Here is a 245,526-nt window from a genome sequence, read left to right as displayed (position 1 = left end):
ACAGGCCTGGGTTTCCAGACCCCTCCGAACGCGTTCCACTTTATCAACGTCTTCCTTCCTTCTTGTCTTCCGATTCTATGAGGACATTTTCCAGGAGAACCTTCTAAGGGAAGCGCAATCGCTAGACTGACTTCAGAGTCCACGGTTTATTCAAATATATAATTTGAGTCTGACCACAGTTATCTGCTGCCACGGGGCAGAGAGAGTAACACACAGGGCCTAAAACAAAGAGGCCTCGATCTATGTGGACCGAAGAGGGCTCCGTTCTCCTGAAGTTCATTCCTCGGGCAAAGGGCTGAAGACCCTGGCAAAAGGCACGGTCCTCACTGCTGCCTTCCCAAGGCAAAGGCCTCAAAGTGAGACGAGCTCATTTCTTTAGCTACAGCTCCAATTTTGGGAGCGCCAGTTGCTAGCAGGGCTGCTTGCACAGGTGAACTCTGAGGGCTCCCAAGAACTCCTGAGGTAATTTCTTCTCCTTCCGAACAAGCCATTGCCATCCACAGGAGAGCTGACAAGTGCTTTCAGTTTTGTTCTTGGGGTCTCGGCCTTGGTCCGTTTGGGCTTGAGAGAGAGAGGAGCCGAGATAAAAAGAGGGGGACCTCTGAGGGGCTTGGAAATCCTGCCAGAAGGAAACTCTGGAGCGCCCATGCTGGCAATGGAAGAGCAGGAAAGTCCTCTCAGCCTGAAGGGGATTCTCTCCTTGCTCGCCTTAATCCCGTTTCTGAGGGGAAACTGATCCGAAGGGGAAGGAAGCCGAGGCGCTCCTCTTCTAGGCCCGATCTGAGGGAAAAGGGCAGGCAATTCCTCAGCCGGAAGGGATTCTCTCCTGATTCCTCAGGAAGCGCTTGCTTCGCGGCTGTGGGGGAAACAAGACTGCAGGCTCCCAGCGGCAGAACAGAGTTCCTTCTAATTCTTCAGCCACCACCTCAGGCAGCTGGCCCTGTTCTCCTTCTATGGGGGCACCAACATCCTTGCTCTTCGGAGGCACAGAAGCTGCACTGCAACTGGGGAAGGCTCTGGGGAAACCTCCCCTCGGTGTCGGCAAGCCTCTTCTCCATCCAAACACACCCTCTTTTAAACTCCTCTTCTTCCAAAAGGCAAAGCGTTGCGAATGCAGGCCAAGCAAACCTCACCACTATTGGGGGCGAGGGGAGGAAAGGGGCCCAACAGCTCTCACTTGAAGCCAGCCCCTCTCTGCTGAAGCCTCCAAGGGAGGAGAACAGGATTTGGGCCTCCAAGAGCCAAAGGCAGATTGAATTCCTCGGGAGGCTAAAGGGCAGAGAGGCTTCAAGACGGAATTAGGAACATAGGAAGCTGCCATATACTGAGTCAGACCCTCGGTCCATCAAGCTCAGTATTGTCTGCACAGACTGGCAGCAGCGTTTTCAAGGCTGCAGGCAGGAGTCTCTTCCAGCCCTATCTTGGAGATGCTGCCAGGGAGGAAACTTTTCGCTTGACCCCACTGGCCACCAGTGAGAAGGTGTTTGTGGGAAAGCGCCTGAAAAGGCTCTTTGGCATTTTGGCCCAACTTCCAAGCCGCCCCAGTGGACAGGGGTGCAGCGGCTAGAGACAGAAAACAAAGAGTCAAGGTGTCGGGGAGCAGGAGGAGAAACCCGGCTCAAGTTCAGCGCTCTCTCTCTGGCTGCACTGGGAGGCAGGGGTGTGTCGGGATTCTCACTCCCCCCCTGCTCAACTCATCTTCATCCCCACAAGATCAGGGAGGGAGGGAGGGAGGGAGGACTTGGGAGAACAGGTTTTCACTTTATTAGAAAAATGTTTATATTTATACAAAGCTCTGCACCGCATAATTTACTTAACCCTCTCCCACCCACCCCAGCAAATTGAACTCCCGCATGGCAAGTTCTGTGCATGGTACACATATGCGACATGTCCCGTTTTCTGTGCAGGGTTTGCATTCATTATATTACAAAGTTAACATTCAGTAGAAAAATGCTTGGGTTTCCTTTATTTCCCCCATAGAAATGTGACTTAATCCCTCCACGGAGCCTTTAGAAAACCACACACACAAAACCACACACCCCTTTTGTGTGTCAATCTGTTAAAAAAAGAAAGAGAGTGAGCGAGAGAGAGAGAGACATAACCAAAATGGTACTGAAATCCATACCATTTCCCCATACCTGTGACCCCTGGGGCTTTTTGCAGCTTGTCCAAGGGAATCGGAAGAGACTGTCCTCTCCCCTCTGGTCCTTTAAGTCCCCACTGAGCTACAGAAGCCAGCCAGGGCTTTGCCGATAGTCACGAGGGGCAGGGCCAGCCCCTCAGCTCAGCCAGCCAAGTTGTGCCTTCTTCTGCCAAAGTCACCAGTTGCAAGAGGAGGGAACGCGTGAGAAGATGCCAGTAGCTTGCGAGACGCCAAAGATCAGAAGCAAAGGCCTGGCTAAGACTGGCCAGTGGGGCCGGCATGCTTTGTGCTGGTGAGGATGCCAGAGACCTGGAGGCAAGACCAGAGGCAGCAGTGGTGAAGGCGAGCGGCCATGGAGATGAACAGCTGATGGAGGCAGGCAGGCAGGCAGGCAGGCGGTGATGCTGCAGTGAGAAGCTGGAGGAAGCCACGTGTCCAGCAGAGTGGTCAGACATCCATGCAGTCCTCTTCTTCGTCAGTGTCGCTCTCCAGAGAGGACTCCTGGCTCGAAGTTTCTACAATCTCCAGAGCCGGCTGGCAAAGGCTCTCCTTCTTAACGTTTGCCGCCGACTGGGCCGAGAGAATGGCAGACTTGACCCAGAAAAAGAAAGAAAACAAAAAATCCTCAGAGGAAGCTGCTTTACACGGAATCAGACCAGTGATCTATCTAGCTCTGTATTGTCCACAACGATTGGCAGCAGCTCTCCAAGGTTGCAGGCAGGCGAGAGTCTCTCCCAACCTTATCTGGAGATGCTTCCAGGGAGTGAATCTAGAACCATCTGCCTGCAAGCATGCTCTTCCACTGAGCTACAGCCCTATCCCCTAAGGGGAATATTTACTAGCACTCACATCTTCATCCAAACGGAAACCAAGGTGGACCCTGCTTACAAAACTCTTAAATATTGTAGGTAGTGCCAAATACATCAGTAATGGAATTACAAACAAAATCCAAAAATTCTGATTTTGTTACTGATATATTCTGCACGTGCATTTAAGGGTTTTGTAAAAATGTGGCCTTATAATAGGAGATAGTGAGGCGATTCCCACCATCGCCCAAAAGCGGGCTAAGGGAGCCTAGCCCACTTTTTGGCGGTCATGTGCTGCAATGCGGCTCCCGGCAACAAACCTCGCTAATTCCCCCTCCCCTTAGCTGAGGTTAACGAAGCGTAACCTCGGCGTTTTGCTCATGTGTTGCCGCGGCGACACATGAGTAGACCCCCAACTGGGAGGCTACAAGCAGCCTCCCGGGCGCGGGGGTCTCTCCAGGATGCCCCGCACACTCGCGCAAGACATCCTGGAATTTCTGGGGGCCATGCAAGCCCCGGTGGCTCCGTCACAGAGCTGGCAGTCGTGTGGGTGGCCTATCCGGCCGCCCAGGGCTGCCTGGTGATCCGTCTGCGGGCTAACCCCCTTATGGCGAGTCTCACTGATCATGAGACTTGCCTCATTCTCTTGCCAATGGCTATATATAATACCAACCTGAACATCTGCTTATGGCTACACAGTCATTGGGAAAGTGCTAACGTGCCTGATTCCGTTACCCTTGGGATTGCCCAAGCCGACAGTCAAATCAGGGAGGCAGGTTGTCACCTTCCTCCTCTGCTCCTGCTTGCCACAGAGCCTCTCTTTAGCCACACAGCCCTTGCCCTTCTCTGCACGTCCAGCCCTCCTGGGGATTTGCCAGCTACCGTCACTGGCTGGCAAAGCTGTATCCCACGGGAGCCGTCACAACCCTCCTTGGGGACCCAGCGATCTCTCATCAGGTTCTCCCTTAAAGGGAGCGCGAAGAAGACACAGCCACAGTGGCAAACGCTCCTGCAAAGTACCTTTAGCTTCTGCTTGGTCTCTTCAGAAATGCTGCCTTTGGGGGAGAGGAGGGTGGGGGTTGGTGGAGTGACAGTGATCTCGGGGGGGAACTTGGTGATGGACGAGGGGATGAAAAGCTTTGGCATGTTGGGCAAGACGCGGGGCTTCACTCGGCTGCTGTCGGCCTTGTTCTGCTGGCTTCCCACGGGCTGCAAATCAACACCGAGTTCTGTCTTGGAACTGGAGGCTAAAGAGCAAGGCCAGAAAGGGGGGGGGGAATCAGCTCCATCCATCTTAGAACACACACACACACCCCCCTCTGGAACAGCTGAAAGTAGCAACGAGTAGGGAGGGGGTCAGGAAAGGGCTGCCCCACACCGTGGTGGCTCCTGCCCTATGGCCCTCCCTCCTGCTTTGGACAATGGCTGCCCCAGAACCTTTTTTAGAGTCGCTCCATCAGCCCTAGCACAATTACTCCAAGTTCTAGTGTTGTAAGAGAGGGAGGAAGATTTCTCTCTCTACACCATGCTTAATGTTAAAAGACCTCTCTCATATCTCCCCTTAGTTGCCTTTTCTCTAAACTAAAAACGTTGTAGCCTTGCATCATAAGGAAGGTGCCCCTAGACCCTGATCATCTTGGCTGCCCTCTTCTGCACCTATTTCCAGTTCTAGGATGTCTTGAGATGCAGTGACCAGAACTGTACGCAGTACTCCAAATATGGCCGCAGCATAGATTTGTATGAAGGCATTATCATATTAGATGTTTTATTTTCAGTCCTCTTCCTAATGATCCCAAGCATGGAATTGGCCTTTTTCACAGCTGCCACACATGGAGTCGACATTTTCAACGAGCTGTGCCCCACGACCCCAAGATCTCTCTCCTAGTCAGACGCATCCGGCATCCTGGATGCTGGACTAGACAGGCCTTTGGCCTGATCCCGGAATGCCCTTCCTATGTTCTTATGGCATGAGGTTGCCACAGAAAGATGTGTTAACCTGTCAAAAGCCGTACAGAACTTTTAAAAAATAGACTGGAATCGGGCCTTCCTTACCTTGGCTACAGACCTGTCCTGCGCTTGGGCTGGTCACGGACTCCAGCTCCACTTGCCAGCGAGCAGGGTTGGAGGAAGTGGCCACCGTGGCCATTTTCATCTGCTGGCAGAGGTGAGATTCCTGCTGCTGGAAACTTAGCCCTTCCAGAGGCTGGTCCAACTTCCCTTCGTCTTCCTCCTCTGCATAAAGGAACAAGGCAAGCTGTTGAGCGAGGGCTTGAGGCAAGACTCAAGAGACTTGGAGCCTCCTCGCTAAGCAGAGTGGACAGAAATGGGAACCACATGGGCACCGTCGCCTTTCCCACAAGCAGAGCAGAAGCACTGCTTGAGCTCTTGCCGAGCGTTTAAAAACTGATGCTAGGTCAGCTGTGTGACATATGGCCAAATATGACTCTCTTGCAGCAACGGAACAGGCTTCTCAGGCAATTGCGGGGGGTGGTGGTGTTCAGTCTTGGGGCGGGAAATCGGGCTGCATCTGTGGGGCCGTTGTGCCTCACGACACAGAGTATAAGGCAGGAAACACACCCCTATTTCTCACTCAGGAATCCAGTCTGGATGCAGAAGCCAGAGTCCTGGAAGCAGGGCGTGTCCCCTTGAGCACCGAGCCAAGAGACATGGCCTTTAGAAACAGCATGGTGTCCCCAAGAGTCTGTACCTTACCCTTCAGATCAGCGGGACACATGTTGGTCCTCTGGCCAGGTGGCAGGACCCAACCTGTAGCTGGAGAGCAGGGTGGGGGTGCTCCTATCTTTTATCTGCCCCTCTGCAATTTTTGCAAACAAGTCTCAGTGTCCGAGGCCAGAAACTGCCTGACCGCCTCTACCCTTTTTGTGTGCCAACCCCTACCCCCGAGCTTTGGACTGGCTATGAGCCGGGGCTTGCCCAAGGCCTCCTAGTGAAGCCACAGTGAGATTCAAAGCACAGAAATCCCGATTCTCAGCTCAGTCTCTAAGCCATTGTGTCACACCAGCTCTCATTTGACGCAAATATCGAATTCAAACAAAAAGCTGTGCACCAGAATGAGAAGCCCACCGAAAACCGGTGGTGCCTAAATTTCTGGAACACCCCCCACCATTCCTTGGGCTCTGGGTTCAGGAGCTTATTTCTGAAATAAACTTTCCCTTGGGACATGCCAATCCAGGCCCTAGGATTCTGCACTGGCAAAAGGAAACGAGGGCTCGTTCTCTAGCGTTGCATATGAAGATTTTTGTCCGTCGCCAATTTATAGAAGGTCCCAACACCCATCTTGCAAAATCCACCGAAGAAACCCAGTTTTCCAAGTCCTGCAGTGCCTGAAACCTTCCTACAAAGCGGATGAGGAAGCAGAAACATGCAGCACCTCCAAGATCCTGGCAGTTCGGAACAAATACGGCACTCGCTCAAAAAGCAAAAGCAGATTACCAACACACACACAGATACCACTAACTTCTGAAATGCCCTGCCTCCCCACCAGGAAGCGAGCCATCTCCCCCACCCCCAGCCTCCCACTTTCGCTTTGAAAGAGCCCCCAGCATGCTGTTAGGCTGTAGAGCAGCCCAAGAGAACCCGGAAGGCCATACCTTGTAACATCTCCCTGCTTTTGCCAAGCAGGCAGGCAGGCAGAGGACGGAAACCCTTTCCAGACAACAGCCCACTCCAGCTTACCTCTCCCACCACTTTTCGTATGTTGCCGGGGCAACCAGTGTTTGCAGATTGTGATGGCAGGCCTTCAGCCGCTGGCGGGGAGATGCTCACCAGGGTGCGTTGCGGGAGCGGGATGCATCTCACCCACACGCACTCCCCAACCATGTAACTTTAGCAAGCTCCCTTTTCACAAACAACCAGTGTACATGTATGCCTTCAGCAGCAACGCTGAGCAACCCCGAAGCTCTTTGGGTGAACATGGTACATGCATAACCCTATGGGTTGCTGGAAAGTAGTCCTACTCAGAGTAAAGGAAGTTGTTCTGCTCAGAGCTTTACCCAGCAGTTAAGCAACACCTTCATGGCTATGTGCCTATTAACCACATCTCAGAGCTTTCTTCCAGCTGCTTCCCTGGCAGCATTTAAGCTCCCTCCCCTGAAGTGCCTGCCCCTCATCCCTTCTGCTGCCCGGGCAGAGATGCACCGCCACACCCATCTTCCATGGCTCTTTTAGACCCAGGGTCAGAGATGTGGGTTTGCTAGGAAATTTTGAACTGGAAAAATTCCCCACACAAATTTACCCACATTTGCATAAAAACAGTACTATTTTCTCCAGAAAACCCCCAAAACCACACTGTACAAGTTTTCCTGATACCCTAAATAGTGATCTGATCTAGCATGCTATTTGACCTATTTATATAGTTTTTAAAAAACCTCCCATCATGGTTTAACAACGTTTTTCAAGTTGCTTTGGCTGAAGCTTTGCACAGGCCTAATAAATAGGCCATCATAAAGAGCCAGCATAGCATAGTGGTTAGAGTGTTGGACTAGGACCGGGAAGACCTGAGTTCAAATCCACATTCAACCATGAAACTCACTGGGTGACTCTGGGCCAGTCATGTATCTCTCAGCCTAACCTACCTCACAGGGTTGTTGCGAGGATAAAAATAAGCATGTACACTGCTCAGAGCTCCTCGGAGGAAGAGCGGGATATAAATCTAAAAAGTATAAATAAATAAAATTGATCAGGGAGTGTGGACTAAGTGCCAACAGGAGCTGCTGCAGATTCCTGGTCCTTCCAGTGGAGAGCACCGGCTGACCCCACACCTTGCATGAAGGCCGATTCTGTCCTATTTGCATCCTCGTGGTATTTTGGACTCAACCGTGTGTGATGACATCATAATCCTTGCAACGTACGTGACTCTTCAAACTAAGAAACTACTACTACTGTTTATATGGAAGGGATATTTTATTTCTAGAAGGGGGGAGAGCTGGTCTTGCGGTAGCAAGCATGAATTGTCCCTTTTGCTAAGCAGAGTCTGCTCTGGTTTGCAATTGAATGCGAGACAACATGTGAGCACAGTTACAATCTTCCCCTCAGGGGATGGGGCTGCTCTGGGAAGACCATCTGCCTGCTGGCATGAAGAAGGTTCCAGGTTCCCTCCCTGGCAACATCTCCAAGATAGGACTGAGAGAGAGATTGCTGACTGCAACCTTGGAGAAGCCGCTGCCTGTCAGGGCAGACATTAGACAATATTGAACTAGATGGACCCAGGGTGTGGCTTGGCAGAAGGCAGTTTCCTATAGTTCCTGTTTGTGTTTATGATGACATCATAACCCCTGTGATATAGGTCAGCTTCTCCATGCAAAAAGCAGGCATGACTCTGAGCTGAACCAGCTTCAGACTAGGAAACTACTACTACTATTTATATGTAGTTGACATAGAAATGAAATGAAATGAGGTGGTTCCCTATCTCCAAATGATGGCTGATAGGATACAAACCAGACTGCAAGAGCATGGCCTAGGGGTCAAACACAGCAAGAACTGCCTCCAGGAGGAGGAGGAAAAGGAAGAGTCTCTCTCTCGGGCGCAAGTAGGACACGAAGACCCTTGAGGCAACGCTAAGCAAGGCACCCAGTGCAATCTATGGCTCCCTCCAGGAAGAGCCGGCTTACCCCGTGCGAGGCCAGAAACGGCGGGAGCCTCTTCCATGAGCTCTGCCCCTGCTTCTGCCTGTGGGGGCGGGGGCGGCAGCAGCAGCAGCACCCCGGCGGAGGAGGAGGGCGGAGGGGAGGCACTCTTGGGCTTGGAGTGCAAGTCGCTCAGTCTCAGGAGGACTTCCGAAGCCACGGCGTCAGCAGCCACGGAGGAAGGGTTCAGAGAGGAAGGAGCTGCTGGGAAGAAGCACTCCTTGGCGTCCCGGGTATGCTTTGGAGTGGTTGGCATTTCTCCCGTGGACTAGAGAGGAAGGAAAAAGAACGTGCTTAGTTTGCAGAGAGGGGCACCGCAGACGTGGGAAAGGGCAACCCCTCCCCTGCAGGGTTCCCTCTAAGGCATATGCGCGCTCACAATTTTTTTTAAAATGTCCGCTCAGTTCATTTTAGATCCAGCTCAGGCGGAATCAGGAAGGCCCCACTCTGAATGCACATGGTGCGCGCACCCTGCCTTGATACTGCCGCCCAGAAGAAAACTCATTCCGCACACAGATATGGGGTGGGGGGATTGGAGGGACCACTGCCCCCCTTCCACTGGGAGAGAACAGGCAGCCTCTCCCTGCCTAACTTGTTTCCAGGTCCAATTCAATTCCATGGAGCATCGCCCCCGACAGACAACCTCATCAAGTGGGCAGCAACCCCTGGGAGCAGGCGCTCCCTCACCTACCCAGGGCCCAAACCGCGCGGGGCTTTCAAGGCCAAGACCAGCACCTTGAATTGGATCCGGAAACACCTCCTCAGCCAGGCTTCCTTCCTTTTGCTGTTACAGCAGCAGCAGCAGCAAATGGGGGCTTTGCTGGCCAGCGCCAAACCGCACCCACCACTCTCCCCGCTGCAGGGTCCCTCAATAAATGCAATCTCACCCGACTTGTTTTCTTGTTATTGCTGCTGCTCTGTGCGGTTTCATGGTTTCATTATGTTTCTTAAAACTTTTAATTAGATTTGTACTTTTTATATTCCCATTCAACATTTGTATTAACTGTCTTAGTATTGTTTTAACTTGTATTGTTTAATAGTTTTGTACTGTTTTCAAATGTATTGTAAACCGCCCTGAGATTATTTCAATGAAAGGCAGTATACAAACCTAACAATCAATCAACCTAACAACCCCTGCTAAGTTGGCAAAGAGGCACCTTTTAACATGGTGATTCTCTTTATTGAGCAAGAGGAGAGTAACTGGCCCTCTCCATCCCTAGCACAGGACCTCCAGTGACTGTTGCTGGTGTCTATCTTGTGTTTCTTTTTAGATTGTGAGCCCTTTGGGGATAGGGATCCATCTTGTTTATTTATTATTTCTCTGTGTAAACTGCCCTGAGCCATTTTTGGAAACTGAAGCCGGAAGAGAGAAAGGAAAAGGTGGTGGTGGTGGTGCTCTGACTTGAGAATCTGAAGGAGCAATCCCTGTCTCCCTCTTCCATGGAGTAGCAGCCACGGACCCAAAATGTGTAGTGGGCTTGACAGCCCAAGAACTTACTTGCTTTTGTGCAGAAGCTCCGATATGCACCTGGCAGAACCTGACTGCTTGCTCCAAAGCTGCTTCTTCGTCTACCTGAAGACAGAAACCCACACAATTAAGGAGAGCGAGAGGGAGACAGCATGTTGTACAGTGTTCTCTGTCAGAGGGATTCCCAGATGTTGTTGATTGCCACTCCCAGAATCCCCAGCCAAAGGCCACTGCAGCTGGGGATTCTGGGAGTTGTCATCAACATCTGGGAATCCCTCTTACAGAGAACACTGATGGTGTAGTGGTTAGAAGGCTGGACTAGGATTGGGGAGAACTGAGTCCAAATCCCCGTTCTGCCACAAAACTCACTGGGCGACTCTGGGCTGGCCACTTACCTGTCAGTCTAACCTACCTCTGAGGATTGTTGTGAGAAGAAGCACAGCCAAATACACCACTCTGAGCTCCTTAGAGAAAGAGTGGGATATACATATAAATACATTAAGAAGGCCCAGGAAGACCTTGCTTCTCCCAGAAAGGGAACCCGAGAGCAACAAGGATTCCTCGGCCTTGCCAGCTTCACAACATGCTGACCCTGCCTTGAAACGAGTGGCATGTGTGCATTTAGCAAGGGCCATGACTGGCCAGCCCAGTCCGAAGAGCTTACATCAGTTGGATTCAGTCCCCAAAACCAGAGATGGGGAAAGGCACTGGGGTGCTGAGTGGGCCCCCTTACGGCTTGGGGGAGGGCAAGGACAGGATGTGAGCGCTGCTTCCTCGGTCCCAGGGCTCCCACTTGTGAGACTCTACAGTGCCCCCTCAGTTAACCCCTGCTCACTGAGCAAAGAGTTAAAAGTGGCGATTCTCTTTACTGAGCAGGGGGAGAGCAACTGGCCCTATCCGTCCCCAACACAGCACCCCTCCAGTGGCTGTTGCTGGTGTCTATTTTATGTTTCTTTTTTAGATTCTGAGCCCTTTGGGGACAGGGAGCCATTTTTTAATTTATATCTAGCTTTGGGAACTTTTATAGCTTTGGGAATATATAGCTTTGGGGACTTTTGTTGAAAAGCAGTATATATATATTTTAAAAAGAAAGAAAGAAAGTAACCCAAAAGCCAGAATACAGTACTTGGGAGCTGATGGTTGCCAGAAAAGAAAGAGGGGGAGGAAAATGACACAGTACCAAAAAGCTAAGACCTCCTCCACCAAAAAGGGGAATCCCCAAATATGCTGCATAAACAAAAAAGATATGATAGTATACTGTATTCATCTGAATACAAAACTAGGATTTTTCCAGGTTCTTTTATATTAGAAATCAGGAGGTCATCTTACATTCAGAGTCCTGTTCTTTTTGCGTAAATGCAGGTATAGCCTGTATTTATCCTCTACTTTTTAAGGGAGACATTTAAAATTCAAATTGTCTTCTTTTCTGGTAAATGGTACAACTACCTCCGAAGAAGAGTACCTTTAAGCTCGAAGTACATCAGGCAATGCTTGAATAAATAACTGATTAATATTTATTCAATATCTTTTGGGACCACCACACACACACACGCCTTTGTTAATATTCCTCTTCTATTACTATTCAATGCATGTGACTACTGGAGTGCCAGAAACAAATAATTCCAAAAGGAGGGATGAGGGGGGCACCCGAGAGTTCTTCCAATGCCTCAAGAACATCTTTGAAGGGTGCCGCTTACCTGCTTAATGAGCATATAGGTCTCAGACATTATTTTCTCAATCTTGCCTAGGTCATAGGTCATGACCTTCTGACCCTGCTGCCACACACGGTAAGCATCCAGGAGGAGGGTCTTCCCCGACTCGGCATCATCGATCAGTTTCCTCTTCCTGCTCGGCCTCTGGCTGACCTCCTCCGTCGGCCCTGCCTGGACTCGGACCTTCACCCCCTCCAGCTGCTGGTGCTTAGAGCTGATGCTCAGCTCCTCCAGGGAGAGCTCTGCAGTCCGGCTCTCGGAGGGTTTGTCCTTGGAAATCCTGCCTGGCAGCGCCCGGACAGATTCCGGGCATTTAGAGGAAGTGTCCGTTTTTTCCAGGTCGTTGGCGTACCCGTCCAAGTCCATGGGCTCCGTGGAGCCTGGGCGGGAGATCTCCTTGGCAGCCTTCGCCTCCAGTTCCACAGCGTCTAGCGCGGGGGGAGGCTGCCCTGGGGCCACGTCTTTGACCCCATTCTCAGCACCATATGCTGCCGCTGCCACCCCCACATCAGACAGCGCCGCCTTTTTGGGGAGGGCGTCCTGCCCCTCTTCAGCACTGGCTTTGTTAGAGACGTCCGTCGTCATCCTTGTCCCTGAAAGGATGCAGTACTTGGCGTCCGGATCTTCTGAGACCTTCAAAGCAAACACACATATTGGCGGGGAGAACGCATTATGACAAAAGACCCCCCGGCCCGGACCGCTGAGCAGCCGCAGGAAAAAGGGCAGGGTAGCAAACGTTGCTGGGATACAAACCAGATTACTAGGAGAGGGGGCCTTTTTGGTGGTGGCACCGTTTATGGAAGAGCCTCCCCAGTAAGGCTCACCTGGCACCATCGCTGTGTTCTTTTCAACTCCAGGAGCAGACCCCTTTCAGTTCATGCAGGCCTTTTAATGTGCTTTTAATTATATGACTTGTTCAGTTGTTGATTTATTGTTCTGCTTTGTGAGCCACAGGACAGCCAATGAATAAAGTTATTGTCGTTACCTTGGTGAGCTCAATCAGCATGTCCTCCAGCACCGTCACTGTGAGAACGAAGGCGCGCTGGGCCAGGACCTGGCGGTCTGCATCACGCAAGTACTTCCTGCAGGGGAAAGGCCAGAACTGACGATTCAGGGTGCCAGACCAGAGAGGCCTTGGGCCTGATCCTGCATGGGTTTTCCTATGTTCCTACGGACATAGAAAGCTGCCTTGTGCTGAGTCAGACCCTCAATCCATCTAGCTCAGGATTGTCTACCCAGACTGGCAGCAGCTTCTCCAAGGTTGCAGGCAGGAGTCTCTCTCCGCCCCATCTGGAAATGCCACCAGGGAGAGAACTTGGAACCTTCTGCATGCAAGCCGGCAGCTGCTATTCCCAGAGCAGCCCCATCCCTGAAGAGAACTAGCTTACAGCACTCACACATATAGTCTCCCTTTCAAATGCAAACCAGGGCGGACTATGCTTAGCAAAGGGGATAATTCATGCTTTGTCAGGATATATTTCCTGCAAGGTGCTGTAAGGAGCCTAAAACAAAGTGCAAGTCACTGTTTGCAGCAAGTAGAGAGACTGGCAACAGGTGTAGCCAATTAGGATATGTAAAAAGGTCATGAGTGCTGACCAAATGTGATTGGCTAGAGCCAGTATAACAATAGAGCTCATGCATGAGTCACTTGTCCACAGTGGTCCACGCTGCTCCACTGTGGTCCATCCGGCTGCTGTTATCTTTGTGCCTGCTGTAACTGGACCTGCTGAGACTATATATCATGTGAGTGTCCTGTACTTCAATACAATCAACGTTTGGCTTTTACTCATGTGTCTGCGTGTTCTTGCTGCAATACGAGTTGGGGGCTAGCCACTTACTCTGCTACAACGGGGCAGTGCCAACATGCTTGCTACCACAAGACCAGACCTCCTCCTCAAGTCTCCCCTTCCTTCTTTCCTAGAAAGACTCAGCGGTTCCCAAACTGGGTTCTTCCAGATGTTGTAGCTGGGGATGCTGGGAGTTGTAGTTCAGCAACATCAGGAAGAACCCAAGTTGGGAACCACAATATTCTGGTTTTCCAAAACTGACAGCGGCTTAAAGTGGGGGCTCAAATGGTGGTGGGCAGAACCTAGACACAGTATGAGTATAAGGCCTGATAAACTGTGGGGGCAGCTTGATGTAGATCAGGTCTGCACAACCTCGGCCTCCTGCCCGCTGTGGCTGGGGATGATGGGAGTTGTAGTCTCACAACAGCTGGAGTTGTGCAGCCATGATCTAGACGGCAAGCTTTGGAAACAGCATACTTTTTTCAACCTGCAGGAACAGAAGGTGTACAATGGAAGGGGAGAAGAGTTCGTGAGAGAGAGGGTGCAAGCAAGTTCTGCCAGCCTCGGCCAAGGTCCCCTTGCCCCCAAGTTCACACCAGCCCCCAGTGGAAACGAAAAAGCTGGGCACTCACTTCCCCTGGTCGGGGGTCCTCTGTAGCATCGAGGAGACTTTCAGCAGGGTGTGGTAATCCTTCAGCTGCGACAAGACATCCAGCAGAAGGACGATGGAGCGGTTCATGTGAGAGGCAAAACTGCCGGGGCGGTCAATTTCATCCACAGGAATGCGCCAGATTCCCTGCACGGGAACCAGAAGGGGAAACCAGCTTCAGAAGGGAAGGGGAACCCCCCTGCCAGCTACGGCAAATGCTCTTTTCACCCACCGTTTCAATATATGCAATACAATCATTATACTACTATTATTTATACACTGCTTTTTGATGAAAAAGTTCTTAAAAGAAGTTTACACAGGAAAAAAGCCATCAATCATAAGGTGTTACCTGTCCCCACAACCTAAAAAGAAACACCAGGTAGACACCAGTTACAGCCACTACCCTTCCTTGAATTTGATTGGATCCTGTCTCAAAAGGGCATGATAACCCATACTTGAGGATGACCTCCCTATACTCTGGGGGAAACACAAAGGTAGACACCAGCCACATCCACCAGACGGACGCTGTGCTGGGGTTGGAGAGGGCCAGTTGCTCTCCCGCTGCTAAAGAGAAGAGACTCTGAACTAGTTAGCAGGGGAATGAGTGACTCAGAATTTCTGTGCTGAAGCCAACTTCACATTCACCCACATCCCCAGTCTCAACTCAGTCCCAACCCAACATATCATGCAAAGAAGTGTGACGGCTTTCCAGAGTATTACAAAAACACTTTTATTTTTTTTGGCCTTCAGACCCCCACCCCTGATCCAGTGCTGGTTGTGCAATTATCTCCATAAAAAGGACTGGAGACAGCCTTGTTGTGGGAGAAGGCCACGCTTGCACAGCTACACTGGAGAGGCAACACACACACACACACACACACACACGATTCAAAAAAGAAAGAAAAGCCCACAACAGAGGTTGACTGGCAGACCCCCAGGTGGCAGGGGCATAACCTGGCAGAGTTCTCCTTGTTTTCTCTTTGTAAAGGCTACACAAAGCTACTGTGCCAGGAATCCCAGGATGCATAGTAAGGGAAGAGTTCTCAGCTTTTTTTTTTTAAAGCAAGAAATAAATAATCTTATAGTGTGGTTCAGACAAGGGAAGGAGAATGGGGTCTATCGGGGATGGCACAGGCACTAGCCAATAGACCTAGTTCCCAAATGACAAATCAACATTATCTTGGCAAACCCACCAAGTGAGAAGCCCCTGTGCCATTATTTCTTTTCTCTCCCACCCCACCCATCTGGAAACACTGAAAGTAGCATCAGGGAGCCCAGGAACCAAGGTTCTGGGCAGCAAAACTCTCTTCTTGCAGAGAACAGGTTTTTCTAATTCAGTCCACAGAATGGCAGCTGCTCTCATTTAACGTTAGACATGACGCTCCTTATAAGGCTCTCCCCCCACTATTTGTTTTTTAAATGATCAAACAGGGCAAAGGAGAGGAAAAGGGGGGCACTTAACCCTTTCTTGTCTGGCTTTCAAATACGCAAAATCTACCCAGCCCAAGAAGTCGCTCGCCAATGTTCTGCTCACAAGACTGCTTTTCATTTAAACCAACCAACCAACCAGCAGGGGAGACTCAACTACATATTATGCCTAGTAGTACAAAAAGCTGGGGCTTCTCCAAGCGCTCTCGCATTGGGGCAGCTCCATGCTACTATTACATAAGAACAGCCCTGCTGGATCAGGCCTAGGGTCCCACTCCCACTCCCTCCTAGCTAGGTACCACATTTAGCTCCCTCTCTCAACCAAACAAGAGAAACGAAGGGTGGCAGTCCGGGCTGAACTCTCCCCACCTGCTGCCCCACTTTGTGCCGCCACTATTAGGGAGTGCAAGCCTGCAAGCCTTTTGCCCCCCTTCTGTTCCATTGGCACCTGCAGAATCTGTCGCAAACAGAGCCGGGAACCCACACACAACACCCACTTTCTGCAGATCCCAAACCGAATTGCCATGTGCATGCCTCTTTCTCGTTTGTAACTGGAGTCTCTCCAGAGAAGAAGCTTGCTTTTGACACAGAGGAGCGTTTCAACCCTTGGTTGCTGCTGCTGCTGGACGCAATAAAGGTTCCTGTCTATTATCTGGGGGTGGGGTTGCCTCTCTGTGCTTTACTGCTTTGCTAAAGATGGGTGTGATGCGGTCTTGGAGACACCCGATGCTCCCCTTTCCTCTGGCTTATCATCTGAAATCCCAGGAACAAGCAGCCCTTGTAGAGTCAGGCTTGGCAGGCAAACGCTCAGCCTCTGGGCTTCAAGCTCGCCAGCTCCAGGCGCCACCTTTGGCGGGCAGTTCTCCCTCCCTCGCTCTCACCCACCACCTTAAGGGGCCCCAGGGCAGCTGTTCCCCTTGCTCAGAGGCTCCAGAGCGGACTGCTTCAGCTCACGGCTCCTGGCCTATGCTCTCCATCAAGACCTCAGCTGACACTCGGCCGGCACTGGCAAGCCAAGAAGCAACTTCTCCCTGCACCGTTAGGTATCCACCCCCACACACAGCAGCTCTGGATGCTGCCCAGGCACATGCACCGGAGAGGGGAGGCAGGCAGTAGCTACTGCTCTTGCTGCGGGGCAGGGGGTGGGTGGGGGGCTCATGCTTGGCTGCCTTCTGCCCCACTCCCTGCCAGCTTTCCCTTCTGCAGGCAGAGGCCAGAGCGCTGCTACCGAGGAGGCTGCAAAGCCAGCCCAGGACACCCTGGGGAAAGGGTGGTTCCAGGTGAGGCAGGAAGGAGGATGCTGGGAATCCAGCCCCCCCCCCACACACCTTGGTACCAACGAACGTCCCTCCACCACAACAAAACAAAAAATATTTATATACCGCTTTTCAACAAAAGTTTTCTAAGCGGTTTACATAGAGAAATAAATAAATAAAGAAATAAGACGGCTCCCTGTCCCCGAAGGGCTCACAAATAAGATAGACACCAGCAACAGGCACTGGAGGTCCTGTGCTGGGGGTGGAGAGGACCACCGCAAGCCTCCTGACTGGACAGCCAGAAAAGGATCTACCCCCCAAAAAGCCAGCTGCCATCTCTCCTGGTTTTTGTTTTTTTTTAATTTGCATACATCTTCAACTTTAGTGGCTTCCTATTATTATTTTTATATCGAAATATAATATTGGTGTGGCTTTAGTTATTTAATACATCTTTCCCATTTTAAACGCATGCTAAAACCGCCTTGAGTTTATATCTTAAGGAAAGGCGGTGCACAGGGGTCCCGGCGGGAGGAGCGCCAAGCCACGGCTGAGCACCTCCTGCAGCCCCAGGGCGGGCAGTCGCGGCTCCCCTCCCTCCCTCCCTCCGGCCCGCCCGACTCGAGGCCCAGAGGCTGCTGCTGCATCGCCGCGGGAGCCCAGCAGCAGCAGCAGGCCGGCGGCGGCGGCGGCGCGCGCGCGGGGGGGCTTCCTCCTGGATTGCGCGCGCCGCCAAGCGGGGCCAAGCGAGGCGACCGCGCGGGGATTCCCCGGCGGCTGCGGCGGCGGCGCCTTCCTACTCCCCGGCGCCTCCCGCCGTCAACAAGCGCAGCGGTGGGGGTCGGCGGCGGTTCCCGTCCCTCCCTCCCTCCCTGGGTGGGGGGGACTCACCGTGTTCGGGGCGGCGGGGGCGCCGGGCCGCCCCAGACCTGGCCTCCCGGGGCGCCTCCGGGCGGCAGCAGCAGCAGCAGCCGCCGCCACCAGCGACAGTAGTAGCGGCGGCGACGACAGCAGCAGCAGCAGCCTGGGCCGGGCCCGCCATGCCCAGCGCAGCAGCAGCAGCAGCGCCCCAGGACCCCCCTCCTCTCCTCCTCCTCCTCGCCTCGCTCCTCCTCCGCTGCCGAGAAGCGAACCCGGCGGCCCACCTGACCGCCGCCGAGGAAGGAAGGAAGGAAGGAGGGAGGGAGGGAGGAGAGCGCGAGCAGGCAGCCCCGCCAGGCTCCAGCGAAGCGGGGGCGGCGCTTCGAGAAAGAGCCAGCCGGCGTCCGTGCCCGCCTGCCGCCCTGCCGGCGGGGCCGAGCGAGTCCCGCCGCGTCAACAGGCCGCCGGGCGAGTCCACCGCGCCTCCTGGCGCAGCACACGGGCCAGAGTTGCCCGAGCTGCGGAGGAGAGGAGAGGGCGGAGGGGCCCAAAGCGACGCCCGCTCCCCCGGCCGGGGCCATCCCTACCCGTGCCCAGCCAGCCGCCCCTTGGCGCGGGCTCCCCCAGCTCGTGTCCTCCGCGCGCAGAGGGAGGAGGCGGAGCGAGCATCTCCCCCCCCCCCAGCCCGAGAGCGCCACACCGATCCTTGAGCCCAGGCGACAGGAGGAGAGATGCGCGCCCCACGACAGGGGCAGACCGCCGAGCCCGCCCCCGCAACCACCACCCCCGTCCCCGGGCTGCAGGGGGACGACTGTGGAGACTACCAGCACCCCGCTGGCCTTTCAGCTGCACCCTCTGCCCGCCTCCAGTCTGGGTCCCGCCCCTCCCTTCTTGACTCCTGCTACCTGGGCAGGGGGAGAGCCACAGGCCCTCTCCACCCCCAGCACAGCATCCCTCCAGTGGCTGGTGCTGGGGTCTGTCTTCTTAGATGGTGAGCCCTGTGGGGACAGGGAGCCCATCCTATTTATTATTATTTCTCTATGTAAACCACTTTGGAAACTTTTGTCGAAAAGTGGCGTATAAAGAGTTGTTCTAAAAGGCCACCTACCCGCCCCCAAACCCAGTGAGAGAAACAACTGCACCCAGGCTTGCTGGCCACAGCCTCTCCTTTGTGTCAATATGGAGATTAGCAGGCCCCTCGGGGCAGGCACCTTAGCATGGCAAAGAGCCCAGCACTAATTCAAGGACACTCCTTTCTGTACACACCAGAGGCTTGGAGGCTTGTTCCTGTGTGAAAGCAAAGCTGAGGACCAGTCTCCATGCTAGGCATGCAAAGGATACCTGGGCAAACGAGACTACCTGGGGTCAAGTCCTTCAACAACAGCCCTGTGAGGCAGATCCTCCTGGGCTTGAACAGCAGGAAAGACGGCCAGGCTCTGGTGGACTCAGCCCCATGTTGCTGACCCTCTTACCACTGTGGTAGCAAACATGACTTGTCCCCTTAGCTAAGCAGGGTCCTCCCTGGTTTGCATTTGAATGGGAGACGTGTGAGCACTGTAAGATATTCCCCTCGGGATGGGGCCACTCTGGGAAGAGCCCCTGCCTGCTTGCATGCAGAAGGGTCCAAGTTCCCTCCCTGGCAGCATCTCCAAGAGAGGGCTGAGAGAGACCTTGGAGAAGCCACTGCCAGTCTGGGAGTAGGCAATGCTGAGCAAGACGGACCAAGGGTCTGACTCGGTATAAGGCAGCTTCCTACCTGCTGACGGACAAACTGGGCGGCCCTCCCCTGTTCCTGCAGTCTTCCCAGGGTCCTCTGTGCCCAACACAGCTGTCTCCCCCCATTACAGGACCTTTTAGTCAGCTGAACGGCAAAAGCGAGAAGCACAGACTTTGAGGACAGCCTCTCCTCTACACCCTGTGAGATCTAGATTTTAGATACAAGTTCTTGAGTGCAGGTTATACTCAGGAACGTTCACTGCTGGCGGTGCTTCCTCACACACTCTCTGCAACTGAACAGCATCCTCATTTTCTTTAGTACACTTGAGTAGCATCTTGGAACTGAAGCCCATTCAGCTTCTCAGGGGCAGGCCCAGGAGGATGGCTGCACAGAGGCCACGAGGAAGGAACAGACACAGCCCCAAGCTGGTTCTTGCTCCAAAGAAGGCTTGGCCTGGCCCGAAAGGGCTCGTTTGCTCATTCGGTGCCTTTGCCGGTTGCTCAGCTAATGAATTATTCAAAGCATGCATCGCTGCTGCTGCTGCTGCTGCCGCCGCCGCCGCCGTCAAGAAAATCATGTTTTATCCAGAGTCAGCAGGGGAAAATCTGGCCTAGGATCTTATCGCCTGAGACATTTCTTAATGAGGCCCTGGGGTCACTGTCAGGAGTCCGCGGCTAGATTGGTAGGAAATACCACTAGTGGGGAGGTGCAGAGAGTGCCTAGGGACACAGGATGCTGTCTTAGACCGAGTCAGTGTGCTGTAAGATATTCTCCCTCAGGGGACAGGAGAGGAGAGAGCTGGTCTTGAGGTAGCAAGCATGACTGGTCCCCTTAGCTTAGCAGAGTCCGCCCTGGTTGCATATGAATGGGAGACTTGATGTGTGAGCACTGCAAGAGATTCCTCTCAGGGGATGGAGCCACTCTGGGAATAACATCTGAGGTTCCAAATCCCCTCCCTGGCAGCATCTCCAAGATAGGGCTGAGAGAGACTCCTGCCTGCCACCTCGGAGAAGCTGCTGCCAGTCTGTGTAGACAATCCTGAGCGAGATGGACTGAGGGTCTGACTCAGTATATGGCAGCTTTCTATGTCCCTATGACGGGGCTGTAGCTGAGAGGAGGAGTGCCTGCTGTGCATGCAGAAGGTCTCAGTGTCAACCCTTGGCAGCATCTCCAGGTGGGGCTGAGAAAGACGCATGGCTGAAGCCAAGGGCCGCTGCTAGTCAGTGCCGGCAATGCTGAGCTAGATGGACCAACAATCTGACTTGGTAGGAGGCGAGGCAGCTCCTTATGTCCACTCCCAGCATGGGAGGTGGTGGCCCAACCAAGTCTGCCTGGAAACAAACAAAATATAAAAGCACCCCCCACCCAGGACCGCTCTCCTCTCCCAGCCCCAAGCGCCCGACGGGCACCTCGGCATCTTCGACTCTGGTTTCCATTTTCCTGGGGAATTGAGGCAGGAGGCTACCCACAACACTGCAATCCAGATTCCACTGAAGGACTGCGGGGTCACCGTGACTCTTTTGGGCCGTCCACGCAAGCCCCGGAAGCAGCCCCACAGCAACGGCCTCAAGTGCTACCGTCCAGATCGGCAGATAAAGAAGTGATTTGTGCATCCATCCAGTCTTCCGAGAATTGAGGAGGTGCCAGTCTCACACTTCTGGAAGCCACACACCCCCCGCGGGGCTGAGCTCCTCCCAAGGGCAGTGGGGTGCAACTGTTGGCAGGAGGGGAGAGAGAGCCCAGCACTCTGCAGATCCAGCCCTGCAGGACACTTTCGTGGGAGGCAAAAGCCGCAGTGGATCCGTGGCTTCTGATACACGGCTCTCATAAACATTTCATCCGATGCTGCATGAGGCCGATGAAAGATTTAACATCTCTGGGAGTGCAGAGTGGCCAAGAGGCGTCTGCTGCTTTTTGCTCTCGTCGATGTAAAATTAAGTCAGCGACAACAGCTGCAGCCTGGCCGTGTTTCACAGGAGGCCTGGTGGAACTCACAAGCCCGCATCATTGTGGGAAAGGAGAGAGAGCCGACTGGCTGGTGGTTTCACGGCGCACAGAATGAACATCCCCTGGTCGAAAAACAACCTGCCCTGAAAGATTTACTCGTGCCCCCCAGAACATGGAAGTGTAACACTGGAAGCTGCCTAAGAGTTGAGTCAGGCTCTTGGTCTCTCTAGCTCAGTATTGTCTACACTGACTGGCAGCGGCTCTCTAAGATTTCAGGCAGGAGTCTTCTACCTGGAGATGCTGCCAGGGATTGAAGCTGGGACCCTCTGCTTGTAGACTACCCCACTGAGCTACGGGCCTCATCCCCGAAGGGGAATATCTTACAGCAGACAGTGCTTACATGCAGTCACCCATCCAAACGAAAACCAAGGCAAACCCTGCTTAGCAAAGGGGACCATTCAGGTTTGCTACTGCGAGACCAGCTCTCCATTGATCAAAGACGCAGACCTGGTGGTGAGGGGGGTGGTGGTGGGGCACGCCGGCCTCCATGCCCGCCCTCCGGGCTTCCCAGAGGGAACCAGATTAGGGTTTCTGCTCTCCTCCGCTTAAGCCTGGCCGTGGGTGCGTGCTAGCGGGGAAGGGGATGGAGGTTAGAACGTCACAGGCTCACTTCCCCCTCGGTGCCATGGAAGGAAGCAGCTGTGGCCCTTGGCAAAGGACCTCCGGGAACACAGGCAAGGCGGGAAAGGGATGCGAAACCAAGAGTGAAGGGCGGGGGGGGTGGAAGTGGCCCAGCGCGCGCCCAACTTACGTTGAAGAAATTGGTCTTGTTCCTCTCGCAGAAGAGGCCCTGTGCCGGCATGTGCTTCAGCTGCTGCCAAGGGATACTGCTGCCTAGCAACACGTCTCGAGCCCACTGAAGATTCTATATAGGACAGTGCAGGAGAATCGGAATCAGGAGCTGGGGAAGGGGAGGGGGGGGAGCCCTTTTGCGATTGCAGCTGCCTGCTCTCGCCTCTCCTCCCACTCCGCCTCCCAACCTACATACCTGCCTCCGTCTCGGCGCTCCTTCCCACCTGCCCCGAGGCCTTGTGGGAAGTTTGGCTTCCAGAACGCACTCGGGGAAGCTGCAGAGCGCGCCAATGTCCTGGGGCCGAGCCCTCCCCGCCCAGAAGTCAGACCATTTGTGAACACTCCGAGACTGCACACCATTCAATTGCCGGGAGGAACCACCCACCTTTTCGCTTACCATTTTACGGCAGGACACAGGGGCCCACAAAGATTTAGGCGCAGCTCACTAGCCAAACATTGTCTGTAGTGGCCACCAGAACCCTCTCCTCCCTCGGATCCTTTTCTGGCACTCAGGAGAGCAGCGGGCCCTTCTGTCATTTGCCCTGGGGGATGGAGGCGGCAAGAGACAGCGGGAGCTCCCTCCTGCCATGCAGAAAGGACTCCTGCTGGTTCTCACCTTCTCACAACTGGCAGTGGAAAGGAAACCTCTGGGGAGGAGATCTGTGGGGGGCTGGCTGTCCTGCTCGCCGGAGGGCTGGGGGCCCTGGCTGCTGGCAAGCGGATTTGTAGCTGCCTGCTCACGGGTGCCCTGCAGGTGCACAAGCTTCCCTCCACTGCGTGGTGCTGGGTGTCCTGATGGCCAGAGGGCTGGGGGCATTCACCACTGGCAAGCAAAATTTGTAGATGCCTGGGAGGACACTGGTTTGGACATGCCAAAAAAAAAAAAAAAAAAAAAAGGGCCAAATCCTCCCCAGGCAGAAGAATGTCTCTTCTCGCCCAGGCTGGCTTCTGAAACCTGCCTTATGCCGGCTGGAGACGGGACACCAGTGTTCCCTCTAACGGGGATTCCCAGAGGTTGTTGACTACAATTCCCATAAACCTCCCCCCACCAAAGGCTATTGCAGTTGGGGCTGCTGGGAGTTGTAGTCAACAGCCTCTGAGAATCCCTGTTAGAGGGAACACTGCAGAGCGCCTAGGAGTGTGCTAAGGAGTGCAGCCGGTGACCAACTCCTGCCACAGCATTTGCAACTTGCCATGGCCCCGGGGGAAACGGACGGCTGCTTCCGGCGGCGCTGCCTGCCTCCCCACCCGCGCAGTTCCCCGCCACGTGCAAGCCTCTTTTCTCCCACCAGCCCCGTCTCCATGGTGCCCAAGTCCTCAGCCCACTCCAGCTATTTTGAATGCTTCACGCTAGTTTGTGGTTGAGCTCTATTGATAGGCAGAACTCCCACCGAGGGCAGAGGAACAAGATACACCACACCCTGTGGAAACATCGTGAATGCCAGACTCCCCACGACAGCCCCGGCCTCTGGAATACGGTGGCAGAAAGCAAGAGCACTAGGTGTGGGGGGCGGGAGCGGGGGGAGATCACATCTGTGAATACAGAGCAGTGTCCAGAGGGCTGAGCGCCTGGAACAGGGGCAGAGGGTGCAAGGCCCAAGCCAGGATCTGGCTCCCTGGAAGTCTCTGCTTGGTTTGGGGCCATTTCTTTTGAAAGCAAGTTTCTAGTCCTGCAGGGTTCCCAGGTCCACCTGCCCACGCCGACAAGGCGGCTGCGGTCAAATGCCTGGTGAATTCTCAGAAGCCTGAGGCGGGAAGTGGGGAGGTGGTACAAGGGTTCCAGTGCCCCTTCCCCCAAGACGAAGAGACGGTCCCAAAAAGACAGGAGCTAGATCTCCACTATTTTTCAAGCAGGGGCCACTCTGGCCAACAAATAATAATAATAATCTCCTATTTCCCACTGTGCAGACCTCTGCACAGTTTACTGCACTTTCCTCAGGGCTGGGAGGGCCCTTGAGGAGGGACGGAGCCCTCTCAAGAGCTCTGTGGGGAAAGCACTGGGAAGAGCGACACGTCCCAGCACTCTGCACACGTCTTCCAAGATGGTGCAGGGGCTCCGGAGGGCTCCACTTCCCTTCAAGGAGCCCCCTGCCCCTGCCCCGCCCCGCCAGCTATGGGCACAGCCCATGCACAGCTGCATCCACATGGTGGCAGGAGGGCTGTGCCAAGTATTCAGCTCCAAAGCAGAATACGAGAGAGCTAGGGAGAGCAAGAGCTGGGGGCAAAACTGGCCCCCGGGCTTCGCCATGGAGAACACTGCACCAGAGCCGTGAGCCCAAACCAAGATGCAAACACACCCGGAGAAAGGGACCTGCACGGATCTATAGGCAACTGCAAATACAAACAGTGGCCCGTACACACATGGCTGTCAGTGTCCCCTCTATGGCGTGCACACGTGTGTGCACACACACTCTTTTGGATGTCCACTCAGTCAGTTTTAGATCCCGCTCAGGTTGAATCAGGAAGGCCCTACTCTAGATGCACATGGTGCACGCACACACACACAGCCGTGATCCTGCCTCCCAGAACAAAACCCATTCGGCCCAGAGACGGGGGAAATTAAGAGACAACACTGATGGCCATGTGGGTGGCTTCTTGCTTTGGCCACCGTAGACCAGTGTTCCCTCTAACAGGGATTCCCAGATGTTGTAGACTACAACTCCCAGAATCCCCAGCTACCATGGCTTTTGCTTGGGGATTCTGGGAGTTGTAGTCCACAACACCTGGGAATCCCTGTTAGAGGGAAGACTGCCCTAGATGTCTGAGCATCTTGGAGGAAGATACTGCCCCGCCCACCCATCATCATCTTCACCACCAACAGCCTTTGCCACTGCCATGGCCAACATGACCACTTGTGTGCCTTCGACGCCGTTGGATCGTGCTGCTGGGAGAGCAGGCAGTGGACTGGCCAGTGCCACCAACGGAGGAGGGGACACACACATGTGGCCCCCAGGCAGCAGCAGGTCCGGGCTCTCCCGGTCGCTCCTGTCCCGACCCCCCAGCCCAGACCCGCTGCCGGCCGCCCGCACGGCCCCTCACCTTATGGGTCCTGCTGTACGTGTAGAGAGAGGCCAGCCGGTAGAGGCTCTTGTAGTGCTGAGGGAAGCGGCTGAGACATACGTGGAGCGAGCGGACGCACCGCTCCGTCACGAACTTGCGCTGCTCCTCCAGGTCCGCCGGGAGACTCTGGGGAAACGGGTCTGTGCAGGGCTCTGCTCGCCTCTTGGCATCCCACTGGGAGAGCGAGGGTGCCGGGGCTTTGGGAGGGGTGCCGGAGGGCACCTGGGCGTCCAGCTTCTGCTCGGCTGCGGCAGCCGATTCAGAGCCTTCCAAGGGCTCTTCAGACTTCCCTGGAGCTGCCCAAATTAAACACAAACACACAGACACAGCTGACGCTTCTGTTGGAGCTCATTCACCCACTTTCTCCCCATCAAAACACGGTGCAAGGCACTTGAAAGCTTCAGAGATACAGCAATACGAGGGCAATTATTTTTCACAGGGGGAAATGAAGCTGAACACAGGAACATAGGAAACTGCCATACACTGAGTCAGACCCTTGGTCTATCTAGCTCAGTAGTGTCTACACAGACTGGCAGCGGCTGCTCCAAGGTTGCAGGCAGGAGTCTCTCTCAGCCCTATCTTGGCGATGCTGCTAGGGAGGGAACTTGGAACCTCCTGATGCTCTTCCCAGAGCGCCAGCTCCATCCCCTAAGAGGGGGAATCTCTTCCAGTACTTACACTTCCAGTCTCCCATTCATATGCAACCAGGGTAGACCCTGCTTAGCTAAGGGGACAAGTCAGGCTTGCTACCACAAGGCCGGCTTGAGGAGGAGAGCTGGTCTTGCAGCTGCAAGCAGAAATGGTTCCCTTTGCTAAGCAGGGCCTGCCCTGTTTTGCATTTGGATGGGCAACCAAGATGTTCCCCCTTGGGGGATGCCGCCGTAGCACAGTGGTAGAGCAGCTGCATACCTGCAGAAGGCAGCATCTCCAGGTAGGGCTGGGAAAGACTCCTGCCTGAAACCTGGGAGAGCCACTGCCAGTCCAACAACAAGGGACTGACTCAGTAGAAGGCAGCTTCCTAGATTCCTCGCCTGCCGTTTTCCTTTCCATTCCCTGCTCGTGACACCCAGGCAGGAGTAGGTTCCCCCTACTTCTGAAGCCAGAAGCCATGCAAGGAGCAACATGGCCTGCCCCCAGCCAGCAAGCAGTGGCTGCCCTCCTCAGCCAGCTCACCCAATTGGGCTCAGTCTCTGCCGTCTTCGGCCCTCTTGCCGCAAGACCCCCTTGGCGGGCAGCGGCTCCAGTGTGCCCTCACGGCTCTGGCATCAATCTCTTGCCCATATCGGCAGGCTGGGCCGACATCCTTGAGTGGATCCAGAGAGCCGGCTGGCAAGGACTAGAGACGGGGGGCTTTTCTGTTGTGGCCCCTTGGCGTTGCAATACCCTCCCTGAAGAGCTTGGCCATGTTTCCTCCCTCAGTGTTTTTAAAGAACCAGAACTTTTTAAAGAGGCTTTTTAAGGTTTCGCCTGTTGCTTATATCTGGTAGGTTCTTTAATTCTTAAGTTTTTAAATAACTTTCAATCTGAAACTTTAAAAACTATTAATTCCGGTTGTGGTTTTAGCTGGGATTTTTAAGTTGTCTAACTTCACTTGGTTAATTTTATGAGTCTTATTTTACACTGTATCTACTTTATAAATGTTGGGAGCCGCCCCGAACAGTTGTGTCCTAGAGGGGCAGGTTATCGACATTTCAAATACAATTAAATAAATACATGGAATAGAATACCCCTTTCCTCCGGAGGCCCTGGGGTCTCTTTGCCCGGCATGGTGGTAGCAGCTTCTAAGCAGGACGCAAACAGCCTTCTCTCCGGGTAAGGCTTCTTGGCACTGTCTTGAGAGTTGGCGGGCTCCGTGAACATGTCTTGGGTCGAGTTGGAATCGGAGAGCACCACCGCTGTGCTGTCCTGGCTCCTGTCTGCATCAGGGAAACAAGTGAGGACCAGCCGTGAGCAGATCGGGGGGGGGGGGGCACGTACCCAAGCCAGGAAAGTGACCCAACCAGAACTCAGGGACGGCCTCTCAACGTCAATGTTTGAAAATGCTGCATTCAGAATAATTTGCTTTCCGGTAGCAGGATCACATCAGAAGAACCTAGATGCTTATGACTCACGGGGGGAAAGGATGATGGTTGCCTAAACCCTGAGAGAAGGTGGTTCAGCCATTTGCCTGGACCAGACAAATGGCTTGAAGTGGACCATCCAGAGATGCCACAGAAGGGAGACCTCAGGCAGCAACTGAGCTGTCTGGAGACCCCAATGATGTGAGGAGTGGGGAAGAGCAGACACTCCTGCTTTCCCTGGCCCTTTTACAAACAGGTTGAAGTTGCTGGATTTTAATGTAATGGCAGAAAAGGGGCCTCTCTACTTGCTTTCCCCAGACTGTTGGATTTCCATTTTAGGCAACTGGAAATGACGTCCATCTACACGACTGGCCCTCAGGCATAAAGGCACCAACGTGCAAGCGGGTTTCTCAATCTAACCCAGAAGATGCTCAGGGGTGCCCCCCATGGGTGGGCATGAAAGCAGGGTGGAAATCTTTTAAAACAAACAAGCTGAAAGACACGGCCAAAGCTCAGCTGAAAGAGATCAGGGGCATCAAGAGGGGGCTTGCAGATCGCTAGGAAGAAGCCCAGCCAGGAGGAGTCAAGCTGATGTAGGGAGCAGTCCGCAGGCCCCTGGAGCAGCTGTGGAGTCCCAGTGTGGATTCTGTAGCAGTTCTGCCCACATCCTTGGAGAAAGGATCTGTATTCATTCTCTCTCCACGTGGACATCACTTCCCTGTGAAGCAAGATGGACTTTTCTTCCCTCATGAACGATCTGGGATTGGGTTCCTCCCTTCCCAGTTGAACATCACTGACAAAGATCTGCCTGACTGTGAAACCAACACACATACACACACAGAATGCCAAGTTCAGCACCTGATGCACAGCGACATCCCACTGGACGAGACCCATCTGTGGATGACGGCCAACATGCTGCACAGTGGTCCAGCAGCCTAGTAATGCTGCATGCACGCAAGTTGCAGGAATGTCACACAAGAGCAAACCCTTTCTTTCTCATGGGCTCACCCTTGCGCCATGTTTGCTGTTTTTGCATTTGCACAGCGTGTGTGTGCACGCAGCATTCGTAGGCTGGCGTACCATGGTCCAGCAAGTCAGCCAACACACACGATGCCAAGAAGCAACCCTGCCCGCTGCCATCACACCCCTCCCCTGAGCCTTGGAAGGCTCTGCTCCACCCAGTACAACGATAGGGACACAGGGGAGACCCAGATCCAAACCCCAGTTCAGTCACAAGCAGGCACCTCCAGCTCCATAAAGGTGCAGAAATGGAGGCCCCAGAATGTGCAGCGGACAGCTCCACCCCTCCTAAACGATGATGAGCTGGCCCCAAACGGACACCCTTCAGGCCTAGCTTGAAGTCGGTTTGCTGCTCTTGCTGTGAGCCCTTTCCACTGCAGCCTCCCCCATCCCCGGCAGAAGCAAGGGGGGGGAGGGAGGGAGGAATTGAGGCAGCAGAGGAGCAAGGCTCAGGAACTCACAGGATGGGGAGTTGGAGGGAAGCGTTTGGGGTGTGCAGCTCCATGGCAGGAAACCTGCTTTGCATGCCGAAAGCCCCAGGTTCACCTCAAGGGGGGGGGAGGTACTTCTCTCTTTCCGAAACTCCCGAGAGCAGCTGCTGCTGCCAGTCAGTGCAGACGATTCTGACCTCACTGGACCAATGATCTGACTCAGTGGAGGCAGCGCCTTAAGATGTCCTGGGGGCTGGCCAGGGCCAGCATTTCAGAAGTGGGCTGGAAGAGATCTATTGATCCTCCGATTTGAGAGGAAATAAAATTCTTTTCAGCGGAGCCTTTGGTGAACGGAGTTTGCCCATCACAAGAGAGCCCCACCAAGCAAGCAGGTGTGAAAACATCATCCCCATGGAGCCTGCTTCAGTTTACGGCAGCTCTACCATGCAGAGCAATCAGTTGGCGGAGCCTACCACGGGAGCCGGAGCCTACCACGGGAGCCAGAGCCTTATGAGGGCCTTCACTGTGGCGAAGCCCTTCTGTGGCAATGAACTCTGTGGCTGTCCCGGCAGAAGGCCAAACCCAGAGAAAGGAGGGGCGTAGCTGCAGAGCGCGATGGTGGCCAAGAGCACGCTTGCACCACCACCCCACCTACTTGGTGTGCTGTTTCCCATTTCAGAAGGCCTGACAAGAGCTCACGGCCTTCTGGAAGTGGCCACAGAACTCCTAAAGCAAACTGGCTTTGGGAGGCCTTGGATGGGGACCAGTATGGCTGAGAACACGGCCCTCGAATGACCATCCCTGGGGTCTGGGGATGTTAAAGCACCCCTCCCACCTGGCCTGGAGCGGGACAGTGTCATGGCCCAGCCCGTCACCACGCCCTCTCTTCGCAGCAAGTCAGATACTGAGGCGGGCAGAACTGGATCCTGCCACTGGAGTGGAGTGCGAGGAGCTGGAGCCCGAGCTGGCCTAGGCCATGACACTAAGTCAGAGGCAGAGGAAGCCTCCTCGGGGTCAGGGGCCCCTCAGGCAGCGCCTGTGGGGCCCAAACCCAATGCAGAACCAGCCTCTTCCCCATCACTGCAGCCCCTAATATCGGCATGCCAGGGAAGAAGAGTTTGAGCAAAGGAGAAGCAGCAGCCCCTTTAAAGCCTGCAAACTCCAGGCACGGAGTCTGCGCTCCAGAGCTCTTAGGGACATGGGGGGCTCCACTCACTCCCCAAGACCTCTCCAGGGCCCTGCTGCCTTGCCTCGTCTTGGGTAGGGACGTGCACAAAACCACTTTGCCCGGACTGGATTCGAACCGGACCGGGCATGTTCCATTTGGGCACCCCTTGAGCCAAACCCCGGTTCGGTTCAAATTCGAGCCGGTTCAAGGGTGGCGGCGGGTGGCAACGTGGATTTGAAGTAATGACTTACAGCCACTGAGGGCTGTAGCAGCCTCAGGGGTGGGTGTGTCTCGGGCAGCTTTCCCTCCTCCCGAGTCTTCGGCTGGTTTCAGGGCCATTATGGGTCACCGCACGGGCTCCCTGGCCATTTGCGTGACCTGGGTCGAGCCTTCGAGGAGAGCCATGAGAGCTCAAGCTGGCTCGCACACCCCTAGTCTCAGGGCAGGCTTAAGCCAGGCTCAGCCTCGTGGGCAGCAGAGTCTGGGCAGGACGGGCAGGTTCCCAGCAGCACCTGGGAAATGCAAGCAGAGCCCCCACGCAGTGCCTGGACCTCCCCCTTTCCTTAAGTGATCCTGTAACACCCCGCCCCCCGAGAGTTCATTCTGCCACGTGGGGGTTATTCAGGAAGACACAGAACGTGCTTGGCAGCATGGAGGAGAGAAAGGGAAGGGTGCAGAGACATGTTCGGGGGGCAGAAGATCCGGCAGCTGCCCAATGGAGTCTCCAGGGGACACAACCCCTCTTGCGGGCACTTTTCCAGGAACGGGGTCTCGCTACAACAGATTCGCCAGGGCGATTGAGCGGCAGCTCTGACCTATGGCTCAAGCAAGCTGTGATGGGCAAAAAGCAGGGAGAGGATGTTCATGGGCGGCTTTAGAAAGGGTTAGGGCAGCACGGGCAATATTGCCTACACGAGCACAAGTGACACACAACACACACACACACACAGACAACCACCACCACCACGGCCACATCTAGTAGTACAAGGTGCACTAAACAACAAGGATGAGTGTTCTGCTCTACTGAATGGGTGAGACCCACCCCTCCCCATGCATCTCCCACACAGCATGTCAGAGCGCGGCTAGCTGGCAAAGGTGGCTGATGGAAACACATCCAAGACAAACGTGACACCAGAACCAGACAAGACTCCGGCAAGGAAGCCTCGGAAGTCCCTCGCTTGGGGCAAGCGGCTTCCATTTTGAAGGCGACTTTTCACTTCTGGCCGCAGGGCGTCCGCGCCAAGCCCCGCACCATCTGGCTAGCCTACATTTCACTACCCCTGTTGGGCCGGTGCCACCTCAGCCCATGAGAAGAACCCCGTGAGAACAGGGCAAAATAACCGGTTTCTTCTCTCTGAAGGTGTTCATTTCTACGTCCTTCGCGTGAACACAGAAGTGGGGTGAGGTGCCACCAGGCAAGATTTCCAGCAAGAGACATTTAGAAGTCACTTGGCCTGGATTTTGGGACACAAGCCTGCTAATAAAGGGGCAGGGGAAGGAGGAAATATGAGCAAGTGTGCCAGGAAAGCCAACTCTGGCACCGAAGCTAACAGAGGCCAAGCCGGATGAATCATCAGTGCTTCACCCATCACTGCGAGGAAGAGGCCGTTCCCGAGAATGGCTCTGCAGTGCACGCTCCAATGGCCAGAGGGGTTCTCGCCCAAGCTGTCAGTTCTGTCCCTGTGATCCTGGAAAGGATAGGAGCGCGCTTCACCGGGTGGAACGAAATGGGGGTCTAGAACCCTTGATCTGGCTTGTGTGAAGAGCCACACACTGGAGAAGCCAAAGCGGAAGGAACTCGTTTCTTGTTGGAGCTGGAGAGTCACGGTTCCTCCACAGCGAGTTGTGGAATCTTTAGGTTGCCCCCACAGCGGGCTACAAGCCCAATTGTTCCTGACTATGGGCCACTGTGGCTGGGGGCGATCATGGGAGTTGTAGTCCGACATCGAAAGAAGAGCCCAAGTTGTGCAGCCCTGCACCACCCCCAACCCAGGACCCCCTTAAGGGCCTTCCACCATTAACAGACATTTCAGAGGGCCCCCGCTTCTCTCTGCATGGCTCTCCAGCCTTTAGGATTCCTCTTGTGGCTTCTCTTGCTTTGCATGGAGCAGAAAGAGCAGAGGCCCCGGCTGTCCCCCAGCCCTGTCCCTGTGGCCGAACTCAACTGTGCCAGTTCCTCATTCTGAGCCCTGCATTACCGGGAGAGGATTCTCCGGGTTCTCTTCTTTTTCACTGGCTAGCGCCTGGTGCTTGCAGCCACATGGGTTGGCGTGTGTGTGTGTTGTTTTTTTAAATGCTATCCATTTATGCTCCATGATTTCAAACTCTCGTTTGACGCACCCAGAGAGAATACCAGGGCGACAGATGCAAAAAAATCAGCGTTTCCAAGAGAAGGCCTCCAACTCGGGGCTGGCTCTGCCTCCTTCCAAGCCAACAGCTTTGCAGGATGGCGCCAAGCCCAGAAGCCAACTCTTTCCAAAGCACAGTTAAAAATAGCTAACCATGGAGCTTCGAGGAGATGCTGACAGAAATGCAGACACCAGCCTTCTGCGGCACCAATTCTTGTGGCAACGTCAGGCAGGGCTGGGACTCCTGCCTTAAAACCCCAGACGGCCGCTGCCAGTCAGCGTAGATCGTGCTGAGCTCAATGGACTGAGGGTCCGACTCGGAAGAAGAAGGCAGCCTCCTAGGTTGCCCGCATTATTTGGGGATACGGGTGGAGCGTCTGCTTTGCAGGTAGATGGTCCCTGGTTCAATAGTGGAAAGACTCCCGCCTGAAACCTGGGAGAGCTGCTGCCAGTCAGTGTAGGCAATACTGAGCTAGAGGGACCAAGGGTCTGACTCAGTATATGGCAGCTTGCTAAGTCTTGCTCCTAAATCCTAAGTGCAGGACAGCAAAGGGCTCTCTGGCCTTGAACAGGCGGGCCAACATGCTTCCCCCACACAATACTCTTGCCACGCAGAGAGGGCCTGTGCGCCCAGAGACGGGCAGAATTCATCCGTTCCCGATTTCTTCTTTGGGGACGCTTATTCCCTAGCATTCACATTTCTCCTGGGATGCAAATCCACTGATCAAGGAAAGCCAAGCTAGCACAGTGGGAATCCACACATCCCCCGCTAAAAGACCAGCCCTGTGACAGTCAGGCCTGCCCAGTTCTCTGCCCCTGAAAGAGGATGGCTGGAAGAACAGCTGCCCCGCAATGGGGTGGAGTTGCTTTAGTTGTGGTGCCAGTTTGAAATGGACAGCGCTTTGCCACTAAAACCACCATGATTCCCACAAGGCAAGCTGGGAGGTTAATATCGTCCATCTGCTACGGAGGTGAGCCAGTCAGGTAGGTGAAAGTCAAGGGCGGGAGGAAAGAGGGCGGGAGGGAGGGAGAAGGAGGAGGAGGAGGAGGAGGAGGAGAGTCAGTTGAAGGCATTCCACTCCATTCCGTGAACATGACACTCACATGGTTGCCACCTGCCTCCTCCCAAATGAGGGAAATCTGGACTTGAGGAAACGCTTGCCGGGGAAGTTCTCCAGCACCCCAACCAGCCAGGCAATGTGCGTGCCAAACATTTGGAAACCCTCAGGGTGTGCTGCTGGGAGCGCACCGAAATCTCCTTGTCCGCCAGGGAGCCAGGGGCCCTCCCCATTTAGGCGGGAGAGGAGGTGGCAACGTGGGATGAGGTTAGCGAGTTGCAATATTGCCCGTGTGGCCACAGACCCATCACCCTCTGGGAAGCAAGCGGAATGGCACTGCCCCAGTGAGACACGCCCCCCGCCGCCGCCGCCGCCCCCGGATTACAGCACCTCTGCGTGCCGGCAGTATTGAGAACAGAGAATGTACCATCCGGTGTCGCCTGCTGACGGCTTTTTTTACATTTGACGTAATCGTGGTCAACTGGAGTAGCTGTGTAGAGTGAGGATGTCAGACCTGGACCGGAGAGGGAGGGGAGGGAAGTCCCAGGGCCCGGCACGGTTCCTGCAGAAGAGTGGGAGTCCTCGTCCACCATGCAAAGCTTTTCCCTGGGGGGAGAAGAGGGGGCAAGGGCGTGAGGAGGCGGTGCCGGCAGAGGCCTGCCACTCAGGGGCCTCCAAGGCCGCTTTTCAGAGTCGGCCAACTGCTCTGCAGGGACGACAGCAGAGAGAGGCCTGCGACAAGACGTGTGTCCCTTTTCACCCCATCCTGCTAACATCCCTTCTCCCGCAACATCTGGGAATCCCTGTTAAAGGGGGCACTGGGTGGTGGAGGATGTGGCTGGATAGGAGGACTCCACCCTGCAGTGGAACGAGGTGGGACAAAACATCGTCATACCCAGCAGCAGCCTCACACACCGCTTGCTCGCTCGCTTTTTATTTACAGATGATCACAAAATACCGTCCCATATCATGCCTGTTCTTAAACAGCGGCCCTGGCTGCTGGTATGTCAAGTCAAGTCCAGTTTTATTTATGGTCCTAGACCAAAGAATCCATACATGCAAAAGGCAAAACAAATGTATAAGAAACTCTATAGATTCTCATTCTACATCTTTAAAAGCAATATAGCAAAATTTAGCTCTGGAGTTAAAAATGCTGCCGGTATGTTTCCGGGCAAACTATGGGGTGGGGGTTATCACCTTTAAAACCCTGAATGGCTTTGGTCCAGTTCAGGGCTTTAAAGTCCCAAGAAAGCACCTTTCCCTGCAAGATCCCCACCACTCAATGGGCTCAGCGGCAGAGGTCTGTCTTCAAGTGCCACCAGTTTGTCTGGTGGCCACTTGGGATCGGGCCTTTTCCGCGGTCACCCGTCGGTGGTGGACGTGAGGGCAGGGCCCGGGGCCCAGCTCCTTGCTCCCTGCCCCTTCCAGCACAACAGCCCTTTGTCAACACTCCTGGCCAGCCTTCAGCGATGTTGTGGCAGCCAGAAGCAAAAGAAACGCTCGGTTCTTTTCCTACGAGCTTTTCCGGGCTCTGCACCAGCTGCCAGATGATTCTGCTAAATCCCAAGTAAAATAGCACACCACAGGGAGGCAAGAAATCACCTCCCACGTTAGCGAGTGATCCGTGGGAGGGAGCATTCCTTGCCGGTAATCTGTGTAAAGCATCCGCCTTCTACCAGTCGGCTCGGACTCACAAGAGGGCTGTATGAGGAGCACCATTGGATGTTTGGGTTTCTTTTCAAGGGGGAGGGAGGGAGAGAAGGGTGACTAGGTGCAAAGGGCAACTGGGTAGAATACTTTGGCAGGTACAACTCTTTCACCAGGACATAAGCTACACCTCCAAAAATCCCCTCCAGTGAAAGAACAGGAGCTCTCCTTTGCATCTCGTCATCCAGAAGAGGGGCGGGGGCGGGGGGGGGCGGGGACGACAACAACTCAGGATGGCGCAGCTTAGGTGGGTCCTGGACCGGAAAAGATCACAGCCTCCTGATGCCAAGGATGAGTCCTCCCTCATGCTCCTCACAAGCCAAAGGCATTCAGACCTGGCATCTACAAATCCGCTTGCCAGCGGCCAGGGCCCCAGCCCTCCGGCGAGCAGGACAGCCAGCCCCCCACAGATCTCCTCCCCAGAGGTCTCCTTTCCACTGGGCCTCAAAGAAGCCAGCACTCACTTTTCCGCGATTTTGGGGGTGTTCTTTTCCTCGCCCCTGGCAAAAGGCCCCTCGGCAGCTTCCTTCATGAACGTGACGAGCATTTCAGCATCGACTCCAGAGTCGGGCTTCCCCACAAGCTTCAGGATGGAGGCATGGAGCCGGAAATACACCTTCAGGGGAGAAACACACCACGTGGGGGCAAACTCGGCAAGGCTCTGAAGGGGGCTCTCCTATTCCAGAGGCTTCTAAACAGCCAGCCCTCTGGCTGCACAAGGCAAGACGACACCCGGGCAAGGAAGCTTTAGGTCAGCTGGAAAAGGGGGCCAGGCCTCCCGCTTCTTTGGAATTGTCACCAATGAGGAGGGGCTTCCAAGGAGCCACAGGGCGTCCGGTGGCACAGGGCAGAGACCTGCCTTTCCCCCGACTGAGGATGATAGCATGGCACCTTTGGGAGGGCAGACTGAGACTGGGAAGACGGCACAGAAAGGAAGGCTTAGCCGACACCCTTGGGGACACAGGGATGGGGTACATAGGGAGCTGCCTCCTACTGAGTCAGACCCTTGGTCCGTCTAGCGCAGTACGGTCCCTCACTGACTGGCAGCAGCTCTCCCAGGTTCCAGGCAGGAGTCCCTCCCAGTCCTACCTGGAGATGCTGCCAGGGAGTGAACCTGGGGCCTTCTGCATGCAAAGCCGCCATTCTCGGAGCTCAGAACACAGCAGGCAACGACTGAATAAAGACTAGAAGTAAGGGAATGGGGCCAAAGCTCAGTGGCAGAGTCTCTGCTTGGCATGCAGGAGGACCCAGGCAGGGCGGGGAAAGACCCCTGCCGGAAACCCTGGAGAAGCCGCTGCCAGTCAGGGCAGACCATACTAAGCTCGGGGGGACCCAGGGCCTGATCCGCAGGAGACCGCTTCCCTTGTCCCCATTCAGCCGCTTGGGGAGTTTCCCTCCCCTTCTGACACCTCGGGGTGGCACGGTTCGCCACGGGCTCTCCGGGGTCCCCTCCCTCCGTGCCTTTGGCCTTACCTCCAGGGCCTCCATGGCGAGCTCCGGCGGATTGTGGTAGTGGATCTTCTTGGGATACCGGGCGGCCTCCTCGTGCAGGAAGTGGCCCGCCTGCTTGTAGTGGAGGAGGTAGGCCACGGGCGGCTGCTTCTGCTTCTCCGCAATCTTGCCCAGCATGTAGTGGATCAGCCACTCCTCCTCGTCCCCGTCCCCCTCGCAGTGAGACGCCGACGTGAAGCAGTGCTTGGCCGTCTCCAGCATGCCGTCCCGCCGCTCCTTCATCTGGAAGAGAAAGCAGCCATCAGGCTGAGCAGCAGCAGCAGCCGGGAGGGAAAGGCCGGGCCGGGCCCCGTGGGCTCCCGCTCGGGCCCCCACCTGGCGCACCACCTCCGGCGGCAGCTCCGACTTCCACTGCTTCAGCTGCCGCGACGCAAACGAGTGCAGCGCGTAGGACATGGAGCCGTACTCGATCCACAGGGAGAGGTTGGAGCGGTCGATCTCCAGCGCTCGCTTGAAGCAGTTCAGCACCGGCGTGGAGTGCTTCCAGATGGGGCCGTCGCTCTTCAGCTCGTTGGAGTTCAGCTTGTCTTGGATCCGGCTGGCCCGAGCCAGAGCCATGCCGGCCCACGAGTCAAACCTGGGGAGCAGCGAGAATAAATGAAGGCGTCATGCACACATTGCAGGGTCCTGCCGGCCAGAGAGTACAGAGCAGACACCCCTTCTGGAGTTCAGTAACCCAGGAACACAGGAAGCTGCCTTAGACTGAGTCAGACCCTCGGTCCATCTAGCTCAGCATCATCTACACTGACTGGCAGCGGCTTCTCCAAGGCAGGAGTCTTTCCCAGACCTAACTGGAGATGCCACCAGGGATCGAACCTGGGACCTTCTGCAGGCAAAGCAGAGGCTCTGTCTACTGAGCTACAGCCCTTCCCTGAAGGTTACATAAGAAATTGCCTTATACTTCTACAGGAACACAGGAAGCTGCCATATACTGAGTCAGACCCTTGGTCCATCTAGCTCAGTAGCGTCTAGAGAGACTGGCAGTGGCTTCTCCCAGGTTGCAGGCAGGAGTCTCTCTCCCAGCCCTCTCTTGGAGATGCTGCCAGGGAAGGAACTTGGAACCTAGATGCTCTTCCCAGAGCAGCAGCTCCATCCCCTGAGGGGAATATCTTACAGTCTCCCATTCATATGCAACCAGGGCGGACCCTGCTTAGCTAAGGGGACAAGTCCTGCTTGCTGCCACAAGACCAGCTCTCCTCTTCGATACTATGCCAGGTGACAGAATCACAGAATGGGAGGGGGCCAACTCCAGAGCACCTCCAAGAGGAGGCCGGACAGCCAGCAAGGAGGCCTCCAACCTCCCCAAGGACTTGGCACCATTTTCAGATTGCTCGGATCGTTAAGAAGTTCTCAGCGCAGCCTTCACAACATTCCAGTCTCAGGCGGGACTTCCTCCCCCAGCAATGAAGACAGGAAGTTGAAGAAAGCCCGGCCGGCTCCCGATTCCACTCGGAAGAGGCCCAATGTCGTCCTCTTCCAAAGAAAAAGGTGGCAACCCACGGCAGACACCCAGAGAAGGATGGAGGGCCAATGGGCAGAAGCAGAGGGCTGGTTTGGAGGGCTTGGCTGGGCAAGAGAGGCTGACCTGTTAGGGCAGATGCAGATGTCATGCATGTACGACTTGATGGCCTTGGACGGCTCTTTGTTCTTGAAGTGGTAATCCGCCAGGAGATAGTACAGCTCCGTCACAACCGGTGGTGAGTAGTCTGCGCCCTCGGGGAGAGCCGGCACCTGGAAATCAAGAACAGAACCGAAGGTTGGGCTCTGGAGGCCATCCTCTTCGACGAACAGCACTGCCTTGACCCGAGCCAAGCCACTGGTCCATGGAGACCACTGTTGCCTACTCTACATGGACTGGCAAGAGCTCTCCAGGGTCACAGACAAGGGTCTTTTCCCAGCCCTACTTGGAGATGCTGCCAAGGTCTGATCCAGGGACCTTCTGCGTGCCAAGCGGGTCCTCTGCCACAGAGGATCTTTTATGGGGATTAGTCCTACCCCCTGCTCTGCTAGGTGGGGCTACCACTGGGCCACAGCCAGTCTCACCCCTAAGGCGGGGGGCCGGGTGGGGGCTCCTCTCCCTCGTTCCCGCGAATGCCCCCAGCAGCCTAACCCTCTCACCTTGCTCAGAGTCCCTTCAATGTAGCTCGACACTTCCTCGAGTCTCAGCATGGGCTTGCCAGTCCGAGGCACGATGGTCGCCATCTTCTTCAGGAGGTTGGCCAGGTCGGCAGAGACGGTGCTGGTTTTGTAGCTGTCGAACTCGGGAAGGGTCTTGGGTTTAAAGTACTCAAACATCAGTAAAGCATCTTTCCACATCAGGTCCACCTTAAGGGAGAGTGTGAAAACAAAATCAAAACCCAATTACAATGTTTAAGAGTGCCTGTATTTTATTGTAGCCTCCTGGTTTTTAACAGGCTTTGATTGGCAGGGTTTTTTATTCCATTGCTTTTGGTTTGTGAGTCGCCCAGAGAACAACTCTTACAGGAAGGCATTTGACAATCGCATCTTCACGGAGGACAGGTCTCTCAACAGCTATTAGTCCTGATGGCGATAAGCTCCCTCCAGCCTCAGAGGCAGGATGCCTCCAAACACCAGTTGCAGAGTAGCAGAGGCAGGAGAGAGGGCATGCCTTCATCTCTTGCCTGTGTGGGCTTCTTAGGGACATCTGGTGGGCCACTGTGGGGAAGAGGATGTTAGACTAGATAGGCTTTGGGCCTGATCCAGCAGGGCTCTTCTCACCTGCTGGGTGGAATGTTCTTCCAAGTAGCGGGCTTTGCTCTTCTTGCTTGGGAAGCTGTATAAGCAATAAAAACACTGCTCCAAGGCCGTTTCCAGCTCCTCTTTGTAGGGATGAGTGTCTTCCGAGGTAGAGGCCAAAAGCTCTTTTTGCAGCACCCGCACCTGGAACAGGAAGTGAGACCCCATCAAGGACATGAAGCATCGACAGTGCCCACCTGCCATCTTCTGGATGCCCAAGGGACCGGTCTCCATGTCTGCTAGAGTAATACACACGGCATATAACTCAACTATATGATGCCTTGGGCATGCCAACATCTTTTTCCAGGAAAGGAGTCCTATATTTGCCACACACCCTCCATCCCTCTGGGGTTTTAAGAAACTGAGAACTCATCTTTTTAGATAGACTTTTTAGGTTTTTTTCATTCTGTGCCTGTTCCAGGAAGTTTTTATTTTGTAAATCTGATTTACCCACATCTAGTTTTAACTGGATTTTATAAATTTTGTATAATTTTATCTGTTTTACTGTCCATCCTGAGTCCATCAGCATCAAGCTTTGCTGGCTGACTCTGAGTTAGGAACATAGGAAGCTGCCTTATACCGAGTCAAACCATTGCTCAGGATTGTCTGGCAGCGGCTTCTCCAAGGTTGCAGGCAGGAGTCTCTCTCAGCCCTGTCTTGGAGATGCTGCCAGGGAGGGAACTTGGGACCTTCTGCTCTTCCCAGAGTGGCCCCATCCTCTGAGGGGAATATCTTCCAGTGCTCACACGCGTCTCCCATTCAAATGCAAACCAGGGTATCTCCTGCTTAGCAAAGGGGACAATTTATGCTTGCCGCCACAAGACCAGCATTTCTCGTATTCTTCTGGTATTAGAGGTAGGCCGCCTTGGCTCTGCAGCTGTTACTGAACTACAACTCCCATCATCCCCAGCCCAAGGGTGTTGCTAGGTACTTGGAAGAAACTCAAGGTCCGGGCTACCTCAGAGAGTGCCTTCTTCTGCATGATCCCCATCATGGTGAGGTCCGTCTCCAGTTACCACCAGTACCTCTGGTGTCGACTCGGAACCAGGCCTTCCGTGTCACTGCTCCTGGCCTATGGAATGCACTCCCAGCAGATATCCGCAGTTTAGGCTCACGGTCGGCCTTTAAGAGAGCCCTGAAGCCTCACTTGTGTGGCCTGGCCTTCCGGGGTTTTTACATTGTTTTCTAAAGTATTTTAACTGATTTTATAAATTGTGTTAAAATTGTTTTTATATGGTTTTAAGTAGTGTGTTTTAAACGATGCTTGTTTTTATGTTTTTTAAACTAGTTGTACGCTGCCCAGAGCATCTGGATTGGGCGGTTTATAAATAAAACAAATAATCACCCCCACCAAGAAAAGTGATGTATGCATTTCTAACAGTATAACACAGGATGGACGGAGGTGGAGGCATCAGGGAGCCAGGTGCGGCCAGGAGCTCTCTTCCCTCCACGGCTGCCCTACCTTTCTGGAAGAGGCCAGGAAGGAGGCTGACGAATTCTGAGGCTCTGAGCAATATACTAGGGGCCTGTGCCTGAGGGACGCCCCTTCTCCATCCACCATGAACTGTGGCCGGGGATGATGGGAGACATAGTTCCACCACAGCAGCTGGAGCAGCCAGGCGGCCCACCCTGGGAGTGCTTTACAGAGAGGGAAGAATTCCCTCCCCCTCTGGCAGGCTTTTAGGTCTCTACCATACTGGGGAGAGAGAGGGAATGAGGGGAACCCAGGCTGGAAGCAGGAGACATCTGGAGCACCAAGACTCACGTAGAATTTCAGCAGGGCTCCGTCAGAGTTGCAACACCACGATCTCCTCCCAAGGTACTCGTGAGCCGTATTGAGGAGCATCAGGGAAGAGGGCAGCATGGGCGTGTCCAGAGACGGAGCCGCTGTTGAGAGGTGGAGAAGGACAAGTAAGGATGGAGGATCCCAGGGGGAGCAAAGAGAATAAAGGTTTTGCCCAGTGGCAGATGCAGTCCTGAAGGCAGTTTAGAATGGCCAGAAACTTCAGAGAGGGACCAGCCTGGAGGTAGAAGGCCAGGGAATGCCACAGCCATGATGCACTGCAGGAGGTGATCTGGCCACGTGGGGGGAAACTGCCTGTTTTGTAGGCTCCTGGGCTGGAACCAAACAAGCTCCAGGGGTCAAAGCTACCCTGAACCAACAGAACTGCCTGAAAAAAGAAGCACCCTTTGAAATGGCGATTCTCTTCTATTCAGCAAGGGGGGCAGGGAGAGCAACTGGCCTTATCCGTCCAGTGGCTGCTGCTACTGCCCGCCACATGCTTCTTTTTAGACTGCGACAGTGGGGACCGGGGGCCATCTTATGGACTTCTATTTCCAGGTTGCTAAGTGAACCACTTTGGGAACGTGTGCCGAGAAGCCGTCTCTAAATGGCCAGAGGCCTCTCTTCCCTGGCCAGCTGCGAATGCTCAGAGCAGAACAGCCCCCCGCCCCTCACACCTCCCTATGGCAGGGAGAGAAGGAGGTCAAGCACTTGTGGAAAGGAAACCCACTTCCGCCTTCCTCGCTGAGGGTCTGCAACTGCTGCTCTTCCTCTCGCTGGAAGCAGACGGACCGGACGTTGTCTTCTTCGTGCTGGATGACTCGGTGAAGGATAATCCAGGGAAGCACGGAGGACACAAAAGGCTCCTTGGGCTCCTCCTGGACTGCCATGCTGCAGTCTATTACCTAGTCACAGGAACAGAGAGAGACAGTGTGGTCTAGTGGTGGCGAGGGGAAGGACACTCTACACGGGCTCAGGGGCTGCACTTGCTCCCGGCGTTCCTTAGGGACATGAAAAGCGGCCTTATACCGAGTCAGATCCTTCGTCTGTCTAGTTCAGTGTTGTCCACACTGACCGGCAGCCGCTCTGGCAGGGAGGGAACTTGGAACTTTCTGCATGCCAGCAAGAAGATGCTCTGCCACTGAGCTACACAGCCTCAACCCCAAAAGGTGGCAAGTCCTAGGAAGAGAGGAGGCTGCCTTATACCGACCACTGGCCCATCTAGCTCAGGACTGACTACCCAGACTGGCAGCGGCTTTTCCCAGGTTGCAGGCAGGTGTCTCTCCCAGCCCTCTCTTGGAGATGCTGCCAGGGAGGGAACTTGGGACCTTCTGCGTGCAAAGCAGTGGATGAGCTTCGGCTCCATCCCTCTCGGGGATATCAAAAGCACTGACAGCCTCCGGCTATCAATGAACTGACTACTCCCGTTTCCCAGCAGCATAATTAGGCCTTCAGACTGCAAGAACACCCAGCCAGGCCACGGTCCGACACTTGCTGATCCCTGCTAACTGAGCAAAGAGGCACCTTTTAATGTGGAGATTCTCTGGTGTTTAGCAGGGGGAGAGCAACTGGCCCTCTCCATCCCCAGCACAGCATCCCTCCAGTGGCTGCTGCTGGTGTCTGCCTTGTGTTTCTCTTTGGATTGTGAGCCCTTTGGGGACAAGGAACCATCTTATGTATGTATGTATGTATGTATGTATGTATTTGTTTACGGGAACCGCCTTGAGAACTTTGCTTTAAAGAACGATGGTATACAGAAATCCGTAGTAGTAGCTTGCCTCCATTAGCAAACACACAATACCTGGATGAGGTTGTTAGTCAGCCGGACGAGGCTCTGTGTGGCGGAAGCTTCGTCCAGGCTGCTGCTGTCTGAGGACAGAGAGCAGTCGATCCCGGCAAGCAGCTGCGTCACGGTGGCCACCCACTCCTCCTTGGCAGAAGCGGCCGTCATGTTCACCATCTGCTGGAAAGCTTCGTTCAAGGCAACCTCGGAGCACTCAAAACACTGCCGGTAGTCCTTCAGTTTCAGCAGGGAGTCCTACGGAGTGCCAATGAGAAAGACACAAGGGGCCTGCTGCGACGAGGTCCTCCTCCACAGTGGGCAGAGGGGGTCTTCAGGCTGGTTGCCAGGCAGATCCCAAACCTGCCCAGGGACTCTCGGGGATGGAGCCCCTCCACAGTTTCACCTGCAGCGACATTTCTGCAGAGACGAAGCTTCCTCCCGGAAGGAACTCGCAGTGAATGCCTTGGTCCTCCTGCTCTGAGCTCCAGAGTTGCTGAACTCGGGCAGATCCTTTCTTCCCTTCTCCCCTCTCCACCCCTCCGAGTCCCTTGACCCAGAGATGAAGGGAGAAAACACACACACACACACAGCCTTTGTCTCCCAAAATGCCAAATCCTCCCAGAGCACCATCAAAGCCCTGGACCTTGGAGCCAAGTCAAGTCAAGTCAAGCCAAGCCTGGGAGTGGGCTACCTCCCATGGGCCCCTGGGGAAGTTTGGAATTTGCACAAGAGGTACAGCCTGTCAGAGGACGCCCTCTTCCACTGGGGGAGAAAGCGACATGCCGCCTTCCTTAAGGAAACTGCACAGCGCATTTCTTCAGCACAAGGAACCTAGGAAGCTGCCGTATACACAGAGTCAGACCCTCGGTCCATCGACCTAATTACTGTCTACTGCAAGACCGGCTCTCCACACTTCCAAGTCTTTCCTTGGAGGTCCGCCTCACCCACAGTCGTGGAGGGCCCGACTCCAGAGCGCCACAAAGCCTCCAAGCTGCACAGAGAGAAGCACCTCCGTGGGAGAGAGCGAGGAGGCCGGTCTCTGCCTCGACAGCCTACGCTAGCAACGGATCAAGCTCCCACAGCGCTGCCAGAACCAAGTCATCCGTGCAGGGCAGGGCGGCGGGGAGGGGGAGGCAGAAGGGAGAACCTGCAGCAGAAGCAGCTGAGCCGGCCTCTCTGGGATGGAGATGACGAACTCCAGGTGCTTGGTCCTGCCGTAGCCGCTGAAGCTCAGGGTTGGGCGGAGCAGCTGCACCACAGCCTGGTAGTCGCCGGCCTCGTACAGGCGCTGGATCTCCTCCAAGGACTGGCACCTCTCCAGGGACTTGAGGTTCTTGTCGATCTGCAGGAGTCACACAGACATGGAGCAAGGCAAGCCCCATTTGGGTGCCCAGCTCAGGAAGCTGCCTTCTGCTGAGCCAAGCCCTTGATCCACCCAGCTCAGGGTGGTCTACACAGACTGGCAGCGGCTTCTCCAAAGTCTCTCTCGGCCCTCTCTTGGAGATGCCACCAGGGATTGAACCTGGGACCTTTCTGCATGCAAGCAGAGCTCGCTCTGTGAAACGTTACATAGGAAGCTGCCTTATACTGAGTCAGATCCTTATTCCATCAAGCTCAGTGTTGTCCACACTGACTGGCAGCAACTTCTCCAAGGTTGCAGGCAGGAGTCTTTCCCAGCCATACCCGGAGATGCCGCCAGGGAGGGAACCCCTGCTAACTGGGCAAAGAGGCACCTTTTAAAAGTGGCGATGCTCTTTACTGAGCAGGGGGAGAGCAACCGGACCTATCCATCCCCAGAACAGCACCCCTCCAGTGGCTGCTGCTGGTGTATCTTATGTTTCCTTTTTTTGGATTGTGAGTCCTTTAGGGACAGGGAGCCATCTCTATTTATTTGTATCTATGTATATTTATTTATATCTATGTAAACCGCTTTGGGAATGTTTGTTGAAAAGCAGTATATAAATACTTGTTATATATATAACTTGGGACCTTCTGCATGCAAAGCAGATGCTCCAGAACTGAGTGACGGCCCCATCCCCAAAGGGGGCATATATGGGTCTCCCATCCAGGTGCTGACCACACGAAGACCTGCTTAGCTTTAACAAGGCGGCTGTGTTGTGTCCTGAAGACCAGGGGCAGGCCGCCTTGGCAACTCCCATCATCCCCAGCCAGGAGGACGGGGGCCGTAGTTCAGCAAGAGCTGGAGAGCCAAGGCGGCCTGCCCCTGCTTCAGACCGTGCTCTGGGCCCCCCCGGAAAGGAGGCAAGGCCAGCCAAGCCGGGGCAGAAAGGGCATCCTCCTCAAACGGCGTTACCTCTTCCAAAGAGACCACGGAGTCCACGTGGAGGTTCGGCAACCGGATCAAGACGTTTTGCTCGTGGCCAGCTTTGGCTTGCACCGCAGCGCAGCTCTGGAGCATCTCTGTGCAGACGTCATAGTTCTCCAAGGCCTGCTCCATGTCGCCCTGGGGAAGAAGAAGCCAGAGAGACTTCCGTCGGCTTGAGCCATGGCCTTAAGCGGCTTCGGCCCTCGGCTCCACCCTCCAGGAGCCCCCACCTAGATGGCCTAGGTGGGGAACGACATTGGGGTCCAAGCCTCTTCTTTCCCCACCTTCCTGACACCAGACCCGGGTGCCTGCTGCGTGCCCATCCAGATCAACGCCCAGGGTTTGTTTTCCAAGGAGGAACCCTGCTATAAATCCCTCAGAGAAGATTCAAAATCACTTCCCAAACACACACCAAGCCAGATCGCTGCCACATCGAGCTTAGTCTTGTCCACGCCAACTGGCAGGAACTCCCCCTTTTCAGAGAGGAAGGGGCCTTTCCCCAAACCTTACCTGGAAATGCTGACAGGCACATAGCTTTATACCAAGTCAGGCCCTTGGTCCATCTAGCTCAGGACTGTCTACACTGACTGGCAGCGGCTTCCCCAAGGGTTCAGGCAAGAGTCTCTCCCAGCCCTACCTGGAGATGCTGCCAGGGATTGAACCTGGGACCTTCTGCAGGCAAGCATGCAGATGCTCTGCCTTCTGAGCTACGGCCCCATCCCCTAAGGGGAAGATCTTACAGTAGACAGCACTCATATATAGTCTCCCATCCAAATGCAAACCAGTGTGGACCCTGCTTAGCAAAGGGGACAATTCATGCTCACTACCGCAACCAGCTCTCCTCCCTGGCCTGGGATTTCCTACCTGCAATGCAGGGGCTCTTATCACTCTCAAGAAGCCACTGCCTCACGAGGTTTTTAAATTCACAGAAAAAAGGGTGTACTTTTTGGAAGCTCAAACACAAACCTGAAGTGCCAGGAATCGGGCTTTCAGCCAATACACTCGAACCACAAACTCCAGCCAGCCCTCCTCGAAGAGGTCCCGCTGGGAAGAGGCAAAAGAAAGCTGCAGCAAATCCCCCAAGAAGTGGGTGCCTGGGAAATCAGGACCAAATTTGCCATTCGCAGAGCCAGCAGCAGAAGCAGGGCCATTCCGGGGAGACACTGAAACATCAATTGATTTATTTTTACTTCCCAGCACAAGTTTCACATATCCTGCCAGAAGAGGAGAGAGATCAATCACAGACCAAGTTTATAGATGAGCATCAGGCATAGTTAACCCAAAACATGCACCTGAAGGATAAGACTCAACACCTGGGAGAATTCCAAGGGTAACAGAATCAGGCATGGGGAGGCAATTCCAGGGGTAACAGGATCAGGCACGATACCACTTTTTCAATTACTGTAGCCATAAGCAAATGTGGTTGGTTTGGCTGACACACTGCAGATAAACTACTGGATGACTGCAATGCACTCTGTGCAAGGCTGACCATGGTCGACAGAGCCTCATTTGTGAGAACAGGGTGCACCGTGCACAGGTGGAGCATGACAATGAGATAAAGACAACAAATTGCAGCTGGGGATGATGGGAGTTGTAGTTCAACAACAGCTGGAGAAACAAGGTTGCCTAATGCCCACCCCTGCGCTAAGGGGAATATCTTACAACACTCACATGTAGTCACCAGTGTTCTCTCTAACAGGGATTCCCAGATGTTGTTGACTACAACTCCCATAATCCCCAAGCAAAAGGCATTGCAGCTGGGGATTCTGGGAGTTCTAGTCAGCAACATCTGGGAATCCCTCTTAGAGGGAACAGTGGTGACTCTTTGGATAGTCACCAATCCAAACACAAACCAGGTCAGGCCCTGCTTAGCAAAGAAGATAATTCATGCTTGCTTCCACAAGACGAGCAATCCTCCCTCTAAGGTTGCCAGAAAAGACTTTTCTGGGCCTTTGGGTCTTGTGTAGGATCACTAACTGCTCTCGATGCTCTGGTTGGTTGTTGCTGCATTTTTGTTCAACCATGCTGCTTTTATTACTGTTTTAACACATTTTGATGCTTTTTTTAATTGCTTGTATGCCACCCACTGCCATATGACAAAATTAGACACATGGGGGGAAACCAGCCAACAGACTTCTGCATGCAAAGCATAAGCTACCTGTATAAATACTACAAGCATTTCTATACCACTTTTCCACAGAAGTCCTCTAAGCACTTTACACAGGAAAAACAACACAAAAGATGGCTTCCTGTCCCCAATCTAAAGCTCTTGTGAGCTTCCCGGCTCACAATCTAAAAACACACAAACAAGGTAGACACCAGCAATAGCCACTGGAAGGTGTGCTGGGGTTGGACAGGGCCAGTTGCTCTCCCTGTGCTAGTCACCACTTTAAAAGGGTGCTCCCCCCCAGCTCATGCATCCCCGGTAGGGAAACAGCCCCCACTATGGGGTCCCATGGGGAATTTCCTGCCAGCAGAGACACAGCTTTCTGCTGCTCCCCGGAGCGCCTGCTACATTCCAGCTCTTCCTCACCTGTCGAGCTCTTCCCCTTGGCCAGCAGCCACTGATCAAGCTGCAGCTCCATGCAGGACAGGCTCATCAGCATCATATCCTAGAAAGAGAAGAGAAGAGGCGGGTGGAGGGAGACCTCGGTGGGGGGGGAGCAGCTCCCCTTCTACTTCCAGCCAGGGAAAGTGTGGCTTCTTCCATTCCAAGAAGCTGCCGGGCTGCTACTCTTTCCGCAGCAGAATCAAATGTTTATATACAGCTTTCCAACCAAAGTTCCCCAAGCAGTTTACAGAGATATAAATAAATACATGAAATGGCTCCCTGTCTCCAAAGGGCTCACAATCTAAAAAAGAGATGTAAGATAAGACACCAGCAACAGCCACTGGAGGGATGCTGTGCCGGGGAGGGACAGGGCCAGTTGCTCTCCCCTCACTCAATAAAGAGAATTGCCACTTTGAAAAGGTGGGAGAGGGAGGAGGGAGGATGAACATGAACACACACTGCTAGGATACCCCTTTATATCCAACGTACCTTGAGAACACTTGTTTCTTTGTTAGAAAAGAGAGGGGGATTTTTTTTAAAGAGAACTCTCCTGCCTCAATTTTTTTGCTGGAGGGCAACAGAGTGACTTCACACCCTTACTCTGATATGCTGGTTGCTGCAGTCCCTGAGGAGTGGGTTCGGCAGGCTGCTGCTGTGCTTCCTCCAGCTGTTGTAGATGTTCAAGACCACCTCGGACAAGCCAGGGGGCCATTTCGCCAGGAACTTCTGGCTGATCACCTTCAGGTACCTCATCATCAGCTCCAGGATGCCTCCGTTGTTCAAGTTCGCCAAGAGGAATTTATGCACGTCCTGCCTCTCTGGGAGAAAAACCAGCACAGGGGGGCATGGCTGTGACCAGAGACTCTCAACCTACCTTGCATGAAGCAAACATTCTGTGACCTCACAGCAGCTCCCTGCCAGAGGCTTCGCCACAAAGCCACTCAGCACAAGACAGTCAAGAGAGCTTCAGCAACCAGTACAGAAGCTGAGTTGATCGGGCTAATATTTAACAACACTCAACGGAAATTATTTAAGGATTTGCACCACTTAGGCCCAAGAGCCAAAGAAAGTGCGACACCATATCACCATGAGGTTCTGAGACATTTTTAGCTGAGTTATCGTCAGCCACTGCCATAACCCGAAGAAACTTTCAGCACTCATCCTGAGCCTGCAAGTGTCTCAGGGCAGCTGTATGCTCTTGGCAAAACAATCCTATCTTCATGTGGGAATGGACAGGAAACGATGCCACCCAGGATAAGTTACCACCAAGGATTTATTCTTATTTGAAATAAATAGTTCTCCTTTACATAGAACTATAATAAAGCACATCTCCCAGGCAGAAACAGTTTCACCCCAAATGATCTGTCACAGACTCCTTCCTCCCACTATCTGCTTAAGAATCCCCACTGCCCAATCGCCACAGTGCTTTTGCCGTTTACTACATTCAGAACAAAACCTCCAGCATATCTTACAACAAACATACATACAAATATTTACTAAATGAAATTCTAAAATGAGACACACACACACACACACACACACACACATTTTGTCACAGAAAGTTCTTACCAGATTCCATGCAGGCAGTCGCGTCAAACGACATCCTGTGTGAGCCAATGTGTTGGAAATTCTCTTCCTTGGCCTCTGACTGGATTTCATAGCTGCTGAAAGGACCATCCTCTTCTTCTGGATCCAGCTTCCTCAGGCTAAAAGCAATGTGGAAAACCAGAAGCATAAATGCTCCAACCTTTGCTGAGCCGTCGTGATGCCGATATAGAAATTAAATCAATCTATAGCAGTCCATGGCCAATCTGCAAGCAACCTCTAATCCCGAGAAGCTGGTTGTATTTTAGCACAATACAAAGCAAGGTAGAGGGGGATGATAATGTCTTGTAACCTCTTTTGGTTATTGCTGACTTGTATGATTGGGACAATTTACACCACCACCTAAAAATCATGGCCAATAGACGTCAAACAACCAGATCTAGAGTGGCCCAGGCCAGGGTGACCACAAGAGCCCGTCAGATAGTCTCAACCAGTGTTCCCTGTAACGGGGATTCCCAGAGGTTGCTGACTACAACTCCCAGCTTCCACAGCTGCAACAGCCTTTGGCTGAGGGTTATGGGAGTTGTACTCAGCCACGTCTGGAAATTCCTGTCACAGAGAACACTGGTCTCAACATGGGGAGTCGTTTCTTGAACTAGGGCACTTAAGAGCTTGCCTCCATCATGAATCCTGTTGCTTCTTGATATGTTCAGGAAAGGTTTGACTGCAGTTGCTGCTGGTTCATTTGGGGGCAACTTGGAACTAGGCCTTTGCTACAGCCACTCCAGAACTTTGAAATGCGCTCCCTGTCAGAACAAGAGCTTTCCTGCATCTGGCTGTCTTCAAAAAATTACTCAAGACACACCCGTTTGGGTTAACTTTAAAAATAATGTTTTTAAATGTTTTTTTCTGCTGCCAGCTTTTAACTTTTGTTGTATTTACTTTTTTTTTTTAGTGTAAGCCATCTAGAGATGCAAGGGTTAAGCGCTATATAAGTATGGCAGATAAGAAAATAAAACAGAGCTGCCCAAGATGAGGCTTGGCGCTTAAGAACGCAAGAGCCCTGCTGGGTCAGGCCCAAGGAGGCCCCTCTAGTCCAGCATCCTGTTTCCCACAGTGGCCCACCAGATGCCTCTGGGGAGCATGTGGGAATGCCCTCTCTCCTGCTGCTACTCCCCTGCAACTGGCATCTTGCCTCTGAGGCTGGAGGCAAGCGTCTTTGAGCTGCTCTGCTATAATCTCAGAAGCGGCACCACCGCCAATCCGCGAGCAGCAAGGGCCTGACGCACCGGGACGGAAGGAACTTCACCAGCAGCTCCTGGAAGTCCACTTTCTCCTCTTTTTTGCTCTTGGTGTTCCGCACTCTGGCCGACCGCCTCTTTGCTGTCTCGCCGCTCTCCTCAGTGATTTTCTTCCGCTTGACCCCCTTCTTCGACTTGTCGCCTGCAGAGGCATCGCCTAGGAGGCAGAAAGGGGTTTCCGCACATCAGACCGGCTGCGCTCGGACACAGTTTCTCAAAACACAGGAGGCTGCCTTGTACCAAGCCAGTCCTTTGGTCCATCAAGCTCAGTACTGTCTACACGGACTGGAAGGGGCGTTCCACGCTTGCAGGAAGGAGTCTTTCCCAGCCCGACCTGGTGATGCTGGGAGCTTCTGCCGCAAAGCAGAATATTTTGGTGTGAAAGAGAGCTACGTGATTGGGGAAGAGTGTAGGGCAGCGCTCTTCACTGCAAGGCCCAGGGGCCAGTGGGGACCCCATCAACCCTAACAGCAGCTCCCCAATACTTTCTAAGGCTCCTGAAGCTTCAGCCAAAGCTGAAAACTCTCCACAGTCCCTCTGGCACCATGCAGAAATGGCCATCCTCACTGGACAGTGCTGTGACCCGCCCAGCAATGGGGGTGTGGCGGGCGGGGGCTCCTTTAAGAGAAACAGAGCCCGCCTAAGCCTTTGCACCACCCCGGAAGGTGCGCACAGAGTGCTGGGAAGTGTAGCCCTTTCGGCTGGAGTCCTCCTAAGAGAGGTCTCCCTCTCTCCTAAAGGACCTTCCCAGCCTGGAGAAAAGCCCAGCACTGTGCGGAGATCAGCACAGTGGGAAACGGCTCTCAGGTTTGGGTTTTGTTTGGGCCAAAGTGGCTCCCACATGAAATACATCGAAGGTCACTGGTGTAGGTGAATGTTTACAGCTTCCGTTCCCAAGTGGGACCTCCCCTCCTCTGGAAATGCTGAGTGACGGGTCTCTACACCCGTAGGCATTAATTCACCCAAGGAAACGCCAACCCAGGGGATTTATCCACCTGGCACAACAAGGTTTGTCTCACCTGTGGGGTTGACTGACTCCAGCATATTCGGACTGGGGAAGTTTGGTGTCACTGGGGTGTATGGTAGCAACGGCTCGGTCACGGACACCACCGGGTTAGTGCTGACGGGGTTGGGCTGGATAACGCTGACTGGAGCTGACATGGCAGGCACAGCCAAGCCCTGCTCCAGATCTTGGTACTCCAGGAGGTCAATTCTTTTGCCCAGGCTGGGCCGGGGTGGCTCGCAGGTCGTCAGGTGCTGATACATGGCCATCAAGCTCTCCCCTAGACAGGTCCACCTGCAGAAGAGCACACCGTGACTTTCACAAGCCCAGCACTTACCCGCGTGCCAGGGCACCCCTCTCCTCACCACCGCCCCGTCTACTGCCACGTGCAGGGATGGGCTGTGTGATGCCAGACCAAGAGACAGCGGGAAGCAGTCATTCCCCACACAAGGCCATAAGATCAGGCCTAAGGCCAATCCAGTCCAGCACCCTATTCCCCACAGCGGCCCATCAGGGGCCACTGAGGAACCCCTCCTCCTGCTGTTGCTCCCCTGCAACTGGTATTTAGCGGCATCTTGCCTCTGAGGTTGTTGGCGGCCTCTAGCCACCAGACTAGTAGCCATCGATAGACCTGTCCTCCACGAATTTGTCTAAGCCCCGTTTGAAGCCATCCAAACTGGTGGCCATCACCACATCCCTTGGCAAAGAATTCCGTAGATTAATTACGTACGGTGTGAAAAAGGACTTCCTTTTTCAGGACCTCCAGATAAGACAGTTAACAGCAGTGTTCCCTGTAACGGGGATGTCCCAGATGTTGGCGACTACAATTTCCCAGCATCCCCAGCTGCAGTGGCCTTTGGTTGTCGTCAATAACTTCTGGGAAGGGACACCAGTGACCCAGCAGATCTTGGTGCACCTGGTGGGTGTGAGGAAATGTGCATGCACACAAGGGAAAGGACAGCTAGCTGACCCATGGGGCGTTAATAGAGCAAGATTCTTACTGCCAAATCTTCGGAATCTTTCTGTCCCAATATTCAGAAGTCACTATGAAGAGGTTGCAATGCACTTTGGACCTTCGGCCAAAACAAACACATACGAAGCTGAGACATACGTGAAGAGAGAAATTGGCTGGAAAAGCTTCAGGTCCGGCTCCCTCTTCCGCGCCATCAGAGCCTGCCTCTTCCTGCGCAACTCCAGGGCTTCCTCCAGGACCGCTCTGGCTTCAGACGGACTCACGTGGACCTCGTGGATCGACATGTCACTGGGGAGTCAAGGGAAACCCATCAAGCTATCCAGATCGTGTTTTAAAGCCAGTCAGTCTGAAAACCACACAGCAGGACAAGAGTAAAACCATCCCGTTATGACAGCACCTGAAGAGCAGCAACTCTGGAAGCGGCCAGGCCATCGGAACTGCGGCTAGTTCCGCCCCAGGATGCATACCAGATGTGGGAAGCTAGGACTGGCGGATGGAAAGGTGGTCTCCTGTACTTTTGCCTCTGAGTCCCAGTTGTAGCAGGGGAGCAACAGCAGGAGGGAGGGCATGCCCTCAACTCCTGCCTGTAGGCTTCCAGAGACACCTGGTGGGCCACTGTGGGAAACAGGATGCTGGACGAGATGGGCCTCCTTGGGCCTGATCCAGCAGGGCTGTTCTTATGTACTTTTAAGAGACACCCAATGAGGGACTTGCAGCAGGCGTGGCTTGTCATGCCGAGGAAAGAAAAGCTGCATTTGCTGAAATCCCCTCTTTTGTCACCTAATGGCGCAGCGGAGAAATGACCTGACTAGCAAGCCAGAGGTTGCCGGTTCAAATCCCCACTGGTCTATTTCCCAGACTATGGGAAACACCTATATCAGGCAGCAACGATTAGGAAGATGCTGAAAGGCATCATCTCATACTGCGCAGGAGGCGGCAATGGGAAACCCCTCCTGTATTCAACCAAAGAAAAACCACAGCGCAATGTGGTCGCCAGGAGTCGACATCAACTTGAGGGCACATTTTACCTCTAAAGGTGCAGGAGACCTCTTTCCCATAGGGCAGCCCTATAGGAAGCAGCTTGAATGAAGGACGGGGTGACTGCTGCATTTGTGTTGAGCAGGGGGAGAGCGACTGGCCTTGCTCAGCCCCACCGCAACATCCCTCCAGTGGCTGCTGCTGGTGTCTACTTTGGGTTGCTCTTTAGACTGCAAGTCCTTTGAGGACAGGGCACCTTCTTCTTGGTTCTTTTTCCTATGTGAACCGCTTTGAGGACTTCTTCCAGTGAAAAGCAGTATATAAACAACAACAACGTGTATGTACTACATAATTCCTTGGGGAAGAGAGCTGGTCTTGCAGTCGTGAGTATGAACTGTCCCCTTCGCTAAGCAGTCTGCGTTTAGCAGACATTCAGTTCTTATACATAGCAAGATACTGAAGACAACAAGAAGCCGTCTTAAAGATGTCAGAAAACAGCTATAAAAACAGACACACACACACACCCCCAAGGCCTCCGCGATTTGGCAGATCCGCCAGAGTGTTCCTAAGTGTGGAGGAACTTCAGAATCAAAAGTTAACTGCAAGAGCTCTGGAAGAAATTCACCCTTTCAGGAACATTCTTAACGAGTCCTTCCTGAGGCACGGCTGCTCCTCAAAGATCTTCTCCTTAATGACAAGGCCTTTGCTGTACTGGCAGTCTCTCTCCAGCGCTTTGCAGATAAAATACAGGCATGCTGAGGGGAGCAAGAGAATCGGAAGTCAGTGAGTAGATCCTTTGTTTTCATGCTTGGAATTTAATCTTATATAAAAGAGCACAGCTTACTTGAGTAGTCACTGAGCGTGTACAGAACAGTGATGAGGTTATCTAGACAAGGCCAATGATCTGGGTTACACGCGAGCCCTTCCTCGAAGGCGTGTCGTGCCAGAGGCAGGCGCAAGAGCCTGAGGGCCACATGACCAATCTTGTACCACAGGTTGACATCGGTGGAGTCCAGCATTACAGCCTGGGGGGGGGGGGGGGAGACACAACACTTGCAGGTGTCAAGGGTGCCAACTAGAATGAAAACTTGTAACAGTTACATGGAGTGGCAGGACCCTAGTGCAAGGTGTTTCGGAAGGTGTCAGCACCCAGGAACATGGGAAACTGTCATATATTGAGTCAGACCCTCGGTCCATCTAGCTCAGCACTGTCTACACTGACTGGCAGCAGCTTCTCCAAGGTTTCAGGGAGGAGTCTCTCTCAGCCCAATCTGGAGACACCAGGAAGTGATCATGCAAAGCAGATGCTCTACCACTGAGCTGAGGCCCCATCCCCTAAGGCAGGGATTCTCAACATTGGGTCCCCAGATGTTATTGGACTTCAACTCTCATAATCCCCAGCCAAAGGCCACTGGGCCTGGGGATTCTGAGAGTTAGAGTCCAATAACATCTGGGGACCCAATGTTGAGAATCCCTGCCCTAAGGGGAACACCTTACAGCACTCACATGTAGTCCTCCGTGTTCCCTGTAACAGAGATTCCCAGATGTTGCTGACTACAACTCCATTCATTCCCAACTGCAATGAACTTTGGCTAGGGATTATGGGAGTTGTGGTCAACAACATCTGGGAATCCTTGACACAGGGAACACCGGTAGTCACCCCACATGGAAGCCAAGGCAAACTCTGCTTAGCAAAGGGGACAATTCATGCTTGCAACTGCAAAACCAGCTCTCCGCCTCAATGCCTGCCCGAGGAAACGTAAAAACAGGTTGTACCTCCAGATAGAACTCCATGGATGTCTCCAAGTCGTCTCGTTGTGCTGCCAACTGGGCCAAGTTTTTATACGTAGAATATTTTAGCATCAGGCCTGGATGTTTTAATCCCTCTCTCTCATCCCCAGATGGAACTGCCTGGAGACGGTAAACAAGAGAAGCAACTTGGAGAGAATCTGGGTTTCCTTAATCATGAAGAACCGCTAGACTCTCACCAGCTAGCAGCCGGCATCCTTCAAGGCCACCTAAGGCACAGGGACAGCCACAGTCATTACAACCACAGGCCGCAAATTTATTTATATGTATTTACATTTGGCTCTCACCCTTCATCCTAGGACCGCAGGGTGGTGAACCAACAATTTTTAAAGGTAGCTAAAATTATTATAAACCACCTGAGTGTCCAAATGCAGACTCTGGACCGATAAGCCATATTATTTTTGAGATAATATCCTTTTCTCCTTTTTGAGACTGACTTACATTAAACATATTTCACTGACCTCTCGCAAAAGGCGAGTCTCAAGTAGCTCATGATAAGCTCTGGCCGATTCTTCAAACTGGTCATGTTTCTGAAGGTCCAGGGCTTTATTATACAAGGCAAATGCTTCTGCTTCCTGGATGTCAAGGAGAGAGAAAAACAACCATGTGGCTACAATTGCAACAGGTTGACCAAGTTACTTCCCAAGTGGAATATGAGGCAGATAAAACGAGAAATGGAAAAGCTCAGAAAAGTCCACGCAAATCAAGTTGTAGCTTTTGTTAAAAAACAAACAAACACCACCCCGCCACAAAATGTGGTGCTGCATCAGCAGCCCCAGGCTGAAGTGCTCTTATTCAAGGTCTCAGCTAGCTTGGAACAGGAGCCTTGAATCACTGTTTGGAGCATGGGAAGAGATTCAGAAGGGGCAGGGGGAGGAAATAGGGCACCCTTTTCCCTTCCCACCCTCTTGAAACCCTTCTCCACAGTGTTGTAACATGTAACAGCTGCTTGATAGCAGAGATAGATTATTGTTGGAGAGTGAGAAAGAAGGTATCCTACCCACCCACCCCGGCATGCCTCCCCCCATATAGGGTGGGTATTTATTTATTTTTTAAATCTTTTGGTGCACATTCTGCAACCCCATCACCCAAACTTCTCCACCAGGTTAGCATAGTCCATTTGGGGCCTGAACTGGCTACTTTTCACCCACCACAGTTTTCTTTCCCCCCTTTTCTTTTTCACCCATCAGAGCTTTCTTTTCTAACCGATGCTCACCTGCCCGTAAAAATTGAAGGCTCTGGAAGCCACTAAGCACGCTCATCACTCCTGGCCACTTTGTCATCTTTTTCTTGTGATTTGCAAACTAAACTTTTTCTGCATACCTAGGAAATTCACTGAGTACACAGAAATGGCTACCTTGTGACCAGGGTTCCCTGTAACAGGGATTCCCAAATGTTGGCTACCACTCCCACCACCGCCAGCTGCAATGGCCTTCGGCTGGGGATGATGAGTGTTGTAGTCTACAACATGTGAGAATCCCTGTTACAGGGAATATTGGTGACCCATTTCACTGACCGGCTATGGGAATGGGACAACGACAACTGGTATTAGAAAAAGTGCAGATTCTGTAGAAAAGAGAATTATAGTGTCTCCATTCCAAGAAGGATTCTATAGTTTAGATTTAGAGAACTGGGCTTCACCTACTTGTGCCTCCTTTGTCTGAGTTTTGTGGCTTTTAAAGGTCCCTTCATGGTCATCTTCAACAGTAGAGCTAGCATTCAGTGCTGCAATCCTGATCTAGAAGTGAGACAAAGCACAAAACCAAATAATAAATATTAGGACAAACCAGTCTGTCTTACCACCAGCGTTTCAGTGATTTTTCACTCAAAAAATTCCCCATTCACAAGCAAAGAAAAAACAAGGTTACGGCAGACCTAAATACACTTCAGTAAGCATTGCATAAAGAAGAGAACCAGATACCATGAGAAGCTGTTGGATAGATACATAAATTGCGGTTCAGCTTCTGCATCCATTCATTACTCAGGGAAATTAACACAGAAGAAATAACATAAGCACATGCAGACACCCAACAGAAAACTATCTGATCACAGAAAAAGCATAGGGGAAAAAACACAGAAAAAAGAAAGAGAAGCTGTATTCCAACAAATAATGAAGTGTCGAGCAAGAAAACTATCTGGGCAGCATCCTGCTTTCACAGAGAAGACTCATACCAGTCTTCTCTAAGTAAACAAAAAGCCAACAGTTGCTTTATCATACCATGTTTGCAGAGAGCAATCGTGGTCCTTCACCACCTCTGAAGAATCAGCTCACATTTGAATCTAAGGAGCAAGAGGCTTATTTAGTGCACCAAGTAACATTTACTAATCAATTCAAATACCCTTCCCTACATTAGAGTTGCTCCACCCACACACCTCTTTCCCCTTCTATTTTTCCCTCCATGGATGGGGAACTTCCAACTAAAAAGATTCCAATGCTACTTTGAGTTTGATGTATCTTGGAGAAGCTGCCAAGTTCTCCAAACAAACAGCACAAAATGCATGGCAGCGGCTACAGAACGCGATTGCATACATTAGAAAGTTGCATCAGGAACTGCCCAGCGTGGTGGGCAAATTCAGGGCTGATTTCGAAGGGTGTTAGTGGAAACACAGTCCATGATGAATGTGCTCAGTTCAGTCTGGATAATCCCAGAGTGAATTGTGCCATCTTCGCAAACAAACTGATTTAGGACTGATGACCAATTCAGAATTCTGAGCACAAACCAGAGGTGAAAGATGGCAACCAAGTAAAAGGTCCCAACTTCCTTTCTTCCAATGCCACCATCCCTCAACAGGCACTGCAAAGAGGGAGCCAAGGGGAAGGGGGACCGGTCTCTGCCCCAAGAAGCCTGCAACATTCCTGTTAACAGAAATGAGGACAAAGGAAGCAGCAGGAAGGAGGAGCGTGAGCAAATCCCATTGTAGATTCTGGATGCACACTTAAATGGAGTAAGCCCCACTGAGAATGGGACTTACTCCCGAGAACATGCTGAGGGCTGCACTGTCTGGAAGCAAGTCCTGCCCCTTGAACCACTCACAGCCTCCTTGTTTAAGGAGTTTCTGTCGAGGCAGGGCTTGGGGTGGGGGCACTCAGAGATGCTTCACCTGTCTACAAATTGCCAACTGCTGGCATGGCAGGATGATAAGCTGCCTTATACCAAATCAGACCTTGGCCCATCTAGCTCAGTATTCCCCACACTGGCTGGCAGCAGCTTCTCCAAGGTCACAAAAGGGAGTCTTTCCCAACCCTGCCTGGAGTCACTCCCAGGGACTGAACCTAAGAGCTTCTGCATGCAAAGCAGATGCTCTACCACTGAGTTACAGCCCTCTCTCCAAATAACGCTAGGAACGCAGGAAGCTGCCTTATAGGGAGTCTGGCCTTCGGTCCATCTAGCTCAGCATGGCGGACACCAGGCCTGCTCAACTTAGGCCCACCCCCCCCAGCTGTTTTTACAGCTCCCATAATACCCAGCTACAGTGGCCAATAGCCAGGGGTTATGGGGACTGTAGGCCAACATCCGCAGGAGGGCCGAAGTGGAGCAGCCCTGGCCCTACACTGACTGGCAAAGGCTTCTCCAAGGCGGCCGAGAGGAGTCTCTCCCAGCCCTGCCTGGAAAGGCTGCCCAGGGGTGCACCCTGGGAGGTGCTCCTGCATGCAAAGCAGAGGCTCAACCGCTGAGCTACGGCAGGAAGCAGAGTCCTATAGGGAGTCAGCCCTTCGGTCCATCTACCTCAGCATCACCTACTACACTGACTGGCAGCAGCTTCTCCAAGGTGGCCGAGGGGAGTCTCTCCCAGGCCTGTCCGCAGAGGCTGCCCAGGGGTGCTACCTGGGAGAAGCTTCTGCATGTCTCTCACTCAGGCAATGGCTACACCGAGCTGCAGCAAGGCGGCCCTTGGACTAGGCTCTGGAGCCCAGGAGGGGCCTTGCCTGGGCTACAGCAGCCCCTCAGCGGGGAAGGGGAGGCAGCCTCCACCAGAGACATTCCCCACTCCCTCGGCTGAAGCCACGCCAGGCAAAAACCCGGCAAGTGCAGCTGCCCAAGCGAGGGCTGCACCTACCGGACTCCCGCCTGTCGAGAGGCGGAGGCGTGGCTGCTTCACCGGAGAGAGCAGCAGGACACCCGACCAGGGGGAGGGGGCGGAGGACCCGGCCCCGGCAGCAAGGCGGCCTCTCATTGGCCGGCAGCGGCCGCCCAATGGGAAAGCGGGGTACTGAGAAAGGGCGGCGAAAGGTGGAGCCGAGGCAGCCGTCTGCGTTCCCGCCAAAAAGGCCATCCTAGACGGAAGAAAGCCCTAGACTCAGAGCTCCGTTGCCTGCGGGTGGGACTTCCTGCCCTTTGGGGGAAGCGGCCTTCCTTGAGAGGAAGTGACGCATAGGGAAACCTAAAGGTGTGATTGGACAGCAGCGTCCCGCCCCCTCTCTAGCAGCAAAGGGAGTTCACCCCCTAGCCCAGCATCGCCCACAGGTAGGGCTGCCCCCTGGGAAAGAGGGCAGATCTCCTGCTGCTCCTTTTGAGGGCTGCCCCAAAGAGGGGCTTTCAGCAAGTGCGGCTTTTCTTTCCCCTGCATGACACGCTGCCCTTGCTGCAAATCCCTGGGCATCTCTTAAAGGCACAGGCGGAAGAGACCTGTCCTCTTTCCCATAGGGCAACCCCACCAACAGGGGCTAGCCCCCAAGGCAGGCCTGCTCAACTTAGGCCCCCCAGCTGTTTTTGGACTAAAGTAAAGTTGTGCGTCCACAGAGCCCTGTGGTTGCCTTCAGTAGAATAGTGGAGGGGTTGGCCATTGCCTCCTCCCTCACAATATGAGATGAATGATGCCTTCCAGCACCTTCCTATTCACACACACACCCCATTCCGGTTCCCTAAAATAATATCATCCCCCAAACTAAAAAATCAACCATGTGTAGCTTGAGCAAAGCGGTTGTTCAATAAAAATAGCTTTCCAATGTGCATAGGAAGCTGCCTTATACAGAGTCAGACCCTTGGTCCATCTAGTGCTATCTAGAGACCGACTGACAGCAGTTTCTTGCAGGAGCTTTTCCTCCCCACCTGGAGATGCTGCCAAGGATTGAACTTGGGACCTTCTGCATGCCAAGCAGATGGTCTGTCCCTGAGCGAAGGGTCCCATCCCATGTGGCAGTTACATGTACACAAATGCTCTCCGTCAGGGACTGCTTTGAATTTTTAACACAGGCTGGGGAGGGTGGGGAAGAACATTATAGGTACCTCAGCCAGCTTCCAAAGCAGGCTGTGCCTTTGACAAATAAATAAATAAGAGTAATATGAAGAATTGTTGCAGATGCATCTCAAAAAAACTGCAGCCAAGGTACAAAACAGCAGTGACTGATTCAACTGCTCCGCTGTTACTCTTCATTTCTGAAGCTCCTGCAGCAAAGTGGGAGCACAACACTCACATCTGCCCAGCAAATCCCACGGCTGAGGGGGAAACCAAGTTAAGTCCCCCATGTCCAGATTCATCCCCATCCCAGCCTTCAGGAAGAAACCATTCAAAAAGTGAAGAAGGGCATTTTATTTTCAAGCCAACGGCGAACAAACTGTGACTTGACTGGCTCCCGTGTGAACATAGGTGACAACAGAGAAATGCCAGCCTGACACAAACCAAGGGCCTCAAGCAAAACACGGACAGCGCAAGGTGTAGCACAGGACACACGCAGGCGCACCAGCCTCCAAGGGGGAAATTCTGTGCATGTGGATGCTCCCGCTTTGGGAGCTGGGTTGCCTAGTTGGAAAAGGGCTGTGCCAGAGAAGGCCCTGTGCTTCACAGCAAGACGGCGCTCGCAGCCTCTCAGCCTGGTCCCTGGAGGAGCTGCTTTGGCAGCCTCCTTACAAAAAGGTCATGACGGTCCCGTTCTTGCCAATCTGCCAGGGCTCCAGTGGATAAAACCGAATGAGGATCCTAGGGGAGAGGAAAAAGGAAGAGGGGGGATGAGCTGAGCTCTCCAGAGCCGCCTTTTCGTCCCTTTTGCTGGACTCTGTGGGTTGCTCGCTGGGGTTTGCCTCCTGGAGGACCCCAGCAGAGCTTTGGAGCCTTGGAGCCGTTTCAGAATGCTAGAGGTGCAGAAGAGGGCCAAGCTGCTCCCCTTTCCTGCAGTCTCAGCTTCTTGCCCAGTAGGTGGGCAGGCATCAGTTAGCTATGGGCTGGGGGGGGGGGTCTGTCTGTCAGCAAAGTCCGGATGACAAGCAATGCTGTCCTCTTTCTTTGCATTCCAGACTCCTAGCAGCGTGGCAACATCTCCAATTCCCACAACAGCCCTGGAAGATGCCACCTTTACTCTCATGCAGCTCTGGCTGGATTTAAACCTACTCCTGGGCACCCAATCTTTGCCTGAGCTGGCATCTCTGTTGAAAGGGGGTCCCTGGAACCTTGCATGCTCCATTCATCCAGGCTCGGTTCGCTCTGTGGTATCGTTCCTGGATGACACACACAGGGCTGCCGCCCAGCGGAAACAAGATCCTTGGTGGCGGCAGCAGCAGCAGAGAGGGTGGCCAGCATCCCATTTAAAGTGGGCTGCCCTCAAGGCCCGTCAGCAGGGGCACAACTCCAAAGAGCTGCACTTTACCTCAGCCTGCAATTCAGGCTCCAAGGGCCACCCCTAGGAGAAGCAACTTTCGAAACACTTGTCTGGGGGAACAAAGGGACAACCAAGACTGTTATTAGGAGAGCAAAGATTTTGCTATGCTATATAATTCAGGACCTATAGAGGTAAGGTAATTAATGGGTCTCCTACCTACCTTGCTGCCCTGACTTCTGCAGCTTGTTCTGAGGTAGAGGAGAATGCAAATGAAACTTCTTCAGACAACAGAAGCCTTTTCAAATAATCAGTTCAAGCTCTAAGATCCTAATATAAAGGTAAAGTGTGCCGTCGAGTCGATTTTGACTCCTGGCGCCCACAGAGCCCTGTGGTTTTCTTTTGGTAGAATACAGGAGGGGTTGACCATTGCCTCCGCCCACGCAGTGTGAGATGAGGCCTTTCAGCATCTTCCTATATTGCTGCTGCCCGATATAGTGCCAGCAGGGATTTGAACCAGCAACCTTCTGCTTGTTAGTCAAGCATTCCCCTGCTGCACCATTAGGTGAGCCAGAAGATCCTAATATGCTACGACTGTATTGTCGAAGAGTTTGCTGGCAAATTCTGGCCGGGTGGATGGCAGAAGAGGAAATATTTTCGGAGGAGCGTCTGCTACCCCTTGCAGTCATCCCTGGCCCTAGTAGCTCACCTGTCCGGACTCAGCGCTAGCTGGCGTGTCAGGAAGTCGAAGAAGCGGCTACTGTGGCCTTTGTTCTGCTCGGCCGAGCCCACCACGCCAATGGAGGCCACATTCAGCTGGGCGCAGGGTGCCGCTGAGCCCCCCACCACCATCTGCAGCCCGCTCCGCACCGTCACGTTCACCCTCTGCGGCGGGGCAGGGTAGGGAGAGAAAGGGATGGAGACCAATATTCTTGGCTCTGCAGCGGCTGTTGAACGACAACTCCCACCATCCCCAGCCACAATAAAGCTACCCCTGCTGTAACAGAATGCACGAACAGCCCCGCTGGAGCAGACCCAAGGCCTATCTAGTCCAGCTCCACCCCCCTGTGCTCGCAGGGCAAGTCTCCCCTCCAAATGCAAGCCAGGGCAGACCCTGCTTAGCAAAGGGGACCAGCCATGCCTGGCGCTCCTACCTCCACAGGCTTGCCCAGGATGGTGGCGGCCTCCGAGCACAGCTTGGCCGGCAGGTCAGCGGGCAGCCGCTCGGCGGGCAGGCTCGTCTCCAGCTCGATGAAGGGCATCTTCCGCTGCTGCGGCCCGCGGGAAGGACAGAGAGCAGGGACCCGGGAGGAGGCAGAGCGGGCTGGCCGGCGGCTCCGGCCCCGCCTCTCTCTCCGCCTCCAAGCTGGCCATTGGCTGGGCCGGGAGACGCCCCCTCGGAGGCGCCTCCCAGTCCGGCCTCCCCTTCCTCCTGGCCTCGCACCCTCCCTCCCTCCCTGCCCCCCGCCTCCCCCCTCCCCTCCCCTCCCCTCCCCGCCCGGAAGAGGACTTTCAACAGGTGCAGCTTCTCTCCACCCCCCATGACAAGCTGCATCCCCACTTTTTAGGGAAAAGTTGCCCTTCCTCCTCTTTCTGACGTCTGGGCTGCCTTGAACTTCAGACTTGCCCTGATTCTGTGCCCCTTGCCAGCCCAGTCCCTGCCAAAAGATCCCCAGAGAAGAAGGCAGTTGGAATACCAGTCGAGGGTTTGCAGCCTTGCATGATTTATTCTGAAATTTGCAGAATTTCGGATCTTGTGTAGAAGCTAGATGTATTTCATTTGCAAGGCATCCCGGCCCCACCCACCCACCCACCCCACTCCGCTCCAGAATGTGGGTGGACTCCGGGACAAAGATTCCCAGATCTTGTTGACTACAACTCCCATAATCCCCATCTTTGCAGCGGGGGATTATGGGAGTTGTAGTCAACTACATCTGGGAATCCCTGTTACAGAGAACACTGGCAGGAGGGGGGGGGGGCAGAAGGCTTGGCCGTATGAGAGAAAGAGGCAGAGAAGAGTCCAGAAGGGCGTTGTTTTATTTCAGCATCTTCAGCAGCATGGGCTTCATCTGTACCTTCAGGGCAGGGTCAATGCTGATGTTGCGCAGCTCCTGGGGATTCAGGATCCGTGCGTGGGCATCCTGGAAGAGCTCCTTCCCCACGGCGACCTCGATCCTCCTGCGCCACTCCTGCAGCTTAGGCCACTCCTCAAAGATGTCCCAGCCAGCTCCCACCACCTAAAGAGAGAGGGGGGCTCGTCAGGCCTCCACCGGTGAGGATGGGGGGCGGCGGCCACAGCTCAGTGGAAGAGCTCCTGCTCTGCATCCGGAAGAAGGGCCCAGATTCCACCCCCGGCAGCACCTCCAGAGTCCAGGGTGCTTTCCAGACTGCCTGGGAGGAAGTGGGGTGGAATCCGACAGCTAGCCCTCATGTTCTGAAGCCAGTTAGGGCAGGGTTTCTTCACCTTGGGCCCCCAGATGTTATTGGACTACAACTCCCTTACCTGCATGAGCTCAACCACGGCCACCAAGTCGGCCAGGGAGACCTCTGTGCCAAGAATAAACGGCTTGTCTTGCAGGAACTTTTCATTCAGCTTCCGGATGGAGGTGTTCAGGTCCTCCACTGCGTCTTGCATCTTCTCGGGGGGCACTGAATGACCTAAGAAGAGGGGGATCACCACCTGCCCCACACCACAGGTGGTGGCCATGCTGAGAACACACACCTGTGGTCTTCACTCTTCTTCCAGTGGGGGCAACCATCGCCTCTCCCCACTGCACTGACCTCTCCTCCGTGCTGTGCTTTCCCCACAGCTGAGCAAGCCCTTTACAAGCAAGGGAGTCCAGTTGAGCCTCCGCAGCAGCTTGGAGGACTGGGAAGGCCAGTGGGGCCCTACGAGGAGAGAGCTGGCAGGGACGGCACTTCCCAGAGCGCCATGTACACCTTCCAAGAGGGTGCTGGGGCCTGAGAAGGCTCCGTTTCCCTTGAACCAGCACTGGGCAAAACTCTGAGAACGGCCACCTCTCCATGCCGCCAGGGGGCTGCGTGGAGTATCCAGCTTTGGCCAAATCTTCAGAGAGGCCTAATAGACAATTAATCAGGGAGCTACATTTAGCCTCAACAGGATCTGCCACTGTCTCCTGGGCCTTGCAGTGCCGAATACTGACAGCAGAAAAGCCAGGCAGGCCAGCAAGGGCTTTTCAGAGGGGCCGGAGATCTCCTCCCCGCAAAGGGGTACATTTGTTTGTTTGTTTGTTTTATTTAACATATTTTTATACCACCCAAAACTTACATCTCTGGGCGGTTTACAACAAAGTAAAAACAGAAAGTAAAACATTAGTTAAAACAAAAATGAAAAGTTTAAAACATTACAATTAAATTTAAATATATATATATATTTTAAAACAGCATGAAAACCATTAAAACAGTATTAACTAAGTGACCAGAAATGGCCAAACCGCATCAAAAATGATTCTAGCAAAGTTTGGATTGCTACATGATTTGCTCTTAGGGGTGGGTAGGTTGTTGGGTTGCCATGTCCCTCGGAATTTAGGGTAACCCCAGATTTTGGCTCCTCCACCCAGCTGCTAAACCCCACCCAGATTTACACAGATTTCAAATGCACTCCCCGGATTGCCCGGATTTTACTCTAGATCTGATCACATGGGAGGGCAGAGAAGGAGAGCAAAGTAGACAAATCTGTCAAATAAATACATAAGTAAATAAAATGCAAATTAGTTCCCCCCGCATAATTTGTATCATATGCAGATTAGGCCACCCGGATTTGAGAAGCTTGAACATGGCAACCCTACTAGGTTGCCAGGTTTCGGTTAGATTGGCTACGCGCTGAGTGAACTTCCTTTGGTCAGTCCTAAATTTCCAGGCCAGCAGTTAGACCCCTGGTTCTAGTGTTGGGAGAGAGGGGGAAACATTTCTCTCTGTCCACTCTCTCCACGCCATGCATAACCGTATAGACCAGGGTTTCTTAACCTTGGGCCCCCAGATGTTGTTGGACTACCACTCCCAGAATCCCCAGACATGGCCTTTGTGGCTGGGGATTCTGGGAGTTGTAGTCCAACAACATCTGGGGGTCCAAGGCTAGGTGGCCAGATTTGGCTTTAAAAAAGGCAAATTCTGGCTTACGGCCCATTTGACCCACGAGTATACCCCTTAGGTTCTGGCAACCCTGGGCAAGGTTAAGAAACCCTGGTATAGACCTCTGTCATGTTTCCCTTTTGTTGCCATCCGGTCGGGCTCAGGATGTTGATCCCTGTCCTTACCTTAAGCCATAAGATTTTGGAAGCGGAGGCCCGAATGGTGGTGTGTTGCCAGGCTAGGTACTCGTCCACACGGCCCCGTTGCTTCATGTCAGGGGGGTACCAGTGACTGGACGTGTTGTACTTCCGGGTCAGATATAGGAGGATGGCTATGCTGTCAGGCCAAAGAGGAGAGTCAGAGTGGCCAGGCAAGCTTCCTGACAACTTTTGGCTTTTCCCGAATGTTCTTCCATTGCAGTAGCCAGGCGGTGAGAATTGCCCCACAGTTTTTTAGCGGGGAGGATAGGGGCAGATTACACGAAAATTATCAGTCCTACAGCTGTGCTTGCTTGCAGCAGTGGGCAGGCAAAACCTCTCCCCACTAATGCCTGCAACGCACCAAGTTTACAATAGTCGGTTGAAAATCTGTCTGCCCTAGATTGCACTCCTCCGAACACCTTACCTGAAATACAGGTAGATCCAGCAGATTTGCAAAGTCCCACTCTGTTTCCCACTCTAACAGTGGGGAATTATTATTATTTTTTTGTTCTGGACATTTGTTAGACAGCTCAAAGTCACCGTTTTAATTGAGAAAAGACACTCAATGTTGATTTTTTAGTTCTCACTATATAAATGTCAGTATGTAAAAAGAGAAGTGGTTAGGCTTGTTTACTGCTGGGGCAGAACATTAGGACAAGACCACTTTGGGCATCAAATAGTTTCGATAAAGACATGTATCATAATAATGGGGCTGGGAAGGGGATGGGGTTGTCTTCTCCCTCTCTCCCGTACACACGCCCCTTGGGTTGGTCTTACCTCTCTTCTAGGATGAAGTCGCCATCTTTCAGAACTGGCACTTTTTTTAGGTAGTTCACTTTGTTAAACTCCTCGCTGAACAGTTGTCCTAAAGTTGATAAATCACGGCAGAAGACAGCAATGCAAATCAGAGGTGACCCAATCACATGCGAATCAGATATGACTCAACATAAATCTTCATGTGTCCCACCCTTCCTCTTTATGAATAACTGGGGCTGCCCCTGCCTTTCTTCTCAGATTGATGCCCCACTTTTCAGCCAACGGGGCTGAAGGGGATGCAGGTGGAAGAAGCTGCAGACCAACCCAAAAAGCAGAAGTCCCTCTCCCAAAGCACACCCCCACACCCCCACCGAGCACTGGGTTCCTATAAAGGGTCGTCACCCGGCCTTCTGATAATTCAGAATGTCTAAGGAACCAGTTTTTTAGCCAGGGCTGGAATTGACACTGGAATTGACACCGGACTTCCTTTGAGGCTTCAGACCCGGAAGAAGCTGGCCAACTGGCCCCATCGAACAAGGCTCTGGGCTCAAGAGGCGTATATGGAAGAGGAGGGGAAGAAGGTAGCTCTAAGAGCAGCCCTGGACCCGGTGGGTCAGAGTGAGAGGCTCAGCCAGACAGCCCTGGGGAAGCCAAGAAGCCAGGCAGGAGGGCAACTTCCCTCACATCTGATTTGTCTCCAGCCACTGGTATTCAGAGCTCGTCTGCCTCTAGGCACGGAGGCTCCATGGAAGAGGACATGGTTTGCCCTCCCACCAAAAAGGGGTGCAAGTTACAAATCCCTCAAATTACTTGTTGTGGGGGCAGGATGTGCCCAATCCTAGCTGCCCTCTAGTCCCCTTGAAACTCCCCATTGGGGAGTTATGGGGCTTCAAGATGACTTTTGGGGAGGGGCAGGGGCAGGCCGAACCCCATCCCCCCCACACACATCTAGGTTACCTTTCATCATCTCTATGTTCTTCATCATGAAAGGGATGTTGTTCTTCTTGGCAAAGATGTAGACGGCTCGGCAAGGCTCGGACAGCAAATCCAGGTAGAGTTCTAGCACCATGCTGGGCCCTGAGCAGGCTGGATGGAGGACCGGGCCCCTTGCAGGTGGGACCAACAGAAACACCTGCCCAAGCCTCTGATTGGCCCGCAGAGTCAACCGACTGCCCTGACGGAATCCAGCCGGCCAGTTAGGAGAGAGCCAGGCCAGGTAGCAAGTGACTAAAAGTTTCCCTAACCTTTGGCCCTCTGGGCAGGAGACAGAGGAGCCAACTTCTGCGGGGGGAGCCACGAAGACTAAGCAGATGCTGGGACTTGGATGGGAGCCCTTGCTCTGACCTTTCCAGTGTGTAAGATGGTTCACATTTACTGGGCGATGGGTGGGGGGCACCCAAGCAGAGGGAAGGTGCTCTGTCTCCGGTCATGAACCACCCTTTTCAGCAAGGGGAAAGGCCCTGCACCTGTGGGATGCACACAGACATGGCAAAGGTGCCGCAGCCCTCCCACGGTGTGCTATAGTGATGATAATCTCAGGGCCCCGTTTCTGCAGTGCAGAGTCTGGCTGGGTGCTACTACCTAGATCTCCTCTGGAGTGCAAATGTGTGTTTTGCCTGCAACATAGGAACATAGGCAGCTGCCATATACTGAGTCAGACCCTTGGTCTATCTAGCTCAGTATTGTCTTCACAGACTGGCAGTGGCTTCTCCAAGGTTGCAGGCAGGAGTCTCTCTCAGCCCTTTTTTTGAGATGCTGCCAGGGAGGGAACTTGGGACCTTCTGCTCTTCCCAGAGTGGCGGCTCCATCCCCTGAGGGGAATATCTTCCAGTGCTCACACTTCTAGTCTCCCATTCAAATGCAAACCAGGGCAGACCCTGCTTAGCTAAGGGGACAAGTCATGCTGGAGCAAGATCAGCTCCAGTTCCAACCAGCCTGACATGTCAATAAGCTGCTACCCCAGTTTGGGGTTTGGCCTCCCCCGCACACACATTTTGCCTGACAAAGGGCTCTGTGAAACTCAAAAGCTTGCACAGGGGTGTAGCCATGTCGGAATGGGTGTTGCTGGGACAGAAAGTAAAGATGGGCTCCTGACCCCCACCCACCCCTTCAGGGACCTAGGGACATTCTCCCCCTACCTGCTCCATACAATTGTTGCAGCACCCTTGCTTGCCCCATCTTTAGGCTCCTGGCTGCAGCAAGCAGCGTGATCCATCCGCCAGTTCTTTGTCTCTGGCGGACCAACATAGCTGCCAACCTGGACTCTGAGGCTAAAGGAAGCCGCCACGTTGTGAGGCAACAGTAAGTGCTGAACCATCTCCTCCTCCTGCCCCGGAATGACCAAGGAGAGCTGCCAGGCTGCCAGCGAGCTCTGTCTGCCCACACACAAGGCAGAGACGGGGTGGGGAAAGAGGTGGAGATTTTTAACAGGAAATATTTGTTTCCAAATGGGGCCAGCCAGTCCTCTGCACGGCACAGGCCCAGCGGTGTTGGTACCCCCGGAGCACTACCATTTGCACTTGTGACACCAGTGGCAGGGAGTAGGTCAGGCGTAGGTGCCCCCTTGAAAAGCAAATGGCTTCCCCTTCCTCCCTGCAGAGCGCTGTGGGGGCACACCATGGAAGAAGAAGAGGTGGCGACTGGTTTTTTAGGGTTCCTTCCTGAACAGTTCTGGGCATGCAAGATGGCATGGCAGAGGAGAAGTCCAAAATGTATGCCTCCAGAGTTTCAGGCAGGGATCTTTATAGGACCCTAGGAAGCTGCCATATACTGAGTCAGACCATTGGTCTATCAAGCTCAGAATGGTCTTCACAGACTGGCAGTGGCTTCTCCAAGGTTGCAGGCAGGAGTCTCTCTCAGCCCTGTCTTGGAGATGCCGCCAGGGAAGGAACTTGGAAGCTGGATGCTTTTCCCAGAGGGGGATAATATCTTGCAGTGCTCACACTTCTAGTCTCCCCTTCATATGCAACCAGGGCAGACCCTGCTTAGCTAAGGGGACAAGTCATGCTTGCTGCCACCAGACCAGCTCTCCTTTCCCAGCCCTACCTGGAAATGTTGGGAACGGAACCTGGGAGGGGACCTCCTCCTACATGCAATAGGGAGAGGCTGGGGGAAGCTACCTTAGGATCCATCCGGGTCTGGATGAGCAGCAACCCTAGTTCCAGAAAGGAGAAGCAGGCAGCGGAGGCTCTTCCTCGAAAACCCTTTTATTACTGATTCACTTCATCATCTTCAGCAGCACAGGGGCCAGCTGCTCCTTCAGCTGCGGGCTAATCTGGATGGTGCTCAGCTCTTTGATGTTCAGGATCATCCCATGCGCCTGCATGAACAGCTCCTTCCCGATGGCTTCCTCCACTCGGTCGCGCCACGCCACCAGCTTGGGCCTGTCCTCAAAGATGTCGCATCCAACACCCACCGGCTGCAGAACAGGGTGGGAGTGGGGGGGGGGAGAGCGGCATGCGGCCACACTGACGTTCACCAGGAGAAGAGCACCCATGAGGTTCTTACACTGATGGAGGCAGACCCCTTTGCCACCACCACCCTGGCCACTGTAACTCTGCCACTGATGCTCCATGCCATGTGGTTTGGGCTGCAGTTAGCTTTCCTGCGTAGCCTGCAGCTTGGCTCGCCCACTCGAGTCGCCTAATTCCCTTCGCCATTCTGTACAAGTGGTGGCTCATCATTGTCGCCTGGTTTTGTAGTGTGAGCTTTCCCCTCTCCCACTTGAGAGGCCTCTGGCTAGTGCTCAGACTCAGGCCTCAGCCTGGAGCTTGCTTGCCCTCAGCTGGGAGGACCGGAGGCAAGCCAGCCTACTCCCTGTGGCCAACCGGCCGCCGAGCAAGAAGGCTCGGAGTCGGACCTTGCCAAAGCCAGAGCCGCCAGTCAGGCCTCACCTGCATCAGCTCCACCAGGGCCAGCAGGTCTGCGAGGGAGATCTCGTTGCCCACCAGGAAGGGCTTGTCCTGCAGGAAGCGCTCCTCCAGCTGCTTCAAGGATGCTGCCAGCCCCTCCATGACCTCCTGCAGCTTCTCGGAGGCAAGCGGTTGGCCCGTGAAGAGAGGGATCAGCACCTGCGGCAGACGGGATGTGGACCTTGACTGACTGGGCCCTGGACGCCGCGTTGGGGTCTCCCGGTAAGGCAGGGAAGGGCCCAATCCCAGAAAGCAGAGCCCTCGGGGAGAGGCCAGAGGCATTCTGGGCCCGTCTGTCTTCCAGGGAGAGGGGGAGAAATGGGGCCACTGCTGGAGTGGGGCGCAGGGATTTGCCTGCCCTGCTCAAGGGCCCACCCCCTCTTCAAGGCACAGCTGGGAGGAGAGGTCAGCTGCGGAGCTCAGGCAGGCCAGGTTGGCGATATGGGGGTAACACCGGCCCTGCGAGGTAGTATCCCGAGGAGGGGGGAAAGCAGTTGTGACTCTGAGGGCAGGGGACGGAGAGGACAACTGGCACACCTGCCCCCCGCAAGAGTACCAAGGTCCCCAAACAGAGCGGAGGGCTTGGGCCGGGGTGGGGGGCAGAAAGAGGTACCTGGAGCTCAGCCCTTCCAGATTTGCAGCTCAAGTGCGACTCCGGCTCAATCCAAAGCCCCCATCCATGTTTAGTGGACCAGCATCAAGCGAGCGACCCCCCCCACACACACACACTTCCTCACCTTGATCCACATGGTCTTGGGGGCGTTGGCCCGGATGTTGGCCTGGTGCCAGGAGAGGTACTCGTCCACCTTGGCCCGCTTCTGAATGTCGGACGGGTACCAGTGGTCGGGAGTCTTGTACTTGCGGCTCAGGTACAGGAGGATGGCGGTGCTGCACAGACGTAGGGAGGAGAGCTGGACTTGCAGTAGCGAGCGTGAACGGCCCCCTCTTTGCTAAGCAGAGCCCTCCCTGATCGGCATTTGGATGGGTGACCATAGGTGAGTGCTGTCTGCTGCCGTAAGATATTCCCTTTGGGGGTGAGGCCATCGCTCAGTAGCAGGGCATCTGCTTGCATGCAGAAGGTCCCAGGTTCAACTCCCCATAACTCCCAATATAACTCCCCATAACTCCCTGGCAGCATCTCCCAGAGCGAGACGCCTGCCCGGAACTATGGAGAACCGCTGCCAGTCAGTGTAGGCCATACTGAGCTAGGTGGACAAAGGTCTGACTCAGTATGGGACAGCTTCCTATGTTCCCTTTCATGGAGAGGGGAGAAGAGGTCAGGAATTGCTCTCTGGGCCACAGGAGAACTTAGACAGCCAGCTCCGGCTCACTCCCCCGGGTTGAAGAACCCCAAGAGCTGTTGACTAGCGTGGGAGGGAGACCAAAGCTATCCCAGGGTCTGCTACCTCCCCAGCCCAAGGTGCAAAGGTCCAAGCATCCCACCTCCTCAGCCCCAAGAGCCAGGGCACTGCCCTCTTGATTCATGTACTAGGGAAGTGCAGAGAGGCCTTCCTAGGAGCTGAACCCTCCCTTGCCCCCCCAGATCATCTCCCAAATCTCAAGGCTGACAAGGCTTTCATTTGGTGGCATCTGGCACTGAGCCAGAAGGCAAGTCCTACCCCGGTCACCTGGTGTGGGACGTCCCCCGGCCCCCTTGAATTGGGAACTTGGCTCAGCTTGGCTTCTGCCCTCATGACTAACAGCGGATCTGGCACTGGGAGAAGTCATTCCTGCACGGATGGAGGCCTGCTTACCCTTCGGCCAAGAGGAATGTCTCATCCTTCAGGACAGGGACCTTCTTGACTGCGATGACCTTGGGCAACGACCCTAAAACCAGGGGAGGAAGCGGTAATGCAGGCCACAGTTACACTTGATGAGAAGGCTAGAAGGAGAGACAGAAGAGTTCTCCCTCCTCCCTGGTTCTGAAAATGGATGGGAGACCCCCTTAGGAGCCCCACCTACGCCACCTTGAGCTCCAACATGGAAGAAAACAGGATTTCAATGACACAAATACATAAGTCTTTCAGGACAATGGTCCAGAAGTGTTTTGCAAATGGAGTGCATTGCTACATGTCAGACTAAGCTGGGGGCATAAGGCAACCGTGGGAATGAACTCTACTCTAACAGCGGGACCTACGAGAACCCTGGATTCTGCAACTGAAACATGCTGATCAAATAAGGGTTGAGTTCACACAATCACAAGGATCCTGGTGAAAAAGTTCATCAGAAATAGTGGACCCAAAAGAGCCAATTGTGTGAACGCAGAATTTCAGGACAATCCGGGGTGCTTTCCAGATGGCACAGTCACAACGTATCCCTTAAGTGTCCTTCCGTACTGCCTGTGTTGTGACACTGCAGGCCCTGCGCTGTAAGCAAGGAGCCATTCACATTTCTGATGCCTTCTTCCGGATTTTATTGCTGCATTACAGCTCTATAACTCTGCATCTGTGTTGCAAAAAATAGGCGTATTTGCCTGTTGTAGGAAGCAATGGACTTCAACTGCGGTTTTAAAGCGGCACCACAAAACCTTCTAGTTTACACCACTTTTTGTGGTGTAAAGCTCGCTGTCTGGAAACCACCCTGGTCAAACAACCTGCTCCACTATCCTATCTGTCCTGATTAAACTTGTCTGGTGGCTACGCAGAGAAGGGCCACCTCTGTTGCTGCCCCGAGACTCTGGAATGTGCTGCCAGCTGAAATAAGAGCCTCCCCATCTCGGGCAGTTTTTAAAGTCTCCAAAGACTTATTTTTTCACCTGGGCTTTTTAACTGGACTGTGGTTTTAAATTGTTGTAAGGTTTTTATTTTTAATCTGTTTTATGTTGTTGTAAGCCGCCCAGAGATGGAAGCTTGGGATGGTACAGTATACAAATTTAAAAAGTGAAGGAAGTAAGGAAGGAAGGAAGGAAGGAAGGAAGGAAGGAAGGAAGGAAGGAAGGAAGGAAGGGAGATAGATAGATGCTGGTTATCCTGTGTGGTTTTACCGGGATTGCCCTGAAATTCTGCATTCACAAAATTAGCTCTGCTGAGTTCACTAAATCCTGGTCAACTTTTTCCTTGTGATTGTGTGAAAGCAGCATAGGTTTCCATAATGGAGGATAACCTAGGAAAGAAGAGTTGCCATGTTGAGTCAGAGGGGAGCTGCATGCTGATCTGGGGCAACTTTCTTTCTTTTAACCTACATGGGGTGTCTGGATGGAGACTGTAGGAATAGTCCAGTTTATACTGTGGAGCCCTCAATATCTGGTAACTGGAGGTGCCACTGGGGCTGTCTGCTTTGTGGCCTGATAGATGTGGGGATGCTCCACGTATCAGCTAATTGCGGGGGGTGTGTGTCCTCAACCTTGCCTACCCAGATGTAGGTGGACTAGAACTTGCATAATTTTGCTGGTCGAACGACCGTAACAATAAAGATGATGAGAACTTGCATAATCTCCAGCTTCTCCTAGCTGGTGTCCTCAATCCTGTAGTCCACCAACATCTGGACACCCAATTCTCGTCACCACCAGCCACAATGGCGAACACCTATGGACAAGGTTGAGTGCCCTAATCCTTTCAGAAAGAAAGAATCCTATCTGGCCTAAAAGATGAGTGAGGGCGGGAAAGAAATATAGCTCTTAAGTGAGAGTTTCTCTCAAGAGTGCCTCAAACGGCCATCCATGTAGATTACATTGTGCTCTGCAAGACGCTTGGAAACTTTGGAAAGGGAAGTGGCCCCCAAGACAAAGTGCTGGGATGACACATCCTCTCTCTCATCTTGCATGTTAGGCAGTCAGGTCTTGGGCGCTTTCCAGATTACACCCTACAACGGTGTCAAGATGTGTCCGTTGAGTGTGCTTCTGTACTGCCTGTGTTTCGATATTGCCGTCCCCGCGCTGTCAGCAAGGTGCCGTTCACATTTCTGATGCCTTCTTTCGAGTTTTATCTCTGCGTTATGGTACTACAACGTAAAAAATAGCTGTATTTTCCCCTTGTAGGAGGTTCGCGCAAGCTAGAAAAGACTGCTCCCCCTGCTGGTGGCTTTGCGCAACACTCTTTATTTACGGTTTCAAGACGATCCTGCCAACCCGAATACCGCTGAACAGCAGGTAATCTGGAAAGTGCTCTGGGGCGGGGGAAAGGGGAAATTGCTCCAGTCCCCACTCATGGAGGCGACCGTATCCAAAGTACAGTTCAGTATCTGAAGTGATCAGATTGCTCAGGCAGTAAAACAAATCAGTTAAAATATAACCCCAGGTTCAAGAGTGATTTCGGTGTTTGGGGTTAGGTCGTTGGCACAGGAGGCAGCTGCTGGCATACTGTGCAAGGTCACACACACAGGGGGCTGCGACATTTGCGCAGTTGCGGATGCACAAACATTGCGCAAGCGGAATTATGTGACAGTGCAGTCATTGTATACAATGGCTGTACTGTGACGTAACTCCGTTCATACAAAAGTGTTCTTGCACAACTGCACAAACATCACATTCCACGGCATGCATTCTGTTGCACAGAAAAGCACAGAGTCTTAAGAAGGCCCTGGGGGCAATGGATGGAGCAAGAGAGCCCCTGCTTTGAATGCAGAAGGTCCCAGGGGCCACCCCGGCAGCATCTCCAGGCAGGGGTGGGAAAGACCCCAGAGAACTGCTGCCAGCCAGAGCAGGCAATCCTGAACTAGATGGACGAAGGGTCTGGCTCAGGACGAGGCAGCTTAACATGTGCAATATACATCCACTTGTTCTGCAAGTTTGGCTTGTGGGGCAAGGGAGCCCCCTCCGAGTGCAGGAACACTTTGCTGCTGCCTGAGCTTGTTTGGAAGAGGTCACTGTCTGTGTGCTCAGGCCTGGCCCGAGCACTGATTCCCCGCAGCGCCACTTGCCCTTTGGATTTGCTCAGACTCTGTTTGCACTGCCAACGGGAAGTTCCGTACCCAGGTTGGGAGCCGGTTCTCCAGAAAGCAGCAAGACTTCAAACCGTCACGATCTCAGTGGAGTGGATCTGCTGGCACAAGCCGCCATGCGCCATCACCACCTGTGCGGAGGAGGGTGCACACCTGGGCCCCAAAGGGGTAACAGACTCACCCTGGGAGGGCACTATGTGGGGAAAGGGGCTGCATAGCTCCTTGCGGTGCTCAGGCAGCCAACATGCCCTGCTGTGTGTGCAAGCACAGATCTGCCCAAACCTCCGGAGTCTGCAGCCAACGTTTTGTTTACCAGCCAGGCGTTCAACTGACATCCCAGCACTGGAACCGTCACGGTGGGTGCTTCCCGAGGAAGGCAGGGAACAGGGCTCGGCAGTCTCTCCCAGCGGGGAAGAGCTGCTTTTGAAGTGACAAGCAGGAATGGTTCCTTTTGTTGCTATGAACAGTTTGCCTTGGGTTGCATTGGGATGGGTGACTATGACATGTGAGTGCTGCCTGCTGTTTAATGAGAGAGGAGGGAAAGCCCTCCTACTCAGCACGAGGCTCCCACATCATCACTTCCCACCCCTGCCCCGCCAGGCAGGCTTTTACTCACACATGATCAAAAATCCAGAGCGCGCACAGCTCAGATGCTTGTGCAGCCCAGTTTACGGTCGTAAGAACCAGGCTACTGACGGGCAGCAGTTCTCCAAGGTGCCAAGCAGGAGTCTTTCCCAGCCCTATTTATTTTATTTTATTTTATTTATTCGATTTCTATACCGCCGTTCCAAAAATGGCTCAGACCGGTTTACACAGAGAAAGAACAAATAAATGAGATGGATGGATTTGGAGATGCTTTGGATATTTGGAGATGCTCTGCAGGGTTGCCAACTGTCCCTCATTACACAAGATGTCCCTCATCTCAGGGATGAAACATTGGTCCCTAGAGGGACAGCATTTGTCCCTCATTTATTCAATAGCATATAATTCAATTGCATATACGTCAATGATACTCAGGCTCTTGATTACCACTGCATACACCTCCCAACCCCCACACCAGCCAGCCTCCACAAACTTGTGTCCCTCATGCTGGCAATGAAATGTTGGGAACCCTATCTGCCAAGGACTTGCAAAGCAGATGCTCTGCCATTGAGCTGAGGTCCCAGCCCAGCTTGGAGCTGGGCAGCCCCCACACCAGCGCAGCATTTGACCCATTCGAGTGGTTTTCAAATGAATGCTCTGTGGCTTTAATCTCCTCATTGTGACTCCCTACAAGACAATGGCAACCTCAACCAGCTGGATAAATGGATAGGAACCCCTTTGGAAGCTAAATGGGAGAAGGCAACCAGAAAGGCATTTCATGTGAGAATCTATTTATACCCTGAGCAAGCACCCAAACAAACAGCAAGATCAAGCCTGTGTCACTGAGCATTAAGGTCTGGAAGTGAACACAACAAGGCGAGAATGTGTAGCCCGATCTGCACCTAGAACACAAGTACAAGATTGCATAATGCCTGTGTCTCACAACCCCCTTGTGAGGTAGGCTGCTAGAATTGCCCACAAATACCCAGGCAAAGCATTGCTGTATGGGATGCTTCACCCACCGGCCTACTTGGGATGGCTCATGCTGTTAGCACCCTCTGTGCTGCACCCCAGAACCTCTTGTAATGTTGTGGAGGGTGCCAGGGTGGAAGCTGGGAGGCAGAAGAGACTCTGGTGGCATTGCTGCTGCTGCTTCAACCTCTTTGGCTTGTGCCACTCTAGGCAGCTGCCTTGCCTGCCTCTATGGTTGGGCTGGCCTTGTAGACCATCCTGCACTCATGCACTGGGTCAAAGCGTCACTTAGAACTCAGACACTTACCTGCCTGGGCTGGACCTGGGCTGCTTGCTCCTGGCGCTTTGGTCCCCAGGATGGAATCTGCCAAAAGAGAGGCAACATTTGGGAGGGAGCTGGTTTTTATGGTCGCAAGCATGAGTTGTCATGAGAGAGCCAGCGTGGGGTAGTGGCTAGAGTGCTGGACTAGGACCAGGGAGACCCGAGTTCAAATCCCCATTCAGCCATGAGACTAGCTGGGGGACTCTGGGCCAGTCACTTCTCTCTCAGCCTAACCTACTTCACAGGGTTGTTGTGGGAAAGAAACCTAAGTATGTAGTACACCACTTTGGGCTCCAACCAGGGGTCATCCCATGAAACTGGTGGCCAGGAAATGTAGGACTGGCAAAAGGAAGCACTTTTTCATACAGGTCATTCATCTGTGGGGAGTTCTCTGCCATGGGATGTGGTGATGGCCAGCAGCTTGGATGCATTTGAAGGGGGCTTAAACAAATTCATGGAGGTCAGGCCTAAAAATGGCTCCAAGCCATTTCAGTAACCCGCCTTTCTTCGTGAATGTGCACGCTCCGGCGAGGAGCAGACCACTCCCAAGAAGAAAGGGAAACAGACACACCAGCCAGCTCCATGCAGCAGGATGTGGCTCAACACGACAGACTCCCAAGAAGAGCACCTGTCCAGGTGGCTCTGCTCACCAGACAGGGGAACATAGGCACATAGGAAGCTGCCATATACTGAGTCAGACCATTGGTCCATCTCGCTCAGTATTGTCTTCACAGACTGGCAGCAGCTTCTCCGAATCTCTCTCAGGCCTCTCTTGGAGATGCTGCCAGGGAGGGAACTGGGAACCTTCTGCTCTTCCCAGAGCGGCTTGATCCCCTGAGGGGAATATCTTGCAGTGCTCACACTTCTAGTCTCCCTTTCATATGCAACCAGGGTGGACCCTGCTTAGCTAAGGGGACAAGTCATGCTGGCTACCACCAGACCAGCTTTCCTCCAGGGGAAGGGGGGGGGGGCTTAATCCAACTTCAGTGTGAGGCCCCTGTGATTTTACTTTGGAACAGTTCATCTAGAAATGCCACTAACTGCTGCTTCTGATCTCAGGCTCACGAAGGCAGGATTCATGTGGCCGCTTTAAAGCCCTATTAATGGTTTTCAGATTGCACAGCAGCACCCTTGGAAGGGGAGGGAGTTTTTACCCCTCTATAGACAAGCTGATTGCAGGAAGCTGTGTATGTGTTTCCAGCTTCTGAGAGCAGACCTTGCCTTCTGGGTTACAGTCCTCTCCCCCGCCCACCACCATGCACTGAGCTGAGGGAAAGTGCCTCCCCTTTGACCCTCCTGACTAAAAGGTGTCAAGAGATACAGCGTCAAGTGTAAGGAGGTTTCACAGGCCTCTGATTTTCCAGAAGCGTCCGGCCCCTTCCCTCTCCTCCTCCCACCCACCCCCACCCCCAGACAAAGCAGGAGAGCTGTGCTTCCCCTTACCTTTGAACAGCTCCACATGTTTGAACTCAAAAGGAATATTGTTCTTCTTGGCAAAGAGGTAGACGGCCCGGGAAGGCTGGGAGAGCAGGTCCAGGTAGAGTTCCAGCCCCATGGTGCCAGCCGGGCAGGGGAAGCCGCGGAGCACAGATGTGGAACAGCTGCTACTGGGGACGGGCTCTGCCTGGGCAGGAGAGGAGCCCTTGTGGTGGTGCAGAGCGCTGCGGAACTGGGAGCCAGCCCTTCCAGTGGCAGACGTTCCCCTGGAGGCGGGGACGGGGGCAGGGACTCTGGCAGGCAGGGCACTTTTGCTTTCTTTCCCAGGAGCTTTCCCAGACTTGACTGCGAGTTCGGATACTCCAGCAGAGGGGCAGCTAGGTCATTTTGGAGCCTGGACCTAAGGCCTTTGGGGGGCGGGGCGGGGGGAACCCTCTGCTGCTGCAAGATAAGCATCACCCCCCTACTCTCTCTCTCTCTCGCACACACACACACATGCCGTGCCACACACAGTTCTTTTATACACCACAATATGCTCAAGGAGAGGCATATGCTCTGCAGATACTTCTGCAGGAAAGGCATATGCTCTGCACCGCCCTGCAGATACCTAGAGTTTTCATGCCCCCCCCCCCCACGTCCGGAATTCCGGGTCTCACCCGGATTTTAAGCATCTCACCCAGATGGCTTAGCCCACCCAGATTCGCCCAGATTCCAGCTTCCGTTTATAAGAAAAGAAACAGATTTACAAAGCTAAGCTCCAGCCCTCGTCGAAGCGGAGTGACGGGGAGCAAAACGTGCCGTCACTAATGGGGTTCAAGCCCGTTTGCATCATCTGCCCATTAGGCACCCGGGTTGGGAAGGCCAGGATATGGCCACCCTGCGAGGTACCAGCATTTTTGCACTGACAACCCTGGCAATCCCAGCCACGCACACGCCGTGGGAGGGAGGCTGAGCGGGCTGGAGGTGGCCGCAGCACTCGGATGGGATGCCGCCCTCACCACAGTCCCAGTGCGGGCTAGTGGTGTGGCACGACCACCAGCCCCACCCCACCCCGCCCCCCGGACAGACTAAAGAGGATTGGGGGTGTGGGGGCAAGAGAGTGTGGAGGCCCTGGACGTCCAGGGGGAAGCAGGCCTCCATACTCCAGAGGGCCACAAGCCAGGTTTCCCTGGCCCGGCCCTCACGATGGGGTCAGCTCCCGTCCCCACCGGGCTGCCCTCAACAATGCTGGGTCCAGGGCTCCAGGACCCGGCTGGCAGCTTGATAGGAGTGGACTCCTCAGGAGGAGGGAGAGAAGCCACTTATGAGGAGAAAGGAGCGCCCTCAGATGGGAGGGGAGAGGCCGGATGGCCGCAGGCCGAGGCCTCCATGGCACCTGTCTGTTGCTATGGCAACAGCCGGCCTGTGATGGGACTGACTGTGGTTCCTAAAGGCTCCCCGGCTGCTTTGCGATGTCGCAACATAGGAAGGTGCTGAAAGGCATCATCTCATACTGTGAGGGAGGAGGCCATGGCCAACCCCTCCTGTATTCTGCCAAAGACCACCACAGGGCCAGGAGTCGACACCGACTCGACGGCGCAACTTTACTTTACTTGATTGCCTTTCAACAAAAGCCCTGAACGGCTTAGGCCCGGGTTACCTGAGAGTAACCCGCCTTTCTCTGCAAGACCCCCACGGCTCATGATGGTCACCCGGAGGGGTCTGCCTTCGGTGGCCAGCAGTTCGTCTGGTGGCTCCTTGAGGCCGGGCCTCCTCAGTAGCCAGCCACCTCTCGGTTGTGGAACTCGCTCCCGGTGCTTATAAGAGGGATCACCACCCTTGTTCAAGGGGCATGAATGTTTTTAAAACGAGTTTCTTGTTAATCTTGTAAACAGCTCCATTCTCCCCCAGAAGAGGATTGTATCCGAAGACAGGATGGGTTGTCACGCTGGTCTGGTGGCAGCCAGCATGACTTGTCCCCTTAGCTAAGCAGGGTCTGCCCTGGTTGCATATGAAAAGGAGACTTGGTGTGTGAGCAGCACTGGAAGAGATTCCCCTCCGCAGGGGATGGAGCCGCTCTGAGCAGAAGGTTCCCAGTTCCCACCCTGGCGGCTTCTCCAAGATAGGGCTGAGAGAGAGAGAGAGAGAGAGAGAGTCCTGCTTGCAACCTTGAAGGAAGCCGCTGCCAGTCTGTGAAGGCAATACTGAGCTAGAGAGACCAAGGGTCTGACTCAGTATATGGCAGCTCCCTATGTGACTGCTCCATAGACAGGGCCAATCACAGAACTTTGCGGCTCACCAGGAGGGAGAGGGACCAACCCCTCAGACCTCAGTTCTTTGCCCTGTCTTGCTCCAAGCAGGTGAGGTCTTTGTTGCTCCGTTGTTGGCCTTGCTGCCTCTTCGACTTACCTGTGCTTCCTAGTGTTAGAGAGGAGGTCTTTCAGGGAGGCAGAGCACTGGTACTCCTCAGCTGCTGCTCTTACCTGTCTAGCCATGGCAGCAAAGCTCACTCTGCTGGGAGGTTTCTCCCTCACTCGGCGTGCCAGGCTGAGTGGGGGGCGGCGGCCATTATGGGGCGGCCCATAACTCGACCCCACAAAGCCCAGAGAAGGACAAGAAGAAGGGCAAAAGGGCTTCCTTGGCTAGCCCAAGGGTCAGCCCTCCCTTGTCGGCGGGCGAAGGGACGTCTGGGTTTAGGGTTAGGGTGAACTGCCCAAGTTTAATGTTAATCTTGTAAATAGCTGCATTTTATATTTTAGGTTAATATTTTTAAGGGTTTTAATTCTTTTGATTGTGGACCGCCCCGAGCCGTTTTTGGATGGGCGGTATATACATGAAATGAAAACTGAAAATATGAAACAGAATGTTTGTGGCTGGGAAGCCGAAAGCATCAGGTTTTAGAGCTTTTATTTGTATTTTTGAATGGTTTTAATAGTGGTTTTTAGATTGTGAATTGCCCGGGGACTTTTTTGTATAGGGCGGTACAGAAATGTACTAAATAATAAATAGATAATAATAGAACTAAATAGTAATACTAAATAAAAGAAATAATAAAGTAAGCAGAAGTGCAAAACAGTCGTATATCCGTTTTATTATTTTATACTGGGGGTGGGGGGAGCCTTAAAGGTGTTTGAAGTCCAGGTAACATCCCAGGCCTGTTTGAGTCCTCTCTGGTGAGGGTCTCTGGCAACCGCCTCCTCACAGCTTCTGCCCCTTGGATGACTTCCTTTTCAGCACAGCGCTATGTGGCCCCTTCAGTCGCAGGAGGAGCTGGTCTTATGGTAGCAAGCATGACTTGTCCCCTTAGCTAAGCAGGGTCCACCCTGGTTTGCATTTGAATGGAGACAACATGTGAGCCCTGTAAGATCTTCCCCTCAGGGGATGGGGCTGCTCTGGGAAGAGCACCTGAGGTCCTAAGTTCCCTCCCTGGCAGCATCTCCAGGATCGGGCTGAGAAGAGACTCCTGCCTCTAACCTTGGAGAAGCTGCTGCCAGTCTGGGTAGACAATACTAAGCTAGATGGAACAAGGGTCCGGCTCGGTATGAGGCAGCTTCCTGTGGCAGCTTTTTTTCTGCATGTGTTAAGCATCCAGTGACTCGCAGTCTTTTCTTGCCTTGCTTCTCCTGTGCAGGGGCATAGCCGGCATAGCTACAGCCTCACCCATCTCTCTGGCCCCTTTCTCCACACCAGGCACTATTTGATACTAAGCCTCGATCATCTCCCTCATTAATAACTTTTCTACTAAACTAAAAGACCCCAAATGCTTTTCTCATCAGGAAGACGTTCCAGCCCTCTGAGCTGCATCTTTCCCCACTCTACAACACACTTTTTGAGACCCCTCCTCTTACTCCATGACTGCTAAGTTTACTCAAGAGCCTACGGTGAAAGCTTTCTGGAAGTCCAGTTCTGCAGCATCTGCCTTCTCACTTCCATCTCTACCATTTCTTTTGGCAGGAGGGTCCCGGCCTTGGGTTGCACCTGCTAGAAAATCTTGCAAGCAAATCCTGGGATGTTTGGTGAAGAAACAGCTTAGAAGGTGGAACGAAGAAGGGTTCCCTCCTGGTTCCTCTCCCTTCCTTCCCTTCACTTTCTCATAAATATCTTCCCACCCATGAAGGCAGTTCCAGGTGAGTCTAATCCCCGCAGCCCACCCAGAGTGTTTGGAGACTCTGTGTTCCCCCTCCTCTCTGTAGAAGCACACTCCTGACTTTATATATATATATATATATATATATATATATATATATATATATATATATATAAAATAAACTAGAAAAAGTGAGACATACACACACAACAGCATAACAGCCTTGTTTCCCTATCTGGTGCATGCAGATAGGCATATAACAAGATTCACATGCAGTTAGGGATGTGCAAAAAACTGACTGAATCAATTCAAATTTGAATGTAATTCATGTTGATTCAACTCAAAACTGCTTGCCCAGAATGGGATTCGTTCAAATCGATTCAAATTCGGGTGAATTTGAATCAAATTCATATCAAATTCGATCTGAGCAGGTGAATTCAAATCTATTTGAACGGATCCCATTCTGTGCAAGCAGTTTTGAGTAGAATCAATTCAGATTCAAATGGATTTGGTCAAATTTTTTGCACATCCCTACATGCAGTGCATTCAGAAGAGAATGAAGCAGGGTTCCCTGTTAATCTGGGGCATATGCCCTTCTTCCTGGATCAGGGGTTGTTGACAGCCTTTCAGAAGTGGTGTACCAGTCTTCATTCAGCTGGTCTAGTGGTAGCAAGGATGTAAGATATTCCCCTCAGGGGATGGGGCTGTAGCTCAGTGGAACAGCATCTGCGTGCTTACATGGAAACGGTCCCAGATTCACTCACTGGCAGTCCAGGTAGGGCTGGGAGAGACTTGTGCCCAAAACCTTGGAGAAGCTGCTGCCAGTCTGTGTAGACAATACTGAGCTAGATGGGCCTATGGTCTGACTCAGTATTTGGCAGCTTCCTAAGTTCGGTGCTTGCTTCTTTGGGAAACCTCTCTACTTGGGTGCCTAAGGGGAGCGGGGAGAAGCTGCAATCCCACGCTTGCTCACCAGATGACAGTAGAGAGCCCCCTTGGGCAGAACGGCTTGCCGAAACTTGCCGGCTCTTGTTTGCGGTTGTAGTGCCCCTGGTGGACAAATGGTGGCACGGCCGCTATTTCCAGAGAGGACCCAGTTAACCATTTCCTCTCCGGTCCTGGAAATAGACCATTGTTCTCTTAGTCGCAATGTTGCAATCTCCATCTGCTCACCATCACCGCGGTTTCTCCCACCCGGAGTAAGTCTGCACGAGTATATATATTTTCAAAGTTAACTGGAAGAAAAGAAAAGAAAAGGAGCTGCTGCTGCAAGTGCAGAAATGAACTCTGAAAAAGGCGCAGACACGCAAAGTTGTGCTTGCAGAATAATTAAAAAAACACCAAAAACCGAGAGGAAGGCGATTTTTGCTCCACATGCCGACCTCGATCTTCTGTGCGTCCTCCCTCGATGTTGGTCCTGAAACCCGGGCAGCATCTTCGCCACCACCGACAATGTGTAGCTGGTGGGAAAGGAGAGCCCTGCGTTACGCTCCCCGCGGGGTGCCGCATGCATCGAGGGGGCACCCCTCGCACCCCTTTCCGACGTGCAAGGGACGGGCGGCTTGGCAGGAAGTCCGCCGGCGCTTTCCCGACCCCCGCGAGGGTCCCCGTCTTCTTTCCTGCCACGGGCGCCAGGCGCCCCCAACCCTTATTGCTGGGAAGCGCTGCGGAGCCGTCTGCGGGAGGCGGCCTGGCGCTCCTCCGAGGGGGTCCCCCGCCCCCGCCTCACGTGATGAGCGGGGGGGAGCTTCGCCCCTCCAGCGAGCGGGCCGGCCGCCGGGAGGAGAACAAAGGAGCGCTCCCTACAAAAGGCGCTGCGGCTCTTGCTGCTGCTGGCGCCTGAGCCCAGCATCAAGATGCTGCTGCTGCTGCAAGCGCACGGCCCGGCCGCCCTCCTGCTCCTGCTGCTGCTGCTGGAGACTGCCGCGGCTGCCCCGGTGAGTGAGTCTCCTCCTCTGAGGAGAAGCTTCGGGCTCTGGCCGGGAGAGCTGCTGCCCGCCCGGGCTGGCAGGCAGTGTCCAGCCAGAGCCTGCTGGGGCGTGGTGAGGCCGCGTGTCCCTCCTTCGCAGCCTGCTCTGCTGCGCGCCTGGCGACCACTAGCTTTCCCGAGCGCCGGGAGGGGTTGACAGTCTTGCTGAAGAGACTGGCTGGCTGGGAAACTTGAGGGACTTGTTGCTCCCGGCGCTGCCCTCCAGTCCCGTCGGCGCCGCGGCTGGCTCGGTCTGGGCGGGCTGCTCCTTTCCCCGGATCCTGCGCGGAAGAAGAGTCTTTCCCCGGCTGGGCACACGCTCTTGGGCTGTAGCTCCGTGGCTGGAAGCCCCAGGTTCCATCCCTGGCTGGCAGCATCTCCAGGTCGGGCTGGGCAGGAGGACCCCGAGGGGGAAACAGAACAGATGGACTCCTGGTCGGACTTAGGACAAGGCCGTTTGATATGATTGAGGAAGGGCTGCAGCTCCCATGGAGGAGCCTCTGCTTGGCGTGCAAAAGGTCCCGGGTTCAATTCCTGGCTGCATCTCCCAAGACGGGCTGGGAAAGACTCCTGCCTGAAACCTTGGAGAGCAGCTGCCGGTCCGTGTAGACCAGCTGTTTTTAGACTGCACCTCCCACCATGCCCAGCTAATAGTCAGGGGTGATGAAAGTTGTAGTCCAACATCTGCAGGAGGTGGGGGATGTCCTGCAGCCCTGGTGGAGACAGTCCTGAGCTCGATGAACCAACCCATGGCCTGGCTGGACATACAGCGTCCTGTGTCAAGGACTGGCCATTGGCAGGCTATTCTAATCCAGGGCTCCCCAACCTTGCAGTGTTGTTGGACTACAACTCCCATCACCCCCAGCCGCAGCGGCTGCAGAACAACAGCTCCTGTCCTAACCACTGCTCCTTGCTTTTCGCCTAGGGTCCGCCCCTGAGCCACAGTCCCTGGAAGGAGCAGGCTCCTCAGAGCCCCAATCTGGGTGTGGATGTTGCCCAAGACGCCTCCAGAGGCAGCGAGGGGCTGGCGGCCCAGTGGAACCCGCCTCGCTGTGGGGTTCCAGACCCACCCACCTCTCCTGGGAGCCGGAGTGGCCGGAATCGGCAGAAGAGATTTGTGCTGTCCGGAGGGCGCTGGGATAAGACGGATTTCACTTACAAGTAAGGGGGGCCCCTCCACAATCTCAACTGACGATGGTAATGTTGTGCCCTCGAGTCGGTGTCGACTCCTGGCCCTGTGGTTGTCTTTGGTAGAATACAGGAGGGGTTGGCCATGGCGTGAGATGATGCCTTTGAGTACCTTTCTCTATCGGCTTGATATGTTATAAGGCAGCTTCCTATGCTAAGAGCATAACTGAGCTGCGTTGGGGGAGGCATTGAGGTTATAGTCACAAGGCTAGAGGGCCGTCCTTCTCTGTCAGCATAGGAACATAGGAAGCTGCCATCTACTGAGTCAGACCCTTGGTCCATCTAGCTCAGGACTGACACAGACTGCACATCTACACAGACTGGCAGCGGCTTCTCCAAGGTTGCAGGCAGGAGTCTCTCTCAGCCTTATCTTGGAGATGCTGCCAGGGAGGTGACTTGGAAGCTTCTGCTCTTCCCAGAGCAGCTCCATCCCCTGAGGGGAATATCTTGCAGTGCTCACACTTCTAGTCTCCCATTCCTATGCAACCAGGGCAGACCCTGCTTAGCTAAGGGGACAAGTCATGCTGGCTACCACAAGACCAGCTCTCTAGCATTTTAGTATTGGATGGTGTAGATATCGGCTGCATTTCTCAAGATCTTCTATTGGCAACATATAACCGGTGGGAGTCACACTTCATTAGGGCAAGTGAGGGCGGAGGGAAAGAGGCAGCTCATGGGAAGTGAGGGCTCAAGCTGGCTCCAGCAGCCTCCAAGACGCTGAAAAACCTTCTGAAGAAACCCTCGTATGCTCGGGTGAGTCCTGCTGGCCCAGTGCCACGGGAGCTGTACCACGCGGAGGAGGAAGAAGAGGATATGCGGGGGCCCCCTTTGGTTGCTTGCTTGCCGACCCCTTTTTTGCTCTCTGGCTCCCCTGCTTAGGATCGTAAGGTTTCCTTGGCAACTGGTGAAAGCGAAAGTGAGGCGCGTGATTGCGGCAGCCTTGAAAGTGTGGAGCGACGTGACCCCCTTGACTTTCACTGAAGTCCACTCGGGAGAAGCAGACATCGTGATCGACTTCACACAGTAAGTTGCCTGATGTACAGTCCCCGCACGCATGCGCGCGCACACACACACACACAGGCCCACACTGGGTCACACATCCACGCTAAGTGACTCGTCAGCAGGATCGTGGGACAAGCAGGCCAGGTCAGGAGGCTCAGGGTGGAGTGGGTGACGTGGCTAACACAAAGAGGACTCGGAAGCCCCCTGGGAAGGTTTGCCACAGGGGGTGGTTGGGTTGGGTGCCTCTAGGGCTACTTGAGGGGTTCCCATGGGGTACTCAGAGCTTTCCTGCCTCCCCACACTGTAGCTGCTCCATTTGTCCCCCATCTGAGGATAGCTGGCTTGAAGTTGATGCATCCTCAGCAATGCGTCTGCCTGCTTCAGAAGGGGAGGGAGGAGGGTCAAGACCCTCCTTCTCTGCTCCTGATTGGCTGGCTCTGTGCTGCAGCTCAGGATACCCCTCCCCTCAGTCTGACCGACTGGCATCAGGAAATTGGTACGCGGCAATCCCATTGAAGTTAATGGGACCAGTAAATTTGTCCCATTAATTTCAATAAAACCAATTTTAAGTAATTTAATTATTCATTATGTGAGCCAGGGGTTGGAGTATGTACACACACCATTTTTGGGATCTATGAAATGTGAAGATGCCATGTGGAGGAGAAATTGACTATCTTGAGTGCCCAAGACCCTATAGTATCCTGGAGGTGGGGAACCTATGAAGCTGCCTTCTACTGAGTCAGACCCTTTCTCCATCTAGCTCAGTATTGTCTTCACAGACTGGCAGCAGCTCTCCGAGGTAGGTTTCAGGCAGGAGTCTCTCCCAGCCCTACCTGGAGATGCTGCCAGGGAGGGAACCTGGAACCTTCTGCATGCAAAGCAGATGCTCTGCCATTGTTAGGGAAGGGTTCAGGAGGAAGGGAAGGAAACTACTGTTATTTATACGCTGCTTTCAAGTATAAAAGTTCCCAAAGTGGCCTACATAGGAAAAGAAGAAGATAGTTCCCTGTGCCCCAAGGGTTTGCAATCTGAAAAGAAACACAGGGTACATAGGAGCATAGGAAGCTGCCATATACTGAGTCAGACCCTTGGTCCATCTAGCTCAGGATTGTCTACACAGACTGGCAGCGGTTTCACGCAGGTTGCAGGCAGGAGTCTCTCTCAGCCCTGTCTTGGAGATGCTGCCAGGGAGGGAACTTGGAACCTTCTGCTCTTCCCAGAGCGGCTCCACCCCCCAAGGGGAATATCTTACATTGCAACCATTTATATGCAACCAGGGTGGACCCTGCTTAGCTAAGGGGACAAGTCCTGCTTGCTGCCACAAGACCAGCTCTCCTCCCCCCAGGGTAGGAAGCAGCCACTGGAGGGATGCTGTGCTGGGACTGAATTGGGCCAGTTGCTCTTCCCCTGCTAAATGTAAAAAGGAAGGGGCCTCTTTGCCCAGTTAGCAAGGGAGGGAACGAGGGGAAAGGGGTTCTTCTCCCCCTCCGAAACCCCTGTGTTCTCAAGCAGCCATCGCTGAACCCGAGCCCTTAAATTAGCTCTTTTCAGAGGTCACTAGGATGATGGGGAATGAAAAAGGTGCCCTTTCCCCTTTCTGCCTTCTGAAACCTCTCCAAATCCCGCGAGCCCTGAACTGGCTCCCCTTTCAGGCTGCCTGGAGCCCTGTTGGGGGCTGGGGATAGACTGTGGCCTTTTGTTGGGCCTCCCCCACCCTGAGTGGGTGTCTTCTCTCCCCCTCCTCCCAGCCCACCCCCCACCTCCACCCCGCCCCCCACTGCCCTCCTTCTGTGTTTGCTCTGGGCCTCTGGGCTGCCTCGCCTCCTCAACTAAAGAGGTGAAGGCCTGTGGGGAAACCGGGGGGGGGAATTGTTTTCTGTTCCCCCTGCCCCCAGACCTTCACACTTCTGTCCCCAACCCCTGCTTGCTCGGCACCCCTGTGGCCACAGGCTGCTGCTTGCAGCGCCATCTTCCCGCACCCTGTAGCCCAGCCCTCTTGGAGCAGGAGGGGCCGCGTCCCTGGACTCTTGCATTGCCGCTTGCTTTCTGTGCTCAGCGCCATGTGTGCTTCCCCTCCAGGTATTGGCACGGAGACAACCTGCCTTTCGATGGCCCTGGGGGGATCCTGGCCCACGCCTTCTTCCCCAAAACCCACCGGGAGGGAGCTGTCCATTTTGACTATGATGAGTCTTGGAGCATTGGGAATCACCTGGGTACGTTGTGCATTCTTATTGCGGAGTTCAAAGGAAGGTGACATGGGCAGGGCTGGATTCTGACATGGGGAGGCCCCACGGCATTACCAAATTTTGGTGTGTGTGTGTGTATATGTATATATATATGTATATGTGTGTGTATATATATATATAGTCATTTTGTGCAGATGATACTGACAGAAAAGTTCAAGCAATTAATTATATGTAATAGATTTTTCTTATTGATGTTCTTGCATAAAGGAAGCAAAATAACAACCTTAACTCTGTAGGATTTGGCTTTAAACACTCATGATTCCATTGAATAATGACCTGGCAGTGGTTTCCCAAGGTTCACCCATCTGAACGCAAACCAAGGTGGACCCTGATTAGTGAAGCAGAGTAGTAGCAATTCGTGCTCGCTGCCACATGAGCCACTCTGCCTGCTGTTCCACCCCTGTGGGGCCAGTGCCATTGATATTTTTTTCATGGTGGGCCGCCAGGGGAGGTACTGGCCCCGATCCCGGGAATGGGGGTGCAAGCTTCCCTCCACCACCATGCAGTGGCAACAACGCCTGCCTCTTCCTTCCTTCCTTTGGCTTGCAGGGACGGACCTCTTGCAAGTGGCCGCTCACGAGTTCGGCCACGTCCTGGGCCTGCAGCACACGCCCGTCTCCAAGGCCCTGATGTCTCCCTTCTACTTCTTCCGTTACCCACTGCAGCTGAGCGAGGATGACACGCAGGGCATCCAGTATCTCTACGGGAAGCCCAAGGCCAGCAGGGAGGTGCAAGAGGAGCAGCTGCACCCGCCAGAGGTGGAAACCAATGAGATTACTCATGAGCAGGTAAGCCTCTTGGGCACTCTGCTTCCAGAGGAGACTCCGGGTCCCTCTCCAGGCAGAATGTTACCCCAGGGGCACCACAAAGAGCGAACCCAAGACGGCTCCTGCCTCCCCACTTATCCTCGAGGGTCTCTTTCTTAGTGGCTGCCCCATGGCCATTTGGCTATTGCCCCCCGAACACAGGAACATTGGAAGCTGCCTTCCACCAAGTCAGAAACCTAGTTCAGGATTGTCTTCCCAGACTGGCAGTGGCTTCCCAGACAGGTTGCGGGCAGGAGTCTCTCTCTCAGCCCTGCCCTGGAGATGCTGCCAGGGAGGGAACCTTGGACCTTCTGCATGCAAGCAGGCAGGGGCTCTTCCCAGAGCGGCCCCAGCCCCTAAATGGAATCTCTTGCAGTGCTCACTAGAGTTGCCATGCCCCCTGGAATTTCGGGTTGCACCCGGATTTTAAGCATCTCACCCAGATTGCTTAGCCCACCCAGATTTGCCCGGAATTCAGCTTTCTTTCTTTCTTTTTAAAGCTAAGCTCCAGCCCTTGTAGAAGCGAAGTTATGGAGCAAACGTGCCATCACTATTCTGCTCAAAAATCATTTAAGCCCATCTACATAATGTACAAATTAGGCACCCAGATTTGGAAAGCTAGACTATGGCAACCCTAGTGCTCCTAGATGCAGTCTCCCATTCAAATGCAAACCAGGGCAGACCCTGCTTAGCAGAGGGGGCAATTCGTGCCGCTACCCACCTGGGTAGGGCGGCCCTCTAAAGCAAAGCTCTCTGGTTCTCTCAGCCTGCGCAGCCTGATGCCTGTGACACCGGTTTTGATGCAGTCTCCACCATTCGGGGTGAGCTCTTCTTCTTCAAGTCCTGCTACGTTTGGCGTCTCCGGGATGGCAAGCTGCAGCCAGGCTACCCGGCCCTGGCATCCCGCCACTGGCAAGGGATCCCCTCTTCAGTAGACGCAGTCTTTGAAGATCCTCTTGGCAACATATGGTTCTTCCAAGGTAAAGGAGCATAGGAAGCTGCCATATACTGAGTCAGACCCTTGGTCCATCTAGCTCAGTATTGTCTGCACAGACTGGCAGCGGCTTCTCCAAGGTTCCAGGCAGGAGTCTCTCTCCCAGCCCTACCTGGAGACGCTGCCAGGGATTGAACTGGGGGTCTTCTGCATGCCAAGCAGGCGTTCTGGCTGCCACCAGGGCGCCCGGTGGCAACTTGGGGCTGGGTTTTCTCCCCAACTGCTCCAGCCTAGGCTCAGAGTGGATTGCTGGCCTTGCAAGAGCGAGCATGAACTGTCCCCTTTGCTAAGCAGGGTCCACCTTGGTTTGCTTGTGGACGGGTGATGACGTGTGATCACTGTCTGCTCGAAAATATTCCCCTTAAGGGACGGAGCTATAGGCGCAGTGGCAGAGCATCTGCCTTGCACGCAAGAACCACCACAGATATTTATATACCACTTTTCAACAAAGGTTTCCAAAGCGGTTTACATAGAGAAATAATAAAGAGAGAGAGAGAGGTAAGATGGATCGCTGTCCCCGAAGGGCTCACAATCTGAAAAGGAATGCAGAATGCTCCAGGTTCGATCCCTGGCAGCATCTCAGGAATCCTGGGAGAAGCTCCTGGCTGAAAGCTTGGCGTGCCAATCGGGATAGGCAGCAGGGTGCTGGGCCAGGCATCTTGGCTGCTTTCCGCCCCGCTTGCCTCTGAGGATCTGCTCTCCCTCTTCTCGTCGCCAGGTGTCTGGTACTGGATCTATGACGGCGGGAGACGGATCTCTGGCCCGCTGCCCATCACCGAGCTGGGCTTGTCTGCTTCCCCCCTGCAGGCCGCCTTGATGTGGGGGACGGACAAGAACAAGATCTACTTCTTCCAAGGGAGGGGCTACTGGCGCTATAACCCCAGCACTCACCAGGTGGACAATGTTTATCCTCGCAGGATGGCTGACTGGCGGGGAGTTCCACAGGAGATTGACGCTGCTTTCCAAGACGAGTCTGGTGAGTGCAGAGAGGAGCGGGGACCCGCCCTGGGGGGGGGAGGGCGTGAAGGAGTCATGCCCCCACCTCACCATGAAAGAAACCCAGGAGGTCCTCTGAAGTCAGTTCCCTGGCTTGAGGTGGGAGGGGACGGGCTGTAGCTCAGGGGTTTGCATGCAGAGGGCCCCAGGCTCTCTCCTTCTAGTGCTGCTGCCAGTCAGTGTAGAGTACCCTGCACCACTTCAGCCCTTCCAACTGTGGTTGGCCTACAGCTCCCATCACCCCAGGTGCAATTGTGACCAGGGATGATGGGAGTTGTAGTCCAACAGCTGGGCAGCCTCAGGTTGGGTTCGTCCAGGGCTGCACAGCTTTGGCCCTGTAGCTGTTTTTGGACTACAACTCCCATCATTCCGAGCCACAGTAGCCCATAGTCGGGGGTGCTGGGGGTTGTCGTCCAGCGTCTGCAGGAGGGAACCGAGAGTCTTCTTTGGTCAAAAGTGGCTTCAGGGCCTCAGAATAGGATGGCCCAATGGAGAGGAGGCCCGAGGAGATGGGACTTGCGCCCTCTGTTCTGACACTGTTTCGCTGCACTGTTGTCCCACCTCCCCAGGATTTGCTTACTTCCTGAAAGGCCAGCAATACTGGAAATTCGACCCTGTACAGGTGAAAGTGCTGGACGGTTACCCACGTCTCATCGGCCAGGACTTCTTCCGCTGTTCAGCGCCATCCAACGCCTTTTGACGGTGCAACTGAGAGGCCCTCTAGCCTCCCTCTTCAGCCACGACCCCCTCTTCTGCATCGGGGCTTCTACCTCGGCAGAAGCTGGGATGACCAGACATGTCGCATGCTTGCAGCTGGCGCCTGGACAGGGCAGACCACAGAGTGCTGGCCACTGCTTTTGACTGGGACTGAAAAGACAGCCACAGCCTTGATGCTGCTTCCCTTGGAGTGCCACGGAAGGAGGCCACGGGTCAGTCAGGTGCTAGCCATCTGTGGCTTGGGATGGCCGCCTGGCCAGGTGCCTAGATTTGTTGGCGCCAGATGTGATTCTTGGGGGGTCTTAAATCGAGCAATTTGACTCAAGTTGCTCCTGCCCAGAGAGACAAATTTGAGAGAACTGATCTTGTTGATGGGCCCTTCACTAGCTTTGGGGCAGGATACCTTAACACTCTTTGCAGGCTGAGAGATGTGGATTCCCAACACATTGGCACAGCCTGGCCATCTCCCCAAAAAGGGATTCATTGGCCTGTGCTAAGATGCTTTTTAATACCATTTCAGGAATATTATTGTTTCTGTCTTTTGTATTTCAGCCAGGATGCATTACATTTTCACGTACCTCTACAAAATTAACGTATTTGTGTTTAGTTTTTAAGCACGTTACTAGAGTTCTGGGCTGGGCCATTCCATGTATCATTATGAAGCCTGCCTTCTCACAGACAGAAAGATCCTAGCTAAAACGTGGTCCATCACAATTGGCAAGCTCCACAGAAGTGGGATAGTCAGGATAGTCAATTCTGCATTCAATTAACCAGGGCAGTCAATTCTGCATTCTCACAATCCGAGAAGTGATTGTGAGAATGCAGAATTGACTGCCCTGGTTGAAGGCTAGTTAAGCGGAGCAGTTTGACCAGGATTGTCCTGAAATTCTGTATCTGCACAATCACCTTCATGGGGCTTGCTAATCCTGATTAACCTTTTGACTAGAGCCTCCTTCAGATGTTATAAAATCACACTTCCGTGATTGCAAAACAGGATGCACCTGCATTGGGCTTTTCCCTCTTCAGATAAGCCCTACTGTGCATGTGAGCAGTGGGGTGTGCTGGGATGTCCTCCTCCTTTGCCCCACTGTACAAGGCTACAGCAGAGCAATTTTATAATGTCTGATGGAGGCTTAGGGTGATTGTGAGAACACAGCCTAACTTGCATCCAGACTCTTGAGTTGGGTCCCACTTCCCCAGAAATTAAGCGGACTGGTCTGCAGAATGCCTTACAGCCAGGGGTCTCCCACCAAACCACAAAGGTCCCTCCATTCCCAGCTTGACACTCCTTGTATTAGCAAAGAAGGGCCACGTTGGGCACAGAAACAGGCAGGGGGGAATTTTCTTAATGGAAAAAGCTTCAGGTTTGTACATTAAGAAAGGATCCTTAGGGGAAGAACTGTTGCGATGTATCTCCATAATTGTTTGTTGCTTAAGTTATTTTTATATTTTACAGGTACAAACAAAACGTCTTGCTAATGTTGCATGCTTGTAATGACGTTTAATAAATTCACCCTCCCATAATCCTCAGCCTCAAAAACTTTTAAAAAGAGGTTAAAACACCATCTTATTTTCTTATATGTTATATCTGAAATACAAACATGACAAAAAACAAACCCTATATGGATTCAACAAAACATCAATTGGTCAAGAAAGAATCCAAGTATGTGTAGATAGATAGATAGATAGATAGATATGAAAGTAAATATCCTTTAATTACAATGAAGATGAAATATAACCATTCAACCAAGGGACACAGCCCAGTTAGGGAGTTAAAAACTCAATTTTAAAAATCACAATCACATACAGTATATATAAAAACAAGGATACTAAAATAGTCTCTATAGAAATTGGAAGAAGTTGAATATACTGGACGTTTCTCAATGTAGATTGGGGAAAAATCCAATTTAATCTTTTTTTTGAAGAGTAATATACTCCACTATATCTTGTTATATTGTTAAAAAAACTGCCAAATGCGTTTCAGCCCAAGACAAGGGTCTTCTTCAGTGGCAAGTGTTCCCACTATAGAGCAAAATATAAATATGAAGTATTCACAATGGAGACTAATACCATACATATATTATACTCCAAATCCCACACAGAACCAACATTTAAAACCAGTTAAAATGGCCAAACATCTCTTGTAGTGAGAAACCGTTCTAGCAAGAACATATACATCAATAAATTACCACAGTAGTCTTTTGTTCTTCCAAAGGAATAGGTATCTCATAAAGATGTATTTAATGCTGGCTATATACTATTAAACTCCATCCATCTAAGGATGGGTTGTTAGCTGCTGTTTTCTGCTTCATCTGTTTGTTCCAGCCAAATGGGTTAAATACAGTCTACCCTATTCTTAAGTGGCACAGCAGGGAAATGCTTGACTAACAAGCAGAAGGTTGCCGGTTTGAATCCCTGCTGGTACTATATCGGGCAGCAGCGATATATATACCAAAAAACCCCTCCTGTATTCTACCAAAGAAAACCACAGGGCTCTGTGGGCCCAAGGAGTCGAAATCGACTTGTACTGTACCCTAGTCTAGTCTATGGAGGAAAACGGCACACTTGTTGATCTGCACACTTGCTGATGCACACTTGATGTGTAAATGTGGTTGTTTAAAACTGTTTCGCTTGAGGCGTGCTTCTCACGCCTGTGTGCAGAACTCCTAGCCCTTCTTGGTCAATACCAGTGACTTCGTCTCTCCCCCAATGATTTCTGCTGTGTTTGCCTCTAGAGTCTTGTCATGTGTGATGAGAGGAAAGGGTTGTCATTATAAGCCACTCTAGCACCTTGGAGGCAATAATAGCAATGGACTACAATGCATCCCTATGCTTCTTGAACGTTGAAAACAAAAATGACTTCCCATTTCAGGCAGGGTGAAGATTACCAAGATAAGTGCTTGTAATGCCTTAAAGTAGGGCTTCTTTGGTCCCCAGAGGTTGCTGGACTCCCAACTCCAACTAAGCATGCATTGGCCCCGTTGCTAAGCAGGGTCTACCCTGGCTTGTATTAGAAGGGGAGACTACATGTGAGCATTGTAAGATAGTAGAGGAGGGGGTCACTGCGAAGATCGTCTGCATGTTTGCATGCAGGAGGTTCAAAGTTCCCTCCCTGGCAGCATCTCCAAAAACAGCAGGGAAGAGACTCCTGCCTGCAACCTTGTAGAAGCCGCTGCCAGTCTGGGTAGACAATACTGAGCCAGATAGACCTACGGTCTAACTCAGTATATGGCAGCTTCTTAGTATGTTCCTATGCACGGATAATGGCAGTTGATTGTGCCGTATAATAAGTAGCTCATACAACATGCGGAATTCATTTTGGGCATCAGGGAACTTTGGGCAGCAAATTGTTCATAAAAACAACAACAATGCAAACTGAATGCATAATAAGCGGAAGGCTCAAACCAGCCAGCCGTGGAGGAGGAGGAGCCCGCCGGAGAAGGACGGGCGTAGAAAGGGGCGGCGCTTTGGCAGAGCGAGCGGCAGTAGACGCGCCCCCAAGGGCGGGGCTTGCTGCCTGCGAGCACGTGGCTGGGAGGCCCCGCCCCTCGACTGTCCAGCCTCTCCCCCTGGGGGGCGTGCCTCCCTGCCATCCGGGTCCCTGCCGTCGATCGTCCCGCTAAACCCCGCCCCTCGCCGGAAGGGAGCGACGGCAGCGCATGCGCGTTAGCCCCGTCGGTTAGGCCGCGCCCGCCCCCTCCTCCCCGCCCGCTGGTCCGGCCCGGCTCTGGGTAAAGCCGCCGCGATGATGATGATGGCTCTGAGCAAGACCTTCGGGCAGAAGCCCGTCAAGTTCCAGCTCGAGGAGGACGGGGAGTTCTACATGATCGGCTCCGAGGTGAGCCGTGGGTAGGGGGGCGGGGGAAGAGAAGGAAGGCCTCTCCCCCTGGGGTCGCCCTTGTCAGTTAGGCAGCCCACTCCCCACGTCGCCCCCACCCCCGGGCCGGGAGGCGGCGGCCGCCATCTGCTGGCAGTGAGTTCCGTCGGCTTCTGCACTGGGAAGAGAGATCTGGCTGCAAAGCACATAGCAACTCGGCGGTGGCACCGGGCAAAAAACGGGTGCGGGGCGGGAGCAGAAGAGGAGAGCCGGTCTTGTGGTCGCAAGTCTGACTTGTCCCCTTAGCTAAGCAGGGTCCGCCCAGGTTGCATTTGAATGGGAGACTACATGGGTGAGCACTGGAAGAGATTCCCTTGAGGGGATGGAGCTGCCGCTCTGGGGAAAGTGCTTGAATGCAGAAGGTTCCAAGTTGGAGATGCTCTGGCAGCATCTCCAAGAGAGGGCTGAGAGAGATTCCTGCCTGCAACCTGGGAGAAGCCACTGCCAGTCTGTGAAGACAATACTGAGCTAGATGGACCAAGGGTCTGGCTCAGTACATGGCAGCTTCCTATGTTCCAGAAGGGGCAAAGCCGCAGAGGCAGGAGGCCTCGTAAGTCCCAGTTGCAGGGGAGCAACAGCAGGAGAGAGGGCACCCCCTCCCCTCTCGCCCGTGGGCTTCTCAGAGGCATCTGTTGGTGGGCCACCGTGTGAAGCAGGAGGCTGGACTAGATGGGCCTTCTCTGGCCTGATGTGTGTTACCTTTTCTGGGGTGGGCGGGCGTGGTCTTGGGGGCACTTCCCAGGGCCAGGGGTGGAGGTGGTGGCCCTGCAGCTGACCAATCTCCTCCTCCTCCTGCCCGGCAGGTGGGCAACTACTTGCGGATGTTCCGTGGCTCGCTCTACAAGAGGTACCCCTCGCTCTGGAGGCGGCTGGCCACGGTGGAAGAGAGGAAGAAGATTGTGGCCTCTTCCCACGGTGAGGGGCCGGGTGGGGGGCCGCGGGAGAGCCCTGGAGCCTGGCCTGGCTCTGCGGGAGAACGAGGGCCAGACGGAGCAGAGCTTGCCCTCTTGCCAGGGCCGAAATCCAGTTGCTCCAGAGGTAGAAGGTAGCTGATCCTCTGCTAGGAGTCTCCTGAAGCACCCTTGTAAGGTCTGGCGGGGCTTCTCGAGTACTCTCTGCTCCTTTCCCTGCCAAATCCTGGCTGCTTCTGATGCTATTTTGCTTTCTTTCCTCCACAGAATCTCAGCGGAGCCACAGCCCCAGAAGATGTAAGTCTTCCTCTGTGCTTCATCCTTCGTACAGTTTGGTCTTGCTAAGTGTGATCTGGCTCTGGCCACCAGCCGGGGGTCTCCTTGGCATCTTGGTCTATTGCAGCCATGTGCTAGCTGTGCACTCTGGAGTTCCCCAGAGACCTTGACTTCTGTTGCCTTCTCTTAGGATGCAGCAGGCTCCGATGCAGCTGCTGCCACCCCACACATCGGCCCCACACATCAGATTTAGAGTTTCAGACACGGTGGCTTCAGTTCTAGTGTGGCGGTAGATATCGTATTCCTTAAGACAGGCCCAGACTTCTTTGAAGAAGCTCTGTATTACGTCCTGCAGCTGCCAGACCCCAGGCTTGTCAATGAGGAGGGGCTGTAGAATGCCTGAAGATGGTGGATGGATCAGCCAGATGGCCCAGGGAACCTTTAGAAACATAGCAAGCTGCCTTGTAGCAAGTCAGACCCTTGGTCCATCTAGCTCAGTATTGTCTACCCAGGCTGGCAGCAGCTTCTCCAGGGTTGTAGTCAGGAGTCTCTCTCAGCCCTCTCTTGGAGATGCTGCCATGGAGGGAACTTGGAACATGCAAGGGTGCTCTTTTCAGTGGCTCCATCCCCTGCAGGGAATATCTTACAGTGCTCATACATGTCTCTCATTCAAATGCAAACCAGGGCAGACCATGCTAAGCAAAGGGGACAATTCATGCTTGCTGCCACAAGACCAGCTCTCCTTCACTTGAAGCAGCTGGAGAGGAAGTTGCATTCGACTCTGTGGTGATGGCAGGGGGAAGGAGCCAAGAGAAAGCTCTGACTTCCCATATCTCAGTGGCTGGACTTGCCTTGTCCTTCCAGGTGCGTGGGCCTCCTAAGTGTACAGTTCCTCTTTCCGGCCCAGATTGCTCTGTCTTGTTGAAGGAGACTGAAATGGGTGACTGCCTGAATGCTTGGCCCATCTCTTAGCTGTACAAAGGAAGCTGCTTCTCAAATCCTACCTGTTAGCAGACGTCCTAGTGACCCACAATACATCCTTTCCTCCCTGATTCTAGATCATGGTTATACCACCCTAGCTACTAGCGTGACTCTCCTGAAGGCGTCTGAAGTAGAAGAGATCTTGGATGGAAATGATGAGAAGTACAAGGCCGTATCAATCAGCACGGAGCCCCCTACCTACCTTCGGTAACAAGAGGGTGGGAGGAGAACTGGGGGGGGGAGCCTATGGCAACTAAACCCACAGGCCCCCTGGGAGGTGTTTTGAGGTGGTGATGGATTTCAGAGGCTGGTGGTTCAAGGTACTTGGCTTTCTGATGGGCAGGCTTTGGTTCTTCTCATGGAGGGAATCTTACGGGTATGTTAGCAGCACATCATGTTGGTGATCTCTGTTCACTTACAGGTCACAGTGTACTCCAGTGTTCTTTGTTGTAAGGCTTAAGTGCAGCTCCCCGACAGTTAAACAGTTCCCTCCAAATAAACAGTTATTGGGCTTTTGTGAAGCTTTGGCCAAAGTGCAAATTCTCCGGACTGTCCCGCTGACACCATAAGGAGGCAGCTGTTTGCAGCTCCTCGGAGCTGTGTTTTCCCCAGCACGAGTGGGACTCATGCCCAGTAGGGGAACTGGAGCCCACCACTGTGATTAATAAGGGAATTGGAGCCCTCTTGAGCCCCTGAACTATCTTGGTTCAGAGTATTGGGAAGCGCAGTCCTTCCCAGGGCTTTCCTCCTAGATCTCTTGAGGGCTCCGTCTCTCTTAAAGGGCCCTCCCAGCATGGAGAAAAATGCAATATTGTGTGGAGGTCAGCATGGTCGGAAATGGCTCTCACATTGAAGATTTTTTGCTTGAAAAATAGTGAAGGCCACTGCTAGTTTGCCATGGATTGCAATGAGTAGTCTTGGCATATTTGGATCTAGCATTGAAGTCATTTCCCATCACAGTCACGAGCTACAAAATGCAGAAGTCCTGCCTGTTGCTCCCTGTTCACAAATGATCTCCTCCTCTTAGAGAACAGAAGGCCAAAAGGAACAGCCAGTGGGTCCCAACCCTTCCCAACAGCTCCCACCACCTGGACGCTGTACCGTGCTCGACAACCATTAACAGAAACCGGATGGGCAGAGACAAGAAGAGAACATTCCCGCTCTGGTAAGTTGGGCATTGCTGGGGCTTGAAAAGTGGTAGGAACCGCCAGAGCTGGGTGCAGATCCAAGTGTTCCAGCAACAGCGCCTGATCAGCCCATTCTAGGCACTGCTTTGGATAAGGTCTGGCTTCTTCTGTTCAGCCCTTCTGATCTCAGTGGCGGTGTCTGGCTGTCTTCTCTTCCAGCTTTGATGACCACGACCCTGCTGTGATTCACGAGAACGCCTCACAGCCGGAGGTGCTGGTTCCCATCCGGCTGGACATGGAGATAGATGGGCAGAAGCTGAGAGACGCTTTTACGTGGAATATGAATGGTACGCAAGCGAGATGAGGAGGAGAAATTATCTAATTTGCAAGCAACAGGCTTTTTCTCTCTGTTTGCTTTAACAAGCTTTCTGTGGAGACATCTGAGGACATTTCCTGAAGCAGGCTGATAAGAATCAGTCATTTTTTAATGGTAGTGGGTCGCAGAGCATGGTCCAAGGACACACACTTTGCTGAAGCTAAATAGGTCTCGGTGTGCTCAGTTCCTGGATGGGAGACCCATGTATGCCTCCTTTGGGGATGAGGCCATAAGCTCAGTGATGGAGCATCTGCTTTGCATGCCGAAGGTCCCAGGTTCAGTCCCTGGAGGCATCTCCAGGTATGGTGAGAGACTCTCATCTGAAACCCTGGCGAGCCACTACAGTCAGTGTAGACAACACCACTGAGCTAGAGGAGAGCTGGTCTGGTGGTAGCAAGCAGGACTGGTCCCCTTAGCTAAGCAGGGTCCACCCTGGTTGCATATGAATGGGAGACCACATGTGTGAGCACTGGAAGAGATTCCCCTCAGGGGATGGAGCTGTTCTGGGAAGAGCATCCAGGTCCCAAGTTCTCTCCCTGGCAGCATCTCCAAGATAGGGCTGAGAGAGATTTATGCCTGCATCCTTGGAGAAGCCGCTGCCAGTCTGTGAAGACAATCCTGAGCTAGATGGATCGATGGTCTGACTCAGTATGTGGCAGCTTCCTATGTTCCTAGATGCACCAAAGATGCTGGGCACTGCCAAGGAGTTTGCTTAATAATGCAGCCCCCTTTTTGCCTCTGCCAGAAAAACTCATGACCCCGGAAATGTTTTCGGAGATTCTTTGTGACGACCTGGACTTGAATCCCCTGACCTTTGTTCCTGCGATTGCATCGGCGATACGGCAGCAGATCGAATCCTACCCGACAGACAGTCTCTTGGAGGACCAGTCGGATCAGCGCGTCATTATTAAGGTGAGGCGAGTGGACAGCAGGTGGCAGGATTCTGCCGGCGCCTTCGTGGTGCTGCGAGGGCTAATGGAGCTCCCTGCAGCCGCTCGCCCGGGAAGTGCGGTGTGGGTCAGTTGTGCCAGAGCAAGAGAGGCCCTGCAGACGGCTGCATTCGCAGGCATCCCCTCTCTCTTTGCTGCGGTTGCTTTCGTGGGACTGCTTCCACCCGTCCTTTGCTTGTACAGCAGATGCCTCCTTGCGTTCTGGAGCTGCTGGGTCTGGCTCTTCAGTGCTCCTTTGAGGCGAGGGGTGGGGGGCTCATTCATTCAATCACTGGCAGAGCAGCAGCAGCAGCACCCAGTCTGGGTGGGAGAGCCAGGCACACTTGCCATCGGTGGCTGTGCCTGCGAACGCCAAGGCCGGAGGCGGCAGCTGGGTGGAGCTGCTTTACCTCCTGCCTTGGATAGAGAGGAGAGCTGGTCTGGCGGTAGCAAGCCTGACTGGTCCCCTTAGCTAAGCAGGCTCTGCCCTGGTTGCATCTGAATGGGAGACTAGAAGTGTGAGCACTGGAAGAGATTCCCCTCAGAGGATGGAGCCGCTCTGGGAAGAGCAGAAGGTTCCAAGTTCCCTCCCTGGCAGCATCTCCAAGAGAGGGCAGAGAGAGATTCCTGCCTGCCACCTTGGAGAAGCCACTGCCAGTCTGTGAAGACAATCCTGAGCTAGATGGACCAAGGGTCTGACTCAGTATATGGCAGCAGCTTCCTATGTTCCTATAATAGAATCGGTATGGCGTTCTTGTCCTATCTGGGCTGAGCACTCCTCCTTTCCTGCTGGCGGTTGTGTGAATGACCTGAAAGAGTAGAAAAGACTATGGGCTTGCTAGGACCAAGAGGGACGGGCCGCTTCAGAACAGTCAGGAGTGGGCTCAGGGAATGGGAAACCCCTTTCCTCCCTCACCCCAAGCATGCGAGCGAAGGCTCTCTGGAAATCAAGCAGAGACTCTCTTGTGGCATTTGCATCTAGCTGAACATCCATGTGGGGAACATCTCCCTGGTGGATCAGTTTGAGTGGGACATGTCCGAGAAGGAGAATTCCCCCGAGAAGTTTGCCCTGAAGCTGTGCTCGGAGTTGGGGCTGGGCGGCGAGTTTGTCACCACCATTGCGTACAGCATCCGGGGGCAGCTGAGCTGGCATCAGAAGACCTACGCCTTCAGGTGAGGTGCAGGGGTGGCGTTGCCCGTGCCTCAGTACCGGCCCCATGGAGCTTGGCCCGTCTGGCTCCGTCTGGGGAGAACCGGGCTGCTGCACTCACAGTCCGTTGCTCCTGGGCGGGGAGGCCCTGGAGGGATCGGGGCTGAACTGAGGGGCTGCAACTCTCAGGCCCGGCCCTTGTTCAGCCGTCTTTCTCTCCCTGCCCTCGTCCTTTAGCGAGAACCCTCTGCCGACCGTGGAAATCGCCATTCGTAACACTGGAGATGCCGACCAGTGGTGCCCTTTACTTGAAACCCTGACCGATGCGGAGATGGAGAAGAAGATCCGAGACCAAGACAGAAACACCCGGTACAGCTGCCTGACCCCCTGGCTCTTGCTCTGCCCTCTGTCAGACACAACTGACCACACCTTCCCCGTGCCCTGCTCGTTGGCAAGATCTCAAAATGCCCCGCTGGGAGGAGGGGCGATTCTTCTTCCCCTTTGTGCTCCAAGATACGAACGTTCTTGACCCATCGCTCTGCGGGCATCTGCAGTCTGTTCTCCCTTTGGGGAGAAGCTGGCCCTTGGCAGAACCCCCCAACAGGATTGCTTGTGGCTTTGTCTTCTAAAACTGGGAATTCCACACCAAGGTTTCCTGTCACAGGGGTGGTGTTGACTACAACTCCCAGCATCCCCAGCTGCAGAGGCCTCTGGCTGGGGATCCTGGGAGCTGTAGTTGGCAACCTCCCGGAATCCCGGTTACTCCCCACACATACTTCTGCTGTGTTCTCCCTCCCCCTCCCCTGTCATGAGTTACCCCCCAAATCCCCCCATGTTGCAAGGGTGTGGCTCATGCCTCTTTGGTTGTCTTTCTGCAGACGCATGCGGCGTTTGGCCAACACAGCTCCTGCCTGGTAACTCTCTCTCTCGAAGCGCTGCGTTGAGCCTCCAGCCTCGTCTCCCCGGAGGGACTGCGCGTCGGGCAAGGCCTTCCTCCATCTGGGAACTGGCAGCACTTCCGTTCTGCTGGCTTAGCAGACCAGAGGGCAGGTGACATCCGCTTCCTCTACCTCGTTGCTACCTGTTGCCCAAGGGTCCCGTCACGACCAGCGGCAGCAGCTTTCTGAGCACCGATCTCTCTCCCTCCCTCCCGCTCCCCACCCCAGTTAGGACAACTTTTTAAATAAAAGAAATGAGTACAACTTTGGCATCCAGGTATCTTGGGTCTGCTTTCTCAGTCCCCCTCCCAGATCAAAGTCTCTCCCTAGCCTTATTCAGAGAGTACGTTGAATACTCCTCCGACTGTACAGTGTACACAGGGACAGATCTGTACACAGGTACAGCCTTCCACATGTTATGCTGAACGCAGGGACAGAAGTACACGTCCTACATCTGTATCATGTATTTGGGGGGCCTGGACCCAGGTTCACTTTTAAAACCAACACGGGTACAGTCATTCACACAAACGCATGTACGGGCAGCGGGAGAGGGAGGGGAGACTACCTAATGGCGCAGCAGTGAAGTAACCTGCCTAGAGAGCAGGAGGCTGTTGGTTCGAATCCCCACTGGTGTTTCCTAGACTATGGGAAATGCCTATATCGGGCAGCAGCGATCTAGGAAGATGCTGAAAGGCATCTCATGCTGTGAGGGAGGAGGCAATGGTCAACCCCTCCTGTATTCTACCAAAGAAAACCACAGGGCTCTGTGGGCACCAGGAGTCGACACCGGGCACAACCGAAGCAGGAGCAAGGAGGGACTATATGCTACCTGTGATCTGTGTAGGGCGATAATGGCCAACCTGCACTGCATACGCAGAACCGTCTTTTGGGTGGAGGGAAAAGATGCCCCGTGCTGTCTTCGCCAGATTGGGGCTTGCACACAGTCACAAATGATTGTGTTCGTTTGATGTCAGTTGCATCCTGAGTGGGCTGCAACAATCTTGCTTCGCCTTCAGCATTTGGGGCCCTGGAGGTAAAGCTTGCCGGTGTGCTGTATAAATCGTGCTGTATAAACTTGGGAAATCCTCCACAGGTTGTACAAACTGACTGGGTACTGAGCGAGAGGGGGAGAGAGAAGTAGACACTCAATTGAGAGCCTGCAGAGGGACTCTTGGATTCAGCCCTGGGCAACCCAACCAAATCTGATTTTCCCTGGACTTCTCTGTGAAGAAACTCAGGGGAAATGGGTTTTTCTCTCATCTTTTAAGTTTGTAAAGCAGGAAGGAGCGACTTCCAAATGAGAGCAGGAGCCATACATTACCTGCTTTGACTCCCGAGGAATACAACGGGCTGCAAATCTAGAGAAATCTGTTTGCTGCTTTTATTACTGTACAAAGCTTGACCACCTTTCTGGATGCCGGGGTGGGTGAAGGATGTGGAGACGCAGCGGGGCAGTCCCCGCTTGTGCAAACGCCAGAGGTCCAGGGACTTGAGAAAAGGCGAGCCCAGTTCGGCGCCAGACCCGGAAAGTGCTCAGTGTTGCTGGCGGGGAAGGCAGTGGCTCCACGGGAAAGAGTGTCTTCTCCTCAAGCTGGAGATGGTTGGTTTGAGTGGAGGATCAAGGTGGCTGCCAACTCCCCCCTCGACAGTCCGGGTCGGCCTGCCCCGTTTTGCCTGCCACCTCCCAGGGCTCAGCGGATGCCTCTGCTAGTCCGGTGGGACATCCGGCTCTGTGGCAGGAAGGGGGATGCGATTCCTGTGAGGGCAGCGCCCGTCCAAACACTGCGGTTGTCAGTCCGGGAGGAGGGGAGTGCTGCTCTGCCTCCACTACTGTGGTGCCTGGGGCTGGTTTGGGTCTGGAGCAGGGGCTGGCGGGTCCTCGGGAAGGGGGTTGTAGTTGGGGTCCTCCTCGGGAGGGTCAAAGACGAGCTTCCTGCGAATGAAGCAATGTCGCCGTGAGACGCAGGCCGGGAGGTCCGTGCCCCGCCGTCAGCATGCGATGAACGGGAAGGGAATAGGCAACGGGCATGGCCGGCACAGAGCGCAGGGGCTTGGGGAGTGAGCTGGTCTTGTGGCAGCGAGGACGAATTCTCCCTGTTGCTGAGCAGGGCTCGCCTTGGTTTGCATTTGGATGGGCGGCTTCGTGTGAGCACTGTCTGCTGCAAGAGAGCCCCCTTAGGGTAGGGGGAGGCCACCTTGGCTCACTGGCTGTTGTTGGATTAAGACTCCCGTCATCCCCAGCTACAGTGGCCAACAGGGATGATGGGAGCTGTAGTCCAACCTGCAGCTGTAGAGCTGAACTGGAGCCCTATCTTAGCCTCTCCCCTTCTCCGCCTCTGGGTGTTCCTGCACTCTTAGAATTGCCCCCCTCGGGTAACTTTTGGAGAGCAAGGCGACAGTCCATCAACAGCTGGAGGACTAAAATGCTGCAGCCTTGCCTAAAAAGGTAATGCCTAAATTGGCTCTTTCCCTCCTCCTCGTGGGACCTGATCCTCCCGCTAAATGGCCCCCCTTGATGCATGGGATTCCCCTCTGCCCAGTTCTGTGCCAAGAATGCCCCGCCAGCTCAGCCCCTCTACTGTTTTCAGCAGAAATCAAGAGGAGGGGGGCGAACTCTTTGGCTACGGTTGGTTGGAGAAAGCAGGCGAGTCTGTGCCATGAAAACATCTCTGGGGCTGACTTACAAGAATCCTGGGGTGAGTAGCAATTGCCTTCCTCCCGGCTGGTTGGGGAAGACGTCTTCCAGGAAGTAATAGATGTGGCCCACGACAATTCCTGTAGGAGAAGAAAGCTGTTAGGGGGCCCCTGCAGGCCGAAACGATCTTTGCCACTGTAACCGGACGCAAGGCCCTGAACTGCGTAATGATTCCTGCACGGGGCTCCAGACAGACATGTACATGATTCTCACTAGGAGCACTGCTGCTCTATGGAACTGCATGCCACCAGAATGTTTTGCACAGTGGCAGCAGGATTTTGTTTTTTGAGGCCACGTCACAGAAAACGGAACTTGATCTTATTAAAGAGGAAAAGGTTAGCAGGAGAGCATAGAAAGAGAGCCGCTAACGGAGTTGCTGCCTCAGCTGCAGACTGGAGGACCCAGCTAGGCTGGCCTACTGCTCTGCCGGTCCTTCCAGCCTCTCTCTGGCCAGTAGAGCAGCATTTCCTCCGCTCCGCCTCTCTCTTAACCCAGGGCTGCACGGCTTGGGCCCTACACTTGCTGTCGGGACTACAACTCCCATCCTCCCCAGCCACAGTGGCCCAGACCTGTGCAAGAAACCGCCTGGAAAAGTGACGGCATGGCAGCGTTGATCTTGGGGGGCGGGGTGTGTCGCGTGTGCCACTTTCTGTGCTCCCATCCCCTTTGCAGCCTCTTGCCCTCGGCATCTTTGCCGGACTGCTGGTCTTGCCCCCCACCCCTGCACGGGCTCATGGCCTCCCTATGGCCCTCCCAGCTGCCCCGGGGGCCACAGCCAGGTCCTCTTTGCTGGTCTGCAGATGGCCAGGAGTGGTGAGCTAGCTATTAATAGAGTCTCCATTTCTGCCCTTCGAGAGTTTCGTATGGGGTTTTCTTCCCCCCCCCCTAAGAAGTGAGCCCTTACTGCAAGGGTAGGCAACCCTGGCTGTCCAGGTGTTGCTGGACTACAACTCCCATCATCCCCAGCTGCAATAGCAGCTGGGGATGATGGGAGTTGTAGTCCAGCAGCACCTGGAGAGCCAGGGTTGCCACCTCCTTTATAGCTAGGCTCTGGCCAGGCAAGGCTGTCGGGCAGTTAACAAATTGGTTGTCAATCATTTTCATGCATTGGAATTATTGATTACCAATCAATTGGTAATCAACCATTCTTGCAGAGAGCGGCAGCTTCTATATGCTGGTCTCTGACCGTAATAAAGCTTGATTCTGCTTCTGGAAGGAGGCTGCCTCTCGCCTCTCCTCACCTAGGAGGTCAATGATGATGGAGTTGCCCAGCAGCAGCGAGAAGCCCATCAGCACCCAGGGCAGGAAAGGGGCCTGGAAGTTCAGCAGGCCGAAGAAGTTCATGCGGATGTAGGGGTTCCGGCGGCTCCAGACGTAGACCAGCATGATGGTGAAGGCCTGGCCCAGGAAGAAGAGGCTGGCAAAGAGGCCAAACAGCTGAGAACTCCGGAGTCAAGGCAAGAGCGTCACGGTCATCCTCTGGCCCACTGTGGCTTGGCGGCCCCGGCCACAGAGGAACACCCCCGCCCCCCGGATATTTCCAAGGTACCGCCCCTGGCCTCTCTGGCCCCGTTAAAAGCACAGAGAGAGCGCTTGGAGGCATTAGTAGGCCTGATACTATGGAACGCCAGGGTCTTCTGTCAAAGGTAAGGTTTTGGGGATGCCAGACAAGTCCTGGCAGGTGTTGTGTAAAATGCTGGCTTTTGACCTGTCGAGACTTCCCGACAGGTCCGTATGCACTAACAGCATACTTACAGTATTCTTTTTAAAGAGAGCTGCCCCTGCAGAAAAGGTCTTTTGTCATGGGGAACATGTTGGGACTCTTCTGCCTAAAGCCTGTAAATGCCCCTGTTAATTGATTGCTGTTAGGGAAGAAAATACAAAGAGATTTTTTTTTTAAAAATGGAATTCATTTCCAGGTGAGGGTGGGGGTGTGAGAGCAAGCGAGTTGTACAACCAGCATTAGATTCTATGTGGGACCCTGTCATGGTCCTGTGGATTCCATGATGGGTGCGTGGCTTGGGAGAGAGCAAACAGTCAAGTGTGCTGTGCTGCTGTCAAATGGTGTCGGTGGTGGGGAGAACAGGAAGGCAAAGCTGGGCTCAGATGTGTATGAGGCCCAAGTGGGAGGCGAAAGGGTGTCTGGTTGGGATGTCTGGCCTTTAAGGTGTCCATGAAATGCATCTGGAGGAGTAGGGAGGAATTGGCGCAAAGGCGGAGGAGGGTCCTTTACAAGCCAGCTCTCCTTTGCCTTTGGACCAGGCTGAGCCCATATTCTAAACCCAACGGGGTACCACTAGGGGTGTTTGAAGGACTTCCAGGGGGTACTCGGAGGCCTCCTGCCTCCCCCTTCTGCAGCCACGATTAAGCCCCTCCCCTCAGCCTGACTGACAGGCTTCAGAAAATGAGCCCTTCACTTTCCCTTTGAAACCAGTAAGACCAGTAAAGGTGTCCCATTAATTTCAGTGAGAAACTTAAAGTGGACGTGAGCCAGTCTTTCTCCCTAACTGTGTAACCCTTAAATGTATGTGTGTGTGTGTGAGAAACTCACTCACACAACATTGTGAGGCCGGCTACTCCAGTCACATTCAGATTAAGTTACTCATAAGCAGTCTTACTGCAATTAATGAGACGAATTTGCTTCTCCTATTTACTTCTAGGGGAGTACTCAAGAGTAATTTAATCTCCATGCAAACTGGAGTAGTCTGTCTCAGAATTTTAACGTGTGTGTGTATGTACATGTGTGTACGTGCACAAGCACACACTCTTGTGCTTGTGCACTCTCTCGGGTCCTCAAGCTGAAGGTTTGAGACAGAAGAGGTGCACCTGTCAAAGGCTGGGAACCCTGTTCTAAGCTGACACCAAGTGATCCAACCCTTGGCGTGGACAAGCCGGCAGCCTTTAGATCTCTACCTGCACAGGGCCTCTGCAGTGCCACCCCTCATCCCCCTCCGGCAGGAGGGCACGGAGCCACTCGAGACCAGAAAGGATACTGTCATGAGAAATCCTCCAAAGAGGAACATGAAGATGAAGTCTGCAGTTCTCCCGCGGAAGGAGCCTTCTTCCAGCATCCGGCAGTATCGGTACCTGTGAGCAGGCCGTCAAGGAAGCTAGCAGAAGAATGCTCTGCTTCAGGGCACAACTGCCCTGCGGAGGGTGCAAACCCAGCGGCCTTTGGGCAGGGAGGGGGTGTCTGCGCGGACTCTGGAGCTTCATCCAGCAGAGCTGGGGAGACCGCCACCAGACAGGCGGCAAGACCCAGCCCTGGCAAAGGCCAGGCATGATTCACACACTGTGGAAACCGGCAAGGGTTTACATGTCTACTGGTTGGAGACAGAAGATGGGCCAGGAACTCGGGTATTTTAGAAGCAAGGAGGAGCTCCTCGGCTGGAACAGATTTTGAGAATTTTGATTCAGGTGCACTTTTTCCTTGAGAAAATGTTTTGCTATTTCTGCAGCCTCTGCTCGCAATCTAGGGCACTCTTTCAAATCCACATCATCCTGATCTGCCTGAGGCCCTCTGTTCTGCACTACCAACAGCCTCCTTTTTTGCCCTTGCTGCCCCACAGCACTCTTATACCAGATCCTGTCCCCACATTAGCAGAAGCAGGGGCCAGCAACCTTTCAGAAGTGGTGTGCCAAGTCTCCAGGGGTAGCTCCAGCAGGTGGACTGCCAAAGCCTCTGGCTGCAGAAGCAGAAAGCCGGTGCAACTGCTCTTAAGGCAAGTGGGTGCCTGCAGAAGGCGGGGGGCTAGTCCTGGGGGTGGGATGGGGAAAGGGGCACAAGAGCTGCCAGGTACGAAGGATACAGGAAGATCATGTTGAAGAAGAAGCTGAATCCCAGGGGCCCAAAGAACAGGAAATTGGTGATGAGCCTCCAGAGCTGCAAGAGAAGAAAGATCAGGAGAAAAGGAGGCCCAAGTCAGCCTCTCTCCCCTGGAACTTCGCCCCACGCTCTGCACCGATGGTACAAAGCTGCCAGCTGTAGGGCCCAGCCGTGGCCAGTACACTCCAGCACTCCTTGAGAATGGAACTTGTAGGCTTTCTGGGAGCTTTATCCTCTTGGCTAACCGCTCTAGAGGGACCATGCTGGAGGGCCGTCAATGAAGGGATCCGACCCCAGCGTCTCCTGAGGTGTGGAAGCAAAGCAAGCAAGAAAACTGGGCCCACCCAGCCACAGCCTCACCTGGAACTTCCTGAAAATGAGATCTGGGTTGAAATACAGCTGGAAAGGGGTGATGAACTCCAGTTGCTGCAGGGATCAAAAAGAAAGAGAGAAGCTTTAGCAAGAGAATTGGATGCAGCTGGGACAGGGTCAGTGTTCCTTCCAACAGGGATTCCCAGATGTTGACTACAACTCCCATAACCCCCAGCCACAGACCATTGCAGCTGGGGGTGCTGGGAGCAGTATAAACAACATCTGGGACTCCCTGTTAGAGGGAACACTACTCCTCCAGTGGGGACAGCTTTGGCCCTCCTGCAGCTGCAAGCCCCATCATGCGTGACTACTGGCCAGTGGCCAATGAGTTGCAGCCCAAAAAGAGCCAGAGCGCCAATCCTGGGCACCCCTGTAGCCCTATTCAGTGACCACAAGTAAAACTCCGGCTGAGCTTCAGTCTCTGGCTGCTGCTGGACTACAAGTCCCATCATCTCACTGTGGCTGAGCATAATGGGACTGGTAGTCCAGTGAGAGCTAGGGTGGCCAACGGAAGGCGTTTCAGCTGTTGATGGGGGTGGGGGCTGATCTTGGCTGTCCAGCTGTGGCTGAATGGCAACTTCCATCATATTGGAGCCAGGGTTCCCTCTAAATAAGGAGCCCCAGATACTGTTGACAACAACTCCCAGCATCCCCAGCGGCAATGGCCTTTGGCTGGGGATTATGGGAGTTGCAGACCACAACGTCTGGGAATCCCTGTCAGAGGCAACACTGATGGGAGCTCTCGTGTTGGAGAGCCAAGGCTGCCTCTCCCTACTTGCAGGACTACAACTCCCATCACCCCCTGCTGCAACAATACTGGGAGCTGCAGTCCCGCCACAGCAGGATTGTCTCTCCGGGAAGCAGCCGGCCCGAGGGGCGGTGATGGGCGCCGCTCCCCTTCCCGCCCGCCTACCACGGCAGCGGTGGTGATGACGCAGGCGGTGGTGTAGGCGCGCGTCACGGCGGGGATGCCCAGGTACTCGGCGGCGAAGCCCTGGTAGGCCATGGTCCCGCCGAGGCGAAGAGCCCAGCCGGAGAGGAAGGGTAGGGCAAGGCGGCGGCAGCCCCTTTAAGGTTCTCCCCCCGGGGGCTCTCGGCAGGCCAATCCCCGCGCGAGAAGCCCACGGGAGGCGGGGCAAGACGGCGTGCGTGGCCAATCCCGCGTAGCGCCCCGGCGGCGCCAACCCGGAAGAGGCTGCAGGGCCGCGGCTCGCATTCTGGGGCGGGGCGAGGGGCAGGAGTGACGGGACCCCCGGCCAATGGCGTCGTGCCGCCCCTGCATGCCCCGTGTTGTTGTGTCGGGAGAAGAAAGAGCCACGTGTGCGCAGTCGGCGGCGGACCAGCCAATCTGCGGGGAGGGCTGGCCTATATTTTTGCATACATCCGGGGCCTGTTGCTATGGCTGCCGCTCCGTGGGCGGGGCTCCGTGGCAGGCGATCAGCAACCAGAGCGAGACGCATAGACGTAGTTCATCCTAGACTGACAGCTCTGCGGTTCCTTCCTTCGATGCCATTTCTGACTTATGGGTCGGACTCTAGCTTTTTTTATGGGACTTGCAGAGATGCCAAGACCGCATTGCAGGTCGTGGTGGCTCACGACAGCCCTGCCAGGTAGTCCAGGACTCCGGCTTGCCTGTGTGTGAGGCAGTGCTGAGACCACGACGGATGGCCATCCGGACTAGTAGCCACTGCCATCCAGCCATGAGCCTTGCTGGGTGACTCTGGGCCACTCACTTCTCTCTCAGCCTAACCTCCTTTACAAGGTTGTTGTTATGAGAGAAAACTTAAGTATGTAGTACACTGCTCTGGGCTCCTTGGAGGAAGAGCAGGATATAAAATGTAAAATAATATAAATAATATAAAAATATGATAAACAAATAGATCCAAACCATGCATAATTTTGCAAACCATAATTTTGCAGGCAGGCCTCTCTCTCAGTTGCCTTCTTTCTAACCTAACGCCCCCCCCCTCCACATGTAGCCTTGCCTGGTAAGGAAGGTGTCCTACGCCTTTGCCTTTCCTTTAATCGTATTGGATGACTCTGGGTTTTCATGTGACAAGAGGGGCAGAAACGCCTGTCACTTTGCCCACATATGCGTAATTTTATCTATCTCCCTCACTCCTGCCACGGTGGTCTCTTTTTTCCTACACCAAAGAGCCCCAAATGCATGGCCGGAATCATGGTTGCCCTGTTGCCCCAGGAGTGCTGCTCTCTCGATCCTATCTGGCCGTGGACTGAACTTTGGTTTCAGGAGAGCTGCACCTGCACGTTGGAACGAGGCTCTCCTGACACTCTGGGAGTGCCAGTGTGGCGTGGGAGCCCTCACGAGCAGATCTGAAGCTGCCTTGGATGGAGCCGGATCTTTGGGCCATCCAGCTCAGTATTTGCCGACACTGACTGGCAGCAACTCTCCAGGGTCTTAGTTGCAGAAGGGTCTTTCCCGCCTGGCTCGGAGTTGTCAACACTGACTGGCAGCAACTCTCCAGGGTCTCAGTTGCAGAAAGGTCTTTCCCAGCCCTGCTCGGAGATGCTGCCGTGGGTTGAACCTGGGCTCTTCTGCATGAAAAGCAGGGGCTGTACCTCCGAGCTACGGCCCTCCCGCAGTTCACCACCACCATTGTGTTACCTTCTGGATAAAGATACTTCTGGAAGCATCCAGGACTGAGGCAGTGTCCAAAGCATCCTTCCTGCTTTCTGTGGGCCGTGGGATAAGCTGCACATCAGCCTGGTGTCAGCAGTTTGCAAGAGTAGGACATGGCCCCCCCCTTTTTTTTTTGCAAGAGGAAATGGAAAAGTCGTTAGTTCTCATCAGCAAATCAACCACAAAGCCTGGGGCAGGGGTGACTAGAGCAAAGATGAATGTCCCTCCGTCTTCTTTTGTTTGGAGTCAGCTCCTCTTTGCAATTTATGTTTCCTGCTCATTAGAGGCCAGTGGTACTTTCAGGCCCAGACTCCCGACTTAATTTGAAACAAAATACCACCAAACCTCCAACCATCTGGAAGTTGTTTTTCAAGTTCTTGGCTGGCGTTCTTCAGCTTGCTCAAGAGCAAGGCTCTCCTCTTTGATTGTGGCGAGATGAAACAAATGACGCCGCCCGTTTTTGGCTGAGCAAAGCATTCTGGAGACAAAGGCAAAGAGCTTGTTGCTGCCATGGCCAAGGGGTGATTCATTCACCTCATCTGTCTGGGCGAGCATGGACAGAACCTCACAGCCGTGCAAGGCTCTTGAGACAAGGCTCGGATCCTGGCCGCAGGAGTGCTGCTGGCACTGGCTGGGACCCGGGTGACTGATCCAATGTGATCCCATTTTCGGGTGGAAAATCTCCCCATATATTTATTCTTCCATGGGAAAATTTCCATTTCCCAAATTTCTACTTGGCTATTTGAAAAGCTTGAGAGTTGAGGAGAGCCGGTTTTGTGGTAGCAAGCATGAATTGTCCCCTTTGCTAAACAGGGTCCACCCTGGTTTGCTTTGAATGGGAGACTACACGTGTAAGTTCTGTAAGATCATCCTTAGGGACAGAGCTGCTCTGGGAAAAGCACCTGCCTGATTGCAAGCAGAAAGTTCTAAGTTCCCTCCCTGGCAGTATCTCCAAGATTGGGCTGAGAGAGATTCCTGCCTGCAACCTTGGAGAAGCCGCTGCCAGCCTGTGTAGGCAATACTGAGCTAGATGGATCTATGATCTGACTCAGTATACGGCAGCTTCCTGTGTCCCTACAGTAATCTGGGTAGTCCAAATAACACGCCAAATCAAATCGCAGTCTATTGGGGGCATCAGGAAAACTTGTATACTATTTTTTTTCGGAGGACAATTAATGCAAATTAATGCAGACTGAGAGTGTTATTGCTTTATATTCTGATTCCCTTCTGCCCTGCTTTTCTTCCCTCACAGAACTGAAGGTGTCATAGGAACTTCGGAATCTGCCTTTGAAGCAGTGTTGAAGTCAGACCATTGGTCCGTCTAGCTCAGGAATCCCTTGATTTCCACTGGCTTTCCAGGATTTCAGGTAAGAGTCTTTCCCAGCCCTACCTGGAGCTGTTGCCAAGGATTGAACCATTGCCAGTCTCCGTGCAAGAATATATAACTTATCCCTGCATTCAGGCTCTGTACCGGAGGACTGGAAACTAGCAAATCACCAGGGCCGGATGGCATCCATCCAAGAGTCCTCAAAGAACCCAAATGCGAAATTGTCGACCTCCTTGCTAAAATATATAACTTATCCCTGCAATCAGGCTCTGTACCGGAGAACTGGAAAGTAGCAAATGTAACACTGATTTTCAAAAAGGGATCCAGGGGCGATCCGGGAAATTACAGGCCGGTTAGCTTAATGTCTGTTCCAGGTAAACTGATGGAAAGCATTCTCAAGGATGAAATTGTAAAGCACATAGAAGAACAGGCCCTGCTGGGGGAGAACCAGCATGGCTTCTGCAAAGGTAAATCTTGCCTTTGGAGCTCTTTGAGAGTGCCAACAAGTGTGTGAATAAAGGTGATTTGGTTGACATAGTATACCTGGACTTCCAAAAAGCTTTCGACAAAGTTCTTCATCAAAGACTCCTGAGGAAACTTAGCAGTCATGGGATAAGGGGACAAGTACATGTGTGGATTGCTAACTGGTTGAAGAACAGGAAATAGAGGGTAGGTATAAATGGAGAGTTTTCACAATGGAGGGAAGTAAGAAGTGGGGTCCCCTAGGGATCTGTACTGGGACTGGTGCTTTAAAATTTATTCATAAAATATCTCGAAGTTGGGGTAAGCAGCGAGATTTCCAAATTTGCAGATGACAGCAAACTATTTAGGGTCGTGAAATCCAAAACAGATTGTGAGGAGCTCCAAAAGGATCTCTCCGAACTGGGTGAGTGGGCGACAAGATGGCAAACACAGTTCAATGTTGACAAGTGTAAAGTGATGCACATTGGGACGAAAAACCCCAACTTCAAGTATATGCTGATGAGATCTGAGCTGTCAGTGACTGACCAGGAGATAGATCTTGGGGTCGTGGTGGACAGCTCGCTGGAAGTGTCAACTCAATGTGGGGCTGCTGTGAAAAAGGCCAATTCCATGCTAGGGATCATTAGGAAGGAGATTGAAAATAAAATGGCTAATATTATAATGCCCATATACAAGACGATGGTGCGACCACACCTGGAGTGCTGCGTACAATTCTGGTCACCACATCTAAAAAAGGACATTGTGGAACTGGAAAAGGTAGAAGAGGGCAACCAAGATGATCAGGGGCCTAGAGCACCTTCCTTACGAGGCAAGGCTACAACACCTGGGGCTTTTTAGTTTAGAAAAAAGACAACTGTGGGGAGACATGATAGAGGTCTATAAAATCATGCATGGAGTGGAGAAATTGGATAGAGAGAAATTCTTCTCCCTCTCCCATAACACTAGAACCAGGGGTCATCCCATGAAATTGATTGCCAGGAAATCTAGGACCAGCAAACGGAGGTACTTTTTCACACAACACATAATCCACTGGTGGAATTCTCTGCCACGAGATGTGGTGACAGCCAACAACCTGGATGGCTTGAAGAGGGGTTTGGATAACTTCATGGAGGAGAGGTCTATTGACGGCTACTAGTCGAAGGGTTATAGGCCACCTCCAGCCTCAGAGGTAGGATACCTCTGAGTACCAGTTGCAGGGGAGCAACAGCAGGAGGGAGGGCATGCACCTACCTCTTGCCTGTGGGCTCCCCAGAGGCATCTGGTGGGCCACTTTGTGAAACAGGATGCTGGACTAGATGGGCCTTCTTGGGCCTGATTCAGCAGGGCTGTTCTTCTGATCATCGATCCATCTAATTCAATCTTGTCTACACTGACTGGCAGCAGCTCTGTGTAGGTGGGTGTCTCTCCCAGCCCTACCTGGAGATGCTGCCAAGGATTGAACCTGGGACCTTCTGCAGGCAAAGCAGAGGCGCCACCACAGAGCTACAGCCACCTCCTAACTGACCATCTCTGTGACCCGTCCCCTAAGGGGGATATCTTACAGCAGACAGCTCTCACACGTCGCCTCCCATCCAAATGCAAACCAGGGCAGCCCCTGCTTAGTGGAGGGACCATTCATGCTCGCTCCCGCAAGGCAGGCTCTCCTCCACTGTGGCTGATGGGGCTTGTAGTCCAACGCCATCTGGGGACCCAGCAACGTTGCGAACCGCTCGCTTCGTGCTGCGTTTAACTTTGCTGCTCCTTACCAGCTCAGCTCCGTCCAACTAATGCCCTTGAAAAGAGCCGTCCCCTAATCACAACCACCTTTCCCAGGCCAGCCAGCACGGTGGTTCTGATCTCGTCGATCCACTCCTCCCTACCTCTTCCCCTTAATTAGGAGGAATATTCCTGCAATCCATCAGCAGCGCAATCAAGAATCAAAGGCGAGGCGAACCCACCGAGTCAGCTCATTCCTTAAGTAGTAGCCAGCGGGGGCGGCAAGGGGGGGGGAGAGAAGAGTTCAGGGCTTTGCTTGGGAACTGGGGGAGGGCGTTTCAGCCCCCGTGTTCTGCAGATCTGGAAGCTTCCAAGAAACAGATTTCAAAGGGAGGTGTCAGCATGGTGCGAGAAGCTGGAAAGAGTTTGCTGAGTTCGCATTAATGGATGTTGACTTGATAGAGACAAGGAGGTGAGGGGAGGGGGACCCTGCATGAAAGCTAAAAGCCCCCACGCCTGACCACCCCCCACTAATTTCAGCCAAATCAAGCCCTCCCTTCAACCAGCCGCCACAGGAGATCTTGTGAAACTGTATTATTATTTATTTATTATTATTTACATTTATACTCTGCTCTTCCTCCGAGGAGCTCAGAGTGGTGTACATGGTCATTTTTGTCCTCACAACAACCCTGTGAGGTTGGTTAGGCTGAGCGAGACATGACTGGCCCAGAGTCGTCACCCAGTGAGTTTCATGGCTGAATGGGGGATTTGAACACAATCCAAAAAAGACACATCAGATAAGACCCCAGCAACAGCCACTGGAGGGATGCTGTGCTGGGGATGGAGAGGGCCATTCGCTCTCCCCCATCACCACTTTGAGAAGGTGCCCCTTTGCCAAGTTAGCAGGGGAGCGCCATGCAGGGACGAGCCTTCCCACTGTGTTCAGTGCTGCGCTTTGCCCGTCACTTTGCCCAGCACTTTGGGACCCCTTTAAGAGAAACGGAGCACCCTTGAGCCCCTGCCCCATCTTGGAAGGCGCCCACAGAGTGCTGGGGAAAGTAGCCCTTCCTGGTGCTTTCCCCACAGAGCTCTGAAGAGAGGGCTCTGTCTCTCTTCAATGGCCCTCCCGGCACGGAGAAAATCGCAGCCGTGGAAGCAGCTCTCATCTCGTTGAAGGTCTCTTGCCAAAGTGGCCCCCGCTTGAAAAACAGAGATCGCTGATCTAGGACGGGCAGGAGGAGACGAGGCAGAGATGGTGCTGGTGGTGCCTCGGAAGGGAGCCGGTGACAGGATTTCAGCCTTAGCCCCATGAGCCGGAAGGGCAGCCTGTGTGTCTGTGCTCATCTTCGGGGGGCTTTTGCATGGGTTGCAGTCTTGGCAACATGAGGTGCCGTCTTCGATGCCTCTGAGTACCAGTTGCAGGGGAGTCACAGCAGGAGAGAAGAGAGCTGGTCTGGTGGCAGCCAGCATGACTGGTCCCCTTAGCTAAGCAGGGTCTGCCCTGGTTGTATATGAATGGGAGACTTGATGTGTGAGCACTGCAAGAGATTCCCCTCAGAGGATGAAGCCGCTCTGGGAAGAGCAGAAGGTCCCAAGTTCCCTCCTTGGCAGCATCTCCAAGAGAGGGCTGAGAGCGATTCCTGCCCACAAATTTGGAGAAGCCGCTGCCAGTCTGTGAAGACAATACTGAGCTCAATAGACCAAGGGTCTGACTCAGTAGATGGCAGCTGCCTATGTTCCTATGAGAGGGTATGCTCTCAACTCCTGCCTGTGGCTCCCAGCGGCATCTGCTGGGCCACTGTGTGAGACAGGATGCTGGGCGAGATGGGCCTCCTTGGGCCTGATCCAGCAGGGCTGTTCTTAGGTTCTTCTGTTCTTCTGGCCTTGTCGCCACTGATTGGAAGGCGAAAGAGTCGCTTCTGCAGCTCAAGCAACCTTGCTCCCTCGGCCTCCTGTGGGGCATGTTTACTTGCTAAGCCAAGAGAGGTTGTGGCCGGCAGGGGCTCCTCCACTGAGCTGGGCAGAGGTCTCAGCAGCTGGCTGTGCCATGCACAACCTCAGCCGGAGTGGGTGGCGAGAGAAGCCAGTGGGATCTGTGATAGTGTGCTGCCACCCAGTGGCCAAAGCATAGGAGGCACCTGCCAACAGCAACATAGGGAGCTGCCATATACCGAGTCAGGCCTTTGTTCCATCTAGCTCAGTATTGTCTACCCTGACTGGCAGCAGCCCTCCGAGGAGGTTCCAGGCAGGAGTCTTTCCTGGAGACGCTGCCAGGGAGAGGCCCTGAGCTCTTTTGATACTCCTGTGTGTGGCTCCATTCCGAGGGGAATATTTTACAGAGCTCACATGAACTCTCCCATTCAAATGCAAACTAAGGCACGCCCTGCTTAGCCAAGGGGACAATACTTGCTACCACAAGACCACCTCTTCTCCCCGAAAAAGCTCCCCAGTGCCACTGGACCCCCAAGCTTCTCTCCCCCACGGGTATCTTTGCTGCAAAAAAAATGTAAAGACATGGTGGAAAACAATATTCTCGGCATGCCCCTTCTCTTGGTCCTCTGCAAATAACACTGTACACTTCCCAGTGTTCCCTGTAGCAGGGAGTCCCAAATGCTGCTGACTACAATTCCCATCATCCCCAGCCTTGTTCTAGGGAGCATTTCTCCCCATGCACACAGACACGCCCATATATTGCAAACCTGCACATGTGCATTTCCCGGGCTCAGAAACATTTTCCATCCTACTACTGCTATTTGTATACCGCTCTTCAAGTTCCCAATGCGGTTTTCATAGATAGATAAATAAATAATAAGATGGCTCCTTGTTCCCAAACAAGTGAAGAGTGAAGAGGAGAGGAGAGCTGGTCTGGTGGTAGCAAGCATGACTTGTCCCCTTAGCTAAGCAGGGTCCACCTGGTTGCATATGAATGGGAGACTTGATGTGTGAGCACTGGAAGATTATTCCCCTCAAGGGATGGAGTCGCTCTGGGAAGAGCAGAAGGTTCCCAGTTCCCTCCCTGGCAGCATCTCCAAGATAGGACAAGATTTTTTTTTAATAGGACAAGATTTTTTTTATTGAACCCACAAACTACCAAAGCATACAGGGCTGAGAGAGAGTCCTGCCTGCAACCTTGGGGAAGCCGCTGCCAGTCTGGGTAGACAATACTGAGCTAGGTGGACCAAGGGTCTAACTCAGTATATGGCAGCTTCCTATGTTCCAAGACCCCAGGGACCCCATTTGTCCCCAGCCTACTCCTGGTTCTATTATAGCTATGCCCCGGGCGTGTGCTTCTCGCACTGTGTGCTGCAGATTACTGGGGGCAGGGGGGGGAATCCAAAGAGGATGACTTAGAGAAGCCCAATGTTTCTCCAGTGAAGGAGAACATGGGGAACTCAGAGCGGAGTAGTCCACTCGGTCGTCACCAAGAATGTCATCTAAGTCTGTGGAGCCTGGGAGGTGGAATCCTGCAGTTGCCATGGCCAGATCCTGGCCTTCTGCCCAAGAGATTCCAACATCCCTGTTAATGTGGTGCAAACAGTCCTGATCTGACTTTAAAAAATAAATAAAAAGAAGAGCGATGATTGCACACCCGTCCACCTGACATCGCCTCTCCCAGGCCCAGCAAGCGGCCTTCCAGGCACGAAGTGTGGGTTTAACGGCCCATAACGAGGGAACAGGAAGCCAAAGTGTAAAATCCACAGCTTCGCCAACACAAGACTGAAAAGGCTCTCGCAAGCAGTACAAGGGCCACTCTTAGGATTGCTGTGTGGGTTCTGAAAGTCACATCATGGTTGGTCTGGATTAAATGAGCTATAGATCCAAGCAAAGAAGCAAACGCCGTCTGGAGGAAAACGCTCTGCTCTTGGGCCAACCTTCGGCCCCAAAGATTCTGACCACCTGCTTTTCCATGCTCAAAAGGGGACCTCCTCACTCAGCTGGGGCATTTCTGGAGGAGAGCTGGCCTTGTGGTAGCAAACATGACTGCCTCCCTTTGCTAAGCAGGGTCTACCCTGGTGTGCATTTGAATGGGAGAAGACATGTGAGCGCTGTAAAGATATTCCCCTGAGGGGATGGAGCCGCTCTGGGAAGAAGAGCATCTTCATGTTCTCAGGCATGGCCTCAACTCCCGCCTGTAGGCTTCCAGCGGCATCTGGTGGGCCACTGTGTGAAACAGGATGCTGGACTGGATGGGCCTCCTTGGGCCTGATCCAGCAGGGCTCTTCTGATGTTCATGTTTGCATGCAGAAGGTCCCAGATTCCCTCCCTGGCAGCATCTGCAGATAGGGTAAAGAGAGACTCCTGCCTGTATCCTTGGAGAAGCCGCTGCCGGTCTGGGTAGACAATCCTGAGCTAGATGGACCAAGGGTCTGACTCTGTTCCTATGAAGCATCCACCACCATAGTTTCTGGCCTGGCTGTGCGGCAATCAATCAGCGGCTTCCCTTTTCACTAGAAACTCCTTGGAGCAGATGCGCCACCTGCCAAGTTAAGTGTTTGCAGGGCAGTGTAATGGGTGACTAAATAGACACATTCCTGCCCGAAAGGCTCCAGGAAGCCTGAGAACCCTTCCGAGCGCCCAGGAGGAGACGTCTTCACCAGGCAGGGATCCACAGAGCCATGAAGCAAGTGCAGCAAGTGGTATGTTTCCAGGTTCCTTTCACGACCAACTGGCGGATTTATCAAGCAATTCTCCCAGGAAATATCGGGGCTGTGGGGAGGGGCAGCTTTGCCATTTGGGCGTCTCTCCGTTACCCAAGACCAGAGAGCAAAAGAGTTAATCTCCAGATTCCCGGGAGAGGCCAAGCAAGCTGTCTCCCAAAGATTGTTCTTGGCTCTGCCAGACCTAATCCGAACCCGACCTTGTTGCTTGTCCGGTGGGAAAGGGAGCTGTTGGGTAGAAAGGCTTTCCCACGGGGGGATTAAGCATTTCAGATTTCTCAAGCCTGGAAGAACTGAGAAGGAGACGTCATTGCCAAGTGGCCCAAGTGGCCCCCAAAAGCAAAGAAGGGCCAGCACAGCAGCAGCAGCTGGAAGAGGGGTCAATTGGGGACAGACGTCTTGGGCCTTCTCTCAGACCCTGTCCCCACACCTTTAACCCCAGGCTGCATTGTGGGACTCGCCCGTCATAGGAGCATAGGAAGCCGCCTTCTACCGAGTCAGACCCTTGGTCCATCTAGCTCAGGATTATCTACCCAGGCTGGCAGCAGCTTCTCCCAGGCTGCAGGCAGGAGTCTCTCTCTCAGCCTTATCTGGAGATGTTGCCAGGGAGGGAACTTGGACTCTTCTGCATGCAAGCAGGCTCCACCGAGAGCGGCCCTATCACCCCCTCAGGGGAATACCCTACGGTACTCACATGTAGTCTCCCATTCAAATGAAAACCAGGGCAGACCTTGCTTAGCAAAGAGGTCTACACAGCTTCCTATGTTCCAGAGAACAATTTGTTGGGGGGGGGGGCGCTAACAGATAATGTTTATTTATTACTTATTATTATTGTTTACACAGTCAGACAGGTGTTATTGACTGGTTTGTTTTATCCAGACATTGAGTCCTTCCCAAGGACCTGGGATGGCTGAATTTTATTGTCAATTGTTATAGATATCGTCGCAGAATATAGGCTGTTCCCAGTAAAGTTGCTTTTTGTAATTGGCTGATTTATTAATAATGATGATGATGATGTACCACCTAAGGCTTCTGGCCTTCAGCAGCTGTTGCTGGGGTGGGGTGCCTTTTTGGATCGTCGTGCGCCCCCGGGGCTGGGAACCCCTCCTCCCCCCAGGAACCCCGCTTCGAGAAGGGCGTTTGTTGCCGCGGAGTGGTAGCCTGCCAGCGCTTCCCTGCCCCGCGGCGGCGCCTCTCCGTCCGGAGGCAGCAGCGGCTCCCTCCCAGGCAGGCAGCAGCCGGGCGCCCCGCCCCGCCCTGCCCTGGGCCGACCTCTGGCTCTCCGGCTGCCAGCTGGCCTCCTTCCTGCTCCCGGCGGCCCTTAAAGGGATGCCGCCGCCGCTGCGGGCAGAGGAGACGGAGCAGCTGCCACCGGCGCCCTTGCTCAGCCCGGGCCGGCACCTGCCGCAGCCGGAGCCGGCCAGGGCGCGCGGCCCGATGAGCGCCCCTCCCTCCACCCCCGCGGCGGCGCAGCTTCACCTGGGCGGGCAGCAGGCGGCGGCGGCGGCGGCGGCGCGTCGCGGAGCGCTCATGCGGGCCCAGCCCGGGAAGGTCAAGGGGCCCCGCCGGCCACGCGCAGGCGGGGGAGGCCCGGCGGAGCGGAGGCGGCAGTGGGGCGCCCCCCGCCGCGCCCTCCGCCGCGGCCGCTGGGCTGGCCGAGACGGGGCGGGGGGCGCTCGGGGCAGCCGCTGCCCTCGCCGGCCGGCGCTGCATGAAGCCTTCCTCTCTCCCCGCAGCAGCAGCCGCAGCCGCAGCCGCGCGCCAGCAGCCCGGTGCTGATCCTGACGGTCTGCGCGGCGGGGGTCGGAGGCACCTTCCAGTACGGCTACAACCTGACGGTCATCAACGCCCCCACCCCGGTGAGTGAGGAGCTCCCCCCCCCGCGCCCAGACCAGCTGCTTGGCTGGCCGGCCGGCTCCCGGCCTGGGGGGGGGGGGTGCCCACCGGGGAGGGGCGCAGGCTGGCTGGCTGGCTGGCTGGCTCCTAAAGGCCTTGGGAACCCACCACCCACCCCGCCAGCTCAGCATGACCCCCCTACACACCCTTGCAGTATGGTCGACAGGTGGGTCCTTGAGCAGCAACGGGAGGGACCTACAACCGGTCTCTTCATGCAAACCTGCACAAGCAGAAACATTGCAACACACGCCCCTTCATATATCCCCTCCCCACATGTTGCTTTCCCCACTCCCCCCCCGTCCTTAAAGAGGATTTGTGGGGCCCCACAGAGGTGCTCTTACCCCTCGACTTTGGGGCTCGAAGTCCAGGGCCGCCACAGCTCCTGGCCCACCCCCCATCCTCTTCAGTCTGTCCCCAGGTGGTGTCCCCACCTGGCTGAGCATGATGATGCTAAGTCGGCCGGGGGGGGGGGGGCGGCCAAAGGCCTTTAGTTCCAGGCTCCAAAGTGACCCAGGTGCACCTCTGCCCCCAGGGGTGTGGAGGAGGCCCTGGATTTTAGCCCAGAAGTCCAGGGTTTTGAGCGCCTCTGAGATCCGCGGAGGCTGCCCTCGGTCCTAGCCTACTGAGTTTCTCGGGAGCCCTGGGGTGCAGATGGCCAAGGAGGAAGCAGGGGCAGTAGGCTTTCTTGCTCTGGGGCAGGAGAATCCTAGCCCTGGGGTGGGGCGGAGGGGTTTTTGTGTGTATGGCACCCCCTGGAGGGTCTTGCCCTCCTCAAGTGGCCCGATGTGCAGCCTGCCCTGTAGCAAATTTGGAGTGGTGGTCTCTGGAACCAGAAGTGAAGCTGGGCTCCTGCCCCCCTGCTTTGGGGCAAGTTGTCATCCTCCATTGGGGGCTCAGGGATATCCCCTCCCTAGTTCAACTATAACTATGTCCCTGCTTCCAAGGAATGTATTTATTTTTACATGCACATCTTCTTCCAAGGGTGGCGTGCCTTCTTTTGCTTATCACCACAACATTCCTGCGAGGTAGGTTAGGCTGGGAGAGAAGTGACTGACCCAGAGTCAGCCAGTGTGATGTTCGTGGCCGAGTGGCGATTTGAACTCAGGGTCTCCCTGGTCCTAGTCCGGAACTCTAACCACGACACCATTCAGGATCCCAGGCAACATGTGTGATTGCCCAGCCTTAGTGGACCATGGCGACAACCCTGTGAGGTAGGCCAGGCGGAAAGCCGATGACTGGCCCAAGGTCACTTGGGAAGAGGGGATTTGAACTCGGGTCCAAGCCGAGCTCTTGCCGCATTGGGAGATGTGACCCCAGCAGGATGGATGAGTTGCTCTTCAGGGTGCTGGAGCCCCTGCAGCAAGCTCTCCATCCGCTCTCTGTCACATGTTGCAGTATATCCAGACCTTCATGAACAAGACATGGCTGGAGCGTACCGGCAGGCCCTTGGAGGGGAGGGCTGCTGCCCTGATCTGGTCTTTCATCGTCTCCGTCTTCTCCTTGGGGGGCCTCGCAGGAGCCCTTCTGGCAGGACCCATGGCCATTAAGCTGGGAAGGTGAGTCCACGCCCGTCCACGCCCATGGGGCTCAGATAAACCGCTGAGATCCTTGGCCTCCGGGCCGGACCCCAGAACACTCTGTGCATTGTCAGCCAGCTCTGCTTACATTGGACGGCAGCGGTGGCATTCGTCCATTGTCCGCTTTCTGACCTTCCATTGGGAGGATGCGTTTCAGCGCCCAGCTAGAGTGGTGTGTTTCGGTCTGCTTTCCCCGCAGCTCTTTCCCTGCCTCCGCCCTGGAAATGCCTGGGAATAGGAGGGGTGCAGCTATAATTTGAGCAGATGGGTTCAAAGAACCCGGGGCCCCCAGCTCCTGAGGGGCCCCCAGCTCCACCCCTCCCTATTTTCTTCATTTTCTCCCCTACTCCAAGGGGCTGCCGGGCAGAAGGGAGAACGTGGGCCCCCTCTCCCCTAGCTACATCCCTGCCAACTTGGCAAAGAGGCAGCTTTTAACGTGGTGATTCTCTTTATTTAGCGGGGGGAGAGTAACTGGTCCTCTCCACCCCCAGCACAGCATCCCTCCAGTGACTGTGGCTGGTGTCTATCTTGTGTTTCTTTTTAGATTGTGAGCCCTTTGGGGACAGGGAGCCATCTTCTTTATTTGTTATTTTTCTGTGTAAACCACCCTGAGGCATTTTTGGAAGGGTGGTATAGAAATCGAATCAATAAAAATAAAAATAATACACCCCTGTCCGGGAAGGGGCATATTTGGCTTCACACCCACATCTGAGCCCTGTGCTTACTAGCCGTGACATCAGTTGGCACTCCTGAGCAACCTTTTGTGGGAACTTTACCATTGTGCTTTATGCATTTTGTCACTCTTTAATTGCAAACGCGTGTAATGATTTCCTGTGTTCTATTGATTCCTGTTTGGATATGCTTGGAGGTCATATGCAAGCTTATACTCACAATACATAATAAACTACGGTTGTTTGCCACTTTGCTGTAAAGTTCCAGCCCACTGGATGGAGGAGTGAAAAGGGGAATGAGAAATATTTTTTTTCGGGGGGGGGCACCACTGATCGGTCCCCTCATCATTTCCTAAAAGCACCCCTGCCCTTGTTCTGTGCTTCACGCCTGGGGCTCGTTCCAAGGAGCAGAAACCATCAGAGAAGCCAAAGAAGCCATCGAGTCTCTGGGCCAGCCAATGGTGCAGGCCCCTTGGAGTCTTTTCTTCATCTTCTTCATCGTCGTCTTCTTCTTCTTCTAAAGGAAGAAGTCGTTGCTGCTGAACAACCTGTTTGTGGTCCTCGCGGCCTTCTTGGTGGGCTTCAGCCGGATGGCCGGGTCCTTTGAAATGATCATGCTGAGCAGGTTTTTGGCAGGAATCAATGCTGGTAGGTAGCAATTAACGGATTACTTCAGTATTGACACCGAGCATCAGCATCAGAAAGAGCTGTCCAAAAGCTCAGCATTTGAAGTTTGCCCTGTGCAGGAGGCCTGAAATCTTCCCTGCTGAGCGATATAGTGCCAAAGGGCCCCCTTCGTGTTGTCCCAGAGACCAATCTGGCTGCCGCATTCTGTACCAATGGTAGTTTCTGAACTACGTACAAAGGCAGCCCCGCGTAGATATGGAGGACATGTCCTCATTTCTAAGTGTCTGTGGAGAAATAGGTGAAGCATTGGGAACCGGAAGCGGGATGCAAAGGTCAGGAAGCGTGGGCCCAAATGCAAGAATTTGGGGGAAGTAGCAATTGCCTTGGCAGGTGTATACATTCTGAAACCTGGTGCAACCTTTATTTAAAGTGAAGCAGGAATTCTGCGTTGCTGAGACTGCAGGGCATATCATGCGGAGATCCTTGTTTGTCTCCTTTGCCCAGGGGTGGGCATGAACGTCCAGCCCATGTACTTGGGGGAAAGTGCCCCCAAGGAGTTCCGGGGGGCCGTCGCTTTGACGTCTGCATCTTTCACAGCCCTTGGACTGGTCCTGGGACAGACCGTTGGACTCCGGTAAGTTGGCCTGGAGCGTCCCCAGACAGCAGGCTTTGTCGTAGGTTTTCTGCGAGGCTTTGCGGCAAGTTCGGAGCTGCCCCCCAAACCCGATGCAAAACGTGGATTTTTAAAATTCTGGATAGCAATCGGGTGATGCTCTAACGTGGGATGAAAAACCCGCATCGTGTGTGAAGTGCTCTCTGATAGTTCACAGGGATTTCAGGGTAAATTTGGCCAATATGGGGACACACACGCCTCCATTCCAAAGGAGATGGGAGTTAAAAGCCAGGTGTGGAAAACTTCCTGGGGAGTTCTAGGGGTAATCTTAGTTTTCACCCCCTCCCCAATCAAAAAATATATTAAAAAATCAGCAAGGCTGAAGCCTCTGCATCCCTCTGCAGCTTAGTAAGAGTCCGTCTCCCGGAGTCTCAAGCTGAGGATTCACAACTGCTCCTCGGTTCCAAAATGCAGCACTAGAATTCCTAGCCATGGAGCCAGAAGGCGGCAGGCAGGTTCTCCCTGCCCGCCCCTGCCCCCTTGTCCAAGTCCAGTGCATAGGTCAAGGGGTAAGGGATGCACAGCAGGATCTGCTTGGCACCTGTACAAAAAGGCTGCAACTTGTCCCTGATGGTTTGTGCATAACGGACGGTGGCGTAACAGAAGCTGCCTCCTAAGCTGTTTTGAGAGGAGGCAGCCTGGAAGGATGCAGACTTTGGCTTCCATTCATGCAGTGCTTATTTCTGTGTGCAGAGAGCTCTTGGGGGCAGAGGAGAACTGGCCCCTCCTCCTCGCCAGCAACGTGGTGCCTGGTCTCATCCAGCTGGTGCTTCTGCCCTGGGCCCCCGAAAGCCCCCGGTACTTGCTGATTGACCGAGGAGACGAGGCCTCTTGCATCTCTGGTGAGTCTCTTCTCGCATCTCTTCTTCTGGCTCGAGTTTGTGCGGCCCCATCAGCGTCCCACTTGGGCTGCTGAAATAAAACTCTTGTGACTCCTTGTGACACCTCCTTGCTTGATTGCCCCAGAACTCTTTGCAACTTTTCTTCTCGCCAGCCTCTTTTGCTGAACCTATAGGAAGCTGCTTTATAAGTGGTATTATGTTTTTATCTTAAGCTGTGTGATATGTTCTATTCTATTTCCTTGTTGTGCTGGTCATAGACTGTAATAAACTTTGAACTGAACTGAACTGCTTTATTCTGGTCCGCCTAGCTCAGTATTGTCTACACACCAGGGATTCTCAACCTTGGGTCCCCAGATGTTATTGGACTTCAACTCCCATAATCCCCAGCCCCAGTGGCCTTTTGTTGGGGATTATGGGAGTTGAAGTCCAACAACATCTGGGGACCCAACGGTGAGAATCCCTGGTCTACACTGACTGGCAGCAGCTTCTCCAAGGTTTTGGGCAGGAGTCTCTCCCAGCCTTACTTGGAGAAGCTGCCAGGGTCCGAACCTGGGGCCTTCTGCATGCAGAGCCTTGGCCAAATCCCCTAAGGGGAAGAACTGACAGCAGGCAGTGCTCTTGGGCTGTTGCCCATCCAAATGCAGACCAAGGTGGACCCTGCTTAGCAATGGGGGGCCATCCCACGTTCGCCGCCACCAGACCGGCCCTCCCGCAGGAGTGGCGGCTTGGAAACAGGTCAGGCTGTTCTGCTTTGGAACTCAGCGAGCGTATCCTGCCGTCCGGGCACGCCACCGTGGAGCGTGAGCATGCCCCAAGGGGTGGCCGCCCTAGCCGTCCAGCCGGCCTTCAAGCTCCCCTTTCCGGTTCTTGCAGCGCTGCGGAGGTTGCGGGGCAGCGACGACCTGAGTGCGGAGATGAAAGAGATGCTGGCTGAACAAGCCGCCACCCAAGGAGAGGCGGCCAAGGCCCCCTGGGACCTCTTCCGGAACCGGGCCGTGCGGTGGCAACTCATCACCATCGTGGTGCTCAGCAGTGCTATGCAGCTCTGTGGCAACGACTCAGTAAGGAGCTGCTCATGCTACTAGGCACATCTGGCCCTTGCTGTCCTCCGCCCAATGCCGAGAGGGGCCAGGCAGTGGCAATCTAGAAGTGGCAGAGCCCCAAGGGGGAAAGCCAGGGTTTGTCTGCCTTGTGTATCCGTGCCGGATCAGGGTAGAGCTGCGGGTGTCTCAAGGAGCAGCCGCTTCCCTTCCCTGGAAGCCCTGAGGATGGTGTCAGAGCCGGGCCAAGGATCTTGCTCAGAGCCGGGTGCTTTCCATATTGCGTGCTCCTGCGGTGTCACAACACTGCCTGTGCTGTCTCCGCGCTTTCAGCAAGGTCCTGTCGGCATTTCCGGCGCCTTCTTCCGGATTTTGTTGCTGCGTCGTAACCCTTCTTAACGTCGCCGCTGTGTCGCAGAAAAATAGCTGTATTTCCCTGTTGTAGCTGACAGCGGATTTCAACGGCGGTTTGAATCGGGCACACAGAACATTGCAGTTTGCGCACCACTTTCTGCGTTGTAAGGCTGGCTATCTGGAACCCCCCCTGCAGAACATAAGCTTTTGTGCAAAATACAAAGTTTTGAAGAGCGTGCCCCTGCTGTCACGAACCCCACCGCCTGCCTTCACCTGGACTCTCCTTTTCTGTCCCCAGATGTACTTCTATGCGACTTACATCTTCCAAGAGGCTGGGATTCCATCGGACCAAATCCCGTATATCATCATTGGCACGGGGAGCTGTGAGCTGATCACGTCGGTGACTTGTGTGAGCATCTTGGCTGCCCTTTGCGCTGGTGCTGGGCGTACTGTGGGTCTGTGTCGCCCTTTTAATCCGGAAGCATGAAAATGAGGAAATAAATGGGGCAGGGCACACAGTCCCCACCCAAGACGCAGACTGTCTCTGTGTGTGTGTGTGTGTGTGTGTGTGTGTGTGTGTGTGTGTGTGTAAGCACAATCTCCTGTGCTGTTTGTATTCCAGAACCTCCTCATCGAGCGTGCCGGACGGAGGGTGCTGGTGATTGGGGGCTACAGCCTTATGGCCATCTGGGCCGTAGTTTTCATGGTGGCCCTGGCTCTCCAGGTAAGAGCCGCCTCTCCCCCCTACCCACCCGCCCCCAGGTGTGTTGGACTGAGCTGAGTCCTGGCTGGCCTCCCAGTAACCACTTCCTCTCCCCCTCCTGTGCCTTCTTGGGCTGGCAGGACCGTTTCCTCTGGATGCCCTACCTGAGCATGGCGTGCCTCTTTGCCTACATCCTGAGCTTTGGCATCGGACCTGGTGAGTCGCCGCAGACCTGACCCTCCGCTGGAAAGGTGGGTCGGGCAAGTTTGCAGCAGAACAGAAGTGGAGGCAGTGACATATCTGGGCATCCTTTGGGTCAGAATCCTTGGGGTCAGTCTCGTGTAGTGAGTGTTGGACGAGGACCAGGGAGAACTGAGTTCAAATCCCCATTCAGCTGTGAAACTCACTGGGTGACTCTCAGCCTAACGGACTTCACAGGGTTGTTGTGAGGATAATACATACACACACACACACACACACGGTCTATCTGTCTATCACTGTCTGTCTGTGTCTATTATCCCTGCTCACTGGGCAAAGAGGCACCTTTTAACGTGGTGATTTTCTTTATTTAGCAGGGGGAGAGTAACTGGCCCTCTCCACCCCCAGCACAGGACCTCCAGTGACTGTTGCTGGTGTCTATCTTATGTTTCTTTTTAGATTGTGAGCCCTTTGGGGACAGGGAGCCATCTTATTCATTTATTATTTCTCTGTGTAAACCATCCTGAGCCATTTTTGGAAGGGCAGCATAGAAATCACATAAATAATAATATTAATAATAATAATATCACATGTATGTGTGATATTAGGAGAGGAGAGCTGGTCTTGTGGTAGCAAGCATGACTTGTCCCCATAGCTAAGCAGGGTCTGCCCTGGTTGCATCTGAATGGGAGACTTGATGTGTGAGCACTGTAAGCTATTCCCCTTAGGGGATGGAGCCGCTCTGGGAAGAGCAGAAGGTTCCAAGTTCCCTCCCTGCCTGGCAGCATCTCCAAGACAGGGCTGAGAGAGAGTCCTGCCTACAATCTTGGAGAAGCCACTGCCAGTCTGTGAAGACAATACTGAGCTAGATAGACCAATGGTCTGACTCAGTATAGGGCAGTTTCCTATGTTCCTATGTGTGTATATGTATATACATATCCCGGTCTTTTTCCAAGTAGCCCAAAGTGGTGTATATGGTTATTTATGTGTCGGTATTGGTATCAGTAACTGTATGTATCACAACTACTACTACTAAGGGGGCGATATTCAGTAGGGGGAGAGCAACTGGCCCTATCCAACCCCAGCACAGCATTCCTCCGGTGGCTGTTGCTGGTGTTATGTTGCTTTTTTGGACTGTAAGCTCATTGGGGACAGGGAACCATTTTATTATTATTCTATGTAAACTGCTTTGAGAACTTTTTTTTTAATTGAAAGGCAGTATATAAATATTCACTGTAGTAGTAATGCTGTGTTTTCACACTTGTCCGTCCTCCCTGATGGGAAGCAACGAATCCTCTGCTTGCTTTGTCTAGCTGGAGTGACAGGAGTGATCCCCACTGAGCTCTTCGATCAGCTGACCCGCCCAGCTGCCTACATGATCTGTGGCTCTCTGCTCTGGAGCAACCTCTTCGTGGTGGGCATGGCCTTCCCCTTCATCGTGGTAGGTTTGACACACTTCTCAACAAAAGGCGCTGTTGGGCCAGTCGTGACCAAGATGGCCAGGGTCTCGAGCACCTTCCTTATGTGGCAAGGCTACAACATTCTTCTAAGCCTTTTAGCTTAGAAGAAAGACGAGTAAGGGGAGATTCGATAGAGGTCTATAAAACTATGCCTGGTGTGGGAAGAGATAAATTTTGCTCCTTCTCTCCCAACACTAAAACCCCAGGGGCAAATTTGGCCACTTCGCTGCTTACATAAATACTGTTGTTTATCTTTTGAATATGTATTATCCATTGTGAATATTTGGTATTTATATGGATACATCCTTCTTTACATTATAGCTCCACTGCTTTTATTACTAGAGTGTCTTTTTTTGTAGAATTCAGTCCTAGTAAAAATGGGTGGATCTGTCTGGTGTGTTTCAGTTTATTCCAGATCCCAGCACGCGTTGTTCTTGGTTGGTGAATTGTAGCCAACATCTGCAGGAGGGCCAAAGTTGTGTGAGCTAGATGGACCAGTGGTCTGCGTTGGTATAAGGCAACTTCCTATACTCCCTGCCTCATTTTCTAATGCCTTTTCTTTCTTTCCTCCCCTCAGGAAGGCCTTGGCTATTTCTGCTATCTTCCTTTCCTCACCGTTTGTGTCTGCACTGCTCTCTATGTGGGTTTCTTCCTTCCTGAGACGCAGGGAAAGACCTTCCTGGAAATCTCAGAAGAGTTCAACAAGCGCAACTTCCCAGCAAAGGCTCGAGAGAATTCTTGGACAGACCTTGAAGAAACCAAATCAACTATGTTGTAGCCTCCGAGCACAGGAGAACAGCCGGCAGAACAGAAAAGGAAATGCCCTCAGACCCCCGCCCTCCTGGGTAGGGGATTGAAACCAGAGCAGAAGTAACTCTGGAGGCATTAAATCGGTACTCAGCTTCTCGAACACTGAGTTCGTGTGAGCAAAACCCTCCTCAAACCAAATATTGTCTATGGAAATGTTCACTCCAAAATTCAGTTTTGAAATCCTGGGATTTGTTTGTTTTAACAGAAAATATGTGTCTCTTCAGTTGGGGTAGCTTTTAATGCTGAGAACATATTCCAATGAAGACACATTCCAGGTCTGGTGACCTGACTTTCAACCCAAAGAAGCAATTTCTAAAGCTTTAACTATCGGCAATTTTTGCAGAAAGTGGTGTGCTCTTATAGCAATTGTGGGCATGATTTCCTAGGTGCTTCAGTATACCTGACTATTCCTGAAGCAAATTTGTGAAAAACTGCTCCATCCTGGTGATCTCCAATTCCAAAATGTGCACCTTCAATCTGAGTTTCAAATTGTGTACATGGCAAAGTCCAAACGGATGTGAAATTCCATCTTTGGCGTAGCTGAGATTGGATGGCGTTCTGAGTCTGCGGCAATGTCTTTGGTTGAGCCTACGCAACTTTGGCCCTCCAGCTATTTTGGGACTACAACTCCCATCATCCCCAGCCACCGTGGCCAATAGTCTCTTTATATTAAGCAGGGGGAGAGCAACTGGCCCTATTCAACCCCAGCACAGCATCCCTTCAGTGGCTGCTCCTGGCTGGTGGCTACCTTGTGTTTTCTTTTTAGATTGTGAACCCTTTTGGGAGCCTGTCTCTGTAAACCCCTTGGAGAACTTTCTCTTGAAAGGCAGTATACTGTCTAAATAATAGTATTAGTAGTCATGGCTGATGGGAGTCGTAGCCCAGCATCTGCAAGAGGGTCAAATTTGTGCATCCCTGGTTGAGGTTGTGCAGCTGAGGACCAGCAGAGAAGGAAGAAGACCAATAGGTCTCCCTGAGAACCCCTTGACTGCTAAAGAGAGTCCCTGTGCCATCTGGCTGGTGATAACTTCTGGCCGGATCCGGCACTGTGCTGCTTATGCCCTCATGACAAATGCACTGTTCACCCTGCCTCTCTTCTGCAACTAGAAGCCAAGCACTGATCTTTTCCCACTGCCCCACCGTCTCCCAGAAATGGAGATCAAACAAAAATGTGTGGCACTGACAATTGCTTCTGAAAGTTCCTTGAACTGTTGGTTTTTGGATCCTGTTTTTGCATGAGCAAAGTAGCTTAGACAATAAAACAGATAACTTTTATTACGGTCAAAGACCAGCGGCAGTGTAAATGATGAGCAGCTTTAAATGGAGGATAAAGAGCATAAGAAGCTTATGCAACAAAGCAGTCCTGAACCAGCAGGGCCTGTAAAATGGTTTTTTTTTTTTACTCCCCCATGCCTCAGGGAGCTATACGATACGGGACTTTTTTTTTTCTCGTGCAAAGAAGAGGTGGGCTGTCGGAGATGAGGAATTGGCTGTTGAGAATGAGTACCGTAGAGAGAGACGCTGCTGTTCAGGTAGCAGAAAACGCCCCCTTTGCCCAGTGTGGGTCAGAGACACCACGTCCTACTGGCTTTCCTGCCTGTGCACAGACGAGGCAAGATGAGAGCCTGATACGAAGCTGTCCACTTCCACACGCAGCCCAGACCTCAGCACTGGGGACATCTTTTAATCACCACCAGGCTCAGAGCATGATATGCTGAGACCCTAAGCTAGGTACTATATCGGGCAGCAGCGCTCTAGGAAGATGCTGGAAGGCATCATCTCAGACTGAGCAGGAGGAGGCAATGGTCAACCCCTCCTGTATTCTGCCAAAGAAAACCACAGGGCTCTGTGGGCTCCAGGAGTCGAAATCGACTTGACGGCACACTTTGCTTTACCATAAGACCAGCTCTCCTCCCCGCAGCTCCTTCCCTTGACATTATCTCATAAACATGATGGCAGCTTGTTTGTGCCTCTCGATGTATTTGACCTTGATCCGGGGGCTGGAGAGTATTCTGAGGGTACAAGTTGAGCAAGGAGAGGGTCAGAGGAAGCCTCTGCATGATGTATTATATGTTCCCTCTCCAGAGATGCTGCCTGCATATCTGGAACCAACTTAGCTCCACCCTCTGACCCTATTGCTTCCTTGCTGCAGGCAGGATAGGTCCCTTTCTAGGCATCTTCTAAGAAACTCCCTCTCCTAATAACCTTTGCAAGATATGTACATACCAAGGTGTTAGCATGGTGCTGAGGTATTAATGAATAATTGTCTCCTGAAAAGGTGATGGCATGCAAATATTGCAGCCCCTGAACGCTCTATGGGAAAATAAACCTTGGATTTGGACTGACCGATTTAACTGGCATTTCTTCTAGTTTGGTGGAGGTGTTACTTTTCTGCCTGGCATTGACGACTGGAGCTTTCAAACTGAGACAGAGCACATCTACTACTACAAACATATTTATATCGCTTATCAACAAAAGTTCTCAAAATGGCTTACCCAGAAGAAATAATAAATAAAAGGATGGCCCTCTGTCCCCAAGGCTCCCTGTCCAAAGAGAAACAGAAAGTAGGCACCATGAGCTGCAGCCACTGGAGGGATGCTGTGCTGGGGCTGGATGGGGCCAGTTGCTCTCCCCCTGCTAAATGTCAGAGAATCGCCACTTTGAAAGGTGCCTCTTTGCCCAGGTAGCAGAGGTACACTCCTGTAGCCCATGCACATCGCCTGTCGGGTGACGACTTTGATCCAGCAAAAGCAGAACGCAGCTTCCCTGGGTGGATCACGTGCTATGTGGGGTGAGAACCAAGAATTCTCTTTATGTTTAGCAGGGGGAGAGCAACTGGCCCTATCCATCCCTCACACAGCATCCCTCCAGTGGCTGTTGCTGGTGTCTGCCTTGTGTTTATTTTGGGACAATGAGCCCTTGGGAGACAAGGAACCTTTTCTTTTTCTTTTTTCTTTTTCTTTTTTCTTTTTCTTTTTTCTTTTCTTTAATAAGACAATACATAAGCATGGATAGTAAAACTGATACATAATGACATCCATTAACCATCCTTCCAGATATGTAAATAATTAGATGGAGGAGGATGACTAAAATTACCTTGATTTGTGAACAGAATAAAACCTGACCCTATCATGAAAAAATCATTAGAATTAGCTTGACCCTCTCAAAGACTAGTAATATGAGTCAGTTTTTCAGATATGGCAATATGCCACATAGACTGATATCAAGATGTCAAAGACATGGTTTTGTGCTTCCAATATTGTGCAATGGATAATCTAGCCGAGTTAACATAACTATAAGATCCTTAGACAATGCCAAATTAGCTCCCGAAAATACATTTAACAGAGCCAACTCTGGTCTCATATCTAACCTCTGTTGTGTAATTTTACCCATTTCTAAAAACACCTCTGTCCCAAAGCAGAAAATACTGGGACAAGACCACCATAAATAGAAGTATGTTCCCCTATTTCCACAGCTGTTCCAGCATAGCGGGGACAAACTCTTATTAATGTGGGATAATCTAGAATGGGTCAAATGCCACCTGTGAAAGAGCTTAACAAAATTCTCTCTAATTCGGGAAGAGGTAGAAAACACTGGCTTCCATTTCAGTATTCCATCCCATTGTGAGTCGCTAATAGTTTGTTGTAGGTCATTTCCCCAGGCCAACTTAAGGCCAACAAGGAACCATTTCTTATTCTTTTCCTATTTGCTCTGGTTTGGTGGAAAAGCTTTGTAAAAATGGTTTCCAGGGGATGTCTGGGGACGTTAGAGCCATACTCTTGGACCCCAAGGATGGCCTGAGGCCATTTTCCTTTCCCTTCTTGCCATTTCCCAGTTGACGGGTAGTCTAGGCGCAGGCTGGTGGCGGCTCAGGTATTTCAAGTGACATTTAGTTTGTTTAATTTGGGGAGGGGGCCGGAGAACGAGCCCCAGCGGTGTCTGCGGGAGGCCTTTGCTGCTCTGCTTGGTCAGGTCCCCAGGCAGATCTCCTGAGTCATGCTGGCAAGCGCTGACGTTGCAGAAGGGATTTGCCAGATGCTCCCAATGATTTATGGAGCAAAGAGCGAGGAGCAGGGAGCTGGAAGAGGCTGGCATAAACTGCTCCTCCTCCTCTTCCTGCCACTCTCTTCTTGGGGCTGCTGAGGATGTTGGCGAAGGCAAACTCCAGGGCGGGACACTGGGTGGGCGGCTTCATGTGTTGGGGGTGTGTGGACTGAAGCTCTGACACAGAGCCGCCTGCTTGCTTCAGGTTCTGCTCCTTTGTGCTGTGGCATCCTCAAGGGTTGCTGAAGTGGGCTGGGGCAGCTTCTGGATGGAGCCTTCTGCCTCTCTGTACCTCTCTCGTCAAAGACCCCACCATTGTGCATGCTCTGCCAAAGGGACGACCGGACATCCTTGACATGTCTGCACACAGGATACGGTCCAACCTGATATGGACAGAACATCCTTGACGTGTCTGCAGATGCTGCAGCCAGCCATGGCTTTGGCCGTCCTGCTGGGACTCGACTACCGCTCCCATCACCTCTGACCATTGACTGCTGTGGCAGGGGCTGATGGGAGTTGTAGTCCAAGAACAGCTGAAGGGCTGGAGTTGTGCAGCCCTGCCTTAGAATGATTCTTGTCCACACCATAGCTGTGGCTGTCCAAGATTACAGGCAGGGCTCTTTCCCAGACCTTCCTGGAGATGCTGCCAGAGGCTAAACCTGAGAAATTCGGCATGGAACATAGGAAGCTGCCTTCTACTGAGTCAGACCCTTGGTCCATCCAGCTCAGGATTGTCTCAGTATTGTCTACACAGACTGGCAGCGGCTTCTCCAAGGTTGCAGGCAGGAGTCTCTCTCAGCCCTATCTTGGCAATGCTCTTCCCGGAGTGGCTTCTTCCCCTGAGGGGAATCCCTTCCAGTGCTCACACTTCCAGTCTCCCATTCATATGCAACCAGGGTGGACCCTGCTTAGCTAAGGGGACCAGTCCTGCTTGCTGCCACCAGACCAGCTCTCCTATAGCCAGGACATTGCAGCCTAAGCTTCGTGGACACACTCCGGGCCACAGTTGCCAGCCAGGTGGCCACTGAGGAGCAAAGTTGAGCCGTCACGGAAGCTGCCGTGCCGATTCTTCCGGGTGGAGAATTAGCTGTATCCCTGGCCTGGGACGATTGGCCAGAGGCCCCTTCTGACTTGTCTGGGCTGAGCCTCCCTTCTTCACCCCCGTCCACTCCCGACCCCACCCCAGACACAGCAGGTTCTGGGGAGCTGAAAGGTGTTGCCTGGAAGAGGGGTCAGTGGGTCAGGAGGGGCCCAAGGAGGGCTCTTCCTGGTTCCCTCCCCAGATGCCGGACATGGAGGGCAGAGAGAGCTACTCTCATGCTGACTTGCAGTTGGCTCTTGGGCTGCTGGGAAGAGTTGACCCCAGAGAACTTGGCTTCTCTGCGTCTCCAATGGCTGGCAAGAGCAGAAATCCCTCCAACCCCGGGGAGTCAAAAATTAACCCGGGTCCCTGCTCCTGCCTCCTTAAATGCCCCTGCTTCAGAACGGGGGAAGCCAAGAGTGTCTCCTGCCAGGCAGAGGATGTCGGCCAGTTTCTTCTCGGACCTGGTGAGTAGGCTGCGAATTGGCCTGTTGGGGCGCCAAAGTCCACCTGGCCAATTGGGGTGTGTGTGGGGGGGAGTGGGGTGGGGGTGGTCTCTTTTGCTATGCCAGGTGATGCCCACCCTGGACCCTTCCTGAAGATCTCCCTGCCTCCCCCTTCAACGTACATAGCTTTGCATTTATATCCTGCTCTTTCTCCAAGAACTATTTTTACATTAAAAATTAAACACACACACACACACACTAAAACAATTTAAAAAACAAACAAACAAACAACCCTTTAAAAACCAGATTAAAACTAAAACTAGATATGAAAAGCCAGGCTAAAAAGATGGGTCTTTTAAGGCTTGCTTGAAAGCCTCCAAGGAAGGTAATCTTACCTTTTGTATCCACGGGGAGCACGTCCCACAACCCAGGGGTGACAACTGAGAGGAGGCTCAGTCCCCGGTTGCCACTAGATGGCAACTAGATCCGAAGACGGATCCCTCCTGATGATCTTAATGAGCGGTGGGGCTTCTGTAGAGAAAAGTGCTCTCTCAGGTAACCCGGAGGACCGAAGCCATTCAGGACTTTAAAGGTAATAACCAGCACTTTGTACTTTGCCCGGAAACATATTGGCAGCCAGTGCAACTGTTTAAGAACAGCTATAATGTTATGTTATGGCCCCGTCCCCTAATATCTGACAGTGCTCCTAAGTAGCCACCCATCCAAATGCAAACCAGGGGAGAACCTGCTTAGCAAAGGGGGCAATTTGTGCTACCTCAAGACCGGCTCTCCGCCCCCATGGAAGCCTCGGCCTATGGCTTCCCCTGCAAGGCTTAACAGTATCCATTGGTGGAAGGAAGCGAGGCATTCGGGCCGTGGGCAAGGCAGGCATTTTGATCTTCTCCTTCTTACAGGTGCAATACCAGCGGTTCTTCCAGATGATCCTCGTATTGGGCATGGGCGGGACCCTCCTGGTGGGCTTCCAGTTTGCTGTGATCACCTACCCTTCCCAGGTAAGTGACGCCTTCAGCAAGACATGACGACTACGAATTCTTGCCCACAAAAGTTCTCAAAGCCGTTGGCGCTGGAAGATAAAACAGCAAAGAAACAGGATGGCTCACTGTCCCCAAAGGGCTCACAGTCTAAATAAGAAATAGAAGGCAAAGACCAACAGCCACTGGAGGGGTGCTGTGCTGGGGCTGGATAGGGCCAGTTGCTCCCCGCCTGCTAAATACCAGAGAATCACCACTTTGAAAGGTGCCTCTTTGCCCAGGTGGCACGGGTACACTCTTGTAGCCCACGCACAGTGCTCAGCCTGGAGAATGCCTGACGGGCGATGGCTTTGATCCAGTAAAAGCAGAGCAGATCTTCGCTGTGTAGACCACGTGTTGTGTGGGGTAGCAGCTATTGCTGGTGGTGTCTACCTTGTGTGTCCTTTTGGACAGCCCTTTGGGGACAGGGAAGCATTTTCTTATTCTTTTTCTATGTACTCTGGTTTGAGAACTCCTATTTTTGCTGAAAAGCAGGATATAAATAGCACACCTCACTCGGATACCAATTGGCTTAGGGGTTTCAAATGGCTTACACCAGAGTAAGGGTGCACACGATAGCAATGTAATATGCTGACCTGTGAGTCAGCAAGTCCAAAGTTCGAATCTCTCCTCTGCCCTAGCAGCGGCTCTAGAGGAAGTGTTTTCTATCATAGCTCTATTCCCCACAACCACCCAGGCAATGATATGGGGAGAATCCTGAGCAATGGTGGTTTGGGAATTACAAAAATGACCAGAAATGGACACCATGCTGGAAACTGACCATGGACCAGGCCCCTTACAGTGATGTAAAAATTCAATCAACAACGATAAACACTGGATTCACATACTCGCAAGGAACCTGGTTGAAACATTAATCCAGACTGATGAGCCAAGTGGAGCTGATTGTAAGAACCCAGAAATCCTATCCTGGTTATCTAACCAGGATACCTTACCTTATCTAACCAGGATAAATAACCAGGACTGAATCCTGATTCTCTCTCCTCCTGGTTAAATGTGGGGTAAACACAAAAGTTTGATGAGGACTATCCAGAAATTCTGGGATACTCACAATCAGCTCTGCATAAAACAGAGCGAGTTGGCATTGGGGCCATACATTATTCATGCTAAAAGTGTTTTGCATTCATTTTTTTGCTCTTCCCAGGACATAAAGAGGTTTATCAACCAGACCTGGCTGGAGCGATTTGGGTCTCCCCTCCATCAAGAAACGCTCACTCTGCTGTGGTCCTCCATTGTGTCTGTCTATTGTATAGGTGGGCTGATGGGATGTCTATGGAGCGGGGCCCTGACTCGGAGATACGGGAAGTAAGCATCTCTCCTGCCAGCCAGCATGCCCTGTTGTTATACACTGGTTGTGTGTGTGTGTGAGAGAGAGAGAGAGAGAGAGAGAGAGAGAGAGAGAGAGAGAGAGAGAGAGAGAGAGAGAGAGAGAGAGAGAGAGAAGTACCTCACAGGGAGAAGAGAGCTGGTCTTGGGGTAGCCAGCATGACTTGTCCCCTTAGCTAAGCAGGGTCTGCCCTGGTTTGCATATGAATGGGAGACTAGAAGTGTGAGCACTGGAAGAGATTCCCCTCAAGGGATGGAGCCGCTCTGGGAAGAGCAGAAGGTTCCAAGTTCCCTCCCTGGCAGCATCTCCAAGAGAGGGCTGAGAGAGAGATTCCTGCCTGCAACCTTGGAGAAGCCGCTGCCAGTCTGTGGAGACAATACTGAGCGAGATGGACCGATGGTCTGACTCAGTATATGGCATCTTCCTATGTCCCCACCTACCTGAGTTGTAGGTTTGTGACAGAAGGGATACACTTGTTTTTATTATTATTAAAATTGTTGTGGAATTTAACAAACAAACAAATGAATATTTTTGACAAAGGTTCCCAAAGCGGTTTACACAGAGAAAACAATAATAAATGAATCAGATGGATCCCTGTCCCCAAAGGGATCACTGTCTAAAAGGAAACACAAGGCAGACACCAGCAGCAGCTACTGGAGGGATGCTGTGCTGGGGCTGGATAGGGCCGGTTGCTCTCCCCCTGCTAAGTAGAAGTCATCACTTTGAAAGGTGCCTCTTTGCTTAGTTAGCAGGGGCCCAGCAAACAATGAAATCCACTAAAATCAGTCACTGGCAGTGGCAATATATCAGTCTAGGACTTGTAAATATCTGGTGGGTAACAGAGACGTGTAGGATTGAAACCCATATTGTGGAAGCCTCTAACGAACATCGGCATTCTCTTGGTTGCAGGAAGAAAAGTTTAATGCTCAACAGCCTGGTCATAATTGCGGCTGCCCTCTTCGTCGGCTTCAGCAAAGCAGCCGGATCTTTTGAAATGATTCTGATGGGACGCTTTCTCTATGGCATCGGCGCAGGCAGGACTTCTGGGGCCCTGGGTTTGGGTTCTGGGCAAAGCCAGCCAAGCACGGCCAAGAGTCACAGTCCTGGGCTATCAGGCTCTTTGGTGGCTGTTCTGGAGCAAGGATATTTTTATCTGTAGCAGAAAAGGGGAAATGGAAAGGCCGGAGAGGTCTCCAGTGCAGAGAGAGAGAGAGAGAGAGAGAGAGTTGGGGGCGTGATCTGCCTCCTCCACTCAAGGAGTTCTCCATGAGAGCTTGGGAAACCACCAGTGAGGAGTTCTCTGGCTTTTGGCAAGGAAGCTATTCCTGAGATGGGACTGTAGCTCAATGGCCAAGCATATTGCTCTGCATGCCCAAGGTCCCAGGTTCAATCCCTGGCAGCATCTCCAGGGTGCTTTCCTGATTACACCCGACAACAGTGTCACGACGTGTCCGTTAAGTGTGCTTCCGTACTGCCTGTTTCGACATTGCCATCCCTGTGCTGTCAGCAAGGTGCCGTTCACATTTCTGATGCCTTCTTTCGGGTTTTATCCTTGCGTTACAGTCCTACAACGCTGTGAAAAAATAGCTGTCTTTTCCCGTTGTAGGAGGTTCGTGCAAGCTAGAGAAGACTGCTCCCCCCTGCTGGTGGCTTTGCACAACAACCTTTATTTATGGTTTCGAGACGATCCTGGCAAGCCAAAGTAAACTACTGCTGAACAGCATGCAATCTGGAAAGCACCCTGTTAGGGCTGGGAGAGACTCCTGCCTGAAACCAGACAGCTGTTGCCAGTCAGTATGAACAATATTGAGCTAGGTGGACCAGTGGTCTGACTCAGTGGAAGGCAGCTTCCTGTAGGGATGGGGTTGTAGCTGGCAAGACCTCCAGGCTGGAGAGCTGTTTCCAGATAGGACAGACAGCATTCAGCTAGAGCTCAACATAGGCCCCCCAGCTGTTTTTGGACTACAGCTCCTATAATCCCCAGCCACAGTAGCCAACAACCAAGAATTATGGGAATTGTAGGCCAACATCTGCAGAAGAGCCAAAGTTGAGCAGGCCTGAGCTAGACAGACCAGTGGTTTGGCTTGGTATCAGGCAGTTTACTTATGTTTTCTGTGCTTGCTGATTAACCCCCTGAAGCATTTCCACTAATTCCCGCTTGCTTCTGAAAGTACCCCATGTTTGACAGATCGATGTGGCAGGATTTCACGAGTGGCAGTGCCGTCTCGGACTGAGCGAACACGCCACTCGTGTCGGAGATGCCTGCCCCGAGCCTGGGGTGGGTCTAGAAGACCTCCAGGAACCCTTCCGACTCCAACATTCTATGATGGTGTGCCACAGCGTTCTAGAAATATAACGTTCCTTCTTCTTTTCCTGGAAGGCATTTGCCTAAACACACACGGGCCGTATCTTGGAGAAATTTCACCCAAGAAGTTCAGAGGCTTTGCCAATACCACGGCAGCTGTATTTTTGTCACTAGGAAAGGCCTTGGGACAGATCACGGGTTTAAGGTAAAATCATCCTAACTGCTGCTGATGCACCAAACATGCTTCTCTGTTCCCCAACCCTCCCCCTCTTTATTCCCACCTTCGAGACAGAGGCCTACAGCACAGAGCACTTTTCTGGCAAGGTGAAGGCCTAAGGTTCAAGCCCTGATGCCTCCAGTTGAAAGGATCTCACAGGCAAGGCTGCAGAAAACGATGGAAAGCTGCCGCCGCCTCGCAGAGTAGACAGTTCTGGCCTGGTTGCTCCCAATGGTCTGACTCAGTAGGCAGCGCCATCTGCTCATAATGGACGGGCCCTTCTTCGGGAGATTATGAGGGGCCTGAAAGAGGAGAATATCTTCTGGCAGGCAGGTCACCTTCTCTGCCTGCTGTATCCAATCCTGTTTTTCCTCCTGTTTCCACTGGGAATCATTTTGTCCTGGTTGATAGTTACATAGGAAGCTGCCATATACTGAGTCAGAACATTGGTCCATCTAGCTCAGTATTGTCTTCACAGACTGGCAGCAGCTTCCCCAAGGTTGCAGGCAGGACTCTCTCTCAGCCCTATCTTGGAGATGCTGCCAGGGAGGGAACTTGGAACCTAGATGCTCTTCCCAGAGCAGATCCATCCCCAGAGGGGAATCTCTTGCATTGCTCACACTTCTAGTCTCCCTTTCATATGCAACCAGGGTGGACCCTGCTTAGCTAAGGGGACCAGTCCTGCTTGCTGCCACCAGACCAGCAATCCTCTCCTTGAGAAAACTCTCAGCCTTCCTGCCCTCTTCTCCCCCCTCCCCACCCATCACGCAATCCTCTGTTAGAGCGCAAGTGACCCTCTTTGGGCTTTGTCCTCCCCGCCAGAGATCTCCTCGGGACCAGCACCTTGTGGCCTCTGCTCCTGGCTCTGTGTGGATTCGCAGCCTTGGTGCAGCTCTTGCTGCTTCCGTTCTTCCCAGAGTCGCCTCCGTACCTGCTGATCCAAAAGGGAGACAGGGAGGGCTGCTTACAAGGTAACACACAGGACCCTTTTCTCCTGGCTTGCAGTGCTGTTTGGCACTGCCACCAGTCAGTGACAGCAACCTTGAGTTAGGTGGACCAAGGTCTGACTCAGTTTCAGGCATCAATGTTCCCATGGGGTTTTTTTTGAGGGGGGAGGGCTGTAGCTCAGTGGTTAGAGCATCTACTTTGCATGCAGAAGGCCCCAGGTCCAATCCCCGGCATTTTCAGTTAGGGCTGCAAAAGCCTCCTGCCTGAAACCTTGGAGAGCTGCTGCCAGTCAGTGCAGACAATACTGAGCTAGCTGGACCAAAGGTCTGACTCAGTAGGAGGCAGCTCTCTCCCATACCCTCCTTTTTGTGCACTGGATTGTTCTTACCTTGGTGCAGGCCCTGACGTTTGCCTCTCTCTGCCTTGGTCTGCTTCTCCCACACAGCCATGAGGACCCTCTGGGGTGATGGCCCTCACCAAGCTGAGATGGAAGATCTGATGAAGGAGAAAGCCGCATCCGCAAGGAGCTCGCAGAACCTGAGTGTCCTGGAAGTGATGAAGGAGCCGTCCCTCCGGAAGCCTTTGTCCGTCGTCGTCCTGCTGATCATGACCCTGCAGTTCTCCGGCATGATGGCAGTTGAGTAAAACCAGGAACCCAAAGCAAACAAAGCTTGTGCAGTGCTCTTTGTGTTACTGGTTGTTAATTTAGGGCCTGTCCCAAGGAAATAAATCTGGGTGTTAAGAGTAAAAGGTTGTGCTAAAGGAGAGGAAAGTGGCCATCATGTTTGCTGTTTCCCCACAATGCGAATGTAAGAACAGCCCTGCGGGATCAGGCCCAAGAAGACCCATCTAGTCCAGCACCCTGTTTCACACCACGGCCCACCAGTTGCCTCTGGGGAGCCCAAAGGCAAGAGCTGAGGGCATGCCCTCTCTCCTGGGTGCTTTCCAGATTAGACCCTGCAACGGGGTTATGGCAGAACTCGGAGGTGTGCTTCCACACTTCCTGCGCTGTGACACTGCAGTCCCTTCGCAGACAGCAGGGTGCCGTTCACATTTCCGATGCCTTGCTTCAAATTGAATTGCTGCGATACAGAGCTAGGACGTCGTCTATCCGGCGTGAAAACGTTGCTGTTTTTTTGGGTTGTTCGTTTCTGCGAGACGGCTCCCCCTGCTGCTTAATTTTCGAATGAGACTTGCCTGAATGGAGGCATTTTGCTGCTGTTGACCAGCTAGTCTGGAAAAGCACCCTGCTGTTGCTCCCCTGCAACTGGTATTGAGAAGCATCTTGCCTCTGCAGCTGGAGGTGGCCCACAGCCACAAGACTAGTAGCCATTGATAATAGTCCATGAGCCAACTGGTGTGGTCAGTATGACCTCGGGGGTCGAAGGTTCCTTGTGATTTCTGACAAGGCCTACTACACCCCTAGAGATGGAGTGTTGGTGTTCACATTGCGAGACTTCCAAATTCTAGTGTGTTCTCATGTTTTTATTGTTCTGAGTGAGGATCAGGCCCAAGAAGACAAATTTGCCGTTGTGTTTTAAAAGCTTTAGAGAGTTTTAAGAACACAAAAACAATCTATAAAATGTTATCAGTGTTGCCAAAGGAATAGAAATGATTGGTTTGTTGTTATCTTGATCCCAACCCTTTCCTCTGTGCAAAAACGACTGTAATTTTCCCCGTATCGTTTGGGTGTCGGGATAAAGAAATGGGGAGAATGCAGGGAAAGCTGTGAGTGCAACAATGCGATCGCCCCGGAGGTGTTTTTACCCCTGGACTTCGGGGCCCAAAGTCCAGGGCCTCCACAGCCCTTGGGGGCCCCCCAATTCTCTTTAGTTTGTCTTGGGTGGTGTGGTCGCCCAGCAGAGCCTGATGATGCTTAATTTGCAGGGGAAGGGGGAACCCTCCAAAGGCCTTTAGGTCCAGGCTCCAAAATTACCTGGGTGCACCTCTGGATCACCTATGCCAAAAGTCACTGTGACCATTCATCCCCTGAGATGGTATCGATGGTCCAAATTTGTGGGCCTGGCTCATAGAAGACTGGAATGGATAGAAAAACCTCGTTGGGGTCTCAGAGGACCCCGCTCCCTTTTGGCCACTCAGTCAGTTGGGTCTGCCTGCCTGCAGCTTTCCCTCCCCGGGAGCTTTATCTGCTCTCGTGCTGACTTGTCCTAATTTAAGCCGCTTCCTCTCACAGTCAGGCTTGCTGCTTGGAAAAGCTGCTGCTTTTGTGCTGAAGGGTGGCATGATCTCTCCCTCTGACACGCCTCGCTTTGGCTTTTCCAGATCTACTTCTACACCTTCGAGGTTTTCCACACAGCCAAGCTGGAGGACACGCTGATCCCGTACGTGGCCCTCGGAGTCGGCAGCTGTGAATTCGTCGCGGTGGTGCTGTGTGTAGGTCTGGCCTGGGAGAAGCCTGGAAGGGAGAAATGTGGGAGCCGCCCAAGGGTCTTGCCTTAAGAGGCTGATTCCTTGTCATGGTATTGCAGGGATTCTCAACGTTGGGTCCCCAGATGTTATTGGACTTCAACTCCCATAATCCCCAACCAAAGGCCACTGGGGCGGGGGATTATGGGAGTTGAAGTCCAATAATATCTGGAGACCCAATGTTGAGAACCCCTGGCATAGAGGACAAGTTGTAGAAGGAAAGGGACGGAAAAGGACAGAGCGAGAGAGAGCCCAAGTGCTGGCGCAGCTGCTGGACCAATTTTCAAAATCAGGAGAAACATCCAGCCAGGCTCCAAGCCCCATGCGTGGTCCTGAGAACCAGTCATCCACTGGCAAAAATCAAGGTAGGAGGAGCAGAAAGTGATCGTGTGTGAACTGGGACCTGGGTAGAACACGGCGGGATGTGCTATTCCTCCATCGTTAATGTGCCTGAATTCACTCAAGCTCGATTCGACTTAGGGCGATTCGAATCGATTTGAACGAATCTCTACTCTGCTCCGTGGTTCCAAATTGAATCGATTCAAGTTTGATTCAAATTTGAATCGATTCGCACGAGTTTTGTGCACATCCCTAGCAGGTGATCACTTCCCTCACCACCTACTTCGATTTTTGCTGAGACATGGCTGTTTTTCAGGAGGGCATGCGGGGCTTGGAGCCTGACAGGACGCTGGTTTTGATTGTGAGGGCCAACCTGCGTTTTCACATGTCAAAGTGACTCTGGGCAGAGTAGGGGAGCTTGGCCTTGTGGGTGGTCTCACACATGTGCCTTTGGAACCGCTTAAGACACACCCATTTTCTCAGACTTGTAGTTAATTAATTAATTTCTAAGCTGCTTGTTTAATTCTGTAAAATTGTTCTAAGAATGTTATCCTGTTTTATACTGGTTGTATTTTAAAATTATGTACACTGTCTAGGGACACACATATCGGGCAGCATATAAATATGATAAACAAACACACAAATAAATAAAGTGGGCTGAGATAGGTAGGCAGGGAAGAGACCAGAGACCAGATTCAGAGTTGAGACTTTGCCTTTTTTGTGCCTGATTGCAAAATTTCTGGACCTATCAGAGTTCCATCATTGACCGCTTTGGCCGGAGGATTCTCCTGTGGGGAGGTTTTGGGATGATGGCCCTGGCGATGGCTCTCCTTACCGTGACCCTCTCTTTCCAGGTAAGTAGAATCCTACCTGTGTTGCTTTCCTAACCAGCCTTGGATACCAGTTTTGTATTTTGAATTTCTGCGAACGCATCTTTCCCCTCCCACCATTAGGGTTGGCAAACTGGCTGGGGAGTCCCAGCTCCTCGATCACTCTGTTTTTATGACTCAAAAAAACCCCTCCTCCTGAAATGTGAGGATCACCTCCTGGCAGAGGGCCTCACACATGGAAGATGCTGCAGCAATTAGGGGCTGGGTTGTAATGTGGGCCTCGCGAAAGGGGCTCATGGTCGAAGAACACCCCCCCCAAGTAAACGCCAGCAATAGCCATGAAACAGTGGCCAAGAGTCAAGGAGGATGGGAATTGTAGGCCAACATCTGCAGGAGGGGGGCTGAAGGTGTACAGCCCTGCCCTAGAGGGATGCTGTGCTTGGGGCTGAGAAGGGAGGAGAGCTGGTCTGGTGGCAGCAAGCATGACTTGTCCCCTTTGCTAAGCAGGGTCTGCCCTGGCTGCATATGAATGGGAGACGGGAAGTGTGAGCACTGGAAGAGATTCCACCCTCAGGGGATGAAGCCGCTCTGGGAAGAGCAGAAGGTCCCAAGTTCCCTCCCTGGCAGCATCTCCAAGATAGGGCTCCTGCCTGCAGCCTTGGAGAAGCTGCTGCCCGCTGCCAGTCTGGGTACCCAATTCTGAGCTAAGTGGGTCTGACTCAGTATACGGCAGCTTTCTATGTGCCGAACAGGGCCAGTTGCTTGCTTCCCCACTTCTGCACATGAGAGTCACCACTTCAAACGGTATCACCTTTCCCAGTTAGCAGCCGGGGAAATGTGTTGTCTCTGAATCCCCCATCCTCTTTGGGCGGGATGTAGAAGATATCCCAGTCTCTCCCTTCCGCCATCACATATCTCACTTCTCCTGTGCTTTCCTTCCAGAGCCAGGTCCCTTGGATGTCTTACTGCAGTATCGGCCTCATCTTCTTGTTCGTCATCTTCTATGGACTTGGTCCATGTGAGTCAACCAGGACAAGGGTAGGGAGGGAGGGAGGGAGCAGATGTTTCAGGAACCGCCTTGCTAGACCTACGGCTGCAAAGGGAGGAGAGCTGGTCTGGTGGGAGCAAGCATGACTTGTCCCCTTAGCTAAGCAGGGTCTGCCCTGGTTGCATATGAAAGGGAGACTAGAAGTGTGAGCACTGGAAGAGATTCCCCTCCGCAGGGGATGGAGCTGCTCTGGGAAGAGCATCTGAGGTTCCAAGTTCCCTCCCTGGTGGCATCTCCAAGATAAGGCTGAGAGAGACTCCTGTCTGCAACCTTGGAGAAGTCGCTGCCAGTCTGGGTAGACAATACTAAGCTAGCTGGACCAAGGACTGCACCATCTGGACTCGGTAGAAGGCAGCTTCCTCAGTTCCTATACCTGCATGAAATTCACAAGAACAGGGAGCCAGTTCCCAGGAGAAAGAGATTCACTTACTTACTACATTTCTTTCTCACTCTTCCTCCAAGGAGCCCAGAGCAGTGTACATCATGGTTGTATTTCTCCTCACAACAAGTAGTAGGCTAGGCTGAGAGATAGGTGCCTGGCCCAGAGTCACCCAATGAGTTTCATGGCAGAAGTGGGATTTGAACTCGGTTCTCCCTGGTCCTAGTCCAACACTCTAACCACCACACCACGCTGGCTCTGTATTTGCTGCTTCTGTCTCCTTTTCAGCGGGCGCCATCTTCTCTGTCATGATGGAGATTTTTGGCCAGTCGGCAAGATCGTCGGCTTTTGTCATCACAGGCAGTATCAGCTGGGTGGGCCTCTTTGTGAATGGGATGGGATTTCCATTTGTCGTGGTGAGTCTTCCTCTTTTCCTGGGGTCAAGAGGGGAGAAAGGTGGTCTAATGTCTGCAGAGGGATCTTTACTGGGGGTCCCCAGTTCATACTGAGCTAGATGGACCAGTGGACTGACTCAGTACATGGCAGCCTCCTCTGTTCCTAAGGGTGTCAAAGCAGACCAACATCTACAGGTTCAGCCAATTTCACTGTTAAGCTCACCCTTGTCCCTGTTTTTGTTTGTCTCTAGGAAGCCCTTGGCCACTTCTGCTTCTTCATCTTTCTAGCCGTGCTCATCGGGGCAGGGATTTTCATCTATGTTGCCCTCCCAGAGACAAAGGGGAAGTCCATCACAGACATCACAGAAGAATTCAACAGGATACATTTGGGGAAGAAAACCATACGGATGACTCGGGAACAGAATCCCCCCAAGGATCACAGTTTTTGTACCAAGTTATGATTGGTTAAGACCGGCAGGGAGAAGCCCACAACTTGGATGTGGTGGATTCTTCTTTCCGGAATCCTTTCCAGACTGTTCAGAGCTGCAAGGGAAAAAAACCCACAGTGTGCTCACATTTCACTTCCTGGGACTCACATTCACTGCAAATCAAACGCCTGTAAGTTCACCATGAACAGTGTGGAAGTCATAAATTGGAGACTGTTCGTAATGCAAGTGAGGGGCCCCAGCTCCCATATGAGAGAGAGAGAGAGAGAGAGCACTAGCTTCTCGGACGTGATGGGGCTGGTTGTCCTAACGGCAGCACAGCAGAATAATGGTGCAGAAGAAGAAACGGAAGAGAAGTGGGGGGCCGGGAACTGGGGTTCGTGGGGGCTGAGAGTGAAGGTTCCTCCTAGCCCACTTCAGAACAATTCATCAAAGATGTTCCGCACTGCACAGGCCAGGTTGCTGTATATTGATGTTTGTCGGAATGATTATTTGATCTTGTTTGTTACTGGAAAACCAATAAAATATTTTTTTTTAAAGGCGGAAGAGGCATAATTTAGCCCAGTGTGTCCCTCAACCTTTGAAGTAGCAAGGGCCCCCTAACGTCTGAAAAACCTCTCCTGACCCTACCTGGAGATGCTGCCAGGGATTGAAGGACGCTGGGAACTTCTGCATGCAAAGCAGATGCTCTACTAATGAGTGAGCGGCAGCCCCATCCTCTAAAGCAGGGATTCTCAACGTTGGGTCCCCAGATGTTATTGGACTTCAACTCCCATAATCCCCAACCAAAGGCCACTGGGGCTGGGGATTATGGGAGTTGAAGTCCAATAACATCTGGGGACCCAACGCTGAGAATCCCTGCTCTAAAGGACTATATTACAGCACTTGCATGGGTGCACTCATCCAAATGCAGACCAAGGGAAAATTCTGCTTAGTAGAGGGGACAATCAATCAATGCTGGCCACTGCAAGACCAGCCCTCCACCCCAGACATAGGAAGCTGCCATATACCAAGTCAGACCATTGGTCTAGCTAGCTCAGCATTATCTGTATTGATTGGCAACAGCTCTCCAAGGTTCTCTCTCTTTCCCAGCCTCCCCTGGAGCTTTTACACACAGGGCTGTTAGTTCGAGTCCCCTCCAGAATGGAGGGTGTGAGCCCACATATCAGCTGGATTTACCCCAAAGTTCCCGCGGGCTATTGGGGACCAGTTCAGACACGACTCTGTTTCCCCCTGAATTATGGCTGTGCATTCTGGCTTAGCCCGATTATGTCCAGCATTTAAAAAAACACCTCTGTTTCCAGCGGCTTTTGGGTGGGTGGGTGGAACCAGAGAGTTCCCTCAGAGTGGTGTGAGCATGTGTGCATGGGCAGTGTGTATGTATATGTATGCATGTGTCTGCTGCAGAAGGGGCGGGGCTCTTCTCCTCTGCTCCTGATTGGCTGCCTATGAGCTGAAGCTCAGCCATCCCTCCCCTCAGCCTGATTGACAGGCATCAGAAAATTAGCACTGAGAGCTCCCATTGAAATTAATAGGACTTGTCCCGTTAACTTCAGTAAGACTGCTTATGAGTAACTTTGTACAGATGTGAGCCAATGGCTGAGGTAGTCAGTCTCCCTAACCATAACACTTAAATTTGTGTGTGTTTATGTATATATGTGTGTATACATAAACACACAGACACACACACACGCACTTAAATGCTACAGTTATGAGACAAGCTACTCCGGTCATTGGCTCACTTCCAGATTAAGTTACTCAGAAAGCAGTCTTACTGAAGTTAACAGGACAAGTTTACTTGTTTTATTACTTTCAGTGGGCATACTCATGAGTCATTTAGTCTGGATGCAAGCCAGTGACTGAAGTAACCTGTCTCATAAATGGAATTTTTAAATCTGTGCACACACACGCAATTTCTATGGGGTACCTGAGCTGAAGGTTTGCAACAGAAAGGCACACTTTTTTTTTAAAGGTTGGAAACCTCACCCCTTAAAAACATAAAACACTGGTGGGGGTGGTACAGCCTGCCCAGAGGCCTCTAGATGCTGTGAAGACCACTGAAAGGGCTTGGCCCAGAGGACCCCACCCTTAAATGGGTCAAGCCTGTCGCAGACCCCAGCAAGCTCTCCTCGAAATCTGGGTCAGGTAGAACCTGGAGCTGCTCAGGAAGTGCTTGATGGACTGGAACCAAAAATCTAACGTGGGCGTTGGGACTACAAAGCAGGAGGAGTCGTCATTCCGTCTAGTGGCCTTGGCATCCTCGTTCCGATTTCACACCTAGATAAGTTTCACCTTTCCCACTGTGGAGCATTCCTCTCCAGGGCTGTGCATATATTAATGGTTGATTTAATCTAAACTGTCTCGATCTTGTCCAATGGTCACAAAGGACACAGTTAGGGCAGTTAATTTTAATCCAGGTGTCATGGTTTCCGCCACATGGCACACAGGAGACCCAAAAGCTGGCCGGCCACCCTCCCGAGAGAGATCCTTCCCTACAGAAAGAGGTTCTCTGAGGCGGGATGGAGGGGCTTATGCTGTCTGACCTGGTGAGTACCTCACCCTTTATTTGGGGGGGGGCGCTACGTTGGGGCAACTGAGGCAGCAACACACACCTTTTCCTTTGTGCACGGGAATGGTGGGTGGAGAAGGGATTCACTTGTGTTATTTTTCTCTAAAAGTTATTTTATACACCACCATTCTTCATAAATGAATTCATGGCAGCGCCTTAACACCAAATTCTTTTCCTTCTCCTTATTTCAACTGAACAAACAACAACAATCTCTCCATCTCTGGCAATTAAAAAAAAAACACACCTTTCAAGTTGCATCTGTTCACCCGGGCTTTTAATTGAATATTGTTTTAATTGTTTTAACATTGTTTTGTTTTAAAATTTCAAATTGTTGTAATGTGTTAACTTTTTTGCTGTCATTTATTTTAACCAAGGTTTTGAATTCTTTCTGTTGTCATTTATTTTGTTTTGTTGTAAACCACCCAGAGATGTAAGCTTTGGGTGGTATAGAAATATGTTAAACAAACAAACAAAAGAGAATAATGATTCATATGCATAATTACATAGTAAAAAAACCAACAAACAAAAAAGACAGAGGAGGGAAAAATGCTGAATTCATGATGGCGTACAACAGAATTAAAAAACAAACCAACCCCACAGTAAAACATAACCTCTAGAATCCTAGAAATTATTAAAACAGGGCAGTCTTAAAGAAATGTATAGAGCTGAGGGAAGGCCTACTGGAATAAAAAAGACTACAGCTTGCTTTTGAAATTAAACAGGGAGGGGGATGAGCCTAAGATCAAGGGGCAGGGAGTTCCAGAGGAATGACGACGCTGTCTATTCAGTGGCAATCCTGACTGGGACAAGAGGCAAGTGGTCTATCTTGCCACCCCTGTTCTCCAGTGGAGGGAACTGAGGAGGCATAATGACACTCAGCCTCCTGGTGCAGTGCAGGCCAGCGGTGACCACACCCACCCAGGATTTGGGGGCCCCCAGGGGGTGCGGAGCCCCTAGACTTTGGCCCCGAAGCCCAGGGGTAAGAGCGTCTCTGCCCATCCCTGAAGTGCTTCACTTCCCTTTGCAGGTTCGATACCGGAAGCTCTTCCAGCTGCTCCTGGTCCTGGGCGTTGGTGGGACCTTCCCCATTGGCTACCAAATTTCGGTAGTCAGCTACCCCTCTGCGGTAAGCAAGGCCACAAGCAGCGACCCCCCCCCCGGTTCCCCTTGGGGGAAAGGGCTTTAAAGGAAGATTGCAGTGGTGCCCTGAAGCCCCCCCCCGTTAATTAAACCACCCCCACCTCCTTTCAATGTGTCCCCAGTACATTAAACAGTTTATGAACGAAACCTGGCTGCAGAGGTCGGGGTCGCCCCTCTCTGAGAAGACCCTCCTCTTCCTGTGGTCCCTCATCGTGTCCATCTATGGCATCGGGGGATTGTTTGGCTGTCTGGCCAGCGGCTACCTGACTGTCAGATATGGCAAGTATGTATGTCTGGTTGCTTTTTCAAAAAAATCTTTTTTGAAGCCTTGAGCACAGAGAAAAGCATCATGGTAGCCCGCCACAAATTGTAGGTACGCCACTGGAGCGCCAGCTCTGGGGGGCTGGATCTTTCCCCTTGCGCCGGGGGGCTGGATCTTTCCCCTTGCGCCAGGTTGCGTGCCAAAGGTGTCCCATCCAGAGAGCCAGAAGGGCAACTGAAGAGGAGGCCAGAGACCAAAGCCTGCCCGGTGGTGGCCCCTTGGCTTTGGGATGTCCTCCCAGAAGAACTTAGCCGCACTCCCCTTCAAGGTTTTTAAAGCAACAGATAAAGACCCATCTTTTTCATGTCTTCTTAACCGAAGCTCATGTTGGGTAGTTTTTAAAGTTTTAAATCTGCTTTTCACTGGGCCCCGTTTTCAGTGGATTGTTGTTGACCTTCTTTTTGTCTGTTCTTCTGATTTTGTGAGCCACCCCAAGCAGTGCTGGGAGTGAGGTGGGGAATCAACATTTTAAATACATAATAAGATAAATGCATGGCCTTCCTCTGTTGTTTTTGGCCACTTGGCTACAGAAAGAACAGCCTGCTGGGCACGGACTTGCTCATCATCACCACGGCCTTCCTCGTGGGCTTCAGCCGGGTAGCCAAGTCCTTTGAAATGATTCTGATTGGACGATTCCTCTATGGAGTCAGTGCCGGTAAGAGCTCTTTGATGGATCAAGCATGGCATCTGGAGGAGGAGGGCACCCCCCACCAAAACCGCCCCCCACCCATTCCCCTCTCCAGAAACACCATTTTGGCAGGGTACTGCTCATGGCTTCCACCAATGGAGTCCAAGTGGTTTGGATGAAGGAAGGTTAGGAGTCCCTGTACCCCACTTTGCACATATGGTCTCTCCCAGCCCAGTTCCTGGCCACCAGGAAGGAAGCAAAGGGGTTGACCTGGCTCCTGGGAGGATGGAGGAGTCTCTTCCCTCCCTGGCTGCCCTGGCGTCTCCTCCTTCGTTTTGGATGGAGGAATGAGCGAATGAGGCTTCTTTAAACAGAGGCATTTTAAAATGATGGCGGCAAGGTATAGGGCCATAATAGGAACATAGGAAGCTGCTTTATACTGAGTCAGACCATTGGTCCAACTCACTCAGTATTGTCTTCACAGACTGGCAGCTTCTCTAAGGTTGCAGGCAGGGGTGTCTCTCGGCCCTCTCTTGGAGATGCTGCCAGGAAGGGAACTTGGAAGTGTTTGCATGCAAGCTTGCAAGTGCTCTTCCCACAGCGGCTCCATCCCCTGAGAGGAATATCTTACAGTGCTCACACGTCTCCCATTCCAATGCAAGCCAGGGCAGACCCAGCATAGCAAAGGGGACCATTCACGCTTGCTACCACCAGACCAGCTCTCCTGTACTACGGCTGTATTGCCTGACACTTTGCTGTCAAGTTCCAGTTGGACGGATTTTGGGGGTGGCCGGGGAATATTCTGGGGTGAGAGTGCCAGCTGCCTCTTACTACACTTCGGTGTCATCCCTGTTTGAGGGAGGGGACATCTTTAGGGGCTGGAACGGTGTGGCCCAGAATCCAGCAGCCTGGAAGAAAGTGAATGAGGTGTTAAAGATGGCCTTTGTGACCTCTTTGCAGCCACTGTCCACAGCTCCAGTTCGCCTCTGGGTGCTGCCCTTCGCTTTCCTGGCCCTGTTGTTTACACCCTCCTTCCTTCCTTCCTTTCCCCTTCTAGGCTTCTGCATGACCATTCATCCTCAGTACGCTGGCGAAGCTTCGCCCAAGAGGCTTCGAGGACTTGCCAATGCCACAGCGGGCTTCTTTTGGTCACTCGGGAAATCCGTGGGTCAAATCCTGGGGCTCAGGTAGGGGCTGGTTGTCAGGTCGAGGCCTGAGCAGCTGCGGTCTGTTCCTGACCCTGATGACACCGCAATATTGTTGCGTCTGCTTCTCCTTCAGAGGTGTATACAGCTATGAGTGGTGTGCGGAGAGAGTGGATCGGGACCCCTTCTTCTCTCTCGCTCACAAGAGTAGAACCAGGGAACTGGTTCATCCCGTGGTGGAGCTGATGGCCAGGAAATTTAGGACTGACAACAGGAGGCACTTTTTCACACCGCGCAGAATTAATCTGTGGAGTTCTCTGCCACAGGATGTGGTGATGGCCACCAGCTTTGGGGATGTGGGGGTGGCTTTAAGTAGGGCTTAGACAAATTTATGGTGGGCCGGTCTATCAACGACTCCTAGTCTTGATGGCTATAGAGTACTTCTAGGGCGCATTCCAGACCAGACCCTGCAACGGGGTCATGGTGGATCTCTGACGTGTGCTTCCACACTTCCTGCGTTCACATTTCCGATGCCTTGTTTTGAATTTAATCGTTGCCATATAGTGCTACGACGTTGTGTATCCAACATAAAATGGTTGCTTTCCCCCCGGTTGTTTGTTTCCATGAGACTGCTCCCTGCTGTTCACGTTTCAAATGTGATTTGCCTGAATGGAAGCATTTTGCTGCTGTTGAGCAGCTAGTCTGGAAAGTGCCAAGGTTCAGAGGCAGGATACCCCTGAATCCCAGTTGCCGGGGAGCAACGGCCAGAGAGGGGGCCTGCCTTCGTCTCCTGCTTGAGGGCTTCCCAGGTCATCTGGTGGACCCCTGTGGGATACAGGATGCTGGGCTAGAGAGGCCTTGGGCTTGGTCCAGCGGGGCTGTCCTTCTGTTCTGCTTCTCGTCTCCAGGGAGTTTCTGGGCATGGACTCCTCCTGGCCTTGCCTGTTGGCCTTCATTGGGGCTCCATCCCTCCTCCAGCTGCTCACCTTGCCGTTCTTCCCCGAATCCCCATCGTACCTGTTAATCCAGAAGGGAGATGAAGGTGGCTGCTTGAAAGGTAAGTTGGCCATGGGTGGCCTTACAGACTTAGGGAACCGCCTTATACTGAGTCAGACCTTTGGTCCATCTAGCTCAGTGTTGTCTACCCAGACTGGCAGCGGCTTCTCCAAAATTTCAGGCTCAGGGGCCTTCCTCAGCCCTACCTGGAGACGCTGCCAGGGAGCGAAACTGAGGCCTTCTGCGGGAGATCTTCTCCTGTGGTCCCTCCCTCCCTCCCTCCAGGCTTGTTTCAGGAAGGCCGAGAGGACATCTAGGGGAGCCAGTCTTGGGCCCAGCCTCTCAGCCCCCTGCCTGACTTGGAGAGGCTGCTCAGCCGCCTGGTTCCCTCTCCTCCGTCTCCCCAGCCATGCAGCAGCTCTGGGGCCAAGAAGACCCTCAGGAGGAGCTCTGCGATCTGAAGAAGGAGCTGGCTGCCAGGCAGAGCGGTCGAGTCCTGGGAGCCAGAGACCTGGCGGGGGACCCCTCCCTGCGCCGGCAGCTGCATGTCCTAGTGGTCGTGGTCGTCATGTTGCAGCTCTGTGGCATCAACGCAGTAAAGTATCCGTCGGGCCCCTCCGCGTTGGCGGGAGAATGCCCAGCCATGCTCTCCCTCCGCTGGGCTGGCAGCTGAGGCTACTCTGGGGAAGTTCTTCGCGTGCCCTGAAGCTCCCTTTCCCCTCCGCAAGCTCGGAGGGCAAAGCGGCAAGTCAGGGCACCTCTGACTGAGCTCGGGGTCAGCCCTAGGGTTTCGGGGCCCTAGCTGGAGCCTGACACTGAGGGCCTCCCACATTCAAGGCGGCCCCCTTTAAAAATAAATACGGCCAAAGACCGTTGTGTATCGGATGCCTGTGATCAATAACGGAGAGTGGCAGGGGGCATTTGTTCTGCCAGTGAGGATTCTGGGCAATGCAGTTTGGCATTCACACTGTGCAACAATGAACTGTTTGAAGCCTCTTTTTTGGGGGGGCTCCTCTGGTCTTCTTTCTGGGGGCGGCAGGAGAGGAGGCCCTTTGTCTCTTGGCTGTCTCAACTCTTGCCCTGAGGATGCTTTAGAGAGCTAACTTAGCACAGGGATTGTAGGGCGAAATAGGTCAGCTGCTTCCAAACTCTCTCTCTCTCTCTCTCTACTGCAAGTTTTCTTGCACCTTGAACACTTTAAAAATCAGGACATATGCCCTAATCAGGCAGAAGTGGGGCCCAAGGCAAGGCTGCCCTCTGGGAAAGAGGACCGGTCTCTTGTCCCGTGACGTGAAGCACAGAAGAGGACATTCCATCAGGTTCCGCTTGTCCCTGCTGGAACCCCCTCCTTCCACCTGGAGGTGGGGGGTCTCCCCGCCAGGGCGACCTCCTCGGCAGCTTCTCTGTCGTCTTCCTAGGTCTATTTCTACACCTCGGAAGTCTTCCGCACGGCTGGCTTTGCAGAGGGGCTCATCCCTTACCTCTCGCTGGGTCTGGGCTTCTGTGAGCTCTTCGCTTCCCTCCTCTGCGTAAGTCCCCCGTCTTGGCCGTGAGCGGTGCTTGTGTCTCCCGTGCATGCCCCGGGGAGGGGCGAGAGGGCTGCTTCCCAACAGCACTAGTCCTGCTCTCTGGCAGCTGTACAGGATTGGGGCCCGCCCTCTGCTCTAAAGTGGCCTGTGCTTTAAATTGGGATCCTGCTCACCCGAATTCCCCCCCAGGGCTTCTGCTGGACATAGTCGGTGATGTGACCACTCACCAGCGCCACCCTTTCCTCCCCACCTCCCCCGGGGTGTTCTGTGTGGGCTGTGGGTCCTGCCGCCTGGCCACTGACCATGGGCTTGTGCCTGCTCCCTTCTGCAGATCCTGTCCATTGAGAGATTTGGCCGGAGGACTCTCCTCTGGAAAGGTTGCGGGCTGATGGCTCTGGTGCTCCTTCTGCTCACCGTCACGCTCTCCCTGCAGGTAAGCTGGAAGCTCTTCCTTCTGGGTCTCTCCTCACCCACCTTGCCAGGTCGCTTTCCAGATTAGCTTTTCAACAGCAGCAAAATGCCTCCATGCAGGCAAATCTCATTTGAAATGTCAACAGCAGGGGGAGCTGTCTAGCAGAAATGAACAACCCGGAAAAACAGCAACTTCCTTACGCCGGATATACGACGTCTTAGCTCTATATCGCAGCAATTCAATTCGAAACAAGGCATTGGCAATGTGAACGGCACCCTGCTGTTGGTCCGAATCCCCACTGGTGTGTTTCTTAGAATATGGGAAACACCTCTATCGGGCAGCAGCGATATAGGAAGGTGCTGAAAGGCAGCATCTCATACTGTGCGGGAGGAGGCAATGGTCAACCCCTCTTGTATTCTACCAAAAAACCCACATGCCTGTTCCTGTGTGTGCAGATCTGTGCCTCTGTACACTCGTCGTATGAGCATTGAACATAATGTGTGAATGGGCCTTTTCTGTCCCCCACTCCCAGAACCGATATCCCTGGATGTCTCATGGCAGTGTTGCTCTGATTTTTCTCTTTGTTATCTTCTTTGGCATCGGACCGAGTGAGTACAGCAGCCAAGGGGATCCCAGAGGGAGGGAGGGTTAGGGTTAGGGAGGGGCACCAGGGAGCAACACTTTCAGAAGAGCTCCGATTCAGAAGCATGGAATGTTGTCAATTTAAGGGGACCCCCACCTCTATCGGGCAGCAGTGATATAGGAAGATGCTGAAAGGCATCATCTCATACTGTGCGGGAGAAGGCAATGGGAAACCCCTCCTGTGTTCTTCCAAAGACAGCCACAGGGCTCTGTGGGCGCCAGGAGTCAACATCAACTCAACGGCACACCTTACCTTTTACCCCCTTCCTTTCTGTGTTTCCTGCCTTAGGTGGTGCTACCATGTCTGTCATGATGGAGATTTTCCACCATTCTGCCCGACCAGCGGCTTTCCTGCTTGGCGGCTGCCTGAATTGGGCAGGCCTCTTTCTCATCGGCATCACCTTCCCCTTCATCGTGGTGAGTCTGGGTCTCTTGCCCCCCTCCCATTCCTGCCTTGTCTCTGTCCCATTCCTGCCCCTAATATCCTTCTACATCGGCAAAGAACTGCTGCTCTCCACAGACCCACAGGAGAACGGAGCTCATGGCTTGTCTGGCCAAAGCGCAGGAAGCCTAGCCGAGGACCTGGGTGCTTTCCAGATTACTCGCTCAACAGCGGCAAAATGCTTTGGTTCAGGCAAACCACATTCAAAACATAAATAGCAAAGCTACCAGCAGGGGGAGCACTCTTGCCAAAACGAACAACCAGAAAATATAGCAACCTTTTAATGCCTGACATGCAATGTCATAGCAATAAATAGCAGCGATTAAATCTGAAATCAAACGGCACCTTGCTGACAGTGTAGGTAGCTGTCGGCCGTAGCCGACTTGCACCATCCGAGCCACCTCCCAGGTATCCCAGCAGCTGCCTAAGAAAGCTCTCCCCCCTCCTCCCCCTGCAACGAATGACCCAGTCCCCAGAGAGCCAACCTCGAGAGCAGCGCGTGCTTAGCCGGACCTGCTCAAGCGTGAGCAATGACTCACTTTCCCGTGTCTGTTTCCAGGAATGCCTGGGCGCCTTCTCTTTCCTCCTCTTCATGGTTGTCCTCGTGGGCTCGGGGATTTTCTTCTACCTCTTCCTTCCGGAGACGAAGGGGAAATCCATTGTGGAGATCACCGAGGCGTTCAACACGCCGCCTTTTGGGAAGCCGTTCGCTGCTGTCCTTCGGCACGGGTTCCATGAAGAGTGTTCGGCCTACACCAGCTTCTGACGAGCTCCTGCGATGCCTCTAGACCGGCAGGGCGTCCAGTGGGTCTTTGCACCAGGCAGACAGAGGCATATTCCAAGGCCAGGGTGCCCCCAATTGGGGGCCCGCCTCGGTGTGATCTGCTGGCCTCTGGTCCACCCCCCACCAGTCTCCATGGGTGGAACCGCCTTCCTCCCCTCCTTGTTCATGGTAGTCTTAATTCCACGGCTGTTGTGCACCCACCCACTCCACCACTGATGACTGCCGCTGATTTCCTTCAGCTGAAGAGATACTTGGCAATGTCGTAATTAGCCCCACCACCCGCAAACCCACACAACCCTTCAAAATCGGGATTGAAGGCAAGAGCCAGTCTCTAGACCAGGGTTTATTATTTTATTATTTATTCGATTTCTCTACCGCCCTTCCAAAAATGGCTCAGGGCAGTTTACACAGAGAAATAACCAATAAATAAGATGGCTCCCTGTCCCCAAAGGGCTCACAATCTAAAAGGAAACATGAGACAGACACCAGCAACAGTCACTGGAGGGATGTTGTGCTGGGGTTGGATAGGGCCAGTTACTCTCCCCCTGCTAAATAAAGAGAACCACCACGTTAAAAGGTGCCTCTTTGCCCAGTTAGCAGGGGGACCAATCAGTGTGTGCTGACTTGTTCCGAGTCGGCTCCAAAAGTGGGGAGTGTAAACTGACTTGCCCCATAAAAGGGTTCTTTTAAGGCTCGGGTTCTTTTCTGGAACCCTCGCCCGGAACATATTGCTCCTATTTCAAAAGGGTGGCACCGGCTGCCACTCGGTTTCCGGACCCGATTCAAAGTGCTGGTTATTACCCTGAAAGCCCTGAAGGGTTCGGGTCCTGGATCCCTCAAGCCCCGCCTGCTCCCAAGGGTTTCTTTCTGCCCAGCCAAGAAGACATTGGGACACTGCACATCCCGTGTGCCTCCTGATGGGTTCCAGAGCAGAGGGGCACATCGTTCTCCTTCACACACACATGAGCTTCTGAGCTGCGCAGTGGCATTTTGAGGTTGCAGGGGTGTGCGGAAGCGTGCGCGGCCAAGGAGAAGGAAGACCCATGCGAGGAAAGACTGGCCCGAGGTTGAGAGCGGCGTCCGTTTTGATGGCGGAAGTGTCCAGGCCTGCTGCATTGTGGGGGTCTTTTTGGATGTCTCCGCTGGGGATGTCCACCGTAGTCTCTCCTCCATCTGAAAGAACTGTAGGAGTGTTCTTATTTCAAGTCCGTTTAAGGGGCCAGTATCCTGGCTCCCACAGTACCCTCCCAGTCCAGTATCCTGCTTCAGGCCAACCTGGGAAGCCTGCAAGTGAGGAAAAGAGGGCGATGCATTCCCTAGGAGCTGGTGTTCAGGGGCATGTCCCCCTCTGATCCTGAAGGAAATTTACAGCTGTCCAGGCCGCTGGTGGCCATTGCTAGCCGTATCCCCCATGAATTTGTCTACTCCCCTTTGAAAACCATCTTGATCAGCAGCCAGCCCCACCTCTGGTGGGAGCGAATCCCCTAGTTTAAAGGAACATTGTGTAAAGAAGTCCTTCTTTTTGTACGTCTTGAATTCCCCAGCATTTGGCTCCCAACGGAAGACCTGGGCTCAAAGATTATGAGAGCACAGGACTTGGGAGACAGACACTTCTCTCCCTCCACGGGATCCAAAATTCCGCTCTATCATGTCCCCCCTTCCCTGGAATTTTTTCGCATCCGGCTTTTAGCTGGCATCTCCTCCGGAATGGAGGTGGTGTGACGCATTCACATATCGGCCAAATTCACCCCCAAGCCCCTGAGAGCTGTCAGGGAGGGAGCACTTCACACATGATTCGGGTTTTTCACTGTGCCTTGGCGTGTAGCCTGATTTATATCCAGGGTTAAAAAAAAAAAACAAAACACACCCTCTTTACATTGTTTTTTTTTTTGGAGTGGCCTGATCATTTTGGTTGCTTGTAGCAAATGTGGCGGGATTAGACGGCTTACCTAGCAGGTTCCCCTTTTCTTTCCAGACCGCCTGTGTTCACGGGGGGAGTCCGGGGCAGTTCACGGCACGGCTTGCCCAGTTTGCATGTGATGGCTAATTAAATGTCGTGTTCCTACTGGCTCTGTGTCCGAGTTTTTGTCCTGGGTTTTGTGCCTTGGTATTTCCACGCCGCCTGGAATATGGCCAAGGCACACGAACCGGCAGTGGTTCAGTGGATCCTAATCTCCGCGCTGGTCATGACGCTGCTCTTTTTGGATGAGCCCGTCCCCCCTGTTTATGTCACATGGCAAGTGACTCTGCAACTCCTCTGCCTTTTCACCCACTTTCTTTCCAGCAGGCAGGTCAACAGCTGTAAAGCAGACGCGCACTGGGCAGTGACCCACCCACCCCACCCGCCACTGCCTCTGCCCCCAGCGATGCCCAGTCAGATTAAGAGCCTGGGGGCTTTACATACAGGGCTTCTACCCTGAATCTCCTTCGGGAGAGAGTGTGTGCATTCACACACCAGCCAAACTTACCGCAAAGTCCCTTCGGGATCCTTGGACCCACTCCACACACAAATTGGGCTTTGTCTTGCAAATTCTAGTTTATCTTGAGTTATTTCTGGGTTTTTAAAACGCTGGTTTTCAGTGTCTTTTTCTGAAAACTCCAGAGCAAAAAGAGAGAGGCGCTGCCTAGAATCATTAGCATGATAAGGATACTCTCTTTAGAAATGCAGATGTGGCTCTTTAGAAAGCTCTCCCCTGCACACGCACACACCCCACATTGGCTAGAAGGAAAATATGGAGGCATGCAATGTGAACCTGCACCAAAAGGAAACCCGAGAGCAGAGAGGAGAGGCTGCATTTAAACATTTACCCCGCAGCATGAAGCCAAGTGTGAATAACTCCCTGCTGCCCTTTGAGCTACTCCTGCTAAACAGGATCTTTGCAGCAGCCAGAAAAGAGTCCCCTAGTCCTTAGCAGGCACAGGTTGCTCCTGTTTTCAGAACAGGCATCTACAAACCCACTGGCCAGCTTGCCAGTGGTGAGCGTCCCCAGCCTTCTGGCAAGGAGGATACCCAGCACCACACACCTCCCCGGAGGTCTCATTTCCACTGCCATTTTTGAGAAGGAAAGCAAGCCACAGCAGGAATCCCTTCTGAGCCACCTCCTTCTCCCAGTGCAAATGACAGAAGATCCACGCCTCTCCTGAATGCCAGGAAAGGATCCGATGGAAGAGAGGGAATTGGTGCTGAGTCTGACCACAGATAGGAGCTGACGAGCGAGCGAAGCCTAAATGTGAGCCTGTGTTCTTGAAGAGCTGTGCGGAAGGGAGAATTTCAGTAGGTTCTGCTTTTCCCAACATCGTCCACCCATAACGAGAAAAGCCTTCACTTGCTCTCTGAACAACCCTCGCCTGAACGGAGGAGTTGCAATGGCTACAGAGACGCCTGGCTTTTGGAGTTCACGTCACAGGGAAGAATCCAGCACTCTTGGGTTTGAAAGTGTGGGACCCGGGGCAAAGGAAAGGAGGCAGCTTTTCAGAGCAGGGTTTGGCTACTTTGGCTGGAGTTTGCTGGGCTTCCCTTCCCTGCTTCCCAGTTCACTGAGCATGCGCATGTTCATTAGCACATGCTCAAGCCAGGGAGCCTCACCCCCCTCTTGGATTGGCCGGGACGCCACTGGCTGACGCACTGTTTGATCCGAGGTTCGGCCAGTTGCTGAAGAGGATCAAATGCCAGGACAAACGACTGTGAGATCAAAAATTAACCTGGATCAGGGGTTGCTTGCCATCTCAAACAGATGGGGTAGAATAGCATCTGCTGTAGAGGAGGCAGCAGCAGGACAGATCGCTCCAGACCAAGGCAGACTGCTGGAGCCCTGTTGCTGGAAGATGGGCAGCTCTTTTCGCGACCTGGTGAGTAGGGCCTGGGTGCTACAACCACAGATATTTATATGCCGCTTTCCCACAAAAAGGGCTCAAAGCGGTTTACAAAGAAAAATAGCCAAGTGAGGTGGTTTCTGGAGTCTCCAAGTGGCTCACAATCTAAAAGGAACAGGTAGACGCCGGCAACTGGAGGGACGCTGTGCTGGGGCAGGATAGGGCCCGTTGCCCTCCTGCCGCTAAACCTAGGAGAATCGCTCCATTAAGCGGTAACTCTTTGCTCAGTTAGCCAGGTAAATAACTGGTGGGTTAATTGCCATGATTGCTGCACTACCTTTTGGAATTTTCAGCCTATGGAATTCTCTGCCACAGGCTGTGGTGTTGGCCACCAGCTTGGATGGCTTTAAATGGGGCTTAGACAAATTTATGGAGGGCAGGGCTATCAGTGGCTACTAGTCTGGTGGCTGTGGGCCACCTCCAGCCTCAGATGCAGGATGCCTCTGAATCCCAGTTGCAGGGGAGCAACAGCAGGAGAGGGGGCCTGCCTTCATCTCTTGCCGGTGGGCTTCTCGGAGGCATCTGGTGAAGGCTGAACGGTGGGCCACTGTGGGAAACATGATGCTAGTCTAGATGGTCCTTCTTGGGCCTGATCCAGCAGGGCTGTCCTTATGTTCTTAATAAAAGTCACAGACCTTTCTGGAGCATCAACACAGGACTTTGCATCAAGAAATGACTCTCTCTCTCTCTCTCTCTCTCTCTCTCTCTCTCCAGCTTCAGTACCGGAGATTCTTCCAACTGATACTAGTGCTGGGAATTGGTGGCTCATTCCAAATTGGCTTCCAGCTTTCTATGATCACCTACACTTCAGTGGTAAACAGCAGCACTTGCATGCCGGGAAACTCTCTCTTTCTGTGGTCGAATCAAATTTTCAGATTCGAGTCGAATTTGAATCGAAACTGGCTGATTCCATTCGAATTCTAATCGAATTGGCCCGAAAAGGCCGATTTTATTCTGAATTGGTTTGATTCAAATTTGAATCAATTCAACCTATTTTGGGGGCAGTTTTGACCAATCAAGGCTCCTGAATGGTTTAAGGAAGGTGCCAAAATGCCCCTGAACTGCTGCCGAATTGATTTGAATCTTTTCAGATTTGAATTTGGCTGATTAGATTCAAGTTTGAATCGTTCGAATCGGCCAGATTTGAGTCGAAGTGATTCAAATTCGAATCAATTCGTACATCCCTACAAAGGACCCACGTGCCAAAGACATCTCAGTGGAAACAGAAACATCTGCAAAAATGGGCCCTTTGTTCCTTGACATGGATTTGGGTCTAAAGCAGGTGTTCCCAACCTGTGGCACTCCTGATGTTGTGGCTCTGTTAATTGTGGCCGGGGTTGATGGGTGTTGTAGTTCAGCAACGTCTGGAGTACCACAGGTTGGGAATCCCTGGTCTTGAGCATTTATAGATAGGCAGATTTTCCACATTATTTGACAGGGGCGCGTTTGGGGTCAGGGGATTGGGGTGCTTCCCCTCCCACCCCTTAGTCTGGATGCCTCTTAGACCAGGATGAGAGCTGATTTTGCAGAAGTGAGCATGAATGTTCCCCTTTGTTAAGCAGGGTCCACTTGGGTTTGCACTTGGATGGGTGGCTACATGTGAGCACTGGCTGCTGTAAGATACTCTCCTTAGGGATGGCACTCTAGCTCAGTGGAAAAGCCCCTGCTATGTTTGCGGAAGGTCCCAGGTTCAATCCCTGGCAGCATCTCCAGGTAGGGCTGGGAGACACTCCTGCCCTAAAACCTTGGAGAAGCTGCTGCCAGTCAGTGTTGACAAGAATGAGCTGGACAGGCCGATGACCTGACTCAGGCAGCTTCTTATGTTCCAATCGCTCCTCCTTGAGTCTTGTGCCGCGACAAACCTTTCTATGGGATTTCTCTCGCTGGCACTTCACCCACCCTCCTTTTCCTTTCCAGCACGTGAAGGCGCTGCTGAACGAGACCTGGCTGGCCCGCTCCGGCCTCCCGCTGCCCACGGAAACCCTCACCTTGCTGTGGTCCTTCATTGTCTCCATCTATGGCTTAGGGGGCTTCCTTGGCTCCATGGCCAGTGGGTACTTGACCCAAAGATACGGCAAGTACGTCTGCGTTCCAAAGCAAACCGGTTCCTGGGAGTTATTCGCACCTGGCTTCATGCTGCGGGGTAAATGTTGAGCGAAGCCACTTCGAATCCCACTCGTGGCATTGAGGGAAGCAGCCCCTCCCCTCTGCACTTGGGTTTTGTTTTGGTGCAAGTTCACATCGCATGCCTCATGCTTCCGTGTTTTCCTTCTAGTGAATGGTGGAGGGGAGAGAGAGAAATTCCTAATGAGCTATATCTGCATTTCTAAAGACAGTATCCCTCTTTTTCGTGCTAATGATTCTCCTTATTTGCTCCGGAGTTTTCAGAACAAGTAGCTTAAAACCAGCATTTAAAAACCCCAGAAATACACTGACCGAGATAAGCCAGAATTTGTGAGACAAAGCCCGGTTTGGGTGTGGAGTGGTTCCAATGGACCCTTGGTCCATCTAGCTCAGTATTGTCTTCACAGACTGGCAGCGCTTTCTCCAAGGCTGCAGGCAGGAATCTCTCTCAGCCTGATCTTGGAGATGCTGCCAGGGAGGGGACTTGGGACCTAAATGCTCTTCCCAGAGCAGCTCCATCCCCTGAGCGGAATATCTTACAGTGCTGCTCGCACTTCTAGTCTCCCATTCATATGCAACCAGGGCAGACCCTGCTTAGCTAAGGGGACCATTCATGCTTGGAAGACCAGCTCTCAAGTCCACCTTTGCCCCCGCCTCCCCGGCATCACAGCTGAATCCGTTTCTATGTTGGCAGGAAGAAGTGCCTTTTAGGCAACAATGTGGTCATGCTGATGAGTGCCTTCCTCATGGGCTTCAGCAAGATGGCCAGCTCCTTTGAGATGATCCTGGCGGGACGCTTCCTGTGCGGCATCAGTGCAGGTGAGCACTCCTTTCTCAGGAGGAAGTGAAGTGGAGCTGGTTCTCCGGCCAGCAATTCCAGCCACCTCTGGATGCTGCCTCAGTTCTGTTTCCACAGGGCTGCAAGAACGAGAACTGTCTAGTTATTTACTGGAGTTGCTCTATCTGTATAATACGTCTGTGTCCACTATAAATTGTGTTTAAGCTCCGTTGGGCTCTGTTGGTTTTGCATCCACTGTTTATATAGATCTTGGTATGCATTGCGTGATTTAGACTCTAACCCAGGCCAGCTCATCTTTGGCCACCCAGCTGTTTTTGGACTACAACTCCCATAATCCCCAGCCACAGTGGCCAATAGCCTGGGATTATGGGAGTTGTAGGCCAACATCCGCAGGAGGGCCGAAGTTGAGCAGCCCTGGTCTAGGGGGATGATGTTTAACTTGTGGCGCGTGGGCAGCTCCAAAGGCCTTTAGGTCCAGGCTCCTAAATTACCTAGGTGCACCTCTGAATATAGGTAGGGTGGTTTGGCATCTGAGCATGCGGTTGGGGAATACAGATAGAGACTTGGGTAAAAGGTGATTTATTTATTTTTTAGTAAAAAGAAAGTGTAGTCCAATCCTAACAATAGGCGTTTGCAAAATATTGACTATAAGAGCGGGCCACCTAATGGCGCAGTGGGAAATGACTTGCCTAGCAAGCATGAGGTTGCCAGTTCGAATCCTTGCTGGTACCTCTATCGGGCAGCAGCAATATAGGAAGATGCTGAAAGGCATCATCTCATACTGCGCGGGAGGAGGCCATGGTCAACCCCTCCAGTATTCTACCAAAGACAACCACAGGGCTCTGTGGGTGCCACGAGTCGACACCGACTCAACGACACAATTTTACTTTTTACTAGCTATAAGAGCAAAAAGAACATGGCCGAATGCATCCATCTCTCCTGCTTCAATACTTTGTCCTCAGCCAAAGTTCTCACCTGCAGCTCATTCGCGGTATTGACCTGAATCCAGACTAGGTTTTTCTCCAGGTTCTTTGATGTCAACTCTGAATAGTCAGAAGCAAAGCTGAATAATGCCATGGGCCATATGAACGGCACCTCCAGCCGAAGTGTAGCGAAGCTGCATTAAATGGCCATTTGGAAAAGCTCTTGCTTGTGGCTAGGATAGTATATGCGCAGAAATGGATAGACACTAAAATGCCCTCAAAAGAAGACTGGTTGGTAAAAATTTTGGAATGTGCTGAGATGGCAAAGCTTACAGCACTTATAAGGGATGAAAATTTGGAGTGTTTCAAAGAAGATTGGGAACCATTTTTACTTTACTTAAAGAACTATTTTTCTAATATGGGCTTTCCAGCGGGGTTTGAAATATAGTAATAACAGCAGGTTGGGTTGGGTAAAATTGAGTACTAATGTGGAGGATCTATGTTTTGAATGATTATAGTAATGGTGTATAAGTATAGTTAACGCGAACTGCGCAGATAGGTAAGCGGGAAGTCAATATTTACTTAATTGATTTGAATGTAAAGCTATTGTAAAAGCCAATAAAATTTAAAATGCGGAAAAAAGAAAGAAAAGAAAAGCGCCTGCTTGTGATTCTAACACTCCCTGCATCTGCCTTCTATGCCAGGTCTCTGCATCCCTCTCCATCCCCAGTACCTCGGGGAGATTTCTCCCAAGAAGCTCCGCGGATTCACCAGCTCAACTGCTTCTGTCTTCTGGAGCCTGGGAAAGGCGTTTGGCCAAATCTTGGGACAGAGGTGGAGACAGATGTGCCTTTCCCTCCAAGATCCTCCCCTTGTCCTGATGGCAGCAGTCTAGAGGAGCACCCAACAAGCACTTCCTGTGCAGGGGGTGGAGAGCTGGTCTTGCGGTAGTGACCATGAATTGTCCCCGGTGCTAAGCAGGGCCCTTCCTGGTTTGCATCTGAATGGGAGACTACATAAGAACATAGGCAGCTGCCATCTACTGAGTCAGACCCTTGGTCCATCTAGCTCAGTATTGTCTGCACAGACCGGCAGCGGCTTCTCCAAGGTTGCAGGCAGGAGTCTCTCTCAGCCCTATCTTGGAGATGTTGCCAGGGAGGGAACTTGGGAACCTTCTGCTCTTCCCAGAGCGGCTCCATCCCCTGAGGGGAAGATCTTACAGTGCTCACATGTAGTCTCCCATTCAAATGCAAACCAGGGTGGACCCTGCTTAGCTGCCAGTCTGTGTAGAGACAAGACTGAACTGGGTGGGCCAAGGGTCTGGCTCGGTGTAAGGCAGCTCCTGTGCTCCTGTGTGGTTATCTGAGTCTTCCCCAACCCTGCCAGCTCAACAGCCAGGACTCATTGGCCAACATCAGGGAAGTATGCACCACTGTCTGAACCCAGCCCTGGCCCTGTGGTGCTCTCCCTTGGGGCAAGGTGCAGAGGACAGCAAGCGAAGCTGTCCTCTGCCCCCCTGCTCTGAAGAGATGTCTCTTTTGATCTGCTTTGCCCAGAGAGCTCCTGGGAAGTGCCTCCTTGTGGCCGCTGCTGATGGCCTTCAGTGGGTTCACCGCTGCCATCCAGCTGCTGACTCTGCCCTTCTTTCCGGAGTCCCCGCCTCACCTCCTCTTGCACAAAGGAGATGAGCAAGGCTGCTTGAAAGGTAAGCGGGCAAAGGGTGCTTCCTGACTGCTGGGAAGGTCCGTGGGGCAGGCTCTCTCACTGGCTTCGGTTCCCAGTTCCCTCCCTGGCAGCATCTCCAAGAGAGGGCTGAGAGAGACTCCTGCCTGCCACCTTGGAGAAGCCACTGCCAGTCTAGGTAAACAATGCTGAGCTAGATAGACCAAGGGTCTGACTCGGGAGAAGAAGGCAGCTCCCTATGTTCCTAAGACGCAGCTAGTTCCAGGAACAAGGCTGGGATTCTGGGCGCTAGATAACACAGCAGTACAAGCGGCTGGACCTACAAACTCACGGCGCTGTAGGGAAGCCTGTATGGAGGCCCTCGTCAGGCCTGCACCCTTCCTGAAGCCCCTCAGGCTCAGTCTGCAGCAGCTGGTCCTGCCGGCAATTCCTCCACCCTCTGTAGACCCCTGCTCCCGAGGAGACCCTTCCCAGCCAAGCCATCAAGCTGCCTGCCCGGGGCTGCGACGATGCTGCTGGGATTCTAGCTGGATCCGGCATCTGTGCTTCTCCTGGGGTTCTGGTGGAGAGGGAGGTGACTCTTCTCGAGGGGAGAATTTGGCAGGGCCCCCACTCTCTGTTTGGGTGGGGTCCTCAACAGAGCAGAGCTTGGTCCCTTCAGCTTGGCAGGTGCAGGGGCTGTAGGGCCCGTCTGGGTCTCCTCTCCTCTCGATTGCCTTCAGGCACTATCTTGGATGAGCCTCTGGGCCCCACCCGAGTGGTTAAGTCTGGCTGGAATCCACAGCAAGGGTCTTGGGGTCTCCCTCTGGGGTCTCAGTCCCCTGGCTGCCAGGCTCAGGGGCCTTCTCATCAGAGGGGAAGTTGGAGGTAATCCCGGCTTTCCAGACTGGACTCTACAACAGTGTCTCTACATGTCTGTTAAATATGCTTCCGTATTGCCTGAATATTGACATGGCAGGCCCTGAGCTGCCAGCAAGGTGCCGTTCACATTTCCGATGCCTTCTTTCGGGTTCTATTGTTGTGTTACAGTCCTACAACGTTGTGAAAAAATCGTTGTCTTTTCCCGTTGTAGGGAGTTCCGTGCAAACTAGAAAAGCCTGCTCCCCCTGCTGGTGGCTTTGCGCAACACCTTTTAATTATGTTGTCAATTCGATCCCACAAACCAAAGCATTTTATGGCTGTTGTAGCCTGTAATCTGGAAAGTGCCCAGGTCTCCTTGTTCTGTGAAGTGATGGTTGGAATCCTTGGAAGCCACACCAGCGTCTGTGTGGTTGCCAGGATCATGAGCTTCCTGCGTTCTTTTATGCATTTATATCCCGCTCATCCTCCAAGGTGCCCAGAGCGGTGTGCATGGTTCTATTTATCCTCACAACAACCCTGTGAGGTAGGTGAGGCTCAGCGAGAAGTGATTGGCCCAGAGTCACTCAGTGAGTTTCGTGGCTGAATGGGGATTTGAACTCTGGTCTCCTCGTTCCAGCACTCTAACCACTACACCACCCTGCTCTCCTGCTTTCGTTCACAGCGATGAAGATACTCTGGGGGGAAGGACACCACCAAGCAGAGCTGGAGGACCTGAGGAAAGAGCTGGCCACCCTGAAGGGCACCAGGAGCAGCAGCGTCTGGGAGGTGGTAAAGGATCCGTCACTGCGCTGGCAGGTCTACACGCTCCTCCTCCTCGTGATCACCATGCAGTTGAGCGGCATCAATGCAGTGAGTGGCGTCTTCAGCAGCAGCTTTATTTTGCGTTTGTGACCCCTTTGGGGACAGGGGACTCTTTCCTGGGAAAGCAGTATGTAGATATTATTATACCCATCTTCATCATAATCAGAGGCAGGCATATATCCAGCTCCTAGCTCACCTATGACGATTGCCCCCAGAAATCAGGAACTGGTTTTGAGAGGTACAGTGGTGTACTTCGTACTTTCACTGGGGGTGTAAGTTCCAAACTTTGCCTAGGGCACACAAATTCTATGTCCCGGCTCCTTCAGTTGCCTGATACAAGTGCTTTCCAGATTACCCACTACAACAGTGTCATGACGTGTCCACTAAGTGTGCTTCCGTATTGCCTGTGTTTCGACTTCGCAGTCCCTACACTGTCGGCAAGGTTCACATTTCCGATGCCTTCTTTCGGGTTTTGTCTTTGCGTTCTAGTGCTACAACGCTGCATGTGCGTTGCAAGGAAATCAGCTGTATTTTTCCTGTTGTAAGAGGGCTTAGGAGGTTTGCGCAAGCTAGAACAGACTGCTTCCCCTGCTGGTGGCTTTGCACAACAATTGGCTTCCACGCTTTATTTATGTTTTCAATACGATTCGGCCCAGCCGAAGCATTTCACCACTGTAGAGCTCACAGTCTCGAGTCAATCTGCAGAGAGCCCTGGTGCCTTTCTCTTTCAGATTTACTTCTACACTTTTGAAGTGCTGCAGACAGCCGGCTTTGACAAGGACCACATCCCCTACCTGTCCCTAGGGGTCAGCCTCTGTGAACTCCTCGCTGCTGTAATGTGTGTGAGTGAGTAGCGCAGGGCGGGGCTGGGGGATCAGTGGGGGTGGGGAGAGAAATGCCACCGCCCCCCCCCCACCAGCACACAAGAGTGGAGACTAGCCCGTGAGGACCCTGGCTTGAGTCAAATCAATATGGGGGGGGGCATGTGTGGGAGAGAACAGAGACCCACTTGCACACCCAGCCCTAGAGAGCTTGTTAGCGTTAGGGGGACAGCCTAGCTTCCACACCCCTGGCTTGCTTCCCATCCCAGCCAGGCTCTCCTCCACACACCACGTCCTGCAACCCAGGGGCTGCGGCATCCAAAAGAAGCAGCTATTCTGGGGGGTGGGGGTGGACTTGAGGCTTTGGACCTGCCCCCATTCTCTGGCTCAGGGGGTGGAGGAAATCCTGGGTCCAGGTGCAGCATTACTGCTGATGCTGCGACCCCAAAGGGCTGACCCTCCACCCCCCGCCCCACTGTTTGTTCAGAGCTCTCACTATAGTCCTGTCTGTCCTCAGAGCTTCATCATTGAGCGGTCCGGACGGAAGAAGTTGCTGTGGGGAGGCTACTGGCTGATGGCCACGGTGCTGGCGATGGTCACCCTGACCCTGTCCTTGCAGGTAGAAGAGAGCTTCCTCGCAGGGCTGTTGTGTGGAATGTTGGAACTGGTCTTTCCGACCGGCATTTCCCAACCTTGACGGTGGATTCTGCCGAGGATCGGCCCTGGGGCCCCTAGGCGGCGGCTGGATGTTTTCCAGGGTGGGGTGCGAAATATCCACATGCAGAGGTTGGGTTCGCACCATCACAAGCAGCCTGGTAGAAAATTAATCTGGATTAGTGAGCCCCTTGGAGTGGATTGGGAGAACCCGGAATTTCAGGGCCCTGCTGGTCAAACCACTCCGCTTAACCAGCATTTAATCCTGGTGGTCTGTCATGGTTAAATGCTGCTTAACTGGAGGGGTTTGACCAGAGGTGCCCTGAAATTCTGGGTTCTCACAATTGGCTCTGCTGGGCTCACTAATCCTGATTAGCTTTTCACCAGGATCCTTGTGATGGTGTGAACCCAGCCAAAGCATGCAAGTAGAAATGGGAACACAACGGGTTGCATGGAATCTGAAGACTGGCTCAATCTGGGGGCTGGGGGGGGGTGGGCAATGGCTTCCCACTCCCCACCCCAGAAGCCCTTGGGGGCTGGGGGGCCACTTGTTTCTGAATCCCCACCCCAGAAGCCCACACTGGGACCATTTGCATGCACTGAGCGACCCTCCCCCCACTGAGCGCACAGAACACAGCTACAACGACAACAAGAACACAGCTGAAACCACAGAAAGCTCTATGATCTCCTGATTTCAAATATGTTTTGGCTTAGCGTTGGGTCCCCTGGATGCCGTACTGCAGCCTCGCCCTCCTGTTCTGCTTCGTGATGTGCTTCGCGATGGGGCCAGGTAAGCTGTTGAGTGCTTGCCAAACTGCGCGAGAGGAAGACAAGGCCTGCAAAGAGCAAAGGGCCCCCTACCAGCCAGCCTTTGCCAGGCCTTCAGAATTCAAGCGCTGGCCAGCAGGTGGCGCTGTAAGAAGCGTGCGAGGTCTGAGTTCTGATACCAGATCCCCAGAACCACCAGTGCTGGAGCCACTGGAGCCCATGCCGCGCCCATGGAGGCCTCCCAACTTAAGCCCTCCTGTAGATGGTGGCCTGCAACTCCCATATTCCCTGACTACCAGCCACTCTGGCGAGCCACCTAATGACACAGTGGGGAAGTAACTTGCCTAGGGAGCCAGAGGTTGCCGGTTCGAATCCCCACTGGTATTTTTCCCAGACTGTGGGAAACACCTATATCGGGCAGCAGCGATAGAGGAAGGTGCTGAAAGGCATCATCTCATAGTGCGCGGGAGATGGCCACGGTCAACCCCTCCTGTATTCTACCGAAGAAAACCACAGGGCTCTGTGCTCGCCACGAGTCGACACCGACTCGACAGTACAACTCTACTTTGACTGGCTACTTTGACTGGGGATTATGAGAGCCGAAAACAGCTGGAGGGCCAAAGTTGTGCCACTCGGACTTAAAAGCACAATGGCTTCTAGCACACGGGTGGGAGATTCCCACCCTCAGGGTCTCTCTCTCGTGGTCTCCTCATCACCTTTGACCTCTGTGCCCCTCCCCTAGCTGGTGCCACCGTCTCCGTCAGGATGGAGATCTTTGACCAGTCCTCCAGGTCATCAGCCTTTGTGATCAACGGCACTCTGAACTGGATCGGCATGTTTGTGATAGGAATGGCCTTCCCATTCGTCGTGGTAAGCCGCGAGGTGTTTCCGAGTTGAGGGAGTCCTCTAGGATCTGCTGCTTCCGCAGAAAGATGGTGGGGAGAAAACAGGACCACGGTTGTAATTTCAAACCCAGGGCAACGGTGTCGGGTTTGCAGCAAGAACTAGTTCCCAAGGTTTGAACATAGGAAGCTGCCTTGTACTGAGTCAGACCCTTGGTCTATCTAGCTCAGTATTGCCTTCACAGACTGGCAGCGGTTTCTCCAGGGTTGCAGGCAGGAATCTCTCTCAGGCCTATCTCGGAGATGCTGCCAGGGAGGGAACTGGGAACCTTCTGCTCTTCCCAGAGCGGCTCCATCCCCTGAGGGGACTATCTTGCAGTGCTCACATATCAAGTCTCCCATTCATATGCAACCAGGGCAGACCCTGCTTACCTAAGGGGACAAGTCATGCTTGCTACCACAAGATCAGCTCTCCTCCCAGGGTTAGCTTCTATGAGCTATGTAGGCCTGACATCGAAGAGTGCCAGAATAAGGAACACACTGTAAGACCATAATCAAATGACACATTACATGCACCAGAACTTGAACCCCACCTTATTAGCCCCAAGGCGTTCCTTATTAACTTGGAAGGGAACACTCCCTTATAATCCTAAATCAGGAAGAGTTCCCTGTAGCCTTTTGGGACACGACTCCAGCAGCAGCACGGACTTGGGAATATAATGAGCATTCTGCCGAGTTCAGGAGTTGTTTCCTTGTGTTTCCGATTCTCCAGGAAAGCCTCCGTCAGTTCAGCTTCCTCATCTTCATGGTCGCCCTTTACACTTCGGGACTCCTGATCTATTTGTTTCTGCCGGAGACCAAGAACAAATCGATCCTAGAAATCAGGGAAGAGTTTGAGAAGCTGAACTTTAAGAAGAAGCAGGTTCTCGTCCTAGAAAGGAACGTCACGGAAGAACGTGCCTTCTGCACCAAGCTATAACTGGACATTGTCGGGGGAAACCTAAGAAGAAGAACTTTGCCAGGCCAAGGACTTTGCCAATCCCAACGAGCAGCTGCTGAGGAGGACGAGCTCTGCAGGCAGCAGCCATGGAGGAAAGACGGAGGATTTGTTGGCTTTGATGATGAGTGGAGCGTGTTTGACAGGAAGTTCTCAGACTTGTATCATGTTGGGAGCAACTGAACCTAAGAACAGCCCTGCTGGATCAGGCCCAAGGCGGCCCATCTAGTCCAGCATCCTGTTTCACACAGTGGCCCGTCTGATGCCTCTGGGAAGCCCACAAGAAAGAGATGAAGGCATGCCCTCTCTCCTGCAACTGGTACTCAGAGGCATCCTGCCTTGGAGGCTGCTGGTGGCCCACAGCCCTCAGGCTAGTAGCCACTGATAGATCTGTCCTCCATGAATTTATCCAAACCCCTCTTGGTTCCTGAAATTCCCATCAGAATTGGTTCCTGAAAGCTGTGTCTTAAGTCGAAATGTCTTGCCCTGGAAACGATTTCCCCATAGGAAGCAATGTTACAAGTGGGGGTTTGGTTCCTGAACCGAGGCTGCATGCTGGTGGCATGTCACCCATAAGAGCATAAGCACAGCCCTGCTGGATCAGGCCCAAGAAGGCCCATCTAGTCTAGCCTCCTGCTTCACACAGTGGCCCACCAGATGCCTCTGAAGAGCCCACGGGCAAGAGGTCTATGCATGCCCTCTCTCCTGCTGTTGCTCCCCTGCAACTGGGATTGAGAGGCACCGTTACTGGTGAATTTATCTAAACCCTTCTTAAAACCATCCAGGCCGTTGGCTGTCACCACATCTTGTGGCAGAGAATTCCATAGGTTAATTATGCACAGACACGCAGCAGAGAAGTTGATGGTGGAGAATTGGAGGTTGCTCCCCCTCGCCATCCACTCCCTCCCTTGTCTCTGCCTGGCTCTTTCTCACTTTTCCATGGAAGGAAGAGAGGCCATTGGGCAGCCGGCCTCCACCTCTCCCTCCTCCTGAGCAATGGTTGGGCAGGGAAGGAAGGATCGTGGGCAGGAAGCAGCTGGGAACAGTCTAGCCTCTCTCCCTCTTGCCGACAGCTGAGCCTGGAGGAGGAGAAGTGGGACCAGCAGCTGCATTCGCTCACTGATGTGTACAGAGGTTCCCTGGTTCCCCATCGTCACCGGCAGCAAAGAGCCAGGGCGTGGACTAATGACATCATCACTCAGTGCCTGCTGTCAGGTGGTGACGCCATTTTCCTTGTTCTGGTGGCAAAGTGCCGGTGATAAGAGCAGAGGGCGGGCGGGCGGTGTGTGTCTCCCCCAGCCCTGGCCCCATTGGGTGGCCCGTGTTTGCTGCACTCGGTTGGCCAATGGTAGATCTGCCCCTGAGCAGTTGGGAGGAGCTGGAGGTGGGCGAGGCTGTCTGCAGCTGCTGCCAGAAAGGATGGTGAGCCAAATGTCAGGCATGTGGTCGGAATGAGAACTAATGGGGCAAGGAGGGGGAGGTTGTGACCGGCCTCTTTCCTCAGTTGGGAACTTCTTCTGTCATTGGTAATTTTAAGAAAATACACCCCCTCCCCACTCCTGTGCCATGGACTCTTCCTGCGTCCCCGCCTTCAAATACGAATAAGAGTGACCTACCTCACAGGGTGGTTGTGAGGGCAAGCCCAATAAAGATAGTGAAGCAAATGCAGCGTGTGTTGTGTGGATGAGAAGTAGCAAGGGCATTGCCCTGTGGGGTCCGTGTTCCCGTGCCTGTAGCCCTTGGAGCAGGGGCTGTGAAGCCATTTGCCGCTGACTGGAAGCTGCTGACCCTTCTCTGCCTAGAAATGATGGGATGGGGGAGAGCTGGCCAGCTGCCCCCTAGAAGGTCCAAGTGGGGCGGTTCCCAGAGGCTGCATGATAACGGCCTGGCTGCTCTCTTCACATCACTCATTTTTAAAGCCCAGGAAGAAACCTGGGTCCATCACCCCCAATCCCCTGGAGGGTAGCCCCGGGCATGTTAGAAACGTTATTCACTTTGGCCAACTATGATGGAATGCATGTAGACTGTCGCTAGCTCATCCAAAGCCAGTCTGCTGAGTGTAAGTAAAGGTGAAGTGTGCCCTTGAGTCGGTGTCAACTCGTAGCACCCACAGTGGTTGTCTTTGGTAGAATACAGGAGGGGCTGACCATTGCCTCCTCCCACACAGGATGAGATGATGCCTTTCAGCATCTTCCTCTATCGCTGCTGCCCAATAGAGGTGTTCCCCATAGTCTGGGAATCAGCAAAGTGAAAAATTTGGGGGGACGGGACCCTATAATAAAACTAAGAGTGATCCACACATACAACAACCTCAGAGAATCTACAAATACAGCAGAAACATTAAGCACCAACCCAGAGTAGAGCCAATTAAGTTTGCTTGGTCATCCTTTCCCTCAAAGGATAGGCAATCACACATTTCCCAACTCTAACAGTAATAGCAGCACAATTATCTGAGAGGAGGTAAGAAGCCAGAAGATTCATCTGACCTGCTTGGGATTTTCGTTAAAAGGGCAGCTCTGGAAGAGCTTGTTTCAGGGAGTAAAAGGGTGGCCAAGTAAACTATTAGGGGCGTGAGCCTTGTGCTCATAGGAACATAAGAAGCTGCCATATACTGAGTCAGACCCTTGGTCCATCTAGCTCAGTATTGTCTTCACAGACTGGCAGCGGCTTCTCCAAGGTTGCAGGCAGGAATCTCTCTCCGCCCTATCTCGGAGATGCTGCCAGGGAGGGAACTGGGAACCTAGATGCTCTTCCCAGAGCGGCTCCATCCCCTGAGGGGAATCTCTTCCAGTGCTCACACTTCTGGTCTCCCATTCATATGCAACCAGGGCAGACCCTGCTTAGCTAAGGGGACAAGTCATGCTGGCTACCACCAGACCAGCTCTCCTCTCCGGATCTCCAGCCCCATCCTCCTCTCGGCCTTCTGCTTTTTAACCAGTTACTAATCCATAAGCTGACCTGTCCAAAGTCCTGTTGGGCCACAGGGCAGGTGTTCCTTCTGCTGACCCACACCCTGCCTCTCGCCTTCTCCAGGGCTGCTTTCTCTGCTTTGTCTGTTTCCCCCACATACTCCAGGGTGGGACCAGCTCTCAGGAGTCCAACCTAAATCTGATTCTGTGAACCCATTTCAAGGGGGCTTATGGCCCAAGATGAATGTGAGACTCCTGCCTTTGTGTGGGTTTACACAACCACAGTAATGCTGGTCACCCAGATTAAACCTAGGTCCAAACGGTTGTGTGAACCAGGCCAATGTTTCTGTGGAGGAGGCTGCTCCTCTTAACTTCTCGTTAACTTTTCCTTTTCCTTTTCCAGGAGCAAGTGCCTTCAGAAGTGCAGCCACCCCCACCCCCCAGTTCATATAACCAGAGGAGGGCAAAGGTCATCACAAGCCCCCATTTCTTTCCGTAGCCCAGGGGCGTCCACAAAAGTGACCCCGTTTCCCATTATTTCATTGGCCGGGGGAGTCCATTGTTGGCTGATCTATTTAATCCAACCGCTCCACATTTCTGCACAGATGACAACATTTGTGCATTAATTGAAAATCGGCCCATTAAAATTTAACCCCAGTTAAATTGTGCCAAAGGGGCTGTGCATCATCCTTTCGAGAGGAAGAAGCTGCTGACCGTCATTCATTCATTGGAGAGAAGGATCCGCTGACCAGCAGCTCAGAGATGGCTGGCTTCTTCTCTGACCTGGTAAGTTTCGGATTATTTGTTTTCCAAACAGTACGCCCGTATCGCTTCGCTGTTAAAAAACATCCTAAACTAAATTTAAAACATCAACATTACGGTTTTCACTGAAGCAAGCAATGAAATTGACGTTCAAAATGTATCCTTGTAAATGCTCAGGACACTCCAATGTTGGTGTTTGGAATATAACCTGTGTAGGAAACATTCAGCATCTTTCTTCTTGTGGCATTCTTCATTTCCTTAGAATAGAATGGCTCTTTCTCTCTCCCCCAGGGGCGTAGCAAGGTTGGAGCGGGCCCAGAGACAAGATTTTAAAAAGCATTCCCCCCACTGAAGCTCAGCTCATGAAGTAAAGAAATCTTAAATGATGCAAGTCATTGAATGGGACTCTAGAAAGATAGGCTGTTTGGGTAGCTCCAGGTCTTAACACCCACATCAATTTCGGAGGATGAATACAACTGAAGGAAGCCTGGGTGGGTGCAGCTGGGGGAGTCAGTCCTCCTGTGACTTGCCTCTGGGGGGCCCCCCAAGGCAGTGGGCCCCCAGACAACTGTCTCCCCTTGCCCTGTTATAGTTACGCCCCTGCTCCCTCCCCTTCAGCAGCTAACGTCTGTGCTTTGCTCCTGAAACGGAGGAGACCAAGCACAAACATTTGCCGAAGGATAGTGTCAGACCAGCCAGCGATGCATAATGCCAATTGGAGCACAGCGGTATCCTCCTCTGGGAATAAACAAGCAACCGCTGGAGGAAAACTGCCAGCCTGGCAGGGAGTCCAGTCTTCTTCATCTTTGTCTTCTTCATCTTTGTCTTTGTCTTCTTCATTTTCGTCTTTGTTGTCTTCATCTTTGTCTTTGTCTTCGTTGTTGTCTTCGTTGTCGTCTTCGTCGTCGTCTTCGTCATCTTCTTTCTCTTTCTCCTTCTCCTTCATGATGAATTTGCTTTGGAACCCTTTCCATGAGGTTGATGCTGATGTACAGCACCTCAGTGCAGAAAGGCAGCACCTCAAGACGTTTCCTTTCCAAAGTGGTCTCGGCTGAAACCCGCGCTCAAACTGGACAGTGAAGGGTCTTGCTGTTGCCACTAGATGGCAGCAGATATCAGAACAAAAGTGCTGTAATGAACTCCAGACTGACAGAAGCCTTTTCCCATCATCAGGGAGGCTTCCCTTTCCCTTTCCTTTCTTTCCCTTTTGCATTTCCTGGAGCTTTTTTTGGACAGAAGGCTTTACTATGGGTTTACTGCGAGACTTTACTGTGTTTGGGGCATAATGGGTACTCTGAACCCGCAAAAATCTTCACCAAAAAGAGGATTTTTTTAAACCCCAGAGATAATCACGCTAGGCTTCAATTTGCAAACCCGAATCGTGTGTGAATTGCTCACTGAAATATCACACAGGCTTTGGACTAAACCTGGCCAATAAGTGAATGCAAACCCACCCTATCAAAGTAAAGTCAAAGTGGGCGGAGAGCTGGTCTTGTAGCAGCAAGCATGGCTTGTCCCCTTAGCTAAGCAGGGTCTGCCCTGGTTGCATATGAATGGAGACTAGAAGTGTGAGCACTGTAAGATATCCCCCTTAGGGGATGGAGCCTCTCTGGGAAGAGCAGAAGGTTCCCAGTTCCCTCCCTGGCAGCATCTCCAAGAGAGGGCTGAGAGAGACTCCTGCCTGCCACCTTGGAGAAGCCGCTGCCTGCCTGTGCAGACAATACTGAGCTAGATGGACCAAGGGTCTGACTCGGTATATGGCAGCTTCCTATGTTCCTAAAGTCATGGTAAAGTCACAGTCTGAAAAAGCTCCTGGGTCTGTAAATCAGATGGAGAATCTCCCCTGCATTGTCCTGAATTGGCAATTGATATTAAGCCTGATCTTGTCTGTTTTTCATTCTGCATGAATGCTGTTCTGAACTGGCACCTCTCCAATGATCACTTGTTAGCTTCACTTGGGAAAGCTCTCTGAGGCTGGCAGATGGGACTGACATTTTATTTATTCCTATTCACATTTCTATCCAGCTCTTCTTCCAAGGAGCCCAGAGCAGTGTACATGGTCATGTTGATCCTCACAACAACCCGGTGAGGTAGGTTAGACTGAGAGAGAAGTGACCAGCCTAGAGTCACCCAGTGGGTTTCATGGATGAACAGGGATTTGAACTCAGGTCTCCCTGGTCCTAGTCCAACACTCAAGCCACTACACCAAACTGGCTCTCAGCTTTTGACTTCTTCTTGATTTAAAAACCAGCCAGCCAACCACCACCCCAAAAAGCTCACCTTACCACTAGCTGTTCTAGGTTCTTTCAGTTTGTACTGCGGAAATAATTAGCAAGTCTATTTTAAGGATCAGAGTATAGATCATAAATTTGAGTTTTGGGAATGCCATGTTTGGCTCATGTGCCCGTTTGTACATAATTTTGTTCTTTGGTAAGTGTGTGTGTGTGTGTGTGTGTGTTTTCCTTCCCGGGAAACAGAGAATGCTTGGTTGATGGTTGCAGCCTCTGGACCACTCTTGTCTTCACAGATCCAGTACCGGGGGCTGTTTCAAATGATCGTGGTGCTAGGAATTGGTGGCAGCTTCCCCTATGGGTTCCATATATCTGTGATCAACTATCCCTCCCTGGTAAGCCAAAGACTCCCCTTCAGTTCTTTCAAGAATGACTTGTTATTTCCAGAGGCTGATTTGCAACAAGCCCAGAACCCAGGTTCCTTCAGTGGCAAACACAGAAAATAATTCCCCTCATCATGTCGGCCCCAGGGAGGGCCCCATGACTGCTAAGAGTAACCCAAGGCTGGAATATTACTACTACTACCTCTACTAAAGGTAAAGTGTGCCGTCAAGTCAGTGTCAGCTTGTGGCGAGCACAGAGCCCTGTGGTTGTCTTTGGTAGAATACAGGAGGGGTTGACCATGGCCTCCTCCCGCTCAGGATGAGATGAGGCCTTTCAGCATCTTCCTATATCGCTGCTGCCCGATACAGTACCAGCGGGGATTCGAACCAGCAACCTTCTGCTTATTAGTCAAGCATTTCCCTGCTGTGCCACTTAAGGTGATCTACTACACGTATTTATATACTGCTTTCCAACCAAAATTTTACGCAGAAAAACAAACCGAAACAAAAAGGTTCCTGTCCCCAAAGCACTCACAATTTCAAAAACAAAACCACAAGGTAGACAGCAGCAACTGCCCCTGGAGAGGTGCTGTGCTGGGGGTTGGATAGGGCCAGCTGCTCTCCCCTTGCTAAACAGCAAAAAGGATCTAGTTGAGGGAAACCCAGGTTCCTGAAACCCATCGTTTTTACTGACAGCATATTCGAAATTTTATCAACGGCACTTGGATCGAACGGCACGGCTTCCCACTCTCTCAGGAGACCACTCTCCTCTTGTGGTCCTTCATTGTGTCTGTCTATGGCATCGGAGGCCTGCTGGGAAGCGTCTGCTGTGGGTACCTGACAACAAAATATAGGAAGTAAGCATTTCCATCCAGATATCCTGGGTCCTCCCCACAACAGGTTGAATGCTCAGTGTATAACACGGAGCTCTGTCCGACCTGAAATCAGCCTGCTGTCCTAGGCAGTGGGTTGCTAAACTGAAAGAGAGAGAGGTGTCTTTTCCTCCTGGGCATCTTGGCCTGACACGGAGAGGAGAGCTGGTCTTGTGGTAGCAAGCATGACTTGTCCCTTTTGCTAAGCAGAATCTGCTCTGGTTTGCAATTGAATGGGAGGCAACATGTGAGCACAGTTACGATCTTCCCCTCAGGGGATGGAGCCGCTCTGGGAAGAGCAGAAGGGTCCAAATTCCCTCCCTGGCAGCATCTCCAAGATAGCGCTGAGAGAGATTCCTGCCTGCAGCCTTAGAGAAGCCGCTGCCAGTCTGGGTAGACAATATTGAGCTAGACGGACCTATGGTCTGACTCAGTATACGGCAGCTTCCTATGTATCTATGTACCTGAACAGAGGAGGCATCTCTTTCTGTCCATATGCCATGTAAGCAGTGTTCCCTCCAACAGGGATTCCCAGATGTTGCTGACTACAACTCCCAGAACCCCCAAGCAAAAGCCATTGCAGCTGGGGATTCTGGGAGTTGTAGTCAACAACATCTGGAAACCCCGGTTAGAGGGAACACTGCATGTAAGCCATGCAAAATCATACATCTTTGCAGTTGTTTTAGGGTTTCTTAACCCTGTCATTTATTTAGGGTCTCTCACCAAATTAGTCAGAAGCATTTGGTCAAGCACACTGCAGGTTTCCAATCTGTGGTTTGTGGACCACTGGTGTGGAATCCACAAAGCAAGCCAGACGCCTTGGCTGTTAGATACATCATCCAGCTGTAGGTGAGGGTGACGCCTTGCTGTTCAAAGGCTAACTGGAAATATCTGCCCATTCATCATTCTGACACCCGTCCTTCATTTTGCTGCAGGAAGAAATGTCAGATGTTCACCAACTTGATTATGTTGGCTGCTGCCGTGTCCATGGGCTTCAGCAAGATGGCCAGGTCCTTTGAGATGATCCTCTTTGGACGCCTTCTCTATGGAATCGGCATTGGTATGAGGAAGCTGTCCCAGCCGCCATAAACCCTGCTGCAGGGTCATTCAGGGAGGAGCGCTGGTCCTGGGGCAGCAAGCATGAATTGCCCTCTTTGCTCAGCAGGGTCTGCCCAGGTTTGCATTTGGATGGGAGACTACATGTGAGAGCACTGTAAGATATTCCCCTTAAAGGATGAGGCCACTCTGGGAAGAGCATCTGCAAGCTTGCATGCAGAAGGTTCCAAGTTCCCTCCTTGGCATCTCCAAGACAGGGCTCAGAGAGAAGCTGCTGCCAATTTGTGTAGGCAATACTGAGCTAGATGGACCAAGGGTCTGACTCAGTCTATGGAAGCTTCCTGTGTTCCCAAGGGTCACCTTCCCGAGGGTTTGTCTTCATGACCCAAGGTTCCAGAGTTTATTATTGGTTCAGCATTGCTACGAATGAGTAATCTGTGTTGTTGACATAGGAGAGCATCCTTTCCACTTTCTCAGGGTAACTTTCCAGCTATTTGGCTGCAAATTTAACTCGACTCAGCAGCTTGGCACAACTGTGGATGGCGAAGTCTTTTTCCAGGTCAGGGCTCAACACCTGTGGGGTTGGTCAAGGACACGTTCAAGTAGGGTGGATTGATTTAAATCAGCAAGAAAAAGCTTCTGTTGAAACACTGATGTAAACCCAGTTTCCCACGGATGCATCTTCACATGTTTCTTAAGCAATGGTGCAGGTCTGATCACGAGTATGTGTTAATTTACAATCCAATATTGGCAGTCTGTAAGAGGTGTACATTTTCTGAGATAACTTGATCTAATTTTTAGTGTAGCATGTTTGGGATGAGATTGAATTTTAACCATCTTATTTTACATAAGAATTAGAAATTTGGTATTTCATTTGCATTTTAAAAAAAATCAAATTTCAATCTCATTTAAAAAAATTTTTAAAAACTTATTTAAGTATTTTAAAAACCCAATTATTTTTATTTTGCTAAAATACAAGCTAAACCACAACCTGGCTCTGTGCTGAACCATTCATATACTGCATCAAGTTTAGTATGTAAACCGCTTTGGAAACTTTTGTTGAAAAGCGGTATATAAATATTTTGTTGTTGTTGTTAGTAGGAGGTGCAAATCCAATTAAGAAAACCATTCCTGAGGACTCGAATCCAGCAGTGGCCAACTTGAGGCTTTCCAGTTGCTGTTGGACTACAATTCCCATCATCCTCAGTCACAACTTATTGCTGCTGTGGATGATGGGAGCTGTAGTCCAACCATAACTGAAGATCCTCAGGTTGGCATCTCTGCTCTAATACAAAATGAGAAATATAGCTAGTTTTGGTCCTGAGATTGCCACTGATTTAACTGTGTTTATCTTTTTTCTCTCTCTTAAAGGATTTTCCTTTAACATACACCCTCAATACGTAGGGGAGATTTCACCCAAGAAGCTGCGGGGATTTACAAGTGCTACAGTGGCTGTTTTTTTGACTCTAGGGAAGGTCTCAGGACAAATCATTGGCCTCGGGTAAGCACAGCTGCTTCAGCACCCTCTTCCCCCCTCTTCAGCCTGACTGACAGGCTTGGCAGCAAGGGCAATGCAGATGATGAACATCAGGCAGTCCTCTCTGGGAGGCGGAGGAGTGTCAGGCAGCTTTCATCCCTCACTGAGCCCCACCCAGCATCCCACTGGCTGTTAAGCCTGTCAATCATTTGAGGGAGGGCTGCGCTGAGCCTGAGCACCTAGCCAGCCAGTTACATGGAGAGGGGGTGGGAAGGATGCTGCCTGACACTCCCACCTCCTCTCCTGGAGAGGGATCCAACTGTGTGGCATGAAAGTGACTCAGGGGGGTTTTGTGCACCCCTCTATGAGGCTTCAAAGTATGGGGGTACTTTGAAGGGGTACAAGTACTTCTGGTTGAAAAGCTCCAAGCCGCAGCCAAATATGGAGGGATTTCACCAATTCGAGCTTTGGGAGGAGGGATAGAGTCTGTCTTGGATGGGTGGGGTTCATGCCTCCTTCTCTCTCTCCCCGCAGGGAAATGTTAGGGGGTGAATCCGTGTGGCCCTTACTGCTGGCCTTCAGTGGTGTCACAGCTGTGATCCAGCTCCTTGCTCTGCCTTGCTTCCCTGACTCTCCATCTTACCTCCTGATTCAGAAGGGCAACAAGGAAGCCTTCATGAAAGGTAGAGGACCCCACATTTCAGAGCAGGGTGGCTCTAGAACAGGCCAGCTCAACTTCGACCCTCGTGGAGATGCTGGCCTACACAACTCCCATAATTCCTGGCTATTGGCCACGGTGGCTGGGGATTATGGGAGTTGTAGTCCAAAAACAGCTGGTGGGGGGGACACCCAAGTTGAGTAGGCCTCCTGATGTAGACAATCCTGAGCTAGATGGACCAAGGGTCTGACTCGGTAGAAGGAAGGCAGCCTCCTTTGTTTCTATGTTCCTAACTCTTAGCAGCTTCAGTTGCAACAGCTGCCTACCATGATGGAAGATGCAGTCCTGCAACTTCTGGGGGACCCAGGGGTGTGGGTCTCTGGATTGCAGGGTAGTCACGAGCAGATGCACCGCTGAGCTCCGGCGTTTTCTTCCTCCCGCGGTGCAGCTATCCAGCAGCTCTGGGGCGAAGGCGACCACCAAGCCGAGATCGAGGACCTCAAGAAGGAGAAGGAATCCATGGCGGGCACCAAAAGCCTGCGCGTCCTTGAGATCCTCAAGACCCGGTCCCTGCGCTGGCAGCTGTACGTGGTGATCGTCCTCATGACCACGCTGCAGCTTTGTGGCATCAATGCAGTTGAGTCTTGGCCTCCCACGGACCGCCCGGGATGCTGCCGTCTCAGACCCCTTTTTGGGAGCGCGGCAAGCTTAGGGCTACTCCCACCCACCCACGGTGCCCTGGATCTGTGCCGCAGCAGTGAAAAGGGCAAATTCCGTGCTCGGAATCTTTAGGAGAGGGATTGGAAATTTTTAAAAAATGTGATTTAGGATGGGTGACTACATGTGAGGGCTGTCTGCTGTAAGATATTCCCCTTAGAGGGCAGGCCATAGCTCAGTGGTAGATCATCTGCCTTGCATGCAGAAGGTCCCGGGTTCAATCCCGGAAAGACTCCTGCCTGAAGCCTTGGAGAGCTGCTGCCAGTCAGTGTAGACGATGCTGAGCTAGCCCACGGGTCGGACTCAGTATATGGCAGCTTCACTTATGTGTGCAGAAGGCCTCTCTGCCCCGTATGCAGAGCGTTCTCTGCCTCACGGAAGGAAAAGTGCCGCTGGAACGGAGGCCAGCCGCCAGGACTGGCCTCCTTGTGTCAGGCTGTTCCGCAGCTCCGGTTATCGCATTCCCTTCTAAGGCCTCTCATTCCTTCTCCCTCTTGCAGATCTACTTCTACTCTTTTGAGGTTTTCCGCACGGCCCAGTTCGAAGAAGACCTCATCCCCTACGTCTCGCTGGGCGTCGGGATGTGCGAGTTCCTCTCCTCCATCTTGTGTGTACGTGCAGACAAGGCAGACCGGGGGGGGGCTACAGGCCCCCTCCAGCCTCCGAGGCAGGATGCCTCTGAGTCCCAGTTGCAGGGGAGTCACAGCAGGAGACGGGAGGGCAGGCCCCTTTGAACTCCCGCCTGTGGGCTCCCAGAGGCGTCTGGTGGGCCACTGTGCGAAACGGGCCCTCCTGTCTTGCAGAGTTCCCTGATCGAGCGCTTTGGACGGAGGCTGCTGCTCTGGGGTGGGTACGCCGCCATGGCTGTGGTGCTTGCCCTCCTCACCCTGACCCTCTCGCTCCAGGTAAGCCCCCTGCACAGCCGGGTAGGGCAGCCGGTGTGGGGAGGCAGGAGGAGGCTGGCGGGCCTGACCCACCCAGTGACCCCCTCAGCTCCTGCCGCCTGGAGCCAGGGAAGCTGTGAAGCCAGCCCGTTTTTCTCTCCCTGCTTTTTCTCACGCCAGCACCGCTTCTTCTGGATGCATTACTTCAGCGTCATCCTCGTCTTCCTCTTTGTCCTCTGCTACGGGATTGGGCCTTGTGAGTAGGGTCTCCGGGCTGGGCACAGCGGAGGGTCGGTCTGGCGGCGGCAAGCATGACTTGTCCCCTTTGCTAAGCAGGCTCTGCCCTGGTTTGCATTTGAATGGGAGACCACATGGGTGAGCACTGGAAGAGATTCCCCTCAAGGGATGAAGCCGCTCTGGGAAGAGCTTCAGAAGGTTCCCTCCCTGGCTGCATCTCCGGATAGGGTTGGGAGAGACTCTGGCCTGCAGCCTTAGAGAAGCCGCTGCCAGTCTGGGTAGATAATTCTGAGCTAGGTGGACCAAAGGTCTGACTCAGGATATGGCAGCTTCCTGTGTAAGCGGCGCTGCCCAGGTTTTTAGATCAAAGGAAGCTCTGGGGTGTGGCTCAAAGAAAGCCTTTCCCCAGAAGACCTTCCAGTCTGTATTTTAGGAGTAATCAGTGTAAGGCCTGTAGAGGCCTGTCCATCTCCAAAGCAGCATCCACCCCCACTGTCCTGTGGGTCCAGGGTCCCCCAGAAAAGCTCCCCAGGGGGGCAAGATGCAGCCCACCTATCACCACTCCAGGCATATTTTATCTGTCTATTTATTCATTTTTACACTTCTATCCCGCTCTTCCTCCGAGGAGCTCAGAGTGGTGTCCATGGTTCTCTTTATCCTCACAACAACTCTGTGAGGCAGGTTAGGCTGAGAGATCCACGACGGGCCCAGAGTCACCCAGTGAGTTTCACGGCTGAATGGGGATTCGAACTCGGGTCTCCCCGGTCCAACACTCTAACCCCTATGCATATATGTGGCTCAGCCCCACATCTTGTGGGAAGCAGGTGAGGGAGGGCAGTGCAGACCCCGATTTCTGTTTTCTCTGCCCTCCCTGTAGCCGGGGCCACAGTGACCGTGATGGTCGAAATCTTCAGCCAGACCTTCCGCCCGTCGGCCTTCGTGATTGTGGGGTTTTTCAACTGGGCGGGTCTCTTTCTGCTGGGGATGATCTTTCCGTTCATTGTGGTAAGAGAGATTCGGTTTGCATTTGGATGGGAGACGAACTGCGAGTGCTGCAAGATATCCGCCTTAGAGGAGCATCTTGTGTTCTATGCGGTATCCCTGGCCGCATCTTCAATATAGGGCTGGGAGAGACGCCAGCCTGAAACCTTGGAAAGCTGCTGCTGCTGCCAGTCAGTGTGGACAATACTGAGCTAGGTGGACCAGTGGTCTGACTCAGTAGGAGTCTCCTATGTTCTGAGGCAGGGGAGGGCGACTCCTGCTTTGGGCCACAGATGCCAGCGTGGCCCATGGCTGCCCTCTCTTCTTCCCTGTAGCAGCTCGAAGTGGCAGTGGGGGCTGGTGAGCAGGTTGGCAACAGTCCTGCCCCTCAGCCCTGGTGTTTGGGAGGCACGAGATTCCATGTAACTAGTCCTCAGGAAGATGGTCCTCAAAAAAGAACCTGGCAGCACAGTCTTGAGAATGCACAACACGCTTGGCATCCAAGACACCTTTTAAAAAAGGAGAATAAAGTACACTTGTGCTGTCGGGTCGGTGTCAACTCCTGGCGACTATAGTGGTTGTCCTTGGTAGAATACAGGACGGGTTGACCATCGCCTCCTCCCGCGCAGTATGAGAGGATGCCTTTCAGCACTTTCCTCTATCGCTGCTGCCCAACATAGGAGTTTCCCATATTCTGGGAAACATGCCACCGGGGATTCAAACCAGCAACCACTTGCTCCCTAGGCAAGCTACTTCCCTGCTGTGCATTATTTCCCCTGCCTTTCTCTTCCCAGGAATATCTTGGCCCTTTCTGCTTCCTGGTATTCATGGGAATCCTGGCTGTCTCCGCCATTTTCATCTACCTGTTCCTCCCGGAAACGAAGGGGAAATCCATCATGGACATCACCGTGGAGTTTAATAAGTTAAACTATGGGAAACAAGCCTTCTCCACAGAAAACCACGTCCCTAAAGAAACTGTCCTTTGCACCAGGCTCTGATTCTCCAAAGGCAGCATCTACAGGAGGGGGACCTTGGCCATGCCGGCCATGCAGATGCAACCGTGACACTCACCCAAGTGCAGCCTTTGAGTTCCTTGCACAGTCCTGCTATAGCTTTGCAGGAAGCCACAGCCAGTGAATGCTGCATGTTTACACCCCGTTTGCCAGGAGATACTGAGCTGGGAGCTGCTGCCTGCCTGGGCCATCCTTTCTCTTGGTGCCACAAAAGGGCAGCTAACCTGTTCCAAGGCCACCAAAGGCAACTCATTATCTGCTGCGTGTGTCCCCAGGAGCCACCTGAAGTCGAGAAACATCTGGACTAGCCCTCCTCAAGAGGAACCTTCGCCAGCTTCAGCAGCATCCACATTCTGCAGTGGGGGGGGGCAGGGGGAGGTGTGGCACAAGCCCCCCCCCCGGGGAGCAATTGGTCATTTTTGTTCTTTGTACACGGAATAAATGCCACACGGAGGGCAAGTCTTATTGGAAAGCGGCTTCTTCATTGCAAAGATAGCAATATCGGAGAGGGGAGGTTCTGGGCCAGAAGTGGCGATCCAGTTGTGTGGCATCAAGCATGAATTGTCGCCATCCCTCCCCAGGGTTTCCTGGGCAGGTGCGGCTTCCATGGCAGCCTCTCCCAGACGTCTCCGAAGACTCGGCCCCAAAGCCCGGATCTCTTCCTCCGAGGAACTGGTCTCTTAGCACACAAAGCTTCTGAGGCCAGCATCAGCCATGGGCAGAAGGGAAACCTTTGCAGGAGCAGAGGGGAAATGTTGTTTACTGGAGTCTGGGTTTGTTCTTGGCTTTTTTCTCTGACTGCACAAGAAGCCGGTGAAGCCTCTCCCAATCCTCAGTATGTGAGAACCCCCCCAAAGGGGAAAAAAAAAAACCATAACAGAGGGAAGAGAAAATGGGAATTGAGGAGCTGAAATAGAAAGGGTCTGAGCTGTGTGTGGACTGCCTTTGCCCAAGGGGGAAGAAGTTCATAGGAACCTAGGAAGCTGCTAGATACGGAGTCAGACTCTTGGTCTATCCAGCTCAGTATCATCTTCACAGGCTGGCATGCCTGGTACCACAAGACCAGCTCTGCTGCACATCATAAGGGATGTTGGGACCTGGCCAGGGAGCAGGAGGCGCGGAGTGCAAAGGGCCAAATATGATTGGAGGCAGTTGCAGTTTATGCTCAGGTGGGCTGTTCCTTTAGAAACAGCAGAGAGGTCGATCAATGGCTACTAGTCCGAGGGCTAGAAGCCGCCTCCAGCCTCAGAGGCATGACGCCTCTGAATCCCAGTTGCAGGGGAGCAACCGCAGGAGAGAGGGCATGCCCCTTTCAACTCCTGCCTGTGGGTTCCCCAGAGGCATCTGGTGGGCCACTGTGGAGAACAGGATGCTGGACTAGATGGGCCTTCTTGGGCCTGATCCAGCAGGGCTGTTCTTATGTTTTCTTAGCCCCTCAACCCCAGTCGCCCTTTGCCTTGAGCATCAGGTCAATGACTCTTCCCAGATTTCCTGCTTGTGGAGAAAAATGGCTGTTGGCCTTGGAGAAAACAGCCGAGGGTTGCTGCCCATGTGGACTACGATGGCCAGCTAGGAGGAGACCAAGGCAATGCTATGCTGGCCCTGTCTGCACAGTGGCTGGTGCTGGGTGGGGTCTCCTTTATTGTAAACTTCCCAGAGATGAAAGTTTGGGGCGGTGTACAGATTTGATAAAATAAAATAATAAATCAATAAAGGACTATCCATTCTGGACCTCCTCCTCCATCGGAGAGAAAGAGGAGAGGAAAGCTGGTCTTGTGGTAGCAAGCATGACTTGTCCCCTTAGCTAAGCAGGGTCTACCCATGTGAATGGGAGACTTGATGTGTAAGCACTGGAAGAGATTCCCCTCAGAGATGAAGCCGCTCTGGGAAGAGCATCTAGGTTCCAAGTTCCCTCCCGGGCAGCATCTCCCAGAGAGGGCTGAGAGAGATTCCTGCCTGCAACCTTGGAGAAGCCGCTGCCAGTCTGGGTAGACAATACTGAGCAAGAAGAAGCAATCGTCTGACTCAATATGTGGCAGCTGCCTATGTTCCTAGCCTTCAAGGGTATCTCCGGACACAGGTGACGAGGAGTGCATAGAGCAGCTGTTCAAACTTTCCACCCATGTGGAAACAGGACAGGATCAGGAGGGGAGCGAATTCCCTTCCCACGGACAACCCGCCCCGCCGTGCCCGAGGGAGCTGGTGGCATGCCTGGCCAGCTTGTTGGTCTTTCTCCAGTGCCAACAAAGGCCGCCTTCCTCTTTGGCTCTGCCTCGTCATGCAGAAAGTCGGGATTAAGCCCTCCTTGTTGAAACGGCGCCTGTTGCTTTAGGAGGAGGCATGAAGTGGGTCGCCTCCCCTCTGCCTCACGCAACCCCAGAAGCCGGCGAGAGGCCAGCCTGTGCTCGAAAGCCCCACAGGCTGTGGGCAAAAGTCTCCGAGAAGGGGCCCACTTCCCAAGGGAAGCTGGCAATGGTGTGTGTGGGCAAGTCAGCCAGTGTGGGGGCACCTTCCAGCTAATTCTAATGCACGGGGCCCCTCCAAAGATTGAGGCCCGGGACAGCAACCCTGCTTGCCCTACGCTTGGGTGTATGTGGGGAGATCCCACCATGCTGGGGCCCAGGGGTCTCTGGAAGGAGGGCAGCTACTCCCCCAGACTGAGCCAGCCCCACTGAATTCAGTGTGTGGGGCTTACTCCCAAGTAAGTGAGGCTAGCATTGCAGCTGTGGACGCCCCTGTGGACTCCATGGCTGGGGAGAATCGGGCAGTTCCTCAGCATATCCTTTGGGACGATGACCTCTCCTCTTCAGTCACTGCCAACGTGGGTCTTTCCTAGCCCCCCATGGTGGCTACTGAAGAAAACCATCTTCTAGGGAGAAGGGGCGGGGCTTCACAGCCCTACGCCCCTCCTTTCCTTGGAGGAAGAGACAGGGACAGAAAAGACACGCTCGCTCGCTCAATAAACAAACGAATAGGCTTCATGCGCAGCTAAAGGGACGCTCCCGGGTCTCGGTCCTCCCTGCCATCTCTTGGGCAGGCTGTCAGTTCACAGGCAGGCACGCGAAGGGCAACGGGGGCCCTTGCGCACCCCAGGCTGAAGCCGGACCTCTTTGGCCTGGGGCCGGGGGCCAGCCCGCCTCCGTCCAGCTCCCTCCCCCGCTCCCGCTCGCCATGCAAACAGTTGTTCTTGCACATTCCGGGCACGGAGCGGTTCCCATCCCGCGTGGCTGGCGACGCAGCTCAGCCGTAAAGGCCCCAAGACAAATATTGACTCTGCAGTGCGGGGTGAGCCCGGGTCGTGGCCACTGCGCGGGGACCCTCCCTCATGGCACGGGGTGGCTTTTCTGCGGGTGGGGGGGATGGTCGTCGGGATGGGGGGGGACACACGTGTCAGCTCCTGATGCGCCCCCAGCTTGGCCACTGGCCCCGACGCCGCGCCGGATCCGAGGCGTAAGTCCCTCCCCGCCCCCAGCCTGCGCCCTCCTCCTCCTCCCTTTCGCCATCCGCGGGGGCGCGCGCAGCCAGGCGGCCGGCCATTCGCGACGTGCAGCCGAGCCAGGCAGGCGCCAGCCGGGGGGGGGGGGCGGGCGAGGCTGCAAAATGCAAAGCGAGCCCGGCAGGGCAGACGGAGCGGGAAGAGGCCGGCGGGGAAAGCGCCACAGTGGGGCCGCCGCTGTCCCCTTCCCCTCTGCCGGGTGAGGCCCTTGGCTTGGCTCGGCGGGCGGGCCCGATCCCGCGTTCCTTGTTGCCTGGTTGCGCGGGGTCCCGGCTGCGTCCACGTGGGTTGCTGCTGCTGGGTGCTGGTCCTTTAAGAGCGCGCTCCCGCGGCAGGGGAGGCGGGGCCCCGCCGGCTACAAAGCGGGGCAGCGCTGGGCGCTGCAGCTCCATTTTGCACGCGGAAGGTAGGCGTGGAGGCACGCACGTAACACCAGCAGCAGCACCCGCAAGGCAGCCCGGGGCGCGCTCCTTCTCGTTCTCCCTCTCCATCGCCTTCCCGCCGCCAAGATGCCCATGTTCCTGGTGAACACCAACGTCAGCCGCGACGCCGTGCCCGAGAGCCTGCCCGGGGAGCTGACCCAGCAGCTGGCCAAAGCCACCGGCAAGCCTGCCCAGGTGAGGGTGGGCGCGGCGCGGGGTGGGAGGCGCAGGGACCGGGCTTGCAGGCGGCGGCGAGCCCGCCCAGCCGCTCCCGCGAGCCGCCGGCCTTCTCCCTGCTAGAGTGCCACCAGGACCCGATTCACCCGCCTCTCCCCGCCGAGCAAGGACTCCCCGCCTCGGTCCCCGTCATGGGTCCCCAACTCTGGACGCGCATGTAAAGCTCTGTCTGGCCTCGCGGCTGCTGGGCAGGGAAGGCGCTCTGCACGTGCTCGGGAGAGCTCTGCCGGGAAGAGGCGCCGCCCGCAGCCTCGGGAGGGAGGGAAAGGCATCCGGGCCATCATTGATCGCGCAAAAGCGATGCGGTGCCGCCTCTCTAGAGCGAAGCGCTCGGGCTCGGCCGCCGGGGCTTGGAGACGGGGCTGGGACCCCCGGGCGGGAGGGGGAAGCGAAGCCGAGGTGATGGGTCCCGAGAGCTGAAGCGTGTCCGCGCCCTTCCTTCCCCGCAGTACATCGCCATCCACATCGTGGCGGACCAGCTGATGTACTTCGGGGGCTCTTCGGATCCCTGCGCCCTCTGCAGCCTGCACAGCATCGGCAAGATCGGCGGGCAGCAGAACAAGACCTACACCAAGCTCCTCTGCGACCTCCTCACCAAGCACCTGCACATCCCCGCGGACAGGTGAGCTAGTGGGCGGGCGGCGGGAGGTAGTCTGGGAGGGAGGGAGGGAGGGAGGGGGTGGCCGGCCCGCCCTGGTGCGTGTGCGCATGTGCATGTCCGCGCCCTCGGCCTCACCCTGCGCTTTGCTTTCCAGGGTCTACATCAACTACTACGACATGAATGCGGCCAATGTGGGCTGGAATGGCTCCACCTTTGCTTAGTGGGCTTCCTCGTGAGCAGGGGGCCCACCCCCCTCGCCTCCCTCTTGGATGGATCACGGTTGCCTCTTCACCCACCCACCCTGCCGTTGCCGCTGTAACATTCCTTTGTAGAAATGGAAAACAAATAAACCCATAGAAAGAAGCTGTGTGGGACCTGTGTCAACTGTGGGCTGGGTTGGGGGGCTGCCATGTACAGCTGGGGGCAGAGCAATGTCTGGGAGTGGGGCGGGCAGGCGGGCAGGGCTGGTGTCCAGGGCTGGGAGTGCAGCTATTCCCACCCCTGCCATTCCGGGGTGTGTGTGTGTGTGTGTGGCATTGTTGACTGCATTGACCGGGTTTCCTCCTGCAAGAGGCCCCAGACCCCAGCTGGATGCAAGAGCAACTCGGTGGGTTTCTCCCAGTGTAAATGTCACAGGAAACCACCTTAAGTGGCGCAGCGGGGAAATGCTTGACTAACAAGCAGGAGGTTGCCGGTTCGAATCCCCGCTGGTACTCTATCGGGCAGCAGCAATATCGGAAGATGCTGAAAGGCCTCATCTCATATTGGACAGGAGGAGGCAATGATCAATTTCTCCTGTATTCTACCAAACACAACCACAGGGCCCTGTAGGCACCAGGAGTCGAAATTGACTTGACGGCACACTTTACCTATAAATGTCAGCTCATTTGCCTTGTTGCCAGGGATGTACAGGGAGGGGGTGTCGGTGTTCCCTGTGCTGTATCTATTGGCACCCCCAGCTTCAGTAACCACTGGCTGGGGAGGCTAGGAGTTGTAGTCAATATTTGGGAATCCCTATTACGGGGAACCCTACTGTCAAGGCCTTCCTCAATGTAGGGTATGGTGCAAATGCTCCCACAATCTTACTCTGGTGTAAATGAAAGATGCCTCTCCCTTCACCAACTTGCACTGACTCATGCTTGTTGCAGCTGGAAGCCCCCTGCCACACAACAGAGACACTCCTAGTTTGTGATTCACTATTGCGCCCCCCCGCCTGCCCAAGCCAGAAACAGCCCCGGTGGAGTGGCTAAACGTTGTCAAAGTTGGCTAGCATAAGCTTAAAAAAACCCCAACCGCCGTGATTTGTCATAGGGGCAAACTGCTCTTGGCCTGTAAAAGCTAGAGATGGTCCTGGGGTGGTGGACTACCATGGAAGCTGGTCTTGGGGTAGCCAGCATGACTTGTCCCCTTAGCTAAGCAGGGTCTGCCCTGGTTGCATATGAATGGGAGTCAGATGCGTGAGCACTGGAAGCTCTTCCCTTTAGGGGATGGTTCCCCTTGGGGAACAGTGGTCCCTCTAGTTTTTTCCCCATCTCTGTGCAGAATGTTCTGGGCGGCAGTATCAAGGCAGTGTGTGCACACCTGCACTCAGAATGGGGTCTTCCTGATTCAACCTGAGCGGGATCTAAAGTCTAATGGCTTTCAGTGTGGTGTTCTTTGATTGTCCTGAGCAGTGGTCAAATTTGCAATGGTGTTTTAAAAACTTTAGGAAGTTTTAGATATAAAAAATTGAATGGAAAAGAAAATTGGCAGGAATGTCCTCCAAAGATAATTTCATGGAGGGGGTACAACAATTTGTTCATACTCCCTGACACTTTGTGCAAAAAAGACCGCAGTTTTATCCGAATCATTTGGGGGGAGGGATAAAAAGGGATAACATAGTAAAAGCTGTTGGTACCACAGTGCTATTACTGACTTTCCATCTTGGGAGTGGACATAGCCAAAAACCACTCAAGCATTTGTGCTCTGAGAAGGTACTACTGATGGCAAAACCGTGGGCCTGGATCATGGATTAAGAAGTACTCCTTGAAAAGCTTGCGAGGGTCAGGTTGATCCCTCCATGGTGGGCCAAAATTCATGACTACATGCAACTCCATGGCGATCTCAACCCAGAGGGGCAGCCCTGGAGGGCAGGAGGGGGAAAGGATGCAGTGGGGCACTTTCAGTCCTGGCTGCTTCCAGTTAGGGGTGGGAAAGATTCCTGCATGAATCCTTGGAGAGCTGCTGCTAGTCCGTGTAGGCAATACTGGTCTAGAAAGACCAGAGGTATGACACACAGCAGCTTTCTGTTAGCCTCCCCAGCCCCCACCTTAAGAGGTAGGGTTTTTGCTTTGGCCAAGTGCTGGGGCGTGGCTGCTGGCCTTTAGGCACTAGCACACCACAGCTCACCTACAAGGAGCATGCTTCCAAAGAGCTGCAGCTCTGTCTCCATACCCAACCTCCCTCCATCAGAGCATCTGCAAAGTCATGGCTCCTCTAGGGAGCTGTTGCTCCTTTTTCCATGACCACAGACAGCCCTGTGTGGTGGGCTAGTTTGAAAACCCACTTTCCATGCTGTGTGGGCATCTGCCTGGATTTCAGCCGTTTCCCCCAAAGCAGGGTGTCCTCCAAGTTTCCAACCTCAGATGCACCTTACAACAGGGTGGCACAGCTTCGTGGTCTGCCAGCTGTTGGACTACAACTCCCATCATCCTCAGCCACTGTGGCCAATAAGGAAGGTGGGAGTTGTAGTCCATCTGCAGGACGGCCGAAGTTGTGCAGCCCTGCCAAAGAATGTACATCTCATAAAGCAGGGTTTTTAATCTCGCTGGGACTACAACTGCCACCATCCCGTGCCCACCGTGGCTGAGGAGGATGATGGGAGCTGTAGTCCACCCACATCTGGTTACCCAAGTTTGAGGAACCCTGTCAAGAAGGAGAAGCCAGTAGGGTACCCTTCCGCAGAAAAGCCCTCTGCACATGCACAAAGGAAGCCTCCCTTCCCGTGCGGCTCTCTTGGCAGGTCACAGAGCACTCCCCAACCATAGAGGCGACGGAAAGTGAAGACCTAGAACTGCCCTGCCCGGCCCGAGCGCCTTTTCCAGGAACTTCCGGGATTTGCTTACGTCACGCCATATTTGAATAAGGGGCGGGGTTCAAAGGTCAGACAATCGCGGGGGTGGGCGGGGTCGACATTTAGGCCGACCAAATCAGAGCTTGAAACGTAATTTTTCAGCGCCGGTGCTCCTGCTGATGTTATCATTCTACGCTAGAATCTCTTTACGTCATCGCTCGGCGCCGGGGTTTCTATGGCGTCATTGCGCTGCGCCGAGGCATGGTGGGGATGGAGCTTTTCGTCGTCCAGCGGTGAGTTGCGGCATCCTTCGCCGTTCCCCCGGTTTGGGGTGGGCTATGCAGTCCCCGCGGGGCAGAGCCTCTGCCCCGAGCGGCGCGCTGAGTTCAGCGTAGCTCTTTCTAGTGTAGCTGCCCTGGGATGGCACTGCAGTCTTGCTGTCCACGAGCGACTGTATTCCTGAGTTGATCAAAGCATTCCTCTTATTTCTGGCATGGCAGCTTCAAGTATAAATGTTCTTGAGGGGAAATGATGGTTATCCAGTGTTGAAACACGCAATCAATAACAGTGCTTCTAAAGCATTCTTGATTTTTAATTTTGGGGTGTGTGTGTGTGTCTTATATTTGGAAATTCCTGTAGCATTGCTGTCCCTCCTTACTGCCTTGCAGCTCCCTGTGATGATTGAAATGCATCCCTACATAGGAAGCTGCCATATACTGAGTCAGACCCTTGGTCTATCTAGCTCAGTATTGTCTGCCCAGACTGGCAGCAGCTTCTCCAAGGTTGCAGGCAGGAATCTCTCTCCCAGCCCTCTCTTGGAGATGCTGCCAGGGAAGGAATCTGGGACCTGCATGCAAGTGTGCAGATGCTCTTTTTGTGGACTTCACATAATTCAAGGGTTTGTCTCCTTTGTGCGTTCCTTTAGGTATGATGCTGGCGAAGAGGCGGCTGCCGGAGACCAGGCGCGGCTGCTCCTGCAGCGGCTGCAGGAGAGGGCCAGAGCCCGGCAGCGGCAGAACGAGCAGCAGGAGTCGTCTGCAGAGCCAGGGAGGGATGGAGGCGAGCCCAGCTCTGCGGAGGAGAAGGTCCGGAAGAGGAGGCCGGTGGAGGGTGCTGCTGGAGGAGAAGCCCCAAGGAAGCGGCGGAAGGGGCTGGGCACTGGTGGGGAGAAGAGTTCGGGGAATGCCTGTCCGGGAATTGGAGGACAAGCCCAAAGGGCAGCAGTAGGTGAGAGTAAAGCCAGCAGCAGGCGTAGGGCTGCCTTTGAGATGCTAGGATTGGGCTTTCTTGTAGCCTTTCCCTGAAGTAGGTTGCTGAGGGCCACTTTCTCTAGACAGGAGGGCCGAGTCGAAGAGTAGTCCACACTTTCTGGTTTGGCCCTGGCTTTGCACAGCAGCAGCTGAGAGGAGGTGTAGGCTGCTCACCTGAATGGTATAGGGTGGGAGACTGCACCTACAAGGTTCCTGAGTAGGGTTTGCTGCATCCTTGATGCTGTCTACTTAGCAAAGCTGCTGTTGTGGGATTCATGCGTCGTCTTAATCCACCTTGCGTTGTTTGCATGAGCAGCTGTTGGCTGGTGTGTCTCTCTCGCAGATCCTAGTAATTCTAATGTTAGTTGCTAGGTGCCTGCTTGGCTTTCATTCCCAGCTCTTTGAGGGCTGGTAGAGTAAACCTTCCATGCCCACACTGCTTTTTTTTTTTTTTAGCCCTTCCTGTACAACAGGGCTGCAAAACTTCTGCCTTCCAGCTGTTATTGGTCTGCAGCTCCCATCAACTCCAGCAACAGTGGCCAGTAAATCAGGGATGATGGGAGTTATAGTCAACATCTTCAGGAAGGCTGAAGTTGTGCAGTCCTGCTGAATGAGGACCTGGCAGCACAGCTTGGGGCCAGCTAATCCTGCTCCCTCCAGCTTCTTCTCTGATATCTGAGGCTTCACACCTGCGGCATAAGAGACCTGAGGTTGCTGTGAGTGACTTCTTATCTTAAATACCCATCAGTTGTCTTGTCTTTGTTTATCACCAGAAAGTGAAAGTGATCTGCAGAGTTGTTTGGACAGCAGAGGTCCAGCAGTGGATGACGAAGAGAGCGGCTCTGAAATTAGAGCCACAGAGAGTCAAGGCGGAGAGGAGCTGGCATTGAATCTGAAGCCAACTCCACCTTCTAGCATGATGGTTCTTGGTGGCTATAACCGAAAGGCAGTGCAGCAGGTATTCAGTGGCTAGAGCTGGTGATCGGTATGCATAACACTCCAGCACATGATGTATGATGTGGAAATAATTTGCACTGATACTGACAATGTTTCACTTTTAGCTAAAATGTTGAGGATCTGATTGCTAATTGAGTATGCTTAGTCATTAAAGTCCCAACTTAATCCTCTTAAGTAATCTCTTCTATCTGTGATCACTACTTTCCCTTCTTTTTATACAATTGGGGCCATATCGTGTTTCTCTTATATGTGGGGGGGTGGGGGTGGGATCTATTAATGAACAAATCTTGAAACTCAAATTCTCAGCTGTGGAACTATGGAAGCATCTATCTTCAAGCCAGTGACCACCTTTGTGGCTCTTTGCCTGCTGTAGCTGACAAAGGGGACACAGATCTGCATACAGTTTTCTGGAGTAGTGATAGCCACTAGATCCGATGGCTTTAAAAGGGCTGTGGACATATCCATGGAGGGCAAGATCTATTAATAGCTACTAGTCTTGAAGGCCTCTGAATACCAGCTGCAGGGGAGCAACAGCAGGAGAGAGGGCATGCCCTCATGTCCTTGTGGGCTTCCCAGAGGCATCTGGCGGGCCACAGTAGGAAACAAAATGCTGGACTAATTAGGCTGTAAGTGGATCCAGCAGGGCTGTTTTTATCTTCTTATGAGTGCAACCACATTTTCAACATTTAGGTTGTGCATATAACTTTCAGGTACAGCCTTTTCTGCCCCAGTGGCTTGCCCAACCCAACCTGGTTCAGAGGCGCATCAGAGAGAACCTGATTCCACTCCAGGATGTCCCAGAAATCCACCCTAGGCTGACAAAGAAACTGCAAGCCAATGGAATAGAGTCCTTATTTCCAGGTATCCTAAGAACAGGGCTGGTTCTGTAACAATAAAACCTCATGTTTCATGTCTTGTTGCATATTAAAGCTGCATTTAGTCGATGTGGCCACAATTGCTATCTCCAGTTTCAGAAGCAGGATGCTACCTCCCAATCCCAGTTACAGGGGTAGCAATGGAGAGGGGGGCGGGCACGCCTTCATCTCGGTCTCCATCACAGTTTTTAGAAAGTGTGTGTGTTCTCTGTTTTCTAGTTCAAGTGGAAGTGATTCCAGCCATCTTGGAGAGTGTGTCCGGTGGCTTTTTGACTGGGAGGGGTGGCTACCAGCCGAGTGATATCTGCGTGTCGGCCCCTACAGGTAGCGGTAAAACGCTAGCCTTTGTCATTCCTGTGGTACAGGTGAGCTTTTGAAGAACGTGTGTGTGTGTGTGTGTGTGTGTGCGCTGTGCCAAAGTGACCCCAAGGTCTGCAACCAGAACAAAATGTTATAGCAGGCCTTGACAATTTTGCTTTGGATCTAGGAGCCAGCCCCGTAACTTAGGAGCTAAACAGTGGCCACTTGACAAAATTACTGGACTGAGTCTCGGATATTGTGGAGGGGAAGGCTCAGTGTTTTTCTCTTCCCCCCCCTCATGAAGTAACGTAAATGGCTCAGTGGGGAAGTAAGTTGCCTAGCGAGCAAGAGGTTGCCGGTATGTTTCCCAGACTATGGGAAACACCTATATTGGGCAGCAGTGATATAGGAAGATGCTGAAAGGCATCATCTCATACTGTGTGGGAGGAGGCAATGGTCAACCCCTCCTGTATTCTACCAAAGACAATCACAGGGTTCTGTGGGCGCCAGGAGTCGACACCGACTCGACAGTGCAACTTTACTTTTTACTTAAAACAGAAACAAGGCTGCCTGGGTCAAATAAAGATAATAGCTCTAATTAAATAATAATATTAATAAAATAATAACTCTCCCTCTGAATTTTCTAGTCGAGGCGCTACAGTTGAATTTCCAGGTGCCATGATGTCTGTCTCTGTATTGCTTCCACCCAGACTGAGAACACAGAGGCTCTAGGTTGTTTCTCACCTTCCGACTCTTGTCTTGGCAGGCCTTGCTGGAACGGGTCGTGTGCAATGTGTGGGCACTGGCAGTCCTGCCCACCAAAGAGCTAGCCCAACAGGTATGTTCTGGCCTCTGTGGTGAATCTGTCCTAGTCAAGGGAGGCTCTCCTCTGACCTGCTGTTCTGTCACACCTGGCAAGAACTTGAGTGTGACTTGGAGCCATGGTGACACCCCACCTTCATCCCCGTCTGGGTGTGTGACTGACTCGAGTGATGTCGGTGCAGGCTGGTTGGGGCGGGGGGCACTCCCTTGGGGAGAGGCAAGGAGTCTTTAGTGCTGGGAAAGGTGGGAGAAGAAGGAAGAGTTTAAATTCCCTGCTTTGGGACCTGACTCAGAGTGTGTCGGCTTCACACTAGTTGGGAAACACTGATCTGGTGAAACTGATTGGTGGAGATTCAGGCCAAACAAGATTCCTCCTTCACACCACACAGAATTTATGGCACGTATGGAGTTTCACGAGAGGTGGGTTGATGGCTTAAACTACTTTGAACGGGGATTGGACAGATTAATGGCGGAAGAGGAGCGGTTTATCAGTGGCTATTAGTCAGGCTGGCTGTGTGAAGCCTCCAGGTTCAGGAGCAGTCTAACTTGGGGATACACAGACAGACAAGAGCTCCTGCCTTGCTCTTGGGCTTCCTGGAGGCATGGCCATGTCTCTGCTTAGCAGTCTTTCTGCTACTGCTACCGTTTCTCAGATGGGCAGCTGTTCTTCCTGGCAGGGACTGCTTTTTTCCCCTTGCTGTCTTGTGGCCAGCTGGAGTGTTGTGTCTTGAATGAGATGCTCTCCGGGGCGCCTCCCAGTCTTTGGTTCTCTGTTTCTGTCCCCCTCCTCTCCGTAGGTGACGAAAGTCTTCAACATTTATACGGATGGGACAGGGTTGAAAGTGGTCCAGCTGACAGGACAGAAATCCTTTGCGAAGGAGCAGGAGTCCCTTGTGGAGAAAACGTAAGCGGCTCCCTTCTTCGGCTTCTTGTGTGTGCATAATCCCGGCGGGGGTCGTGGCCCATTCGCTTGGTGGGCCCTCTATGGCGGGGTTTTCCATCCCAAGCGATGGGCTTCCCCTGGGCTTCCCCTGCTGCTCCTGCAGATTGTCGGGATGTACCTGTGACTCGGTACAAGGCAGCTTCATATGGTTGTGGGCCACTGACTCAGTTGGCAGCCGCTTATAATGGGGCCCGTAGCTCAGTGATGGAGTCCCTGCTCTAGCCACAGGAGGTCCCCGGTGCCATTGGCAGGAAGGGTGAAGGGAGACCTTCCTTACGAGGCAAGGCTACAGCATCTGGGGCTCTTTACTTTGGAAAGGAGGCAGCGAAGGGGAGACACGATCAAAGTGTATAAAATCATGCATGGTGTGAAGAAAGTGGAGAGAGAGAAATTCTTCTCCCTCTCGCCCAACACTAGAACCAGAGGTCACCCCATGAAACTGAAGGTCAGGAAATTTAGGACCGACAAGAGGAAGGACTTTTATACCCGGTGCATAATTAATCTATGGAATTCTTTGCCAGGGGATGTGGTGACGGCCACCAGCTTGGATGGCTTTAAAAGGGGCTTAGACAGGTTCATGGAAGACAGGTCTATCAACGGCGACTAGTCTGAGGGCTGTAGGCCACCCCCAGCCTCAGAGGCAAGATGCTTCTGAGTACCAGTTGCAGGGGAGCAAAAGCAGGGGAGAGGGCCTGCCTTCATCTCTTGCCTGTGGGCTTCCAGTGGCATCTGGTGGGCCACTGTGTGGGAAACAGGATGCTGGACTAGATGGGGCTTCTTGGGCCTGATCCAGCAGGGCTGTTCTTATGAGACCTTGGAAAGCAGCTGCTGTTGTTCCTTGTGGACAAGACTGAACTGGATGGATCAAAGGTCTGACTCTGTATAAGGCAGCTTTTGGTGTCCTCCTGTGAGCGAGCTCCTCCTCCTCACGGTCTCTGGGCTTTCCCTTCCAGGCTGACCGGATTCCGCAGTCTGGCGGACATTGTGGTGGCTACCCCCGGGCGCCTGGTAGACCATCTCCAGCAGACCCCCCAGTTCAGCCTGCGAGAGCTTCGCTTCCTGGTGAGAGAGAAACCAGCTGGCCTTCCTGCGCTGTGCAGGATGATCCCAACCCCCACCATGTCTCGGGCTGCAGATGAGTCCCTGGCTGGTGTTGCCGGGTCCACTTGCTGGGGAAGGACTCCTTCATTCCCGTGTTCAGCTTTCTAGTCCTCTGTGCCCCAGAGATTGGAACGAAGTAGATGGGAGCTAAAAATAAAAAATAAAAATCCCCATCCCCACCTATGCTAAAAGCCAGCCATGCAAAAGTGACTTCTGGGGTTTGCAAGGAATGCTTGGCTTGGGGGAGCCCAAGGGGAAGAGACCCATAGTTGTGGGGCAGCCCCCAAGAACAGTTCCTTTGCTGCATGTCCTAAAGGGAGTGGTCCTGGGTTTCACATCTCCAGGAGAATTCAGCTGGAGCCGCGTGTCCCATGCAAGGCTGAATTTCCGCCTACTTGTTAAAGTATCTCTGTCCTCCCCCTCTGGGGAGCGGGGCAGATGCAGGCCCTACTGCCACACCCTGCCCTGGCCTGGGAGTACTGGTTGTGTGGCTGCTAATCCAGGTAGCATGCAGGTTGGCTGCCAGAGATCAGAGTGGCTGATCCCACGCTCCTTGTCAGCTGAATTTCTCTCTCTCTCTCTCTCTCTCTCCTGCCTGATGGTGTGTGAGTGCAGATCATTGATGAAGCTGACCGCATGATCGACAGCATGCAGCAAGACTGGCTCCGTCAGGTAGTGAAGGCTGTGTACCGAGCAGAAGAGGGCTCTGGACCTGCCGGGCTGTTCAGGAGGGCAGGGCAGGGGCCCCTCACCGCGGCCAGGTGAGCGTGCCAGCATCCGCCCCCCACTACCTGCCCCTGCCCAAACCCTTACAAAGCACTCGGCCGCGGAGGGCCCACCACTTTGCACCTCGAAGCCCAACCCATTCCTCTCAACCTTGAGCACAAGCATAGTTGGGGTCTCCTGGTTTTGCATCCACTCTGTGTGTATAGATCTCAGCAGACGTTGTTGTGGATAACAAATACTTCTCTACCGCTCTTCAACCAAAGTTCCCAAAGCGGTTTACATAGAAAAATAAGCAAGACACAAATAAGGTGGCACCCTGTCCTCAAAGGGCTCACAATCGAAAAAGAAACATAAAGCAGATCCCAGCAACAGCCACTGGAGGGATGCTGTGCTGGGGTTGGATCGGGCCAGTTGCTCTCCCCCTGCTAAATAGAAGAGAATCACCACTTGGAAAGGCGTCTCTTCTCGATAACATTGTGTTGTGTGCCCACAAACCAGGCTCTGAGTCCCGTCCATGCAGCAGGCATGGAAAGGGGATATGTCAAGAGAACCAGAGGCTGGAGCAGCCTTGAGAGTGCTTTGCTTGGCGTTTCCGTCTCTTGATTCCCCCCCGGTGCTTCCTCCTTTCCAGGGCCAGCTGCCCCCAGATCCCTCTGCAGAAGCTCCTCTTTTCAGCCACTCTGACCCGCAACCCGGAGAAGCTGCAGCAGCTGGACCTCTACCGGCCTCGCCTCTTCACGGCAGCGGCCTCCTCCGAGAAGCAGGCCGATGCGGCAGGGGAGCAGCAAGCGGGCGAGAAGAAATACGCCCTCCCGGAGGGGCTCTCGGTAAAAGGCCCAGCGGCTTCTGATGGCACCGTCCATGCGGTGGGGCGGAGAAGGGGCTCGGCCCGGAGTTGGTAGCGGGCACTGGGCCATCCAGGGTGTCCGTGTCCGGATGGCCTTGGTACCCTATCTTGGAGCGGGCCCTGGGCTTCTACGGATATTGCTCCACTTGTGCTTTTCTCGAGAACGTGGCCCTGACGTGGTAGCACCCTTGGGGGGCAGCCTGTGGCTGGAAGAGGGGAGTTCCCCAGGGTTGGTTTCCCAGGAAAGGCAAGGACTGTCCCTGGTGGGGTCGGGGTCTGGGGAAGCAGGCACCGGGCAAGCAAGGACTGGAAGGGGAAATCCGTCCTCTTGGGCAGCAGAATGGTTATGGCTGACCCACAGGGTCATAGGAAGCTGTCTTCTGCTGAGCCAGACCCTGGGTCCATCTAGCTCAGGATCCTCTACACTGACTGGCAGCGGCTTCTCCAAGGTTGCCGGCAGGAGTCTCTCCCAGCCCTACCTGGAGATGCTGCCAGGGACTGAAACGGGGACCTTCTGCATGGCAAGCAGGCAGATGCTCTTTCATTGAGAGATGGCCCCATCCCCTCTAGGCAGCCGCCTTATGCTGAGTCCCTCGAGTCCATTGGTCCACCTTGCTGAGTATCATCTACCCTGACTGGCGGCGGCAGCAGCAGTCAGGCAGGAGTTTCCCCCAGCCCTACCTGGAGATGCTGCCTGGGTTTGAACTTGGGAACTTCTGTATGCAAACAGATACTCTACCCCTGGGTTCCAGCCCCATCCGTGGCTCTGCCCTGTCTCTTAAGGGGAATCCCGTCCAGCAGCCAGTGCTCACAAATAGTCCTCCAAATGCAGACCGAGGTGGGCCCTGCTTAGCAAAGGGGTCCAGTGCATGCTCGCTTCCCCAAGACCAGCTCTTCTCCTCTTTCCCCCTAGTCAAGGCTCTTTTCCTCCTCTGCCTCCCGCAGCAATACTACGTGCCCTGCAGCCTGGCTTCCAAGCCGTTGTTCCTCCTGCACTTCCTCCTGCGCCTGAAATTCACCCGGGTGCTCTGCTTCACCAACAGCAGAGAGACCTCGCACAGGTGAGAGCAGCAGGCTGGGCCACTCGCAGGGGGAAGGTCTGGCGGGACAGAAGCCGACTCTCGGGCTGCCCCTTCTCCCCCCAGGCTCTTCCTGCTGGTCCGGGCCTTTGGCGGCCTGACGGTGGCCGAGTTCTCTTCCAGGCTGAGCCCGAGCAAAAGGAAGCGGACCCTGAAAGAGTTTGAACAGGGGAAGATCCAGCTGTGAGTGTCTCCAGTCCGTCCTCTTTGTTTTTATTTTTGCCTTGCTAATCCAGCTCCAGGATGGAGACAGATCATCCTGGAGAGCATCTATCTATGTGGTTGCTAAGAGTCGACACCGACTTGACGGCACTTCATCCATCCATCCATCCATCCATCCATCCATCCATCCCTCCCTCCCTCCAGCTCCACACACCACAAGCCTGCAAAGTGGCCGGTTCATGGAGGGATATACAGGAGCGCATGGAGTTCTCGTAGGGGCTTCCGCCTTTAGGGTCTCGGTGGTGTATCCCTCACATTTCCCTTGGAGTATAGCTTAGGCTTGTTTTTTATGAATTCCAGAGCTGGGCTTCTTTGCCTGTCCTCTTCCAGATGTTGCTGAATGACAACCCCCCCCCCTTCAATGAATTGTAACTCGGGATGATGGGTTGTAGCAAGAGTAGCAATGAAGAGCTCTGTGTGGGTTCTCACCCTTCTCCTTCATTCATTTAGAGAAATGTTAAGTCAGCCAATAAACAACAAAAAAGAAAAGAATAAAAAGAAACACACATGACCTGGTTATCTAATAACATCAGCTTGGATTCTACTTCCCCATCTCATCTCCTCCTCTCATTTTGTTCTAACCCAATCACAGCTGAGTAAGATATCTACGCATCAATACAGACATCAAAATGGAAAATATAGAACTTTGGCCTTGTTTGCAAAGAAAATCCAACTCTTGGATATGGCGTTGAACATGAACCAAATCATAATGTATAAACGGTTCCCACATTAAAACAAATTTATCCTCTGATTTATTCTTTATGTATGGAGTAAACTTAGCCATTGATGCATATTCCCAAAGTTTAAGTTGCCGGTCTTCTAATGATGGAATTAAATTAACTTTCCAATATAAAGCATAGAGAATCCTAGCAGCAGTTATCATAATCAAGACAGTTCAGTATATTTCACAGGTATATAAGGTATTGTGATATTTAACCAAAAAGATCTGGTAATGAAGGAAAGATTGGTTGCATCCTACCATGACTTGTCTGGGTTCTCCCCCTTCTCAACAGCTTGATCAGCACAGACGCCACGGCCCGAGGGATCGACATTGCTGGAGTGAAATGCATCATCAGCTACGACGCCCCTCAGTTCATCAGGACCTACATTCACCGGTAACTTCCTCCCGAGGGAAGGCAGGAGGGTTCCAGACCGTGAGTGAACTCACGAGCAGCGGCGTCCTGTTCGGGATGGGGCAGGGGAGAGAGGCTGGCCGGAACTGGCAGCTCATCTAAGGGACTGCCTTCTGCTCTCTGACTTCAGGGTGGGGAGAACGGCGCGTGGTGGGAAAGCTGGTCTGGCCTTCACCATGCTGCTGAAACAACAGGTACGTTGTCTGTTTGGGAGAGGGCAGCCGTCGGTCATGTCGGGGGCTTGGTGGTGGCCCAGGGACGAACTGCCCCCACAGCCGTGTGACTTTCCCGGCCATGCCCCTTGTGCCGGCATCAGAGGCACACCATCCTAGGGGCATGGCCAGCGTCGGGCGGGGGGTGCATTCGGTCCCTCGCCTGCCCCCTGCCAGCAAGTAATTTGTTCCCCGGCTGGCAGCTTTTTCTGGGCAAGGGGCCATGCATCACGCTCCTAGCCAGTGAGGCTTCGTTTCCTGGCTGGGTGTGGAACAGGGGGTGAGGGCATGCTGAGGCGGCCCCCTCGGCCCTGGCGGCCTACGGACATGTGTTGCTTCCTTGTCCACTGGTGTCTGTGTCCCTGGTGGCAGTAGTAGCTGTGGATCCCAGTTCTGACCAGAGAGCTGGTCTGCTGGTAGCAGGCATGACTTGTCCCCTTAGCTAAGCAGGGTCCGCCCTGGTTGCATATGAAAGGGAGACTAGAAGTGTGAGCACTGTAAGAGATTCCCCTTAGAGGACGGAGCAAGTTCCCTCCCTCCAAGAGAGGGCTGAGAGAGATTCCTGCCTGCAACCTTGGAGAAGCCGCTGCCAGTCTGTGTAGACAATACTGAGCTAAATGGACCGATGGTCTGACTCAGTATATGGCAGCTCCCTATGTTCTTCCCTCCGCCTAGAAGCAAAGTGAGGAAGTCCGCCCCCCCCCCCCGGTGGCACATGCACTGCTTCTGAGAAGTGCTGGGAACGTCAGGCAAGATTGCCCGCTGGAGGCTGAGAAAACGGAAGAACTATTAAATAAATTAATAATTAATTAAAAAATCAATATTAACATATTTTGCGGGCACAGAAGCTGCATTGTCTGAGCTCTCACAGCCTGGCTCTGCTCCTTGGGCCTCCCAGTTTTCTGTCCAGTCCTCCTTTTGGGGGAACCGTGCTTGTGGGTTGGGGCAGGGCACGGTAAGTCCATAGGCAGCTGCCTTATACTGAGTCAGACCCTTGGTCCGTCTAGCTCAGTCATGCCGACCCTGACTGGCAGCGGCTCTCCGTGGTTCCGGGCAGGAGTCTCCCGGCCTTCCCTGGAGATGCTGCCAGGGAGTGAATGTGGGCCCTTCTGAATGCAAAGCCGGTGCTCTGAGCTACGGGTCCATCCCCTAAGGGGACTCTCTGAGAGTAGACAGCACTCGCCTATAGCCCCCCGTCCCAGTGCAAAGCAGGGCAGACCCTACTCAGCAAAGGGGACAGCTCATGCTCCTTACCACAAGACCGGCTCTCTAAGCCTCGTGTCGATTCTTGGGTCGGGGATACGAGGGAAGAGTGTGGTGCGGCGTCAACTCTCTCATCTTCTCCAGGAACACAGATTCCTGAAAATGCTGAAGCAAGCTGGCCTGCCGGAGCTGGAGCAGCAGCTCGTGAGGAACGAACACATCCGGGCGCTCCTGCCGCAGTATGAGGAAGCCCTGTCGGAGCTCCAGGACATTGTCAAGGTATCTGGAGGGCAGGGTGGGGTGGGAAGAAACCTTCCCTCTCTTTCTTTCGAAGGGTGGCATAGCTCAGTGGAAGAGCATCTGCTGTGGATGCAGAAGGTAAGGTCCCAGGTTCAGTCCCTGGCAGCATCTCCAGCTAGCGCTCCTGCCTGAAACTTTGGAGAGCTGCTGCCAGTCAGTGTAGACAATATTGATCTAGATGGATCAAAAGTCTGACTCGGTCTAAGGCAGCTTCCTCCTTTCCTATAAATTCTTCAGATTCTCCGCTTGCTGGCTTAGCCTCCCTCTCTTTGCCTCCACAGGAAGAGCACGCCAGGCAGCGATCTTGAGGCAGCTAAAGACAATGGCTCTGTGGGTGCCCAGGTGCTGCTGAGAACAAGCAGGGACTAGAACTCAGATTCACGGTTTGGACTTTGCGCGCTTGAATGCACAACATTTCAGAAGCGGGGTCTGAGTTGTGGTGGCTCCCTGAAGTCCGAAGAAGTTGGAGGAGCTTCCGTCCCAATACGGAATCAGCAAGCATAGGTCACGGCAAGGGGAGCAGGGGCAACTCCCAGCCCTACACCAGCGGATCATGGCCCTTTAGCCACATTTGGCTGAGCAAGAGCGGGCTGCTGGTGCCTCCTTGGGAGTAGAGCTCATCCCCCTCACCCTTGTCTGGCATCCTTGTCTGTGGAGAGAGTTAAGTTCAAAAGAGCTGCCCGGCCCAGTGGGGCCTTCAGGCGCTTCTGCTCTTCAGCCAAGCGCTCCGTCTCCAGGCAGGAGAGGTGACCGCCAGGCAGGGTTTCAATAAAGCGGCTTTTGCAAACTGACTTGGGCCAGGTGTGCTCTGTGTGGGGGGGCCTTGAGGTTGGGAGAGGTGGCTAAAATGTGTAAAACTTGACAGTAAAATGACATCATGCCCAGGTAGCAGCAGAACTTGCTTGGTTCCAAAGAGGGTTGGTGTACAAATAAAGACGTGCTGTCAAAATTGACATGACCACAAGAAGCAGACAAAAATCTGTCTCAGACTCAATAGGGCCAATTCCAAATGCATGGCCATCTCCAGAAGAGTATAAAACATTGCCCAAAGATTCCTGAACTTCCCTATCAGCGCAGTCTATATACCACGTGACTTCGCCTGCTCCAAGACAGCCCTCCCTTGCCAGCTTCTTACAACGGGAGAGATGCCAAGGACACTGCATTGTTCCAGATCTTCAGATGTGGCATCTTCCAGTTTTTCTGTCCTCTTCATCTCCATAGGGATATGGGTGACAGAAGGCCTCTTAACAACTCTCGGGGTGCGGGGTGGGCTGGACTTTGAAGCAGTGCACCCTCTTCCCTCTCCTGGCTCAGCAAACCTCGAACGGAATCCCATTGCCTTCTCTGCTGCTCAGCCACCTCCCTCAGAGGCCGGAACTGTTGCCAGGGAGAGGAGAAGCCAATCGGTCTCCTATCCCAGCTGCATTCGGGCAAGGGGGGGGGGAACCCCTCCCCATCCCACAGGGAGCCCAAGCACTCCAACAGGCCGGAGCAGATACACTCGATAACCTGCAAAGGGGGAGGAGAGAGGAACCTGCCTCGGGAAATCCATTAGACGGGAGGATAGCAGGTCACCTTTTTTCTTTTTTGCCTTGCCTTTCTTCTGTCTCTCTCTCTCTCTCTCTCTCCCCCCCCCTTACCTTTTACAGGAAAATGTCTCAAGGTTAGGCTTCTGGAAATGCTTTTTCTTGCAGGCAGCAGTCCACAGCCTGCCTTCACAGCTAGAGTGCAAGAGAGCTCACTCGCCCAGGGACCTGTCCTGTAGTACCTCTGCTTCCGTGATGGAAAGGGGCAGGGGGGATTGGGAGGGCAGGGAAGTGTGCCACTTGGAATATCCCTTGGAAGAGGCATTTGGCATGCCAAGGCTCTGCATACTTTTGCTCCATTTTGGTGCTTAAATTCTCCCAGAGATGACTCCAAAGTGTAACGGATGCTCCTCCCCAATATTTCCCTCTTTCGCTCCCCCATCCACCAGACTGGAACCTGACAGCAAAGTGCCAGACGATACAGCCATAGTATATTATGGTCCTAGAGCTTGAATTATTGTAAAAGATCTGCATTGTTTAAAGAAGCCCCGTTCACTCAATCCTCTATCCCAGAAGAGGCAGCAGATGCCAATGCAGGACTGCTAGGAGGGCGACTCCTCTAGCCTCCCAGGAGCCAGGGTAACCCCTTAGCGCTCTTCCTGGCCAGCACTGGGTTGGATGGGACCATGAGTGCAGGGGATGTGCCGAGTCATTTCCTCTGCAGATTTCAGCTGACCTGGTACTGTGTCTTCACGAGAGAATTACAGGTATAGAACACATGCAAGTGGGAACATACTTGGGTTTATCTTCCTGTTAGCGGAACCTATTTTGTAATCCGCTAGCTCAGACTGTCGCCAATGAGGTGGGTTTGTGCATGCTTCATGTTTTCGTGCTCTACCAGGCTTGTCCAAATCAATTCAAATTTGACTTAGCTTGACTCAAATCTGGCCTATTTATTTATTTATTTAACACATTTGTATACTGCCCAATACGCAAGTCTCTGGGTGGTTTACAAAAACCCAATAAAACAGATTAAAAAATTAAAACAATTAAAATTTAAAAGTGTTAAAACTATTAAAACACAATTAAAACAATATCTAATTAAAAGCCTGGGTGAACAAATGCATCTTGACTGCCTTTTAAAAAGTTGTAAGAGATGGGGAGGCTCTTATTTCAAGAGGACATATGTTCCCAAGCCTCGGGGAGAAGGCCTGTCCCTGAGTAGCCAGCAGACGAGCTGCTGGCAACTGCAGACGAACCTCTCCAGATGATCTCAATAGGTGGCGTGGTTCATAGTGTAGCAAATTTGAATCGAATGATTTGAATTTGAATCTATTCAATGACAATTTAGGGGCATTTTGGCACCTTTTAAAAATCATTCAGGCGCCCTGATTGGTCAAAAAGGTGCCCCTAATAGGTCGAATTAATTTGAATCAAATCGATTTGAATTTGAATCGAATCATCCTGTTTCGGGCCACTTCGATTCAAATCGAATCGAATCTGAAAATTGGATTCATGCACATCCCTACTCTCTACCAGTGGAGAAAGACACAAATGGTCTCCCGGAAAGCCATCTTGCAATTAGTCCTTAAACTCAGTTCCTGAATCCAGCTGAGAACAGTCTTTTTACCGAACAGGTTTAATGTCCAATCAGCTTCAGTCTGACTGAACTCACCAACAAACTCTGAGGAAACAGCAAAACGATGTATTTTGGGGTGGATAACAAAGTTTATTATTAATTAATTTCATCATCATCATCATCATCATTATTACTATTATTGTTAAATGTTACAGATACGGGACAGCTGGCTCGCATCCGGACCCAGTTACTCACGAGTACTCCCGTTGTAATTAATAGACCCATTAGTTTCAATAAACTGCTTGCAAGTAACCGAATTTGTCATTTTCCAAAAGGAAGCAAAACGGATGAGTTTCACGGAGAGTAAATGGGCTTTAACCCCCTTAAGGAACCCAGAAGGACAGAGGAAAAAGGCTTGGGAGAGACAGGCTCCACTGTGACGACGACGCCCCCTCGACTAATTCCCTTGCCCAAAACTGGAGCCACTGTCACTTCTCATTAGGGGAGGCGAATGCCCTCATTTAATTTCGAAGCTGACTAGTTAAGCATATGAATCTCGGTGTGTGTGTGTGTAAACTGGGCACCCCCCCCAATTCATCAGGTCCTGTTAGGGTAGAATTGACCTGCCCAGGGGGTGAAACGAGGGGCCTGTGTTCACTTCTCTTCCCGGTAGCCCCTAGGAGATAATGAAGAAAATAGCGAGGGGTGGAGCTGGGGGGCCCGCAAGAGTGGGGGCCCCGGGTTCCTTGAACCCATCGGCTCAGTTATAGCTACACCCAGAGGCACTCTTCTGGGCCAAAGTCCAGGGGCTTCCATAGCTCCTGGGGGGCCCCCAAATCCTCTTTAGTCTGTCCCCGGTGGTGTGGTCGCCCGTCCAAGCATGATGATGCTTAATTTGCAGGGGAGGGGGGCCCTCCGCAGGCCTTTCGGTCCAGGCTCCAAAATCACCTCGGTGCACCTCTGGCGACACCCTTGGACCTGCCTAACTTGTGACCTACCATCAGTCGGGGAGTGGAGAGGGCCCTGGTTCCAAAAAGTGCAGGTGGGGCGCCCTTGCGTGCATGCATGCAGAAGGTTGCAGAGTCAGTCCCTGGCAGTGTCTCTAGGTAGGGCTGGGAGGGACTCCTGCATGAAACCCTGGAGGCGCTGCTGCCAGTCAGTGTGGACAATGCTAAGCCAGAGGGACCAATTGTTTGACCGGGTGTAAGGCAGCTTCCGAGGTTCCGAAGATTCTGCTTTGAAACGCAATTCAGAAATAGTGATTTCCGCCAAGGAAGGATCCGACTGCTTGTACTAGCTACTTCCCAGCACCAGGGGTCTCCCTTTGTGCATCAAAACATCATGTTTTGGGATCCGGCAACCTGACTATCAGCAATGCTAAAACTGCCCCTTGACCCTGTGCATTTTAGCCCTCCCTGCTTTCCCAGTGGAGGCCGGCCCCTGTTAGCTCTGTGATGGTAAATTGGCTCAGATTAATGCTCTCGAAGAGGCCTGATGCAGTTCAGCTGTGGAAGCTAAGCAGGGTTGGCCCTGAAGGACTCCTTGGATGGGAGACAGCCTGCACTGAGCGTTTATGGCGGAAGATGGTTTCATCATTGGAATATGTTGGGGCTGACGTAATGCACAGTGGGACAACAGCCTAGTAACAATTTGTGCAAACGCCAACTGTGGTTTTTCCACAAGCACAACCACATTATTTCCAATGGGCTTACTCTTGTGCAACGTGTTTGTGCAACTTGCATGCCATGCAGCATTACTAGGCTGGTGTCCTATTGTGCAGAATGTCAGTCAAAGTAGCCTAACTCTGGCTTTTGCAAGTCTCCGTGGGAAAATGTTCTGGAGCTTCTGGGCAACCGGCGACCCACAGCTCTTCATGTAGTATTTGAGGCCCATATAGGCCCATAAGTTAGCAATTCTAGTGGCTAACAGGTGCGTGTCCTATGTGCTTTTGAACACAATGTCCATGCCATTGCACAAACCATTTTTGTTTTATTTTGTTTTATTTTGTTTTGTACGTATATCCCACTCTTGCTCCAGGGAGTCCGGTGTACATGGTTATGTTTATCTTCACAACAACCTTGTGAGGTAGGTTAGGCTGAGAGATAAGGGACTGGCCCAGAGTTCTCCAGTGAGTTTCATGGCTGAGTGGGGATCTGAAGTGAAGCGAGGACACCTGTATACTACCTATGCTGCTGCCCATGTGTAAAACTCCACCTGTGCTTTTGAGGAAAAGGGTAATTTCATCCCAACTTAAGCTAGTTCAACACAGTTGCATGAACTGACATCCTTGGGTAAAAATGGACGTCCCATGGTGCAACTGTGCTTATGCAACCAGACGTCGGAGTGGAACGGCCCTATTCTGCAATGGAGTGGGTGGGGTTATACACACTACGACGACGACGACGACGACGACTACTGATATTTATTATTTATTTATTTAACATATTTTTATACCACTCAAAACTTGCGTCTCTGGGCGGTTTACATCCCACTTTTCAACTAAAGTTCCCAGAGCGGTTTACATAGAGAAATAACTAACTAACTAACTAACTAACTAATTAATTAATTAGATCACTCTCTGTCCCCAAAGGGCTCACAATCTAAAAAGAAACACAAGCCAGGCACCAGCAACAGCCACTGGAGGGATGCTGTGCTGGGGTTGGATATGGCCAGTTGCTCTCCCCCTGGTGAGAGCCACCACACAGCAGTCACGCAGCCAGGTGGGTGGTACTCAGCCTCCCGCGTCCCGCTGCACAGTGTTTTCCACCCTGAAGCCTCCGGTTTCCGTTGGGCTGGTCATCAGCCCCGTGCCAAGGCCTGGACTGTCCCTCTAACGCTCGCCCTCCCCTCTTCACTGCCGCCGGGATCAGCTGAGTGGATATCAGTCCCTGAGTGGCAGCAGATAGCAGCGGGCCCTGATAAGATGTTTCAAGTGGCATTTTGCTGTAAACATTCCCAGTGGGACTGTTGGATTAAAGTGCTGGGGGAAATGCCTCCCTGTGTGCCCAGACGGGGATGGAGCTGGGGAGGAGGGGGGGGCGTGGGGCTGTTGAAAAGTGAAGGGAGAGGAGCGGCTGGGGGGCAGGCGGGTGAGAGGTGTCCGCTGAAGAGCCTGGCTGACAGTCTTGCTCATTCATAGGAGCCCGGCAATAAAAAATATGTCCCACACAGGTCCATCTATATTTTGAGAAAGTGTTGCTTATTCCTCACTCCCTTCAAAAGAACGCCGCCTTCTTTATGAACCCCGTTGCCTAGTAAGATCATTAGTGGAGGTCCAGTTAGGGTTGCCACTGGCTTGGCTCCAAATCAGACCTTCTCTAAATAGATCGATCAATCGATCAACTCTATTACAGTCTTTGACCAGTACACAGGCCTCCTCTCGGGTTCCTCTGGGACTTTGGAACACACAAAACCAGAGACTCCCCTTTTCTGGATGCTTGAAAGCAAAAATCCGAAGACGTACCTGTTTAATCAGGCTTTTAATTTATGGTTTTAAAGTTTAAAGTCTTAGAGTTTTCGATCTATATCTGAGCTGGTTTAAATGGTGTGAATGTTTTCATGGCGGCCGTGTTTGAGATGGTGAACCGCCCAGAGATCTGCATATGGGGCGGTGTAGAAAGGTGTCAAATAAATAAATAAATAGAAGAGAGAGATTTGCTCTTTTAATAATATTCGCACAGACATGATGCACGGCGTTATGGAGCTGAAATGCCGCAGCCCAGGGCTTCAGCAGCTTCTTAAGGCCGCCCCAATGCTGGTAAGAACAGGCAGTGTCTCTAGAAGCATTTCTGTAGTTCTCCCCCATTGTCATGAATGGGGAATGTTTCAGAAGCAAGTTGACAGAGATCTACCAGGAAAAGGGTCTCAGAGTGCAGTGCACGCTAAAAGCAGTACAAGCACAGTAAAAGCAGGCTAATGCCATGCTAAGGGTAATTAGGGAAGGGGTTGAAAACGTGTTGTATACTGTCCAGAGCCTTTGGATGGGGTGGTCTATAAATGTAATTAATTAATTAAATCAGTAAATAAATACATAAATAAATAACCTGCAGATGTAGTAATGCCCTTATATGAATTTCTATGGAGCAACTGCATTCGGAATACTGTGTACAGTTCTGGTCACTGCACCTTTGAAAGGATATTGTAGAGCTAGACAGGTGCAGAAAAAGGCAACCAAAAAATGATCAGTGTGTTGGAGCATTTCCCTCAGAGGAAAGCACAATGCTTGGGCCCTTTTAAGTTAGAAAAAACGGTGAGTAAGAGGGATAGGGGTGTATGAAATTGCACATGGTATGGATCAAGTGGACAGAGAGAAGTTTTTCTCCTCCTCTCATAATAACTAATATTAGAACATAGGGTTATTGGAAAAACATTCTGGAAATGATAGAGTGGGGATTATTTGGCGAACATTTGAAGACTGTTTTAAAATGCAGCAGATAGTTCTCAGAATTCCTCGCCTCATATTCTCCCCCTGAGAATCTTCGGAGAATATTTGGGGGGGCACATTCGTCCCAAGTCTAATTTTCATCTTGTCCACTGCAGTGCTTGCCAGCTGCTCTGGAAATATATATTGAAGGGCGGCGTATCCTGAATCATACTATGATTCAGAATATTCTGTACTGTATCTTGAATACCATCTAGCTCAGTATTTGTCTCCCACTGACTGGCAGCAGCTCTCCAAGATTTCGGGCAGGAGTCTCTCCCAGCCCTACCTGGAGATGCTGCCAGGGACTGAACCTGGGACATTCGGCATGCAGAGCTGATCCACTGAGATCTGGCTTCATCTTGTGTCTCTCCCTTGGTTCTGCATGTGCTCTACCCTGGAGCGGTGGCCTCCAATGAGGAGCTGCCTTGATGGCTTCTACCTACCTTGATGTGCTGCAGTACGACGTCGTAGTGTGAAAAGGTTTTGTAGCCCCCTCTCCCTCCGGTTCTGTGCAGTCTCAAGGCCTGCTTCCCCCTCCCGGCTCATCAAAGGGAACACATATGAAACGGCCACGAGGGGAGTGTGACGGCCAGCGGGCGGGGGTGGGTGGGTTTCCTCTCCCAGCCACATGGAAGCGAGGCTGAGCAAATGGTTCCATATGGGGCACGCCAGAGACCCCAGCCAAAGTGAAAACCTATCCATGCGACTGGGAACGAGCATCCCAACATCCCAGAAACAAAGAGGCTCTCCTTCCACGAGACCACATGGAGGGGAAATGCTCAGCTAGCCAGGACAGGAATGCATTCCTCAGATCAGATGGCGGGGGTGTCCACCGCACCCCCTGGGCCCTGCATTGTCTTACTAACAGATTATAAATCCACCGGCGGGGGTGCTGATCCCACCTGACGATAAATGCAAACAACCAGCAATGCCCATATTTGTGGGGCAGAGGTGGCCTTCATTGCAGAGCAACTGGGGCTGGTCCTGTAATCCCAAAGAGGCGAGAATTCATTGCACACTTCAGTCCTCCAAAGGAGAAACGCCTCCGAGGATTTTCAAGGCTCACCCAGGGAGTGAAACGTCTTGGAGGGCACTGCCCAGGCATAGGGTTGGCACCGTTGCACACAAAGTGAACATTTTGAGACATTTACGAGGACGCCTTCTTCACGATGAGCTCTGCCACCCATTGAGATCATCCAGAGGTCCATCTGTAGTTGCCAGTGGCTCGTCTGGTGGCTACTTGGGGACAGGCCTTCTCTGTCACTGCCCCGAGACTCTGGAATGCGCACCCTGCTGAAATAAGAGCCTCCCCATCTCTGACAACTTTTTAGAAGTCTGTCAGACTAAAAAGATGGATCAGTCTAAAAAGTCTAAAAAAAAAAAATCAGTCTAAAAAGACGCATTTATTCATTCAAGCTTTTAAACTAGAATTGTGGGTTTAAATTGTTTCCACGTCCCAATTTTTGTTTTAATTTGCTTTATGTGGTTGTAAACCACCCAGAGACGTAAGTCTGAGGCGGTGTACAAATATAATAAACTAAAGCGGACCCAGAAGTTCTCTCCCTACCAAAACATGTGAGAATGTTCATGGGAAGTCGAAAGAGTTTCGGCAACGAAAATTAAATCCTCCCCTGCTGTAGTCCTGATCGACATCCTCGCCCACAGCTGCTTCGGAGCGAAAATAATAAAGAGATGAAAGTGTTGTTAACACATGTAATGATTGTTCTAGGTTGTCCTGTTAGACAGGGAGGAAGGATGGTCTGACAAATGTCTTGAAAATAATGAGGGCCGTGGCATGCAACTGTGTTTGTGGTGAGTTGTTGACTTGTGCTGCTGTCCTCAGCATGCGCTCACACATGCGCAGGAGTGTGGGTGGTGTTACAGCCGCTGTGTGAGGCATCTTCGATCCATCAAGCTGCCTTATTCAGAGTCAAGCCAGCGGTCCATCTAACCCAACTCAAGTATGAAGGCCAGTAGCTGCCACACTCCTTTGAAGCTCCACTGTCTTTATAACTGGTGCAATATGTCCGCCAACAGCTTTGGTTTTCTTGGGGGTGTGGGCACCTCCAATTCTTTTATTAACTGTTGGTATCTATGACTATGGCTGCAAATGCTGGACTTGGAAGAAGCAAGGTAGAAAACGCATTGATGCTTTTGAACTTGGGTGCTGGAGAAGACCTTTGAGGAGACCGTGGACAGCCAGGAAAACAAACCAATGGATCATAGAACAAATCTATCTGGAATGTTCACTCAAGGCACAAATGACCAGGCTCAAACTATCGTACTTCGGACACATGATGCGAAGACCCAGCTCCCTTGAGAAGTCCATCATTCTGGGGAAAGTTGAAGGAAAGAGAAGAAGAGGATGACCAGCAGCAAGGTGGATGGACTCAATGACGACAGCAACGAAGGCACCACTGAGAGACCTGAAAGGCCGAGTTGAAGACAGGTCATCCTGGAGAGAATCTATCTATGTGGTCACTAAGAGTCGACACCGAATTGATGGCACTTAATCAATCAATCAATCAATCAAAAATCCTCTTCTCACATACATAAAAGTGAGGCTCACCTGGTGTCATCACTTCGTTCTTTGAGATGCCAGATGAAGACCTTCCTTATCCCATGTGCTATTATGCTGTAGTTTCCACAGGGATACTTGTTGCGAATTAATAATGCCCCTCCTAGCAAATTGCGCCTAATGGCACAGTGGGGAAATGACTTGATGATCAAGCCAGAGGTTGCCTGTCTGAATCCTTGCTGGTATGTTTCCCAGACTATGGGAAACACCTCTATCGGGCAGCAACGATATAGGAAGGTGATGAAAGGCATGATCTCAGACTGCACAGGAGGAGGCAATGGTCAACCCCTCCTGTATTCTATCAAAGACAACTGCAGGGCTCTGTGGGCGCCAGGAGTTGACACCGATCTGAGGGCACAACTTTATAGACCACCTTAAGTGGCGCAGTGGGGAAATGTTTGACTAACAAACAGAAGGTTCCCGGTTCGAATCCCTGCTGGTACTATATTATTTTATCTCAAGAGAGGAGAGCTGGTCTGGTGGTAGCAAGCATGACTTGTCCCCTTAGCTAAGCAGGGTCTGCCCTGGCTGCATAGGAAAGGGAGACTAGAAGTGTGAGCAATGGAAGAGATTCCCCGTAGGGGATAATGGGGCCACTCTGGGAAGAGCATCGAGGTCCCAAGTTCCTTCCCTGGCAGCATCTCCAAGATCGGGCAGAGAGAGACTCCTGCCTGCAACCCAGGAGAAGCCGCTGCCAGTCTGTGAAGACAATACTGAGCTAGATGGACCAATGGTGCGACTCAGTATATGGCAGCTTCCTGTGTTCCTGTCTCTGCCAGAACAAGATATATTGGGGATAGAACCCAAGACCTGGGTTGGAAGCAAAAGACATGTGCTAACCCTGAGCTGAGATCCTTTTTGTTCCAGGGACATTATTTGGCTATTGACTCAATAAAAGCCAATAGTATTCGCTAAAACAAAGTTAGAGGCTGATATACGGCACAACAATACGTCAGCCTAGTCACGATGCATGGGCGCATATTACGCAAATAAAAACGGTGCCTGCAAATGATGTTAAGCAAGAGTAAGCTCATCGGAAATAGTGGGCTTGCTCTGGTGTGACATTGTTGGTGCAATTTTTGTTTATACAACTTGTGCGTGCATGCGACATTACTGGGCTGACGTACCATTGCTCAGTACTTCAGCCATCTTTGTTTATTTGATGAATGTGATTTCAGAATTGGAACTGCTTTTTCCTGACCCGAATCATAGGTATTGACACATGCTATAGGAGGAGATATGTAGCTCTGCTGTGGTCTGGATGAAGACCAAGAATGTTGTTCGTCCCCTCACCTTTTGCCTGTGTTAAGACTCCTGTTGTTTTCCATGAAATCATGCCTCAGTTCACCTTTTCTGGTTTTGACAAAAGAAACAGATGTTCTTCCCTCCCCTGGCATGGATCAATACCACCCCATCATCTCCCCACCCTAACACCAGCAATGGTGACTTAAATTATTTATGTCCAATTTGACTGCGGGCTTTGGATGTGTCGATTAATCAATTAATGAACATTTCCTGTCAATCCCACCAGCGAACTCTTGATAGACTTAGCGGAGGCTGTGGGCTTCTCAGAGGCATCTGGTGAGCCACTGTGGGAAACAGGAGGCTTGATGAGGTGGGCTTGGGCCTGATCCAGCTGGGCTGTTCTTGGGTTTTTATGAGAGCCACAAGAAAAGACAGGCAGTGATCAAATGATAAGAGATCGAAGAGATTTATTTCCCAAATCCAGTTTGGTTGAAGAGGGTGGAGTTGGTTTCATCTTGATAGGAGCCAGCTCGTAGAATTGTGGGAACATCGGAAGCTGTTATATACTGAGTCAGTCCATCTAGCTCAGGCCTGCTCAACTTAGGCCCCCCCAGCTGTTTCTGAACTACAGTTCCCATAATCCCCAGCCACAGTGGCCAATAGCTAGGGATTATGGGAATTGTAGGCCAACATCTGCAGGAGGGCCAAAGTTGAGCATCCCTGATCTAGCTCAATATTGCCTACACAGAATGGCAGCAGCTTCCTAAAGTTTCAGGCATGAATGTCTCTCAGTCCTACCTGAAGATGCTGGCGATTGAACACCTTCCTACGTTCCTTTGTTCCTATCTCCTCTTGCCCATGAAACTGAGCAAGCAGGGGGGGGGGAATTCCCAGAGGACAACAACATTCTCCTCCTGAAGCTCCTGCAGCAATCAAATTGAGCCATTCTTGGCTGATGCCCAACAGATGTTGTCCTAATGAAGAACAATTTAATCTCGGTGCCTTAATATAGTGCGGGGATGATAAGTTTGGAATGGCTGTCAGCATTACGGCAAAGATGATCTGGTCATTGTCCTGTTCTTGGACGATGGTGGTGATCTGATGGTGATCATGTGAAAGCCATCCATTTATTCCTGGATGCTTCTCTTCCCCCCTCCCCTCCCCTCCCCTCCCCCCTACTTTTCTACTTAAGGATTGTGACTGCACTGTAAGATGCTTCTCCTATTGGGAATGACAACACAATCCTTCTAGGAATTGTGTCCTAGAGTGATGTCACAGTCCTTAGGAGCCACAGGGGCTCTCTGCATTTGCTAGTAGCATTCATGGGCTTTGCAGTGATTCTTTTTATTTAGCGGGGGGGAGCAACTGGCCCTCTCCACCCCCAGCACAATACCTCCAGTGACTGTTGCTGGTATCTATCTTATGTTTCTTTTTAGATTGTGAGCCCTTTCAGGGGACAGGGAGCTATCTTCTTATTTCCTTCCTTCCTCTCTCAACCACTTTGGAAACTTTTGTTGAAAAGTGGTATATAAATATTTTTTTGCTGTTGTTACTGTTGTAGTCTCACGAAACCAGCAACCCACCCCCCCATTGTTCCATCAGTGGGGTGTTGCATCGTATTAAGCCAATATTTGATTTTGTGGATGGGGAGAATTGCTCAACTATCAGCACTGAAGTCATTTGCCAAAATCAATTTCTTTCCTTTGCAGCTTTGCGTTGTTTCTCCGACGCCTTTCCCGCCTGTCGCCAGCAGCTATCACCACCTCAAACAATAACACACGGGTAAACATATCCCATCAAATCCACGGGCATTTATTTGGGATGGCAGCAACAGTGATAACAGACTCTCTAGGGGACAGCTTAAACAACCCCCCCTGGGGCTTCAATGCTCTGTGGACATCCCCACTGCTGTTTTCCTTAGACAGAAAAGGTGTCCTAGAGAAAGTCATCGTTACAAAGAGGGCTGAAGTGGTCTAGAAGAGTGCCAAAAATTACCGAGGTATTTTTGATGGAAGCAAAACAGCAACAAAACAATAGTGAGTCATTTTGGCTCAGATACTTTCCAGTCACAGCAGTTTCTGGACCTCCAGGGAACCTGGAACTTTGGAACGTTAATCACAGTCTTTTGAATGTGGTGCTATGCTTTTTTTCTCGGACTGAATTCAATTCTTTCAGTCACACCTCCATGTATTTTTTAGTCTTCAGAATAGGAACATAGGAAGCTCTTGTATACCGAGTCAGACCCTTGCTCCATCGAGCTCAGTATTGTCTACCCAGACTGACAGCAGCTTCTCCAAGGTTACAGGCAGGAGGATTCTCTCTCAGCCCAATCTTGGAGATGCTGCCAGGGAGGGAACTCGGAACTTTGATGGAAATTGTAGTTCAGCAACATCTGGAAGGCCACAGCTTGGGAAACCCTGGTCTATTGCACCCTACGGTTTTGATCACTGGGATGAACTCTATTTGGGGGATGGATTGCTGTTTTGCATTGAGAGCCCCCCTCTTTTTCTTCTTCTTCCCCCTCTTCTTGGGACAGAAGGAAAGCAGAGAAGCCGCTCAGCACATCTGATGCTTCTTTCTGTAGCCTCACCTGGCATCTGTCCAGAGCAACACCAGCTGCACCAGGAAGCAATGTAGTGAAGTCATCACTATTAAGAAAGAGATGGAGGACCAGATGTCCCAAATGGCATAATCTCTTTGGCTTGATATTTATTTGTTGGTTTGTTTGTTTTAGTACATTTGCGTACCACCCTACACAAAAAAGTCCCTGGGCAGTTTGCAATCTAAAAACCATTAGAACATTAACAAGATTAAAACAATTTAAAAATAAAAACCTTTTAAACCCGAAGCTTTAAAACTATAAACCAAAAGCCTGGCTAAACAGGTATGTCTTCAGGTCCTTCTTAAAAACATCCAGAGAAGGGGAGACTCGAATTTCATTAGGGAGCACATTCCAAAGTCCCAGGGCAACCCTAGAAAAGACCCGGTTTTGAGTCACCACCAACTGAGCTGGTGAGAACCACAACTGGACCTCCCCAGATGATCTTAATAGGCAGCGGGGTTGATGAGGAGAGAAGAGCTGGTCTTATGGCAGCAAGCATGAATTGTCCCCTTTGCAAAGCAAGGTCCATCCTGGCTTTGCATTTGAATGGGAGACTACATGTGAGCACTGCAAGATATTCCCCTCAGGGGATGGAGCCGCTCTAGGAAGAGCAAGAAGGTTCCAAGTCCCCTCCCTGGCAGCATCTCCAAGATAGGGCTGAGAGAGATTCTTGCCTGCAGCCTTGAAGAAGCTGCTGCCAGTCTGTGTAGACAATACTGAGCTAGATGGACCAAGGGTCTGACTCAGTATATGGCAGCTTCCTATGTTCCTATGGCATCCTCTATTAAAAATTCCATGCATTAAATTCACAAATAAATAGCCGCTGAAGAATGAGATTCTCCCTGCAAGCTGCTTTGAGCTGAAACACCGCAAGAGAACTTCTGCTAGAGTGTCTCTGATAACACCCTGCCACTTCTGTCCTGTAAATGTCATTGCTTGCGATTCACTGCGCCTCGGGACAAGCAGGTTCACGAGCAAAAGAATGCTCACAATCTGTGTTGGGTTTTGCTACCCTGAATAGTTTAGTGCCATGGGACCCCTCCTCCATGGCAACGCCCCCCCCCCAAAAGTGGTGAGTTGTTAATTTTTTTAATCTTTAGTTAGAACCCCGGGACTGGCTTGAATTTGAGCAGAGCCAGGGGGTGTTTGGGGGTATGCAAAACGGAACATGCCCGGTTCTGTTCGAGTCTGGTTCGGACTCGAATCGGACTAGGCAAACCTGTCTCGTGCACACCTCAAATCACTGTCGCATGGGGCTGGGACTTATCCAAACTTAGTTCAGGCCCCGACCTTCCCAGACCCAGCTCAGCCCAGATGCTGCTGAAGGGAGGAGCATGCCCTGGCCACTTGAGCGTGCGGAACCCATCTGGGCCCAGTCGAGTGTCTGACTGTATCGCTCCACTGCTCTGACCCAGCCGCCTTTCTTCTCTATGTGGAGACATCCAGCTGTTGAACGGGCCTTTCAGTCGGCTGACCCCCGGGGGTCATCTGTTTTCATGACGTGAAATATGGCTGCCCAGTGGACAGAAGCTGATAGATAAACTCCACTGAGGAGCTTTAACAGGCCAATGAGCTGTGACTAATGATGATGGTGGCTCGTTAATCTGGGGCATAATTTATTGGGCCGTTGACCATTTAGTGTGCTGCCGAGGGAATCCTTTCAGGTTGCAGAATCCCTTTTTAAGAACGGACTGCCCTTGGGTGAGAAACGACTGTAGCTTCATACCCCACACTGGCTCTGTCAGGTTCAGGGTCTGGTAGCCCCGTTCTATCAATATTGGACCAGCCTCAGAGTTTGTTAGGAAACGGGGTGGTTTCTCTGACCATGCTCCCTACTTCTCCTTGGGTTCAGCCACTTATGAGAAGAGAGCTGGTCTTGCGGTATAAATATATAAATGTATACATGTAAAAATGCATAAAAATCAAATCTCAGTAACATCCTGTCAGTGACTATTAATAGACTATTTCTATTGCTTAACTGGCCACCTTAAGTGGCACAGCAGGGAAATGCTTGACTAACAAGCAGAAGGTTGCCGGTTCGAATCCCCGCTGGTACTATATCGGGCAGCAGCGATACAGGAAGATGCTGAAAGGCATCATCTCACGCTGTGCGGGAGGAGGCAATGGTCAACCCCTCCTGTATTCTACCAAAGACAACCTCAGGGCTCTGTGGGTGCCAGGATTCGACACCGACTCGACGGCACACTTTACCTTTATTGCTTAACCAGTCCCAATTTCTTCTAAATATTTCAAAGTGTTAATCATTCGGTCATGGCAAATATCCCATCCAGTCATTTCAGCCACGTTGGTTTTCAATGAGCTGCTCACAATCAGTCAATGTGAGAAGTATTTTAAAAAGAGGAACCTGTTCTTTCTGTCACACACGCCCGGGCTAATGTGTCTGTTCCTAATCCCTGTCTGACGAGGTCTTCTCCAACGCCACAATAGCAAATGATCTTCCTCAAGTGATTATGGTTATCACCAACTATCTCCCAGGGCGGAGATACGAAAATAGAGCGTTGCCCTTTTCTTTCACCCCAGGTGAAGGACCACACACGTCAAAAGGGATGTGTCCGCTCTCCGTTCTGCCCAGCTGGATGACTCCTCTGTGGAAATCAGTGAAGGGCTGATCCAGAAGGGAAAAAAACTACATAGGGTGAGGAATGTAGTGAGATGGGAGGAGACAGAGAGGTGAATATAGCCAGACCAAGCACACTTACAACACATCAGAATAAAATATAGAGCCAAGTTTCATGTGCATCATGCTTTCTGCAGGCGGCTGATGTTCATGAAATTGACTACCTTTCCTCTTCCTTGTCAGGGCATCCACACATGTAGTTATTTATTTAGTACATTTATATACCGCCCCATACAGAAAGGTCCCTGGGCGGTTCACAATATAAAAACCATTAAAACATTAACATAATTGAAAGAATTCAAAATACAATTTTAAAAACTCTGAAACCGAAGCTTTAAAACTATAAACGAAAAGCCTGACTAAACAGGCATGTTTTTAGGTCCTTCTTAAAAACATTCAGAGAAGGGGGAACTCTTATTTCGTTAGGAAGCACGTTAGGAACATAGGAAGCTGCCATATACTGAGTCAGACCATTGGTCTATCTAGCACAGTATTGTCTCCACAGACTGGCAGTGGCTTCTCCAAGGTTGCAGGCAGGAATCGCTCTCAGCCCGATCTTGGAGATGCTGCCAGGGAGGGAACTTGGAACCGAGATGCTCTTCCCAGAGCGGCTCCATTTTGATATGTAAAACCTGCTGATTGACAAAGAGGCATATTCTATTTAGCAGGGAGTGTCTGTTGCTGGTGTCTTCTCTGTGTTGCCTTTTAAATTATGAGTTCCTTTGAGATCGGGGACCATCTTCTCATGCCTTATATAATGTAAACTGCCTTGAGGATTTTATATACCACGGAAAGTGGCGTATAAATATTAATAGCAACAATTATGTAAGCCACTTTGTGAACCTGCGTTGAAAGGCAGTTTATAAATACTGGTTGACAGCCTGACTAAATTACTCATGGGTTGTCCCAGTGAAATTAATGTACTGGTTCTATTCATGAGAAACATAATCTGGTTGTCAGCCGCGCATATAAAAATAAATAAATAAATAGCAAAAATGAATGAATAAACATAATGGCGGACATGCAAAGCAAGGAAGCCACAGTGGCCAGAGAACAGCCCAACAGAGCTTTCCAACTAATTGCACTGGTGCAGTAGGGAAGTAGCAATTTTTGATTCCCAGGAAGCCCTCTGTGCCACCCCAAAATATGTCCCTGAGGTCTGTGCAACCCTCTGGGACATATTTTCAGTTAGCATAGGAGGCTTCCTTGGAAAGGAAAGCATAATTTTTTAACAATGCAATTTTTTAAAAGGAAATCCTCTGTGCCACCCCAAAATATGTCCCTGAGGTCTGTGCAACCTTCAGGGACATATTTTCAGCTAGCACAGGGACATATTTTCAGCTTCCTCAGAAGAGAAAGGCACAAAAAATGAATTTCTTTGCAATGTCTGATGCCCAGGAAGCCCTCTGTGCCACTCAAAAACATGTCCCCAAGTTCTGGGCAACCCTCAGGGACACATTTTCAGCTAGCACAGAAGGCTTCCTGGGAAGGGAAAGACGTAAGAACATTGCTGCTTCCCTGCTTCATGGATGCAGTGAGTTGGGAGGTTCTGCTAGCTTGCTCGCTTGCTGCACGGACACATCCTTGCACTGGATGTCAGCCAACATCAGGGAGAGGGCACTGGAGAAAGGCGAAACTCAGAGGTGGGAAATGGGCTTTCAGGATGCAGTGTGGAAACGAGGGCCTCTCTGTCTCCAGTCTCGAGCAGCAGAGATTAGCTGAGACATGACCCAGCCATGGCTCGACTGATACAGGGCGAGAGGTCATCGGGAGTCTGATAAAACACAGCAATCCTGAGTCTTTCTCTCCCAGGATATAGGGCTGTGTGTGCTGGCTAGGAGCAATAGGAGCATGTTGCGATGAGAAAGATTCCCCTTTGATTCCCAACCTGAAGTTTAAAATGCTCTTGGCAGCAAGGGGGAGGCCACCTAACGGTGTAGCGGGGAAGTAACTTGCTTAGGGAGCAAGAGGTTGCCGGTTCGAATCCCCGCTGGTGTGTTTCCATGACTATGGGAAACACCTATATTGGTCAGCAGTGATACAGGAAGATGCGGAAAGGCATCATCTCAGACTGGAGATGGCAATGGTCAACCCCTCCTGTATTCTACCAAAAACAACCACAGGGCTCTGTGGGTACCACGTGTCAACACCAACTCGACGGCACAACTTTACCTTTACCTTTATTTAATTTATTTATTTAATTCGATTTCTATACTGCCCTTCCAAAAATGGCTCAGGGCGGTTTACACAGAGGAATAACAAACAAACAAACAAACAAACAAACAAACAAACAAACAAAGTTAGCAATGGGGAGAGGTGAGGCAGGCCATGGGGCAGTGGGCACTGACGCTGTGTTATGGGGTGGGGCCAGCGATGCGTGGGCCTCGCCTCGGGAGACACCCATTGGCTCTGATAAAGTGACTGTCTGACACCCAGCGTCGTATTACATGTCCATAATGCTGCACTGAAGGGCTGTTGTTCTTACTCAAAGGTAAGGGCGGGGCTGTGCAAAATGGCGGGCGTGCAGATTTCGCTTCTGCTGATTTTCCCCATTTGGGATAACGGGGGAATCTGCGGAAGCCCTGCTCACTCAGCTTTCTGTGCTGGGAGGCCCTGACGTTGCCTTTGAAGGGCACAACAGCCCTGCAGTGCAGCATTATGGACCAGGAACTCTGTGCGGAATGTTGGCCACCATACCTAAGTAGCCTAACTGCGATGGTCTCTTTGCACCAGCAAGGCACCCCTGGATGTGTGGTAATAAACCTGCCCCACACGACCCGACTTGCAGCGCTGGGAACGATGCGGGAGCTCTGCTCTGCAATGTTCCGAAGTGGGAGGCCCTAATCAGGAGTTGAGGATGAAAGTGAATTTCCCTTCCCCGTTTGAAGCTGGGAGTATATACGAACCCAGATGTGGCGCTTCAGAGAATGCTGGACGTGCGGTCTGTCAGGCCTAATGGATGGTGGGGTCCATCTGAACAGGTCTGGAATTTCCTTAGCTGAACTCTGTGACAAATGCAGGCAAGGGAGGGAAAGAGAGGTGTTTAACAGAGCCAGATAAATGGCTTTGCCTTCCCGGGAGTGTTCCTTGCAGTATTGCCGGAGTTTAATAAATACCGAGCATGCAACCCGCTTTCTCGTCCTGCGCTTGCAAGCGATGCTTGTGCTGATCACAGAAACGGTGCTGCATGGAGGGAGATAAAGAGGCCAGCTTTTGCCTTCAGCCTGCTTGGACACCAAGCCGTTAAGTAGGGGGAGCAAGCATGAATTGCCCCTTTAGGAACATAGGAAGCTGCCATCTACTGAGTCAGACCCTTGGTCCATCTAGCTCAGTATTGTCTACCCAGGCTGGCAGCAGCTTCTCCAAGGTTGCAGGTAGGAGTCTCTCCCAGCCCTACCGGGAAATGCTGCCAGGGAGGGGACTTGGAGCCTTCTGCATGCAGGCATTGGTGCATGGCCCAAAAGAACTTGAACACCATCTTTGACATCTTGGGCATCAATAAAATTACAACACATCATCTTAGAAGGCCACACTACTTGGGACAGCACGAATACTATGACAATATCTTTAATTTTTCTTTAGTTATCCTAGACCCTTGGAAAGGGCCCGATAATTAAAGTGCCAAATCCAGTCAATAACACTTGGTGGACTGTGTAAACATCATCATCATCATCATCATCATCATCATCAATCATCATCATCATCATTTCTCGATTTTCTGCGACTGTATACTTTCGATGTTGAGTTTGTTCTAATATCTCTACAATCTCCTTTCCTGGTTGCTCAGCTGAAGATCCTGAGTCCTGCAAACCATTTCTCGACGAGTGCCCAGGGACTCTAGCACGCAATGCAGCGCTTGTTGGCCTGGGCGATGACCGATTTGGTATAGAATTTGTTTTTCTTGTTCTCACCATGGTTATGGGATTAGGCACATTTAGTCTGGCTTCTCAGCTGAGGCCTGTCTGGTTTGGGTGACCCTCCAGCATAGCCCTCTGCATCCTCGAAGCTCGCAAAAGCATCTATAAAATTACAACACATCAACTACAGAAGGCCACACTACTTGGGACAGCATGAATACTATGACGATATTTTTAATTCTGCTTTCGTTATCCGAGACCCTTGAAAAGGGCCCGGTAATTAAAGTACCAAATCCAGTCAATAGCATCTGTAATAAATATAGCATTGTTTACTGGCCGCTCCAGAACAATTGAGCCAGCATGGTGTAGTGGTTAGAGTGCTGGACTAGGACTGGGGAGACCCGAGTTCAAATCCCCATTCAGCCATGAGACTTGCTGGGTGACTCCGGGACAGTCACTTCTCTCTCAGCCTCACCTACTTCACAGGGTTGTTGTGAGGAGAAACCTAAGTATGTAGTACACCGCTCTGGGCTCCTTGGAGAAAGAGCGGGATAGAAAATGTAAATAAATAAATAAATAAATAAATAAATAAATAAATAAATAGTTCCTTGGGTGGCTCACAAACTAAAGAAATCCCTGGTCTCTCCCTGTCTGAAGCGTGGAGAGTCACTGCCAGTCAGAGCCGGACTTGGACAAAATCTCAGCTACTTATAAGCTATCCTAAGCGATAGCATTTAATATTATTTTTAAATTTTAAATTCTTTCAATATTTTAGTTTTCTTTTTATTGGTGTTGTTTTATTGTAAACCACCCAGTGATGTGAGTTTCGGGTGGCTTATAAATATGTTTGTTAAATAAATAAATAAATAAAATAAATACGTTTTAAAAAAATAAAATACGCTAGTGTGCGCTCGCACATGCGCATGCATATATTTTTAATGGCTTGTTTTCCTGAGCTGAATTGTACTAAGAGGCTCACCACCAGCACACGCACTATTCCTCTGTCTTCCCAACTCTGCGTTCCATCGGGGTCCTGGGTGGATCTAAAATCATTCTGAATCCTTCGGGCTGTCCCGGGAGTGGACCAGCCTCCTTCAACTCTGGCTTCACCCTGAACTTGGAATAGAAACACACACAAAGATGTGGGGGTGGGGAAAGAACCTGCAGCGGCAATAAAATTAATTTCCTCTCCTAATATATACAAGGCTTTCTTTGGGAGAATTATGGTCCAAGATGATCAAAGTCCGTAAGTGGTACTTATGCTATCGGTTTCGCCCCCTTAATGCCCTTCTGTCAAAACAAAGCCCCTCCAAAGAGCTTTGAGGATAGTCACATGAGCGTAATGGGTTTCTTGAAAAAGAAAGGGCCATAAGTACTCGGTAACATATACAGAGAGGACTATTACATCAGGCGGTATAGTGGTGCTTGCAGCTCAATGTAAACATTCTTCGGTTAGCAAGATAGTCCTTGTCGCGGACCGTGGATCCAAATGCAAGCCTTATTGTTGGGTGGAAATAGAAGGTTGGTGCAATTTGCTCAGAGAGGGTTAAGGGAGAATTGGAGGGGGTCAGAGAAGGAAATGGCTTTATTATAGAGTAAGCCTGAAATCCATAGAGTTACATACAATCTCTTGTAAGAGGCTAAGCTTCAATGCATTTGCATCACGAAGGGTAATATTTTAGCAGGCCTCTCTGATATTCTTGCTCTGTGCTTCTCAGGTTTGCTCACTTGTCTTCTAGGTGAGTATCCCTCTGCTACCTGAGCAATTAAACAGTGAAAAAATGGGACTATGACTCAATTTAAAGAAGACTAAACTGATGACAATGGGTGCAATGCAGCCACCAGTCTCAGAACTGATCATGAAGTCATTGAAGTGGTGGATAGATTCTGCCTTTTAGGATCGACCATCAACAGTCAAGGATCCAGCAGTCAAGAAATACGTCACAGACCAGCACTTGGTAGGGTTGCAATGAAGGCCTTGGAAAGGATATTTAGATGCCGTGACGTGTCTACACCTACAAAGATTAGACTCGTTCGGACAATGGTTTTCCCCATGATAGTCTATGGATGCGAAAGCTGGACTTTGAAGAAGCAAGATAAGAAAAACATTGACGCTTTTGAACTTTGGTGCTGGAGAAGACTTTTGAGGATACCATGGACAGCCAGGAAAACAAACCAATGGATCATAGAACAAATCAATCCAGAATTTTCACTCGAGGCACAAACAACCAGGCTCAAACTATCATACTTTGGACACATTAGGCAAAGACTCAGCTCCCTTGAGAAGTCCATAATGTTGGAGAAAGTTGAAGGAAAGAGAAGAAGAGGACAACCAGAAGCAAGGTGGATGGACTCAATGACGACAGCAATGAAGGCACCACCAAGAGACCTTAAAGGCCAAGTTGAAGACAGATCATCCTGGAGAGAATCTATCTCTGTGGTTGCTAAGAGTTGACACTGACTTGATGGCACGTCAATCAATCAATCAATCAATCAATCAAAACAAAGAGGAACCTTTCAAAGTGGATATTCTCTTTATTTTTAGCAGGGGGAGAGCATCGGTTCAGCCCTCTGCCAGCACTGTATCCCTTCAGTAGTTGATGCTGGTGCCAAGCTTTTGTTTCTTTTTAGACTGTGAGCCCCTTTGTGGACAGGGAACCACTTTCTTATTTTTCTCTGTAAACTGCTCTGAGAACTTTTTTCACTGAAAGGAGTACATAAATAATAATAGTAGTAGAAGTAAGTAAGTAAGTAAGTAAACTGGAATGGGTTCAGAGAACAGCAATAAAGATGGTTCAATCCAGTTTAACCACATCAGTTTGACTAGGATTGCCCAGAAATTCTGGTTCTCACAATCAGCTCTGCAGGGCTCAGAGATCCTGATTAACTCCTTAATCAGGATTGCTGTGATCCTGTGAACGCAGCCTGGTATTGACATTGCTCAGCCAGAGTTCCCTGCCCTTTCTAACAAGTGTACCTCTTCTGTCACAAACCAGCACCCTGGGGGCCCCTTGGAGATTGTGTGTGTGTGTGTGAAATTCTCTCGTCTCCCATTAGGGCTGGGAGAAACTCCTGCCTGAAACCTCGGAGAAGCTGCTGCCAGTCAGTGTAGACAACCCTGAGCTAGATGGAATAAGGATCTGACTCAATATAAGGCAGCTTCCTGCATCCCTATCAACTCTTAACCCCCACCACCACCTCCGTCTCTCTGTAGGGGATGTTAAACATTTGGCTGGGTCGGCGCAAATATGAACTGTTTATTTTGAAAGATCACCCAGTTATCTCTATACTTTCAACCTCTCTCCCAGGGTTTAGCCTTAACTCGTAGCCTTAATGAAGAAGAAGCGTTTCCCAGAGTTATCTCCTAATGAAGCTCGGGGGATGAGGCGCCGGGGGCTGCCAACCTGCCCTCCCTCTCCCCAAAGCAGCCTCCTCCCTCCCTGAAGAGCAGACACAGTCTAGTCTCGAGCAGGGAGGGAAATGATTGCAACATCTCCACCCACTGACAAGCCCTCCCATCTTGCCCAGCGCTCTTCGACAAGCAGACTCAAAGGTCTAGGAAGAGAGAGGTGCCCGAGGGAGTCCATGTCTGCCTCGGAAGAGCAAAAGGCTTGTTCACACAACCGTTAAATGGGTAGGGGCAAGCGTCGTGCACCGCTTCGGGAGCTGTGCACACTCCAGACTTTCGGTAATGTGTGTATCATTGATCTGTGGAACTCTCTGCCACAGGAAGTGGTGGCGGCCACCAGCTTGGATGGCTTAAAGCAGGGCCTAGACAAATTCATGGCGGACTAGTCTGTCCATGGCTACTAGTCCGGATGGTTATAGGCCACCTCCAGGCTCAAAGGCAGGATATCTCTGAATCCCAGTTGCAGGGGAGGCAACAGCAGGAGAGAGGGCATGCCTTCATCTCCTGCTTGTGGGCTTCCCAGAGGCATCTGGTGGGCCACTGTGGGAAAGAGGATGCTGGACTAGCTGGGCCTGATCCAGCAGGGCTGTTCTTATGAGCTGGTGGATCGGGCCCAAGGCCTATCTAGACCAGTACTCTGCTTCATTCAGCAGCCAACCAGTTGCCTCTGGGAAGCCCACAAAGAGCCAGCATAGCATAGTGGTTAGAGTGTTGGACTAAGGCCAGGAAGACCCGAGTTCAAATCTCCATTCAGCCATGAAACTCACTGGGTGACTCTGGGCCAGTCAAATTCCCTAGTGAACCTGTCCAGATTGATGGCCATCATGACATCCGGTGAAAGTGAATTCCATAGTGCAACTACATGTTGTGTAAATACGTATTTTCTTTTGTCTGTCCTGAATCTCAGCATTTAGCCTCAATGGGTGACCCTGGGCTCTCATCATGTTATGAGAGAGGGAGAAAAAATGACTTTCTCTCCGCTCGATCCACACTGTTTCAAAATAGTTTATTTTAAAATAAAGCTAGAAAGTCTCAAAATACCCAAACTTGTCTTTGTGTATTTCTAGATTACTTTATAAACAGACGGCAGGCAGGATGGTGGAGAAATGAAAAATCTTCAGTCGGTCTTGCAGCAGCGCTTTGGATCTGTGAAACAGAAAGGAGCTTTCCTGATCCTGAGAAGCAAAAGGCTGCAGGATCGAGCCCTGGAAGTAGGGAACAAAGGTGTACAGGTCAAGTGTCGATTTCGACTCCTGGCGCCCACAGAGCCCTGTGGTTTTCTTTGGAAGAATACAGGAGGGGTTGACCATTGCCTCCTCCCGCACAGGTTGAGATGATGCTTTTCAGCACCTTCCTGTATCGCTGCTGCCCGATATAGTACCAGCGGGGATTCGAACCGGCTTGTGAGTCAAGCATTTCCCCGCTGCACCACTTAAGGTGGTCTAACAAAGGTGTACCACCTTAAATTTACACCCAGGCGTTCAATAATCCTGTGTGATTTATGAGACTTGTCAGCAGTGTGTACTTTTGCATTTCAATATAAACAGTGAAGGTTCTGCAGGAAAGGTTAGCTATTTAAAGGCTCAGGTCTAATACAACCAGGGCTGCTTCTCTCTCAGTCCCAGCACCCTGATTTTTATATCGACTCCCATGGGTAGAAAAATCATTTCCATGGGCATAAAAATCACTTGCTAAGTTCTGCTAACTGAGCACGAGGCACCTTTTAAAAGTAGTGATTCTCTTGATTGAGCAGGGGGGAGAGCAAGTGGCCCTCTCCATCCCCAGCACAGCATCCCTTCAGTGGCTGTGGCTGGTTTCTATCTTATGTTTCATTTTTGGATTGTGAGCCCTTTGGGGCCAGGGAGCCATTTTATTTATTTATATTGATGTAAACCATTTTGGGAATTTTGGTTGAAAAGCAGTATATAAATATCCATTGTATTCGTATTTGTAAGTCCCTCTTGAACTGAATTGTGTGTGCGTGAATGCTTTAGCGTAATTGTTTACCCCCCATTTCATTATTCAGTGTGTACAGTGCTTTATTAAATGACAAGAGGACAGTCCCTGCCCCGATGAGCTTCCAATCTAAAATGTAACCACCACTTACATGGTGCCTCTTTGTCCACTTAGCAGAAGTCGTCGTTTTTTGCCGGAAGTTGTACATTTTATTCAGGCTTTTGGCCAATGGCCTGCCCCTTGCTCTTCTTAATCCTTTTGGCTGCATTTCTCCTGTTTTTATATTTTTATTGAATTCTTTGTCTCTTGCTGTTAACCGCCCTGGGGCCTTGGGACGAAGGGCGGTATATACATATTAAGTAAGTAAGTAAATAAGTAAGTAAGTAAATAAATAAAGGTTGAGAAAAAGATATACTGTGATTTATTTCCTTCTTAGCAAAACTTAAAACTGAAGTTTTTCTAAATCCAACTTGGGTAGTTAGAAGTGACTAATATTTAGATCCTGATTGCTCATTTGGTAGTTCATCTGGAAAACGGGGGAAAGATCTCTTCAGCTTTCAGGAAGCAAGCAGGAGATAGTTCAGGACCTTCTACGTGAGTGCGTCACCCAGCCAAAAATGGAGAAACAGCAATTACCAGAAGAGGGAGTATTTCTCTGCAATCTCCGGAACAGATAGGGTCTGCCAGGGTGCCCTCATTTTTCTGGAAGCTAGTTGGAATTTCTACAGAGTTAAGGTAACAGTAACGTATAAAATGTCACACATTGTTGGGCTTCATGATCTCACCCAGGACTTGTTGTAGGATCAACCCATGCCAGAACATGTATGTATGTATTTGTCTATTAGAAATTGGATTAATAATAATAACAATAACAACAACAATAATTTATTAGCCTACTTTCCTCATGGAAAGTGGTCTTATGAGATAATCGTGCGCTCCTCTCTCTCTCTCTCTCTCTCTCTCCTTAACAACTTCACCATGCCTGGACCGATTTGAACCACATTTGGGACAGTAGTAGTGCCACATGGGGGTACCTCAACGGTAAGCAGTGGAAGAGATTCGTCTTAAGGGGTGGGGTCATAGCTCAGTGGAAGAGCATCTGCGTGCTTGCATGCAGAACGTTCCAAGTTCCCTCCCTCACAGTATTTCCAAGACAGGACTGGGAGAGACTCCTGCCTGCAACTTTGGAGACGCCGCTGCCAGTCTGTGAAGACAACACGGAGCTAGATAGACCAAGGGTCTGACTCGGTAGAAGGCAGCTTCCTATGTTCCCAGAAGACTGCTGGGTTTTATTGCTGACTCTGCCCCACACAGGCAAGCCTTTGTGTTCATACTGAGGGCCTTTGCTATGACCAGGAGATCCTCAAAGGATTCCTCTGACTTGGAGAATATGAGCAAGGCAGCGTCTTTGGATTTTGGTAGGGTTGCTGTGGGGGATCTCCTGACTCACCTGGTGTTGGGGTCCCAGTGCTGCTGGGCCATCATATGCCTGTGTCACCTATGCCTCTCATTTGTTCCCAGAGCGGCTGCATCCCCTAAGGGGAATTATCCCGCAGTGCTCACACACGCAGTCTCCCATTCAAATTCAAACCAGGGCAGACCCTGCTTAGCAAAGGGTGCAAGTCATGCTTGCTACCGCCAGACCCGCTCCCCTCCCAAAACACCCCTGGGAGACATTGAGAGACACCCCCCAACTCCCCTGTTGTGGTACCCAGTTGCTGGCATTCCTGGTGAACTCTGGCCGTGGTACTGAAGGGTTAGGAAGATAGGAACCTAGGAAGCTGCCATATACTGAGTCAAACCCTTGGTCCATCTAGCTCAGGATTGTCTTCACAGACTGGCAGCGGCTTCTCTAAGGTTGCAGGCAGGAATCTCTCTCAGCCCTGTCTTGGAGATGCTGCCAGGGAGGGAGGGAACTTACTCCATCCCCTGAGGGGAAGCTCTTCCACTTCTAGTCTCCCATTAATATGCAAGCAGGCCGGACTCTGCTTAGCGAAGGGGACAAGTCATGCTTGTTACCACAAGCATGGTCTCCTCACTTCTGAGGGCTCAAACATTAAAAACTAATTTCATAAGAACAGCCTTGCGGGATCAGGCCCAAGAAGGCCCATCTAGTCCAGCGCTCTGGTTCCCACAGCGGCCCACCAGATGCCTCTGGGAAACCCACAGGCAATTGCTGAGGGCATGCCCTCTCTCCTGCTGTTGCTGCAGTTGGTATTCAGAGGCATCTTGCCTCCGAGGCTGGAGGTGGCCTTTAGTCATCCGGACTAGTAGCCATTGACAGACTTTTCCTCCATGAATTTGTCTAAGCCCCTTTTATAGCCATCCGAGCTGGCGGAGGCCACCACATCCAGAGGCAGGGAATTCCATGGATTAATTATGCAGGATGTGAAAAAGTCCTCCCTTCTGTCGGTCCTGAATTTCCCGGCCATCTGCTTCGTGGGATGACCTCTGGTTCTAGTGTTGTGAGAGAGGGATAAACATTTCTCTCTCTCCACTCCCTCCATAACATGCATGGATTTATATACCTCTGTACTATCTCCCTGTAGTCACCTTTTCTCTAAGCTAAAAAGCTCCAGATGCCATAGACTAGCCTCATAAGGAAGTCCTTTTTTGAGATACAGAGGCCAGGTTTATGTATTTATTTGTCATATATATATGTATGTATCCCTAGGTGGTGTACATCATTTGAAATGCAACAAAAGCAAGTAATAATGATAATGATAATAATACAAACACTTAAAACAATCCCACAGAGTAAAAACAATGGGATTTCCAGTGGGTTTGCTCACTGGGGGATTGGGAATTCCCAATGGGATTACTCTGGCACAATTCCTGTGGCACAGTTTTTGCAAATTTGCAAACGCATGACGACAAACACACAACATTCCTAGACCGATGTGAACATTGCACAGTTTAGGCAAACTGAAAGCCTGTCGGCAGTTGAGTGAATTTGGAAGGGACTTTGGTTCAGAGCCCACAAACTTCTCCCTGACTCTCTCCTTTGCCACGAGAGAGACGACGTGGCTCCCGCTGCACATGTCAGACCACCTTGCCAGGCTCTCCGTCACCAGCCTTGAGGGAGGGTGTAGCTCCTGCACACCGGAGCGTCGGAAATGGCAGCCAATGACCCTTGTCAATCTCCTGGCATTCAGACTGACAAATTTATTGATAACATCAAACAACACTTTAGGGTTCTCCGAGGACTCTTGCCTCTGGGTTGCAAGGCGGTGGCCGCAGCCACAGGGAAAGGGACTGGGAGCCATGTTTGCGGAGGTCCCATCTGGATTCTCTCTCTCCCTTGGCCAAGTTCAGTGTGTGTGTGTGTTTCCCCATTTAGGAAGATCAATACGTTACTTGCTGCATGGCGCACACACACAATGCACGCACGCCCTCGCCTGCAACTCCCTGTCGGCCTGCTCGGCACACCAGAAGCTGCTCCTCGCAGCCGTCCACGCAGGTTTCTAGGCGTGCTAGCCAGAGTGAGAACAGGAGCCCAGGGACCCCTCTAACAGCAAAGTATCGTCTCTCGGCACAACTTTGCCTCTCCTTGTCTCTCTTATCCGGTTACTATGGAGATGTGCAGAGAGTGAAATCATCTTGGCCTCTGGAGCTGAAATCCAGTGGTGATGTACGTGGGGGGGGGGGGTCCCGCTCAGTGATAGCACCAGACATTTTTTTTTTCCTTGAGGGGGGCTCGGAAGAGGTGAAGTGGAGTTCTGTGTCCCACATGGTAGCTTTCTGAAATGGGGGAAGTTGGGAGGGGGCTACTTTCTGAGGAGGCACTACCCCCCGCACACCGCCCTCTGGTGCCACCCTTTTAGCACCAAAGAGCTGTTTGGTGCCGTGCGGGGCTCTGCTGCTTGAGGAACATAGGAAACTGCCATATACTGAGTCAGACCCTTGGTCCGTCTAGCTCAGCATTGTCTACCCAGACTGGCAGCGGCTTCTCCAAGGTTGCAGGCAGGAGTCTCTCTCAGCCCGATCTTGGAGATGCTGCCAGGGAGGGAACCGGGAACCTCCTAGATGCTCTTCCCAGAGCGGCTCCATCCTTTAATGGGAATATCTTACAGTGCTCACACCAAATGCAAACCAGGGCAGACCTCGCTTAGCAAAGGGGACCATTCATGCTTGCTGCCACAAGACCAGCTCTCCTCCTTTGATGGAGGTCTTATAACAGAGACTCTCTCAGCCACAGTCTTTTCACTGATAATAATACTCACTTTGCCTTCTTTCAAGGACTGAAGTGAAAGGCATTGATGAGCACCCAAAGGTCTGATGCAAGCGTCAAGGACTGCTCTATATTATTGGGCTAGATTGACCAGGATCAATGCACAGTCTGGGGGAGTTATGGGAGGAGCGTAAGCAGGGTCTGCTTTGGTTTGCATTTGGATGGGCGACTATATAGGAGTACTGTGAAATATTCCCCTAAGGGGAGGGAGCCCAGGGTTCCCTCTCACAGGGATTCCCAGACATTGTGGATTACAACTCCCAGAACCCCCAAGCAAAATCCATGGCATCTGGGGATTCTGGGAGTTGTAGTCCACATCTGGGAATCCCTGTTAGAAGGAAGAGCTACATCTACTTTGCATGCAGAAGTCCCCTGGTTCAATCCCTGGCAGCATCTTCAGGCAGGCTTGGGAGAGACTCCTTCCTGAAACCCTGGAGAGCCACTGCCAGTCAGTGTAGGCAGTACTGAGATAGACGGACGATGGGTCTGACTCAGTATATGGCAGCTTCCTATGTTCCTATGTCTGCTTTGGTAGAATGCAGATTAATACATCCAGCAATGGGCTGGTGAGACCCTTGATCTCGCTGTACACTTTGGTAATAATATATTGTGTTATGTCGGCTTAGCGCCATTTTGCAATTTGCAAAAATGTGAAAACTGCACAATGGGAGTGGCAGAAGAGTAAGCCCATTATTTCCAACAGGATTACTCTTGCATTCCATAAGTTGCAGACACGCAGCATTACTAGGCTGAGGGAATGTTGCACGTCGGTCCTGAACACAAACTAAGGAAACTCAAGGGGGTGAGGAAATGGTCACTAATTGTTCTCATGGTGCTGGACTGCAAGTTCCTGTTAGGTCCGTGATCAGCCGCAAACCTAACTTTGGGGTCCCTCAGTGGACAATGAAATTGGAACCACGATTTTAATTGTGGCTCATTTCCCCTGCAGCTGGGGCACAAGGCTAGAATCCAGACCACCCCAGGATAGCAACATGCCCACAAAGCAGTATTAGCCACTAGCCCAGGGGATGGTGGCCAGGGGATAGGACTATGGGATTGGCCTTGTGAGTAGGGTCTCCATGCTGGGCAGAGAGAGGACAGCTGGTCTCTGGGTAGCAAGCATGACTTGTCCCCTTTGCTAAGCAGGGTCCACCCTGGTTTGAGTGTGAAAGGGAGACTTCATGTGTGAGCACTGCAAGAGATTCCCCGTAGCTCAGTGCAAGAGTACCTGCCTGCCTGCATGCAGCAGGGGCCGAGTTCTCTCCCTGGCGGCATCTCCAAGATAGGCCTGTGAGAGAGACTCCTGCCTGCAACCTTAGAGAAGCCGCTGCCAGTCTGGGTAGACAACACTGAGCTTGCTGGACCAAGGGTCTGACTCAGTAGAAGGCAACATGCTATGTTCCTTAAGCCGTTTGCTATCCCCTTAGTTTGTTTTCCAGCCCATCCCGTGCCACAATTCCGCTCCCCCCCCCATCTATAGATGGGACGAGATGAAACAACCTGACCCCTGACCCCTGAGGAGCAGTAATGGATTGGCGTATTGATCCCAGCACTTGTCACAGCGAGTCGAGGTGCCACCGCGGAATCTCTCAGCCTTGAAGATGCACCTGGTTTCTGTACATCCCCACTTGCGCTAATGTGGGCGCAAGTGAACATGATGTCCGACAGGCTATTAAGCAGCGGAACAGCCTGTCCCCTGTCAAAACACACCAGGTGTCCCTGTCCCCATGAGGACCCCACGGCCCACTTGCTGCAGCTACCCCCAGCCCAAGACACTGGGAGTTATGGGGGCATTATAGCGAATCATTCAAGTGTAAGGAAATCTCCATCCAACGGTACCAAAGCAGAAGGGGTAGGAAAACGCCTGCCGGTTGAATTCTTAAAAGCTGCGATCTAAGATACTCTGGCGCCCGAGCACTGCCCATGCTGCTGCTGCTGTGTGTAAACCCCTGCCTATACCATGGGGTGGGTGGGAAGAGCAGTTCCCCTCCTTCCTAAAATTGTGGCAATGCAGCTGCACGATACGACACCCACTAGAACTAATGGGTGTTGCACATCTTTGTACATCTTTAAGGAATTGCCCTGGCCCACATCAGCATGCGCAGGGTTTTACATCATCATCATCATCATCATCATCATCATCATCATCATCATCAAATAAATAAATAAAACAACTTTAGATTGTAGGGAACGCATAACACGGAATGTGGCAACTGGATCAGACCCTTATCCTACCTTGTTGTTGATCCCACCTAGTCGCACACAACTCTACTTTTTAATCCTACCCGAGTCACACACAATTGAAAACAAGAAGCATGCACAGTGAAGCTGGCTAGGAGGCTTCTCCTAGCCCATCTGCAGTCCTGTGAACTGCCTTACAAGAATACGAAAACAAATATTTCTATACCGCTTTTCAATGAAAGATCCCAAAGCGGTTTACATATAAGGAAGGAAAGAAAGAAAGAAAGAAAGAAAGAAAGAAAGAAAGAAAGAAAGAAAGAAAGAAAGAAAGAAAGAAAGATCCCTGTCCCCAAAGGGTTCACAATCTAAAAAAGAAGCATGGGCTAGACACCAGCAGCAACAGCCACTGGGGGGATGCTTTGCTGGGGATGGAGAGGGCCAGTTGCTCTCCTCCTGGTAAATACAGAGAATCACATTTTTTTTTAAAGGTGCCTCTTTGATCAGTTAGCAAGGGAGAGAGTGGCCACCTTAGAAAGTGTGCGTTTTTTCACTCACTCATTTATTTATTTATTGAATTTATATATCGCCTAGTATAAAAATCTCAAGGCGGTGTACAGAATTAAAACAAAATATAATACAAAGCATTAAAATTCATAAAAAGATAAAAATACATTAAAATTTAAAAGTTTAGTCTCAGTTGAAGGCCTGAGAAAATAGGTACGTCTTCAGGGTCCTCCTAAAAATAAACAGAGAAGGAGATGCTCGTATTTCTTTCTCTTTCAAAACCCCGGGGCAGCCACAGAGAAGACCCAGTCCTGAGCTGCCACCAACCGTGTTGGCGGCAACCGTAACCGGACCTCTCCGGATGATCTGAACAGGCGGCAGGGTTCACGACAGTGAAGGCCCTCTCTTAAGTACCCTGGACCTAAGCCGTCGAGGGCTTTATAGGTAATAACCAGCACTTTGGATTCCGTTCGGAAACATAGCAGCAGCCATATCGCTTAGCAGCAAATCCCAGGAGCACTGCAACCAGCCTGGCCAAACTGCAAGTGAAGTGATAACTGGAAGCAGAGAGTGGGTCATGAGGGTACTGAATCATCTCCTTGCCAGCTTGCTACTCCCCCAGAGCTTCTCCTCACAGCATCTTTTCCCCCTCCGAGCCTAGCAGGGAGCAAAGTGACTTTGGAATGGATGATGGATTGTGCAGTGGATAAGGAGAGGATGGAGCCCCTCCCTACCCACAGCCAACTTCTGCCCTTGAAATTGCGAAATTCCTCCTTGATTAGAGGATGCCCACATTTAAAGATCTGGGTGTCGTTTGTTCCTAGACATCAATGGAACCCATCCGGCTTCTTCTTCGCGGGAACCTCAAAAGCCATTTATCTCCAGCATTGGCCAAAGCCTCACATGAATTCCTCTTTTCCATGAACTCCCACCCCCCTTCTGATGATAAAAGAAAGTCAAGGTGCTGAGCAACCTTTAGTGACACCTGCAGCAATCCAGGACTTGAAAAGATACAGGAGGAATTCTTAAAATATATTTCTCACAGACCACAATATATTCCATATGCTCCGAAAGCGGGCGAGAGTGAAAGTGGCGCATTCAGCTACCTCTGGCCAATGTTTCATTCCCACACTGGGGAAAACCTTATCAGTGCTCTCTCCCGTCTCTCCCCAGCTGGAAGGAATTTAGAGGCAAAGCCTGCTGTGCCCTGGCAGAGGAAGGCTTAGCCGAGAGAAGCACTTAAAACCCGCAGCTGTGAGGAAAGGACAAACGCTTAGGATCCATCGGTTGCGGGTCGCCGAGATTCGGGAGTCAAAGACCCCTTGTATGCCTTGCGTTTGTTCTGCGTGGAACTTGGAGAATTTAACAAAGAAAAGCATCAGGCCAGGGTTGCATGTACTCCGAGCCAGGGGGAAAAGGTTCAGTTATTATGTTGGAGCAAGTAAAATCCTGTGCATAGTACAGAGGAACGTAGGAAGCTGCCATATACTGAGTCAGAGCCTTGGTCTCTCTAACTCAGTATTGTCTTCACAGACTGGCAGCGGCTTCTCCAAGGTTGCAGGAAGGACGGAGTCTCTCTTGGAGATGCTGCCAGGGAGGGGACTGGGAACCTTCTGCTCTTCCCAGAGTGGCTCCATCCCCTGAGGGGAATATCTTGCAGTGTTCACACTTCTAGGCTCCCATTCATATGCAACCAGGGCAGACCCTGCTTAGCTAAAGGGACAAGTCATGCTTGCTACCACAAGACCAGCTCTTGTTGCAGAATGCATGGAGAATACAGTCGCGGAATGCATTGACCCAGATGATAGCAGTGGCGTAACCACCATTGGGCAAGCAGGACAGAAACCCAAGTCCGCGGGGCCCCTGGGGGCCACTTCCTGTCCCCTCCCCCCGCATCATCTGCTTGCCACTGTATCTATGGGTTATCTTGAGTCTGCCGATACCTCTCTCTTGCCTTCAAGTGCTCTGGTTATGCGTCCATAAGGATAACAACATCCCCAGCTCTTTGGGAAAGAGATATAAGATAAATAACCGGTCTCTCTAGCCAATCAGAGAGTTTACCCATGGCATTCCCAAATCTGGGGGGCGGGCATTCCCACATAGCGGATGACCCGGGGACTAGAAGCAGTTCCAAGATTAGGCCTGCCTGATATCCAGAGGAGAGCTCCGATGGGGGCAGCATTGCAGCCCTGCCTACCGGGGAACATGGCTTGGCCAAGGGGCATGCTGTGTAAGAGGGAAGAAGAGGGCTGCTGGGTGGAATCCATGCAGGGACGCAGCAGGCATCTCCCGCAGACCTGGCCGCCTGGACACACTACTGCGTATCTACAAAGTGAAATGGATTAGCAGCTCACTTTCAATCAGGCTGAATTATGAGCTCAGCGATTTGCCGGACATTTTACATGAACCAGAAGATGTGTTATCTGATGAAAATTGCTTAATTTAATATCCTGGCTTGACAAGGCAATGAACTGTACCTCTCCTGGAAGATGTGCCAGGGCAGATGATTTTACTTAGCTGGAAGGATCAAGCAACGCACCCTCTCTGATGCCGCCCCCACCCCCACCGCCCCACAAAAGATCCCACTCCAAGAGGATGGCAGATCCTCCGAACCTGGTGGTGCCATGGATAGCCGGGGGTGGGTGGGGGTAGGTGCTAGGGCCTGAAAAGCTCTGGGATCTGGGTCCACAGAGCCTGTCTCAGCCCTACAGGCTCCCACCCCCCATTTTAATAAATAAACCATTCAATGCTCTGCAAAAGAATCCAACACACTCTTTCAGTTTGGGAAGACATCCATCAACAGTAGATCCTATCTGGCATGCTTTGTTCATGGAGGTTGCCACAATCCTCTCAGGGTTGGGTCCCTACCTCCCAGGGCTTTCCTTATTTTCATATTTCCCCCCAGCAACTTCCCAGTCCCTCATTGCAGTCACCTTTGCAGCCCTAGGGGGTTTCGAGAGGGTGAGGTTTACTGTGCATTGATATTTTACCCCTTGACTTATTATTATTTTTTGCAGTAGCTTCGCTGCTCTGCAGTTAAGGACAGATTTTGGGGGGGTGGAGGGCTTGACAGTACTTTTAAGGGGGGCTTATTCCACCTCCTTCTCCTGTGCCATTACCAACTCCCCTCCACTGGGTCTGGCCGTTGGGTTGCTGGATTTATGCCTGCCACAGTGTCACCCTTTCTGTTAAGCGTGGCTAGGAATATCATACATCTTCATTCCCCCCGGACATTTTCCTTCACTTCCACCCAAAAGAGAAATGCCCTTATGGAAAGCCAACGTGTCTAGCCTTTGCTCAGCCCCAATCCATCCGCAATACAGGAGTCTTTCTCGGCTCTGCCTGGCTTGGATGTGCTCTAAAAGGATCTCTCCAAGCTGGGGGAGTGGGCGACAAAATGGCGAATGTAGTTCACTGTTGGCAAGTGTAAAGTGATGCACATTGGGACGAAAAACCCCAACTTCAAGTATACGCCGATGGGATCTGAGCTGTCGGTGACTGACCAGGAGAGGGATCTTGGGGTTGTGGAGGACAGCTTGTTGAAAGTGTCAGAGGCAGGATGCCTCAAAACACCAGTTGCAGA

At 52.4% G+C, this 245,526-nt stretch overlaps 14 protein-coding genes across 26 annotated transcripts; 9 read left to right on the top strand and 5 right to left on the bottom strand.

The window, feature by feature from the left end:
• Window positions 1–1,938: 1,938 nt before the first annotated feature.
• Window positions 1,939–59,797, bottom strand: CABIN1 (calcineurin binding protein 1). Of its 2 annotated transcripts, none has more exons than XM_053279197.1 (37): window positions 59,501–59,797; window positions 57,660–57,721; window positions 57,087–57,179; window positions 55,903–56,016; window positions 55,409–55,543; window positions 54,477–54,657; window positions 54,258–54,387; window positions 52,793–52,942; window positions 51,698–51,975; window positions 50,667–50,835; window positions 49,402–49,538; window positions 48,433–48,650; window positions 47,815–47,893; window positions 46,248–46,444; window positions 45,270–45,419; window positions 44,103–44,297; window positions 42,974–43,210; window positions 41,903–42,077; window positions 41,155–41,276; window positions 39,372–39,533; window positions 38,751–38,957; window positions 38,218–38,363; window positions 36,948–37,209; window positions 36,594–36,854; window positions 35,585–35,736; window positions 33,841–34,019; window positions 27,056–27,244; window positions 25,308–25,624; window positions 22,228–22,341; window positions 14,194–14,357; window positions 12,760–12,856; window positions 11,760–12,407; window positions 10,093–10,167; window positions 8,580–8,862; window positions 5,002–5,181; window positions 3,970–4,196; window positions 1,939–2,734 (listed from the first exon to the last, which is right to left on the bottom strand). In XM_053279197.1, the coding sequence occupies exons 2-37, from the start codon at window positions 57,660–57,662 to the stop codon at window positions 2,591–2,593; spliced, it is 6,570 nt and encodes a 2,189-aa protein (XP_053135172.1). In that variant the 5' UTR covers window positions 57,663–57,721; window positions 59,501–59,797; the 3' UTR covers window positions 1,939–2,590. The 2 variants fall into 2 exon arrangements, with proteins under 2 accessions (XP_053135172.1, XP_053135173.1); XM_053279198.1 differs by having other exon boundaries at window positions 33,928–34,019.
• A 1,161-nt stretch (window positions 59,798–60,958) lies between these two features.
• On the bottom strand, window positions 60,959–63,419 carry LOC128337825 (D-dopachrome decarboxylase-like). Of its 3 annotated transcripts, XM_053279220.1 has the most exons (4): window positions 63,128–63,419; window positions 62,683–62,858; window positions 62,197–62,224; window positions 60,959–61,360 (listed from the first exon to the last, which is right to left on the bottom strand). In XM_053279220.1, exons 1-4 carry the CDS (start codon window positions 63,233–63,235, stop codon window positions 61,250–61,252), a joined length of 423 nt encoding a protein of 140 aa, XP_053135195.1. In that variant the 5' UTR covers window positions 63,236–63,419; the 3' UTR covers window positions 60,959–61,249. The 3 variants fall into 3 exon arrangements, with proteins under 3 accessions (XP_053135195.1, XP_053135196.1, XP_053135197.1); XM_053279221.1 differs by lacking the exon at window positions 62,197–62,224 and having other exon boundaries at window positions 63,128–63,414; XM_053279222.1 differs by lacking the exon at window positions 60,959–61,360 and having other exon boundaries at window positions 62,197–62,303.
• Window positions 63,420–63,675: 256 nt separating this feature from the next.
• On the bottom strand, window positions 63,676–68,191 carry LOC128337823 (glutathione S-transferase theta-1-like). The gene is made up of 5 exons (XM_053279217.1): window positions 67,979–68,191; window positions 67,043–67,130; window positions 66,251–66,401; window positions 64,477–64,653; window positions 63,676–64,210 (listed from the first exon to the last, which is right to left on the bottom strand). The coding sequence occupies exons 1-5, from the start codon at window positions 68,088–68,090 to the stop codon at window positions 64,010–64,012; spliced, it is 729 nt and encodes a 242-aa protein (XP_053135192.1). The 5' UTR covers window positions 68,091–68,191; the 3' UTR covers window positions 63,676–64,009.
• A 2,018-nt stretch (window positions 68,192–70,209) lies between these two features.
• On the bottom strand, window positions 70,210–79,528 carry LOC128337822 (glutathione S-transferase theta-1-like). Its single transcript, XM_053279216.1, has 6 exons — window positions 79,130–79,528; window positions 77,672–77,728; window positions 72,687–72,759; window positions 71,670–71,820; window positions 70,915–71,091; window positions 70,210–70,439 (listed from the first exon to the last, which is right to left on the bottom strand). Exons 1-6 carry the CDS (start codon window positions 79,239–79,241, stop codon window positions 70,239–70,241), a joined length of 771 nt encoding a protein of 256 aa, XP_053135191.1. The 5' UTR covers window positions 79,242–79,528; the 3' UTR covers window positions 70,210–70,238.
• Window positions 79,529–83,806: 4,278 nt separating this feature from the next.
• MMP11 (matrix metallopeptidase 11) lies at window positions 83,807–93,921 on the top strand. 3 transcript variants are annotated; one of them, XM_053279210.1, is made up of 8 exons: window positions 83,807–85,126; window positions 86,084–86,319; window positions 87,226–87,369; window positions 89,428–89,561; window positions 90,144–90,382; window positions 91,167–91,380; window positions 92,113–92,370; window positions 92,960–93,921. In XM_053279210.1, exons 1-8 carry the CDS (start codon window positions 85,046–85,048, stop codon window positions 93,088–93,090), a joined length of 1,437 nt encoding a protein of 478 aa, XP_053135185.1. In that variant the 5' UTR covers window positions 83,807–85,045; the 3' UTR covers window positions 93,091–93,921. The 3 variants fall into 3 exon arrangements, with proteins under 3 accessions (XP_053135185.1, XP_053135186.1, XP_053135187.1); XM_053279211.1 differs by lacking the exon at window positions 91,167–91,380 and having other exon boundaries at window positions 92,202–92,370; XM_053279212.1 differs by lacking the exons at window positions 83,807–85,126; window positions 86,084–86,319 and adding an exon at window positions 86,816–87,099 and having other exon boundaries at window positions 92,960–93,920.
• Window positions 93,922–96,739: 2,818 nt separating this feature from the next.
• Window positions 96,740–103,941, top strand: SMARCB1 (SWI/SNF related, matrix associated, actin dependent regulator of chromatin, subfamily b, member 1). Its single transcript, XM_053280452.1, has 10 exons — window positions 96,740–96,945; window positions 97,788–97,899; window positions 98,163–98,192; window positions 99,230–99,359; window positions 100,180–100,317; window positions 100,499–100,626; window positions 101,401–101,567; window positions 102,567–102,757; window positions 102,972–103,103; window positions 103,613–103,941. The coding sequence occupies exons 1-10, from the start codon at window positions 96,853–96,855 to the stop codon at window positions 103,650–103,652; spliced, it is 1,161 nt and encodes a 386-aa protein (XP_053136427.1). The 5' UTR covers window positions 96,740–96,852; the 3' UTR covers window positions 103,653–103,941.
• A 1,090-nt stretch (window positions 103,942–105,031) lies between these two features.
• On the bottom strand, window positions 105,032–111,674 carry LOC128337779 (derlin-3-like). The gene is made up of 7 exons (XM_053279126.1): window positions 111,479–111,674; window positions 110,554–110,619; window positions 110,177–110,250; window positions 109,361–109,454; window positions 107,609–107,804; window positions 106,357–106,447; window positions 105,032–105,605 (listed from the first exon to the last, which is right to left on the bottom strand). The coding sequence occupies exons 1-7, from the start codon at window positions 111,569–111,571 to the stop codon at window positions 105,500–105,502; spliced, it is 720 nt and encodes a 239-aa protein (XP_053135101.1). The 5' UTR covers window positions 111,572–111,674; the 3' UTR covers window positions 105,032–105,499.
• Window positions 111,675–112,046: 372 nt separating this feature from the next.
• On the top strand, window positions 112,047–134,569 carry SLC2A11 (solute carrier family 2 member 11). 6 transcript variants are annotated; one of them, XM_053280312.1, is made up of 13 exons: window positions 112,047–112,175; window positions 114,459–114,573; window positions 123,109–123,228; window positions 124,247–124,821; window positions 126,037–126,161; window positions 126,645–126,774; window positions 127,507–127,655; window positions 128,529–128,716; window positions 129,348–129,458; window positions 129,672–129,773; window positions 129,893–129,968; window positions 131,264–131,391; window positions 131,988–134,569. In XM_053280312.1, the coding sequence occupies exons 4-13, from the start codon at window positions 124,652–124,654 to the stop codon at window positions 132,186–132,188; spliced, it is 1,380 nt and encodes a 459-aa protein (XP_053136287.1). In that variant the 5' UTR covers window positions 112,047–112,175; window positions 114,459–114,573; window positions 123,109–123,228; window positions 124,247–124,651; the 3' UTR covers window positions 132,189–134,569. The 6 variants fall into 6 exon arrangements, with proteins under 6 accessions (XP_053136287.1, XP_053136286.1, XP_053136282.1 ...); XM_053280311.1 differs by having other exon boundaries at window positions 123,106–123,228; XM_053280306.1 differs by lacking the exons at window positions 112,047–112,175; window positions 114,459–114,573 and adding an exon at window positions 122,684–122,920 and having other exon boundaries at window positions 124,661–124,821.
• A 3,196-nt stretch (window positions 134,570–137,765) lies between these two features.
• Window positions 137,766–149,941, top strand: LOC128338197 (solute carrier family 2, facilitated glucose transporter member 11-like). The gene is made up of 12 exons (XM_053280313.1): window positions 137,766–137,812; window positions 138,706–138,804; window positions 139,985–140,145; window positions 141,077–141,201; window positions 142,548–142,677; window positions 143,512–143,660; window positions 144,083–144,273; window positions 145,921–146,031; window positions 147,156–147,257; window positions 148,176–148,251; window positions 148,949–149,076; window positions 149,307–149,941. Exons 1-12 carry the CDS (start codon window positions 137,786–137,788, stop codon window positions 149,514–149,516), a joined length of 1,509 nt encoding a protein of 502 aa, XP_053136288.1. The 5' UTR covers window positions 137,766–137,785; the 3' UTR covers window positions 149,517–149,941.
• A 2,079-nt stretch (window positions 149,942–152,020) lies between these two features.
• Window positions 152,021–160,092, top strand: LOC128338050 (solute carrier family 2, facilitated glucose transporter member 11-like). Its single transcript, XM_053279903.1, has 12 exons — window positions 152,021–152,047; window positions 153,098–153,196; window positions 153,333–153,493; window positions 154,063–154,187; window positions 155,218–155,347; window positions 156,214–156,362; window positions 156,709–156,896; window positions 157,720–157,830; window positions 158,162–158,263; window positions 158,775–158,850; window positions 159,174–159,301; window positions 159,886–160,092. Exons 1-12 carry the CDS (start codon window positions 152,021–152,023, stop codon window positions 160,090–160,092), a joined length of 1,503 nt encoding a protein of 500 aa, XP_053135878.1.
• A 3,767-nt stretch (window positions 160,093–163,859) lies between these two features.
• On the top strand, window positions 163,860–176,920 carry LOC128337788 (solute carrier family 2, facilitated glucose transporter member 11-like). Of its 2 annotated transcripts, none has more exons than XM_053279142.1 (12): window positions 163,860–163,959; window positions 164,698–164,796; window positions 165,901–166,061; window positions 166,802–166,926; window positions 168,534–168,663; window positions 169,386–169,534; window positions 171,035–171,222; window positions 171,906–172,016; window positions 172,513–172,614; window positions 173,364–173,439; window positions 174,160–174,287; window positions 175,032–176,920. In XM_053279142.1, exons 1-12 carry the CDS (start codon window positions 163,936–163,938, stop codon window positions 175,236–175,238), a joined length of 1,500 nt encoding a protein of 499 aa, XP_053135117.1. In that variant the 5' UTR covers window positions 163,860–163,935; the 3' UTR covers window positions 175,239–176,920. The 2 variants fall into 2 exon arrangements, with proteins under 2 accessions (XP_053135117.1, XP_053135118.1); XM_053279143.1 differs by lacking the exon at window positions 163,860–163,959 and adding an exon at window positions 164,144–164,219.
• A 1,727-nt stretch (window positions 176,921–178,647) lies between these two features.
• Window positions 178,648–189,825, top strand: LOC128337789 (solute carrier family 2, facilitated glucose transporter member 11-like). 2 transcript variants are annotated; one of them, XM_053279144.1, is made up of 12 exons: window positions 178,648–178,951; window positions 181,455–181,553; window positions 182,238–182,398; window positions 183,349–183,473; window positions 184,841–184,970; window positions 185,481–185,629; window positions 186,053–186,240; window positions 186,822–186,932; window positions 187,125–187,226; window positions 187,386–187,461; window positions 188,320–188,447; window positions 189,218–189,825. In XM_053279144.1, exons 1-12 carry the CDS (start codon window positions 178,928–178,930, stop codon window positions 189,419–189,421), a joined length of 1,497 nt encoding a protein of 498 aa, XP_053135119.1. In that variant the 5' UTR covers window positions 178,648–178,927; the 3' UTR covers window positions 189,422–189,825. The 2 variants fall into 2 exon arrangements, with proteins under 2 accessions (XP_053135119.1, XP_053135120.1); XM_053279145.1 differs by lacking the exons at window positions 178,648–178,951; window positions 182,238–182,398 and having other exon boundaries at window positions 181,463–181,553.
• Window positions 189,826–193,088: 3,263 nt separating this feature from the next.
• Window positions 193,089–194,555, top strand: MIF (macrophage migration inhibitory factor). The gene is made up of 3 exons (XM_053279174.1): window positions 193,089–193,549; window positions 194,041–194,213; window positions 194,347–194,555. Exons 1-3 carry the CDS (start codon window positions 193,442–193,444, stop codon window positions 194,411–194,413), a joined length of 348 nt encoding a protein of 115 aa, XP_053135149.1. The 5' UTR covers window positions 193,089–193,441; the 3' UTR covers window positions 194,414–194,555.
• A 2,853-nt stretch (window positions 194,556–197,408) lies between these two features.
• On the top strand, window positions 197,409–210,005 carry DDX51 (DEAD-box helicase 51). Its single transcript, XM_053279067.1, has 16 exons — window positions 197,409–197,537; window positions 198,170–198,471; window positions 199,268–199,452; window positions 200,162–200,312; window positions 200,546–200,691; window positions 201,393–201,464; window positions 202,246–202,352; window positions 203,345–203,453; window positions 204,108–204,253; window positions 204,850–205,045; window positions 206,011–206,126; window positions 206,211–206,327; window positions 207,380–207,481; window positions 207,630–207,693; window positions 209,059–209,193; window positions 209,496–210,005. Exons 1-16 carry the CDS (start codon window positions 197,506–197,508, stop codon window positions 209,520–209,522), a joined length of 2,007 nt encoding a protein of 668 aa, XP_053135042.1. The 5' UTR covers window positions 197,409–197,505; the 3' UTR covers window positions 209,523–210,005.
• Window positions 210,006–245,526: the final 35,521 nt, after the last annotated feature.

The sequence above is a fragment of the Hemicordylus capensis genome, chromosome 15 (assembly GCF_027244095.1).
Source record: "Hemicordylus capensis ecotype Gifberg chromosome 15, rHemCap1.1.pri, whole genome shotgun sequence".
In the NCBI taxonomy this organism is placed as follows: Eukaryota; Metazoa; Chordata; class Lepidosauria; order Squamata; family Cordylidae; genus Hemicordylus; species Hemicordylus capensis.
The sequence above is the reverse complement of the archived record's forward strand: the minus strand, read 5'-3'. Positions and strand labels throughout refer to the sequence as shown.

Bases quoted from the DNA above. Each gene is read 5' to 3' on its own strand.
- CABIN1 (XM_053279197.1), bottom strand. The intron at 38,958-39,371 runs GTGAGAAGAGCC...CTCTCCCTTAAG, and splicing joins AAGAACATTCCACCCAGCAG to GTGGACCTGATGTGGAAAGA. The intron at 38,364-38,750 runs GTGAGAGGGTTA...CTTGATTTCCAG, and splicing joins TTGAAGGGACTCTGAGCAAG to GTGCCGGCTCTCCCCGAGGG.
- LOC128337825 (XM_053279220.1), bottom strand. From the start codon at position 63,235: ATGCCCTTCATCGAGCTGGAGACGAGCCTGCCCGCCGAGCGGCTGCCC. The intron at 62,859-63,127 runs GTAGGAGCGCCA...GCCCCGCCGCAG, and splicing joins TCCTGGGCAAGCCTGTGGAG to AGGGTGAACGTGACGGTGCG. The intron at 61,361-62,196 runs GTAGGTAGGAGA...CCTCTCCCCTAG, and splicing joins GCAGAAGTCAGGGCAGCAAG to GATCCTCATTCGGTTTTATC.
- LOC128337823 (XM_053279217.1), bottom strand. From the start codon at position 68,090: ATGGTGCTAGAACTCTACCTGGATTTGCTGTCCGAGCCTTGCCGAGCC. The intron at 64,654-66,250 runs GTAAGGACAGGG...GGTGTGGGGCAG, and splicing joins CCAAAATCTTATGGCTTAAG to GTGGTGATCCCCCTCTTCTT. The intron at 64,211-64,476 runs GTAAGGGAGTTG...CTCTCTCTTTAG, and splicing joins CCGTGGTTGAGCTCATGCAG to GTGGTGGGAGCTGGCTGGGA.
- LOC128337822 (XM_053279216.1), bottom strand. From the start codon at position 79,241: ATGGGGCTGGAACTCTACCTGGACCTGCTCTCCCAGCCTTCCCGGGCC. The intron at 71,821-72,686 runs GTAAGCAGGCCT...ACGTCTGTGCAG, and splicing joins ACATTCCTCTTGGCCGAAGG to CACCGCCATCCTCCTGTACC. The intron at 71,092-71,669 runs GTGAGGAAGTGT...CGTCTGCCGCAG, and splicing joins CCAAGACCATGTGGATCAAG to GTGCTGATCCCTCTCTTCAC.
- MMP11 (XM_053279210.1), top strand. From the start codon at position 85,046: ATGCTGCTGCTGCTGCAAGCGCACGGCCCGGCCGCCCTCCTGCTCCTG. The intron at 86,320-87,225 runs GTAAGGGGGGCC...TCCCCTGCTTAG, and splicing joins AAGACGGATTTCACTTACAA to GATCGTAAGGTTTCCTTGGC. The intron at 89,562-90,143 runs GTACGTTGTGCA...TTTGGCTTGCAG, and splicing joins GAGCATTGGGAATCACCTGG to GGACGGACCTCTTGCAAGTG.
- SMARCB1 (XM_053280452.1), top strand. From the start codon at position 96,853: ATGATGATGATGGCTCTGAGCAAGACCTTCGGGCAGAAGCCCGTCAAG. The intron at 96,946-97,787 runs GTGAGCCGTGGG...CCTGCCCGGCAG, and splicing joins TCTACATGATCGGCTCCGAG to GTGGGCAACTACTTGCGGAT. The intron at 98,193-99,229 runs GTAAGTCTTCCT...CCCTGATTCTAG, and splicing joins GAGCCACAGCCCCAGAAGAT to ATCATGGTTATACCACCCTA.
- LOC128337779 (XM_053279126.1), bottom strand. From the start codon at position 111,571: ATGGCCTACCAGGGCTTCGCCGCCGAGTACCTGGGCATCCCCGCCGTG. The intron at 110,620-111,478 runs GTAGGCGGGCGG...TGATCCCTGCAG, and splicing joins TCATCACCACCGCTGCCGTG to CAACTGGAGTTCATCACCCC. The intron at 106,448-107,608 runs GTGAGGAGAGGC...CTTCTCCTACAG, and splicing joins CATCATCATTGACCTCCTAG to GAATTGTCGTGGGCCACATC.
- SLC2A11 (XM_053280305.1), top strand. From the start codon at position 122,699: ATGCCGCCGCCGCTGCGGGCAGAGGAGACGGAGCAGCTGCCACCGGCG. The intron at 122,921-123,105 runs GTCAAGGGGCCC...CTCTCCCCGCAG, and splicing joins TGCGGGCCCAGCCCGGGAAG to CAGCAGCCGCAGCCGCAGCC. The intron at 129,774-129,892 runs GTAAGAGCCGCC...TTGGGCTGGCAG, and splicing joins TGGTGGCCCTGGCTCTCCAG to GACCGTTTCCTCTGGATGCC.
- LOC128338197 (XM_053280313.1), top strand. From the start codon at position 137,786: ATGTCGGCCAGTTTCTTCTCGGACCTG. The intron at 142,678-143,511 runs GTAAAATCATCC...CCTCCCCGCCAG, and splicing joins GGACAGATCACGGGTTTAAG to AGATCTCCTCGGGACCAGCA. The intron at 146,032-147,155 runs GTAGGTCTGGCC...TGGACCTATCAG, and splicing joins TCGTCGCGGTGGTGCTGTGT to AGTTCCATCATTGACCGCTT.
- LOC128338050 (XM_053279903.1), top strand. From the start codon at position 152,021: ATGGAGGGGCTTATGCTGTCTGACCTG. The intron at 155,348-156,213 runs GTAGGGGCTGGT...TCTCGTCTCCAG, and splicing joins GGTCAAATCCTGGGGCTCAG to GGAGTTTCTGGGCATGGACT. The intron at 156,897-157,719 runs GTAAAGTATCCG...TCGTCTTCCTAG, and splicing joins AGCTCTGTGGCATCAACGCA to GTCTATTTCTACACCTCGGA.
- LOC128337788 (XM_053279142.1), top strand. From the start codon at position 163,936: ATGGGCAGCTCTTTTCGCGACCTG. The intron at 163,960-164,697 runs GTGAGTAGGGCC...CTCTCTCTCCAG, and splicing joins GCAGCTCTTTTCGCGACCTG to CTTCAGTACCGGAGATTCTT. The intron at 174,288-175,031 runs GTAAGCCGCGAG...CCGATTCTCCAG, and splicing joins TGGCCTTCCCATTCGTCGTG to GAAAGCCTCCGTCAGTTCAG.
- LOC128337789 (XM_053279144.1), top strand. From the start codon at position 178,928: ATGGCTGGCTTCTTCTCTGACCTG. The intron at 181,554-182,237 runs GTAAGCCAAAGA...TTTTACTGACAG, and splicing joins TGATCAACTATCCCTCCCTG to CATATTCGAAATTTTATCAA. The intron at 183,474-184,840 runs GTATGAGGAAGC...TCTCTCTTAAAG, and splicing joins TCTCTATGGAATCGGCATTG to GATTTTCCTTTAACATACAC.
- MIF (XM_053279174.1), top strand. From the start codon at position 193,442: ATGCCCATGTTCCTGGTGAACACCAACGTCAGCCGCGACGCCGTGCCC. The intron at 193,550-194,040 runs GTGAGGGTGGGC...CCTTCCCCGCAG, and splicing joins CCACCGGCAAGCCTGCCCAG to TACATCGCCATCCACATCGT. The intron at 194,214-194,346 runs GTGAGCTAGTGG...TTTGCTTTCCAG, and splicing joins CTGCACATCCCCGCGGACAG to GGTCTACATCAACTACTACG.
- DDX51 (XM_053279067.1), top strand. From the start codon at position 197,506: ATGGTGGGGATGGAGCTTTTCGTCGTCCAGCG. The intron at 201,465-202,245 runs GTATGTTCTGGC...TCCTCTCCGTAG, and splicing joins CCAAAGAGCTAGCCCAACAG to GTGACGAAAGTCTTCAACAT. The intron at 205,046-206,010 runs GTAAAAGGCCCA...TGCCTCCCGCAG, and splicing joins CCCTCCCGGAGGGGCTCTCG to CAATACTACGTGCCCTGCAG.